Source organism: Schistocerca americana, chromosome 8, assembly GCF_021461395.2.
Source record: "Schistocerca americana isolate TAMUIC-IGC-003095 chromosome 8, iqSchAmer2.1, whole genome shotgun sequence".
In the NCBI taxonomy this organism is placed as follows: domain Eukaryota; kingdom Metazoa; phylum Arthropoda; class Insecta; order Orthoptera; family Acrididae; genus Schistocerca; species Schistocerca americana.
The window spans coordinates 36,676,669-36,965,026 of record NC_060126.1 but is presented as its reverse complement, the minus strand read 5'-3'; the positions used below and the strand labels follow the sequence as shown (position 1 = coordinate 36,965,026).

The 288,358-nt window shown below is 42.7% G+C and overlaps 1 protein-coding gene across 1 annotated transcript; it reads left to right on the top strand.

The window, feature by feature from the left end:
* The first annotated feature begins 80,947 nt into the window (after positions 1-80,947).
* On the top strand, positions 80,948-262,356 carry LOC124544969 (serine/threonine-protein kinase SIK3-like). Its single transcript, XM_047123717.1, has 19 exons — positions 80,948-80,992; positions 88,019-88,199; positions 137,265-137,426; positions 145,246-145,370; positions 149,180-149,303; positions 154,211-154,302; positions 154,393-154,536; positions 156,497-156,632; positions 156,783-156,904; positions 164,349-164,483; positions 165,713-165,896; positions 174,461-174,573; positions 193,189-193,319; positions 200,373-200,572; positions 211,305-211,454; positions 223,563-223,756; positions 226,177-226,315; positions 234,530-234,855; positions 253,400-262,356. The coding sequence occupies exons 1-19, from the start codon at positions 80,948-80,950 to the stop codon at positions 253,949-253,951; spliced, it is 3,255 nt and encodes a 1,084-aa protein (XP_046979673.1). The 3' UTR covers positions 253,952-262,356.
* The last annotated feature ends 26,002 nt before the right edge of the window (positions 262,357-288,358 follow it).

The window sequence follows — 288,358 nt, the reverse complement described above, 5'->3', positions numbered from 1 at the left end:
CTCCCTTCCTCCCTCAGAAACGGGCGGCGGAGGCAAGTAGGACATCTTTCTCTTCCCAGAAATGAATGTTGCTACATACTTTTACTATGAGGGAGTTTAAGCATGCTCTCCCTTTGTCCTGGTCATCAGCTCCAGGACCGGACGGCGTTCACGTTCTGATGTGGCAACATCTATCTCATGATGACCTACACTTCTTCCCCCATACACATAACCGCATTTGGACAGGTGGCACATTTCCCAGTCGCTGGCGTGAGGCCGTTGTGAATCCCGTACCTAAGCCTGGTGACGGCAAATACCTTCCTTCCAGCTGCCGCCCAATTTCCCTCACCAGTAGCGTATGCTAGGTGATGGAATGTATGGTCAATGGTCGGAAGGTGTGGTGGCTTGAGTCTCGGAATCTTCTCACTAACGCTCACTGTGGATGCCGTAGGCACACTCTACAGTTGGTCACATCATCACATTGTCAACTCACATTATGAACAACTTTTTGCGGAAGTGCCAAACTGTGTCCGTGTTTTTTGATTTGGAGAAAGAGTATGACACGTCTGCTGGAGGACGTGTATCCTCCTCATTATTTACGAGTGGGACTACCGGGGTCGCATGCTTCTTTTTATCCGGGAATTTTTAAAAGCCCTTGTTTTGAAACTACGTGTGAGGTCAGCCCTGTCGGACACTTTTATTCGAGACAAACGGTTGCCTTATGGTTCTGCGCTCAGCATCGCCTTATTTGCCGTAGTCATTAATCCTATTATGGATTGTCCCCACCAGGTATCCCAGGCGCTCTTTTCGTTGATGATCTGTTGCAGCTCTCAATGAACCTGTTTACTTGAGTGGCATCTTCAGCGATGTCTTGATCGTCTTTACTCATGCAACGTCAACAATGGCTTCCGCTTTTCCGCTGACAAGCCTGACTGTACGAACTTCTGGGACTGGAGTTTCTCCCGTCGTCCCTACGTCTCGGCCCATTCCTTCTTCCGTTCGTTGACACAACGAGATTATTGGGAGTCACGTCTGAGAGGAAACTAAGTTAGTTTTCCCATGTGTCTTACCTGGCAGCTTGTTGTACTTGCTTTCTCAGTGTTCTAAGTGTTTAATGAGATACCTCGTGGGGAGCGGATCAGACCATTCTCCTCCAGTTATACCGGTCCGTTGTCCATTGGAAATTGTATTACGGACGTAGTGTACACTACTGGCCATTAAAATTGCTACACCAAGAAGAAATGCAGATGATAAACGGGTATTCATTGGACAAACATATTATACTAGAAGTGACATGTGATTACAGTTTCACGCAATTTGGGTGCATATATCCTGAGAAATCAGTAGCCAGAACAACCACCTCTGGCCATAATAACGGCCTTGATACGCGTGGGCATTGAGTCAAACAGAGCTTGGATGGCGTGTACACGTACAGCTGCCCATGCAGCTTCAACACGATACCACAGTCCATCAAGAGAAGTGACTGGCGTATTGTGACGAGCCAGTTGCTCGGCCACCATTGACCAGACGTTTTCAGTTGGTGAGAGATCTGGAGAATGTGCTGGCCAGGGCAGCAGTCGAACATTTTTGTATCCAGAAAGGCCCGTACAGGACCTGCAACATGCGGTCGTGCATTATCCTGCTGAAATGTATGGTTTCGCAGGGATCGAATGATGGGTAGAATGGCTCTGAGCACCATGGGACGTAACATCTAAGGTCATCAGTCCCTTAGATGTTAGAACTACTTAAACCTAACTAACCTAAGGACATCACACACATCCATGCCCCAGGCAGGATTCGAACCTGAGACCGTCAACCGGTTCCAGACTGAAGCGCCTAGAACTGTACGGCCACACCGGCCGGCTGAAGGGTAGAGCCAAGGGTCGTAACACATCTTAAATGTAACCTCCACTGTTCAAAGTGCCGCCAATGCGAACAAGAGGTGACCGAGACGTATAACCAATGGCACCCCATCCCATCACGCCGGGTGATACGCCAGTATGGCGATGACGAATACACGTACCAATGTGCGTTCACCGCTTTGTCTCCAAACACGGATGCGACCATCATGATGCTGTAAACAGAACCTGGATTCATTCGAAAAAATGACCTTTTGCTATTCGTGCACCCAGGTTCGTCGTTCAGTACACCATCGCAGGCGCTCCTGTCTGTGATGCAGCGTCAAGGGTAACCGCAGCCACGGTCTCCGAGCTGATAGTCCACGCTGCTGCAAGCGTCGTCGAACTGTTCGAGCAGATGGTTGTTGTCTTGCAAACGTCTCCATCTGTTGACTCAGGGATCGAGACGTTGCTGCACGATCCGTTACAGCCATGCGGATAAGATGCCTGTCATCTCGACTGCTAGTGATACGAGGCCGTTGGGATCCAGCACGGCGTTTCGTATTACCCTCCTGAACCCGCGGATTCCATATTCTGCTAACAGTCATTGGATCTCGACCAACGCGAGAAGCAATGTCGCGATACGATTAACCGCAACCGCGATAGGCCACAATCCGACCTTTATCAAAGTCGGAAACGTGATGGTACGCATTTCTCCTCCTTACATGAGGCATCACAACTACGTTTCACCAGGCAACGCCGGTCTACTGCTGTTTTTGTATGAGAAATCGGTTGGAAACTTTCCTCATGTCAGCACGTTGTAGGTGTCGCCACCGGCGCCAACCTTGTGTGAATGCTCTGAAAAGCTAATCATTTGCATATCACAGCATCTTCTTCCTGTCGGTTGAATTTCGCGTCTGTAGCACGTCATCTTCGTGGTGTAGCAATTTTAATGGCCAGTAGTGTATATTCATCCGCTCGCCCATAAATCTTACGTTGTCCCAACACCATCCACTATTGCGGGATAGGTTTAGCCACTCGTGCCTTGGATACTAGTCCCGTTGAGAGTCTTAATGCTGATGCTGGTGACTCACCGTTGTCCCACCAGCGGGATGGTCTCCTCAGTCGTTACGCAAGCCGTCTGTCTTCTATGCCCGGTGACTCGTCCTACGCTTCCTTATTTGAAGATTCCCTTGACCGCCAGTATGGGCTACTCCCATCTTCTCTGTTGCCTCCTAGAGTTTGCTTTCATTTGCTGCTTCGGTAGCTTTGCTTTCCACTCCTTACCACATTCCCCAAGGATGCGACCTGTTCACCGCCTTGGCTTCGTGCCGAGGTACGTGTTCATTTTGTACTCCATTCACTCCCTAAAGACGCTACTCCTGGCCTCTTTTAAGCCGGCCGGAGTGGCAGCGCGGTTCTAGGCGCTACAGTTTGGAACCGCGAGACCGCTACGGTCCCAGGTTCGAGTCCTGCCTCGGGCATGGATGTGTGTGATGTCCTTAGGTTAGTTAGGTTTAATTAGTTCTAAGTTCTAGGCGAATGATGACCTCAGAAGTTAAGTCGCGTAGTGCTCAGAGCCATTTGAACCTGGCCTCGATTATCACAGCAACATTCTCGCACTTCGCACACGGCTTGGGGACAGTATCTTCGTCTAGAATGACGGTTTCAGCACCGACCAACGTATCGGGTGTGCCTTTGTACTTGGCGATAATCCTTTTCAATATCGGCTTCTTATCAAGTGCTCGGTTTTTACAGCGGAACGCTACACCCTTTATCAGGCCCCCCCCCCCCCCCCCCCAGTACATCTGGCGACAGTAGCGGTCCAAACTGTGTTTCCTGCTCAGCTTCAGTCTGTTATCTTCAGAGTCTCGGCGCGCTGTACTCAGTCTCCACCTTTGAATACAACGGATCCAGGAACGCCTGCACCCGCTTTGTGTGTGTGTGTGTGTGTGTGTGTGTGTGTGTGTGTGTGTGTGTTGGGGGGGGGGGGGGGGAGGGGGGCCAACGTGGTGTTCCTGTGGGTTCCTGACCACGTCGGTGCGCCAGGAGACGAGTCTGCCGATGCTGCTACAAAAGGCTGCAGTTCTCCTCGCTCCCCTGCCGGTCATTGTGTTCTCTCGTATGATGTTCGTGCCGCTCTCTGTCGGCGTGTAGTATGACTCTGGAGTGGCCGATGGTCTTCTCTGCGGGGGAGCAGACTCCGGCACATTAAACCTCCCCCAACAGCTTCGTCGACTTCCTCTCGGCCCTCGAGTCGCGAGCGCGAGGTGGTCATTTTAGCCCGGCTGCGTGTGGCACACTGTCGCGTTAGTCACCGCCGTTTGTTAAGTGATGACCCTGCCGCACTCTGTGCTTACTGCTCTCAACCCTCGACGGTGCGCCATTTTCTGATCCGGTGCCCACTTTTTACCTGTTTGCTTGTATGTCTACGCTTGACGTCTACTTTGTCAGATGTTTTAGCGGAGGACACGCGCTCTGTCGATCGCATCTTACTTTTTATTCGCCGCAGCTACATGGCGAAGCAAATTTGATCCGCCGTTTTATAGATGTTTTGAGAAATTTTCCCTATTGACGTCCTTGCCCTAGGCTGCACCTGTTTTAAAGTTACTTGATTGGGTTTTTGTCTTTTCCCCTCAAGTTTTTATTTAGTAGCCTACTTGTTTCTTCTTATGTTATGGTACGACCTCTTATAACCTTAGCAGTTTTGTATCCTAATGCACGTACGAAAGGAAGCCATCATAGTCTTCTATTGGGCACAGTGGATGGAGCCCTTTCCCCGCGATTATCGCTCACTCATCCGACAACGAGATAAACTTTTCTCTGCACTCATGAGGCCGCAAGAAGGAGGCACTCGTGCTGTATGTAGATAGGTGTCGCCAGTGTTACATACTAACCATTGTAAATGACTTTTTAATCGCCAGTAGTGGTACATTTTATTAACAACGCAACATATTATCCCTACTTTTATATAGCTATGCACACATTTTGACCACAACCTTTAGGGATGCGAAACTCCATGTAGAGTAAACTCAAAGGGAGTTCATACATGTTTTATTAGAGCGCGCGTATACTTTAACTATTCCACCTGTCAATATGCATATCTGTTTGAAAAACTGAAACAAATCTGTGTTCTACATATATGCGTTGTGAAAAGTATATGGAGGTTTGCAATACTTGATTCCGTTACACAGAACAATGAGATTATCACATTCGTAATCCACATGTGAAGAGAACTGTGCTTGGGGTTCTAGGCTGAACCTGAAGATTATTGTTAGTAAATCTACGTAGTAGCCGGCCGAAGTGGCCGCGCGGTTCTGGGCGCTGCAGTTTGGAACCGCGAGACCGCTACGGTCGCGGGTTCGAATCCTGCCTCGGGCATGGATGTGTGTGATGTCGTTAGGTTAGTTAGGTTTAAGTAGTTCTAAGTTCTAGGGGACTGATGACCTCAGAAGTTGAGTCCCATAGTGTTCAGAGCCATTTTAACCAAATCTACGTAGTAACTTAATTTCTCGCGCATGGGATGCTGTAGTCGACTGAAAGATGTTTTTTTGTGTAGATTATGACGGTCAACTAGATTTCCTTAATATTTCTCCAACAAACCTCAGTAAGTATCTGACTCTCCTCCAAATTGTATTATGTAATCACTCTTCCTTAGCTCGGTCCGAATGGCTACTCCCAGCTATTATAAACTTGCTACCGATTCCAGTGACTTACTACCAATAGCGTAATCGAACAGTAATGGACCTCCTCAAAGGACAATACGTTAGATCCGTCCTCTGTGCCAGTCATCGATTAGTGTCTTGTAAAAGTAAGTTCTTTCGTTGATGAATTACATAGCTCTCAGCCAGACATCCACATTTTAGCTCGCTTCAGATGCTTACTCGTAGGTAGTTTTACGGAGTGGGGGGGGGGGGGGACAAGTGAAGGCTCCTGCTGCGTACAAATCATTGCGGTACTTGTCGTCAGTCCCTTCTAGGTCTCCCTGTAAATTACTGCAGTCCACTGGTGTTGCAACCCTGCTGTGCACAACAACATCGTCTGCCAACAGTTTACATCTAGGCGCAAGTTTTGGCTGCATTTCAAGGTCATCCAAGTAGGAACTTTCTAAACACGTAAGTAGCATCTGCTCGCACACACTGGTGATAACTATATTTAATGTTTAAACAATGGGCAGTACTATTGGGATAGTATAGGAGTAATTGTAGTGTCTTTATGAAAGCAAACATCACACCACGGAGTGCCCCCAGCCGCCGTGGCTAGACGTCGCAGCCTCTGCTGTTACTAAACGACTCCGTTATCATGAGATTACATGACTCCAGGTCATGTCTTCTGCTGCTGCCCTCAGAGGAAGAATTAGAGTCGCTCCTCGTCCAGTTAACCGTCAGTTTTATCATGAGACCTCTTCGAGCAGATCCCATAGCCTAAGTAATGTGTAATTTAGTATAATGTGCATAAGCTATCTGGTCAGAAGCATCCAGGTGTCCACCGGTAATGCTACCGACACATTAGTGACTGGAGATTCAGCAGATCCGAGACGTCCGGTGCATTTTCGCAGGTCATTAGCGACATGACCTGGGAAAGAGAAACTTTAAACAATAATGATATCGCTTGTCACCGGCGATCCTGTTTTCGCCTTTCATGCTTGCGGTCTAAGCACCTAACTGATCTGCTTTGCTTGCTTCTTTTCGCCATGCGTATTGTGCAAATCAAGACAAGCATATTCCATACGGAATAAATCCTGTACTATATGTGTAAATATCTAAGTTTTCTACTGTTAAAATAATCAATACTTTTATAAATATTACCTTTGGTTGAAATAAACAGAATCTCTTTACGAATATTGCGCATCATGTTAATGTAAGATCAAAAATAAGTCAGCAGTTTATTTGAAGTTTTGTTCGTGCTGTTTTTAAAAAATTGTAGAGTTCATGGTCATATAAATAGCTGGAGTTCATTGCAAATACAATAACTTCATATTATTTTGTTCCTGGGCTTTCATGTTAATGGCAGTCTGTATTAAAGTATTTGCCATAAATTGACTGTATTATATGTTAATATACACTGAAGCGCCAAAGAAACTGGTATAGACATGCGCATTCAAATATAGAGACATGTAAACAGGCAGAATACGACTCTTGGTCGAGAACACCTTTAAAAGACAAAAAGAGTCTGGCGCAGTTGTTAGATCGGTTACTGCTGCTACAATGACAGGTTATCAAGATTTAAGTGAGTCTGAACGTGGTGCTATAGTCGGCGCACAAACTCTGGGACAAAGCATCGCCGAGGTAGGGATGAAGTGGGGATTTCTCCGTACGACCATTTCACGAGTATTCCATGGTATAACATCAAATTTCCGACATCGCTGCGGCCGGAAGAGATAGCGAGAACGGGAAGAACGACTACTGAAGAGAATCGTTCCACGTGACAGAATTGCAACCCTTGCGCAAATTGCTGCAGACTTCAACGCTGGGCCATCGACAAGTGTCAGCGTGCGAAACATTCAACGAAACGTCATCGATATGGGCTTTAGGAGCTGAAGGCCCACTCATGTACTACTGATGACAGCACGACACGAAGTTTTACGCCTCGCCGGGGTCCGTCAACACCGACATTTCCCCCAGGGGGCTCGCCACTCTTTGACGGGTTCGTGCTTGGCTACCATGGGGCCACACCCTTTGCAGCATCTTTTCCCTTCTATGCTGCGTGTCTGTCGTCTTGCTATTGTTTTTCGCCTCCCGTGGGGAATATGTCTGGGTTGTTGGGAAAGTTCTGCATTGTCTGTTGCTGACGTGAGAACACTCTCACAACTGGTTTTCGCTCTTTTTTCCTTTTCTTGTTTTCCTTCTCCTCTCGTTCCTCCGCTTCGGCGTTTGAGGTTCCTGTTTTTCTTCTTCCTACTTGTGCGCTCCTGGAGGCCGGCCCACGCGTCTGACACGTAACAGGTGACTGGGTAACGGGAAATTTCCAGCACCGGGTCGACAGGTAGGGTTGGCATCTATCCTCTCGTACAGGTCAGGCCCAGGGAGGGGTGACTGCCTGAGCTGCAACCTTCCCAAAATGCCGATTGATCCCTCTGTCAGGTTTTCAGGAGAGGTGAACAATCACGTAAGGCTGGTGCTCCCCCTTGTGCAGGGGACCCCCAATTGTGTGCCATCGGAGACGCTGGCAGTCATGGGGGATTTTCTCGCAATGAACCAATCATCTTCCTCGTGATCTCACGTACTGAAGACAGTCAGTCCTGCGCTACGGTAAGTCCGTTTATTTTTCAGAAAGGTGTTGATGCAGTTGTCAGCCCTGTGAAATCCTGCTCATGTTTACGGGGTGACACTTCGCTTTTGGCGACTACTTCTGATTCTCAAGCACAACAAATGCTTGCCGCCTCGCTTCTCCACGGCTGCCCTGTTCGTGTCGAGGCCCATGGAACTCTGAATTCTTCCCGTGGTGTTATTTACGCTAGGCTGCTCGACAGTCTAACCGAGGCCGAAAGCCAATCTCACTTGTCTGATCAGGGTGACGTTTCCATTCATCGGGCGATGAAAAAGGTAGATTCCTCCTTAGTGCCCACCCACACTCTTTTTCTCACCTTTGTTAAAGTGCTGCTTCTTTCCAAGATCAAAGCAGGCTATGAAATTATCACAGTCCGGTCGTACATTGCGAACCCGATGTGCTGCTGTCAGTATCATCGTTTCAACTACACTAAAACGTCTTGTCGACACCCAGCCAGATGTGTAACCTGTGGTACGGATGTGCACGAGGGCGATTCTCCACCTCCTCCTCCCTCTGTATCATCTGCAATGGCGGCCATCCCGCCTCCTCTCGGGATTGTCCTGTAATCGTGATCAGTGGGCTGCCCAAGAGATCCGGATAAAGGAAAAAGTGCCTTATCGCGTCGCTCGCAAGTTATTGGCTAGTCGCAAACCCTGGCTTCTCCCATCTGGCACCTATACTTCTGTTCTTGTTACCCCTCACTACATGAAGAATATGGCCACGCAGACATGCGACCTCAAATCCAGCCATGAGGGTGTGAAATCGCCCAGTGTCGAGGTAGCACGCCATCCCCCCGTCCAGCTGTGGAACAAGCCATCAAACTCTCGCCTCAAGGGGCGAAGCCACCACCTACACAACCGGTAGGCGGGAAAGGACAGAAGGAATACTCCCGTGAAGACTTCCTACATCCCTCCTGCCAAACAAGTACTGACCCTTACTCTAACCGGAAAGGCTCGAAGAAGTCCACCAAAGGCAAACAGTGTTCTCCTTCGCCAAATCTGAGATTCTCTTCGACGGTGTCGCCACGTGATACCTTAGCCCGGCCGGCCTCCGTGTCGCCGGTGCGCACCACCAACCGTTTTTCAGCGTTGGACTCCACAGACCGACAGCACAAGCAAGCCGTTGCTTCTGTGGACCCCATGGAGCACAATCCTCCTGGTTCTGTGCCCCGTAGCAGCGACTCTTCCCCAGCTGTCACTCGGCAGCCGCCGAGGTGACACCGACACATCTCTTCCTCATCATGACTCTCCTCCAACGGAACGTTCGTGGCCTTCGGTCCCACAAAGATGATTTACGGCTGCTTTTAGCATCGCAGCGTTCCCTAGTACTCTCCCCTCAGGAAACGAAATTGCACCCTCACGACTGCTTTGATGTTTCACGTTTCTTACCGATTCGTTTTGACCTTCCCCCTGAGGTCGGCATTCCGTCTCTTGCGGGCTTCATGCTGCTCATACGAGATGACATTCATAGTCAACCCACCTGCCTGACTACCCATCTTCAAGCTGTTATAGTTTGCCTTTTCCTTCTCCACCTGACTTTTTCCCTCTGTACCATTTATGTCCCTCCGTCATTCGATGTCACCAGGACAGACTTCAACTTATTGGGCAGCTACCTACCCCATTTCCGCTATTTGATGACTGTAATGTCCATCATCCCCTTTAGTGTTATCCCAGAACCTGTCAGAGAGGTGCCCTCTTGGCTGATCTTCTTAATCAACTCAACCTCTTCTGCCTTAACACTGGAACACCCACTTTCCTTTCCGACTCCTTGCACACCTATTCCCATTTGGACGTAGTCTTTTGCACTGCCCTGCGTGCCCATCATCTTCAGTGGTCTGCTCTTCCTGACGGATACTCGAGCGACCATTTCCCACGCGCTATCCGTTTACTGACTCCTACCCTACCTGCGTGCACACCCAAATGGCAGCTTACTAAGGCTGACTAGCGGCTTTAGTCCTCCCTCGCGGCCTTCGAACAACAAGATTTCCCCAGTTCTAATGAGCAGGTGGAATATTTCACAAACGTTATCCCTACTGCTGCAGAACGTTTCATTCCTCGCACTTCCTCTTCACCAGGCCATGTCCCAGTCTCTCGGTGGACTGAGGCGTGCCGCGACGCAATTCGCGAACGGAGACGTGCTCTTCGCGTTTTTAACCGTCATCCTACGCTGGGAAACTGCATTCATTATAAACAGACGCGTGCAGAGTGTCGTCGCGTTCTTCGGGATAGCAAAAAAGCTAGCTGGCTTTCATTCACTAGTTCTTTCAACAGTTCCACCTCTTCCTCTGTCGTGTGGGCCACCTTCCGACGGCTCTCTGGGACCAAGATTCATTCGCCAGTTACCGGCCTGACAGTAGCAGACGATGCTATCGTGGATTGTATTGCTATCTCTAACACCATGGGCCGGCATTTTGCGGAAGTTTCGAGCTCTTCCCACTATCACCCTGCCTTCCTCCATCGGAAACGAGCGGAGGAAGCCCAGGCGATACCCTTCTATTCTTAGAATCGTGAGTGCTATAATGCCGCCTTTACTGTGAGGGAGCTAGATCATGCTCTCAGTTCATCCCGATCCTCTGCCCCAGGGCCAGGCGCCATCCACATTCAGATATTGCAGCACCTTTCGCTTGCTAGCAAGCACTTTCTGCTTAACACGTACAACCGCATCTGGGCAGAGAGCACATACCCATACCTAAGCCTGGTAAGGAGAGAAATCTTCCTTCTTGCTACCGCCCCATCTCTCTGACCAGCTGCGTTTGCAAGGTGATGGAACGTATGATTCATGCCCAGCTGGTGTGGTGGCTCGAGTCTCGCAATTTACTAACGAATGCACAACGTTCTGTAGTTGACCATCTCGTTACTTTGTCCATCCATGTCATGAATGGTTTTCTGCGGAAATCCCAGACTGTGGCCGTGTTTTTCGATTTGGAGAAGGCGTACAACACCTGCTAGAGAACTCTTTACACGTGGGGCTTCCGTGGCCGCCAGCCCTTTACCCTTCAGGAATTTTTAAAAGACCGAGTTTTCGAGGTGCGTGCGGGTTCTGCCTTGTCGGACACCTTTATCCAGGAAAACGGTGTGCGTGAGGGTTCCGTCCTAAGCGTTGTCCTCCTTGTCATTGCCATTAATCCTGTAACAACCTGTCTCCCGCTGGGCATCTGAGACTCCCTTTTCGTTGACGATTTTGCCGTCTATTGCAATTCCTCACTGACCTGCCTCAGCGGCGTCTTGAGGTCTTTACTCCTGGAGCATCGACAGTGGCTTTTGCTTTTGCACTGACAAAACCGTCTGTATGAATTTCTGGCGGCGCAAAAGGTTTCTCCCACCATCTTTACATCTTGGGCCTGTTGCCCTTCCGTTCGTTGAAACTACGAAATTCCTGGGGCTCATTCTCGACAGGAAACACTCTTGGTCCTCCCATGTGTCTTACCAGGCAGCCTGTTGTAAGCGTTTCCTTGATGTCCTACGTGTTCTCAATGGTACTTCCTGGAGTGCGGATGGAACCTCCCTCCTACGTTTGTACCGGTCCCTTGTCCGTTCGAAAATCGAATATAGGTGCTTTGTTTATGCGCCTGCACGTCCATCCCTCTTACGCCGTCTCCATCCACCATCGTGCCATCCGTTTGGCCACTGGCGCCTTTTACACTAGCCCGGTTGAGAATCTGTATGATGAAGCTGCTGAACTACCACTTAACCTACCGCCGTGACTTTCTCCTCAGCAGGTATGCTTGCCGTTTGTCTGCCATGCGTGGTCACCCATCGTTTGCCTCCTCCTTTGATGATTCCTTTGATCGCCAGTATGGGGCGCGTCCCTCTTCTCTGCTACCTCCTGGAGCCCGTTTTCGGCACTTGCTACGGCGGCTTAACAACACACTACTTGCACCTTTCATGGTGGGTGTGAACCCTTCTCCACCTTGGCTTCGTGTAGCTGCCCATGTTAACCTTGGCCTTCATTCGCTTCCTAAGGACACTACTCCAGCCTCGGTCTATCGCCTTCAGTTTCACGACCTTCGCGTGGAACTTCGTGATAGTACCTTTGTGTACACTGATGGCTCTCGGACTGACCGTGGGCTCGGGTGTGCCTTCGTCATTGGCGCACGTGTGTTTTTCGATACCGGCTTCCCGCACACTGCTCAGTATTTACAGCCGAGCTCTTCGCCCTGTATCAGGCCACGGAGCACATCCGGCGACACAGACATTTCAATTGTGTCTTCTGCTCAGACTCACTCAGCGCCCTTCAAAGCCTATGTGCGCTGTACACCGCCCACCCCTTAGTGCAACCGGTCCAGGAAAACTGTCACTTGCTCTCTCTTGGTGGAGCCACTGTGGTGCTTACGTGGGTTCCTGGTCATGTCGGTCTGCCAGGAAACGAGGCTGCTGACGCTGATGCCAAGGATGCAGCCGTCGTACCTGAGCCGGCGAGTGCTTATATTCCCTGCGATGATCTCTGCGTTGCCGTCTGTCAGGAGGGGGTGTCCCTTCGGCATCGCCAGTGGTCCTCCCGTTACGGGAATTAGCTCCGGTTATTAAGTAAGCCTCTCCCAGAGGCTTGGACGACCTCCTCCCGGCCCTCCCGCCGGGAGAAGGTCATTTTAACTCGGCTGCGTATTGGGCACTGCCTTTTTAGGTATCGTCATTTGATAAGTGGCGCTACGCCACCAGTTTGTACACATTGCGCCCAAATTTTAACTGTCCGCCACTTCCTGATGAAATGCCCTTTTTCTAACTACTGTAACGGCGACCGGAACAGTCGTGGGGTTGAAGTGGCGGAAAACGCGACGGGACCCGCGGAGCGGCCAGCGAACAACAACACAACGGAGAGGACGGACACGACCAACGAAGGACCTTACGACGACAACAACAAGAACGAGACAACAGAGTCAAGAAAACCACGTTCACTCTTAAACAAAACACGAAAGTGAATACGCTGTGTAAGGCGAGGCGATATGTCCAGAGACGTACGCAATGTTAGACTACATGGCTGAGCTAGAGGCAGGCGCTTAAGTACGCTATCGGGGGCGCCACTATTGGCCGCTGGAACCACGTGTTGCACTGTGGCGCCCTCACGCTAAATGCGGGGCCAGGAGGCGCGCGCCGCCACAGTTTACGGCGCGGTGGTGCAGAGACCTCTAGGGGTCTTCGACGTCCATGACGTCTGGCAGGGATTCAAATTCCGCGGCGCGCGGTACCAGATTAACCGTTTACGTTCCCGCTTGGGTTTGCCGTCTGTGTTATCGGCCGTTGTAGCAAATGAGGCGCAGGGTGTTGACTGCGTCTTATTGTTTATCCGCCAAAACAGTGTGGCGAAGGCCATTTAAGTTTTAGTCTTGCACCTCCGTTTCTGTATGGTGTCTTTTTTAGCTTTTTCTCCACGTACCTGTTTTTAGCCATCTTCTCTTATGTCAATTGCGACTGACATATAGTCGTTTGTAAACCCCTCTCTGTCTTCGTGTTCTGTAGTTTTGACTTGGGAGCGTATGACCTCTGTTGTTTTTGCGCCCTAAAGCAAAACAAAACAACAAACAAACAACGCCGACATTGGACTGTTGCTGATTGGAAACATGTTGCCGGGTCGGACGAGTGTCATTTCAAATTGTATCGAGCGGATGGACGTGTACGGGCATGGAGGCAACCTCACAATCCATGGACGCTGCATGTCAGCAGGGGACTGTTTGAGCTGGATAAGGCTTTGCAGTGGTGTGGGGCGTGTGCGGTTGGAGTGATATGGGACCCCTGATACGTCTAAATACGACTCTGACAGGTGATAAGTACGTAATATCCTGTGTGATCACCTGCATCCACTCATGTCCATAGTGCATTCCTACAGACTTGGCCGATTCCAGCAGGACAATGAGACACCGCACACGTCCAGAATTGGTAGAGAGTGGCTGCAGGAACACTGCTCTGGGTTTAAACAACTCCGCTGGCCAGCAAACTCCCCAGAGATGAATATTATTGAGTGTATCTTGGATTCCTTGCAACGTACTGTTCAGAAGAGATCTCCACCGCGTCGTACTCTTACGAATTTATGGACAGCCCTGCCGGAATCGTGGTGTGAATTCCCTCCAGCACTACTTCTGATATTAGTCGAGTCCATGCCACGTCGTTTTGCGGCCCTTTTGCGTGTTCACGGGGCCCTACGCGGTTCTAGGTGTACCAGCTTCATTGGCTCTCCAGTGTATTTCGCCTTTCGGTTATAAGCATAGGTGCGGTACTGTGCGAAGTGTCTTTCGGAAATGCCGCATGTACCTGGTTGCCTAGGTCGACTCCTTTCAGTACGTCACGCGAGGAAAGTGCGAGTTGTGTTTACGTGATTGGTTTTCGGACTCGTCGCTGTTTGGCGCGGTCGTTGTGATCGAGGTGTCTCGTTACCTGTGCCAAAATCGTTGTTCCGACTCCACTTTGGCTGATGTCACAACGGAAGAAGGGAACTGGGAGTGGCACCAGAAGGTGAGGAGCAGTCGCCACGCGAGGCGGTCGGCGCGGGCCGGGACGGCAGTGCGCTGCCGCAGTGCGTGGAGCGCCGCTCTGGTTTTTGCGGGTCGCCGGCGATAAGGCGGTCTGTTTCCAGAGAAGCGCCGGCCGTAACGCGTTCCTGGAAGGCGGCCTGCCTGCCTGTGTGTGCGAGTGCAGAGCACAGGGCCGGCGGGGGCGTGCCAGACTTAACGCGGGCCGACGCCCGGCCTGTCACCCGCTCTGCTCGTTACCGCCCCGGAAGCAGCCGCAACAACGCGGCAGCTCGTTCAGCTTTCCGGTGGGGCATGTTTGGCCTGCAGAGTTCTAAGTTCGGCAGACCGCCGTGTCACCGCTGTTTACCCTTCTCTCTCTGTTCGTGGTATGGGGGACGTTCACAGGTCCAGTGGCTGTTTCAACAAAAAGGCGCAGTCTAGTGACCTCCACGGGCAACGGCCTTGCCGCACTGGATACACCGGTTCCCGTGCGATCACCGAAGTTAAGCACTGTCGGCCGTGGCCGGCGCTTGGATGGGTGACCATCCAGCCGCCATGCGCTGTTGCCATTTTTCGGGATGCACTCAGCCTCGTGATGCCAATTGAGGAGCTACTCGACCGAATAGTAGCGGCTCCGGTCAAAGACCGGGAGAGCGGTGTGCTGACCACACGCCCCTCCTATCCGCATCCTCATCTGAGGATGACACGGCGATCGGATGGTCCCGATGGGCCAGTTGTGGCGTGAAGACGGAGTGCTTTAGTGACCTCCACAATGGGAACGACAGAAGAGAGGGATGGGGTTTCTCACGTTACAATACCGTGCAGAAATAATTTAAAGAGCAAAAAATTGCAACGATCGACAGACCGTATTCATTGTTCTGCACATCGAGAGGCACCTTGTGCTAAATTTTCAAGTACGGAGCGCACGAAGAAATTGGGCGTACGAATAATAAAGTCTCTGAAATCGGACCCACTATTCGGTCGCCATTTGTACCAGTTTTCAGTAGTACTGAACAAAGAGTACGGGAACTCCACATGTGAGTGCAGAGTATGTTCGTTAAGTCAAGGGGCACGCCTGGAACGATTTTTCGATTTAAAACTCACTATTGTTGAATTTATGGAGGAAGAAGGAGTGCAGGAACGAAAATTAGAACATCCGGAATGGGTTGCACATTTTAAGTGGACTTGACTGCACAGTAATCACTGTTAAGTCATTGAAAGGAACAGGGGACACGCAAAATAATGTGAACAGTGGTAGTAATGGGACGGTTGTGTCTGCCGGTCAACAACGCAGGTAAGGCACGTGTCGCGCTGGACCTTGCTTGTTCAATACGGATTAGGCAACGGTGCAGGTTTTTTACGCGCAGTGCACACTTCGTATTTGCATTTGCATTTAGAGGCCCTATTAATAAACCATTCCCAAGTAAACACAGGTGTTCACATTATTTTGCCTATCCCCTGTAACTTCTTTCTCATTTAAGGGGGCTGCATTTGAAAACAAAATGGCGTCGTACAAGGGACACATCTGACAAACACACTCCAGTTGCCTAAGGCCACTGGCTTTGAAGAAAGCGTGATATTCGAGGAATTCGTTGTCACCGTGAAAGAATTACGAGGTTTTGAGGACACTGTTAATCAAGCATCTGTTTTCAAGCTCTTTTCGAAACCGTTTGTCGTTTCACGTAAAAGCGGTCTTGTGAACGTGTCAATGTAACTCATTGACCTGCAAGGTAATTCCATTTCAACGACAAATCTTTTTACGTTGAAACTGCCCAAGATATCTACATTTTTTTCTGCAGGTAGAATTTCCATACCTCTGTAATGAGGTTGCTAAAGTGCTTCAAACTCTGTTAATTTGTCTGCGTCTGTCCGTATGCTGACAGTTTGTACCAAACAAAAATTATATTATCTCTTCGACTCGTCGAAAATAAATAATGCGGAAAATCTATTTTGTTTGTGATCTGTGTTGTAGAGAAATGTGAAACATAAAAGCAAGTAGTATATCTCTCCTCACGGCCAGACGGCGTCGCGTGGCGGTGGGGGAGGCGCCCTAGCCAGGCTGTTTGGCTCGCGGGCCCGGGCACGGTCGGCGAGCCAAAATCCTGGCCGGCCCTGGTGTAGGGGTTTCCCCCAGTGCTGTCACAGCGCACCGTCAAACCGACAGCCGGGTCACGGAGCCTAGTGCACACAACCGGGTTTCTGTCGCTACGCGCAGAGTCAAGTGGAACTGACAGTTGGTCTCATTTGTAACTTAAATCAACACCAACATGGATACTCTGCAAATCACGTTTGAGTGCCTGGCGGAGGGGCCATCGAACCAGCTTCACTATACTTCTCAGTCATTCCACTCTCTAACACCGCGCCGAAAAAACGAACACCTATATCTATTCGAATGAGCTCCGATTTCCTGTAATTTTTATGCTGATCGTTTCTCCGTATGTAGGTCGGCGTCAACAAAATATTTTCACACTCGGAGGACAAAGTTGGTGATTGAAAACGCCTTTGTTTTCATGATGTCCATCCCAAATCTTGTATCATTTCAATGACACACCCTCCCCTATCATCGATCACTGATTTTACAATTGAACGACTTGTTTTAGTATTGCACTTGTAGTAGAATGGTTAACATAATTTCTCCGGAATTCAAAACACTAATGCGAGTGCTGTCGTTTGTATACGTGGACGGATGAAACATTGTCTCTAAATCATCGTCATTCATAGAGTTTTAGATCTGAGTTTGAAAAAAATTTGCTTACGAACGACATATTACCAGCCTTCACATATCTTCGGTGCGGCCAAAACCTGCAATAGATTTCACCATTGCAATTGCTAAAAATGGAATTGAGATAAAGATAAGCTCGCCCGTATTCCAGAAGTCGTCTGGAAATGGATGCCACCACCAGTCACCTGACCGAGATGTTGGTATCAACACGTCATATGCGATATGTATCATGTATGGTGTAAGGATTGTCGTAATGTGGGGCAAGGCACGCCTCCTGCCGTTCGCGACAGCCACCACGCGAAGGGTCGACTTACCGAGGGCGAACAGTAAGCGTACGTTGCCCATATTGATGTGTTACAACGTAGAGTTGTTTCGGCCATGAGGTAGATACAGGTAGTGTGTGACATACATACTTCGTAGCAGTGCCGACGCGGGCCAGCGTTGTAAAAGGCCTTTGCTTGTTCTAAATTTCTCTGATAGTATATTAACAGTTGCTTATTTGGCGTTCATTATGTTTAGACATATCTTGTATTACTTTAATTATGCAGTTCTCTGTGCCTGCCATATGTTACGTAGTGTCAGAGTGGTGAACTTGCACACTACAGGGTACGGAAACCCAAGTAAGCAGAGCAAGAGTTTATTCAGCATTTGAACAAACAGAACAGTGCTCTCTGGATTGGATACGAATAACAAAACGGTGCAACTTTGTTGCGTTGATTGGTTACAGCGTACTGCCTGTCGTGTATGAAATGTCCTCGATTGGTTGTAGACGAAGTCCCGCGAGGTTGCGACCTCTGAGGCGACGTCTGTAGCGGCGTCCCACGACGTGGTGCAGAGGCGGCGGTTTGGACGCGGGTGGATGTCACAGGTCAGAGTAGGCGTTTCGCGGAACTGTAATGGAATTTAACTCTCGCAACGACACCTGCGGGCAGCCTCGCTGGAAAACAACCCTGTCCGTCCGTTTATACGCGTACACCGGACTGTTTCCCAGCAGGCGAAGAGGGCGGCCACTCGCCGTACACGGCTGTCGTGCACGGTAGTCGAGCCGCAGGCGCTAGCCGAACGATACCAGCTGTTACACTTCGCAGAGCAGTTCCCTCGGAATGGCCTTACATGTGCATTATCTAAATCTATGAAAACTAATCTGATGCTTTATCATTTTTCTCTGTATTTTTTCCAAATCTCCGTAGACACTGGACTGGCATTCGGGAGGACGACGGTTCAATCCCGCGTCCGGCCATCCTGATTTAGGTTTTCCGTGATTTCCCTAAATCGCTCCAGGCAAATGCCGGGATGGTTCCTTTCAAAGGGCACGGCCGACTTCCTTCCCCGTCCTTCCCTAATCTGATGAGACCGATGACCTCACTGTCTGGTCTCCTTCCCCAAAACAACCAACCAAATCTGCGTAATGTGAAAACATGACCTACCAGCTGTGAAACTACGTTGTTTTTCGTGGGTTCTAAAATTATTTCCCACTCTGCCTTTTATTATTATTGATACTATCATAATTATTATTATTTTATTATTGTGTTATTTTCCTTGAAATTTGCATTATAGGTCTGCAACATAAAATCGTGATAGTTCCAACAAATTTTGCCGCCTCCTTTCTTAAACATGTCAGTATATAGCCTAGCTCCGTCCGACTCCGTAAATAAATGGTGATCGCGGCTGACTGCTCTGCGGGGCACCTGGGTTCGATTCACGGTGATGTCAGTAACGTTTTTTTCTGTCGGGAGGCCTGCTACGCGGTGCACTCAGCCAGACCAACACGGCAAGTGCTCGACCGATTACTTCCTAGTTTGAGACATCCTACAACGGGCGGAAGAGTTCTGTCCTGTCTACATCACCCTCCGCACCGCATCCAGTGAGACGATTGGCAGACGGTAACACGGCGGTCGGTCGACCCAAATTGGTCGGTATAGGGTCAGAAAGCGGGACTGTGCCTTTACTTTCTGTAACCTACCTTAATTTCTCTAGGTATTACGTCTCCATGTAATGTTTCGTTGAATAATCCTGTTATTAATTTCGCAACTGTTACCATCATATTCTGTCGCAAAACAAAAGAGTAGTACACCTGGAAAGACGACATCGATTTTGATCCGATGACGGCATATGCCACCTAGGGGATAGTAGATGCACTGATATTGCTTTCAATGTCGTCCGCCAACAAATAGCGTAGCTACCAGTGAGTGGCGGGATGGCTTCTTCGGAGAATTGCCACGCAAGTTGGATGTGCTGCGTTAGTTGTGCAACGATCTGGTATCACTGGTCACGTGAACGTTCTCACAGCGGTGTACGAGGTTCTGGACGTCCACGCAGCACAGCCGCCCGCCAGGACCGTCGTATTGTAAGGGCAGCAGTGGCAAAGTGCTCAGCTACCACAGCACAGGGAAGAGGGCTGGTGAGCTCAGACGTGTCAGGCAACACGAACTGCTGCGAAACGGGTATTAGCAGCGGGAGTACGGGCCCGCTCACCTCTAGGCCGCCTTCCTCTCACGCCACGGCGTCGAGGTGCGAGGCTCGGCTGGTGCCGTCACGGAATCACTTGGAAGGTGGAACGGCGTGCCACGGTGTTCAGCAATGAAAACAGATTCTGTCTGCACGCAATTAACCGGTCGTTGGCACATGGTGAGCGCTGTCTAGTAGAGAGCACTTGTCCAACACACACTGGCCCCACATCAGGCCATATGGTCTGTGGTACGGTAAGCTACGACTTTGGTCTCTATGGAGGGGACGCTCACTAGCACTCGGTACGTGCAGAACGTTGTTAGACCTGATCTTTTGTCGTTCTTGCAGCAGAAAGGTGATGGGTTGTTCCAACAGGATAATGCTAGCACATGCACTGCCCTTGCAACTTAACGTGCTCAGCAAGGCGTGCAGTAACTTTCGTGGCCTACACGATCTCCCGACTTACCTCCAATCTACTATGTGTGAGATATGATGATGTCCCTTACTCCGAGGAGCGTAGGAGACGATGCAGGAGATCCACACCTACGTACTAGGCAAGGTCGTAGTGGAGGTGGTTTGCCATTGCCTTCCTCCGACCGTAATGCGGATGAATGATGATGATGATGATGATGAAGGCGACACGACCCACGCAGTCACCTCGAGGCAGGAAAAATCCCTGATCCCGTCGGGAACAAAACTCGGGACCACGAGCTGCGGACGTGTGGGATACGATGGGACGAAAAGTGATTCGTGCGACTCGTTAGCCAACAACTCTTACAGAACTACGTGAACAGGTCGAGCAGGTGTGGAATAATGTATCCGAGGACAGAATTCGCCATATGTACGATCGACTGGATGCCAGAGTCGGTGCCGGCCGTGAAGGCTCCCCAAGTACTGGTATGGGTGTCTCGTTTCAGCACCTGGCACATCAGAACCGCTTGTGCTACTGATCTGTAATCATTTAATGTGCTCCATGTGCAGTGTGGCAGCAATACGTCGTGAGTGAATTCGAAATCTCTAAAAGGGGGTACTAATTTTTTCCCGGCAGTGTATTTCCAGAGCTCCAGATGTATACCACCTGGTGACGGTATACGTCGAGCACGTCTGCTGCTACACTTTTGATATAGGTCTTTCTATATACGCACATTTCTTCTGTACCTCCTTCAAACGATTCATCCAGTGTCCTCCCCATTCCGGCAGGAAATAACGTTCTTGTACTCGTACTTTTGTCCCGTAAGCGGTTGATATAATGCTTATTTTCATGCTCTTCACTGTAGTTTATTTTTGTAGCAATAATGTTATTTTCTCTCAGTGTTATCCACGGTGATAACACTTTATTTACACCAAATAGTAGTCTGATATAATCTTGACCCCTCTGGAAGCTCTTAATCAGCCGCCGTGAAACTACTTTTATGTGTAATGACTGTATAATCGTTTGTAAATCGTTCTTGCTGCCAAGTACAAGCTGTTTGTTAATGTCTTTATGTTGGTAATTATTAGATGAAATTTCGCGAATTTCAGGCAGTCCATGGTCATTGTATACTGCTCCTCTGCATTTTCCCCTCAATAGTACATGATTCCTTGATTCCTACGCTTGCTTTCAAGTCTCCCTCAATAATCACTTTCTTCCTTCCTGAGATTTTGTCTATAGTCTCTCGGAGAGTTGTCCAGAAAGCACCTTTCTCCTGGCCTTTTGCACGATTCGTGGATGCACATACTATAATAATCAAAACTTCGCTGCAAATTGTGTCATTTCAACCTTCACAATATGTTCGCTAATGAATTCTTAATTTGTGTTTCTTTTATTCCCTGTTTTATTTATGATATTGGAAATTCCTGCTTTGGCCCTTACAGTTTTGGATACCCCAATACAAACGCGCAAAGCTCTTCTTCTGTTTGAAACGCTTTGTTTCGGAAAGTAAGGTACAGTAATATCCACTCTGAATTTGTCAATACATTCACATTTGTAGATACACTTTGCACATTGTTACATCGAAATGTCACGTTCGTTTTTTTATCGCTTGTTCGCCGTCCAAAGTTGCAATTTTTCTAAGGAGTGTTATTGGGTTTTTTATCATTTTATTTTTTTGTGTGAGTGAAAAACTGGTCCGCTGCACACCCTGAACGCTTGGAGGACCGTGTAATTTACTTTCAGGGTTCTCCTCCTGTAGCTTTCGATAAGCCGAGATCGTACTACAAGAAAGCAGCTGCTAGTTTTGGTCGGCCCGAGATATTTTATTTGGCCTGTACCCATCATATCCGCCAGTTCAAATGGCTCTGAGCACTATGGGACTCAACATCTTAGGTCATAAGTCCCCTAGAACTTAGAACTACTTAAACCTAACTAACCTAAGGACATCACACACACCCATTCCCGAGGCAGGATTCGAACCTGCGACCGTAGCAGTCCCGCGGTTCCGGACTGCAGCGCCAGAACCGCTAGACCACCGCGGCCGGCTATCCGCCAGTTGGGGAGACGCCCTATGGGAGACTAACCAAATCCACACGGGGTGACACATACTTGTATGTTTTGTTAAACTTGTTGTTAACCAGGAATGAAAATAATGATTTCCGTAGTAAGCATAACTTCTTATAGAACCCCATGATGGCTAGGCACTAGTTGAAACCGTTCGCTGTAATAAATGAAAATTCTAGTGAGACTGGTGTCAGTTGATTAATGTTGTCTATTACTCAAGGAGTAGTTGAGATCTCAGTAACCTAAACTGATTTCAAATTTAACATAACTTGAAAAATTGGTACATGTGGGAACGCCGGAAGACACTTTTATAAATGATATATTTTTTAAATTATTTCATTTATTCATTTATTTACTTGTAGTGTGTGGCGGCATACTTTACATGGTCTGAATAAAAGTACATTATATATATATATATCATCCTGCACATATGAAGTTTGGAGATGTAGTGCAGAATGTTAAACCAGAGCAGTTTATTTTCTCGAGTGCCAGCTGCTCGTGCGAGCGCGATAGCTCAGCGCATTCTGTGATGAGAAAAACTGAGTGAAATTCTCACCGTTAGACTTTGAGAGACGTCATTCGACTCCGCACAGGATCACTCTCACCGATGAAGAAACACGATGAAGAAACGGACAGAAAAAAAGTGCTTAGCGTTGCTGCCCCTAGATCTTGGGTCGCGGGTTCGATTCTTGGCCGGGTAGGAGATTTGTGTGCGTGTAGTCCTCTTCATTTCATGTCATCTTCATTATAAACGCAAATCGCAGAAGTAGTGAAGAAGAAGAAGAAGAAGAAGAAGAAGAACTGATGGTCGGGCACCATTGGCCGAAGCTCACCCGTCTGGGTTTTTCCGGCGGCCTGGTGCAAGTTTGTCTGTCTGACGCTCCTGAGACTTCGCGTCCTTCTGATGAATGCGAGATGAAATAATTAGGGCTGAAGTTGCATCTGGTAGGAAGACTCGTACGTGTCAGGGGAACAAACTCAGACACGGTCTCCCGGCCAATAAGGCCGTACTAAAATTTCATTTCATGTATTAGATTCTTGAGCGAGACTCTTGGACCATTGAAATTTTCATTCCACTTGGCGTCAAGTTAAGACTGCAGTAGGCGAGAGGATAACGCTAAGTCCCAGTATCGTCAACCCAACGTACCTTAAATGACATATGTAGCGCTTTAGGTGAATCGTTGATGCAGTGATATTGCTACGTGCTGCCCGTCGTACATTATCTACGCACGCTTAATGTGGAACAACGTGTATGCAAACAGTTCTGCAGTTAATGGAAGCTTCAGTTCCACGTGTTTCCCCTCCCCACCCCACCCTGTCCTAACCTACCTCGCCTCATCTGAGTCAGCCGCTGGGGCTGTGTGTCCCTGTGTCTCCAGTTCTCACCCTGACTATGCAGTATAACTACAGGTCACTTAATTTCCTCCCTAAAAGCAAGTTCCCGGCCGCAATTCGGGAGAAGCTATTAATGTATTGTTTCCTCATTTCAGGTAAGCAGGCGTGCGCTGACAGTACTGTGAAGGTGGCTGACAGACTACTACATCCGTACGTACGTACTACCATATCTGCTGCTCTATTTTACATTTGTGCCTGCGTGTGGCAAAAAAAAAGACGCACCATGAAGAAATTAGCTCAGTGGGACAGAAATCGGTAGATGTGATGTACATTTGCAGATAAACCAATGATTACAAAGTCAGAAAAACTGGATGTTTTATTCAAGCGAAAGAGTTTCATAAACTGAGCAAGTCAATAACGCGCTGGTCCGCCCTTATGCAAGCGGTTATTCGGCTTAGCATTGATTGGCAGAGCTGTTGTTTGCCCTTATGAGGGATAACGTGCCAAATTCTTTCCAATTGGCGCGTTAGATCGTCAAAATCCCGAGATCGTTGGAACGCCGTGTCCATAATGCTCCGAACGTTCTCAGATGGAGAGAGATCCGTGAACCTTGTTGGCCAAGGATGTCGTTGACGTACCGCGGTGCTGTCAGGGTGCCGAAAGGGGTGCGGCTATGGAAAGAAATGGCACCGCACAACACCACTTCTGTTTATCGGGCCGCATGACTAGCGACACTCAGGTTGCCATCCCACCGCCCTCTGGACGTCTCCAGATACGACTTCGCTGGTCATCGGGGCTGAGCTCGAAGCGGGACTCATCACTGAAGGCAGCTCTACTCCAGTCAGTGAGATTCCAGCCCGAAGACGTGTCTGGAGACGCTCCGGGCAACGGTGGAATACCAACCTGCCGTACAGCCTGACAACCAGGCGCGACAGTCTGGGGCGCCACTTCTTTCCATAGCAGCAGAGCCCTTCCTGGCAAGCTATACCTGGGCTTACATTTCAACAAGATAATGCCCGCCCGCACACGGCGAGAGTTGCTACTGCTTGTCTCCGTGCTCGGCAAACCCCAACTTGGCCAGTGAGGTTGCAGGATCTCTGCCCATCTGAAAACGTTTGGAACATTACGAGCATGGTCCTCTAATCGTCGCGAGATTTTGACTACCTAACGTGCCAATTGGACAGAGTTTCTCACGCTACCCTCCCAGGGCGGTATTCAACACCTCTATCAATCAATGCCAAGCCGAATAACTGCTTGTATTACAGCCAGAGGTGGACTAGTGCGTATTGATTTGCTCAGTTTGCGAAGCTCTTCGCTTGAGTAAATCATCCACATTTTCTGAAAGTGTAGTCATTTCAAAAAAATGGCTCTGACCACTGTGCGACTTAACATCTGTGGTCATCAGTCCCCTAGAACTCAGAACTACTTAAACCTAACTAACCTAAGGACACATCCATGCCCGAGGCAGGATTCGAACCTGCTACCGTAGCGGTCACGCGGTTCCAAACTGAAGCGCCTAGAACCGCATGGCCACACCGGCCGGCTCTAGTCATTTGTTTGTGTGTACATGTACATCATCTCTTCCGATTTCCACCCCACTCGGATAATTTCTTCGTCGTTTCTTGGTCATAAAGTGTACTTCGTGACGAAGAGGTTCAGCTTTCTTCATTCCTTGAAGACTGAAATGTAATATTTATACCTTTTCAGGTTTGTTCTGTTTATTGCTGTTCCTCACATTGCTGGAAATTTGTTCTGTTTTCCACCTCATCATAATCGTAACTGTTGTCAGAGCTAGATAATTAAAATACAACATCTACACAATTACTACGTTGTTAATTGAAAGAATGTAACTTTTGTTTCATGTAATTTGTACATGTTTGGTTTAGCTGATGTAGTGCTAATTTGACGTTATCTTGTCATTCTTACATTATTCATGTATCACGTGCAATTAGTAATACACTCAGATTAGAGTGTTTATCTAATCTAACTTCTGGATAATTATCTAATTCCCTGTCAGGCGAACCAAAGACTGCGTTCTGTTAGTAGAACTCTTGGAAGCTGTAACAACAACTCTGCTAAAGACACTGGCTGCATTACGATTGTCCGCCCCCTTCTTGAGTACTGCGTGGGCGGTGAGGGATCCTCAGCAGACCCCATTGAAGGAAGACATCGAAAAAGTTCAAAGAAGGGCAGGCAGTTTGCTATTTTCGCGAAACAGGGTTACGGATGTTATAAGCGAGTTGGGATGGAAGTAATGAAAGGACTGGTCTGCCTCGGTATGGCGAGATGTTTTCAGAAGTTACAGCCATCAGCTGTCTCCTCCAAATCCGAGAACATTTTGTTAAGTACCACTTGTTTAGGGAGAAATGACCATCGAAATAAAGATGAAGTAAAGTCTGTGGCGCAAGGCCGCGGCCGACCTACTGGCCGGCTACGGGCAGAGTGCAGCCTTTTCATTCCCTGTGGCGCTGGGGGGTGCGGCGAGCCGGGCCGGCCGGTTTTTAACCCCAGGAAAGCTCCACGGTACTCACTTCGTAGCAGGGTGATTAGAGGACCTGGATCGAGAAAAAACTCGCGCTCTGAACCCGCTACCTCCAGGGACGGAGACTGGTGCTGGGCTCGCTAAACCCCCAGCACCACGACCATTGCAGTAAAGTAGAGAAATGGGAGCTCGCGTGGAATGATTCAGCTGGTCGTTTTTACCACGAGCTACTCGAGAGTGGAACGGTCGAGAGATATTGCGAAAGTGACTGTATGAACACACTGCCCAAAAGCTAATTGTGAAGTGTAGGATAGTCGTCTTGGTGCAGAACCGGCTGCAGATTATCCCCGCATTGTTCCGCGATTTTTTAAAAGAAGTAATAAACCAAGCATGAAGTATTGTGCTATAATTACAGTTTACATTTTCGTTCTGAATGTAAATTGCTGGTTGTGAAGACGTCGTTGACTTAAACGTCAACGGGCGGTTGCGTAGCAGTAACTGTGAAGCGGGTTTTGAGCAAATAACAGAAGCCGCTGTAGTAAATAAACCGTTCAGTAAAGGTAGAGTGCGAACAAGGGACAAACGCTAAGGCACTGAGACGGGTAGATCTGTGTCTAGAGTATGCAGAAAAACTCGTTTGACTATATTGATTTTTTGACTCTCCGAAAAAATGAGAAAATGAGAACGTTCACTAGGAAAAAGTGAACGAAAAACGGAAACTGTGATGTCGTCAGTCATACGATCACACCGCCGCCTGACAGATCGATCCGCCGGCTGCGATTCTCTCGATAAACGGAACAGAAGAACGGCTGTGTTAGCCAAAGAGTACACAGCCAGTCGCAGTACTTATGTTCGGCGCTAGGCCACTTTTCATGTGCAGTAAGAGAACAGTGCAGCTGTGCCAGTCTACAGTTCGTAGCCGCGCTCAGTGGTCAGCCAGCGCCGATGTTAGTCATCGTCTGCAGTTCAGTCATTGCTGCCGTCAAGTCTTTGTAGCTCCGTTCCAAGTTAGTCTTCATATTCACCGGATTCGACATTCGAGATTACGAGAGATTAATTCGTCGCTGCAAGACTTGTGACTTGTAAATTACGTCATTCTACAGACGCTTAGTCTAGTCGCGTCTTCTATAATTGTCATCCAGTTAAGTAATAAATACTTTCTTATTTTGTACTCCTGCTAATTAATTGTGTTTTCCTGTTTTAGCTACCTCATGTTGATGGGCTCGATTCTGGTGGAAGATCGAGCGCCGTCAGAAACAGAAAAAGATTGCAGAGTTGTTTTTCCGAAAGTGAACTGAAAGCAAGTAATACGAAATAGTGTCCTCCAAGCGCGATTTTATAAACAAGTTATCAATGTAAGTAATGTCAGTGTAAGTAATGCAGCGAGCTTAGAAGTCTGCCATGTAGCTTGTTTTCTAAATACAGGATCAGTTTCCGGTGGATTATTCTCAATCCACTGCTTCATGCAATCTCGGATCGGCATTAAGCTACATAATCGGCAGCTTGCGGTGCTTGGCAAACTCCAAACTCGCTTGAGTCTCCCTCTAGGAGACCTTACGCACTGGACGTTACAGTCTGGTCCCCTTGAAATTAGTGCGATAGTAAGGAATGAGCGTAGGTGAGCAGAAGCGGGATCCTGCAAGTTCGTTAAAAGCCTGGTGACCAGGAAGTTTACGCGACCGCTTCTCCTCCCGTTGCCGGCGAAAGACAGGGACCGAAAATCTGACCTGACGCCAGGATTGGCACAGCTCGCAGGCGGGCGGTAGCGACGAAGTGCGGACCACTTCCTTCGTACTCACAGCATTTCGTTTTCTCCGTACTTACAGTAGTTGGAGCTCAGACCCCGTCCAGTAATTTTCTGAACGAGTGGGTCGGAATTCTCCAACAAATTCGAGAAGAATCGCATTTGAAGATTAGATCGTCTCCGAGCGCTGTTAGTACACAACATTTCTGATGTATTTACGTAGTCGTCGCTAGCTTAGTGCGTAACGCGAAATTCTGGTGTTCATAAAGCTGCCGGCTCGAACGTTTTTAACTAAATTTCATATTCATTAACACGTAGAAATGTTAGTTTAGAAGTATTGAATCATTTCTCTTGTCTAGATACATAAATCCAGCTCCACTGCTCGCATCTTCCCGTGTTTTAGGATTAATCTCAGGAACTACTGTACGAATTTGATACAGTTTTAACTGATATAGATACTGATTCACGAGGAACGTTTCAGCATATAATTTATAATAGTGACTGAATGAAAGCTACGCTGTTGTCACCTGGGGATTATTGGCACCACTCGTGGGTCAACATCTCTGCGCAGCGCGCCAGCGCACAGCTTCTTCCGACGTACCGATAACACGAGGAGCGCGTTTGTCGCGGCGCGGTCAGTGTATTCGCGTACTATTCGTTTACACTTTAAGCTATCCTGCGTGCACATCACTGTATAACACGAAGTGGGCCAACTGAAATCTATACCAGAAGGACAAGCTGAGTTTCGCACGAGTGTTGCTTTCTAAAAACGTGTTGATTCGTGGACGGAAGCTTTCCTGTCTACAGGAAATTTACTATATTTGGACTGGTAATATGTTCAAAAATTGTGCAACAAGCCAATGTTACGGATATAGGACTGCACTTTGGCGCATCCGTTCTTTCGTTCTTCTTATAGGCAGAAGTCACCCGTGCTTTTTTCCGGTCACCTGGGACATTGCACTGGGCGATAGATTCGCGTTAAATGCAAGCTAAATACAGGGCCAGTGCTTTCGAGTACTCTTCCTAAAACCGTATTGGGCTTCCATCCGGACCTGGTGACCTACTTGTCTCCTTCCAGTTGTTTCCTCGCGGCAGGGACGCTCATTGCTGTGCCGTCCACATGAGAGTCTGTGCGATGGTCGGACAACGGTATGTTTGCACAGTCCTCCTGCACGAATAATTTCTTAAACGCTTCGGCTTCCGTTTTGCTATCTTCAACTGCCGCACCAGACTGGGCAACGAGTGAGTGGCTGGAAGTCTTAGACCCGCTTAGCGACTTTATGTAAGACCAGAATTTTCTCGGGTCTCTGCCAGATGTGCTAAGATGTGACGGAGATGGACGTTGTGTACTTCGCGCATCGTCCTTTTCACAGTCGCACGAGTCTCTACTAAACTTTGCCTATCTTCATTTTACTGTCTCATGTGAACCGAGAGTGCAAAAGCATTTGCTTCCTCAGCATTTTCCGAATTTCATTGTTAAACTACTTTTGAGTCTTTTCCGTCCTTAACCCACTTACTAGGGACATACTTGTCCAGAGTACGATTTACAGTCTGTTTAAACTTTGCTCTTAATTCCTCTACGTGCATTATTCTGGAACTAAATGGTTTGAGTTCACTGTGTAAGTGAGATGCTAAAATTCCTTGTCTGCTCTTTGTGGTCGACACGTTCTCCTAGCCTTCTTGACTGATTTATTAACTTTCGTAATCATAGTCACTATGATATCATGATCACTAACACCTGTCTCCATTCTGAAGCCGTCGCTAAACTCCGTCCTGCTTGTAGCTACAAGGTTCAAAATATTTCCATTGCACGAGTGCTGCCGAAGTAGCTGCTCAAGACTGTTTTCAGAAAACGTGTTCAAAAGAATTTCGGAAGATATTAAAAAACGAAGATATTAAAAAACTAAAAACCCGCCTCGATTGCGAAAAAAACACCTAGTGTTAAGTGGTTTCGGCGCAGATAACTACACCTTCTTCAGAGCAACAATAAAACCCACAAGTGCCTAAGAAGACTTTTGTCAATGATTAAAACAACACTATAGCTATACATTTATAAACGAAAAAGAAAAGGAAAACACAAGCAGTAAATGTGTACAAAGTCAAAACCACTACTTAACTTAATGGTGTACGCTCCACCTCACACCGGCCTATATTCGATGGGCCATGACCCGCCATAAACTACAGCTACAAGCGGTCGCTCACTTACAAGCCTGACCCGCTATCTATGCACATGCGCAAGACAAGGGAAGTTATTTGAATGCGCATACGAATACGAGAAGGTTTATACATGGGTCTGGGCTAAATAGCCCATATATTCCCAACCGTGGATCAATGTATACCAAAAAATGAAATGGATAGAACAAGAGACGAGCTAAATAGGAGATGAAACCTAAAAATAACCGCACACGGTTGCTTAAGCTAGTAAAGAAACTTATATATGAAGCTACCTATGACAATAGGAGGAACTCTTAAAAACTATACCTAAAGCCAGTAGTTAGCCTTGGGGGGGGGGGGGGGGAGGGGGGGGCTGAGGGGACATAATCTAAAGACGTCGTGGTAATAAAGATATAGGGATAAAACGTGAAGTGTTCAAAAAATGTTCAAATGTGTGTGAAATCTTATGGGACTTAACTGCTAAGGTCATCAGTCCCTAAGCTCACACACTGCTTAAACTAAATTATCCTAAGGACAAAGACACGCACCCATGCCCGAAGGAGGACTCGAACCTCCGCCGGGACCAGCCGCGTGAAGTGTTCAATCGGCTAAAATCACCTTCATCGTAAAAGGAAAATGAGGATAAAAAGAAAGAAGATGAACAGCTTGACCAACCGCGCTCGCCAATCAGCGCGCGCATGGGATAATCCCCAGATCATCAGATTTACAAGTGTGAAGAACAAAGTAAAGGCGCGAAACCTTAAAAAAAATTCTATTTCTTAGTAGGAGTTGGTCATTGAGGATATTGTCTTTAACATGTTGCAGATGCTTAAAGATCTGCATTTCTTCCAAAACATCCAGTTTTAAGCCCTTAATCTGGGCATGAAGTAACTCGATATTAATTTCGGAAGACTGTTTGTCTGTACCCCCTGCAATGAATACATAGACGTCCCAATCTGTACCCGTAGGTGAAAGTCGTCTCCACCTAGCATTGTATGATCCATAGTATTTAAGCGCTACTGGCCGTAGACTTCTTGTGAATGACTGTAGAACTGCCACAGCGCTATCGGGTGTCCCGTAAAAACATTCAAGAATTAACTTGCTTTCAGCGAGACCTGTTGTATTCGACCACATAACTTGAACGTCGCACTCAAATTCGACCTCCATAGAGACAATATTTTTGTCATTTGCAATGAATACTCCCCCTCATATATCGTATAACCTGTCTTTACGATATTGTTAAACCGTGCTGGTGATTTACGTCGCTGGCTTCAGTGTTCGAGGTGTAGCTTTGTGGCTGGTGAAATTACAGCGGCGAGAAATGTAATCGTGTCCAAGTCTATCGCCTCCAGTTCTGATTGACTGGAGTTACGCAGATTCACATTGTGGTTGGAAGGTACGGCAAACAGGTATGTTACACCTCCAGCAGTAGTAAATTGGTTGTACTTACAGTTGTTGATAGCCCAGTACTGAAATGTGCAGCAATTTGCGGAAGGATGGTGCTTCAGGCACGTTGAACGATTCTCTTGGTCCCGTTTTTTGTATCTTTTTCCGGTCGCAGCAACCTCGGAGATTTGATGTTTTACCGAATTCCAGTTATTGACGATACACTCGTGAAAGTGTCGTACGGAAAAATCCCCACTTCATCGCTGACTTGGAGATGCTGTGTCCCATCGCTCGCGCGCACGTTCAAGCTAACTTAAGTCTTGGTAACTTGCCGTTGTAGCAGCAGTAACCTAACAGATGCGCCAGACATGTTGCCGACGGCATGACCGTATTCTGCCTGTTTACATATTTCTGTATGTGAATACGCGTGCTTATACCAGTTTCTTTGGCGCTTCAGTATATGTGTGTCATTTTTTCCAGTCGAAAGTAGGACGTCTTTCGTGAAGTAGTGTCGGAAAACAACATTGAGTTTTTCATCTTCTATTTTATCGAAATTCTTCCAATCCATATGTGGCATACAGAAAACCAGTGCTTCTAAGAAATACGAAATTAAGACAAGCTGAAGATGCATAAATAAGGCGAAGCTAAAATTGCAACCAAGACTATTTTTAACCAATACTTTTATTTTATCATCTAGCTTTTCTGTGTCGTCGACTCAGGCGACTTGCTTTACTTAAGATCGATCGTTTTTGGAGTGTGTTGCGAAGAATGTGAAAATTGTAGAGGAAGAGCACCTCGATGTCGTTAGAGACGCTATCCCTGAGGAGCACTTCCTGGGCGAAGACCGGCGTTGAAGCTGGCGTCCGAGAGGGAATTCCACGCCCTGGAGGACGACCAGGAGAGAAAGCGGAAGCCACGTCGAACGGAGGCGGTGCCCATTTATAGAGTAGTGGGGTCCTCGACACTGTTCATAAATGTGTATGGCGCTATAAAAAGACCGGCTCGTTAGAGCAGCGCGCTATTCGTGTACCGAAGCAGTAGCCTTAGCTCGGTAGCTAACGGCCACCCAGCCCCGATCAATAAGGGAGCGACCACTTGATCGGGGCAGGCAGGCGTTGAGCCGGCGTGCGGCCGAGTCCACGTGTTTCGAGCGTAAACAACAGCCCGGGCCGCGGCCGGGCTGTCTCACTCGGCTGGCGACGGCAGCGGACCCGGCTGAAGCGGCGCGGCGCGGCGGCCCCACTCGGCCACCGTCCTTGTATCTGACTTCTGGAAGTTGTAAGGTGCCGCGTACGTGAGGAAGACATTTTTACCAGTTTTAATAAATTATTGTCTCTCATGGATGTATTCACGAAAGTTAGGAAGTGCTGTAGTCCGTAGCCGGCCATGAATGGGAGAACATTTCCCACGCTGGCTGGCTAGGTGACGAAGCGACCATATGTCGCGCGTAGTGGGGTGGGGCTCGGCGCTGCTCGGCGCTGGACCGTAGCTGCAAGCGTCAGCCTGGGAAATATACATGACGGGAAGTACCGCCATCTTGGCGCCAAAGTCACCGATTTTGTTTATTTATATTTAATAATTAAAGTCATTTATGACAACGTGAATTCTAGGAGGAGCCTCTGGATGTTTAAAGCTTTTTATCATAAATTTGCCTCGTTAAAATTCACACCCGTTCATTAACAAATGCATATCTTAGTTAGTACGGACTTGATCGGAAATCCACGAACTGTGACGAAACTAGTAAGAGATACGGACTGCGCGCCAAAGTCGGCAGTCGGCGTTAAGAGCTCGTCCTGTCTTGTTCGGTGGTAGCCATGCTCTCGGTTGCGAGTAGTATGTGACATGAGTATTTCATTACTGATGTAATAGGAATAAAAATGATATTACGGCATTCTGAATGTTAATTTCGAGTAAATAGATACCCCGAAGTTGATCGATAGCAATTTCAGATAATTAGCTTCCACCGACAGAGACATCCAATGCGCCAATGAAGAATCTGCACGGGACGACATTTAGACATTTACGAGAGCTGCATCGGGCACAGGAAAGAGGAAATCCGAGGACACGACCCACCAAGGCGGATCAAGGAAGTTCCGACTTACACTCGCACATTCCGGGTGGAAATGCTGACCAGTTGTACTGTACGTCACATGTACCACCCTCTACGGACTCGCGGCTAAGCTGAGTAATAACAGTATATTTAAGTTTAGAAGCGAGGGGATCTTGCAAAGTGTGTCAGCGGAATTCACTGTAGCGTTAACTACGTAGTTTTTTTACGTCTCTTCCCGTACGGCATTTACATTACTTTTTGCCTTCTAAAGTATTCTTACAACTGTTACCTTTGATAATATGGATTCGTTTAGGACCTTCAAATATTTCATAAAAGTTTGCTTTCATCGCTTTTCGTCCAGTTTCCTGCCGGCATCAGGTCATTCAGTTTGTCGTTAACGATGAAACGTTCCTTTTTTCCGCGACACGTACGAGGGCGAGGGCATACTGAAAAGTAATGTCTCCGAACTTTTTATTTCGCGGTTGAGGAAGTAGATGTCAATTACTCGGTCGCTTCACTCCGTCTTCAGGCCACGAGTGGCCTGCCGGTACCATCCGACCGCCGTGTCATCCTCATGGAGGATGCGGCTAGGAGTGACGTGGGGTCAGCACCCCGCTCTCCCGGTCCTTATGATGGTGTTCTCGACCGAAGCAAGTGGAGGCATTAGTCTTCAGCGCGGTCTCGTACCTTCCGTGGCGATGTCGACCGCGGAAATGTCTCCTCGGCGGTGTGTGGCGAGCGAGACGCACTGCTCCACTGATCGAGTCGCAAACGTATACTGGCGGACCTGGATTCATTTTCTGCCCTGCCACACTATTAAATCAGTCGGTAGCCTAGCTTTCACGAGCGACTCAGGTTTAATTTAACTTCGTCACTGCTGCAAAGTCAACAATTAAGGCCCCGCAGCTATCTAACTGCAGTATGGAGATTCCGACGTCTGACCCCTGTACTAGAATGTGTACGCTACAAATAGTCTGTGCAGGGTGTCCGAAAAGTCTTTCCCTGATTACATAAATTGATAACTCAGGCTAGAAGTAAGATACAAATATGGAACTGGTGTCTAATTGTTTACAAACTATCAAAGTTTTTTTCACACATCAATAAACTTCCACATGAGCACCCTTGGCAGCACGTAGCACATCTAGGCGATATTCAATTTCCGTCCACACATTAGCCAACATCACTGGAGCGATCGATTCGACGAGTGTGGTTAGCCGTTGCCGCAGGGTTTCAACATCTGGTACACGGTTCGGTACACCTCGTCCTTGACATAACCCCATAAAAAAGTCTAATGGGGTTATGTCAGGAGAGCGTGGAGGCCAAACCGTTGGCCCATCACGACCAATCCATCGCCCAGGTAAGGTCATATCGAGATAGGCACCGACGTCCAAACCCGAATGAGGCGGTGCACCGTCTTGCTGAAACATCGACATCGGGGTCATACTGAAGCAGCTGAGGAACAGCATACAATTGCAACATGTCTAGATACACTGCAGATGTGATGGTAGCCTCAGCAAAGAAGAATGGCCCGATAATTCGATCGTGCAATAGCGTGCACCGAACATTCATTCACCTTTCGACTGCCTCTAGTGCACTCCATGACCTCGCCAGGCGGTTGTGAACCCCAAATGCGCACATTATGGCGATGGACTACTCCACTGACAAAAAAGGTCGCTTCGCCGGGAAAGGCAATTCGTCTTAGATAACCATCATCGTCCTCAATACGTGATAGCATTTCGACCGCAATGTCATATCGACGTGTACTGTCATTGGGCAACAAGGCCTGAACGATTTGCACTTTGTATGCACGAAGCAATAAACGTTTTGTGTAAAATGTCATGAAGAGAGCTTTTTGGCATCTGTAATTCACGTGAGGCCCTGCGCACCGATTTCTTCGGACTTCGCAAAAAAGACTGCCTTACAGCTTCCACCCTGTCTGCTCAGGTTCTTGGTCGACCAGACCTCGGAAGGTCAGCAACCGATCCTGTAGTTGTGTAGTCCCGGGGCACACCACGGCTAATATGCTGAGTCAGAATTGGAACTTTGGGACTGTCGCCCCCTCGTGCTGCGCGATCTCTCAGCCCGCTGCTCTCGCGTGCCAGGCTGGTCTGCGGCCTTGGGCGGGCCGCCTGCACGGGCGCTGCATACGAGTGCGGCCAGGTAGCGCGGCGTCATGGCTGCCGCTGCCGCTGCAGGAATACCCACCCCGCCGGCCGCTACCGGGAGAGTACCCCGGCTGCAGCCCGAGGAAAAGGCGTCCCGAAACACAGACATGTGTATAGTCTGTCTGTAAACTCAAGAGCGAGCAGCGCTTCTGGTGGGGGAAGTGGCCTTTCCCGGAAGAACCCTGCCACTGGCCTACAGGGCCACCCAAAATCAGTTGCCCGTTACCTGTCTCGCGGTGTAGTTCGGCGTGCAGTGATATACGTCGTTTCTGTTCGTGGGATCTTAGTTGCCAGTGTCAGTCAGTTGGCTTTGTGTACTCACTGATATATTTCAGTACCCGAAAGTGATGGACAATCGGCCTGCATTGCAAGAAAATGTGCAGAATACGAAGAAGAGGAGGTATTTGCGGGGTAACGAGCGTTCGATCGTCTCTAACGTTACTACAGCGTGTGTTAAAGAGGCGACCCACAAAGAACTGTTGGCTAATATTAGCAGTCCCAAACAAAGGACTGCAGTTAATGCAAACGTCAGCCTCGCCACAATAGGGCGCATAAGGAAGGAACGCGAAAACAAGGCGCATGGTTTACTGGAATCGCCGCGAAGAAAAACTAATAATTTAGGGAGGAAACCCATCGTTATAGACAGTTTCACAAAATCAGTCATTCGACAAACGATGGAAACCAAAAAATAGCGCCCATATTACGGAAATTACTTCCCGCCATTAAACATTGGCAGAAAGATGTTTTACACAAGACATTGGGTGAAATGGGATTTAACTGGAAATACTTTTCAGACATGTTTACAAAGACAGTGCGAATGGAACTAATACAACACACGAATTTAAAGATTTCTGGTTACTTTTTAAACACTCTTCGTGTTGCAAGATTTTTAAGTTTTAATGCAGCCCTTCAAAGAAAACTTCTGCTTTTTAGTAGAAACACAAAGTAAGAACAAGCCTTAAATTCTACAGATTGATTGCACTATATCTGCTTCGTCTTACGAATAGAGGAACATACATTCACATGAATAGGCATTCCGTTCTATGTTTGTAGTAGAATCCTGACTTCCGTTCTTATCTTAATATTACTTAGTCTATAATGTTTTGTTTCGAAGAAGGTATCGTCTTTTGTTTCCCTTATACTCTTAACGCATTTGTCCAAAAATAAACGTAGCCGGGACGTGTCTGTACACGGCATCGCCACAGATTTAAAGCGCGCGCCGCGGCGGGGACTGTACTACGTTGTGAAACAGCCTGTAGAAGCGTCCTGTGACGTAGCAGTGTAGGCACAGTGGGGACTCGCTCGCTCTTCAGTTTACCGACAGACTATACGTCGCGCCATCCACCTACACCAGCTACTAGCCAAGCAGTCTAAGGCGCTGCAGTCATGGACTGTGTGGCTGGTCCCGGCGGAGGTTCCAGTCCTCCCTCGGGCTTGGGTGTGTGTTTGTCCTTAGGATAATTTAGGTTAAGTAGTGTGTAAGCTTAGGGACTGATGACCTTAGCAGTTAAGTCCCATAAAATTTCGCACACATTTGAACTTTTTTTTTTTTTTTTTGACACCAGCTACCTGTGATGTTTGCAGCCACTGTACTTAGTGTGAACAAAGCACGGAGTGTTAACCAGTTTCCTACTGGGAATGCTCTACCCGAGCTCATGTGATGCTCGTTACTACACAGAAATACAAGTTCAACCTAAATACTCACCCAGGAACCTGAATCGTGAGTACAGTAATAAACTTGAAAGCGGAAGTTATACCTAACTCGCTGAAACTGATCAAGAAACTGAAGGACTTGAGTACCTGACACAGTGGTAAGCCAGGACAAATGAAGCACTCATGGGTCACGAAAACAAGGAAAATATACCCTATATTCACTCCGTGCAATACAATTGCGTGTCGAGTACAGGAGAAACTTCTCAATTTAACTACCGGATGTGATGAAGACATGTCCTGTAGATCCTGATCTGATACGCGTGGTGGCTCTTCTGATGATGTTGCATGTAACACGCTTGTCCACCTCGGTAGCTGCAGCACCAGTGCGGCAGACTGCTAAGCGAAGGGGCCCGCGTTCGATTCCCGAGCGGTCGGAGATTTTCTCCACTCGGGGCTGTGTGTTGTGTTGTCCTTACCTTCGTATCGTCGTAACTAAATGGTTCAAATGGTTCTGAGCACTATGGGACTTAACATCTGAGGTCATCAGTCCCCTAGAACTTCGAACTACTTAAACCGAACTAACCTAAGGACGTCACACACATCCATTCCCGAGGCAGGATTCGAACCTGGGACCGTAGCGGTCGCCCGGTTTCAGATTGTAGCGCCTAGGACCGCTCGGCCACCTCGGCCGGCTCGTCGTAACAGACACGAAAATAGCCTGCATGGCGTCACATCACGTGCCCAAGTTTACGTAACTTCGTACCCTAATAATTCCTCTGAATTCTCGTAACCCTCTGTCTTATAGTCTTTCCAATGTTGAGATGGTTGTATGAGGACGACCCGAAAAGCAATAAATTAAAGGGAAAAAGGATAAGACACTTAGGACAAATTTTCCTTGCCTACATTCGTTTACCCATAGGACAGGAACTAATTAATGAGTCTCTGTTTCGTTTGCGATTCGATTTTTCACCTTTTACTCAAGAACAATTTTTTCTTTTGAAAATAACGTATCTTGCTATTGCCACTTCGCATTTGATATCCTCTCTACGTCGCTGATCGCCAGTTATTTTCATACGCAAATAACAAAACTCATTGACGGCTTTATGTCTCTTTCTAATTCTGTCATCATCAGTTGATTACGTTCGACTGCATCCTATTACTCTTTTGTTGACGTTCATTTGTAACCTCTTTTTTGCTACATTATGCATTTCGTTCAAATGATCTTCCACGTCCTTTGCTCTGTATGACAGAATTACAATATCATAAGCAAATCTCTAAATTTTTATTTCTTCTCTGAGGATGTTATTTCCCTTTGCAATGTTTTTCCTTGTTTACTTTACCATTTGGTATCTACTAAATTATTTACAGGACAGAGAAAGCAATCCTGTCTTACTCCGTTCACAACTACTGCTTCCCCTTTATGTGCTTCGACTTATGCGTTTGCAGTCTTGTTTCTGTGCAAGTTGTAGATAACCTTTCGCGCTGTTTCTTTTTTTTTCACTTTATGTTGTTACTAGGTGATAATTAAAACCTTTCTGGAGTAAAAAGAGTTTTATCACCTCGAAAAAAAGTTTTCGTAATTCTTTTTGTTCGCTTGGAGGCACGTGACTCTCGCTGTAAGCACTGGTATTCGCGGCGCCCCTATATTAGCCCGGCGCTAAAGCAGCCACTACAACATGGTACAGCGCACTGGTAAACTGCAGCACTGTGCGGTGGGTGATTCGTGTGTGGCAACAGCGGAAATGTGGCGGCTGTGTCGGGGCAATCCAGACGGCGAATCAAATCATCTAGATAGAAGCAATAATAATAATAATAACAATAACGCGGGCCGGCTGGGATGGCCGAGCAGGTCTAGGCGCTACAGTCTGGAACCGCGCGATCCCTACGGTCGCAGGTTCGAATCCTGCCTCGGGCATGGATGTGGGTGATGTCCTTAGGTTAGTTGGGCTTAAGTAGTTCTAAATTCTAGGGACTGATGACCTCAGAAGTTAAGTCCCATAGTACTCAGAGCCATTTGAACCAATAACGCGGAAAAAGCGGAGGTCTACATTTTGCGTAGGAGAAATTAAAAATTGTTCGTAGCAGCTCTTAGTCTGAAACTGTGTATGTCTTGTTTTCAGTTTCCTGTGACTTTCTCTGTAAGTAAATGTGAGATCACTTCAGATACTCAGGGTGCCTTACATGCGGATACTGACACTGCAATTCATCCTCGCATTACCATCGACCTCGAAATGCTTTACACCTGAACACTTTTGACAGATAGTCTGATCCACGTTAAGACAAAAATTTATCCGCAGGTGTCTTTAAAAGCCAAATAACAGGGGTCCAGAACGAATCCAGCGGAGTGTGTGCTGATTTAAAACTCCCAGGCAGATTAAAAATACGTGGGAAAGATCCACTTGGCTGTGACTAAGTTTTTTTTTCTCGGAAGTACCATTTCTTCTAGGGGCACTGGGCCTGTAAGATATTCTGGAGCACTTTGTGAGTTTTAGAAGGTTGGAGATTACGTACTGGCGGAAGTAAAGCTGCGAGGGTAGTTCGTGAGCCGTGTTTCGGTGGATCAGCCGGTAGAGCTCCTGCCCGCGATAGGCGAAAGGTCGCAGGTTCGAGTCACTGTCCGGCAGACAGCTTAAATTTTCTCTAGAAGTTTCAAATAACCTACTGTATGTGTTCCAATACTCGTTCCGAATAACTGCGTGAATATTTATTAGTAACTCAGTTTCGAGTCTGTTTTTTCCCCCTTTTTTTAAAGAGTAAGTGAATGATTGTAGTGCATCATCAAAAGGGTATTGATTCATCCTCTACAGAAGCGGGAAACCCGCATCATATTGGCAATGGAAAAGTTCTCGCAGTCGTCGTACGCTCTCGCGGCTGCAGTCGCGCGCTACCGGTCGCATCCGCGGCCGCAGCGGCCTGCGCCGGCGAGCCGTCTCCCCGATTGAATGGGACTCCCCCGGGAGCCGGCGCGAACCCCCCGCGCTGACGTCAGATGCGGGCCGGCGCTGACGTCATGCTATCTGCCGAGCAACGCCGATACCGCCGCGTGACGTCACGCGCAGCCTGTCGCCGCGCTGCGGGATTTTGAAACGCAGGGCGCGGATGGCGGCGAGAGCCGGGGGCGGCGAATGCCCTCTCGATTTTGCAATTGTTGACCGAGGCCAAAACCAGCACTCCCCGCAACGCAGTACTTCCTGAGGAAACGTGGAAACCGTTTGCGCCAAATACGAAGGCAAGTCGAATAACTGCTCCTGTCTGCTTACTGAATCTACATATTATACTGTGCAAGCCACTGTACAGTGGATGGTGGAGGGTGCATAGTACCAGTACTATTACCAGTTTTTCCGAGGGGAAAAAGGTCAGTCTTACGCGTGTGTACGCGTCCTAATCTCATTATTCTCTCACGCTCACTACGCGAGGTACACGATGGTGGCAGCATAGTGGTCGCATAGGCTAGTTACATACATCGGTATCTGTTTCAAACCCGTAAACATGTCGAGTATTGTGTCTACGATCTACTATTCGCGAACAGTATTGTTTTTCTGTTGTCATCTGAAGAAAACTGCTGCAGAATCACATCACATGCTTGTCTAAGCTTTCGGCTCATGCTCGTGGAAAAACACAGTGTTTCGAGTAGTTCAAAAAATTCAAAATTGGTGATTCTGGCCGCGCGGGATTAGCCGAGTGGTCTTGGGCGCTGCAGTCATGCACTGTGCGGCTGGTCCCGGCGGAGGTTCGAGTCCTCCCTCAGGCATGGGTGTGTGTGTGTGTTCGTCCTTAGGATAATTTGGGTTAAGTAGTGTGTAAGCTTAGGGACTGATGACCTTGGCAGTTAAGTCCCATAAGGTTTCACACACATTTGAACATTTTTTGGTGATTCTGATGTGAGAAACGACGAGCGCGGGCACCACCGAAAACGTTAGAAGACTACGAATTGCAGGCGCCATTGATGAACATCATACTCACACCCGAACAGGAACTCGCGGGACGATTGAATGTGACGCAGAAAGCCGTTTCTCTTTGTTTGAAAGCGATGGGGAAGGTGCAGAAAGTGGGAAAATGGGTTCCGCATCAACTGAATGAAAGACAGCAAGCAAATCGAAAGACCACTTGTGAAATGCTGCACGCCAGATACAAAAGAAAGTCGTTTCCCCATCGAATAGTGGCAGGTGACGAAAAATGGATGTAGTTCGAATGAGAAGACACGAAGCAAGCACAAAATGATGGATTTAAATAGAGCATTATGTGAAAAACGACCGAAATATGGAAAAAGGCAACACAAAGTCATATTACTCCACGATAATGCCCCATCCCACAGCAAAATGGGTCTGGGAAAAGATCGGGACGTTTAGTTGGGAAATACTAGGGCATGCGGCTTATTCTTGGTTTCGTCCGATTATCATCTATTTGCACCTCTGGGACACGATCTCTCTGAACAACGGTTCAATTCGTATGATAATGTACGAAAATGGCTCGCTGCTCGCTGACTGGTTCGCTTCAAAAGAAGAATTGCTTTTTTTTTCGTGGGATTCATAGCCTGCCGAAGAGGTAGGAGAAATGTATAAATAGCAATGTACATTATTTTGAATGAAATATTGTTTATGAGTTTCAAACAAGAGGCGTGTAATTATTACAACCAAATTTCAGTTTCATAGTTGTACACCCGGTAAATACGAGACGGCGAGTCTATAAAAAGCAGTAAATCAGTGAGTTGATAATTCTGTAATGCAAAGCGTTGGTCGGAAGTGACTTACAGGGCTGCCGCCATTTCTTGCTGATCACGTCATTAAATTTACGGAAATGGTGTCGGAGTGGGCAAGTAATGAGTTAGGTCGAGGACGAGAAAATTACGATGGAAGCGACGCGATATTGAGCTGAGTGTGATTGAAATACCTATCCCAGAGAAGAAAAGTAAGTGAACGCAATAAGTACGCCGTAGAAGATATAGATAAGTGTTAAAAATTTCTGTGACAATATGAACTATGCGAGAGATACTAACTTTGTGGAAAGTTGACAGGTTTTCATGCATTGACGTCATGGCTGGCAAGGGAAAAGAGAGAGAAACGTGTTTCCGCGCGATGAATGGTTTTAAAAAGTGTCTGAATAGACAAGCTGCGAAGTACAAATGAGAAGACACGAAGCAAGCACCAGAAGAAGAGTGGGCAGTGTCTCAAGGAGCAGCACGAGGTCGGAGCGACGCTTCCGCAGCACACCTTCTGCACCATTGCATCAGTGACAAGGCAGTGTGCAGACACGTCCAGAGAGCGTTATTTTGGACTAAATACGTAACCACCGTACGGAATGCAGGAATTACTAACTCGTATAACCGAGGGCAGAAAGGAACACGGACAGAATGTACGTAAATGACCGCACAGCAAGACAGGAAACTAAGGCTGTCGTGACGTTCTCCCGTGAAGTGCCACTTCCCGTACCTTAAGTACTGCTCGCTCCTCAGTTTACAGACAGATGCGTGTTGTCAAATAGAAGGACCAGTCGGTGTTTAATTCTTGTGCTGTCCATGCCGCTGGTGTATGGATGTGACAGAGCTGCACTGCGTTACAGACTCGCCCCGTACCCGACTCCTGCGTGTGAGCGGAGCTTCCGCCCCGACCAGGTCTTCAGTTAGCAAAAATGTTCAAATGTGTGCGAAATCTTATGGGACTTAACTGCTACGGTCATCATTCCCTAAGCTTACGCACTACCTAACCTAAATTATCCTAAGGACAAACACACACAAACACACACACACACACACACACACACACACACACACACACACACACACGCCCGAGGGAGGACTCGAACCTCCGCCGGGACCAGCCGCACAGTCCACGAGCGCAGCGCCCTAGACAGCTCAACTAATCCCGCGCGGCCTTCAGTTAGCTTTGCCGGGCAGTAGGATTGTAGAGAGGGGGCCGGTCATTACCGAACATGAAGAAATAACTACCACCCCATACCTTCACATAGTGTGAGGAGCTGCAGATGTCAGTAACTCATGCAGAAACGACTCACACCAAGAATTACGTTTCTCTGATGCACTGGCGGAACTTGTGAAAGAAAAGCATAAAGCAGGAATAACGTATATGCTGCTGACATTAATACTGCGCAGCGGAAGTGTTGTGCTGTGGACGTAGTGGATGACTTTGTGGGCGCGGAACGGTGAGTTAAAAGAGAAGCAGAGAATCTAGCTCCCTTGAACCCACGAAGGAAACATGCGTGGTGGACATCAGAATGTGACAAATTCCATGAAGAGAGACACCAAGCATGGTTCAAGTTTCAAACACATAAAACTGAAGAAAATGCCATCAACCTAAAAAATGAAAGAAAAAAATTCACACAAAATATTAGAAGAATAAAGAGAGAATTTCATAAAGATATTATAAACTCTATAGAAGGTAATTATCATAAAACCAACTCCAGGAACTACTATAAAATCTTTGGGAAACAACTACAAGAATATGAGGCCCCTACACTAATACTGAAAGATGAAGATGGAAGAATGACACACAGTAACAAGGAAAATGCAGAAATCATGGCAAAAGCGTTTTGCAAACTTCTAAATTGTGAGGAACCCAAAGAACCCTTACAAATAAACATAAATACCCCAATAAAAACCAAACCTAACAAACTTGACCCTCCAACTTTACAAGAAGTAGAAAAAATTCTTAAAGAACAAAAAAATTATAAGGCATGTGGAGAAGATCAGATTTTTGTTGAAATGTGGGAATATGCAAGTGACACAGTCAAGACCTCCTTACACATTGCTCTAACAAAAATTTGAGTAACAGAACAATTTCCCGAACATTGGACCACAGCTATCATCCACCCACTACACAAAAAGGGAGATAAGAGCAACCCAGACAACTACAGAGGAATCTCTCTCCTAGATTGCACATACAAAATTCTATCCAAGATCCTATATGAAAGAATCAAGGAACAATTAGAACAGGAGTTAGGGGAATATCAGGGAGGTTTCAGACGATGGAGAAGCTGTGCAGAGCAGATAATTAGTTTAAAATTGATTATGGCATACTACAAGAAACGGAACAAACCTCTGGCAATAACATTTGTAGAATTTAAGAAGGCATATGACTGTCTCCACCGACCTTCAGTATTAAAAATTTTAAGAAATCTAGGACTCCATCCAAAACTAATTAAAATAATACAGCTCACTCTAACCAACTCCAAACAAAAAGTGAAGTTTAGAGGAGAAATTTCGGAACCATTCCTCATAAAAACAGACTTAAGACAAGGTGACTGCCTATCACCGTTACTGTTCAACTGTGCACTGGAATACATAATGAGAGAATGGTACAAGGACAATCCAAAGATGATAAGAATTGGAAGTGCAAAAGATGATATTAGCTTAAACTGCTTGGGATTCGCTGATGATCTTGCTCTCCTAGCCAACATCGTTCAAGAAGCCAGGCAACAAGTGAAATCACTACAAGAAATAGCAGAGAAAGTAGGCCTTAGAATATCATTTGAAAAAACGGAGATTATGCTAACTGATCCACCACTTGCAAACAAAATTACAATAGGAGAACAGGAAATCAAAATTGTTGATAAATTTAAATATTTAGGCGAAATAATAACATACAATCTAAATGAGAAGTCATCATGGCAGAATAGAATAAAAAAAGTGAACTACGCAAATTACATTACTAAAACTACATACAGCAAAAAAAGCCTATCTATAGATGCAAAATTAAAACCATATAAAACAGTTACACATCCAGAAATAACGTATGCAGCTGAAACTATCTTCAAAACAACTAATACAGCAGAAATTGACAGAATACTAAAAATAGAAAGAAGAATAATTAGGACATGTATAAATAAACAGTATAAAATAAATGGACATTGGAAAATAGCATCAAATGAAACAGTATATAAGAAAATAGAACCAGTCATGAGCACAATCAGGAAGAAACGCATCTCATTCTTTGGACATCTGTTGAGAACTCCAGAAAACAGAATTAGTAAAAAAATAATACAAAAATTGTAGGGTAGCTAGAGCGACATTAAATGGATCACAGAAATTAAGGAAGATATAAAAGAACTCCAAATTACAGTAGATGACCTAAAAAACAAGACAGAGAAAACAAGAATGCTGCAAGACCCGCAAACCAGACTACAAATGAATATCAATAAAAGGAGTACGGGAAGAGTGGTCTCAGATGAAGAAAGAAAGAAGATATCTGAAAGAATGAAGAAATATTGGGCAGACAGAAGACCAAAACACCTTTCATATAAGAATAGACTGTAATAATTATATTACATAAATATCATATTGAGTTGTTATTGAACCAAATTGTATCCCTGTGTAACAACTTGTTTACAACTTTGTATTTTTGACTAGAGTGGTCCAATGAAGGACATAAAAGAAAAAATAACATAAATAATAAAATAAAATAGAACCAAATTTTGCACGTGAGGTAATTATGTTATGTCCACATTCGTTTCTTTTAATGTGACCTCGACGTTGAGCGCCCGAAAGCCCCAGCACACACACACACACACACACACACACACACACACACACACACACACGCGCGCGCTATATTCCGGAATTTTTCAGATTTTTTTCATAAAATTTGGTCATGGCATTTTTGGAAATTTTCGCAACACATGCTATCACACAAGGAACATTTTCACAAAAATTACTTTACTTACAACTTTCATATTCTGGTAGGTAATTCTTAGTAATCAGATAAAAAGCAAACGCGTGGGACAGTTTTTTAGTATCAGTTTTAGAGCTCTTACAATTTATTTTAAAAATTTATGCGTGTGAAACAAAGCAGTTTCAGTTTCAGAGAAAAGTAAATAATTTTGACATAAATCCACTTAGAAAAAATTAGTACCACAGGAAGTTGTTATACTATGAACAAAGTCTGCAGAAAATTTCACTTTTCTATCTCCGGTGATTCAGGGGAGAATGTTCCTTATACACTGAAAAATGAAGGTTCTGGGAAATGCACACGAAAGATTTTATAAGGATTTAAACCATAAACTAGTACCTTAATGTTGACCGTAATCATACATTTGGCCTTCTTGCTCTTCATCTTCCTCTTTGCTTTTAATCTGATGTTTCTGGCCTGCCCTTTTGGCTATATCCTTCACAGAAAGTTCAGAACGTGCAACACGCGCATTATCGATGTTCTTCAATAGCTTGTCGGTGAAGCAACCAGCAACAAATCCTATTCCAGTAAGGGTCCTTATTCTTCCAATGATACCATCATTAAACACCAGACATGCATCATATGTGGCAATTTTAACATCAGTAAATGAGTTAAATGTTGTTTTTGGGCAGCTCTTCCAAATGAGACTGTTGAAGCTCTCATTCGGGTTTTATGTTCCACCATGGTTACTTTCGTGTAACAAATCTGGATGAGCTAGAAACTGGAATGTTGGCTTTATGTTGTTTAAGATTGTTTCAGGCAGACTGTGTTTATGTGAATATGTTTTGTTTTCTGCTTTTGCCTGCTTATATTTGCACCAGGATATATCTCACAATTCATGTACTGGCTTCTCATCAGTTGACAACTTGTGAAAAAATATTGCCCACACTGGCTTCTGTATTGTTTTCAGATCTCCAGTGTTTTGCCTTATTGCTTTGTCATAGTATATTAGCAAATTGTGGACCTCTTTGACAGTCAAGCGTTGTGGCCCACCCAGTGGCTTTCCACCTTTGAGTTTTACACCTTTTTGTTCTCGTTTCAGTTTGAGAAGTCCTCCGCCCATCCTCTTCTGAATGTGCCCCATACACTCTAGCTTTTCAATGTTGCATCCATTTCTATATGGCTTGCTTTCTACAACAGATTTGAAAGCACTGGAATCACCATCACCAAGATATTTCACATATCTAACTCCGTTCCTCATTTCGCTCCGATGAAATGTTAATTCCATTCCTGCTGGCTCCATGCCACCACTAGAGCTATCATAATTCTTGCTGCAAATTATTTTGTGTGTATTTTTCTTTTTTTTCTTTTCTTTTGGATTGTCTCTCTTCTTCCTTACTGTCTAACGTCTTCCTCTGTGCACAAATAGAACAATATTTGGACATCACTGGCAAATCCAAAACTTTTCGTGTGTCAACACTTAAAACTGATGAAACACCGTGTAGGGACGTGTGGACCCTTTTCATCCTTGTGCTATCACGTGAAACACACAGATCTGTAGAAGGCAAAGGGTCATTTACTTCTCTCTGAATGTCTTTGTTAAATAAAACTGCCTCTTTCACTGCTGCTGACAAATTGCTATTGCATCCTGTTTCCAAGGCGTTCGGAATATGATTGTTTAGTGTTGAGTACGGCCGTGCGGTTTGAGGCGCCATGTCACGGACTGCGCGGCCCCTCCCGCTGGAGCTTCGAGTCGTGCCTCGGGCATGGGTGTGTTTGTTGTTCTTACCATAAGTTACTTTAAATTAGTTTAAGTAGTGTGTAAGTCTAGGCATCGATGACCTCTGCAGTTTGGCCCCGTAGGAAGTCACACACATTTGAACATTTGTTAAGTACGAGGCAGACGGAGATTGCATATTTATTATTGCACAAAACATATTGCTACCTTCCCTTCCGACACCAACACATCTCATCCTATAGCAGAATCTTATGTTCTTAGCAGTTGATGTTTTGAATTGAATGTTAGTTTGACAGCTGTCACAAAACAAGCGCATATTACACACAATATCGTATGAGTCATTGCTGTCATATAGTCTTAAACATTTATTGCCACAGTTACCACATACACACGAATTTCAAAATCAACTATCCTAAAACCACTATTCGCTTCGTCTTTAGTGAACTGAAACTCTACACCAGTTCCAATTTTTTTCTGTGAACTGCTCGTCGTCTTGGCTTCACAATTATTTTCCGCTGAATTATGTTGACTCACATGTAGAAACTGTTTATTCAGACGTAAATGGCGAGCTTTAGCCACTTTACCACTATGCCTTGGCGTTTTAAACCGTAAATGATACAAAAAAAGCTTGAACACAGTCGTAATTCTCATACTAACAGCGGAACTGAAATGTTTATATTTCTGCACCGTAGACAATAACAATTGCTAAAGATAGCTAGCGGAAGGCAGATAAGACGACGTAAATGAGTGGACAGCGTCCTGTACTCTTCCGATGCTTGTACAACAACAGTAAGTAATAAAACATCGCAAACGAGAAGAGTGTCGTCTAGAAAAGCGGGCATGGCGCTGCGCAGTGTTTGAAACAAGACAGCTTTTGTATCATTTGCAGTTCCAGTTAGGGGAGAGCGGGGAAATACCGTGCACGTAAGTCATTTTTCAAATATTTCGTATTTTTCGAACTCAATTGAAATGCTGAATACCTTTTTTTGGGCAATAAATCAATGCCCCACACGTTTATGGCTTCATATTTGCTATATTAAATCGATTTACGTTCCTACAGCTGTTTTACAAAAGTGTTACGTCATATATCTTATGATACTGCATAGCACATAAAAATGACAAAAACTCTGTAAAAAAAAATCAAATTAGAAATTCAGAATTTATTCGGAATTTAAAAAACATAAATTTTACAACTTATTAAAGTTTCTAAAGACGGAAAATCCTTTTACTGGTAAAACAAAATTATTGGATTATGGTGTCAACATGTCTCTGAACATATTTATCCCCTGTTTGAATGGCAGTAGTCGCAAATATAGTTTTCAGCTGTGTCACATGCACTACACTCAGAATGGAAACATCCACTGCAAATCACACATCGAAAGCACAGCTCCCTGATTTTCCCAAACTCTCCGCAAAGCATGCAGGCAGAGTCGTCATCCCTAAAAGTTCCATTCTTGCTCGTAGGCCTAACACTAGTTTCTCCGAAAGGGTCAACGTCATCCATCTTATCGTCACTACATAGTCTGTGCAGTGGTAGGTCCAAATCATCATCCGATCTGGTGGCAAATTTTTGTTATCAATTTTGGCCAATTTTGCCAAAACCCGCCTTAACCGAAGCGAGGTGGCGCTGTCCAGCAGCCAGCCCCTGACGCTTCCGGCGTCGCCCTCTAGCCGCCGTGCAGCCGCGCTGTTCGAGACCGCTGGCCACAGCAGGCCGAGCTGGTGCTCCGCCACTAGTGGCGGCTCGCCACGCTCTGACCACCTCCGTTTCCCTTCGAGGGCGGATTACACGTGCGAGCCCTTCTGCGACCGCGGCGCCGAGGGCTGTCTACCGTCGAAGGACCTGCGGCCCGTAACTCGCAGAAGAGTGCGGCAGCGGCTGGCGGACAGCCAGTAGTGGCGCTCGCCGGGCGTCCTCCGTCCACATACTTCGGTGCAACATTTCCATTTTTTCCTCGTCTTTTCGTTTAATCGTTGCATAAAACATCCCTTCTGTAGATGCGACAACAGGCCCTGTCAGTCATTAAACATTCGCTGCATTTCACACGTGCGTAATTACGAGGGTGAGTCAGATGAAAACCTTAAATTTGTAATAATAAATCGAAATTTCGCTCCGTAATCCTGGAAGTTGGTAAGCGTGCTACTACAAGCAGCGTGAAGATTGGCCTGCAGATGGCAGCATAGTGCAGATGCACACATACCGTCGCAGTATCAGTGTAAAGATGGCCGCCCCTCTTGCGACTTGCACCAGGGAAGAACAGCGTTCTGTTATTCGGTTTTTACGTAGTGAGGTGTGAAACCTTTTGAAATTCATCGACGAATGAATGTTCAGTACGGTGATGCATGTTTGTCACAGCAGCAAGTCTACGAATGGAGTAGCAAGTTCGCAAATGGTGTGACTTCAGTGTAAGATGCTCCTCGTCCAGGTCAGGCACAACGAGTTGTGACTTCACAGAACATTGCAGCAGTTGAAGCCATAGTGAAGGAGAATCGCCGAGTGGCACTGAATGACATTGCAGCATGTTTACAGATTAGTCATGGGTCAGCACACCACATTGTGCACGATGTCCTCCAGTTGCACAAAGTATCTGCAAGATGGGTGCCACGGCAGCTGACTCCTGACATGAGAGAACGACGTGTTGATGCTTGTCAAGAACTTCTTCAACGCTTTGGACGAGAAGGTGATGGCGTCCTTGCAAGAATCGTTACTGGGAACGAAACTTGGGTTCACTTCCACCAATCGGAAACTAAGAGAGCGAGCAAGGAATGGCGCCATTCCTCATCACTAAAACCAAAGAAGTATCGAACAGAAACATCAGCAGGGAAGGTTATGCCGACTCTCTTTTGGGGCGAAAATGGCGTCATTTTGGAGCATTACATGCGTAGAGGGACCACTGTCACCAGTGCATCACACACAATCTCCTAAAAAATCATCTGCGGCCTGCAATCAAATCAAAGCGACGTGGATTGCTGTCAGCAGGTGTCCTTTTGCAACATGACAATGCAAGGCCCCACACTGCCCGTACAACAGTTGCAACAATCACAGACCTGCAAAACATCCACCATACTCACCAGACCTTGCCCCAAGTGATTTCCATATGTTTGGACCACTCAAAGATGCAATGGGAGGAAAGAAGTTCCGTTATGATGAAGAGGTACGCCACACGGTGCATGAGTGGTTGTGCGAACTACCAAAAGAAATTTTTTCTAAAGGAATTTATGCACTTTGTAAGCACTGGAGGACTTGCACAGAGCGTGGGGGAGATTATATTGAGAAGTGATATAGCTTTGTACCACTTCTGCACAATGAATAATATTTAAAAAAAATATTTAAGGTTTTCCTTTGACTCACCCTCATATATGCCGTGTCCGACTGTTAATCAGTACTTAACAGAGGTCGGCTCTCCGTTGGTAGTATGTGCATCTAGATACTGCGGCATCCGGTTTCTTTCTCCTGCATTTCCATACTTATCATGTCCGTTTGCCAATCATGACTGAACAAAGTATTAGCCGCCGCGTTAAAAGGCCACACTGGTCGCTGTATAGCGCTGCACCCGTTGTAGGAGTTGTACCAGACGCTCATACAGGGTGACAATTACTGCACTATATGAAATAAAATCCTCATAACTACTGAACAGTTTGTGTTAGGACGTTTAAACTGCACGTTTTGTCGCGGGGCGTGATGGAAATTAGTATGCGCATGCACGATTTGGTTCAGCGACTGAACCCGTTTTCATTTGGATGCGTTCGTCAATAAGCAAAACTGGCGCATTTGGGGGACTGAGAATCCGCATTTCGCGATCGAGAAGTCTCTTCACCCTCATCGTGTGTGACTGTGTCATGTGCAGTGTCCAGTCACGGAATAATCGGTGCGATATTCCTAGCTGGGTCGGTCGACCCAGATTGGCCCGTATAGGGTCAGAAAGCGGAACTGTATCTTTACTTTCTGTAACCTGCTTTCATTTCTTTAGGTACTACGTCTCCCTGTAATGTTTCGTTGAATAACCCTGTTAATAATTTCGCAACTGTTACCATCCTATTCTGCCGCAAAACAAAACAGTTCAAAATGGTTCAAATGGCTCTGAGCGCTGTGGGACTTATCATCTGAGGTCATCAGTCCCCCAGAAATTAGAACTACTTAAACCTAACCGAAGGACATCACACACATCCATGCCCTAGTCAGGCTTCGAACCTGCGACCGTAGCGGTCGCGCGGTTCCAGACTGAAGCGCGTAGAACTACGCGGCCACAGCGACTGGCGTTGGCGCGGTGCTACCGTACGGTACGTCAAGGTTTTGGAAGATGATTCCATCTCCATTATCCAGAGTGATCCTGATTTCCACAAGGCGTGGTTCATTCAAGACCCCATCGGAGCAGGAGAGTATTTGATGTCCTGGAGAAGCACTCTGGAGTACCCAGAGGCCACTGGCATGGGCCTCGATTGGCCACAGTATTATTGGCCACAGTATTATCCGGATCTGAACGCATGCGGCCGGCCGATGTGGCCGAGCGGTTCTAGGCACTACAGTCTGGAACCGCGCGACCGCCACTGTCGCAGGTTCGAATCCTGCCTCGGGCATGGATGTGTGTGATGTCCTTAGGTTAGTTAGGTTTAAGTAGTTCAAGTTCTAGGGGACTGATGACCTCAGAAGTTAAGTCCCATAGTGCTCAGAGCCATTTGAACCATTTTTTGAACGCATGTGTCTGCTTTTTGTAGGGCTATACTGAGGACAAGGTGTACAGAAATAACTTTAAAACCATTGCTGAACCTGAAAGAGCCATTCAGGGGGTCATCGACAGCATCGACAATCCGCCACTTCAGCGGGTCATGCAGAATTTCGCCATTCGTCTGCGCCACATCGTCGCCAATGATGGCAGGCATATCGAACATGTCATAACCTAAATCCGGCATCTGTAGTGACGTTCACATGTTGAATAAAGTGTGTGCACGCCGTAGATTGTAACTAATTTACCTTTTTTTCCACACAGTTCAATAATTGTCCCGCTGTACCACCGTACGCCGTTCACTCGACTAGTATAGTGGCAGCGAGACGTGTCCGAGACCACGCCGCCAGCTGAGTCGTCCTGTTTCGTGTATCAGGGTTGTCTGCCTCACGTGTCTTCAAGGAGTGCCGTACTACGCGCCGGCATGCGTTACTTTGTAAGAACGGTGGTCACAGAAAGACGCTAACCGACCGGGAACGGAGACAAGAGTCGCACCTCGTCAATGCCAGTCGGTATCAAATTCGACAACTCATTGCTGCTATCAGTAAGTCAAGTCCCATCTGAACCGTATCCCCAGCGAACATCGCGATGAAAACTGCATGCAAATGGACATTTGGTGTAGGATACCTGACGAACGGCGACAAGGCGCTGCAGTCATGGACTGTGCGTCTGATCCCGGCGGAGGTTCGAGTCCTCCCTCGGGCATGGGTGTGTGTGTGTGTGTTTGTCCTTAGGATAATTTAGGTTAAGTAGTGTGTAAGCTTAGGGACTCCGTAAGATTTGAACCAACGGCGACTGCTCACAGCGGCATATGACGCTGGACGACTTCAGTGAGCCAGACGACACTGCAGTTGGACAGTAGCTGACTGAAGGCGTGAACTGTCTTCCGACGGGTCGTCATCTTGCCTCCTTTCCAATGATGCCAGGCACAGAATGCACCGACAGCCTTTCAGATGCAGTGTATTCAGGCTGCAGTTCAGGCTCTGTCTGTGTTTACTGCTTGTTTTCTCGATCAAGATCTGGGCCCTGTGACTGGGGTTACGATGAACCCGAACGATCATGTTTATTTCAACATTCTCGCAGACCGAGTGTTGCCTTTTCTCGTACGCGTTCGTTATAACTGTGCTACGGACGCTCCGGTCTTCCAAAATGACAACAGCTGTGTTAGGATGGTTGCAGCCTTACGTTCCTGGTTTGAGGAACCCGCGACCAACGTGTCGGACCTCGACCGATCGGCTACATCACACGCCCTTAATGCGTGGGAGCAGCTGCCACGGCGACTGGAACGTAGCAGCCAGCACCCCCGCAGTCCGCTACCCCTACGTGGTAATCTCAGTTGGGTATGGTTTCCCTTGACTCACTTCCTCGCCCAGCTGGGCTCATCGTTGGGGTAGACGCATTGCTGTGCGGTATTAACGGCTTACTAATTTTTTGGCCAGTAGTCCCTATTTGCGGCACTGACTAGTTTCGGACACGTACTGTGTACCAGATACCAGAGTTGCAAACGTCATTGAATATTCAGGTATCACAGTTCGGTATCGCATATTTTTCTTCTCACCTAACCACACTGAGGACTGGGCACGAAATGCACGACGACGTGGTACGCGTCTTGGCGGAATATCGTAACATTTACGGGAAATTTGTGTACCGCGTCTCCTTGGACGGCATCATTTTCTGTTTTCTTCTACGGCAAAAATTTGTATGTTGCGGCTCTGATATACTGTAGTATACTTAGTTCACCTTGTTTAAGTTGGGTCATTCTCTGTTGTGCAAATTTCTGCTTCTCCAAAGTTTCGTTACTTCGTGTAATGTTTTTCGAATTCGTGCTATTCATTTTTTACGTAAGCGGTTTTTACCCCACTGGTGGCTGCCAGTAATTGAGATATGTTGGGATGTGAACGACAGAACAAACCGTTCAGCTTTGAATGAAAACTTTTTCACACATTTATCGTTCGTGTCAGAAAAAAGGAGAGTTTTACCTGTGGCCATCCTCCATGTTGCCAAGAAGAAAATTACAGAACTCCACAGATTGTTGTTTGTCATCTTCACGAAGAGCTTGCAGTAGCTGAATTTTGTACGGTTTTGTGTGTAAACGTTGATGCAACATACGCCAGACGGACATCGGGGTCATGTTGAGCTGTCGAGCTCCACGGCGAACGGATTTCTGCGGACTCCTTTCGAAACTATGGCGGACGCCTTCGAAGTCTGTGTCAGACACTCGGGGACTGCCCTGCGATTTGCCGTTACACAAATAACCTGTTTCTCGGACTTGTTCATGCCATCGTCTAACGCTCTGTGCTGTAGCAGGATGCACATCATACCTAGTACGAAAGTCACGCTGAACACTTATTACTGAACCGCACAACGCGAAACATGCAGTGTCTTTTAGTTACATATTATACATATGTACACTCAGTTCTTAGCAATGGATTTCTTTTTTGGGGAACAAATGCACAAAATATGAACACAGTTTTCAAACTCCAGAAAAGAGCCATAAGAATAATAACCAAAAGTACTAGTCGAGCTCATTGTAAAGATCTGTTCAGAACACTGGGGCTTTTAACTGCTCCGTGTGAATACATTTACCAGTCAGTTGAACACATCTAAAATAACATCGGTAATTACTGCACAAACAGCTCTGCCCATGACCATGCAACAAGAGATAGACTCAACTTACATTTACCAAAAAAAATAAACATAAAATTCAAAACAGCATTTTCTACCAAAGAATAAAAGTGTACAATAAATTACCAAAAAAGATTAAACAAATTGCCAAAATACACTTATTTAAGAAGACAGGTAAAAAGTACCTGTTGTGCAATAAATTTTATACATTGAAGGATTACTTAGCTAAAACAGAGTAGGGGTTTCATAAAGAATGTTATGCAAATAAATACATAATAATAATAATGATTGTAAAATATCCAACAATCCACATAACACCTTCACTTTGTTTTTTTCCTTCTTTTTTTCCTTTCTAGAAATACTTACCCCAAGCTATGCATAGCACAATACTAACACCTCTTCCTCTTTCTGAGCTCAACATCTCACTCATTATGGAGGGATGCTGACTAAGTTTTTCAGGATAGCAAATTGGAAGTTGCCGGTACAGAAAATGCCCCAGAGATCACGTGTGTGTGTGTGTAAATCTAATGATTGTCTCTAACTAGAAGTCTGTAAATATATGTGTATACGAATTAGCTTATTTAAAATCGATCTAAATTTGTAAATACTTTGACATGTCCTATATCCTTGTAAAAAGAGATCTACGGATGAATAAAGCTACTACTACTACTACTACTACTACTACTAAAACGTAGAACACAAAACGCTTTCCGTTGTCCCGACACCATTTTTACTGGAACTGAAGGGACTCACACTGCTGCTACCTAGCGGGAACCATGTAAATCTGGAGTAATAGTTATGATTATTCTTAAATCGCACGATTCTTTTTAATACATCCTGTACTTATCTCAGCACAGTGATACATCCTTGACTTAGTGACCTCACGCGAGTAGGAAGTCGTTATTCACAAAGCACCAAGCACTGAAGCAGTTTGGTTGTCGCACGGTATCGCAGTGGGCTGCCGAAAATGATGCGGTCGATGTCCTCGTCCGCGCCGCAGTCACGTAGGGGCGAATCAGTCGGCTATAGCCGATAGATGTTCCCCACAGTCGTTTAATGAACAAAGTAAGAGCATATGGACTATCAGACCAATTGTGTGATTGGACTGAAGAGTTCCTAGATAACAGAACGCAGCATGTCATTCTCAATGGAGAGAAGTCTTCCGAAGTAAGAGTGATTTCAGGTGTGCCGCAGGGGAGTGTCATAGGACCGTTGCTATTCACAATATACATAAATGACCTAGTGGATGACATCGGAAGTTCACTGAGGCTTTTTGCGGATGATGCTGTGCTATATCGAGAGGTTGTAACAATGGAAAATTGTAGGAGGATCTGCAGCGAATTGACGCATGTTGCAGGGAATGACAGTTGAATCTCAATGTAGACAAGTGTAATGTGCTGCGGATACATAGAAAGATAGATCCCTTATCATTTAGCTACAAAGTAGCAGGTCAGCAACTGGAAGCAGTTAATTCCATAAATTATCTGGGAATACGCATTAGGAGTGATTTAAAATGGAATGATCATATAAAGTTGATGGTTGGTAAAGCAGATGCCAGACAGATTCATTGGAAGAATCCTAAGCCGGCCGGTGTGGCCGTGCGGTTAAAGGCGCTTCAGTCTGGAACCGCGTGACCGCTACGGTCGCAGGTTCGAATCCTGCCTCGGGCATGGATGTGTGTGATGTCCTTAGGTTAGTTAGGTTTAATTAGTTCTAAGTTCTAGGCAACTGATGACCTCAGAAGTTAAGTCGCATAGTGCTCAGAGCCATTTGAACCATTTTTTTTTTGAAGAATCCTAAGGAAATGCAATCCGAAAACAAAGGAAGTAGGTTACAGTACGCTTGTTCGCCCACTGCTTGAATACTGCTCAGCAGTGTGGGATCCGTACCAGATAGGGTCGATAGAAGAGATACAGAAGATCCAACGGAGAGCAGCGCGCTTCATTACAGGATCATTTTGTTTGTTGTTGTTGTCTTCAGGCCTGAGACTGGTTTGATGCAGCTCTCCATGCTACTCTATCCTGTGCAAGCTTCTTCATTTCCCAGTACTTACTGCAACCTACATCCTTCTGAATCTGCTTAGTGTATTCATCTCTTGGTCTCCCTCTACGATTTTTACCCTCCACGCTACCCTCCAATGCTAAATTTGTGATCCCTTCATGCCTCAGAACATGTCCTACCAACCGGTCCCTTCTTCTAGTCAAGTTGTGCCACAAACTCCTCTTCTCCCCAATTCTATTCAGTACCTCCTCATTAGTTACGTGATCTACCCGTCTAATCTTCAGCATTCTTCTGTAGCACCAAATTTAGAAAGATTCTATTCTCTTCTTGTCCAAAATACTTATCGTCCATGTTTCACTTCCATACATGGCTACACTCCATACAAATACTTTCAGAAACGACTTCCTGACACTTAAATCTATACTCGATGTTAACAAATTTCTCTCCTTCAGAAACGCTTTCCTTGCCATTGCCAAACTACATTTTATATCCTCTCTACTTCGACCATCATCAGTTATTTTGCTCCCCAAGTAGCAAAACTCCTTTACTACTTTAAGTGTCTCATTTCCTAATCTAATTCTCTCAGCATCACCCGACTTAATTAGACTACATTCCATTATCCTCGTTTTGCTTTTGTTGATGTTCATCTTATATCCTCCTTTCAAGACACTGTCCATTCCGTTCAACTGCTCTTCCAAGTCCTTTGCTGTTTCTGACAGAATTACAATGTCATGGGCGAACCTCAAAGTTTCTTTTGTTTCCTTTACTGCTTGCTCAATGTACAGATTGAATAACATCGGGGAGAGGCTACAACCCTGTCTCACTCCCTTCCCAACCACTGCTTCCCTTTCATGCCCCTCGACTCTTATAACTGCCATCTGGTTTCTGTACAAATTGTAAATAGCCTTTCGCTCCCTGTATTTTACCCCTGCCACCTTTAGAATTTGAAAGAGAGTATTCCAGTCAACATTGTCAAAAGCTTTCTCTAACTCTACAAATGCTAGAAACGTAGGTTTGCCTTTCCTTAATCTTTCTTCTAAGATAAGTCGTATGGTCAGTATTGCCTCACGTGTTCCAACATTTCTGCAGAATCCAAACTGATCTTCCCCGAGGTCGGCTTCTACCAGTTTTCCCATTCTTCTGTAAAGAATTCGCGTTAGTATTTTGCAGCTGTGACTTATTAAACTGATAGGTCGGTAATTTTCACATCTGTCAACACCTGCTTTCTTTGGGATTGGAATTACTATATTCTCCTTTAAGTCTGAGGGTATTTCGCCTGTCTCATACATCTTGCTCACCAGATGGTAGAGTTTTGTCAGGACTGGCTATCCCAAGGCCATCAGTAGTTCCAATGGAATGTTGTCTACTCCCTGGGCCTTGTTTCGACTCAGGTCTTTGAGTGCTCTGTCAAACTCTTCACGCAGTATCGTATCTCCCATTTCATCTTCATCTACATCCTCTTCCATTTCCGTAATATTGTCCTCAAGTAAATCGTCCTTGTATAGACCCTCTACATACTCCTTCCGCCTTTCTGCTTTCCCTTCTTTGCTTAGAACTGTGTTTCCATCAACGCTCTTGATTTTCATACAAGTGGCTCTCTTCTCTCCAAAGGTCTCTTTAATTTTCCTGTAGGCATTATCTATCTTACCCCTAGTGAGATAAGCCTCTACATCCTTACATTTGTCCTCTAGCCATCCGTGCTTAGCCATTTTGCACTTCCTGTCGATCTCACTTTTGAGACGTTTGTATTCCTTTTTGCCTGCTTCATTTACTGCGTTTTATTTTCTCCTTTCATCAGTTAAATTCAATATTTAGTAATCGCGAAAGGCTTACGGAGATGATAGATAAACTGCAGTGGAAGACGCTGTAAGAGAGACGCTCAGTATCTCGGTACGGGCTTTTGTTGAAGTTTCGAGAACATACCTTCACCGAAGAGTTAAGCAGTATATTGCTCCCTCCTACGTATATCTCGCGAAGAGACCACGGGGATAAAATCAGAGAGATTAGAGCCCACACAGAAGCATACCGACAATCCTTCTTTCCACGAACAATACGAGACTGGAATTGAAGGGAGAACCGATAGAGGACTCAAGGCACCCCCCGCCACACAGCGTCAGGTGGCTTGCGGAGTATGGATGTAGATGTAGATAGAGGTGTAGCCGGAACCGTCCACGGTGTTAGAGCAGGCAGGACACGGTAACTAGAAACCTTCGGCGGTACACACCACGGGAGTACAACGGTCGTGCAGAGGTGAGTGGTAACGCAGCTGCGTAAAGCCTTCCTCCTTGATGGTACGATAGGCGCCACTTACTGTTACCCAAGATTCTCATACGCTTCCCCACGTCCCGCAGCAGGTCTGCGTAAAGCCGTCGGCACACGGACCGTGCATCCGAGCGTTGAGCGTGCCGAGTTTCTGACGTCAAAGCGTGGAATAGCACGGTCGGGAGTCTTTCCGAACGTGCAGAGCAATATCTGGCGTGTCACATATTCTGAGCGTGCGTCTGAGCGTTGACCAATGAGGTGGTACAAAGCCACCTACGTCACACGCACGCCGTCTCCCTTCAGCACAGAGTTGTGAGGCGCCATATTGGCATTCACATCAAGCTTATATGTATATATGCCATTTCTGAGTACCAGAAAATTAAGAATCACTGGAAAAACCGTTGTTGACTGTGTGATTCGTTCCAATAAAATAATGAGAAACATCATATGCATGGCAAAAGAATTATTGTAACTTGCGTATTATGAGAGTAGGCTATTTGAAGGCAGCGACACACTGAATATCCACCCAAAACGCATTATTCTTGGTTAAATTTGTTATAATTAACTTTTAATTAGTAACATATTTACGATAAGGTTTTCTGCAAGGGGTAACATACTATGTTTGCCTGTTATGGGTATGTTGTTGGTTTAGGAGCCGGCACGGTAGCTCAGCTTGTTCGGTCAGAGAACCGATTGGCCTCTATAATAAAAAACTGAGTGAAAGGATCAACCACCGAACTTGAACAGGATGTCTTGCGACGTCCGCAACGACCAAACATAACGATCCATAACGAACAAAATGAAAAAAAAGAAAAAGAAAGAAAAAAAAAGCGTAACGAGTAGCGTCATTGTCATGTAATGTTTGTTGGATGGGGCGGTGGTTCGCGTCTTGACAATTCTAAATTTTATTTCCTAACATTCACGTTTTTATTGGGTTCTGATACTTTATGATTAGTTTAATATAAGTATATACTATAATATTTGATGTTATGTAAATATAAGTTCACCTTTTTTTTGAGCGGTGACTTTGTTCGATTGGCTTAATCTACAAGACAGCTTGCGCTACTTGTATAAAGATATTTTGCTCCTTTTCCTTTTACGCTTCGTAATTCACATGTTGCAGAGATTCTGCTACTGAGTAGGAACAGCGATCAAGTAAGACTGACCTTGGGGTTTTACTAAAATCTGGGAATGATGAAATAATATTTATCTTATGCGGAGAAGTATTCCAAATTTGTACCGCACTGTTTGTTGTTCAAGTGTGTCTGAAATGTCATGGGACTTAACTGCTATGGTCATCAGTCCCTAAGCTTACACACTACTTAACCTAAATTATCCTAAGGACAAACACACACACCCATGCCCGAGGGAGGACTCGAACCTCCGCCGGGACCAGCCGCACAGTCCATGACTGCAGCGCCTGCACTGTTTGTAATCGAACTTTTATAAGCCATGGTGCTTTCCTTTTCGTGGACGACAGAGGAAATGTGCGTTTTAACTCAGCTAATGTGGTAATTTTACGTGCACCATTTGAGTAAACAGTGTAATTTACGAACTAGAAACACCCCTCAAACTGCCGCTGGAGTGCGTTGCGATCGCATATACCACGTTGGAGCCCACGTACCGTATGCACAAGTCGCATCGTTCCTGAGCGTTCAGCAGCGCGTTGAACTTGGTACGCTCAACGTTCGACAGCACGGTCCGTGTACCGACGGCTTAAGGCTCGACGCACACGGACGATTTATTGTCACGAGCTGGCCGCATCGTTTCCCCGCGCGTCTCAGCACTGCACGCGAAACAATGGGGCCGCGCACGCCACTGTGCTGACGCGGCGGCGACAGCAGCGCCCGTGCTCGCTGGCCGCCGCCGACACCCCCAGCGGCCGCCGTCGCTGACTGGGCGCTGCTCGCGCTGCGGCCGGAGCATGGGACGCCTCCTGCAAGGGGTACCGTTGGGTTGTTTGTGGGAAGAGGCCAAACAGCGAGGTCATTCACAGGAACCATCCCGGCATTTGCCTGGAGCGATTTAGGGAAATCAGGGAAAACGTAAATCAGGATGGCCGGATGCGGGATTGAACCGTCGTCCTCCCGAATACGAGTCCAGTGTGTTACCCACTGCGCCACCTCGCTCGGTAAAAAGGGGGTATCGTGGTAGGGTTAAGAACAGAGCCGCACGGTTTCAATGGTGCGTAACGCTTTGTGAGGATGTTGAGGAGAGAAATGACATAGATAAAAATCACAGTAGTAGTTTTCTGTTTGTGTTCTAGAAGTGGGATTTTTGCGCTAATGTGGCCTTTTGAGAGCTGAAATAGCGCAAGCAGCAAATGCTTTGCTCCCTGTCTCTGAATGAACAAATCTTCAGTTAACAATAACAATTTCAAATAAATTCTGTTACCTCATCCGGTTCACTATAGCTAATTCTGTATTGTATTGCAGCCACAAAATATATAATTGCCCACATTTTAATAGCGATACAAATTGTAAATCGCCTTTCACGTCCGGAAATAAATTGGATCAGTGTTCACTACGGTTGTTACCGACCGGATTTAGATACATTTGCCTTGCATGGTTCTTTGCCAGAATTGTCTATAAAGTAATTAGCGAAAATATTTCTTCTTATATTTCGTGGCCGTCCTCCGTGGGTTGATGGCATTTCATTGTGCGGATCACATAGCTTCCTTTTCAAATCCCCCGGCACTTTTCAGCCCCAATGATTCTGTGAATTACCGTAAGCTCTCTTTGTGCAAGACTTCTCACACAGCTTCATAAACTTTTCTTACTATTTTACACAGTGTTGTGTGGCCGTTCCTGTATTGCTAATGCGTATCAATTAAGACTGCATCTGCTACCCAGATATGTGGAAAAGATGCACATTTGGCATTACACTTGTTGTTCTACTGTTGATTCATCACACGACTTTACAGTCATTCGAAAATAAAGAATTTATCTTTTAATCTTCTCTTACATCTTCTCTTACATCATTTAATCTTCTATTACATCTATAAACAGTGTGACGCACGCTCCTATCAGCAACAATGAACTAACCATTCTGTGAGTCCAAAGCTTCCTGCTGCGTTTCTGAATACATTCACAGACGAAATGAGCAAGCACTGCCTCCTTACTTCTGCATACGTGCATAATTGTTGCCTTCCAGTTTAGTAGAATAGCACGATGTTGCCTTGCTTCCATCAGGTGTAGAAGTATGAAACCGGAATTTGCTTGCAATAACTATATGTCTGTTTTTTGAAACTCTTAAACAATGTTTTATTCAGAATGATCTCCAATGCTATTGATACATTTCTCCCACCTCTCTGCTAGGTTATGAATGCCACGCCAAAAAAACAGTTCTTCTTTTGAAGCGAACCAGTCAGCGAGCCATTTTCGTACATTTTCATACGGACTGAAGCATTGTTCAGCGAGACTGTGTCCCAGTGATGCAAATAGATGGCAGTCGCACGGAGCCGGGTCTGGAGAATAAGCCGCATGCCCCGGTGTTTCCCAACTGAACGACTCGATAGTTTTCCTGACCCGTTTTGCTATGTGTGATGAGCCGTTGTAATAGAGCAATATGACTTTGTGTTGCCTTTTTCCATATTCCGGTCGTTTTTCACTTAATGCTCGATTTAAATCGCTCATTTTCTGTTGGTACGATCAGTTTTAACGGCTTCACCAGGCTTTAGCAGCTCATAGTAGATGGCGCAGAGCACTGAAAGACCTGAGTCGAAACAAGGCCCCGGGAGTTGACAACATTCCATGGAAACTACTGACGGCCTTGAGAGAGCCTGTCCTGATAGAACTCTACCAGCTGGTGAGCAAGATGTATGACACAGGCGAAATACCCTCAGACTTCAAGAAGAATATAATAATTCCAATCCCAAAGAAAGCAGCCTTTGACAGGTGTGAAAATTACCGAACTATCAGTTTAGTAAGTCACGGCTGCAAAATACTGACACAAATTCTTTATAGACGAATGGAAAAACTGGTAGAAGCCGACCTTGGGGAAGATCAGTTCGGATTCCGTAGAAATGTTGGAACACGTGAGGCAATACTGATCCTATGACGTATTATGGAAGATAGATTAAGGAAAGGCAAACCTACGCTTGTAGCATTTGTAGACTTAGGGAAAGCTTTTGACAACGTTGGCTGGAATACTCTCTTTCAAATTCTGAAGGTGGCAGGGGTAAAATACAGGGAGCGAAAGGCTATCTACAATTTGTACAGAAACCAAATGGCAGTTATAAGAGTCGAGGGGTATGAAAGGGAAGCTGTGGTTGGGAAGGGAGTGAGACAGGGTTGTAGCCTATTCCCGATGTTATTCAATCTGTATATTGAGCAAGCAGTAATAGGCTGGTGTATAGGATACGCAGATGTCCTCGTATAAAATCAAACAAAATAGATACTCGCTGGTACTTCCTTCTACACTACTCTGCTGGCCTACGAAGTGACTGACCTATTCCTCCTTACGAAGATTTCGTCGGTGTATATCCGCCGCTTGAACTGCTCATAAGCCAACTGCAGCGAAGTCGGCAGACTTCTGTTCCGTCTCTTAGGAAACTGACGGATTTTATACGTCTTTTTAAGTCATAAATGTACGTACCCTCAATGACATTTCCTGCGTCAGTCGTGCTTATTAGTAGCAGCAGCTGTTTTGTCAGATGCCGCCATGCCTCACTATGAAATAGAGCGATGTAAAACGACAAGAATATTTTTGTTAGTTGATACATTGAGTTACCACCCACGGCCTGCTGCATGAAAATGCGCACAAATAAAGTGCGACTTCGTATGAGAGTTGAACTCCTCAATCAGTGACCAAAGGGGATGTAACACTCTTTTTGCTGTTTACATTAACATCACTACTGCCCTGGAATCCTTCCTCTTGCACACAGAAGTCATGGTCTGATGTTAGATAGCTCTGCTCATTTGTTGATGATACAGGAATTTAGTCTCAACAGCACATGTATACAGTACCCCCTCCTCACACTATTGGGCAGATATATGTTGCATCAGTCCTCTCTCCTACAGAACACGCTAGGGAATGCTTAAGCCTGTTAAACACACTGATTCATCTCCTTAATACTTACGGAATGACATTGCTTGTGAGAACCAACCCTAATTCTGTAATATCTATGTTCAACTGCATGTATGAGAACACTGCCCTGGACTGGGACACATACATTTCACCTACTTTTTAACATGGCGCTTCTGTGTAATACTTATACCGCCTTTATTCAAGTACGTATTACGAAAATCCATGTAGTTTGCTGGGGGAGGGGGCGGATTGAAACTGTATCCAGACAGAGCATATTTTTTATGCCTTTCTCGGTCTTGAGCGTCAGGGTATTCCCAGCCAATACCGACTCAAAGAAAGGCCTCGGCGCTTGTTGGTGACGTCACGTCAGCTAGACACGGCGAACGCCAGGTCTGTTGCAGGCAGAAACGCCTGGGCGTGCTTATCACTATAAATCTCTTATTTTTGGACAAACTGTTTGGTATTGTTTTGGATTCTGCAGTTTTATTTAGATGATTTTCTTACTATCGTAAAGCTACAAATGAAGATCATAGTTCTGTATTACTGAATCCTGTCGAAACAAACGTAGATCAATATCAGAAGACGCTTTGCCCCATTGCAAGCTTCGGAAATTTTACATTCAAGTAACTATATTTACTTGATCCATTTTGTTATCGGAACTTACCCCAACCCCCTTACAATGAACTAGTTTCTTTTATTTATTTATTTATTTTTGTTTGACATCGTCACTGGAAATGTGAACTAATTTACATGTGTAAATGTCCAACTGTTGCCAGTTATTAGATTACAGTCGTTTTCAACGAAAGGAATTCTTAACAGGAAACAAAATAGCTTCATACATCGAAAATAGTGCTGAGCTTAAACTTTTTTAAATATGAACATTAGAAAAGATAAATATTCCCCTCTTGGTACTGAAAGGAGAAACTTTATAAGACAAAAAAATTTTATTTGATAAAAAAACTAGTATCTCTCTTTTGCCTCTTCTTCTGTCCCCTACCCCCTCCCCCAACGTGTACAATCGCAAGATATTTCATTAACATTCAGTGCTCCTCACCCCATAGTCAACCAAGATACCTAAAGAAGAGCACCAATGTGTTCACAGTTTATTGTAAAAGCAACCCAGTACAAACGTAACTTCCTCAGATTTACAAATAAGGTAAATAAGCACGAATTCTGTTGCTGCTGGACCATGAAGTTGTTTTTGTATGTCAATCCTTAAAACGGGTGGAAATTTAAGTTCAGGAGTACACTATTTGTTAAAAAGTGTAATGAATTGCACAATTAATTGATTGCAGAAATCTCTCAGAACAATGTGTGTTGGTCAACTATCGCCAATAGTTTCACATTTTCCTGTGTCAGAGAGGGAGACACCACCATTATGAGTATTCCTGCAACAGACCTGGCGTTCGCCGTGCCTAGCTGACGTGACGTCACGAACAAGCGCCGAGGCCTTCCTTTGAGTCGGTGTTGCCCCAGCCCACCTCAGTTCACTACATTTCATGGTATTTTTCTCTAATTTTATGTATTCTCAATCAATTTCCGTAATTTTGCTAGGTTTTCGCGATTTTACGTATTTCGTCGTATTTCTCTCAATTTTACCTATTTCCCATCAATTTGTCATAATTATACCAGGTTTTCCTCGATTTTTACCAATTTTATGCCAGTTTTCCGTATTTTTTGATAGTTTTTCATATATATGGGTCGTATTGCTGGCATACCAACGCATTGTTTGATTTTAGATGAGGTATAACGAGTGGTGCAGATTGGAACCAAATCCATGTACTCCTACGGCACATCAGAGAGGTTGTCTTCAGACTCAAGTAGTGATGCACTAGATGGAAACTCGGTCTGGGAACAGTTCTACATGTTGTTTTGACTTCCGCTCTATTGTGTATTGGTCTGCAACAGGGAGTTGACATGTGTACAGATTTGATTTCTGTTGCTGCTCCGATATTTGTGCGATTAATATAGGCTGTTATTGCTTGCCAGGTGAGCTTCGGTACTTCTGTTTATACATTCCAACTCCGATACATTCCCACAACTGTCTGAACCTGTACAAACTGTAGATTTCGGGTGATTTTTTTCACCGTAGTCATAAGTTGTTCGTTAGCTGATAGTGTGTCGACTGCACTTAGCATCCTAGACCGTAAATTTCTCCCTTCTCCCTGCCTACACAGTACATCTCCCCAGCACCGTAATTTATAGTCGAATAGTTAGCAAGTTATGCATTCGAACCGCAACCGTCCACCGCCGACTGCTCTACACGCATACACATAGAGACTCTGCATGCATTTTACCAATCGCGAAGTCTCGATTGCAACAACTTGTGCATTATTATCGACAGTGCTGCAGCCGTACAAATAGCGAAACACCCTTCACAAAACGGTTTTGTAGGAAATGCAAGCACATTTAAATTTGTCCTGCTGAAGAGCATAACATGTTCGATGCAAGTTATAATACCAATAATTTGTTATATTAGATGGTCTAGATTCTCCAATAATAACCACATCCTGCTGCGCCTATCACACCTCCTCTTATACTCGTAAAGATCCAGAATGACGGCACATAATCACTCCAATTCCGCTATTTTGTGTGGTAGATGCCCGTTGGCGGGAGGGAGACAGTCCTTTGTATTATAAAACAGTTCATTAGTCGGACGGAATAGTATAGCACCGTACTCGAATGCACCCAGTCACTTACAACCGTATATTCTACAGAAGCAGTGCATTTGCTCTATTTTCTGAATGTCTGTCTCTGTGCGTGTGTTGGGGATGGCTTCCATACACCTGTCCCAGTCCTCTCGTTGGCGCATCCACCTTCAGACCCTATCAAAGACGCAGCGCACTGCGGATCATCCTCCAGGCACCGTTTCGGATGTAACACAGGGTATGTCCATATTTGGATACTAACTCAGGGCTACCCTGGGTCATATGTGCCGTCGCTTTCAGATTACTCTGCTGATGATGATATGTAGAGGAGAATAGTAAATGGTTGTGAAAACACACTTGACCTTTTAGCAACAAATAGTTGTGAGTTAATAACAAGCATCAAAACGGATACACGGATTAGTGAGCACAGGGTTGTTATAGCGGGATTGAATATTGTAACCCCCAGATCCTCGAAAAATAAACGAGAACTATACCTATTCACGAAAGCACATGAAAATTCACTTTACGCCTTCCTGAGATACAATCTCCATTCCTTCCAAATTAACAGTGTAAGTGTAAACCAGAGGTGGTTGCAATTCAAAGAAATAGTATCGAGGTAAATTAACAAACGACGGAGCTGATCCCCCATGGTACACAAAACGGGTCAAAACACAGTTACAGGAACAACGAATAAAGCATGCCAAATTCAAACAAACGCAAAATCTGCAAAATTGGCGATCTTTTGCAGAAGCTCTAAATTCAACGCGGATTTCAATGCGAGATGCTTATAATAGTTTCCACAAGGATACTTTGTCAGAAAACATGGCAGAAAATCCACAGAGATTCTGGTCGTATGTACAGTATGCTAGCGGAAAGACACAATCACTTCCATCTTGCACGATAGCAGTGGAAATACTATCGACGACAGAGCTGCCAAAGCAGAACTCAGCTTTCCGAAATTCCTTCACCAAAGAAGACGAAGTAAATATTCCAGAATTCGAAGAAAGAACAACTGCCAGCATGAGTAACGTAGAAGTATATATCCTCAGAGTAGTGAAGCAGCTTACATCACTTGACAAAAGCAAATCTTCTGGTCCAGACAGTATACCAATTAGGTTCCTTTCAGGGTATGCTGATGCAGTCGCTCTATACTTAACAATCATATACAACCGTTCGCTCGACAAAAGATCCGTACCGAAAGACTGGAAAGTTGCACAGGTCACACCAGTATTCAAGAAAGGTAGTAGGAGTAATCCATTAAATTACAGGCCCATATCATTAACGTCGATATGCAGCAGGTTTTGGAACATATATTGCGTTCCAACATTATGAATTACCTCGAAGAAAACGGTCTATTGACAGACATCGACACAGATTTAGAGAACATCTTTCTTGTGAAACACAACTAGCACTTTACTCAGAGGGACTGTTGAGTGCTATTGGCAAGGGATTTCAAATTGATTCCGTATTTCTAAATTTCTAGAGGGCTTGTGACACTGTAACTCACAACCAGCTTCTTATCAAGTTGCGTGCTCATGAAATATCGTCTCAGTTACGCGACTGGATTCCTGGTTCCCTGTCAGAGAGATCGTGGTTCGTAGTAGTTGATGGAAAGCCATCGAGTGAAACAAGGTAATGTTACAGGCACTCTGCTGTTCCTTATCTGTATGAACGATGTAGCAGACAATCTGAGCAGCCGTCTTAGGTTGTTTGCAGATGATGCTGTCGTTTATCGAATAGTGAAGTCATCACAAGATCAAAACAAATTCCAAAACGATTGAGAAAACGTATCTGTATGGTGCGAAAATTCGTAATTGACCCTAAATAACGAAAAGTGTTGGGTCATCCACATGAGTTCTAAAAGGAATCCGTTAAACGTCGGTTACACGGTAAGTCAGTCAAACCTAAAGGCCGTACATTCAAAATACATAGGAATTACAATTACGATCAACTTCAATTGGAAAGAACACATAGAAAACGTTATGGGGAAAGCAAAGCAAATACTGCGGGTTATTTTTTTTGGAAAGGACACTTAGAATCTACTAAAGAGACTGGCTACAATGCGCTTGTCCGTCCTGTTTTGGAGTTCTGCTGCGCGGTGAGGGATACTTACCAAATAGGATTAACGGAGTACATCGACACAGTTCAAAGAAGAGAAGCACGTTTTACCTTATCGAGAAACAGGAGAGAGAGTGTCACTGACATGATACAGGATTTGGGGTAGATACCATTAAAAGAAAGGCGTTTTTCTTTGCGTTGTCACGAAATTCTAATCACCCTCTTTCTCCTCGAAGTGCGAAAATATTTTGTTGACGCCGAGCTACGTATGGAGAAACGATCATCATTACAAAACAATGGAAATCAGAGCTCACACGAGAAGATACAAGTGTTCGTTTTTTCCGCGCGCTGTTCGAGACTGGAATAAAAGAGAAATATTGCCAGGCACGTAAGTGTGTTTTGCAGAGATTCCTTGTAGATGCAGATAGTCGTTCGACGAACGAAGCGAAATGCAGAATAGTTTGCGACTAAAGTCGCATGCGCTCTAATGAATTGCAGTTCTCTTTAGATTTGCATAAATGCGAGGCAGTGGCTTTGAGATAGACAACAAGCATATGCAATTACAAAATTAGTGATGAACGATTCGAGCATGCCACATCATACAAGTCTTTAAAAAGCGGTACGAAATGGGACTAACATACCCGCCAGGATAGCGAGAGCGCTAACGCGCTACTTCCTGGACTCGGGTAGGCGCACCGGCCCAGGATCGAATCCGCCTGGCGTATTAACGACGACGGCCGGTGCGCCGGCCAGCCTGGATGTGGTTTTTAGGCGGTTTTCCACATCCTACTAGGTGAATATCGGGCTGGTCCCCACGTCCCGCCTCAGTTACACGACTCGCAGACATTTGAAACACATCCGCACTCTTTCCCGATTTACACTAGACGCAGACAGCTGGGGTTCACTAATTCTGTCCCGGGGGGTATCGGGTGGTGGCAGGAAGGGCATCTCGCCACCTCTTAAAATTAACCATGCCAACTGTACTTACCCTGCCGACCCTGCGCACAGTGCGGGATAAAGGCAGTAGCGAAAGAAGAAAGAAGAAGACGAAATGGGACTAACATGCAAAATCAGTGTCAGGGGAGGCGAATGGAAGACGGGAAATTATTGGAATGATCGTGCGAAAGTGTGTTGCATTTGTAGAACTGGTCCTGCTAGTGCCATTTCTGCGACTGGCTTCAGAGTACTGCTGTAGCGTGTCGAGTCCTTACCAGGTAGGCGTGGCGAACCACACGCAGAACGAATGCAGAAATGCGTGGCTGCAACAGGTCGGCCGGCCGGGGTGGCCGAGCGGTTCTAGGCACTACAGTCTGGAACCACGAGACCGCTACGGTCGCAGGTTCGAATCCTGCCTCGGGCCTGGATGTGTGTGATGTCCTTAGGTTAGTTAGGTTTAAGTAGTTCTAAGTTCTAGGGGACTGATGACCTCAGAAGTTAAGTCCGATAGTGCTCAGAGCCATTTGAACCATTTGCAACAGGTCGGTACACCCCAATGGTCGTCGAAATGCGGCCCGCGATTTTATGATAATATCCGTCTGGCAACTAATAGTCGAGTCCACAAACGTCAACTAACCGTAACAGTTTCTTAAGAGTATAGTTTTGCTGCTTAGTGGCAAACAAAAGTACTTACAGGCACAATAATATTGTAAGATATGCTTAATTTTAATTGACGATGGTAAATTCGGGCGTGATGTGAGTAAAAGGTAAGTTGCGCAGGCACTGCGGCGATGAAAGCGTGTCAGAACGGGAATGTTTTACTGTTTATCTTCCAGGGCTGATGGCTCAGGGGCGGCGCGTACCACGTACCGGTCAGCTGCTGTGGCATAAATGGGTGACGCACAAGTAACACGGACCATCTTGAAATGCACACGTATTTGTAGCGAGGAATACGAAATTGAATTAAGGCTGTTTAAATACAACACAATGAGCAGAAGAAAAATCACATTCAAAACTTTTAGAAAACTTTCGATTTCGTGTGTCATGTTGCATAATGCATTTAAAGATAAGTACAATTACTGATATTAATCAGTCAATCATCCGCTCACACAGGTAAGAGAACAGCACTTGGTCCATAACTATACCGCCATGCCCCTGGCATCACTGCGGGTGGCTCTTTTAACAGTCACTGTTTGAGCGCCGGGAGCCAAGTTACCGCGCCCTCAGTATCAGTAGTCGGCTGGGGGGCTCGTAACGTACTAATTTATTTAGGATACCAGTTAATAATAAGATTTGGACAGAGCTAAAACTGTGGGTGAGTAGCGATATGGTTTTAGGCCCCTTGCCAGTCGGGTACACCATTCGTTGCCAGAGACCTGCAGTTCTTTTACAGCGGAGCTGATGGCCGTTTGTAGAGCACTGCACGGCATTAAAAGTGGCTCTCCTGGCCGCTTTTTAACAGTCTCCAGGCAACTGACGACATTACTCTTACCGCCCTGTGGTCTCAGCTATTCGTGACCCGCTCGCTGAAGTCAGACATACTGCCCGCTCGGTTGTCTGACTCTGGTTCCTAAGTCGTGTGGGAATTTCAGCGAATGAAGTGGCCGACCGCTTGGCTAGAGGAGCGATTACTCATCCCCCATTCGATTTTTGCCGGTCCCAGGTCCGCATTTGCGAGTGCAAATAAGTCCTCTGCTCACTCGAAGACGGGATGATATCTGGTGGGCCGCTGCCGCCTCTGTTAAACTCACAGTGTCGAGAAGGTGGCGCCCTTCCTTACGGCCGGCCGGTGTGGCCGAGCTGTTTTGGGCGCTTCAGTCCGGAACCGCGCTGCTGCTACGGTCGCAGGTTCGAATCCTGCCTCGAGCATGCATGCATGTGTGTGTTGTCCTTAGGTCAGTTAGGTGTAAGTAGTTCTAATTTCAAGGGGGCTGATGACCTCAGATGTTAATCCCATAGTGCTCAGAGCCATTTGAACCTACCTTACGTTCCCGCCGCTACGGGCCCGTCGTCCTGCGTCCCCTCCACACCAGGCTAACCCACGTAACGAGCTGCACCAGCTGCTGTCAGCAGCTCATATTCAGCTGGAATTGAATTCCCCCTTCCTCTGGCCGGTCAAGCCTTCCCAATTGTTTGCCTCAAATATTGCGAGACGATTGACGGACGGTTGAACTGTTCCTCCATTTTCTCCCGCTTTTCCCCAGAATGCTTGATTAGTTGCAAAACAACACGTTGCCCTAGCAAAAAATGTCCCAACACACTACATTTTTCATCGTTCTCAGAGTAAACACTAAAAGATACTACGTACCCGTTTTAATCAGCTTGAGTCCACAATTTTTAACCACGTGTTATGGGTTTCGTACTGTTGTGTGTGTTAGGGTCGTTCTGCCTGTAAATAACATTAGTGATTCATCTAAGCAAATTTATGGTACTCCATTGTACAGCTTACTAAATCTATTTTATTCAACATAGGACATAGTTTAAAAACCTTGTCTCTAATCTTCTGTGAAACTGGAACGTAATCATGTGCATGTAAAAATCCCAGAAGTCTCTTCAAATGTATTTCTGGAGATTGCATTTGCTACTGCGTTTGGAGACAAATTTACAATTGTGTTGCATAGTGCTTCCGCGGTGGCATACTTTAATAGCCTATAAGACAATTTATTCCCACAAAACAAAGCAACGCCTCTTCTTTCAGATTTAGATGTTTTTTTATTTGTCTAGTAAACATGTAATGGCATCTATTGTAGGATTTATAAACGTAAAAAAACTCTTACAAACTTGGACAGGACTTGTGATTGGTGTAAAGAATGGCAGCTAACTCTAAATATAGAGAAACGTAAATAAATGCAAATGAATAGGAAAAAAATCCTGTAATGTTTGAATACTTCATTAGTAGTATAGTGCATGACACAGTCACGTCGGTTAAATATTTGGGCGTAACATTGCAGAGCGATATGAAGTGGGACAAGCATGTAATGGCAGTTGTGGGGAAGGCGGATAGTCGTCTTCGGTTCATTGGTAGAATTTTGGCAAGATGTGGTTCCTCTGTAAACGAGACCGCTTATAAAACACCAATACGACATATTCTTGAGTACTGTTCGAGCGTTTGGGATCCCTATCAGGCCGGACTGAGGGATGACATAGAAGCAATTCAGAGGCGGGCTGCTAGATTTGATCATCACGCGAGTGTTACGGAAATGCTTCAGGAACTCGGGTGGGAGTCTCTAGAGGAAAGGAGGCGTTCTTTTCGTGAATCGCTACTGAGGAAATTTAGAGAACCAGCATTTGAGGCTGACTGCAATACAATTTTACTGCCGCCAACTTACATTTCGCGGAAAGACCGCAAAGATAAGAGAGATTAGGGCTCGTACATAGGCAGTCATTTTTCCTTCGTTCTGTTTGGGAGCGGAACAGGAAGAGAAGATGCTAGTTGTGGTACGAGGTACCCTCCGCCATGCACAATATGGTGGATTGCGGAGTATGTATGTAGATGTAGATGTAGTGGGCAACACCAGTCGAAACGGAAGTGAAGATAGCAGTTAATTCCTGACATTTGCAAGCACTGATGCCTAACGTCCCTTATCTTCTTCCTGATCATATTCTGGCTGTGTGTGGTGTGAACCTCTTCCACCTTCCAGCGTCGACCACGTCTCAAAGTTCTTTTTTTGGCTCCCCTCCTAATTCCAGACGTAGGCGGTGCATGTACAGTATCAGTTTCAAAGCTGAAGTCCCTACCAGCTGAACTTTTACCATCGTGTTTATTTCACTTACCAGGCTCAAGATATGAAGCAAAGACAATGTCGAATCGATTTATTGGAGAAGTTTCACCCAGTAAATTGTCTGCTTCGTCGTCTTCACTTGATACAGCCGAGAACGCGCAATTATCTGGCAATTGTTCCAGTAAAAGGAAAGGAATGATGTCGACGGATATTACGTACTCGGCGTTTCTGCGTCAAATGAGTCTTGAGACACCATGGAAGTGATCCATAAAAGGTGTAAAGCGTATGAATCAGTGGTGTCTGTTCTTTGTGACGGATGCGTCGCATTCATGTGACTGGTAAGCCCAGCTGGACAATGGATCCACGTTCTTCGTTGCGACTGCACAAATACGTCTGACCTGCTGCGAGAATTTCTGAGTAGCGAACGGCGCTTGTTTCGGGGGTGGATCGCACGTGAGGCGTGCCGAGATGGTCCGTGCAGTTGAGATGACTCTGTGTTCCGGATGGCGCAGTGGTTATCGCACCTGACTAATGACGAGGAGAGCCCGGGTTAGAATCGTGGTCCTGTGCACATTTTCGCTCGCCACCGCTGATTCCGCTTAATGTCTCACTACAGCTGACAGCAGTGATCCCCTTCAGTTGACCTGTAAGGTGTAAATTAACTTACCGACGGGACTCAAAGGTCCCACACGGACATCTGTACACTACAGAATCAAGGTGCACTAACGTTTTACTAGTGTGAATAACAATGCTGTAACTGCACAGAGATAAAAAAAAAAGCAACTTACATTCGCTGTTGTCTAACACAAGAAAGCGGTTGTCACGCGCTTCTAGTAGCAGTTTTCGAGGGATGTGCTGAGTTGATAAAGATGCTCTCCAACGGTTGTAATTGCACCTACTTGCTTTTAAAAACTCTAGAATTCAGAAGAAGTGACAGGAGGGTACCACCAGACATTACAGAAGCCAGTGTTGGCTCGCATAGCATCTGCAACCGGAACTCGGGAGCCTTGTCCGGCGAGAAGCGGTTAAGTTAAAATGGCAGATGCTTACGTAAGGAACAGTATTGGGGTACGGAAGATGGTACTGCATATTTCAGGTGGTGCCAAGAACTCTGAGCGGAAATTGTTATCAGGGTACAGGAAAGCGATCAGAGGAGCACTACAGAGGCCAGCTGTCTCACACTCAGTAAGGCGACGTCCGTGGCGTTGCCTGTCGCCTACTGCAACTAGCCACGTTCGAATCCCGTCGCCGCAGGACTCGCGGCAGTGAGAGCGACAGCACGTTCCTATCTTCTCGGGAAAAGCAGTGGAGCGGACGCGCCGGCGACTCTGGAATACTTATCATGCACCCGGTTTTAAGAAAACTATTCGGTGAAAAAATTTCATTCTTTCTTTTGTTACAAATTGATGCCTTCGCTCAATGAAGGACTAAATTTCTTTACGTTATTTGTCATAGTTACTGTGCTACATGAATCTAACTAAATGACTGCACGTAATTTTTGAAAGTTTGCAGACGTAGAAATGTACTGCGTAGTTCATTTTAGGCCATATATGCGTGTGAAATGTAACGAAGACACCAAACCTCTTTTTTACAAAAATTGAGAAGTCAGTTATCGAGGTTTTGGATCGTATGTGAGGCGGAGGGGCCGCGCACAGAGCGCTCATATCCGTCCCAGTGCACCGCGAATCATGTAGTCGAAAAAATCGTCATATTTCCTAAACGGTTCAAGATATCTAACCGAGGTGTTTTGCAAATGACAGCGCCCAAAGAGGACGTATTTTGTGTTACGATTAATGCTCCAAACGTTTTACTCAAATATTTGAGCGCAGCGAAAACAAGACTCTCTATAAATTGCACAATGGATTTTCGTAGGCAAACGAAGAGTTGGAAATGGGTAAATGGGGTATCAAAGCAGCCCGTGTGAGGTCTAGCTTTCAAAAAAATAAAATAAATAAATAAATAAAATAAAAAATAAAAATTAAAAAAAAATCTTGAAAGCAGTCAGCGTAATTAGGGGAAACTTAATTCCTGCACTAACAGCTGCTGCTAACTATGTAAACGAAGCGCTGAAAAGTTCACCTCTTCAACGCCTGCCTATTTTTCACATAAAAAGATGCAATGATGTGACATTTAACTGTGAAAAAGGCTTCCTTGGAATCAAATATTAAATATAGGACACTTCGAGAACAGAAGATGCTAAGAAGGCAAATGAGGCTTCAGTAAGCTCATGCTCTCTGAATGAAACTTGAAAAATAAAGAAATAAAAAAATGAAAGAAATCGGTCAAATATTTTGTGAAATGATTCGTTTAAAAGAAATGAAATACATTAGAGAAACAGTTGACATGCCTTTGAACGATGCTCAAAATCATGTACAGCAGAAGGGGTGCATCAGATGTTTCTCTAATCTATTTTGTTTCATACTTTTAGATTAACCGTTTCACAAAACGTTTGAGCCTTTGTCTTCAAAAATTTTTCGTGCTTTTTTTTACGCAGACCATTTATATTAATATCAACATTTGGCATTCAAATTAACTGCTAATAAATTACATCCCCAACAATCAAATTTCAGTAAAATTTCGTGGTTGTTCAATGTGACTTGTTAGGAATGCAGTGTGTGTGATATACTGGGGTAGGTGTGTAAACACTTAAAGGTCAAGCAGCTTAGCAAGAGTTTAAAAATATACTTAGATATACAGTGTAAAGAGTATAGATGAAACTTAGTACACATACTGTAGCAGGGTCAGTTAAAATATAAGATGTAGCTGGGACGAAACTCATGACCTCAGATGATTCAAATTCCAAGCCACAGACGCTGTCGTTACAACACAAATACCTCACTGCTAAAGCTGTTAGTTTTTCTATATTTACAATAGTCAGACTTCTACACATTGTTGAAAGCTCTTGATCACATAAGACACAATTGATTAATTAATTGGCAAGACAGCCGAACGTATCTCTGCTCATCTGCGTATATTCGAAGAATTTTTTTTTTTTCCGTGGTTGATGATATAAGTTATGAAATTCTCCATGAAGATTTCTGTCGTAAGTTTCGTGGACAGCATTCCTTCAATGCCTTGTTTTACCAAGTCAAGCAAATTTTGTTGCCTTATTCTTCACTATTTTACAGAAACAGCTGGTCGTCTCTGGTAGCCATTTTGTAGCAGGAGGTTTTCACTCAGACGCAAGACACCAAGGCCTGTCGCCCGACGCTGTTGCTCGTAGCTGGGGGTCGGACAGAGAGAAGGGAGAGGAACAGATAACACAGAGAGAAGAGCAGGGGGAAGTGGACAGTGTGTGGAGGAGTTAGGCAGACAGAGTGGAGGAGAATACGGACTAATACAGTAGAAGACTGGAATTAATACATATCTGGGCAAGGCCGGGTAGTCAGCTATAGTTTACAATTACACTGTAACGCACAAAATACGAAACCGACATTGGCGGAAGCTGAAAAGCGCTTGCAGCCGCAAGAGTCCGTTTGGCCGTACACGCCGCGGAATCGATACCACTGTGGTCGACCTACTTAGGGGAGTCTCGGAGCTGTCGTGGATTCTTACGCACGCCCTGGTCTCTGCAGCAGGGCGCCGCGCTCGAAATCGTTATCCGGCGCCATCGCAGAGATTACTGCCGGCGACACGTGCTCTGCAGCAGTGTGCGATCTGTGCTTTTACCAGTGGGGGAGGGGGGGGGGGATGTCTTAGGGGGTTAGTATAATTACATATGTTACTAGCTTGGACCGTGGCGTTACCCATGGTTAAACAGTTATTTATAAATAGATGTTAATGCCGAAACTCACTATTCACGCGTATGCACTATCAGAAAAGCCATCCCTTGTTATATCTTTAGAAGTACATGATAGGTAAAGCTTATTTACAAAATCATCTACATACAGCCATACGAGGGGAATCCAAAAAGTAAAGGTACATTTGTGAAAAGCTGTACTTATTCTGATGATAGAAAACTGGAACATGCGTGCCGGCCAGTGTGGCCACGCGGTTAAAGGCGCTTCAGTCTGGAACCGCGCGACGCTACGGATGCAGGTTCGAATCCTGCCTTGGGCATGGATGTGTGTGATGTCCTTAGGTTAGTTAGGTTTAAGTAGTTCTAAGTTCTAGGGGACTGATGACCTCAGATGTTAAGTCCCATAGTGCTCAGAGCCATTTTTTTGAAACATGCGTTATTTTTCTACGTAACATCCCTCGACTTCAATGCAGTTTTCCCGACGTTTTACGAGTTTTTTTTTTTATTTGTTCAGAAAATACGTTTATCGGTTGCATCTGTAACCAATTTTGCACCGCAGCAATGACGTCTTCATCACTTTCAAATCTTCTCCCCTGTAGTGCTTCCGTTAAGGGTCCAAACATGTGAAAATCGCTTGGAGCCAGGTCTGGACTGTATGGTGGATGTTCCAGCACCTCGAATCTCAACTCCTTTATTGCGTCGGCTGTCCGTTTGGCAGAATGTGGGCGAGCGTTATCTTGCTGCAGGATGACACCTCTTCACAGTTTTCCACGACGTTTGGATCTGATTGCAGGTTTTAGTTTCGTACACAGCACATCACATCCACCATACAATACAGACCTGGCTCTAAAGCCTCGTTTACGCTGGGGCGACGTCTTGCAACACTGTGGCATGCTACGGAAATGTGGCGTGCGTCGTCTTGTCATTTAGTTCTAAATGTTTTGAAATGCTTATCTACTACATAACACTTCAAAATTAATAAGCAAACATATTAATAGTATTAATAGTAAGACTGTATAAAAACTTTCAGTGTTCGGCTCCGCAAATTTAAATTATATGTAAAGTTTTACTCCAGTGCGTGGGAAATAAACACCCCAGGTTGGGATGCATAAACTAAAACCAGAGGAGGGGACGGTCTGATGCAGTGGAGGGGAGGGGGGGCAAATCCCTCCCATCCCCCCCCCCCCCCCCTGCAAATCGCACACTGCTCTACAGTCGTCGAACATGTGTTGTGGCGGCCTCTCCAGTGGGAATCTACACGGATTCCGCGGTCACCGACGTTGTGAAACACAGCAGACGTCTTTCCCTTCACGAAATGCACAAGGCTGTAAACTGCGGACCCCAACGTCGTGGAGTGTCTGACAGACCTCACAAGGGAACCTCCCCATCGCACCCCCCTCAGATTTAGTTATAAGTTGGCACAGTGGATAGGCCTTGAAAAACTGAACACAGATCAATCGAGAATACAGGAAGAAGTTGTGTAGAACTCTGAAAAAAATAAGCAAAATATACAAACTGAGTAGTCCATGCGCAAGATAGGCAACATCAAGGATAATGTGAGCTCAGGAGCGCCGTGGTCCCGTGGTTAGCGTGAGCAGCTGCGTAACGAGAGGTCCTTGGTTCAAGTCTTCCCTGGAGTGAAAAGTTTAATTTTTTATTTTCAAACAATTATCAAAGCTCAGGCACTCACACACAATCAATTTCGCTCTCCAAAATTCCAGGACATATTCATATTTGCTTGGACATATGCAGGATTTGACGGTCTACACACGGAAAAATTTGAAAACATTTAAAACATATGTTTTGACAAAGCACAGGGAAAACTGTGCGACTGTGAAACTGTTGCATTCATTTGTTGCAGTTTATGTGACAAACGCTTATGTTTTCATCACTTTTTTGGGAGTGATTATCACATCCACAAAAAAACCTAAATCGGGCAAGGTAGAAGAATCTTTTTACCCGTTCGGCAAGTGTACGAGTTAGGTGGGTCGACAACATATTCCTGTCATGTGACGCACATGCCGTCACCAGTGTCCTATAGACTATATCAGACGTGTTTTCCTGTGGAGGAATCGATTGACCTAAGACCTTGCGATCAAATGTTTTCGGTTCCCATTGGAGAGGCACGTCCTTTCGTCTACTAATCGCACGGTTTTGCGGTGCGGTCGCAAACCACAGACACTAAACTTATTACAGTGAACAGAGACGTCAATGAACGAACGGACAGATCATAACTCTGCAAAAGTAAAGAAAGTAAACTTTCCACTCGAAGGAAGACTTGAACCAAGGACCTCTTGTTCCGCAGCTGCTGAAGCTAACCACGGGACCACGGCGCCCTTAACCTCAAATTATGTTTGATGTTGCCTATCTTCTGCATGGACTACTCAGTTTGTATATTTTGCTTATTTTTTTCATAGTTCCACACAACTTCTTCCTGTTTTCTCGATTGATCTGTGTCCAGTTTTTCAAGGCCTATCCACTGTGCCGACTTGTAACTAAATCTGAAGGGGGTGCGATGAGGAGGTTCCCTTGTTAGACACCTCTGAAGCCGTCACCCAGTAAATAAAATCCGAGCTCAGCTAGTACTAGAGCAGCTGTGCATTTGGATTCAAGATTTCCTTCCGAGCAGAAGTTAAGATGTCGTTTTTATTGAGAAGACGTAAGCGGAAGAGGAGGTAGCGTCGGGCACATCACGAGCCCACGTGACGGGACTGTTGTTGTTGACGAGACTGAGCGTCGCGTGGTGGCGTTGCGAGCGCGGGACGCAGTAACGAGAGAATTACTGAGCGGAGCAGAGGCGAATGGGGAACCGTTCTAGCGAAGAGGCAGTCCGCAAATGGGGAAATCCACTGACGCGAGCGACACTGCTGAGGAGCAGGTTATTACGCCCCGTTCCCCGGAAAAGGGCGAAGCTGGTCGGCTGTTGGCGAGCCACTGGAGGACTGCCAGACCACCAGTAGGCGACCAGATGGCGGACGTCCACACCTCGTCACAGAACGAGGGAGCTTGTTCGCTCTGTAAAGCGGAATAGGCGGCGACGTGTGACACATCTGGCGACAGAGTACAGTGCTGGTGCGGACACCAGTGTTTCTGTACACACTGTTCAGCGCCCGTTGTCGAACAGCGGCTACCGTAAAATGGGGTTACTTTGTGACTGTAGGGGCTACTTTGTGACATACGATCATTTTCTCTTATTTCGATTCTCCCGCTGCGTCCAAGATGCCTAGAAACCAAAGATTAGCTCCAGCGGATTGCGTGTAGTGCTGCACCATCTTGCAGCAGCCGGCTGAATTTCCCACGCCTCTTTTGTTCGTCGGCGGTGCGTTCGTATTGAAACCTGCTTCGGAGCCATTGTTTGAATTGTTGTAAACTTCGTATGCTGTAGCCGTTCATGTGAAAGAACTGCAGAAAACAGGTGTGTACGCCTGATTGTTAATGTGTTGGCTACATTATGGCGTGATTTGACGTTAATTGTAATGTTTTTGTAAGCAGTATAATTATACAACCGTAAAAATCAGCATGTTAAGGCGTTACTTAGTGACAGTTCATCAGATTAGCCATCAAACAGAGATGCATCTTCGACTCCTGATAAGTTACATCGAGACACAAGACACGTCCACCACTTGAAAAAGGGCACTAAGAAGACCCCTGAATGCACATTCAAACTTGATGACTTTGTGGTAGTGAACTTGGAAAGGGAAATGGTCCCCGGAAGAGTGACTGATACCAAACCAGGAGGCTACATGGTAAGCGTCATGGAAAGGTCAAAAATATATTGGAAGTGGCCAGAACGAGATGATTGCATTTATTATTCAGTGGAGGAAGTTCTGTATAAAATAGCACCTCCAACACCAGTAGGAAAGCGAGGTCTTTTTGCTACTACAGATTTATTTTTAGATTAAGTAGGTACCTTTGTAAATTCTTTATGTTATCAAACAGTGAATCAATGTTTTGTATGTTGCTTTAAATAAACATTTGATGGGGTAACTTTGTGTCAGTGTTCATTTTCCATGCATTTCGAAGCAAAAACAAAGCTTGTCACGTAGTAGCCGCACCCGGTGGGGTAACTTTGTGACAACTTGGAACAGCCGTGTAACGGTTTCCTGTTGAACATATTTATTTGTATAACATATCGCCACATAGTAGGAGGTTTCAGCAACTTCTTGGTATTACTTATTAAACTTCATAATTTACACTGTCCGCCCCATGCGAGCAAAACTTTAAAAACTGTCACAAAAGTAACCCCATTTTACGGCACGTGTTCCCAAATTCACTCTACGACATTTACAATTACACTACGGTGGACACGGGCTCCTCGAGATTGGGCTGTGGATAAATGTCGCCTCGTCGCACGAAACACTTGTTACAGGTACCAACCAGGTCGATGGTCGTTTCCGGGTACATCGTCATCGACGCGAATGGCTGCTCGAAAAGTACAGCGCGCCACGAACCCAGGATCGTGGCAGCAGTTACAGGGTGTTTCAAAAAGGACTTTACAACTTTAAAAATTCATACAAATTTATTGAAAGAAGATCTAGAGCTTGGGGTTTAGTATTATTTTGAAGGGGAACAAATCAAGCTTTTCAAACCTTTAACTAAAGATGTTGCATGTGGCTTCTGGTGGTTATCCTGCACGCATCCCATCGGAAGTCAATTTCTACCCAAACGCGCTGTAGCATTGCAGGTGTAACTTGCTCAGCGGCTTCGTAAATTCTTGCTCGAAGTTCTTGTAGAGAAGCCGGCACAGGAGTTACGAAAACGATATCCTTGCTGAATCCCCATAAAAAAAAATATCGAGTTGTGTCAGGTCTGGGAATCGTGGACGCCATGCAACTGGCGCATCACGGCCAATCCATTGACCTGGAAAGCGGTCACTGAGAAAGTCCCGGACGTCAGCCAGGTAGTGCGGTGGTGCTCCATCTTGCAAGAAATAAACATTTCGTTCTTGGTCATCCTCATCGATCTGTGGTATCAAAAATTGTTGTAACGTATCCAGGCACACTATCCCGTAGATGGTTCTCTCACGGAAAAAAAGGGGCCGTACACTTTGTTCTTTCTCAGTGGACAAAAATTGTAGGCCCACTAGAAGGATGTCTAGCGTACTTGGTACAGAAATTACGCTGAACTGTTGTCGCCGATTTCGATTCTTCTGACCAAAACACACAGCTGTTACGCTCAGGTCCAGTGAAGGCAGCAATCTTTAACGCAACTGCCGCTAGCGCTCCTTACGGTGCGATTTGGCACTAGAAAACAACGCGAGACAAAACTTGTATTTGCCAACAAATTGTCACTACCATCACCTCTGTAGATACTATGAATTAATTTATATGATTTTTCAAAGTTGTAAAGTCCTTTTTGAAACACCCTGTACTATGCTGTTGGAGGACATTATCTTGCGCTTGCATGGAACCTGTGGTAGTAATCGAAGGGACAATGACATCTGCGGAGTACGTGAATATTATTGCGGATCACCTGCATCGTTTCATGCACTGATGTTTTCGCCGACGGCGATTGCATCTTCCAGCGGTATAACAGTTCGTGTCACAGCCAGGATAGTGCTACATGACAGTGAGTTTGGATCGAAGTCTTGGCCGCGGAATTCGCGCAGTCGGAACCCGGTGGCTCACAACTGGGCCGGTATTTATCATCAGATCTGTCAGCACTAACCACCGACCTGCAATGCCACGCGGAATAGCCGTCATATTGCGTTGCAAAGGTGGACCATACCGTTACCATCTAGTTGCTCACAACGTTTTCTTTCAGAGCATAATCCGTGATCTCTGGTGATTCATTACAGAGTATCACTGTCAATATCTGTTCAGTTTATCACCCTAGCCGTTTTTGTTTCCGTGATAATACTCTCACAACGGTGGAAACGCGTGTAATATTCGGCCACATGACATTGGTTCTGCAGCTGCACATACTCGATGTATCCGTACGAGCAGGAAACAAGTAGCAAGCAACGTTCCAAGGCGAACCGAAGGCAGGAGAAGTGGTTCATCATTCGCTAAGGACTTCGATGAAAGCACTGGCTACGATATACCGTACATGTTGTGCCAGTTTCTCCAGAAGATCCAACTGCATAGCGGACCTATGAACAGATAATGCTGAACGGCTTACTGCTGTTTGTATTCCCACAAGAAATCGATTAAATTTGAAAAAAAAAAAAAAAAAAATCTGAAAACTTGGTTACCTGACAGGGAGAAACATGCGGTTAGTCTCTGACATCCGGCATTCATCTGACTTATCGCCTAATTACTTCTCTATGTTCACGGTTGTGAAACAAAAGTGCGTGGACAGCGATTTGTCGCCATGTTGGGTAGCTGTTGAAGAGTGCAAACTCGTGTATTGAGGTCGCATCATCAGAGTAGAAAAAATCTTCCCACAGTAGGTTAGAAAACATGCTAAAGTGAATAAATTTTAATGGCGAAAACGACTGCCAAAATATTTAGTTTTTTTTTGTAAAAATTTAAAGGGCGGTCCTTGTACAGCGCTCTACGAGCAAACGTTTGGGGGTAGGAGGATTATTTTGTTACATTGTGTTTCATAAAAGAGAGTATTGAGAATGAGACATCCCCTAGGCTGTGGCTGAGCCATGTTTCCGCAATATCCTTTCTGCCAGGAGTGCTAGTTCCGCAAGATTCGCGGAAGAGCTTCTGTGAAGTTTGGAAGGTAGGAGACGAGATACTGGCAGAATTGAAGCTGTGAGGACGGGTCGTGAATCGTGCTTGGGTCGCTCAGTTGCTAGAGCACTTGTCCGCGAAAGGCAAAGGTCCCGAGTTCGGGTCGCGATCCGGCACACAGTTTTACTCTGTCAGGAAGTTTCAAAAGAGAGTATTACTCATTATCGGCTGCAGAAGGTAGAGCAAATTACGACAACGCCGCCGCTGTTTGGTTTCCAAGTACTGAGCTGCTGGACTCACAACAACGCGACGGACAGCTAGTCGTTTATCGGGCACTTACCGGCTAGAGCACGAATGTAGTCTCACGACCTGTCTGGTCTAAGTCATTTGCGAATCCTTAAGCAGACGTTCGAATAATGAATATTAAAATAATAGCTTGTGGTCCCAAGGCCGTGCCACAAATTGTGTGAAGCTATTAAGAGAAATGTGCTTTGACAGTAATTGTTGTAACAACACCTGCCTACTTATAGTGATAAAGTTAACAGGAAAATATCTCCAGATAACTAAGCAAACAAAGCATCTATTGTGTGTAGTATATTTAAACACATACCACGACGGACGTTAGTGGGTCATAAAGGAAAGGGAGCGTGAAGAAAAAGGTCTCTGGTCACCTCTTATGCTGAGCTGATGTTCCGCCAGCTTGTTTGTAGAATTAGCTATAAGGATTCCGTAGAATAGTCCGGCTGGTCACACTTTCGTCACGTTGGTCAGAGTAAATTTTGATGGAAAAAATATTAGTGTAGTCTATTTCGTTTCTATGTACGTCAAAAATGGCTCTGAGCACTATGGGACTTAACTCCTGAGGTAATCAGTCCCCTAGAACTTAAAACTACTTAAACCTAACTAACCTAAGGACATCACACACATCCATGCCCGAGGCAGGATTCGAACCCGCGACCGTAGCGGTCGTGCGGTTCCAGACTGTAGCGCCTTTAACCGCTCGGCCACTCCGGCCGGCCTATGTACGTCAGTTGAAACTATAAGTGCGTATAGCTGTCACTTCTAGACGAGATACTTCACCAGTGACTAATTGCAAGGGAGTTAATAATTTTAAAAATAAATAAATTTCTGCTCCCAGTAGGAACGAATTTTTTTTTATTTATTTATTTTTTTTTTAAATATGGTGAACAGGGCAACTATAATGAGATTCCTTCTTTGCATTTTTCTTCTCTGTTTTTCATTACAAAATCAGTTAGTATTTAATAATCCCCGACTTTTTTCCTTACAAATGCTATTTTACGCAACATTATATGGATTAAGGTGAGTCGGTCAATAATTGTAATTGATGTCTTAGCAGATACAATACTCCAGCGATAGCTTACAGACAAGAGAGAGGGAGATACAAAAGTGTGACATTATATTAAGCTACATGTTTGCTTTTGTATAAAGATTAATTAGTTGTCAATCACAGATATCGATGAAACCTTCAGTGACATAGTCCCTTTTTAAACTTCTTGACTGTCGCGTGTTAGTGTTACATGCGACATCTGGCGTCGAAACTGTCTACTGGTAGGTCTTTGGCAGCACTATAACGATGCGCTGTCACATGTTTGCATACGTTCTCATTACGTGAAGAAGATAAATGTACGACTGTGGCAGTATTTGCTCTTGTAATCTTATGCATACTTTTGAAGTTCTTACCCTACTACTGAAAAAAATCTTTGATGTGCGTGTTTTTGACAATCGATCAGCACACTAATAGTGTCACTGAGAAATGGTAGAAAAGCAGACAGACACGACGGTATGAATTGCAGTAGTATGTGATACCCATGTAGTAGATAGTAACCTTAGAATCACAGCCGGAGGCTAGCAGTCAGCTATAAATGACAGTTGGAGTCTATAACAATTGTTGAACATTTATTTACTCAACACTTAATATAAAACATTTTCGCAGGTAATAACACAAATACTAGCAGTAATTTTAGAAACTATCTCGTTGCTTGAGCAAACTGGGTTCGGGGTGGGTATGTGCTGTTGTGACAACAGATTTGTCATCAGAGACATAATCGAATAGCATACAGAATTTAACAGAGAAGCACATCTGCTATTTAGTGACAATGTGAAAGCCTTTGACAGTGAAGATGGGAGAATACTGTGGGAAATGCTAGATATAAGAGGCATAACACATCACTTAATTAAAGTAATCCAACAGATGTAGTAATGCTAATGCTGGAAAACAGAGTGTTGCAGCACCAACAAATTTAAGCTCATGCGAAGGATGCAATTTGTCTCCGATGCTTTTTAATATCAATGTCAATACGTTCAGCAAAGGCTGAAAGAAATGAATCTCATACCCATAGATTTAACCAACGAAATTATCTAATAAGAACACTCTTTCATAATGAGCAAGTTTTTACACCTGACAGAGGACAGTCTTCAAAAAACAATTTTTAAATTAGCTTGACAAGAGCCATAAATTAACGATTTAGAGCCGAAAGAAAACATAAGCCGTCCAGAGTCCGGTCCGAAAGTTCTACAAACGATCAGAAGTACCACCCGTACATTATGACAGTGAGACTTGGACAATAGCAGCTGAAATTGAGCGAACAATATAAGCTGTGAAATGAGGTCTTTGAGAAGAGTAGTTGGCTATAGAGTATTTGATGTAGTAAGACGACAACAATGTTACAAGAGTATGAGACCTAGAAATCAAATTAATAAATCAGGGAATATAGAAATGAATGGAGCGATAGCATAAGAATGGATTAAAGTAGAATGTCCACAATCGTAGTGAATGATAGAATAATGTGGAAAAGATCAGTAGGTAGGCCAAGGAAAAGGTGGAGGGATGAAACAAACCACAGACAACAGAGTCACTGAACAAGAGGAAGTAACAGGCAAATGCCTTCTATTTGAAGGAGAACAACAACAACAACAACAACAACAACAACAAAGAGGAGGAGGAGGAGGACGAGGAGGAGAGATGTAATAATAAGAAGAGATTATGCTAACTGACCCACCACTTGCAAACAAAATTACAATAGGAGAACAGGAAATCAAAATTGTTGATAAATTTAAATATTTAGGCGAAATAATAACATACAATCTAAATGAGAAGCCATCATGGCAGAATAGAATAAAAAAACTGAACTACGCAAATTACATTACTAAAACTACATACAACAAAAAAAGCCTATCTATAGATGCAATATTAAAACACTATGAGACAGTTACACAACCAGAAATAACGTATGCAGCTGAAACCATCTTCAAAACAACTAATACAGTAGAAATTGACAGAATACTAAAAATAGAAAGAAGAATAATTAGGACATGTATAAATAAACAGTATAAAATAAATGAACATTTGGAGAATAGCATCAAATGAAACAGTATATAAGAAAATAGAACCAGTCATGAGCACAATCAGGAAGAAACGCATCTCATTCTTTGGACATCTGTTGAGAACTCCAGAAAACAGAATTAGTAAAAAAATAATACAAAAATTGTGGGGTAGCAAGAGCGACATTAAATGGATCACAGAAATTAAGGAAGATATAAAAGAGCATCAAATCACAGTAGATGACCTAAAAAACAAGACAGAGAAAACCAGATTGCTGCAAGACCCGCAAACCAGACTACAAATGAATATCAATAAAGGGAGTACAGGAAGAGTGGTCTCAGATGAAAAAAAGAAAGAAAATATCTGAAAGAATGAAGAAATATTGGGCAGACAGAAGAGCAAAACACTTTTCATATAAGAATAGACTCTAATAATTATATTACCTAAATATCATATTAAGTTATTGTTGAGCCAAATTGTATCCCTGTGTAACAACTTGTTTACGACTTTGTATTTTTGACTAGAGTGGTCCAATGAAGGCCATAAAACAGATGATAATAATAACAATTGTTGTTGTTCTTACATGCCGTGGTCCTCAGTTAGGTACGTTTTTTGTAGAATATGTGGAGCTAGCGTAACTGTAAACTTGCATAGGACATTGCTGAGGCTGTTACGATGCTAAGTGGTGCACCTTAACGGAGAACGCAACTGCACAGCTGTCGCCACCGGTCGCGTGTAGTCGGGACGGGCCGACAGCAGTTCTGCCCAGCGTCGCAGCCTCTTACAGCTCTGCCTTCTTGTTGCAGGTTGCGATAAAAATAATCGACAAGACGAAACTGGACGAGGAGAATCTGAAGAAGATTTTCCGCGAGATCCAGATAATGAGGAAGCTGCGGCACCCGCACATCATAAGACTGTACCAGGTGATGGAGACGGAGAAGATGATCTACCTCGTGACCGAGTACGCCAGCGGAGGCGAGATCTTCGGTGAGTGTCTCTCTCTCTCTCTCTCTCGCTCTCCCTCTCTCTCACATGTTGAAATATTCAAGATGTTGAATATGAGGGTGTTCACAAAATGACTGTACTCGGAATGGAACATAATTTTATTGTATGTTTAATCCTATTAACTCTTATAACAATACAGATATTCAGACAAGTGTGGTTTTTAAAATGGAACCCTGTAGTTTTGTAATGGCACTCGATAGTACTTGAAAACAAGACTGCATTGCTATAACGCAATATATGCACTGAAATGTTTCGGAAAAGTATAAGGGGGTGGGGGGGGGGGGGCGACGGCATCACCACACACACGCACGCACAATATCTATTGCGTTTCAGGAGCTAATCACCTAGAGAGTAACGTAGCAAGTGCGTAGCGGCAGTTATGAAAGTGGAATATGCAACAAACATAGCAACGGCTTAGCTCATGTGAAGAAACAGTGCAGTTCACATGTCGAATCAATGTGGCTCCCGATGAGATTTCAGCGCCGACGTGTTCAGCGCGAATCGCCGACTCCTTTTCTGCACAGCGGGTCGCTGCCAGCTTTATACACTACTGGCCAGTAAAATTGCTACACCAAGAAGAAATGCAGATGATAAACGGGTATTCATTGGACAGATATATTATACTAGAACGGACATGTGATTACATTTTCACGCAATTTGGGTGCATAGATCCTGAGAAATCAGTAACCAGAACAACCACCTCTGGCCCTAATAACTGCCTTGATATGCCTGGGCATTGAGTCAAATAGAGCTTGGATGGCGTGTACAGGTACAGCTGCCCATGCAGCTTCAACACGATACCACAGTTCATCAAGAGTAGTGACTGGCGTATAGTGACGAGCCAGTTGCTCGGCCACCATTGACCAGACGTTTTCAATTGCTGAGAGATTTGGAGAATGTGCTGGCCAGGGCAGCAGTCGAACATTTTCTGTATCCAGAAAGGCCCGTACAGGAACTGCAACATGTGGTCGTGCATTATCCTGCTGAAATGTAAGGTTTCGCAGGGATCGAATGAAGGGTAGAGCCACTGGTCGTAACACATCTGAAATGTAACGTCCACTGATCAAAGTGCCGTCAATACGAACAAGAGGTGACCGTGACGGATGCGACCATCATGATGCTGTAAACAGAACCTGGATTCATCCGAAAAAATGTTTTGCCATTCGTGCACCCAGGTTCGTCGTTGAGTACACCATCGCAGGCGCTGCTGTCTGTGATGCAGCGTCAATGGTAACCGCAGTCATGGTCTCCGAGCTGATAGAACATGTTGCTGCAAACGTCGTCGAACTGTTCGTGCAGATGGTTGTTGTCTCGTAAATGTCCCCATCTGTTGACTCAGGGAACGAGACGTGGCTGCACGATCCGTTACAGCCATGCGGATAAGATGCCTGTCATCTCGACTGCTAGTGATATGAGGCCGTTGGGATCCAGCACGGCGTTCCGTATTACCCACCTTAACCCACCGATTCCATATTCTGCTAACAGTCATTGGGTCTCGACCAACGCGAGCAGTAATGCCGCTATACGATAAACCGCAATCGCGATAGGCTACAATCGGACCTTTATCAAAGTCGGAAATGTGATGATACGCATTTCTCCTCCTTACACGAGGCCTCACAACGACGTTTCACCAGGCAACGCCGGTCATCTGCTGTTTGTGTATGAGAAATCGGTTGGAAACTTTCCTCATGTCAGCACGTTGTAGGTGTCGCCACCGGCGCCAACCTTGTGTGAATGCTCTGAAAAGCTAATCATTTGCATATCACAGCACCTTCTTCCTGTTGGTTAAATTTCACGCCTGTAGCACGTCATCTTCGTGGTATAGCAATTTTAATGGCCAGTAGTGTAGTTTCTCCTCCTCCTCCTCCTTCACTTCATGGATTAGGCATCTGACATTTTCTATCTTGTGACTCTTCAAGCTTTTCCGGCGCATATGTTGTAAATAGTCTTTACGGGTTCGCCGCCGGATAACGTTGTGCAAAGTCCACAATATTTCCTCGGAGGAACTGTCCGACATCTTCAGGTGGTTCAACCTTGCTGGTGGCGAGGTACTACCGACGGTATTCGCACGCCGACGCCCCTTTTCTACAACACGTGCACGGAGAATGCGCAGGCGCGGAAATCACACGTGACCAGTCATTTGGAAATAGATGGTGCCGTACTCAGACGCATTCTGCCGAAAATCGCAGAGTGGGTCTCCTGCGCGTGCGCTGTTCGCTGTGTTTACTGGCAGTGCAGCCAGACGTTACTCAAGATAAACCGTACTAGGAGCCGCTGCAAATGGAATTAACTTCTCTATACTGATTCTGTAGTACATCTGTCTCATAGTTCTGAAATTATTGAAATCATTTCACTCCAAAGCAATGTATTCTTCGCAGTGGTTGTTTGATGTGAGCAGTTATAATCGTTCAACTATTTCGTTGCGATCGTCGTCGTAGTAGATGAATTGTGAAATTCGATTGCTACTTTTCGTATGCTGAATGTCTATAATGTTTGTGTCGAGCCGCCCTGTAACATTAGTTTAATCATTTTTTTTTTTTAATTTCACTCTGTTTGGGCATTTTGCTACTAATGCATGGGCTTTCTTATGTTCATCAGTCATACGTAATATTTTTCACACTTGTCTATATCGTTTGATGAATACTAATCAGATTATGAAGTTTTTTTAAGAATAGTGGTCCCATTGAACAAGCTAATCTTTCAAATTCTCTATCCCCCGCCACTATTGCATGCTTGGCTAGACTTACAGCCTGTATAACCAACGTACAAAGTTTTCCCGAGATAGCTTTGTCTGTTTGAGTGACGCCATTATCATCATAATCATACTCTTCTTCTTTTTCTCCTCCTCCTCCTCCTCCTCCTCCTCTAATATCTCCGTCTTCTATGTTCATACATTCATTGTTTGTTTTAATCGTCGTGAGGTTTACGCTCTTCTCTCCTTATTTTCTTACAAATAAATTTGTTTTTGAAGAGGGTCCGCCTCGACAAAAACACAATTTTTATTTTTATTTCTCAGGCATGTTTCCCTGGCGTTTCAGTGTCATCAGTGGGTTTTTTACTATCTTTCTATAAAACAGGAAAAATGTTTTCTACTACTTGTACAGAAATAAAAACTGAGCTTTTAAGACACTATTTATATATTTCAAAAAACAGAAAAAGTTCCGTATATATACCTTGTTACCACACGCTGTGGATTTCCTGTATTTTCTCGTTATGTTTCTGAAGTTTGTCATCTGGAACTTCACTTAATGTAAAACACGTACTTATTTCGAAATTTTACGAGCAGGAATAATATGATTTTGGCTACCATTAACTAATTCTATGTGGAAAACTGTGTGTGTGTGTGTGTGTGTGTGTGTGTGTGTGTGTGTGCGCGCGCGCGGCGGAGGGCTAAAAAATATCCTATAGGATCTCCAACTCAGTACAGAGAGAACCAAGGGCAACCAACACAAGCTCAGAAAAAAACAACACATATGGTGTTTAGCAACTGCCATGCCAGAGTTGCAAATCAGTTTATACAGGACAGACAACGAGAAACTTTAAGACCAGACACACAGAACACAGAAGAGCATTACACAGTAACAGCTGTCGTTCACCATTTGCTGAACACCTTATGGACATGAAACACAGCCCAACCAACATCAACACTGACTTGAAAATTATGGAATGCAACAGCTGCATCCCCTCACAAAAACTAATAAATGAAAAAAAACTATCAAACGCAAAAAGCCATAATTGAAAGAAAACAAGAAAGAAATGAAGACACAGTTCTCTCCAGTGGAATTCTGTTCTCTGCCCTCAAAAAACTATCTGACAACACCAACCCACTAACATGAAAAACCCACCCCCTTTTCCAAACAAATAAACAGACACACACTCGAAGGTTCGAGTCCTCTCTTGTGTGTGTGTGTGTGTGTGTGTGTGTGTGTGTGTGTGTGTGTGTGTGTGTGTGTGTGTATTTGTTGGGGGGGGGGGGGGTGTTATCCTTAGCGTAAGTTAGTTTAAGTTAGATTAAGTAGTGTGTAAGCCTAGGGACCAATGATCTCAGCAGTTTGGTCCCATAGAACTTACCACAAAGTTACACACACACACACACACACACACACACACACACACACAGTTTTCCACGTAGAATTAGTTAATGGTAGCCATAATCATAATATTCCCAGTCGTATAATTTCGAAATCAATAGGTTGCAGATGACAAAACTTTGTTTTTGAAATATGTAAATACTGTTTTAAAACCTGAAGTTTGTATGCGTATAGGTAGTAAAAACCATTTTTCCTGTTTTATAGAGGGAGCATAAAAAACCCACTGATGATGAAGAAAGTTCAGTTAAAGCATGTCTGGGACATAAGAATAAAAATTGTGGGTTGCTTAAGGCGGACCCTCTCCAAAACCAAAATTATACATTGTTCTATTGGCTTCAGCATCACCGTGTTCATCTTCCTCATCTTGGTCTGTAATTTTTGATGGTGACTTCATAATGGAATATAAAATGAGAAACTGCACGTGACACTTGCATGTTGCTACGCCGCTACAATTTATAGCAGAATGTAGCAAGTTGTCGATACATCATTCTTTTAATGTATATAGGATTGCTGATAACGCCATGAAAGCGAATGGTCTTTGTCGTATTCTAATTGTATATTTCCGATATTCTTGGGTAACCCTCCACATACATTGTATTGTGATCCAGTAATATTTTAGCATTTGAGAGTAACACATTGCAGTTATACGTACTGATTAATTGTCAATTTCTAGACTCTCCACATAAAGATAGACAACATTTACTCTGACCAGCCGGAACATTACGACCGCCTCCCTAAAAGCCGGTACGTTGACCTTTGGCACAAGTAACAGCGGCGATGCGTACTGGCATGGAAGGAATGAGGCCTTGGAAGGTCGCTCGAGGGAGTCGGCACCACATCTGCACACACAAGTCAGAGCTCCGACGCCACGTTGAATCACATCCTACATGTGTTCGATCAGGTTCAGATCTGGCGAGCTGGGGGGCAGCACATTGTGACACGGAGTATTATCTTGTTGAAAAATGCCACTGCCGTCGGGAAATATGATCGTCATGAAGAGGTGTATGTGGTCTAGAGCCAGTGTACGACATACCCAGGTCGTCACGGTGCCTTGCCAGAGTTCCACTGAACCCATGGATGTCCACGTGAATGTTCACCAGAGAATAATGGAGCCGCCGCCAGCTTGTCTCCGTCCCGCAGTACACGTGTGAAGGAGCTGTTGTCCTGGAAGGTGACGAATGCACGCCCTCCCACTGACATGATGAAGCAAGTATCGGAATTCATCAGACCATGCAACGCTCTGCCAGTGGGCCAACGTCCAGTGCCTATGGTCACGTGCCCATTTCAGTTGTAGTCGTCGATGTTAACATTGGCACATGCGTGGGTCGTCGGTTGCGGAGGCCCATCGTTAGGAGTGCTCGGTGCACTGAGTGTTCAGACACACTTGTACTCTGCCTAGCATTAAAGTCTGAATGTAGTTCCGCCACGGTACGACGTTCGACATCTGCAGTGAGGATTGCTTTCGCCACGTGCTGAAGACACTCACCACAGCACTCCTCGAACACCCGACAAGTCGTACAGTTTCTGACATGCTCGCGCCGAACCTCTGGGCCACCACAATCCGCCTTCGGTCAATCTCAGATAGGTCGTGCGCTTTTCCCATTCTACATGCAGCAGGCACGCTCACGGATACTACAAGCACTGTTCACATGTCTGACTAGCAGCCATTCCTCGCCAGGTGACGGTGCAGTCGCCTTCACTGCTTTGTATCGATAAGTAAGTAGGTGGTCGTTAATGTTCCTGCTGATCAGTGTATGTATACTGAGTTCCACTTTCTTATAATATGGATGTAACATTGTTACTAAGTTTTAGCCGGCCGGACTGGCCGAGCGGTTCTAGGCACTACAGTCTGGAACCGCGCGACGCAGGTTCGAATCCTGCCTCGGGCATGGATGGGTGTGATGTCCTTAGGTTGGTCAGGTTTAAGTAGTTCTAAGTTCTGGGGCATTTTATTGCATATTTGGAGACAATTTGTGTTCGTTTGGGGATAATTTGTTCAACTTTTCAAGAGGTACATCTTGCAACCTCTTTTCAAGGTTCTATTCATTCTGTTCAAATTCTCTTACAAATATTTTGCTGTCACTTACAGAATTACGATGCCATCGAAACCTTTCATGTCTTCTCTCTGACCTTGAATTCCTTTTCCAAATTTTTCTTTAGTTTCCTTTACTGCTCGGTCAGTTTAGAGATCGAATAAGATTGAGCATAAGCTACAATCCTGTCTAACTCTCTTCTCAAACCACTTATTCCCTTTCATGTTCTTCAACTCTTTTTAACTGCAGTCTGGTTGCAGATGACGTTATGACCTCTAGTTCTTTGTATTTTATCTCTGTTATCTTCAGAATTTTAAAGAGGGTTATTCTAGTCTGCATTGCTGTTAGTGCCGCAGAGCGGTCTGAGGCGCTGCAGTCATGGACTGTGCGGCTGGTCCCGGCGGTGGTTCGAGTCCTCCCTCGGGCATGGGTGTGTGTGTTTGTCCATAGGGTAATTTAGGTTAAGTAGTGTGTAAGCTTAGGGACAGGTCACCTTGGCAGTTAAGTCCCATAAGATTTCACACACTTTTTTTGCTGTTAGCGCAAATAAATAATTAGCTGGTTGTGATTGATGAATGAGCCACTGATCCCTTCCACGCCGGGTAGGACCATAGTGGTAAAAGAAGTAAGTGCAGACTCACACTTGTTCCTAGTTCGCTACTCTCAGATCGCGTCCATGGGTTGGTAGTGTTTATCCTGTTTCTAGTGTACTTCTAGTTTACCTTCACTAGTTTTATTAGTTTTTTACTTTGAGAAGAAGGGTGTATGTCAGAGCCAGGTTTTTGTATTGTTCATATTAATCATATACTTTCACTTTAACAGTGACATCTTAATACTATCTCGCAGTCAACTTAGGCTTTATTTCCAACAATCAAAGTGCATGCCCCTGCTGGTCGGTTCAGTCGTACTTCAGTGAGTTAAGAAGTTAATTTTGATTTTGTGATTCATTTTCCTGTTATTTTACTGTCCCCTGTTGTCTTCCTATATAGTAAGATCATCTGATTTTGAGCCGCCAAATAGTTCAAACAGTTGTGATACCATTTGTATGATCTTAGGCTGACATATTACGCTCATCCCTGAAGAGAGTGAAACGGCGGAAAACCACTTTACTAGCATGTTAGCTGTGCTTTATCACCCGGCTAGATGCGTACAGTGTCCATAAAGTCCCGTTAGCATTTCAAAAAAATCGTAACTTGGAAGCTTCACTGCCGGAAAACAAAATCGCAACACCAAAAAATAATTTAGAATAATGAAATTTCGGGGATATATTTGTGTAGGTGAGATATTTAAATGATTAACATACAATGTCACTGGTTAATATAAGCGCGAGACTAGCCATTGCAAATGTGACATTGTTATAAATTAATCACCGATGTAACCGCCAGTCTGGTGAATGAAAGCATGCAAATGTGCATGTGTTTTGTTGTGCAGTTGCCGGTTGTCAGTTTGTGGGACGGAGTTCCGTGTCTGTTCCACTTCGTCGGACCATGCAGGGACGGTTAATGCTGTTTGTGGATGACGCCGGAGTTGTCGGCCGATGATATGCCATGTATGCTAAACTGGAGGTAGACGTGGTGATCCAGCAGGTTAAGGCAACGTGTCGACCCTCTGTAGAGCATTTTGGGTTACAACAGCGGCATATAGGCGAACGTTACCCTGTTGGGAAAGACCTCCTGGAACGCTGTTCGAGATTGGCAGCGGAACAGATCGAATCACCAGAATGGCGTACAAACTTGCTTCGTACGAAATCGCACCCCAGACCGCAAGTCCGACTATAGGTGCAGTGTGTGTAGGACGCACACAGGTTGGTTACAGGCCCCCATCTGACTCCCTCCACATCGACAGACGGCCGTCACTGGCAAAGAGGCAGAACCAGCTTTCACCAGAAAAGACAAATGATATCCACACACCCTCCAGTGAGCTCTTGCTGGATGCCACTGAAGTCTCAAGTGGCGGTGGCCAGGGGTCAGTAGAACGCACGCTGCAGGGCATCTTTCTCGGAGCTGTCCTTGAAGTGGCCGATATGAAACAGTTTCGTGTTCACTGTGGTGCCAATTGCTGCTGCAGATTCAAGGCGATGCGCCAGAGCCATACACAGAACACGATGGCCTTCCATCTCGGCAGTGCCCCGTGGCCGCCCGGAACCCGGTCTTCTTGCGACCGACCGTACATTGTCGTGACCACCGCTGCCAGTAATCGTGTAAAGTGAGTGTATTGCTTCTTCATCGATACGTGTACGAAGGGTAGCAGTTTGGTTAACGGATGTTGCTACTCGTGACCTTCGAAATAACCACACAAAAGAAAATGTAACGGTGTGACATCGCGAGACCACGGGCACCATGCAGTGGGACCGTCACGACTCGTGCACTTCTCAGGAAACATTCTGCACGTTCAGATTCCGGTGTGTGGGTGCAGCATCGTGCTGGAAAGTGATGGCTATCGGTAGTAGCAGGAACTGTTGCAGCGTGCTCACAAAAAAACACTCCCGATACGGTTTTCTGTGCAAAGAAAAATGGGCCTATGACAATATTGTGCATTAGGCCATACCAAACATTATTGTCCGACCTATCACGGGTGTGTTCTTATGTGTCGTATGGGTTTTCAGAGCCCAAAATCCTAATATTACAGCGATTCACGTGTCCAGAAATGCGGGACGTTGCTTCAGCAGAAAACGGTCACTTTTTCGGGTAGTCATTGTCAGCATCGATGGTGGCCAGCGTGGAACACGTGGCTACATGCCGCTGTGGATGATCACTTAGCTGAAATGCTTCGACCGTTTGCACTTTGTATACAAAAAAGGCGTAACCGTTTTTGCAACGCTCTATGGGGAGTTGATGTTCGTTCATGCAATTTGCGTGATTCGCAACAAATTGACTTCAGAAGGCTGCACTGAAATTGTGGGGAATATATGAACGTTATGATTACGTAGGCTTTCCCTGCGTAATAAGTCTTGAAAGTCTCTTCGGGTTTGCTGCCGGATCCTAGAATCAACTTCAGGAAAATTCTGCTTCTGCTGATGAGTCCGGCTGAGAACTGACTCCAGGTTGCAAATCGACGTCCTGTATAGGCCACCGTTCAGAACACGGCGGATACGCCGCCCATCACGGTTGCTGCCCTCCAAGAGGGGGAGGTGGCGCCGCCCTCAGTGGAACACTGCTGTCAACGATATATCGCACTCCGTTCAATTTTGATGCGAGATAATACAGGATTCCACGTCTTGCTGAGAGGAAACCCATTGTCTCTTTTGATTAAGTTATGCGCCAACCTAATTTTAATCGCCTCTTTATAGACACTGTTCCACATTTAAGCAGTGTTCCGCTACTGCCGATTTTTCCGGCTGTTGTAGTCTCGTATGACGGCGATGTTCCACACACCTGTCATGCACTGTGCGAATCGAACGGCCATTGTAAGATTTCCCACATTGACACGGAATTTTGTAAACCCCGGCTTTCCTAAGCCCCAAATCATCTTTCAAAGAGCCGAGCAGAGCCCTAATCTTAGAAGGTGGACGGAACACACTCTTAATGTTAAAATTCCTTAAAATTCGTCCAATCTTAAACGATAAGCCTCCAACATAAGGAAGAAAGGCCACCGATCTATGTTCCTCTTCCTACACCTCCGGAGATGGTCCAAACTCCAAAGCCCGACGAATCTGCTTCTCGGAGTATCAATTTTCCTTAAAAACAGCTATCAAGGGCATATGCCATTTCCGACGCGGACAGCTTAACCCAAGAACTTGCGCATTTGATGGCTGTTTTTTACGTAAATGGATACTCCGAGAAGCAGATTCGTCGGGCTTTGGAGTTTGGACCATCTCCGGAAGTGTATGAAGAGTAACATAGATCGGTGCAGTAGCTCCAACAGAAATGCATAGTTTCACGGCTTCCTTGGCACCTGAGTTCTTTGTAAACATTGTGTTTTCATATGTTGTGAGTCAAAACATTTGGTGCTCACTGGAAATTTATTTTGTGACCAAACGAAAGTGTTTAGTAAAGCAAACGATCGAGTTTGTGAAAACACGACCAACATTACCAACGTGATCTGTTGGAGGAAAACTGCGAAAACAAAGGCTTAAGACATCTGACGTCTGTTTCATTCCAAGACAGGTGCGTAGCGCAACGATCTTTATTGCACGTTTGTCGTTGTGTATTACTGATTACCTAGTAAATCAACGCTTGTGCGTTTGGCGGAAGCGTGAAAGCCGTCTGCCCCGGAATTGTATAAATTCAGTACTGGCAACGGTAATTTTTGAATAAAGAAACCTTAGACCGATTAGTGTCTGATTGCAATACACAATCAGCAATTTAATTATAACTTCTATTTTCGGTAGGACGTCATTGGAGGGCGGGATTAGCATGCACAAATGCAGGAAATCGGCGAAGTGGTGGTGTGTCATTGTCTACTGGTTGTGGACATCGGTTGCCTCGTGAATAATCGATGCTATCAGAGAGTAACTGCAGAGTTAAGAACTACAGACACGTACCGCATGTCTCCTGTATTGTAAAGTAAGAATCGAAGACCTAGTTGAGGTCGCACTCGCATGGTTTAGCTAGAGACACAGCGCGTCTTGTCGGCCGCCTTACCACGTTTTAAAGCCTCTTGCAAGGGGTACCACTCTGCCGAGAATGTCCACGACCGGTAGCTGTCGCGTGCCCCGTAAGTATGTTATTAGACCCTAGTCACAACGTCAAACAAGACTGCGGATTGTTGCGTCCATTGAAAAACCGCTTGGATTTGAGAGTGCATGATGTCCATAGTGTGCAATGTGAATGTGGTAAAAATAACTTGGGGCGCGCAATGCACACTGTATCAGAGCTCTGCACCGAACATAGATGGCATATCGAGTACAGAAATCTCGAGAAATTAGCAATAGAGCAACACAGACTTACAGACGGGCACAAGATCAGCTTCGAGAAAACGAAGGTTCTCCACCACACTTGGACTTAATGGGACTGCGAAGTAAAAGAAGCAGTAGAGATTCTTATGTTTAGTAACAGTTTCAACGGAGGCAGCATTATAATCTGTGCGGTGCCTAGAGAAGACTATTTGAGGCGTAGTGTCTTCAAAGAAATAGAATAAAAAATTCTTACTCTCAAGGAGATGGGGGACGCTGTGGATGCCCTCCGTTTTCCTTCCGCCCCGGCGGGGGAGGGAGTAATACTGTGACATTACCGATTTCCTGCAAATACCACTCCCCCCCCCCCCCCCCCTCTTCTCACAGGTGACGTCACCCTCAATATAATTTAGAATTGTAAGGAACGTCACCTGACCAATAGCCAATAACATGGTTGGTTTATTTGGGGGAGGGGAACAGACAGCAAGGTCACTGGTCCCTTCGGATTAGGGAACGATGGGTAAGAAAGTCGGCCGTCCCCTTTGAAAGGAACCATCCTGGCATTTGCCTCAAGCGATTTAGGGAAATCACGAAAAACATAAATCGGACTCCCCTGCGGCTCCGGGGGTAAGAATAGGGCCGAGGTATTCCTGCCTGTCGCAAGAGGCGACTGAAAGGAGTTTCACAAGTTTCGGCCTTTATGTGATGGTCCCTTGTAGGGTCTGACCTCCATTCTTCAAAATTTTCCCAAAGAGCGAACCAATTGGGGAAGGGCGCCTTACATGGTGTCGCGTTTCAGTCCCGCTCATTCTCCATCTCTTGGGCGAGGACACCTTGTTGGGTGCGTTTTCCACCACACACTATGCAGTGTCGCTTTCTGTGTCGATGATGACCATGGACTTCTTTGCACCTGATATCTAGCATGGTAGCCAGTCCATTGTGGTACCATGTACCCTGTTGGTTGTAGCCCCATGACCACACAGGGATCGCTCTGCTGATGCCTGCGCTGCTAACTCCCCACATATGCCAAGGGGTAGATGCCCATCCCCTTGGGGCATCGGGACATCCTGCTAGGTGGCCTTTGCTGCGGCTGGGTGGCGCCCGTGGGCAGGCCCCCTGGTCAGAGTGGGTGGCATCAGGGCAGATACGTGATGAAGCGTAGTCCATCATCTCTTCCTGGTGGTGAAACACCACCACTCTCTAAGCGTTCACGAGATCAATTTAACGAAAAAATGGCTCTGAGCACTAGGGGACTGAGGTCATCAGTCCCCTAGAACTTAGAACTACTTAAACCTAACTAACCTAAGGACATCACACACATCTACGCCCGAGGCAGGATTCGAACCTGCGACCGTAGCGGTCGCACGGTTCCAGACTGTAGCGCCTAGAACCGCTTAGCCTCCAGCGGCCGGCTCAATTTAACTCACAGAAGTACGACGCCAAATCATTTCCCTCCCTGGCCACACCATGGGAGGAACATCAGGCTAGAGATGGCACCGGATCTTATTCACTCTGGTACCTTGTATGTTCGAGAGCTGATGGGGAATCTTTGATGATGATGAAGCCTCGGTTTTTTGTTGAGCATTTAGAGGACAAGTTTGGGAAGGTGGAGGGATTGTCCATAATGAGATCTGGATCAGTCTTGATCAAAACAGCATCCTCTGCCGAGTCACTGACGTTACTCGCTTGTGACAAGCTGGGGGATGTTTCTGTCACCATCACGCCCCATAAGAGCTTAAATATGGTCCAGGGTATCATATTTCACAGGGACCTTCACTTGCAGTCCGACGATGAGCTGCACGCCAATTTACAGCAGCGAAGTGTACATTTCGTCCGGCGTTTCCACCGGGGTCTGAGGGATAATCAGGTTGCCACCGGTGCCTTCACCTTGGCCTTTGAGGGTGATATATTGCCCGAGAAGGTCAAGGTGATCGTCTACGGCTGTGATGTAAAGCCGTATATTCCTCCCCTGATGCGGTGCTTTAAGTGCTGGAAGTTCGGCCATATGTCTTCCCGCTGTACTTCCAGCGTCTCATGTCGAGATTGCGGACGCCCATCACATCCCAGTACTCCATGTGCCCCGCCTCCCATCTGTGTCAACTACGGAGAGCACCATTCGCCTTGCTCGCCAGACTGCAGGATTCTCTAGAAAGAAAGGAAAATCATGGAGTACAAGACTATGGACTTACTGACCTACATTGAGGCTAAGAGAAAATTTGACGCCTGCATCATGTACGTGTGACATCGTCTTACGCCCCTGCTACAACAGTTCTGGCTCCATCAGCTCTGCCAACCCAGGTCACCTCTCAGAGCCGGAAGACTACACCTGCCCTCTTGATGGTGGGGGGCATTTCCCTCCCTGTTGCTCCTGCACTACCTACTTAGGGAGCAACACCCCGCCAACCTATCGTGGACGTTCGTTCCCACTTCTAAGCCAGAGAAGCGCAAGTCGTCTTCGGCTTTTCTCGCTAGGAAGCGGTCCCTTGGTTTACTCCCTTCCCAGGTTTCTGCTACTGAGAAAGATGACACCTGCCAGTGGCTGAAGAGCTCAAAAGCAGCTGGTCGTAGGGCTTCACTCTCATCCTCCGTCCCAGAGACTGAGCCTGTGAAGTCCTCCCAGCCAGGCAAACCCAAGGAGCAGCGAGAGAAATCCAAAAGCAGTCCCCTAAGACCAAGGAAATTGCTGTGGCACCCACACCACCTCTGCGTCTGAGGATGGGGTGGAGATTCTGGCGTCTGCTGAGGACCCAGATCTCGCCCGACCCTCAGACACAATGGATATAGACTGCTCAAGCAATAAGTCGGTGGCAGCAGGTGACTCTGAGGCGTAAGCTGCCTCATTAAATGTTCCATACCTTCCCAGTCTCCCGATGACGTCATCCTCCAGCGGAATTGCTGCGGTTTTTTCCACCGCCTGGTTGAGCTACGGCAACTATTAAACTTTACACCTGCTATCTGCATTGCCCTCCAGGAAACCTGGTTCCCGACAATGCCGACCGGTGCCCTCTGCAGCTATAAGGGATATCCCTTATAGGAACCGTAGCAACTATAATCGAGTGTCAGGTGGAGTTAGCGTTTATGTCCTAAACTCAGTCCATAGTGACACTGTGCCCCTTCAAACCTCTCTTGAAGCCGTGGCTGTCAGAATAAGGGCGACACAGGAAATAACTGTTTGCAACATATATCTCCCTCCAGATGGTGCAGTACCCCTGAATATATTAGCTGCACTGATTGATCAACTCCCTAAACCTTTCCTACTTTTGGGAAATTTTAACGCCCATAACCCCTTGTGGGGTGGCACCGTGCTTACTGGCCAGGCAGAGATGTCGAAACTTTACTGTCCCAGTTCGACCTCTGCCTCTTAAATACTGGGGCTGCCACACTTTTTAGTGTGGCTCATGGTAGTTACTCGGCTATTGATTTATCAGTTTGCAGCCCAGGACTTTTCCCATCTATCCTATGGAGAGCACACGACGACCTGTGTGGTAGTGACCACTTCCCCATCTTCCTGTCACTGCCCCGGCGTCAGGCCCACGAACGGTTGCCCAGATGGGCTTTAAACAAGGCGGACTGGGAAACTTTCACCTCTGCTGTCACCGTCGAATCTCCCCCACACGGTAACATGGATGTGAGCAGGTGACTACAACAACTGTTTCTGCGGCAGAAAACGCGATCGCTCGCTCATTAGGGTGCCCTTGGCGTAAGGCAGTCCATTGGTGGTCACCGGAAGTCGCTGAAGCAATTAAGGATCGTCGGCGAGCTCTACAGTGGGATAAACGGCACACTTCCGTGGAGCCCCTCATAGCCTTTAAACGGCTCCGTGCCCGCGTTCGCCAACTTATCAAACGACGGAAGCAGGAGTGTTGGGAGGGATAACGTGTCGACCATTGGGTGCCATACGTCTTCTTCTCAAGTCTGGGCAACGATCAAACGTCTTTTCCGGTACCAGATCCCAACAGGTGTTACCATAAATGGCGTGTTATCTACCGACGCAAACGCGATTGCCGAGCACTTTGCTGAGCACTATGCTCGAGCCTCTGCGTCAGAGAAGGAACGTCCTCTCATTCACTACACGCCTCAGTGAATCCTATAACGCCCAATTTACAGAGTGGGAGCTCCTCAGAGCTCTTGCACATTGCCCCTACACAGCTCCTGGGCCTGATTGGATCCACAGCCAGATGATTAAACATCTCTCATCTGCCTACAAGCGACATATCCTCGTCATCTTCAACCGGATCTGGTGTGATGGTGTCTTTCCATCGCAATGGCGGGAGAGCACCATCATGCCGGTGCTCAAACCCGGTAAAAACCCGATTAATGTGGATAGCTATCGGCCCATCAGCATCACCAACGTTCTTTGTAAGCTGGTGGAATGTATGATGTGTCAGCGGTTGGGTTGGGTCCTGAAGTCACGTGGCCTACTGGCTCCATGTCAGGGCGGCTTCCGCCAGGGTCGCTCTACCGCTGATAATCTTGTGTCCATCGAGTCTGCCATCCGAACAGCCTTTTCCAGGCGCCAACACCTTGTTGCCGTCTTTTTTGACTTACGTAAAGCATACGACACGACATGGCGACATCAATCCTTGCCACATAGTATGAGTGGTGTCTCTGGGGCCCGTTCCCAATTTTTATCTAAAACGTCCTGTCGCTCTGTAGTTTCCGTGTCCGAGTTGGTGCCTCCCATAGTTCCATCCATATGTGTCTCTATTTTTAGTGGCCATTAACGGTCTAGCAGCAGCTGTCAGGCCCTCCGTCTCGTCTTCTCTGTATGCTGACGACTTCTGCATTTCGTACTGCTGCTCCAGTACTGGTGTTGCTGAGCGTCGCCTACAGGGAGCCATCCACAAGGTGCAGTCATGAGCTCTAGCCTATGGCTTCCAGTTTTCCGCCATGAAGACGTGTGTCATGCATTTCTGTCGGCGTCGTACCGTTCATCCGGATCCAGCACTTTACCTTAATGACGATCCACTCACTGTAGTGGAGGCATATCGATTCTTAGGTTTGGTTTTAGACGCTCGTTTGACTTGGCTTCCTCGTCTTCGTCAACTTAAACGGAAGTGTTGGCAGCACCTCAATGCCCTCTGCTGCCTGAGCAACACCAACTGGGGTGGAGATCGCTCCACGCTGCTGAAACTCTACAGAGCCCTCGTTCAATCCCGTCTTGACTGTGGGAGTGTGATTTATGGTTCGGTGGCCCCATGAGCATTGCATTTACTCGACCCATTGCACCATTGCGGAGTTCGACTAGCGACAGGAGCTTTTAGGACAAGTCCGGTGACAAGCATACTGGTGAAGACTGGAGTCCCTCCATTGAAGATCAGACGTGCACAACTGCTCGCCAGTTATGTTGCACACATTCATAACTCTCCTGAACATCCTAATTACCGCCTTCTTTTCCGAACCACGGCGGTTCACCTCCGGCATAAGCGGCCAAGGTAAGGGCTAACGATTGCAGTTCGCATGCGATCGCTTCTGTCTGAACTGGAGTCCTCCCCTTCACTACCTCTCTTCGAGGTCCATTCACGTACACCTCCGTGGTGTAGCTGTAGGCCGAAGCTTTGCCTGGACCTTTCACGTGGCCCTAAGGACTTCGTTAACCCTGCAGCTCTCCACTGTCACTTCCTCTCGATTCTTTAAGTGTTCCGGGGCTCTGAAGTGGTTTACACCGATGGCTCAATGGCTGATGGTACCGTTGGCTTCGCCTTTGCCCACAGAGGCCATATTGAACAGCATTCCTTGCCTGATGGCTGCAGTGTATTCACTGCAGAGCTGCTGGCCATATCTCTATTGTACTTCAGTATATCTGTACATGCCCTGAGGAATTGTATCTTTTGTGCACTGACTCCTTGAGCAACCTACAAGCTATCGACCAGTGCTACCCTCGCCATCCTTTGGTGGCGTCCATCCAGGAGTCCATCTATGACCTGTACCGGTCCTGTAGTTCAGTGGTGTTTGTGTGGACCCCAGGACACGTCAGCATCCCAGGCAACGAACTTGCCGAGAGGGTGGCCAAACAGGCTACGCGGAAACTGCTTCTGGAGATGGGCATCTCTGAACCTGATTTGCGATCTGACTTACGCCGTAGGAGTTTTCAGCTTTGAGAGAAGGAAAGGCATAACAGTAGACACAACAAACTGCGTGTCACTAAGGAGACTAGGAATGTGTGGAAGTCTTCAATGCGGGCCCCTCGCAGGGAATCCGTTGTCCTCTGCCAGCTCCGCATTGTCCACACTTGGGACGCCAACGGTTACCTGCTGCGCCGTGAAGACCCGCCTCAGTGTCGGTGCGGCGCCCGGTTGACTGTGGCCCATATTCTGGTGCACCGTCCCACTTTGACTGCCCAGCGGCGAAATCTTGGGTTACCGGACTCGTTGCCAATCATTTTATCTGACAACGCCTCATTGGCTGGTTTAGTTTTACATTTTATTCGTGAGGGTGGATTGTATCATTTGATCCAAGTTTTAGCGCATGTCCTTTGTCCTTCTGTGTCCTCCACCCTAGTGCTTTTAGGGTGGAGGTTTTAATGTGTTGCAGAGTGGCTGGCTTCTCCTTATTATTCTCGTGGTCGGCCAGCCACTGCAATCTGCTTTCTTGTTTTACTCTCTTCTTTTTCTAGCGTCTCTGCTGTTTTCTTGTCTTCCTTTGTTCCTTTTAGTGTTTGTTGCCTTTCCTTCGTTCTTGTGGTTTTTCCTTTCTTTCCGTTTTGTGTTATAAGTCTCGTCTGTTTTATTCTCACACTTGGGGCATTGTTTCATTAGGAACAAGGGACCGATGACCTCGTAGTTTGGTCACTCCCCCCCCCCCCTCTTTTTTAAACCAACCACCCTAAATCAGGATGGCTGGACGCGGGTTTGAACTGTCGTCCTCCCGAATGCGAGTCCAGTGTGCTAACCACTGCACCATCTCGCTCGGTCCGATGACAAGTTTGAAATGTAAAGGAAGCAGACTTGTCTCCCGGTTGACCGTGATCTCCTGACGAAGAACATGGAGGTCGTGTTCGAAAGCTCGAGTCTTAACTCCTGTCTGACGCAGTGTGAACACCACGAAGATTTTATGCGAACGCTACGTGCTGCCTACTGGTCCACAGCGAACGTTAGGGCGGCGCAACACTGCGCTCCTGGGACAATATTTGGTGCAGCGACGTTTGGAGGCGGTACATGCCTGTGTGTGTCGTAGAGTATCGAGCAGGCGGCCGGCCGCGGCCTCGGCGCGCACCAGCAAGTAGGTCGCACCCCGACCGCCGGCGATTTGGGCCAAGGCGGGGCCGCAACTGCCGCAGAGCTCGCCTCTCCGCCTCGCCCACCCCCCCTCGACCGCCGTGTCGCACACGACCACGTTTTGTACACGTCCAAAGCCTGGCTCACTCCGCAGCGAACACGAGCGAACCAGCTGCTTGTCGCACTTCCAGCGAACGTTACAATACGTTCCCGATTCGCCGCTAGCAGCACAGAAGAGATCGCCCGTTTGCTGTTTCGCCAGTGGACATTCGCCGTTGACTCGAATCGCGTGAGCGACGGAATGGTCTGGAGATAATATACAGGGTGTTTCAAAAAGGACTCTGCATCTTTGAAAATCCATATAAATTAATTCATAGTACCTACAGAGGTGATTATAGTGTCAATTTGGAGAAAAGTACATCAAGTTTGGTCTCGCGTAGTTTGCTGGTGCCGAATCGCATCGTAAGGAGCGCTAGCGACAGTTGCGGTAAGGATGGCTGCCTTAACTGGGCCAGGACGTGCTAGCTGTGTGTTTACGCTAAAGATCCTCCTAGTGGGTTGGCTCTGAGCACTATGGGACTCAACTGCTGAGGTCATTAGTCCCCTAGAATTTAGAACTAGTTAAACCGAACTAACCTAAGGACATCACACACATCCATGCCCGAGGCAGGATTCGAACCTGCGACCGTAGCGGTCTCGCGGTTTCAGACTGCAGCGCCAGAACCGCGCGGCCACTTCGGCCGGCTCCTCCTAGTGGGCCTACAATTTATGAGTGGCGTAAAGGTTTTGTAGAAACAGGGTGCTCGGTAAGACATGAGAAATCATCAGGTCGTCAAAGCACATCTGATGACGTCGTTGAACTAGTGAGACAACGTTTTGTCAACAGCCCTATGAAATCGATCCGGCGTGCACGTCGCGAACTGCAAATCCCATATACGATTGTTTGGCGTGTGTTGAGAAACTGTTTGCATTTGAAACCGTACATATCGACGATCGTACAAGCAATAAAAGACACTGATAAAATTACCCGCAAGAACTTCTGTGCCGATATGTTAAATCGATTACACGAGGTTGAACATTTCGTGGACAAAATCATCTTTTCTGATGAATCGACATTTCACTTAAGTGGAAAGGTTAACACACATAACTGTAGGATCTGGGGCAGTGACAATCCACATCAAACATTTCAACATGTTTTTGATAGCCATAAACTTGAACGTTTTTTGTGCATTGAGCCAGAACAAAATGTATGGCCCCCTTTTTTCCGTGAGAGAACCATCTACGGGGTAGTGCACCTGGATACGTTACAACAATTTTTGATACCACAGATCAATGAGGATGACCAAGAACGAACTGTTTGCTTCATGTAAGATGGGGCACCACTCCACTACCTGGCTCACGTCCGGGATTTTCTCAGTGACCGCTTTCCAGGTCAATGGATTGGCCGTGATGCGCCAGTTCCATGGCGTCCACGTTTCCCGACCTGACACAACTCGATATTTTTTTTATGGGGATTCATAAAGGATATCGTGTTTGTACCTCCTGTGCCGGCTTCTCTACAAGAACTTCGAGCAAGAATTTACGCCGCCACTGAGCAAGTTACACCTGCAATGCTACAGCGAGTTTGGGAAGAAATTGACTTCAGATGGGATGTGTGCAGGGCAACCAACAGAAGCCACACGCGACATCTTTAGTTAAAGGTTTAAAAAACTTAATGTGTTTCCCTCCAAAATAATGCTAAACCCCAAGCTCTATATCTTCTTTCAATAAATTTATATGAATATGTAAAGTTATAAAGTCCTTTTTGAAACACCCTATAGTATTGGTCGTAGTAGAGTACGCACGTCGTAATTGCTCGTGAGGTGCCCAGCGCAGATGGCGAAGGAAAAGAAACTCGGTTGACAGAAAGCTGCCGGATGAAGAATTCAGAAGTCCTACTGGGGACGTGCGAAGGAGGATAAGTTCATTAGGTCAGTCGTTTCCAGCCTGACGGTATTTTCCCCTTTGTACATGAATAAGTAATTTTCTGACAAAGGGTTCACTTGATCTCCGCTCACGAAACTAAATTCTTTTCAAATTTCATTACTGTCATCACTGTTTCATAAGACTGTAGTACTCACTGCATAAGTTACCAATAATTATATTTCTTTATAATACTAGCATTTACGCGTGATACAATGTTGTGGAGATTCAGCTCGTGAAACGCATATGTGAACGAGTTTCTCACATAGTCAAGCCACCACACACTTCCTTCGTACTTTGTAACACGTACAGGTATATATGACAGTAAAATTGAACCGTATGTATCACATATGCTGAAATATAGCGTGAAAATGCCGTCTTCAAGTTGTAGGCTGTTCTCGCAAATATAACAGAAATTATTTAAAAGTAGTCTAACTTCTTATTAACCTCGGCTGTGATGAAGACTGATTTTAAATAATTTTATCGGAATAAGATCGCTGTTCTCCGACAATATTATTTAAAATTATGATTTCCAGAAGTTGTTCTGTTATTCTGGTTTTGTTTGATTGTTGTCCACATGCTTAGCTGAGTGGTGACGTGTTTCGCCGGCCGCGGTGGTCTATCGGTTCTAGGCGCGCAGTCCGCAACCGCGCGACTGCTACGGTCGCAGGTTCGAATCCTGCCTCGGGCATGGATGTGTGTGATGTCCTTAGGTTAGTTAGGTTTAAGTAGTTCTAAGTTCTAGGGGCCTGATGACCTCAGATGTTAAGTCCCATAGTGCTCAGAGCCATTTGAACCATTTTGTTACGTGTTTACCTACCATGCACGGGTTAGATTCCCGGCCAGGTTGAAGATTTTCTCCGCTCTTGGACTGGGTGTTCTGTTGTCCTCTTTGTCACCGACACGCAAGTCGCCCAATGTGGCGTCATCATCTGAAATAATACTTCCAACACGGCGGCGGAACTTCCACGGATGGGTCCTCTCGGCTGTTGATGGTACACGATCATTTCTCTCTCTCTCTCTCTCTCTCTCTCTCTCTCTCTCTCTCTCTCTCTCTCTCCCTCCCTCCCTCCCTCCCTCCCTCCCTCCCTCCCTCCCTCCCCCCTTCATTATACACTTCGTCATAGTAAAGTACCAGCTGAACAGTAACTATGTAATGGCTACTACACTGCTGTTGGTCCTACGCTGTATCACCCTTATTATTATTATTATTATTTATTAATAGTGGCAGTGGTTAGGCAGAAAGCATTGGCAAGACCAGCACTTCCAATTTCTGCCAGTTAAGCAGTAAGGTGCCAACAGTCAAGTGACTTACAAACTGTAGGTCTAGCTATAGTGCACGCATTTTAATACGGTTGATTTTAAATGTATGTGCAGGGTGTGGATGAAGGAAATGTGGCTAAGAAGAAGAATGGAGCAGATGAAGCATCTTTTGTAACAACTGTCTACCATAATTGTGTACCCTCACTGTGGGCAATAAACTTAAATTTTTCGTGAAGTAATTTTAGGCGGTAATCGCGATGCACTGACACTTGCTTCAGCATTCTATAGAAGAAAGTTGTTAGGAATAAGCAGCACGAATTGTCATTGACTCATTAGTTCGTAATTTAACAAAACACGCACAGAAACTGAATATTATTTATCTTAATGCGTTTTAAAAATGAAAGCGTTAAAAGAAAATACTGTTTCATTCTGAAGTCTGGATGATGGTGGCCGGATGGGACGGGGATGGGGGCTGACAGCTCATATCAGATTGCACTCTACATCTACATCTACATTGATACTCCGCAAGCCACCCAACGGTGTGTGGCGGAGGGCACTTAACGTGCCACTGTCATTACCTCCCTTTCCTGTTCCAGTCGCGTATGGTTCGCGGGAAGAACGACTGTCTGAAAGCCTCCGTGCGCGCTCTAATCTCTCTAATTTTACATTCGTGATCTCCTCGGGATGTATAAGTAGGGGGAAGCAATATATTCGATACCTCATCCAGAAACGCACCCTCTCGAAACCTGGCGAGCAAGCTACACCGCGATGCAGAGCGCCTCTCTTGCAGAGTCTGCCACTTGAGTTTATTAAACATCTCCGTAACGCTATCACGGTTACCAAATAACCCGGTGACGAAACGCGCCGCTCTTCTTTGGATCTTCTCTATCTCCTCCGTCAACCCGACCTGTAATGCTCTCAGAAAGATTGGGAACCACTGCCTTAGATGCTTCGATCAGTCGGGAACATAGTAAATAATTATAGGATCTTTGTTTCTTTTTATTAGAAAGGAACAGCACAATAAATTTCCTTGAAATTAGACAAGCGCGAATATGAATATACTGTTCTGGTTAAAACAAAAGAAAAAAAACACCAGAGACGTCATCATTTTCGTACCTTTCGTTCTTGGTATCTCTGATTACATGGGTGATGTATCACTGCTAAGTCAGGGACTTTTAATCATAAATAAAAATGGTTTACCCGGGATCATACCATCCTAACAAACTATAAAGATTTTGTCAAGTAACCTATGTGATAAGTCGTAAGTTCACTCGCATTTCGTTAATCATTCCTTATCGATATTACCTTCTTTAAATATATTTTAATAAAAGTTGAAGAAGTGCTTCACATAGGTCACTGCAGACATAAGGAACTCTCAGATATACTTCACCTGTTCAAATGCGAAACCGTGTTAACGTAGATACCCCTAGTTGCTAAAAACGATAGTGAACAGGTAACGTTGCTCGTCTGGTATTAGTGTTTTGCTTTTAAATTTCTCTCTCTGCTGTAATTAGAAACCAGCGAAAAGCGCCAGCCTAGATGTTCGTAAAGTTTTGGGATAAATACATCAAATGTTTTCACAATTGCGAATAATGACAACCAGCAGCTGTAAAATGGAACGATGACATGACAATTTGTGCGGGACTGAGACTCGAACCCCAGGTTTCCCGCTTATCGCGAGAGGTCGCCTTCCCGTTTGGCTATCCGTGTACGACCCACGGCCAAACCCAAACTTCCGTATGTCATCAACCAAGGAACTTTGCATCGTAATCCGAATAATACAGGCGCTGCAATATAGTAATACACTACTGGCCTTTAAAATAGCTACAGCACGAAGATGACGTGCTACAGACGCGAAATTTAACCGACAGGAAGAAGATGCTGTGATATGCAAATGATTAGCTTTTCAGAGCATTCACACAAGGTTGGCGCCGGTGGCGACACCTACAACGTGCTGACGTGAGGAAAGTTTCCAACCGATTTCTCATACACAAACAGCAGTTGACCGGCGTTGCCTGGTGAAACGTCGTTGTGATGCCTCGTGTGAGGAGAAATACGTACCATCACGTTTCCGACTTTCACATAGGTCGGATTGTAGCCTATCGCGATTGCGGTTTATCGTATGGCGACATTGCTGCTCGCGTTGGTCGAAATCCAATGACTGTTAGCAGAATATGGAATCGGTGGGTTCAGGAGGGTAATACGGAACGCCGTGCTGGATCCCAACGGCCTCGTATCACTAGCAGTCGAGATGACAGGCATCTTATCCGCATGGCTGTAACGGATCGTGCAGCCACTTCTCGATCCATGAGTCAACAGGTGGGGACGTTTGGAAGACAACAACCATCTGTACCAACAGTTCGACGACGTTTGCAGCAGCATGGACAATAAGCTCGGAGACCGTGGCTGCGATTACCCTTGACGCTGCATCACAGACAGGAGCGCCTGCGATGGTGTACTCAACGTGGAACCTGGGTGCACGAATGGCAAAACGTCATTTTTTTCGGATGAATCCAGGTTCTGTTTACAGCATCATGATGGTCGCATCCGTGTTTGGTGACATTGCGGTGAACGCACATTCGAAGCGTGTATTCGTCATCGCCTTACTGGCGTATCACCCGGCGTGATGGTACGGGGTGCCATCGGTTACACGTCTCGGTCACCTTTTGTTCGCATTGACGGCACATTGAGTAGTGGACGTTACATTTCAGATGTGTTAATACCCGTGGTTCTACCCTTCATTCTATCCCTGCGAAACCCTACGTTTCAGCAGGATAATGCACGTCCGCATGTTGTAGGTCCTGTACGGGCCTTTCTGCATACAGGAAATGTTCGACTGCTGCCCTGGCCAGCACATTCTCGAGATATCTTACCAATTGAAAACGTCTGTTCAATGGTGGCCGAGCAACTGGCTCGTCACAATACACCAGTCATTACTTTTGATGAACTATGGTATCGTGTTGAAGCTGCATGGACAGCTGTACCTGTACACGCCATCCAAGCTCTGTTTGACTCAATGCCCAGGCGTATCAAGGCCGTTATTACGGCCAGAGGTGGTTGTTCTGGGTACTGATTTCTCAGGATCTATGCACCCAAATTGCGTGAAAATGTAATCACATGTCAGTTCTAGTATAATATATTTGTCCAATGAATACCCGTTTATCATCTGCATTTCTTCTTGGTGTAGCAATTTTGATGGCGAGTAGTGTACTAAGGAAGGCTGGACGGAACTGCAGTTCAGTACACTGCCTCCAAGTACTTCATACTTGCGTGAAAATCGAAACACCTAGGGATACAGTCGTCTATTCCTGGACCATTTTCTTGCTTCGTCAAAGATAATCCTGCAGGAATGCCGTAGTTTTGGATCGTGGATGTAACTAGTGTTGTATCGGGTGAAGCCAGTGTGGCGATTATTAGCGCCACAGGAACAGCAACACAGCATTCCTAGGGTTGACCTGGTGTGCTCTGTATCTTGTGTTCTCTCCTGTCCCTTTCGGTGTGAACGCTTATTACAGCCATTACAGTCTGATTCTTCCTTGTTTACGTTGTGTACTGTGTGTTTAAGATGCCTCCGATAATCGTGAGTCCCGCCGACTCTGAAGTACGGGCTCTTATAAGATTTCTTAGTGCTAAAGGCCTAAAAGCGACACATATTCATCGTGAGATCTGTGCAGTTTACGGAGAAAACATTGTGAGTGGTGAAATGGTAAGAAAGTGGGTGAGAGCATTTAAAGATGGCCGCACAAATGTACACGATGAACAACGGAGTGGGCGTCCTTCGGTCGTTAATGAACGTTTGGTGCAGGAAGTGGACAATAAGGTGAGAGAAAACAGACGCTTTACGATTTCCTCCTTGCGGGGTGACTTTCCTAATGTTTCTCGTAGTGTTATGTACGGCATTGTGACCGAGCATTTGAATTACCGAAAATTGTGCGCACCGTTGGGTACCGAAAATGTTGGCGGATGTGCACAAAACGAAACGTTTAGACAGTGCATTGACTTTCCTTGAGCGGCACCACAACAACGGTGATGATTTCTTAAGCCTGATTGTTACGGGCGATGAAACATGGGTCGCCTACGTCACACCAGAAGCAAAGCATTGGAAGTTGAGCAAGGGCATCGTTTTGCTGCCAGACAATTCCCGTCCGCATGTGGTGAATCAGACCAATGATCTCATCACATCGTTTTGATGGGAAACTGTAGATCATCCTCCGTAAAGCCCAGTGACTACCATCTGTTCCCGCACTTGAAGAAACACCTGGGCTGTCAGCGTCTTCAAGACGATGACGAAGTCAAAAACAGTGGTGATGCAGTGGTTAACAAGACTTCTATGAGGAGGGTATTAAAAACCTGGTACAACGTTATGACAAGTGCCTGGATATTGACGGATCTTTTTTTAATTCCAGAACGGTACTTACTTAAAAAACACGCCTCGTACAACTGGTAAGAGGGAGTATATTTCACACGAATGAACACAGTAGCAGAGAAGATTGTTGACAGTAAACGTCAGGTAGATCCGTATGGGAACGCCAACGGTGCCCCTCAGCCGGCGCTCCTGCTGGCCGGACAACCGTGTGGTGGGTGGCTCCTCGTGGGGGTTCCTGTTCGCATCCCGCTACAGCCGGCGCACCCCCTCCCCCCCCCCCCCCTCACCCCCCGCGCTCCTACATTCTGCCCACGTATTTCTCCAGCTCTCAGGCGGCTACGTGGCGCAGCCGCCCGCGAACGTCACAGAGCGTCCTTGGCATTCCGTCGCAATGACGTTTCGTCACCGCTTACTCTCAATACCCCCATAAAGAGTATGTCTGTATTTCGGAATCGCTACTTCCATTGTTTGATTCGTTGAACTCATTTTCCTCCCAGTATCTCTTCATCTGTTCCATTTGTGTATTGTTCTGTTCTCCTGTCCACCCCATAGCTTTTCGGACGGACTGATTAGGAAATTGATTGTTGTTACTCAGTTATCCTTCTGAATTTCGTTCTGTTTTGAAAGACCTCTTGATGTATACCATCTACATCTAAATCTACATGATTACTCTGAAATTCACATTTAAGTGCTTGGCAGGGGTTCATCGAACCACAATCATACTATCTCTCTACCATTCCACTCCTTTTCTCTGCCTCGTGATGACTGGGTGTTGTGTAATGTCCTTAGGTTAGTTAGGTTTAAGTAGTTCTAAGTTCTAGGGGACTGATGACCATAGATGTTAAGTCCCATAGTGCTCAGAGCCATTTGAACCATTCCACTCCCGAATAGCGCGCGGGAAAAACGAACACCTAAACCTTTCTGTTCGAGATCTGATTTCTCTTATTTTATTTTGATGATCATTCGTATCTATGTAGGTTGGGCTCAACAAAATATTTTCGCATTCGGAAGAGAAAGTTGATGACTGAAATTTCGTAAATAGATCTCGCCGCGACGAAAAACGTCTTTGCGTTAATGACTTACATCCCAACTCGCGTTTCAAATCTGCCACACTCTCTCCCCTACTACGTGATAATACAAAACGAGCTGCCCTTTTTTGCACCCTTTCGATGTCCTCCGTCAATCCCACCTGGTAAGGATCCCACACCGCGCAGCAATATTCTAACAGAGGACAAACGAGTGTAGTGTAAGCTGTCTCTTTAGTGGACTTGTTGCATCTTCTAAGTGTCCACCCAGTGAAATGCAACCCTTGGCTCGCCTTCCCCACAATATTATCTATGTGGTCTTACCAACCGAAGTTGTTCGTAGTTTTTACACCCAGGTACTTAGTTGAATTGACAGTCTTGAGAAGTGTACTATTTGTCGAGTAATCGAATTCCAACGGATTCCTTTTGGAACTCATGTGGATCGCCTCACACTCTTCGTTATTTAGCGTGAACTGCCACCTGCCACACCATACAGAAATCTTTTCTAAATCGCTTTGCAACTGATACTGGTCTTCGGATGACCTTACTAGACGGTAAATTACAGCATCATCTGCGAACAACCTAAGAGAACTGCTCAGATTGTCACCCAGGTCATTTATATAGATCAGGAACAGCAGAGGTCCCAGGACGCTTCCCTGGGGAACACCTGATATCACTTCAATTTTACTCGATGATTTGCCGTCTATTACTGCGAACTGCGACCTTCCTGATAGGAAATCACGAATCCAGTCGCACAACTGAGACGATACCCCATAGGCCCCCAGCTTGATTAGAAGTCGCTTGTGAGGAACGGTGTCAAAAGCTTTCCGGAAATCCAGAAATACGGAATCAACTTGAGATCCCCTGTCGATAGCGGCCATTACTTCGTGCAAATAAAGAGCTAGCTGCGTTGCACAAGAACGATGTTTTCTGAAACCATGCTGATTACGTATCAATAGATCGTTCCCTTCGAGGTGATACATAATGTTTGAGGAATGACGTCTGTTAATGAATTGTCTGTATTGCACACTTATGAAGCCGAGCTCAGAAATTTCTGCGACGGCTGTTGCTATTCATGTAGCGGTGACAGTAGTAGTGATTTTTTGTTTGTACATGTCGAGGTGGCAAGCGTTCGCCACTACTTCCGCGACCGTCACACTCTGATCACAGCGGTCGCAGGACTCTGGCGTGAGTAGTCCTGAACCGCAATTGGACGGCTTCTCGAACCTCTGACGACAGACATTTCTTCTCGTGCTAAGATGAAATTCTACTCTGCAGCGGAAAATGCGATGGTCTGAAACTCCCAGGCAAATTAAAACCGCACGGTGGGCCGGCACTCGAACCTGCGAGCTTTGCCTTTCTGCGGCAAGTGTTTTAGCTATTGGGCTATCCGAGCGGCAGTCACACCGCGCCCTCTCAGCTTTGCCTGTCTTGGCGGGACTAGCACTCGCGGAAGAAAGGATGTCCCGAAGAAGTGGTTTAGACGCAGCCTGGAGGGTTGTACTCTGGGCTGTGAGGACGAGTCGTGGGTGCCGGTAGTATATACCTCGGGAGCTAGAATGCTAGCCCGCGAAAGGCGAACGTCCCAGGTTCGAGTGCTGATCCGGTACACAGTTTTAATCTGCGTTCTTTCACGTTTGGGGAGACGTGGCAGTCAAATCGTGCGTAGACGTAGGATTCTCAAACTACTCCCATTTGAAAGCTCTTAACAGAACCTGGATTTTCCTTGCAGTGTGGGCACGAGCGTTGCCACGCAGCAAAATCGCCCCGCAGTTTGACGCAGTGCGCCGTTCGTTTCGACTGAACATTTGGCAGTCGACAGATGTTGACCGAACCAGCGGCACAGCTCCGCTGTCCCGAGAGGCAGTGACCGCAGATCCACTCCTCTGGCGGGACGGCAGTGGCTGGAGCCGTCCTCGCACTGGACGTAAAAGGCGTCATCACCGCGACTGCCGACCTCAGCGCTCTCAAGCGGCAGTTGTCGGCTCCATCTGGCGTACAGACCGCACACTTCATTCACAAACATTAACGCGAGAAAAACCGCTACGTCAGCTCCGTTGAAATACAGCGTTATTCTAAATGATGGACCAATTCTCGAAATTCGTCTGCGTACCAGCACAGATCCAAAATGAACAAGCTTCACACCAACGAAATTAGGAAGTTTTAAAGCTTTTGGCGGGCGGTGATGGTTTCAGAAGCGACCAGCAGAGTTCACGCGGCAATAGGGCCGTCATTCTGTTTCCCTGTCAGTTGTGAGATGGCGACTGTGGAGCACAAGGTTTTCTGCGTTCTTCAGTTCGCGAAAAGTGTGTCGCAAATTGTAGTGAAGCGGGCATTTCGTACCAAATTCGGAAATCAACCACCAACTCGCAAAAGTATTAACTGTTAAAACTTCCTGGCAGATTAAAACTGTGGGCCTGACCGAGACTCGAACTCGGGACCTTCGCCTTTCGCGGGCAAGTGCTCTACCACTGAGCTACCCAAGCACGACTCACGCCCCGTCCTCACAGCTTTACTTCTGCCAGTACATCGTCTCCTACCTTCCAAACTTTAACAGAAGCTCTCCTGCGAACCTTGCAGAACTAGCACTCCTGAAAGAAAGGATATTGAGGAGACATGGCTTAGCCACAGCCTGGGGGACGTTTTCAGAATGAGATTTCCACTCTGCAGCGTAGTGTGCGCTGATATGAAACTTCCTGGCAGATTAAAACTGTGCCGGACCGAGACTCGAGAGCATCTGTAAAGTTTGGAAGGTAGGGGACGATGTACTGGCAGAAGTAAAGCTGTGAGGACGGGGCGTGAGTCGTGCTTGGGTAACTCAGTGGTAGAGCACTTCCCCGCGAAAGGCAAAGGTCCCGAGTTCGAGTCTCGGTCGGGCACACAGTTTTGATCTGCCAGGAAGTTTCATATCAGCGCACACTCCGCTGCAGAGTGGAAATCTCATTCTGGAATTAACTGTTGCTTTAACCAGACCGGTAGTGTCCGCAAAGGAAACAGCACAGGCCGACCACGTATGTCAGAGGATGGTGTCCGATGGATTCAAGAAAGTTTTGCTCGCAGTCCCAGTAAGTCTACCAATAGAACCAGTCGAGAATTTCGAATACCCCAAACAACTGTATGGAACGTTCTGAGACGGCGTTTGCCGTACAAGCCGTGCCGATTACAACCTGTGCAGGCTCTCAACCCCAGAGAGCGTCTCGCATTTTGTGGTTATGTGTTAGCAAAGATGGAAGATGCCGCATTTCTACAGCATGTTATTTTTAGCGATGAAGCGACATTCCACCTTAGTCGCAAACCCAACAGACACAATGTTAGACACAATGTTCGCATGTGGGGTTTGGAAAATGAACGTTCCCCATTGCAACACGAAAGAGACTTACTGAAGGTCAACGTGTTCTGTGCCATATCATGTACAAAGGTTTATGGACCATTTCTCTTTGTGGAAAGAATTGTGACGGGAATCATGTACCTAGACATACTGCAACAATGGCTCTTACCTCAAGTTATGGAAGATTCCCCAGACTTCATTTTCCAATAGGATCGAACTCCGCCCCATTGACACCGTGATGTAATGACAAATTATTAAATTTATTAAATTGAATACGAACAAAAACTTTGAAACTTCCTCTTTTCATTGCTATAAGGCTTGTTCATTTTGGATTTGTACTTGAATCACTACGCAGTTTTGAAAATGCGTCCATCATTTACAGTAACCCTGTAAATACTCCGTTCTCCATGTGATAGCCATGTTCTTCTCTCTGAAGCACACACGAATAAAAACATCGCCTTCGACGAACATGTTAGAAGCCAAAAAGAGAAGTCCCATGTCAAATCAGTGAGCTCATTGCCTTATAAAACTTCCATTGCAAACAGTGTGATAAAAATTTACAAAAGTCGTCTGCGTAAGATAAAAGTTATTTCATCGTTCTCAGCATTTAGAAAAACCCTGAGGCATTCTTATTACACCAGTGTCCGTATCCAGTAGCGTGTGTGTGCGCGCGCATTCGTTTTTCTACATTTAGAGCTAGCTGCCATTCATCAGAACGTCTAAAAATGTTGACCGAGTCATCTTGTATCCACCAACTGTTACTCAACTTCGAGACCTTACCGTGCACAACAGCATCATCAGCAAACAATCGCAGATTGATGCCCACCTTGTCCGCCAAATTATTTACGTATATAAAGAATAATAGCAGTCCTATAACACTTGCCTGGGGCACTCCTGCCGATACGCTTGTCTCTGCTGAACACTCGCCGTCGAGGACAACATACTGGGTTCTGTTACTTAAGAAGTCTTCGAGCCACTCACATATCTGTGAAACTATTCCATATGCTCGTACCTTCTTCAACAGCCTGCAGTGGGGCACCGTGTTTAACGTTTTCCGGAAATCCAGAACTATGGAATCTGCCTGTTGCCCTTCATACACAGTTCGCCGTATGTAATGTGAGAAACGGGCAGGCTGTCTTTCGCACGAGCGATGCTTTCTAATTGCTCATTCGTGGACATACGGCTCTCGGTCTCAACAAAGTTTGTTATATTCGACCTGGCAATATGTTCAAGGATTCTGAAGCAATCCTATGTTAGGGATACTGGTCTGTAATTTTGTGGGTCCGTTCTTTTGTCCTTCTTATACACATCTACATCTGCATGAATACTCTGCAAATCACATTTAAGTGCCTGGAAGCGGGTACATCGAATCACCTTCACTATTCTCATTATTCCAGTCTCGTATAGCGCGCGGAAAGAACGAACACCTATATCTTTCCGTATGAGCTCTGATTTCCCTTACTTTATCATGGTGATCGTAGGTCGGCGTCAACAAAATATTTTCGCATTCGGAGGAGAAAGTTGGTAATTGGAATTTCGTGAGAAGATTCCGTCGCAACGAAAAACGCCAATGTTCTAATGATGTCCATTCCAAATCCTGTATCATTTCAGTGACACTCTCTCCCCTGTTTCGCGATAATACAAAACGTGGTGCCCTTCTTTGAACTTTTTTGATGTACTCCGTCAATCCAATCTGGTAAGGATCCCACACCGTGCAGTAGTATTCTAAAAGAGGACGGACAAGCGTAGTGTAGGCCGGCTCCTTAGTAGACCTGTTACATTTCCTAAGTGGTTCAAATGGTTCAAATGGCTCTGAGCACTATGGGACTCAACTGCTGAGGTCATTAGTCCCCTAGAACATAGAACTAGTTAAACCTAACTAACCTAAGGACATCACAAACATCCATGCCCGAGGCAGGAATCGAACCTGCGACCGTAGCGGTCTCGCGGTTCCAGACTGCAGCACCTTTAACCGCACGGCCACTTCGGCCGGCACATTTCCTAAGTGCCCTGCCAATAAAACGCAGTCTTTGCTTGGCCTTCCCCACAACATTTTCTGTGTGTTCCTTTCAATTTAAGTTGTTCGTAATTGTAATACCTTCGTATTTAGTTGAATTTACGGTCGTTGGATTTGACTGTCTTATCGTTGTGTAAATCGTGCAAACGAAGTTTAACGAATTCCTTTTAGCACTTACGTGGATGACCTCACACTTTTCGTTATTTAGGGTCAATTGCCAATTTCCGCACCATACAGATATCTTTTCTAAATCGTTTTGCAATTCGTTTTGATCTTCTGATCACCTCAAAAGTCGATAAACGACAGCGTCATCTGCAAGCAACCTAAGAGGGCTGCTCATATTGTCTCCCAAATCGTTTATATAGGTAAGGAACAGCAAAGGGCCTATAACACCTTGGAGAACGCCAGAAATCACTTCTGCTTTACTCGATTACTTTCTGTCAATTACTACGAACTGTGACCCCTGCGACAGGAAATCACGAATCCAGTCACATAACTGGGCCGATATTCCATAAGCAGGCAATTTCACTGCGAGCCGCTTGTGTGGTGCAGTGTCAAAAGGCCTCGGAAAATCCAGGAATACGAAATCAGTTTGAGATCCCTTGTCGATAGCACTCAACACTTCAAGCGAATAAAGAGCTAGTTGTATTTCACAAGAATCATGTTTTCTAAATCCGTGTTGACTGTGTGTCAATAAAGCCTTTTCTTCGAGTTAATTCATAATGTTCGAACACAATATATGTTCCAAAATCCTGCTGAATATCGACGTTAATGAGATGGGCCTGTAATTTACTGGATTACTCCTACTACCGTCCTTGAATATTGTGCAACTTTCCAGTCTTTGGGTGTGCGGATCTTTCGTCGAGCGAACGGTTGTAAATGATTGCAAGTATGGAGCTATTGGATTAGTGTACTCTTAAAGGAACCTATTTCGTATACAGTCTGGACCAGAAGATTTGCTTTTATTAAGTGATTTAAGTTGCTTCACCATTGCGAGAATGTCTACTTCCACGTTGCTCATTTTGGCAGCTGTTCTTGATTCGAATTCTGGAATAATTACTTCGACATCGCAGGAGTCACTTTTTTTTTGTCAGGCACGTGGGACTTTCCGCTGGGAAAAAGATTCGCGTTAAATACAAGCTAAGTAAGGGGCCAATGCCGTAGAGCACCCTTTGAAAAAACACAACTGGGATTCCATCCGGACGTGGTCAGTTTCTTGCTTTCAAATCTTTCAGTTGTTTCTGTACGCCAGGGACGCTTATTACCATGTCGTCCATACGGCAGTCTGTCCGATGGTCAAATGACGGTATGTTTGTATGATTCTCCTGTGTGAACAATTTCTTGAACGTGGGATGTACACCTTCGGATTTCGTTATGCTGTCTTCCATTGCCACACCAGAATGGCCAATAAGAGCTGAATGGAAGCCTAGTTTAGTGATTTTACGTAGGACCGGAATTTGCTCGAGTTGTGTCTTATATCTTTTGCTAAGGTATGACAATCGTGGTAGTTCTATGCTTGGCGCATAGATCTTTTCACAGCCACACGAATCTCTACTAACGTTTGCTTGCCATTTTTGCGTTCTCTTTTGGACCGAGAGTGCAACAGCCTTTGCTTCCTCAGCATTTTCCGAATCTCGTTATTAAACCTTGGTGAGTCTTTTCCGTCCATAATCCACTTACTAGGCGCATAATTCTCCAACCACTCGACAGAAATAAGCTCCTAGTCTTCTAAGTGATTTATTAACTGTAGTATCCATAGTTGCTATAATGACATGATCGCTGATTCCTGTTTATATGACGATGTTGTCGATAGGGTCCGGGCTGTTTGTAGCTATAAGGTCTAAGATATTTTCATTGCGTGTGGGCTGCTCAAGACAGTTTTCGCCAATTGAATCCATAGACATCCCAGTCTATACTCGATAGGTGAAAGTCGCACCCAACTAGTATTGCGTGATCTGGCTTTTTACTCATCGTAGTCTTTATTAGAATAGAACTGCCACAGCTGTATCGGGTCGCCGGTGAAAGAATCCAGCAATTAACTTGGTTTCACCTACACCCGTTATACGGGACCAGATAACTTCAGTGTCTCAATTTCAACCTCAATAGGGACTATACTTTGTCAACTGCATTGAACACTCCCCCTCCTATGGCGCTTAATCTGTTATTTCGATAAACGTTCGATGACTCGTTAAATATCTCAGAGCAGTCTACTTCGGGTTTTAGCCTGCTCTCGTTCCCACTGATAATTAGAGCGTGAGAACTTTGCTGGAGGGCAGTAAGTTCGGGAACTTCGTTAAGAATGCTTCGACAGTTTACCAACCTCAATAGGGACTACACTTTGTCAACTGCATTGAACACTCCCCCTCCTATGGCGCATAATCTGTTATTTCGATAAACGTTCGATGACTCGTTAAATATCTCAGAGCAGTCTACTTCGGGTTTTAGCCTGCTCTCGTTCCCACTGATAATTAGAGCGTGAGAACTTTGCTGGAGGGCAGTAAATTCGGGAACTTCGTTAAGAATGCTTCGACAGTTTACCAATTTTGACACTCGAGGTGGCTTTACTCCGAACGCGGTCTTATGTCCTCATCTGCGAATAAACTGGCGAGTTTTCATCAGAGTACCTCAGACTACACCCCAACTTAAAAAGTGCGCATGTACGCTCCACAAGTACTCTGCTTCCAGAGTAGCTGCTTTATTTGTGTAGCTCATTTCTAACCTGTCAAGAGGAGTGCTACAATACTTCTCCCTTCCCCCTGCCCCGCCCCGCCTCCTTCACCCGGTAAAGCAAGTGTAGGAATCTCGATACGCTCCACTCGGCTCAAAAACAAAGGACACCGATTAACTTTGGGAGCAGTGCTGCAAATTGCAAGCTGTGCTTGCACCGCACACGCGGTGCCAGCAGTCTTTACCACCTCCGGCAGCCACCTGTATTAACAGAGAAGGGCCTCGGAAGCCAAGTGACCAGCATCGCTGATGCCGATGTGGATCACATCGTACAGGCGACTGCACCCTGCACGCTCAGTAGCCGCTGGCTGGGCCACTTCCACATTTCGGATGAGTCGCCACTGGGACACATACCGAGTGCACATTGACTTTCTTTCCGGCCCTGAACGCTTTCTCCCCATAACGCGCGTAATGTTGGAGCTCCCGATAGGCAACAAGCCTGTGCTCACCTGTGCCTGCTCAGACCCTGCTGAAGGAATGGCTCCTGTCCACTCACAGGCAAAATAGGTGAGGACGGACATCTAGTCTCCACATGGGCCGTCCGCTTCGAGCAACAGGAACCCATAACATCCCTTCACTCATCCTGCTGTGAGGGCGGTTCCCCCGCGTCGGGTACACTAGGGGGTGCCACCGGCAGCAGAGCCCGTGGGCGAAACGAGCGACGCCTCGTGTGTCCAGTGCGACGCGCCATCTTCTCCCACAGCTCTACACCCTGAGGCAACAGCTTGAAGCCGGCCGCTGTGGCCGAGCGGCTCTAGGCGCTTCAGTCCGGAACCGCACTGTTGCTGCGGTCGCTGGTTCGAATCATGCCTCGGGCACGGATGTGTGTGCTGTCCTTAGGTTAGTTAGCTTTAAGTAGTTCTAAGTCTAGGGGACTGATGACCTCAGATGTCAAGTCCCATAGTGCTTAGAGCCATTTGAACAGCTTGAAGGTGGCTAACCGTAGCCAAAACTATATTGGACTATTCGCGAACTGCGGCCAGCTCGTCGTGCTTTCGCACACAACACGCAGCATTCTACCCATCCTATCGCGACTAACTGAGAAAGTGTACTATAAAAGCTGACAGATCACTGTATAAGCAATTTGTTACCCTCCTGGTGTGTCGCCAGCGGACGCTGATACCTTAATAAATTGTGGAACTGGCTGTCGAGAAGTAATAACAGACTGGACAAAATCACGCAGGAATTTTAAGCAACGTTTACTTTCTGCCGTGGAAATGGGTCACAGGTGACAGCGGAGCCAACTGAGTTTCTCGTTGACCGCGTTTCTCTCGACGAAGCAAAAATCTGCTCCCGTCTTACTCAGTCTTTAACGCTTCGATATGCAATGGAAGGTGAAATTCCGCAGCGTGACATCACAAAACTCAAGCAGCTCCACGTCTGCGTTAGCTTTCACGTTCCGCTTGAGGGCTGCGTGGTGACGGAGGCCTCGACTCGCGTCCGGGACGATCGCGCCTCAGGTGCCTGTGCCCGTGCCCGCTCTAGCACGCGTTCGCGCGCGCGCGCACACACACACACACACACACACACACACACACACACACACACACACACACACACAGATCTGCCGTGGTTTATCTCAGTGGGTTGACACAAAATCCCTCATCGTTCCTTTAAAAAGAAAATAATGTGTCTCCTCCCCCTTCCTTCCCATATCCGAGCTTGCGTTTTGTTATTGATGACCTGATAGTCGCGCTGTGTTAAACCGCAGACGTTTTTCCTCTTTTACAAAAATGGGGATATAAATGCGTTAAGTTTAATAATTGTTGCACTGTTCCTCAAAGTATTGACCTCCAGAAGTTATGCACTTTTCTATGCGTTCGAACCAATTTTGAGTTGTTTGCCCTAATTTGTTGTTAGTAATGTAAAAGCACTTTTTTTGGAACCAAACAACAGTTTCTCGAGGTGAAGAAAATCGCTACCCGTGTCTCCTTTGCGAACGAACGGAAACAGGCGCGTGAGAGACAACGAGACATTGACTCGATTCCGGAAAGCGGTGGTCGGCGCGTGCCCGGTGTGACTAAAGCAGCAAGCAGTTGTTCGCGATGCAACCTCTTCTGTTCGTTTCGCTTCGTCTTGGAACACACAAAAAATTGATTTCTCGTTTGTTTCCGCCTTTTCTTCTTCTTCTTCTTCTTCTTCTTCTTTTGTTGCGCCCCTTTTATCATCCTGGATAGCCCCTTCATGGACTGAATTTTCTTCTCATCATACACTGAAGAGCCAAAGAAACTGGTACACTTGCCTAATATCGTGTAGGGCCCCTGCGCGCATGTAGAAGTGCCGCAACACGACGTGGCATGGACATGACTAATGTCTGAAGTAGTGCTGGAGGGGACTGACACTATGAATCCTGCAGGGCTGTCCATAAATCCGTAAGAGTATGAGGGGGGGATCTCTTCTGAACAGAACGTTGCACGGCATCCCACATATGCTCAGTAATATTCATGCCGGCCCGTGTGGCCGTGCGGTTCTAGGCGCTTCAGTCTGGAACCGAGCGACCGCTACGGTCGCAAGTTCGAATCCTACCTCAGGCATCGATGTGTGTGCTATCCTTAGGTTAGTTAGGTTTAAGTAGTTCTAAGTTCTAGGGGACTGATGACCTCAGATGTTAAGTCCCATAGTACTCAGAGCCATTTGAACCATTTTTGTAATGACACTTTACACGATCACTCGTAATCTCCCCCCCCCCCCCCCTTCTCTCCCCCCTCTCCTTCTCCATCTCCTTCTCCCTGTCCCTGTCCCTCCTCTTTCCGTCCCTGAAAGTACGAGTATACCTGCGGGCTTTTCTTTTGTCGCCAGTGGAAAATAGACACTGAATCGACTACATAGTCGGTGGATTTGTGGTTGGAGCGGCCACTGCAGAGACCTTCGCCGGACAGTGAACGAGGTGTGAAGCAATCGTTTCACTCGTGTGACTGAGCACCAAGCCACATGTTTTACTAAAAGTAGGAGAGCGCAACGGTGGCGCGACTGCCCGCCGAGCGAGTGGAGCGTCGTAGGTGGCGGAGAAGCGGGGCGGGCTGGGGGATCCACGGGCGGCGGCGGCGGCGCGGCGCGGCGACCTCTGCCGCCCTCTCACCAGCTGAGGAGGGCGGCCGAACACCGACCGAAGGGGGGCGCAGTGACCACGGCGTGACGTCAGACAACTGGCATCACTGCCGAGACATCATCACATGTTCCTTGAGCGCCCCCCCCCCCTCCCCCCTCTCGCTCACTAACTCTCGCTCACTAACTCTCGCTCCAGTTTGGTGTCTGTCAGTTCAAGCGCGCAGCGGGTGTAGCTCATCACAGGGTACAACAGTACATGGCGCAGTGACCACGGCGTGACGTCAGACAACTGGCATCACTGCCGAGACATCATCACATGTTCCTTCAGCGCCCCCCCCCCCCCCCCTCCCCCCTCTCGCTCACTAACTCTCGCTCCAGTTTGGTGTCTGTCAGTTCAAGCGCGCAGCGGGTGTAGCTCATCACAGGGTACAACAGTACATAGCGACCAGAGTAGTGACTGTAGCAAGAGGACTATTACTGAAGAGCTTGCACTACAACACGTAAACTCTATCGAAGATAAGTAAATCTGCCAGTTCTTGTAAATAAAGAGCCGTGTTAATCCACGGGTGAACTTCTGTTGTAGAAAGAAGATACCAACTACCCACAACCCCCTTTCTCCTCAGACGTTGGTTGCCTTTCCTTCGGCTCATTTCGTTTAAAGTCAGTGCTACAGAAAAACTCCTTTAGCAACCCTCGTAATTGAGCTCAAATGTCACCATACCTTACCCCGAGCAACGTGGTACGCGCACTGTGGAGCAGAGGCACTTTTTGCTGCCACGTGTGATGATATATCTGAGGCACAGGTGTGGTCCCTGACGAGTAGGTCCGGCACGTCCCCGGAAATCGTATATTCTCAGTCCTCTGGATTTTGCTGTCTGGGGTCGTGTCGAGACTCAAGTGTGCAGCAGTCCCGTCGACACGGTTCGAGAACTGTAGCACTGATTTTTGCAGTCTTGTCAAAATTTAAGAGGCGATCCGGAGGCTTCTGAAAGAATTCGCTACTCAGTGCAGAGATGAGCGCTGTATTGCCACCAAATGTGAGGGCGACGCGTGGAACGCGGGCTGGGAGCGTACACTAAGTTGCAAAGCCTAACGTGCTCGGGTGATGAAGTAGGACAGGCGGCAACTTCGGTCGCTTGCGCCAACCTGTGTCGCTTGCGCCTAAAACCTGTCGGGCCTGACAACAGTAAGCCGTCAACCGAAAAGGCCCGCATAGGCGCTCGAACTCCAGACATGTCTCCGCTGTGATGTGTCTAATACACACAACAGACACACACAGTCATCAGTAATATATTCTCCTTCGCTATTTGCAACTATCTGCTAACGCCGGAGTAACTCTTCGATTCCACTACTGTATGAATCATGTGGTTGGAGGCGAAGAATTTGTCGAGCCATGTCAGGAGCACATTTTCATCTGAAAAGGAAGTTCCTTAAAGGTTGTTCAACAGAGAGAGGAAAGGTGAAAATCTGAGGGCGCAAGATCAGGTGAATAAGATGGGTGCGGAATGACTTCTCAACCATGAACAGTGTTTTTTGTCACGCTAACAGAATGCAGACGAGCTTTATCATCGAGTAGCACACTACCTGATCAAAAGTATCCGGACACCTAGCTGAAAACGTTCGTGGCGCCCTCCATCGATAATGCTGCAATTCAATATGGTGTTGGCCCACCCTTAGCCTTGATGACAGCTTTCACTCTCGCAGGCATACGTTCAATCAGGTGCTGGAAGGTTTCTCGGGGAATGGCAGCCCATCCTTCACGGACTGCTGCACTGAGCGGAGGTATCGATGTCGGTCAGTGAGGCCTGGCACGAAGTCGGAGTTCCAAAACATCACAAAGGTGTTCTATAGAATTCAGATCAGGACTATGTGCAGCCCAGTCCATTACAGGGGTGTTATTGTCGTGTAACCACTCTGCTACAGGCCGTGCATTACGAACAGGTGCTCACTCGTGTTGAAAGTTGCAACTGCCATCCTCGAATTGCTCTTCAGGAGTGGGAAGCAAGAAGTTGCTTAAAACGTCAATGTAGGCCTGTGCTGTGATAGTGCCACGCAAAACAACATGGGTTGCAAGCCCCCTCCATGAAAAACACGACGACACAATCACACTAACGCCTCCGAATTTTACTATTGGCAATACTCGCGCTGGCAGATGACATTCACCGGGCATTCGCCATACCCACACCCTGTCACCGAATCGCCACATTGTGTACCGTGATTAGTCACTGCACACAACGTTTTTCCACTGTTCAATCGTTCAATGTTTACGCTCCGTACGCCAAGCGAGGCGTCGTTTGGCATTTACCGGCGTGTGTGTGTGACTTATGAGCAGCCGCTCTACCATGTAATCCAAGTTTTCTGACCTCCCAACTGACAGTCATAGTACTTGCAGTGGATCCTGATGCAGTTTGGATTTCCTGTGTGATGGTCTGGATAGATGTCTGCCCATCACACATTACGACCCTCTTCAACTGCCGGCGGTCTCTGTCAGTCAACAGACGAGGTCGGCCTGTACGGTTTTATGCTGTACGTGTCCCTTCACGTTTCCACTCCACTATCACGTCGGAAACAGCGGACCCAGGGATGTTTATGAGTTAGAAAATTTCGCGCACAGACGTATGACACAAGTGACACCCAGTCACCTGACCACTTCGGAAGTCGGTGAGTTCCGCGGAGCCCTCCATTCTGCTCTCTCACGATGTCTAATGACTGCTGAGGTCGCTGATATGGAGTACTTGTCAGTAGGTGGCAGCATAGTGCGCGTAATATGAAAAACGTATGTTTTGGGGGGCGTCCGGATACATTTGATCACGTTGTGTATCATTTCACGCACTCTTCCTGGTCGTTGTTCTTGGATTGTGTCTGCAAGACGTCTCACTTGTTGTCAATAAATGTCGGCAGTGACGGTTGCACTTCGGGGGAGCAATTCGTAATACACCGCGCCGTCACTGTTCCACGTTATCTTGTGTGAACCCCCGCAGGTCTCTGTGGCGGAAGTGGATTTTTATTTGTTTGTTTTGTTTCTCTTTTGAGATCCTATGGGGCCAAACTGCTGAGGTTATCGGTCCATAAGCTTACACACTACTTAAACTAACTTACGATAAGAACAATACACACCCATGCCCGAGGGGGGAGGGGGGGGGGGACTCGAACCTCCGACGCGGGGAGCCGCGCGGCACGGAAGTTGCTGATTTGTTTGGGCTCAGCTATTTCTTTATTTTCCTTGGGTAAGGAGAAAGATGCCATTTGTCAGCACCAGTAACGAATCAGGATGGAAATGGTCGGTGTTGTTCACTAGCCAATTTATGACGAGCAAGCTGAGGTGCACATACAGTCACCCGCTCATGTTTGTGATTTTATCTCGTAGCATACGGTACTCATAGGCCCGATTTTTAGCCTTCCCCACTGCATGCAAATGTCGCTCGGTGGTGATATGAAAACAGTTCATCACATTTGCATGTTCTGGAGAACATGTAAGTGGATCATTGTGGATTATTGCGTGTGAAAGATCTACATCAAACCCTTAAGGTCTTCGTCAACGTGGGAGTCACTAATGTCAAAACGATCGTCCTTGAACGAGAAAACCACTTTCTTGCCGTGCTCTGTTCAGTGGCTTTATCGTCATACACGGTGCAAATGTTTCTGGCTGCCTGCGCAGCTGTAACCCCTCTCCTGAACGCAATCAGAATATGTCGGAAAAGTTGCGATTTCTCCACTTGACACCCCATTTTCTAGTGTCCATAGCTCGACTAACTATCTCCAAATAATAAAATGGCAATATCTAAATTGAAGTAGCAACAGTGAACTAGAAATAAAAAATGACAATAGAGAAATAAACCCATAGCAAACGGAATACCAACATGCGAAACAAAAGCGCTACGAACCTAGGCACCAACCTAATATAAAGGAAAGGGTACCTTTAACTCCCATAAGAAATGAACTGGTAAGTGGACGAGTAATGTAGAAGGTGACGCTGGACAGAGAAAAAAGAAATTCATCATATTGAGTTTGAGAGGAATAGCGTCCGGACACAATGATTGCTTGCTCTTTCACTAAGAAGAGAACATGAATAGTCTGCCGCGTTGAAAGTCGGTTTCGACATCAAATACTGCTTAAAGAAAGACTAGTTTGTAAGTCAAGTGTCCATAATGTAAAATTTGTCGCCTGTCCTAAATTTTAAACAGTCCAAACGAACAGATTTTTTGATGTCCTCCGTAGACAATATTCTGACGTAGTTTATAATAAAAGAAGTTTTTGTCCTCATTTGAGGAGAAAGAAAGAAATAAATAAATACTGAATAAAGTAGAACTCAGATCAACAGTTACATATCAGTCATTATATTCCCGAAGGTTGCCACTGAATACACTCGAAGAGCGTGAAATTTTCACTGTTTGAAATAAATAACAGCATCAGCTGTAAGATGAATACTGTAAAGCGATTTTCGAAACAAAACCTTTTTCGAAATATTTCCTAATCTGTTATAATCTCCCAAGCACTTGGAAGATCAATTACATGGAATGGATAGTGTCTTGAAAAGAGGTTGTAAGATGAATAACAACGAAAGCAAAACAATGTGAATTCGATACGAGAATTAGATTAGGCAATGCGACAGTAAAACTAGTTGACGTCTTTTACAATTTGAGCAGAAATATTACTGTCGATGACAGAAGTAGAGAGGATATAAAATGCAGACTAGGCAATAACAAGAAATGCGCTTCTGTAAAAGAGAAATTAAAAAAAAAAAAGAAAAAAATGGTTCAGATGGCTCTGGGCACTATGGGACTTAACATCTATGGTCATCAGTCCCCTAGAACTTACAACTACTTAAACCTAACTAACCCAAGGACATCACACAACACTCAGTCATCAAAAGAGAAATTTGTTAACATCGACTATACATTTAAGTGTTGTTGTGGTCTTCAGTCCAAGGACTGGTTTGATGCAGCTCTCCATGCTACTCTATCCTGTGCAAGCTTCTTCATCTCCCAGTACCTACTGCAGCCTACATCCTTCTGAATCTGCTTAGTGTATTCATCTCTTGGTCTCCCTCTACGACTTTTACCCTCCACGCTGCCCTCCAATACTAAATTGAGGATCCCTTGATGCCTCAGAACATGTCCTACCAACCGATCCCTTCTTCTAGTCAGGTTGTGCCACAAATTTCTCTTCTCCCCAATTCTTTCAATACCTCCTCATTATTTATAGGATCTACCCATCTAATCTTCAGCATCCTTCTGTAGCACCACATTTCGAAAGCTTCTATTCTCCTTTTGTCTAAGCTATTTATTGTCCACGTTTCACTTCCATACATGGCTACACTCCACAGAAATACCTTCAGAAAAGACTTCCTGACATCTAAATCTATACTCGATGTTAGCAAATTTTTCTTCTTCAGAAACGCCTTCCTTGCCATTGCCAGTCTACATTTTATATCCTCTCTACTTCGACCAACATCAGTTATTTTGCTCCCCAAATAGCAAAACTCATTTGCTACTTTAAGCGTCTCATTTTCTAATCTAATACCCTCAACATCACGCGACTTAATTCGACTACATTCCATTATCCTCGTTTTGCTTTTGTTGATGTTCATCTTATATCCTCCTTTGAAGACACTGTCCATTCCGTTCAGCTGCTCTTCCAGGTCCTTTGCTGTCTGTGACAGAATTACAATGTCATCGTCGAACCTCAAAGTTTTAATTTCTTCTCCATGGATTTTAATTCCTAATCCAAATTTTTCTTTTGTTTCCTTTATTGCTTGCTCAATATACAGATTGAATAACATCGGGAATAGGCTACAACCCTGTCTCACTCCCTTCCCAACCACTGCTTCCCTTTCATGCCCCTCGACTCTTATAACTGCCATCTGGTTTCTGTACAAATTGTAAATAGCCTTTCGCTCCCTGTATTTTACTCCTGCCACCTTCAGAATTTGAAAGACAGTATTCTAGTCAACATGGTCAAAAGCTTTCTCTAAGTCTACAAATGCTAGAAACGTAGGTTTACCTTTCCTTAATCTTTCTTCTAAGATAAGTCGTAGGGTCAGTATGGCCTCACGTGTTCCAACACTTCTACGGAATCCAAACTGATCCTCCCCGAGGTCTGCTTCTACCAGTTTTTCCACTCGTCTGTAAAGAATTCGCGTTAGTATTTTGCAGCTGTGACTTATTAAACTGATAGTTCGGTAGTTTTCACGTCTGTCAACACCTGCTTTCGTTGGGATTTGAATTATTATATTTCGCCTATCTCATACATCTTACTCACCAGATGGTAGAGTTTTGTCAGGACTGGCTCTCCCAAGGCTGTCAGTAGTTCTAATGGAATGTTGTCTACTCCTGGGGCCTTGTTTCTACTTACAAGGGAACCTCCCCATCGCACCCCCCTCAGAATTAGTTATAAGTTGGTACAGTGGATAGGCCTTGAAAAACTGAACACAGATCAATCGAGAAAACAAGAAGAAGTTGTGTGGAACTATGAAAAAATAAGCAAAATATACAAACTGAGTAGTCCATGTCTAAGATAGGCAACATCCAGGTCGGTGCAAACACAAGAGTGCCGTGGTCCCGTGGTTAGCGTGTGCGGCTGCGGAATGCTACGTCCTTTGTTCAAGTCTTCCCTCGCGAGAAAATTTTAATTTTTTATTTTCAGACAATTATCAAACTTCAGGCACTCAGATATAATCAGCTTCGCTCTCCAAAATTCCAGGACATGTTCAGATTTGCTTGGACATATGCAGGATTTGACGGTCTACACACGGAAAATTTTGAAAACGTTAAAAACACATGTTTTGACAGAGCACAGACAAAACTGTGCGACTGTGAAACTGTTGCATTCATTTGTTGCAGTTTATGTGACAAACTCTTATGTTTTCACACTTTTTTGGGAGTGATTATCACATCCACAAGAAAACCTAAATTGGGCAAGGCAGAAGAATCTTTTTACCCATTCACCAAGTGTACACGTTAGGTGGGTCGACAACATATTCCTGTCATGTGACGCACATGTCGTCACCAGTGTCGTATAGAATATATCAGACGTGTTTTCCTGTGGAGGAATCGGTTGACCTATGACCTTGTAATCAAATGTTTTCGGTTTCCATTGGACAGGCACGTCCTTTCGGCTACTAATCGCACGGTTTTGCGGTGCGGTCGCAAAACACAGACACTAAACTTGTTACACTGAACAGAGACGTCAATGAACGAACGGACAGATCATAACTTTGCAAAAATAAAGAAAGTAAACTTTTCGCTCTAGGGAAGATTTGAACCAAGAACCTCTCGTCCCGCAGTTGCTCACGCTAACCACGGGACCACGGCGCTCCTGAGCTCACATTATCCTTGATGTTGCCTATCTTGCACATGGACTACTCAGTTAGTATATTTTGCTTAGTTTTTTCATAGTTCCACGTAACTTCTTCCTGTTTTCTCGATTGATCTGTGTTCAGTTTTTCAAGGCATATCCACTGTGCCAACTTATAACTAAATCTGAGGGGGGTGCGATGGGGAGGTTCCCTTGTTAGGTCTTTCAGTGCTCTGTCAAACTCCTCACGCAGTATCAAATCTCCCATTTCATCTTCATCTACATTTTCTTCCATTTCCATAATATTGTCCTCAAGAACATCGCCCTTGTATAGACCCCCTATATACTTCTTCCACATTTCTGCTTTCCCTTCTTGGCTTAGAAGTGGGTTTCCATCAGAGCTCTTGATATTCATACAAGTGGTCCTCTTTTCTCCAAAGGTCTCTTTAATTTTCCTGTAGGCAGTATCTATCTTACGCCTAGTGATATACGCGTCTACATCCTTACATTTGTCCTCTAGCCATCCCTGCTTAGCCATTTTGCACTTCTTGTCGATCTCATTTTTGAGACGTTTGTATTCCTATTTGCCTGCTTCATTGACTGCATTTTTGTATTTTCTTCTTTCATCAATTAAATGTAGTATCTCTTCTGTTACCCAAGGATTTCTATTAGCCGTCGTCGTTTTACCTACTGGTTCCTCTGCTGCCCTCACTATTTCATCCCTCAAAGCTACCCATTCTTCTTGTACTGTATTTCTTTCCCTCATTGTTGTCAATCGTTCCCTAAAGCTCTCGCTGAGACACTCTACCACCTCTGGTTCTGTCAGTTTATCCAGGTCCCATCTCCTTAAATTCCCACCTTTTGCAGTTTCTTTAGTTTTAATCTACAGTTCATAACCAGTAGCTACGGTCGCAGGTTCGAATCCTGCCTCGGGCATGGATGTGTGTGATGTCCTTAGGTTAGTTAGGTTTAAGTAGTTCTAGTGGACTGATGACCTCAGATGTTAAGTCCCATAGTGCTCAGAGCCAGAGCCATAACCAATAGATTGTAGTCAGAGTCCACATCTGCCCCTGGAAATGTCTTACAATTTAAAACCTGGTTCCTAAATCTCTGTCTTACCATTATATAATCTATCTGAAGCCTGTCAGTATGTCGAGGCTTCTTCCATGTACACAACATTTAAGTAATATGGAATATTTCCTGGAGGTATTTATCTGGAGTGTAGCTTTGTACTGAAATCAAACGTCGACGATAAACATTTTGAACAAGAAGTGAGTAGAAGCTATTGAAATATGCTGCTACAGAAGGTTATATGGTTACACCGGATAACTTTTTGAGGTGGTACGGAATCGGATCATGGCTAAATTAAATTTGTGACAGAACTTGGCTAAAAGGAGACACGGGTTGACGTGATGCGTCCTGGCGCACGAATAAATCGCCATTGTGGTAACAGAGATAAGTGTATATGGGGGGGGGGGGGGGGGGCGAGCAAGAGATGACTACGGTAAGCAGCTGGATGTGGGCCTCAGTAGTTATGCAGAGGTAAGGAGGCTTGCACAGGATGCACTGGAGTAGAGTCAAACCAGCCTTTGGATTGAAGACTACAGGCTACACAACAGCGCATGATGTCCCTTCTTCCTGTTTTGTTTTTTCAGGTGATTTACCCAATACTGGCTTTGGGCAGTCCTCTCACACTGGCTCCGATCCAGCCAGCTCGTATTGGCGGTGCGTTGATCTGCTAACCCAGTCTAGTATTCGACATTTTATTGGTGTATTAATTTTGTTTCGTGATGTACGAAAAACACATTTTACAGATTTTTCGTTTATTACCACGAATGCAACACTAAGCGATTCGCTTTGAAAATAACAAGATGCGCGGGTATAGGGCGGAACCCACGCCGCCGGTTAACGACAGCCAGTCCTAGTATGACTTTCGGGTCGTTCTCCACGCTCGCTTAAGCGAATGCTGGGTTGTTCCCCAAATTCTTTGTGCCCGTGGCTCCACAACGGAGAATTTCCAGCACACAGTGCTCAACTCTCTTCGACGGTTAGTTTTTCTTTTGTGTGCAACATATTAAAATTGTAATTCTTGGTGTATCAGATGTTATGAGTTCCAAGCCATGCTCTAGAGCTCAAACCATTGTATCTCAAAGGATTGATAAACATCTCGTCAAATTGTTTGACAGTAGATTTCTTTGATAACTTAAAGAGAATCACCATTTTAATAGTACGTGCAAAGCACATCTTTTCGTATTACCAAGATCGTCTTTGATACTACCTGTTACTAGCTAATGTATTGAAATTATCATTACTACAAGGAACCCAACACACTCGTACCCTGTTTTACAATCATTGACAGGCTTTACCAGACTTTCCTGCGGATTTGATTTCGTAACTTTTTCAGGCTACTCAACAGCCTTTGAATTTTTACCATTGGATGTGAAGACTCTGGCTGTTGCATGGTTGATTTCAATTTTTCCTTTGTTTTTGGCTCCGAATGATCGCATTTGGGACTGCACAACTCATTTTCACTCCCTTTCGCCATCTCTCTCTCTCTCTCTCTCTCTCTCTCTCTCTCTCTCTCTCTCTCTCTCTCACTGTGGGCCGGAGTGGCCGAGCGGTTCTAGGCTCTACGGTCTGGAACCGCGCGACCGCTAAGGTCGCAGGTTCGAATCCTGCCTCGGGCATGGGTGTGTGTGCTGTCTTTAGGTTAGTTAGATTTAAGTAGTTCTAAGTTCTAGGGGGCTGATGATCTCAGATGTTAAGTCCCATAGTGCTCAGAGCCATTTGAACCATTTTCTCCCTCCCCCCCCCCTTTCCCTATCCCTTTTTCGCCCTCTGCAACCCTCGCGCGCCCTCTCGCCCTCGGTCCGTTTCTTCTTTCCATTTCTCCGTTGGAGCTCGAAAAGTAAAAACAGTGCTATTGAAAAAGAAGGAACACATTTCCAACATTGATTTGGTTCCAAACTACGAAAGATAGAAACACAATTCCAACGTTCCCAGAAAGAGAAGAGTTCAAATTTTTATGCATTCACTGTCGGCACCATGTCTTACACGATAAATATCAAAACGGTGGGTCATTTCCTGCCACATACGAAGTAGCTGGTCTGTCGTTACAGAATTCACAAGTTCAAAAATGCGATGTCGCAGACTTTCAAAAATGTTCAAATATGTGTGAAATCTTATGGGACTTAACTGCTAAGGTCATCAGTCCCTAAGCTTACATACTACTTAACCCTAAATTATCCTAAGGACAAACACACACACACACACACACACACACACACACACACACATGCCCGAGGGAGGACTCGAACCTCCGCCGGGACCAGCCGCACAGTCCATGACTGCAGCGCCTGAGACCGCTCGGCTAATCCCGCGCGACACGCAGACTTTCAAGAGTGTCAGGCGCAGAGGCTGTTTTACGTAACCCCAGAGATAAAAGTCACAAGGTGTGAGGTCTGTAGACCTATAGGCGTTGAAGTTCGTCTTCTGCTCCTCCCAGGTCTCCAGACCTCACACGTTGTGACTTTTACCTGTGGGGCTACGCAAAAAAGCTGCGTTGTTTCCCCTCTGCGCCTGACACTCTTGTAAGTCTGCGACATCGCATTTTTGAGCCGGTGAATTCAATAATCATAGAATAACTGCTCCGTGTGTGGCAGGAAATGAGCCGCGGTGTCGATATTTGTCGTGTAACACATGGTGCTCACATTACATGCATGAAAATTTGAACTCGTTTCTATCTTTTGTAGTTTGGAAACCATAAATGTTTGAAATGTGTTCCCGCATAATGCTTGGCATATTGTTGCCGGTGTGCTGTGAGAGTTTGCCTCGTTGCAGATCACCTGGTGGCGAACGGCAGGATGGCGGAGAAGGAGGCGCGGCGTGTGTTCGCGCAGATCGTGGCCGCCGTCAGCTACTGCCACCGGCGGCGGGTCGTGCACCGCGACCTCAAGGCCGAGAACCTGCTGCTCGACCACAACTGCGACATCAAGCTCGCAGGTCAGTCGGCGGCCGCGTGCGCCGAGGAACACCTCCACCCACGCGTTAGATCTGGCTCTGGTCCACCCTCCTGTGCCTCGCGATAGATTAGTACGTGGTCCTCTATGTCGGCTGCTCGTGAGTTTGCTTGTGTAACGCGAGCCATGTACAGTTGATTGAAGATAGGATCGACTCGTGTAATTTCACCTCCTGTGTGTAATCGTCGTGATGACAACTCCGGATTATGAAACTTCCTGGCAGATTAAAACTGTGTGCCCGATCGAGACTCGGGACCTTTGCCTTTCGCGGGCAAGTACTCTACCAACTGAGCTATCCGAGCACGACTCACGACCCGTCCTCACAGCTTTACTTCTGCCAGTACCACGTCTCCTACTTTCCAGAGCACCTGTCCGCGAAAGGCAAAGGTCCCGAGTTCGAGTCTCGGTCCGGCACACAGTTTTAATCTGCCACGAAGTTTCATATCAGCGCACACTCCGCTGCAGAGTGAAAATCTCAACTCTGCACTAATCTGCTCAAACAACTGAATGAACTTTGTATGAGCTTACGAGTCACGAAGCTGGGGTGGACTGGGGTTCAAGCTGCATGTCGAATTAATGACCGTAAGTATACTAACCTACCGGAGTATTTAAAGATGTTCAACTCTGTCAACGTTAGATTACGTATGTGGATACATAGAGAGGAAGTCCTCAACGATGTACAAAGTGCCATAAAACGAGACTACGAGAGCTGTTCAAAAAGTAAGGTGACTTTTCAAATTGCAACGTACATTCGATTATCGATCATTTTTTGTTATGTTGGTACACATGTATGTTCACAGTTTCAAGTGTACACCGTACTTCATTTGTTTTTCACAGATAGAAAGGTTAGACGTGTTATAAAAAATGGAGCAAAGAATTTGCATCAATTTTTGTGTGAAAAAGGAATCACGTGCTCCAAAACACTTGAAATGTTGACAGTCGCATACTGTGAGTCCGCTCTAAGTAATAATAATAAAAAAAAAGGTTACAAGTGGTACAAGCTCTTCCAAGATGGCCGTCAAGATGCCAATGACGAACCTCGCTCTGGACGCCCGAGCACATCAGCAACAGATGATAACGTCGAAGCTGTGAAGAAAATTGTTTTGGAAAATCGTCGAATTAACGTAAGAGAAGTTGCTGAGGATGTTACGTATCAGTGGGATCGTGTCATACAATTTTTTCGGATGTTTTTCAGATGAGACATGTCTCAGCGAAGTTTGTTCCAAAACTTCTCAATTATGATCAGAAGAACCTTCGCATGAGCATCGCTCAGGAGCTCTTGAATGCCGTCAGTGATGATCCTGATTTTCTCAAAAGGGTCATAACTAGTGACCAAACATGGGCTTACGGTTATGACGTCGAAACCAAAGCCTATTCGTCCTAATGGAAGCATCCCGGAGAGCAAAGACTGAGAAAAGTACGTCAAGTTTTGCTCACTGTTTTTTGTCAATTACCGTGGCCTTGTCCATCATGAATTTTTGCCTCGAGGTCGTACGGTCAATAAGGAGTATTACCTCGACATTATGCGCCGTTTGCTAGAAGCAATACGCAAAAACGTCCGGAATTGTGGAAAAACAATTCATGGCTTTTGCATCACGACAACGCACTTGCTCATTCATCGTTGCTTGTGAGAGATTTTTTTTGCCCAAAAACAAAACACGAAAATCACGCCTTAGCCGCCAAATTCACCGGATTTGGCCCCCCTGCGACTTTTCCTGTTTTCAAAACTGAAGAGACCTATCAAAGGACGAAGGTTTTCAACGAGTGAGGAAATAAAAACTGCCTCACTGGAAGTACTCATGGATGTACCAAAAAGGGCTTATGAGAAGTGCTTCGAGGATTGGAAGAAGCGTTGGAACAAGTATATGGTATCTGAGGAGTATTTCTTTGAAGGGGACAACATCAAAATTGATGAATGAGAAAATATTTTTCATAAAAGTATAAAGTCACCTTACTTTTTGAACAAACTTCGTATATAAAACATATTTTCAAGAAAAAGATGTCTACTCAGGTTCCTTCTACAGATCCTAAGTTAAAATGATCATAATACATGTTACAGAAAACCACAAAAAATCTTAAATATAATTTTATTTCACAGCAAATAACAAATTCGTCTCGAACGTGTAATTGTGCAACACATTAAGGTGAATACGATAAATCTTAGGCTGTTATAGCCATGCACCATGAAAGAAAAATATTAGTTTGTAACACTTATTTATGTTGCAAACAACACTGTACTGCAGATGTGCAGAAATCAGGTTTTACACAACACTTGTGTTATTTGATATTATTAATAATGTGTACATCAACTGATTCTACTAAGAAATTTGTCAACGGAGTAGAAGAAGTTGCCCACCAGTAAAACATTAAGGCTCCTCTGAAACTGAACTTTATAGCAACTAAACATTTGTGTCTTGTGGTAAGCTATTGAAAATGGTGCTTCTGAACAATAGACGTCTTTTAAAACCAAAATAAGCTACTTCAAATATTTATGAAGATTATTCTTGTTTCTAGTATTGATCCTGTGAACGGAGCTGTTGGTTTGAAAAAGAGGTGTTTACGCTATGACAAATTCCAGGAAAGAATAATTGTATTAGGAAACGGTAGTTAGTACCCCAATTCCTTGAACAGGTCTCTGAAAGACCAGTTAAGGGGCTCCGGAACGCCCTATACTTGCAATGTTAAAATAACGCTTATAAATTACATCTTTCCTCACAAAGTATTTGAGGTAGGAAGTTGAACTTTTTACAGATTATTTATTGGAATATGGGCTACAACTTAACACAGGGATTTTACAAAATTTTAGTTCAGTTATTAAAGATGATTTTTTTCAATTGTAATGAAAATTCACAACATTTTTTTGCAATTTTTTATTTATATATTCAAAAATATACAGTTTTTGGAAAAAGGCTGTGTTAAATTATGCAGAAGGTACTGTGTAACATTTACTGAAAGTTTGAAACAAATATGTTTGGAAGATCCTTAGAAAACATGTAATTAGTATGAGAAAATAAAAGTTTTGGGAATCGAGCGACAAAGATTGGACTAACTTTTTAGTGCATTCCAGGTCCATAGGATGGATTATCTTCATCCTCTGCAAACTCCTCCTCCAGCTTCCTCTTGTTCCTCCTCCTGTTTACTCTTGCTTGTATTTCTAGACTCTTTACAGCCCTGTCTGCAGCCCGAAGGCGTTCCTTGTCTAAAGCAAGCATCGCTCGTTGTTGTGTTCGTAGATTTTGCTACCATTTTCTTCAGTTGCAGTTATTGCAACACTGTTCCAAAAGGTGGTCATGTATGAACACTTATCACATTTCAGTTGTATTTCACTAGCAAGTCCTACGTGCTTTATTATGGAGAGTTCCAGACCAACTTCACTACAATGAATACATCTTACACAGTTTGAAAAAATTCCTTTGAGAACCGACATATCAAATATTTCATTCACATCCGATTCGCCCATAAAACATTCATAGTTTTCACTCATTGAACCAAGCTTCTTCTGTGAAGTATTTTCTTTCCCACTTTGACTGCTATGGGCAGGTGTACTTGAGAGGTTAGGTTCACTCACTTGGTTATCGTCTTTATTGTTTACAGTAATAGCACATACCTTTGGCTTTCCAACATTTCTCCTTTTCTTAAAAGCCTTCAGAGGATTTCTAATAACTTTACTTTTACTCATTATTATACTTCAACAAAACAGAGACTCAAGAAACAGAATTAATTACGAATATTTTCGAGATAACGACAGAGTAAATAAATATGAAACAATCGACAATCACACCAGCGATATATATTGAACCATCACAGGTTAGCCACAACACATACTTTATCTCACATCACTAAAATGTACCTGATGAACACGGACGTTAATAATAACACCATTTGACAGCAGTTTAACAGCGCCACAGTGGGTCACGCCCATGTAGAACACATTTCAAAAAAAATTTAAAAATAGTTGTAGTCTTCGGAATTGAATAAATTATATATCTATTAAAAGGTAATAGTCTGCAGATTCAGAAAACGCAAAAAAGTAAAAATTGAACTTTTCATGATTTTGAGCCTTTCCGGAGCCCCTTAAATTGCATTACAAGTTTTAGCACTTGGAAAATTTCAGTTTCGCTTGATGAATTACCCCCAAAAAATAGTCCTATCTGATATTATGGAATGAAAGTAATCAAAATATGCTACCTTTTTATTTTTATATTAAAGTACTTACGTCAGACAAAATCTGTATTGCAAATAGATTGGTTTGGCTGCTTCAGCAGTTCTGTGGTATCCTCCTTCCAACTGAATTTATTATCGGTTGGCTGCTTCTTTACGTGTCAGAATAAAAACTAAAAACACTCGAGTTACAAATACATATAGAATGAAGTTTCTACAAATCAGAGATCAACTGAGTGTGTGACTTACCTTCCTGTGGAAGGGCATTGTATTATGGCCGTATCGGGTATATTTTCTTGGCAGTCAGCAGCTTCGCGCTGCTGCCGCCTCTAAACATTCTCACCTGTTCTTTATGTCGTGTTAACCATGCATTGCTCTTGTTTGTACACTACTGCTCCTCTCCAACAGGTAAACCCTTCTCTAATACGATTCCTCATTTGCTTTCTCCACCACACACTAGTCGCGTTTAAGACATCTTCCCAGATTAAATGCGTATTACGCGCTTTTCTCATAGCTTGGTTTATTATATCAGTACATTTCGTAGATATTAATAAGTACAGGTAATAGATATTTACGTGTTCTGCAGTTCTCATCAGTATTACCTTCAAAGAGTTGCTAGCAGAGCAAAAATCAATAGGGGAACAATTCATAAGATGCAGTACATAAGAAATGAAGCGATATTAAAGAAAAACGAGCAAGGTAGCCATTCACGCGTTGCTGTTAGATGTATGGTGCATCCGCACATATAACAGTGTTGAGGCGTTATTAGATGTTTAACACTGAGGTGACAAAAGTCATCGGTAGTATCGCCTAGACATTGTATGGGTTGGCGAAACTGTCATTTGTAATCGAGTGATTCATGTGAAAAGGTTCCGATGTGATTGCGGCCGCACGACGCAATTGACAGACTTTGAACACGAAATCGTTGTTGGAGCTAGACGCACGGGGCATCCCATTTCGGAAATCGTCAGGAATTCAATAGTCCGAGATCCATAGTGTCAAGAGTTTGCCGAGAATACCAAATTTCAGGCATTTTCTCAAACCGCGGACAACGCAATGGCCGACGGCCTTCAGTTAACGAATGAGAGTAGCGGCGTTTGCGTTGACTTGTCTGTGCTAGCGTCAGTGTGGGGCGTACGACGAACGTATACTTTCGAATAGTGCGGCGAAATTTGGTGTTAACGGAATATGGCAGCAGACGGCGGGCGCGAGTGTTTTTGCTAACAGCACGACATCGCCTGCAGTGCCACTCCTGAGATGATAACCATGCCAGTTGGTTCCTTGACGACTCGAAAACTGTATCCTGGTCAGACGAGTCCGATTTCAATTGGCAGCTGATGGTAGGGTCCGAGTGTTTCGTAGACCCCCACGAAACCATGGGGCCAGGTTGTCAACAGGGCACTGTGAAAGCTGGTGGTGGCTCCATAATGGTGTACACTGTGTTCACATGGAATGGACAGGGGGGTCTGGTCCAACTGAACCGATCATTGAGTGGAAATGGTTATGTTCGTCTACTTGGAGACCATTTGTAGCCATTAATGGAATTTATGTTCTCACGCAACGATGTCATGTAACCGGGCCACAGTCGTTCGCGATTGGTTTGAAGAAAATTCTGGATAATTCGAGCGAATGGTTTGGCCACCCACATCGCCCGATATGAATCCCACCTAACATTTATAGGACATAATGGAGACGTCAGTTCGTAAACAACGTCCTGCACCGGTAACACATTCGCAATTACGGACGGCTGTAGAGGCAGCGTAGGTCAGTATTTCTGCAAGGGACTTCCAAGGACTTGTTGGGTCCATGTCACGTGGAGCTCCGGCACTACGCAGGGCAAAAGGAGGTCCGACACCATAATAGGAGGTGTCCCGTGATTTTTGTCGCCTCACTGTAGTTTAAGTGCTCTGTCTCTGACACCGCATGTGGCTATGACAACAACTAGGAGAAGGCAGTACCTCGAGACCTAGTAGAGTCGCTGTTGTCTTTGCACTTTGCATCAGTTAGCTACTGGGGAACGATTCTCTTTCATGACTTTTGTATATTGTTTTCACTGCCTCGTTTCGATTGTTGTGATGTAAAACCCTTGAATAAAATCTTACTGTTCAGTTGCCCAGTATTTCATTTATAACCATGTAACAAACTTAATGCTGACTCACCGTCTCCTTCACCTTCACAATCATTACCACCATCACTACCAACAACACAATCACCACAAAGAATAATGGCTGGCCTTCATGAAAAGTGTCCCTTACCCTAACCCGAGCGCTCCACATGCCCCATTGCATAAACTCAATATTTAAAAGAAAAAAAGTGGTATGGTGCGAGCAGCATTCGTGCACTCAGGGTTCCGTACCAACTTAATTATGTGTACAGACAGTTCATCCATTCCGGAAGTCGAGGATTTTGACTGTTTTGGACTATTATTGCCATTTACACTGGCATGATATCGGTCCCAGGAATCCAAAGAATTTCGAGAAAGTTTAAATTTCAAGTTTGAAGTCGTATAACAAATCACAAAATAAATATTTTTTTCGTTTCATATGATCAGGAAGCAAAAATTTTCTGATTTTTTTTTTTTTTTTTTCCCATTCAAAAATTGTACCGTGGAACGTTTCTTCTTACCAAATTTCATGATTCCACGTCAAGGGGAAGTACCCTATAGGTTTTAATGACTGAATTTGTATCAAAATACGTGACATAAATGACTGTTTCTTTTGATTGCACCCAGAAGCTTAACATTTTTTCATTACCAAAGGGCTATGGACATCAGTATCTGACTTAAATTTCAGCTTTGTTCGTGTATCCGTTTCAGAGAAATAGGTTACTTAACAACCGAATGGACAGACACAGTGATTTAACAAATGACAATTATTTTTTTGTGTGATATAATTATAAATTCAAAATTTTCGGATTTTTTTCCCTGTACTTGTACAGTGAAATCTTGCATCTAGCCAAATTTCATGATTCTACGTCAACGGGGAGTACCCTATAAGTTTTGATGAGTGAGTTAGTGAGTATCAAGTAAATGACCGTATCTTTTGATTGCACCGACTTGGAAGCTAACGTTTATTATACCGCCAAGGACCCGTAGACCTTCAGTTGAACACACACACACACACACACACACACACACACACACACACACACACATAACAAAGTGATCCATTTTTACCGATTGAGGTCCGGAACCTTAAAAATTAGGAAAGCTCCTAGAATATAAGTCAGAAACTTGCAGGACATCGGCACCTGTCCATTTGGGACAAGGTGCGGCTCAGAATATTATATACTGCTGTCAATTTCTCTTCATTGTTAAGCTGAGCAGAATATGGCTAGGCCACTGATCTTCACTTGTTCTAATTCTTCTTTCATTGTGCTCATCTAATACCAAGTAAGAAGTACCCTAGAGTGCCTCGTAGTCAACAGCTGTTGCGCGTGTCTCAGTGACCTCCAGTCAACAGTACGATGCAGCGAGTGGACTTGGTGCTAGAGTTGTAGTGGTTATTCTCGGTGTCTGCTGGGACTGATTGGTCGGGGCATTATGAGCCCGCGCTCCGCGTTACTCTGGCCGAGGCGTGAGTGCGCGCAGCTCTCGCCTGCGACTGCGGGCACTGCGACACTGACTCGTGGTCTGCTTTCAGACTTCGGCTTCAGCAACCACTACCAGCCCGGCCAGCTGCTGTCCACGTGGTGCGGCAGCCCCCCTTATGCCGCCCCCGAGCTCTTCGAGGGCCGCAAATATGACGGACCCAAGACTGACATATGGGTAAGTACGTTCTTGTTGGTAGCAGATGTCGACAGATTGCTTGTGCTCACAACCTGGTCCCTCACGCCACAGTACTGAGATCCCTGCTGACTATAACTCCTGTCTAGAAGAGACTTATTTCTTCTCGCACTTCAGTCTGGAACCGGGTGACCACTACGGTCACAGGTTCGAATCCTGCCTCGGGCATGGATGTGTGTGAAGTCCTTAGGTTAGTTAGGTTTAAGTAGTTCTAAGTTCTAGGGGACTGATGACCATAGATGTTAAGTCCCATAGTGCTCAGAGCCATTTTGAAAACATCAAATCTACGACATCACTGAAGTTGGAAAAAGATCCTGCAAGAATGGGACCAATGACGACTGAAGAGAATCATTCAACGTGACTCAAGTGCAACCCTTCCGCTAATTGCTTCACATTTCAATGTTGGCTATCAACATGGTCGGACGAATCTCGTTTCAAATTTTATCGAGCAGATGGACTTGTACGGGTTTGGAGGCAACCTCATGAATCCATGGAACCTGGATGTCAGCAGGGGACTGTTCAAGCTGGTGGAGGCTCTGTAATGGAGTGGGACGTGTGCAGTTCGAGTGATATGGGAGCCCTTATATGTCTACTTACTACTCTGTCAGGTGACACGTTTGGAAGCATCCTGTCTGATCACCTGCATCCATTCAGACGGACAATTCCAGCAGGATAATGCGACACCCCACACATCCAGAATTGCTACAGAGTGGCTCCAGGAACACTCCTCTGAGTTTAAACACTTTTGCTGGCCACCAAACTCCCCAGACATGAACATTATTGAGCATATCTGGGATGCCCTGCAACGTGCTGTTCGAAAGAGATCTCCACCCCCTCGTACTCTTACGGATTTATGGACAGCCCTGCAGTATCCGTGGTGTTAGTTTACTCCAGCACTATTTCAGACATTAGTCGAGTCCATGCCACGTCACGTTCTGGCACTTCTGTGCGCTCGCGGGGCCCTTATACTATATCAGGCAGGTGTACCAGTTTCTTTGGCTTTGCAGTATACTACCTTTCATTTCTGCTTACCGCTGCTATTACCTAACGGATTTATTATCTTTTTATTTAATTGAACATGACATATTTTGTATTTACTGGGGCAATATGAAACAATCACTCGCTGCTAGAGAAAGACTTTCGTCTTTGGTAAAAAATACAGCTACTGTCCATTATAGCCCCCCTTTTAGGTAATTCCTCTTTATACATGTTTCTCCAACGAGCAGATTCCATTCGCAAAATATATTCTAAAACATTTAAAAATACCTGTCGGTGGATACCTCTTCATCAGACTGAAAACATTGTCCATCCACAAATTTCTGCAAATGTATGAATGAACGAGGGTAGAGGGTGCAGATGTGTGCACAACAAATGACGCTTGAAATCCCCCAGTTTTCCCTTTGCCTAACTGTCTGACAAATTATGATTTTTTTTCCTTTCCTCCTTCCCCCCTCCCACACCTTTTCCCTCATCCACACGGAACTAAATATAGGAAGAGCAGATTCATTGGAAGAATCTTAAGAAAACATAATTCATCCACTAAAGGAGTGGTGTACTCCTTCCACTGATTCGTGTTTATTGCTTGTGGGTCTGAGACAATACTGGTAGTATTGACAGAGGAGATACAACAAAGAGTGAGATATTCTGTCACAGGATAATTACTGCAAGTCAGCGCAGGAGGGCTACAAGGATCTTCAAGAAATTTCATTTGCACACTCTGCAAGAGAGGCAGACTGCGTCGTGGACAGGTTGACTGTTAAAACTCTGAGACTGTACTTTCTGGCAAGAGTCGGGAAATGTGGTTCATCTGTAAAAGCGACTGCACATAGGACACTAGTGCAAATCATTCTTGAGTACTGTTGGATTGTTTGTGATCCGTACCGGGTCGACTTGAAGGAAGATAATAAACCAAATTCAGAGGAAGTTTCTAGATTTGTTACCAGTAGGCTTGATTAACACACAAGTATTACACAGATGATTCAGTAACTCAAATGGGAATCCGTGGAGGGAAGGTGACATTCTTTTTGAGGAAGTCTGTTGAGAAAATGAAGGCCTGTGTTTGTTTCTTAACAGACTAAAGTGATGTATTGTACTGCGCCAATGATTTCTGGGGTTCTGTCATCAAAGAGGTGTCTGCCCCCGGTAGCTGAATGGTCAGCGTGACGGATTGCCAATCCTCTGGGCCCGGGCTCCATTGCCGGCTGGGTCGGGGAATTTTCTCCGCCCAGGGACTGGGTGTTGTGCTGTCCTCATCATCATCCTATCATCCTCACCAACTGCAGGTCACTGAAGTGGTGTCAGATTGAAGACCGGCACCCGGCGAATGGCCTGCCCGGCGGGGGACCCTAGCCATACGATTAAATAAAAAATCAAAGAGGCACTGAAGTAAGAGTACATGACGATCTTACCAATTGGGACAGCAGTTTCCAGTGGAGCCCTGCAAGAGAATTGGTGTTAGCAAAAATAAGGTCAGGAGCATTAAGGCATAAAACAGATATGCGGCATTGAGACTGAGCATCCAGACCTCCCCCTTTTCCGTGCCACTGTTGTCTCCCCACCCCCCACCCCACCCTAACCTTCAACCCCCACTGCCTGTGACACCTCTTTCAGAAGCACGTAATTGACCCACTCATTGCACACCCGACAGAGCAGTCTGTGGCCCAGCAGCTATAAAGGTACAAACTGGATCCGAACCCAACACTTCGCCTTAAGATGGTGAGTAGTAAACTTGACTAAACATTTTGACAGCACGACACCACAACACAGCCCTAGAAGATTTCATCAAAGTAACTTGTTTTTGGGCTGTGATGGCAAGCAAATATGATTCATAACTTGGTAACATGTGTAAAGGGTACTGACAAGTTCTACAAGTGGACCATCTGATGGGCATATCAAGTGCTGACATGCTTCTGTGAAGTGAAGACTTACATCTACATGCATTTGCTGTAAATGCCTGTTGTTGTGGCACACAGAAGGGTGGCATTTTTTTGCCATAGCTCTCCAAAGAGGGGGGGGGGAAGAGAGAAAGAGAGAGAGAGAGAGAGAGAGAGAGAGAGCGCTTGTTTAGTTGGTGTGATAGCAATGTTCAACGAAGTCCATTGGCAGACACTGCAAGAGAAGTGCTGTGCATCATATAGAAGTTTTATGTGGAAATTCTGGAAGCCCACATTGATTGCAGCAAGAGTTGGGGAACATACTACTTCCTCCCACATACACCATATGAAATGATCACCGCAAAATAATAATAGAACTACTTTGACACAAGTGTTCTGTATCCAGACTATTAGCAGAGCCCTAAGTGTCAGTTGTATGTTATATTTATTACTGTGCCGTGCAGTATAATGATCATGACTGTTGGAGGGAAAACCAGCTAGTCTCCAAACTTAAGCTATGTTGGATCTCTGGAGAACTAACTGTCTGTATCCACTAAACTGCGGACATTGTACTAACTTACTACAGTTAGTGAATTTCAGAAAGTATTGTTTTTGTGATGACTGCAGAGAGGAGAATTACTTGTGCCAATAACATTATTCACACATTCATTCATTCAGTCTACTTAATTACGTTTATTTTCTGCACTGACATCACAATGCCCCCATATCTGGGGGTTGGCTGTATGTATGATGTTCCCAAGAGTTCTATAAGTATACTTAAAGTACTTATTCCTTGCAGGTTAACGTGATTGCTGTAAGATAGTGATATGTCTACTTAGGCCATGCTTTGCTTTTTTCCATTATCATGTTAACTGTTGAAGATTTTGTCCTGTTGACTTACTGTGTGTTCTGCTGCAGAGCCTCGGGGTTGTCCTGTATGTGCTGGTCTGTGGAGCCCTCCCATTTGATGGCCGCACACTGCAGTCTCTCCGTACAAGGGTTATCTCGGGCAAATTTCGGATTCCATTTTTTATGAGTGCAGGTATGTATCTTTTCTTACAAGATTTTGATGTTTTCCAGTAACGTGTTTACTCTTGCTTGCAAGAAACCTCTGGATGTCTTCACAGAATATTATCTTTTATACAGAAAGGTTAGGCTGCTGTATGGCTGAATTTTTCCATATGTGTCCTCTTTTTTTTTTTTATTTTATTTTATTTTTTTTTTACCCTGTAATTTGTGTCCAGAGCCAATTTTAAAATTTGATAAAATGTCCAGAATTTTGATTCATATTAATTCAAAGATAAATTGCGCAACAAATTTTCAGCATAGCATCCAACATAGGCAAAGCTGAATCGTGCAATAAGCAATTGTTAATGTCTGTGTGCAGCATTATGGCCCCTGACTCTAGTGTTACAATTATTAAGTGCCGTCAGGTTTTTGCTGCAGCTGGACACTGCTGACATTAGTGATATAACGGTGTTATGACAAGCTTAATTTAATTTTGTATTTATTACTACAAATAAGTACTGTATTTAAACGTAAATGATTCTACAATGCACTTTTTTGAAACCTTGTAACTAGTGTGTGTAATTTATGCCACAGTAGGTGATTGTTAAGAAGTGGGGACTGGGCCTGTAATGTCATTGCTGAGCAAAATGGTGCAAATGCTTTCCCCTGCAACACTCCTCTCCCAGTAATGATCTGCAGTCCATTTTTCCCTGCTCTACCTGCATCCCCTGATCTAAGGTTTCGTAACGTTGCATGCAGATGTTCTGAATTGTTGTTTGATTGTGGTTTGAATAGTTTTTAAATTAATAACAAATATGCCTAAATGGAAGTGAAGGTTTATTATACTTCTGCAACAAAAGGCTCCTTGTTTTAGATGTTGCAGGGATGAGTTCGAGTGCGAATGTATAGTTAATAAGTCCACTAAGTATGTATCTGTGGGAAATAAATGAGGGCGAGGTTTACAAACACATTTAGAATCTGAAAACCACAAAAAGAGTTACCAAGAAGAAGCATCATCTTCAAAATGAGCTCAATTTTTCATGAAAATGAGCAGTAAAAAAGAAGACAAAGTGTGTCTCACTGAATGTACTCTTGTGATTCATTATGAAGCATCATAACAGCTATAAAGTGACAGACTGGACAACCAGTTTGATATAATCCTTCGAGCATGGTAAAAATTTTGATTGCAAGAACAAAAACAGAAGCAATAATATACTCAGTGCTCAGTCCTCATTCTTTTGAAAGTGTTATCACGAGTTTGGGAGATAATGACTATGGTATTTCTATTGATAGCTATAACTGTAGGTTATTGTTAAAGTCTCAATCAGTTTTCAATATCTAGCTTGGAAAAATTGGTGGTTTGCAATCAGAATTAATTGTGCTATGTTAACAATTTAAAGACTCTGCAGATGCTTTCTTTATTTTTAAAGAGTGTTCCTCAGAATAAGGATCTCCTTGATAAATGCACAACTTTCATAGAAGATAAATGTAACACAATGTCTGGAGGAATGTGTTGGGTTCCAGAAGGGGAAAATATTCCTTTTTATAAACTTAAACTGGGGACTTTTGATTGAGGTCAAGTGTCAAGATCACACTCTAAATGATTATACATTCATCATGCTGCAGACACATGGAAGGTTGGTATTCAAAATATAAACTGTTTCAATACTTCTGAAACTATGTGGTCCAGAATATTGAACTTCAAGAATTTTCCGAATTTGTTGATGTTAAATATCTGCAAGAAATTGTTATCTCATAGCAAAGCATCTGGGGGTAAACAGACTTATTCGTGTGTTCCCTGCTCTGAAGTCATACTTTCTCTCTCATCATAACACATCTATAATCATTACAGAGTTACTTGAAAAAGATTTTAGCAAGATCTGTCTATTCCATCTACAAACACTTCTTGGCATGTTTTGCTTGTGCAGAGCTGATCTTGAGAAAGAAACTAGTTCACACATTGAATTCCTTGGAGCTGTATTGTCTATTAATAACGTGCTCATCAATTGTGGGGGCAATCCATTCTTGAGCATAAAAGTGAAAGCTCTGTTGGCAGAGAAATGTAAAAATTGACGGGATGCTAAATGTGACAAATTCACAGTAGTAATTGTAGTTGGGCTCTACGGAAGATGTACAGAATATCTCCAAAAGTGATTGCCCTCCAAGCAAGAGTTGACCTGTTTTGTGTGGTTACCTCTTCAAAAATTGCTGAATGGAAGGACATGGAACCAACCATTAAATATCTTTCGGATAGAGGTGTACATGTAGATGATGTGAAATGCTTCAGTGAATTCTGCTGTCTGAAGAAGTTGGTGACTCAAGAACATGAACATAACAATGATTTCATTAATCTTCGTTCTCACAAAAAGTGGACCATGTATTGGAAAAATGCACACATTCTTCTCATCATTTGGAACTATGAAAAATTGCACAGTTTTTGTTCGGCATTCCATCCCACGAAGCAAATGTGGAAACATTTTTCTCCCTAATGCAGAGTCAGTGGACAAGAGACAGGTACAGTTTGTCTGTGGACTCCTTTTGCAACTACAACATAATTATAAAAATGTTGGTTGCAAAGAATTCCACAGCTATATGATGAATGACAAATGACCGTTACAAAAGATATACTCTACAAAAAAATATTCCTAGGCTACCATTAACCAGGAAAAATGGTAGAAAACAAATAATTCTAATTTTTTTCTAAATATAAAAATGTAAGAATAAATGCTATCTATAATAATCTACATTTTCTTGGCCCACTGACCCATTGTTCTGGTCCATACTTGGCAGCACAAATCGGAAGACAGTGTTGACTGCCAACCTATGTGATCTAACAATTGTGTTATGACAGTTTTAATTTTATTTCGTGTTCATTACTACAAATGCCCACTGCATTTGAACATGAATGTCTCTTTAATAAGCTTTTAAGGAAAAAAAAAAAACGAAAACAAAACAAACCAATAATACTCAAACAAATAGTGCTTGCAGCATCATTCATATTATTCTCAGAGTCAACAGAAAGAATTCATTTATTTCCCATTGCATACAAAATTACTTTTAAAGAAGAATCTTATGTGCCTGTTTGATAGAGCAGTCCCAAATTACAAATTAGTCCAGTGTGATATTCTGTCAATCGATATGTGTTAACAGGAACAATAAAACGTGAAGAATAACCGGTACACCAACAGTGGTAGCATCACCCAGGCCCACACTGACCGATGCCACCGTGCGGCAGTGCTGCTCTGTCACTGGAGGAGCACTTGTTATTCTTTGTGTTTTCCTGTCACAGCTAATACATATTGATTAACCGGATATCACACTGGACTAATTTGGAGCCGCTTTATTGAATAGGTACATAAAATTCTATTTTAAGAATAATTTTGCGTGTAAAGGAACCCAAACCGACACATTCAGTCAGCACTGGGTGGTGGTCGAAAAATATGATGAGCAGTTTGGTCTGAATGCACCTACACATTGCAAAAATGAAAGTGTAAATATCTACCAAAACATCAGAGAAAATGAGCCTGATGACTCATAGGAGGGACACCCAGTATATTGGTGCTGTTGCAACATCCTTCATGGTTTTGTTTTACTTTTTATAGTATATTATAGAAGCGAGGTCATGTGGAAAAATAATTGGTCATAGATGTAGCTTCTCTCTCTCTCTCTCTCTCTCTCTCTCTCTCTCACTCTCAGAAAAAGTAAGGTACATTATCTCCACATTCAGTTATTTGTGTCGCTAGTAGGCTATTGCATAATTGTCATAATTTAGATAGTTGGTTAATTATCAGTTCTATGACTCATTTGCACAATTTCTATCAAAATTACATGGAATGGGTTGGTGTATGTGCTATGTACATACAATGTGTGTGTGTGTGTGTGTGTGTGTGTGTGTGTGTGTGTGTGTGTGTGTGTGGTTTAATTGCACAGTGGCCACTTACAGATTATTGGATAAGATGATGGTTTAAATTGAATGAAAACTGGTATTTCAGTAAACAAAAAACAGAATGTAGGCACTCCTACTTGCTCTTGTAATTCATTATTTGTTGATCTTTCAGTTGTCTGTTATTTGCCCTTCACTTGCTGACCCTCCACTGCACTGCTGCAGCTTGTCTCCAATCTTTTAGTATGTGCGCTGTGACCACTTTGCATACATCCACGATTTCTGAGCACTAGGGATGAAAACTGAATCAGCTACATGTACACTGCTATCTATTGCTGTTTTCTTATTTCTTTTGTATTGTAATTTCTCTTCTACAGTATTCTCTTGTTCTCTATATGAATTTGCTTCCTATGTTCCTATCAGATTGTGTATCTCCAATTGAAATTCCATATATATTTATTTGCTCATATCGAATGTCATCTAAATTTTCTAATCTCTTCCATGGTTTTGGTTCCATCTTTATTCTATTTAGTGCTTAAAGCTAGACTGTGTCATACATGAATATGAATGTCAGTTGTTACTGCTGATGGCCCCTTTCATTTTGCTTCTCTCTCATTTTATGTTGAGTATTTCTTTTCCCTAGCATCTGTTCACCTTTTCCTTAGCCTTTGTTATTTTTCTGTGTGCCTTATCTCCTTCCGGAGACATTGCTCAATTGTCTGAACTCTAGAAATCCATCATTAGTTCCTTTCTATGTGGTATTGGACTGATTATGGTTGTACTAGTCCAACAATTACCGCAGTGGTTTTTCTCTACTTTCATTTCCACTTCCATCAATATGGAGACAGATGATAGTTTGTCACATTAATCTTGTTGCTTTTTATGGATGCAAACTAACTTATTATCTTGTAGCTGACAACATTTTAATGCACTTTTGGAGGACTGATAAATAGGTGATTTATACCAAACTTGAAGGCTGAGATTAATGAATAAATTTGATTGTTATTGATAACCACCAGAAAATCTGTTGTGTTAAAGTGATATTTCATTTTGTGTAGAATGTGAACACCTCATCCGCCATATGCTGGTTGTCGACCCAGAGAAGAGGCTCAGCATAAAACAAATTCTGAATCACAAGTGGATGACTCAGGTATGTTACTTTATGTATGTTGTATTTAGTTAAATAAGATATGTGTTCTTGCTGCATCTGAATTTCTCTCTATTTATTTATTTGTTCCAGGGGGAAATTCAGCCCAGCTTGCAGAAAATAATTTCAGACTTGGATCAGCCAGAGGATCTACTTGAGAGCCCCGAGCCTCTGAATAATCTGGTCATGGAGCACATGTTGAAACTGCCAGGCCTCGACAAGGATATGATTGTGCAGGTGTGCTATTCATGCATATGAGGAAACTGAGCCTTTTCTTCCTATAAAATGGTGTCCATAAACATTTTGCCAGGTTTTTCTTGTATCAGAAAAAACCAGTTTTCACTAATTGCTTTAATTAGCATTAGATTTATGATGTGACTTGAAGTGACAAACCCACATTTGTTCATAGTAGTGGATTGATTGTTTTTAAAATGGTGTAGACATTGATTTTGTATTTCCTTTTGGTCCACATACAACCAATATGGCATCTCTCTTGCACAGGTGTTTGTCATAATTACATGATCCATGGACTGTACTGTGTTGTTTCTTTTGATATCATGTCCTATAGCATCAGCTGTATCATACTCTTGTATGCCACTTGTTTACCGTACTGTGCACCTTCTTGATATTTTTTTACGTGGTTGCAGTATGGGGATATTCTACATGTGGAGCAACTTCAAAGGAAGTGCAGCCATGTTTTAATTTATTGGACCATATCCATCATCTTCTTTTTCATCATAGTCACCACCACCACCACCACCACCACCACCACCACCACCACCATCATCATCATCATCATCATCATCATCATCATCATTTGCCAATTGTACAGTTACAGGAAGAAATGGTGAGCATTTGGCACCACACCCAGGATAGTAGACCTTTTTGCACATGACATTATGAAACTAGGAGAGGAGTGTGGGAGATTTGTAGATGGAGGGCCTTGCCACTGATTTTTTCCCCTGGTATTTCTGGATCAAAGTTTTTTGTACCTATTTTACATTTCTCCATTCTCATCAAGTGACCACACCTCTGCACTTTCTTGTATTAATGATGGGTATTTTGATGGTAGTTTAATCCCCGTTGATTTCATTTTTTGAACTTTTTAGTCTCTTGTTTCATAGTTGTAAGGAATTTCATTTCATAGCTTGAAGTTTTCAGTTGTCCTTACCTCAGAGGATATATGTTTCCACCACATAGGTGATATCTGGTGCAAAGTAAGTCTGAAATATGATAATTTACCTTTGTTGAGTATTTTATTATCCCATAGTAGGTATCTGACTTTGGTGTGGATATGTGAAGCATTTTATACTCTGTTGGGTATTTCTGTTTTACAGTATTATTGTTGAATATGATTCTTCCCACGTATTTAAAGCTGGAAATCAGTTTCAATATAATTTCATCTAAAAGGGCGTTGGAGGTTGTTCCTTCCCTTTTGATTGCCACTTCCACTATTTTAGTTTTGCTTGGTTTAAGCTTGAACACTCTGGGCTAGCTACCACATGATTATTATAAGTATCCAATTTCACTTGCCTTCCTTCTACAAATCTCCCACACTGCTCTCCTAGTTTCATAATGTCGTGTGTAAATACTGGATCCCTTTTCTTGGGTACTTTTGTTGTAAATCTTAATCAACTTTGGATGAGTTACTATTGACAGTAAATAGTTAAAACCAAATAATATTAAAAAGGCACTAAATTTCAGCTTAGCCATTTGAACAAAACAAACAAGTCAAAGCAAAACTATTCCACACATCAAAGTTGTGTTCAAATTGTATTATTGAAAAGTATGTATCATCATCATCATCATCGTCATCATCAATAGCAACAACAGCAATCATTGGTATCAATACCATTTTGGTGCGAGGCTAAGAATATTTCACCTAGTTGTGAACACAGGATGAATTTTATTAAATCTCACATTATTATTTTGAAAATAGTTACTGTAAAAGTAGGAAAATTGTCATATAATTTTGTGTTCCTTTAGAAACTGCTGTATAATTTTGTGTTCCATTAGTAGTTAATGTCTCGTGCATTTTTACAGCTGAACATTTTCAAGTTCAAATCAAATTGTGGTTGGAGAAGTCAAATAGTGGACTGCTGTTGTTTAAGAATCACATTATATATTTTTCGTAAATTAAATTTAAACTTGTAGCACAAATCTTCCACTGAAATGGAACTTTGCTGTTTTTGTGCAGTCTGTGCGAAATCATGGCTTTGACCACATCAGTGCCATCTACAGTTTGCTGGTTGACAAACTGGAGAAGCGTAGACTGATAAGTTCCAGTACGGGAAGTCTACCAGTAATTCAGAGGAAAGCGAGCATAACAACAGGTGAGTGGCGGCAGAGGATTTTAAAAGAACTTAAGAAACACCTTGTGCTCATATTTGTCCGCAATCTGCTCTCTTTACTGTGCTTCCTTCCATGCTCAACGTGTTATATTAAGGCTTCTTCTGACCCATATTGCATGCTCGATATTGCAGGTGTGGTAGACCGTAGCCCTGTGGGTGACGGAGAGACGGAGCAGGGCGCTGGGTCTCCCCTCGTATCCATGCCAACCATCCCTGCTGTCTTCTTGCTGGAAGACCCTGAGTCGCTGGAGAAGGTTTGCGTCTTAAATAAGCCATAAAATGTTAGCGAATAAACAAATGAGCCATAAAGGGAATGTCAAAGTACATGTGCATATGTATTGTTTGTTGTAATTTTGAAATGTGGACAATTGTTAGTAGCTGAAATGTGACGCTTAGGAAGGCATGGAGACAATCTGTGCTCTTATTTATCTTTAAGATCTTAATGATCAGTTAATGCTTACTTTTGTTGTGGACAAATGCCTTGCTGTTTCCAAGTCACTGAATGCTTATATGGCATTTTCATGAAGAAAAAATATTAATTTGGCAAGTCAGTGAAATAAGCAATACAGAATACATGCAATTTGTCTGTTCCCATTGAAAAGTGATTGGAACGTCTGACAGTTACAAGAAACTAAGAGAAAAATCTTTGTCATGGCAACTAGTAAGTCTTAGTGAATTGTAACAGGTCCACAGATGGATTACAAGAGGAGAAGGTGCAAAATGAACATGAAGATGAGCCTTATTCGAAACACCATTTTGATAATGGCCTTGACATATTTTTCTGTTTTTATCTTTATGTTCCCCCTTCCTACTACTCTTGAAGGCTCACTCATTCCTTCCACAGTCGTAGAGTACTCGTTTTCCATCTTCACCATACTTCTTCATTGGAATCTGTAGCTTGCCATATTTTGCAGATATTCAGTCTGTCATCTGCTGTTTGTTTTTATTTGTCAAAGAAATTGCTTCCTTAACTTTGTTTCCTAAAACGAGTGCTTATCTGCTGTGTGTAAGTATGTCACCTAAAAAAAGTAATTTCTCTGAGCTGAATATGTGTCTAGTCCTTTTTCACCTTTGCTTCTGTACTATAATAGCAAATGCATTATAGAAATTTATGCTTGTGCCATTTCAGGTGTCATTAATTTGGGTTTCCTTCTGTAAGTTGCGGCTGTATTGTGTTTCATGCTTCTTTGCACGAGTTTGTTAAGTCATAGCTGTACATTTCCAATTTACATCTTCTGCTTCTAATGTCTATCCATTTCTCAGTTGTTGGTAACCATTATAGCTATGTCACTTTTACTTATTCTAAAAAAGTTTGTAACTCCTGTGTGAAGTCTTGGTCCTTAAATTCATGAGCCGAGATGTTCTACTTTTTTCTCGTCCTCATTTGCCAGGTATCTTTCCTTGAAGAAAGATCTGGAGCAATTTCTGCCTGTTTCCATTACTTATTCATGATATGTGTCAACTTCTTCTTCTTTTTCCTTATGCAGAGAATGTTGTCATTAATAATTTCGTCTGTCAATGACACTCTTAGCATTGTCCTGTAGAGCCACATCTCAAATATCTCAAGTTAATTATCCGTTGTCTTGATGAAAGGTCAGGCCTCAGCTCTATAGAAAAGGATGGGAAATATGTTGCAAAGTAGAGATCTTAATTCCGTTTCAGTTTAGAGGTGATGGTTGTTTAACTCATTAGTAATTTTACGAGATACAGCTCTAGCTTTCTCATTACCGATTTTAATTTCTTGCGACTGATTCCATTGGTTGTCATTGTCAGTTCCCAGATACGGCTACTTGTATACTTGTTCAATACATTTACCGTTAATGTTTAGAAGACAGTTTGGTATGTCTTTCTTGATGATGACCATTGTTTTACTTAACATTAATTTATAGGCTATAAGGCTCGCTTTTTTCATTGACTCTGGATGTGAGATGTTGAAAACCATTTAAGTTGTGCGCAGATATTACAATATCATCATAGTGGATATTGTTCAGCTTCTCTCCATTCAAGGCAATTCCTTCCTCAACATATTCAAGGCTTCCTTGAAGATATTTTCTGAACAAAGATCAATTATTAGTGGTGACAAAATACAATCCTGTCGCACTCCTGGGCATATCTTTATTGTTATGCTCCAGAGTTCTTATAATTCTTCCTATTATTTTTAACACTTTGGCTATCTTCTGATGTTGTACTCTGTCTAAGGCCTTTTCACAATCAATGAAACAGGTTTAGACATCTCACCTCATGTCTCTAAACATCTGGAAGAAGATTTAAATGCAGAACAGAGCCTCTCAAGTACTGACAGCATTTCTGAAGCTAAACAGTGTAGGTGCCAATTGTTCTTCACAGACTTGTAGATTTTTAGAAATATTTTCAGGAGACGGCTCATCAAACCTATTGTTTGGAAATCGCTACATTTCTCTAGGGCCTTGTCATTTTTGGCAAGCTTACAAACTTTGATTGAAGCCATTTTTGAGGAATGATACCAGAACTATAAATTTTATTTGTCTGGGAGATGTGGGGTTGGGTTGTTTGGGGGAAGAGACCAAATAGTGAGGTCATCAGATTAGGGAAGGATGGGGAAGGAAGGTGGCCGTGCACTTTCAAAGGAACCATCCCGGCATTTGCCTAGAGCGATTTAGGGAAATCACAGAAAACCTAAATCAGGATGGCCGGATGTGGGATGGGAGATGTGCCTGCTTGTGTGTATGTGTTTTCCTTTATTTTATGAAGAAGCCTTTCCTGAAAACATAGTGTATAACAGTCTTTCTGTTGTGCCTGTCTGCAACTCAAACATTTCAGATGCAATCTATCCTTGTCATAATTGTTGATATTCCAGTCTGCACTTCCCAATGTTTAATTTTATTGAATACTTTTTTAATCATTCTGTTTGTTCCTCATCAAGGAATTCATAGAATTCAGAATGCATCCCATTTGGTCCTCCTGTTTTCTTATCTATCATTGTCCTCATTGCTGATCTTACTTCTTCTACTATGATATCTGGTCCTGTTTTTCTAATGATGGATCTGGCCTAACCCATGTAATTCTTCCAAGCATGTGTTCTTTCATTTTTTATGTTCAGATTGCCATCATTATCTATTAATATAGATGAGGACATTGCTTGGAAGTTCCCAGTCAGTTCTATTATTTTCTTATAAATGTTGAAGTTGTTATATTCACTTTGAAAAGTTTCAGTCTCTGAATATTTTTGTTTCAATTGTTCTTCTTTTGCTGCTTTGATTTTTGCCTTGATAATTTTGTCCGGCAGTTTATATTCGCCTGGGTTTGCTTTACAGCGTGTTCTTTAATCTATTAGTTGTAATATTTTGTCAATCATCACTGACTTTTGTTCCCATGTTTAAGGCTTTAACATTTCTTTTTTTATGATTTTTACTCGTTCACAAAAATCTGTAATCGTTTCTTCTACTCTTATATCATGAGATAGTCCTATAAGATTTTCGTTCAGTTTGACTTTCACCTTAGTTTTTAATAGAGGTTCTTTCAGTTTTATTATATTTTAGTATCATTTCCTTTGTGATTCTTTCTAATTTTATTCTGAAAACTCTGAGCAAAAGATTATGGTTCCAAGTGTATCTCAGGTGGAGGATACATTTTGACCGAAGTAAAATTGTTCCTTTATCTTTCATTTACTATGATGCAGTCAAGCTAATTTAAGATTGTTAGCAGGACTACCTTTTGGTGATTTCTAGGTGCATAGTTTCCTTGGTGGGAGTTCAAAAATGTATTAGGTGTTACAGGTTCATATTCCACAGCAAAGGCTCATTTCTTTCACCAAGCCCATGAGGACCTAAGTTGTTGCCTAGACAGCATTTCCTTACGTTAGAATTAAAATCTCCTCCTATTATCAACATGTCTTCTTCTGGTAATGTTTATGACATCTGAAGTCTGAGAATAGAATCCTTCTATGTCTCTGTCACTATGGTGAAAGAGGGGCACATACAGGGCTATTCAAAATGAAGGAACATATTTCAAACATTTATTGCTTCCAAACTACAAAAGTTAGAAAGACAATTGCAACGTTACAGGAAAGAGAAAAGTTCAAATTTTTATGCATTTAATTTGAGCACCATGTGTTACATGACACAGATTCTCAAAGCACGTCTGACATTACATGAATGACACCATTCCAGGATTGGATTCGAAGAGGAGAAGCAGAATTCATCACTGGTGGCCTCCTGGGTCTCAAGACTCATGCCTTGTGACTTTTATCTGTGGGTTTACATAAAAGACCACATTTTTATCTCCTCTATGCCTGACACACTTGAAAGTCTGCTACATCACATTATTGAAGCTGTGAATTCAATGAGAGACTAGCTGCTTCATGTGTGACAGGAAATGAGCCAGCATTTTTATATTTGTCGTGCAACACGTGGTGCTCACATTGAATGCACAAATATTTGAACGTTTCTCTTTCCAGGAATGTTGGAATTGTGTTTCTATCTTTTGTAGTTTGGAAGCAATAAATGTTTGAAATCTGTTCCTGCTTTTTGAACAGCCATCTATTTGCACAGTACTTATCTGTGCTGATGTAGGATTTACTTGAATACTCTACTATGTCTGACACTGGTACAAAATTAGTAACACATTGTTCCACTAACTTATCTAATATCACACACACTCTGCAACGAAATTCTCTGCCAGATGTCCCCACGTAGTAAACTCTGTGCTCATCAGTGTCACTTAGAGCCAGGCTGTCTCATCTCACCCATGCCCACAGTCTTGATCTTCTTTCTTTCCATTTCTTTGTTGACATCGTGTATTTTTCCATTTTGTGTCATTGTGGTGTCCGATGCATATCCTAGTGTCTAGATCAATTAGTTTTGGTTCCTTGGTACATTGCTCAAGATAATCCTCCCTGGAGATCTGAATGGAGGACTGTATCCAGAACATTTTGTTTAAAGATCATTCACAAGCGTGGTGAAAATACTAAGAATATCCATAGGGATCTGTAATGGAGTGTTTACTCCTTATTCCGAGAGTCTCCCTTTAGCCACTTGAATATAATGGTGTTTATATTCATATATTGCTCTTCCCATCCCAATCCCCTTTCCTGCCACAAGCAGGTGGATGTCAAGAGTTCTTATTTTACCATACCAATTAAACTCTTAAGAACAAGTTGTGTGATTTATGTGAGCAGCAGCAATACCTTCCGAGTAATTTTGTCTTGTATTCTTCTTCCTCTGAAATGTGCTAGGTGTAGGTCGAACGATATTTTTATTAGGGGCGGTGCATTACAGGGCCAAAATTATGAAGGAACTTTAATTACTTTGTCAGATTTGTTATTTTTAAAATTTTCTGTCTCACCTTCCTCAAATCCCTCCTTTCCCTCTACTAATTCCTTCCCACTCCCACCCCTATCCCTCCACATCTCTGAAAGTTTTGATGATACATAGAGGACAAGTTTTCCAGAGTTGTTGGGGTATAACACCAGTTGGCTCAGAATTTGGAGGTGACAAACCACGTGATGTGTTCCAGTGCATGACACATGTTCCCAACTCGCTATAGTAGAGGAATACATCACTTAGTAATAAATGACACATTTACTGTTCTAGATATTCTTCTATAGAATAAAACCATTGACACGCCAAATAAGACTTCATGGATTTACTAACTGTGTATTGTTTTCAATAGTTTTTGTACTTGTGGGTAAATTATTGAACAGCTAAAGGCCCTTGTGGAATATTTCTTTTTTACAAAGTTCTGTATTGGCATGTAACATATGCCGGTTTGAATTTATTGTGGTGTAATGTTTAATGTTTGAGAATTCCAGTTTTCATGTAGTCTGCATTCAGGTAGCACTATGATTTTTTTAAAAGTCTCAAGAATATATAAGTGAGACAGCTTTCTAAAAATAGATTTGTAAGAGTGTATAATTTTGCTTCTTTCAATGATCCTCATGGCTCTGTTCTGGATTCTAAGTGCTAAGGGCAGCTGGAGAATTACCCAAGAACATTACACCAAATCTTTGTTGAGACTATATGTATGCATAGTAATGTAATGTAATTATATCTAAAAACACAGATGATGTGACTTACCGAACGAAAGTGCTGGCAGGTCGATAGACACACAAACACAAACATACACACGAAATTCAAGCTTTCACAACAAACTGTTGCCTCATCAGGAAAGAGGGAAGGAGAGGGGAAGACGAAAGGAAGTGGGTTTTTCCAATCCCGGGAGCGGAAAGACTTACCTTTGGGGGAAAAAAGGACAGGTATACACTCGCACACACGCATATATATATATATATATATATATATATATATATATATATATATATATATATATAAAAAAACAAAGATGATGTGACTTACCAAATGAAAGTGCTGGCAGGTCGACAGACACAAACAAAGGCCTTTACAAATGTCTGCTTGTGTCTGTGTATGTGTGGATGGATATGTGTGTGTGTGCGAGTGTATACCTGTCCTTTTTTCCCCCTAAGGTAAGTCTTTCCGCTCCCGGGATTGGAATGACTCCTTACCCTCTCCCTTAAAACCCATATCCTTTTGTCTTTCCTTCTCTTTCCTGACGAGGCAACCATTGGTTGCGAAAGCTAGAATTTTGTGTGTATGTTTGTGTTTGTTTGTGTGTCTATCGACCTGCCAGCGCTTTTGTTTGGTAAGTTTCATCATCTTTCTTTTTATATATATATATATATGTGTGTGTGTGTGTGTGTGTGTGTGTGTGTGTGTGTGTGTGTGTGTGTGTGTGTGTGTGTGATGAGGCAACAGTTTGTTGCGAAAGCTTGAATTTCGTGTGTATGTTTGTGTTTGTTTGTGTGTCTATTGACCTGCCAGCACTTTTGTTCGGTAAGTCACATCATCTGTGTTTTTAGATATATTTTTCCCACGTGGAATTTTTCCCCCTATTATATTCAATGTAATGTAATTAGATAGATAAAAGTAATCTACTCACCAAGCGACAGCTGAACACACACACAAAAAGGTTTAACTTATACAAACTTCTGGAGTCAGAAATTCCTTATTCTAGCAGAAGAGTTGATGAGGAAGGAAGAGGGGTGAAGTAAAAGAACTGGAGAGGTTTAGGAAAATGGGTACAGTTCAGAAAAGTCACCCAGAACCTCAGGCCAGGAGAGACTTACTGGATGGGATGAGAGCATTCTTTCTCATCCCGTTCGGTAAGTCTCACCTGACCTGGGGTTCTGGGTGAGTTGTCTGAACTGTACCCATTTTCCTAAACCTCTCCAGTCCTTTTCCTTCACCTGTCTTACTTCGCATTCAACTCTTCTGCCAAAAGGCAAGGCCACTGGCTCTGAAAGATTGTGTAAGTTAAACCTTTTTGTATGGGTTTGTTCTCCTGCCGCTGCTTCGTGAGTAGATTTTTTTATCTATTCAATTACATTATATTGTCAATAATTGATTATTGTCATTGTTGTATGCGTAGTAAGCACTTTTCTACTATTTCCTGGTCAGTACTACACACTTACAGCATCCTAAGATTAGCAGCTACTGCCTCTTCTTCTTCTTCTTCTTCTTCTTCTTCTTCTTCTTCCCTCCCCCCCCCAATTGTATACTTCAGTATATCAGTTTATTGAAAATGTTTTCTTACATGTTCATTTGTAATTCTAGTCACTACTTGGTTGCAAACTGGACCTCTCAGCCAAGGAAAATGTTGTCAACCATTATACAGAGGGAAGAGATTAAATTTTTTTGTTTACAGTTTGGAGATGTTGACATGCCTATGGAATCTGAATCAGAGGAAACCTCACGGCAACCAAGAAGTGGTTCTGGAGTGGATCGGTACCTAACTGCAAGGAGACACACAGTTGGGCCAGGAGATACAGCTCACGAGCAGGTTAGAAAATGAAACTTCTACAATGAAAATAATAATTTTCTAGAATTAATCAGTTTACTAACTTACACTTATTTTGTAATATTTATTGCTTGTAATTTGCTGTGTAGAATAACATGCAGAAGAATTCATTTTCTGGCAGAGTCCATAAATATAGAATGAGAGCGAGCTTGTGGTTGCTTAGGTTTAAATTGGCCTCAGGTGAGAAGTCAGCTGGAGATATTGCATCCCTTCATTGTAAGTGCACTTGCCAGACAACGACATAATGACACTCACTGACAGTTTGCTTACATCAATGCATCTGGTGGTGTCCCTAGAGTAGGAATTGTGTAACGTGTGGAAGAATTTTGCCAACAGATATCACAATATAAAGAGATTAGCAAAGTGGGAAAGGCTTTATGAGAAGCCTAGGAGAGAGGAAGGCAACGGAAGAGGTCTGCCAAAAGTGACCAGTGCCATAATAGTAGATATTTCTAAAATGGATTTTCTGGAGCACAGTATTGTAAGTAAATGAAAGATGAGCTGGAACAAAACAGAAGAAGAATGATCCAGAGATACTTGAAATCATAAGATACGGAAGGAAATTAATTAAAAATGTGATAGGCAAAAAAGGTACTTTAAGAAAGAAATCAAACATTTTCCACATGAAAAGGAAGATTAGTAAGATGACGTACTCTCAGGCATGCAGAAAGAGTTAACTTGGTGCTGAAAATAGAAGGAACAGAGAAACAGTAGGGTCAGTCAGTAGAATACGTAATATAGATTATCAAAGTTATTCGGTGTGGTAGGTATTGAGAAATAAGAAGATTCAGTTACCCATAATGAAATGGAGGGCAGCGTGAAACCAGTTGAAAGACTAATGACTTGCTGTTTCTGCTTTAAGGCACTGTAATTTAAAAGTTTCACTTATTTTTATGTATTCATAACTGTACAAAGTGGAAGAAAATTTTTGGTGGCCAGTGTGTAACAGGATTTACTGATTTATGTGTGACTATTTCTGTGATAAAGATGTGTAAAGTTAGTTGTTATTTATTGTACCAGTATCACATGAGGCTATAGCCACAACAACTGCTATATTGTAGAGTTATGAAAATTATTGCTGTAATGTCACATATGATGTATTATGTCGCACGTGACATACTTCTGTATCCGAGAATGCCTCAAAAGGAGTTTCGGAGACATGATCCTCGGCCAAAGATTTGTGTGACAGTGTGCGGTACACATCTTTGCAGGTGCTGGAGGCGCACTACATCGGACTGGACGCAGGTGCAGGTGGTGCCATGCAGCAGCTCAACATCCTGCCCAACACGAACCTGCCACTGAACATTCCGCTCGTGCAGCACCAGCCACCGCAGAACTTCAGCATCAAGGACCAGCACCTGCTGAAGCCTCCCACTGTCATGGGGGCCAGTGAGTGTACTGTCGCTTCTCACATCTTGTTAAACTTCTTTATCCTTAGCTGTGCTTGCAACTACTTGTTGTGGGTGTTTCAAGTCTTTATTGAGGTTGCTCATATTAATTCTTGTTGGACATACATTATTATGGAGATAAATTACTGCCTGAGACTTTTATTTGTTTTGTGGTCATCACCCTTCTGGCTTGCCACGACTTCACCTCCTGTGTAATCCTCTTCATCTCGTGGTAGCAACTGCACCTGACATCCTGAATTATTTGTTGTGTGTATTCCAAGCTCTGTCTTCCACTACAGTTTTTACCCTCTACAGGTCTGAATAGAACCATGGAAGTTATTCCCCAGTGTCTTAAAACGTGCCCTATTGTCCAATCCCTTCTTTTTGTCAGTGTTATCCGTACATTCCTTCCCTTGCCAAGTCTGTAGTGATGCTCCTTATTCCTTATCTTCACCAGTCTACCTAATTTTCAATAACCTGCTGGGGCAGCACATCTCAAACACTTTGATTATCTTCTTTTCCAGATTTCTCATAGTCCGTGATTCCCTTCCACACAATGCTGTGTTCCAAACATACATTTCAGTTACTCCTCATTACTTTCCTTTCTTTGGTGTACCTCCAACCCATATTTTATGCCCATTAGACGGTTCATTTAATTCATTCTTCACTATCCCTGTGGCTTTTAATGCCTCTCCTCAACTTTTATTTTATTTCTACTGTTGGTTCTAAATTATTAGAAAGTACTTTGATTCAGATCAAACTGGAAACCTCATCATATGTACAGCACAATTAGCACTCACAGCACTGTACCTATCCTACTAACGGGCTATAGAAAAGGGACAGATTTTTCAATAACCAGATAAATTCTAATGTTCCATTTTGACAGATTTCACATGCTTCAATAAATAGGCTTAAAGTGTAACACCATAACTCACAACTCTGTTTCTGAAACTATTAAAGACCCATCTACTGGAAGAAGAAACAGACAGTATGTTTGTAAATATATGTGCAACATTTTTGCACACTCAGGAAGTTGATAATGGTGTGCTATTGGCTGAACAGTTGAGTTGTCATTTCTGTTTCTATGGACATTATTTTGACATCTGACCCATTTATCTTCTTGAGGTTCTGTGAGTTGTGTTATTTTATATTCTTGCTACAAGGAATCCAAGCAGTCTGGCTATAGTACAAGCAGTGAGTACGCATTACGACACTACTCGCAACATCTGAAGAAGATGACTGAGTTGCTCATCAAAATATCATACAGAAAAATAGAAATACACTGTTAATGTTTCATACTAACTGTTCAACTAGCTTGTATTCTTTCTCTGCATAGTAAAGCTCGAAACAAAGTTCCATACATAGAAATGATAATTCTCAACAAAATCCTTGGTAGTTATGAATAAACTATAAATTACTAATTAATCAAGGATAAATATTACAACTCGGCAGGGAATTAGCATTCCTGTGATGAATAGTTCTCAAATTTCACAAAACACACACAAAAAAAAGGTAGCAGAGGAATGCACGATTTCAGCTGGTGTCACTGGCATTAAAAAATTCAACACTCAATGATGTTTCTATTAATTTTTACTTTGTGTATTCGTAGTTCTTACAGTGTGGGGGTGTTTCTTCCAGGGATCAGTATTCCAACATCTTTCTTTGGTTAGAAGAACCTTTGTACAGTCCAGCAATAAACTCGTGTAATCGATATACATGACATTTTTCTGAAAATTTCATTGCTAAGAACAGACGGCTGTACATCAGCTACTCCCAATTCCATCTTTCATGTCAGCTGGTGTATTTCAGTAATCAGCATCTCATCAGGTACTAGTTATTTTGGTGGACTGCTTTTATTCATTTACTATGGTGGAAAATAATATTTTAGACCTTGTAGCTACAAACAGGCCTAACCCTATCAACAGTGTCAATGTAGAGGAAAGGATCAGTGATTGTGAAGTCATTACAGTGATATTGGTTACTAAAGTTAATAAATCCTAATTACGGAGTGAATGGGCATCAGGGTTCATAAAGAGACATAGACAGTTGTTTCTCCGTCACTCCATTTGCGAGTGGAACATGAAAGTGAATGACTAACAGTGGTACAAAGTACCTTCCACCATGCACCATATGATGGCTTGTGGAGTTTGTATGTAGATGTGGGTGTAGAAAGTGTAACGTCATTTGAAAACTTAATAGTAACATATTTTTACCATCTGGCAAGTGATTTTAGGATGCCAGACTTCCTGACTTTACCAGATGGATTTAATTTGTGAGTTAATTGTAAGGCCAGTTTGTTAGTTTTATAAAAACTTACATTTATATTTATACTGCACTTATTTTGTATATTTGATATGTGAGACTATTGGTAGTTGTTAAAGTGTGCTATGGAGCTGATTGCAATTGTTCAAATTCCCTCTGTCATCAAATGCAATAAATATTTTACTTGAAATATGAGGGATGGTTTAAACAGGTAATCAGTCATTGATAAAGTTTTCTACATACAAGGTATGTTCTGAAAATAATGGCAATTTTTAGTTTTTGGAAAGAATTTCATTTATATCTCTATATCAGTGTTACTCCCAATATTATGAAAAGAACAGACTGGAACCCACAATAAAGATGAAACATTGAGTTGCAGAGAAGCACGCAAAAAGACTGTCAAACATGAGCCTTTGGCCAAAGCCTTCTTCAGAAAAGAGAAAACACACACACACACACACACACACACACACACACACACACATTTTCACACAAGTAAGCACCCATCTTGCACACGTGGCCAGTATCTTTGGCTGCTAAGAGCAGACTGCAGCTTATTTGTCAAATGAAAGCAGCAGTCTGGAGGGGGCAAAGAAGGGGCAGGGATAGCAAGACACAGATGGCAGAAGATGAGAACGCTGACTGGCAGTGCGTACAGTGATTAGTGGCAGCAGAATGAGGCTGACAGATGCAGTGTCAGGAAGGTGTGAGGGAGGGAGAAAGGTGGGAGGGTAGGGAATTGGGAGCAGAAAAGGAGAGGAGCAGAGAAGGGGAAAAAGATCAGTGGGCGGATTGGCGGAGAGTGCTTTCATTGAGGGTGGAAGGACATGAATTGGGAAGAGGTGATACAATAGAGGGGGCAGAATCCATTGGGTGGAGGTCAGGGGACAGTAGGTTACTGTACGATGAGACCAGGATAATTTTGGGAGTGGGGAACATGTTGTAACAAAAATGCCAGTCTGCGTAGTTCAGAAAAATAGGGTGGTAGAGGGGAGGATCCAGATGGCCCGGGTTATGAAGCAGCTATTGAAATTAAGCATGTTACATTAAGCTGCATGTCGTTCCACAGGATGTGCCACTTTGCTCTTGGCCTCAATGTGGTGGTGGTGGCCATTGATTCTGGTAGATGGCTGGTTGGTAGTCATACCAATATAAAAAGTTGTGCAATGATTGTAGCAGAGATGATATGTGATATAGCTGCTGTCACTGGTGACCTGGCTCTGGTGGGGTAGGATGAGATTGTGACAGGACTGGAATAAGGAGTACTGTATTGGTGGATTGGCCAGGTCTTTCAGCTGGGTCTTCCACAGGGATATGATGCCTGTGGCAGGGGTTGTGATTGGGAGTGGCATTGGAATGGAGTAGGATGTTGTTGAGGTTGGGTAGGTGATGGAACCCCTCTTTAGGAGGGGTGGATGGGTTTTGTGTAGGATATTCCTTACTTCAGGGCATCATGATAGATAACCAAAGCCTTGGCGAAGGTTATGGTTTAGTTGCTCCACTTAGGGATGGTAACTGATAATGAAGTGGGGATGCCTTCCAAATGTCTGTTGTGATAGTGGGACAATTTGGTGAGTGTGCGGATGTGGCACGGGAAATTTCTTTGCCAGCTAGGACTGGGGATAGTGTCTGTCTATGAAGGCCTTTGTGAGACCTTCAGCATACTGTGCAGGGGAATTCTTGTCATTACATATACACCAACCGGGAGTGACTAAAATGTAGGAGAGGAATATTTTAGCATGAAAGGGATGGAAACTGTTGAAATGCTAGTAGTATTGGTGGTTGGTGGTTTCAATGTCGACAGAGGTGTGGATGGAACACTCAGAGGGAGGAAATCATCATACAAAAAGGTGGCATGCTGGCTTGAGAAGAACTGAGAGAAATGGTGAGAGAGAAGGTGTTGAGGACATGAAGAAATGGGGATATGGTGTCCTGGCCCTGAGCCCAGATCTTGAAGATATCTTCAGTGAACCGGAATCAGACCCAGGGTTTTGGAGGCTTGGAAGGTTTTCTCTAGATGGCCCATAAAGAGGTTGGCATAGGAGGGTGTCATGCAGAGAGTGCGTGATGGTGCCACGGATTTGTTTGTATACCTGCTCATCGAAGGAGAAGTAGCTATGTGTTAGGATAAAGGTAGTAAGGGGAACGAGGAATGAGGTAGTGAGTTTGGAGTCTGCTCCCTCACCCAGTATGCTGAAGTTTTTACAAAGACCTTCACACAGAGTGAGGTGGCGCAGTGATTAGTACATTGGACTCACATTTGGGAGAACGACGGGTCATACACATGCCCAGCCATCCTGATTTCCTTAAATCACTTCAGGCAAATGCCGGGATGGTTCCTTTGAAAGGGCACGGCTGACTTCCTTACCCATCATTGCCTCATCCGATTGGACTGATGAACTCGCTGTTTGGTCCCCTCTCCCCAACCAACCAAGCAATCGAAACCTTTACAGGCAGCCACTATCTCCCAGATCTAGTCCACAAACATTTCCTGTGCCACATCCCAACACACGCCCAGTCCTCCCACTGTCCCTAACAGTTGGGTACAAAGGAGTGTCCTCTTTGTCACCCAATACCAGCTCGGACTGAAATATTTGAACCATAACCTTTGTCAGGGGTCTAATCAAAGTTCTGACAAGGATGTGGTTCAGATGCTTTGAAATGAGGGACATCCTACCCAAGATCCCTCCCACCACTCTTAAAGTTATTGTATTTGAGACCTTTCACAATCAATTGTAATTCTTAATTTCTGGAATGAAAGTATGTGCTTTCACAACCCCCCCCCCCCCCCCCCCCAAAAAAAAAAAAAGAAAGAAAGAAAAATTGTGAACTGCACAGAATGGACTTCCTGTACTACTTTGTCCAAGAACGTAAGTTGCACCTTATATAATTATAGATTTAAAACTGCCATTTTGGAATACAAGAAACTGATTGTGTAATTTAGCCATTGATTTTGAGCCAACTGTTTTGTTCCTTGAGTAGTTGGATTTGGTTGTGTAAACAGGCTTTAGCATAGTTCCAAATTAACTTTTTATTTGGGAACATCTGATTGAAGTGTATCTTTCCAATGATTTTAACACCTTAACATTTTTTATATGTGAAAACTGCCTTAACTGCCACCAGCAAGAATCCACTCCATCTCCCAAAGATACATCTTCCTGGCGTGTTGATTAATCTGTGAAGGTCCTTACCTAAGAACTGAAACATTTTTGAAGAAGATGTGCATTTGAAATGTATTTTGGCACAACAAAAAATACTATCAAACTGAGAGTAGACAGATTTAAGTTTTTCATTTATTACAATCTCAATTTTGATAAGAACAGTCATAGTGACTACTATGGAATGTAACTTAGTTTGCGATACCTTACAAAGTCCAACAGAAATAATCAATCAAAAGATTTTGTTGCATAAGTAGTAACAATGGCATATTATTGATAAACAGTCATTCCTGTATCTTCATTACACTCCATTTTGTGTGAAATAATCTTGATAGTTACAAAAGTCAACTAAACTCTCGGACAACAAATGTAAATGAGCCATTTCCTGAAGCATGCATGCATCATTTAAAATGAAAGCTGCAGCTTGCAGTGTGAAAAACTGGAATTAAAGTATCACAACATCATAATGTCGGTGGTAAAAAGTGTGTACTCATGCAGACAGTGAATTTGAAATGTAACTAACACTGCAGGAGAAATCTAATTTATCGAAGACAATTAAAAAACTCAGAAGTAGGAGGGGGAAGACTTGAAAGGCAATTTATTGTTGGGAAACAATCAAACTAGTAGGAGCACATAAAATTTGTCCAAAATTCTATTTTTACCTGGAAAGCAGGAATTTTTTCATCAGTACGAAATACATTTACTCATTTGGATCAAAATATCAAATTAAGTTCATCAATGTGTGTGTCTCATGTGGCACACAGCAGCCTACAGTGTTTATTGTGCTTGGCCACTTTCAGATACGCAACCCACAGATTCTACGGGCTTTGTACTAAATGCGTTTCCGAGTTGAGTGAGTGGGATGTAAAAGCAGGGTTACTGGCAAGCTCATGGCATGCCACCAACTGGAGCTTTATTGCTTATTGTGAGAAGAAGGAAAGAAAGGATACTTACAGAATGTCATTGTTTTTTAACATTATGCTGTATGGCAGAACTGACACTGGAAGCACCAGCACAAGCTTTTGTACTCTGGCTGGAGGTGTAAAGTGTGAGAGGGCTACTGCGACCAGTGTTTTTATCATTTCCTGGGACATCACACAAGGATTCCATGAAACTTGCATGTAGTTACTGACAACATGGAAGAATGCAGGTAAAAAATAAATAAATAAAAGTTAAAGCCCGTATAAAATTAACAATTAATTCCTGCTTCAAATTACTAATTTGGATAGTCATTACAAAGACAACACTTCCAGTGGAGAAGGCTGTATTTGATGACAATTCTGCAAACGGCAAACTCGACATGAAAGAAATGTTGTATGGGGCATGGCAAGTACATATACAATTCTTCTTTTACATACTGAGGTCAGGTGATTATCTTGAAGAAAGATAAGAACCCATATTTTAGAGCTGAGGGACAATGTGGATTCTTTCTTTTCAGATCACAGTTTCAAATTGAATGACTGGGTGTTTGATAAAAATTAAATGCTTCCAATTCCCTTTTGAATTTCATTTTTATGCAGATGGATGAACTTAATTTGACACTTTGAAGAAAATGAGGAAATGTATTTGCTACTGACGGAAAAATTCCTGCTTTCCAGAAGAAAATAGAATTTTGGACAGTTTATATGCCTCCTACTGCTCTGATTGCTTCCCAGTAATAAGTGGTGGGTGAGAAGAAGAGGGGGTTGGAATAAAGGATACATTTGCTGAAGAAGTTATTCAACACCTGAAAAGTTTGAATGAAGTTTCTAAACCATATTTTAAAAATGAAAAGCAGATTAAATATCAAAATGAGTTGTGGATTAAAAGCCCCTTTATTGTCAGTGTTTGACCATGTCAGCAAGGATATTAAACTTTTATTGGATTGGCATGTGATAAAGGACTGGAAAAGATTGTAAGTAATGCTGTTAGCTGAATTCTGGGGCAGTTTAAAAACAAATATCTTAAACTGTTGCAAAAGACCATGTTTGTACTTTTACTGTTTGCAACTGCATGTATGTTCTTAACAGGGTTCTCAGCTTGTGTGTTGACAAAAAATAAATGTTGCCACAGACTAAATACCAAACCTGTCATGAGAATCCAACTTTCATCTGTAAAGCCTAATATTAAGTTTTCCTAATAAGAACCAGTAATTCTTCATGTCATTACAGTTTAAATTTAATAGTGCCATTTTATCATGTTATTTTAAATTTGAGTTAATTTTGAAATTACTTTTTGGTTAAAATATTTGAAGTGATTGTCATTTTTGTTGAAAATAATCCATTTGCAGAATTTTCCATGTAAAATATACTGTAGATCAAATCTGGGGTTCCAGAGTAAAAGTGGGCATTAAAAATGGGCTCCCTTTATAAGGAGATTAGGAAATGCCAGTACTGATGGTAAGTTTAATGACACCAAAATGTGAAGCTCAGCGTTCCAATTTGCAACACTTTTATAATTGTAATTTGTCACAAACTTTCATCATAATTATGTGCTCAAAAGGAAATAGGTCCAGTAGCGTCAGTGAAGCCTCTCTATATATTTGCAAGTAGCAGCCACATGTTTCTTACTGAAATTTATTGTGGAAATGCAAAATAGGTGAGTCGAAGCAGTTTAGTAGAGTAAAGATTTATCTCTAGCCTCAGACACCACCTGGTTTCAGTTAACTGCAGCCACTCACTTTCTAGTCAAAAAAGGGCATGTCAGGTGCATGTTATGCGATCGAATTGAAGTCTGAAGCAACACGCGAGTGAACACGACACTTCCCTTCATGTGTGGTTGCTACGTCCACCTCAACTGTCACCGTCCATGCCTAGTTGCCAGGTGTAGCTGATACTAAGTTAAATTACTCACCAAAGTGTTGTTATACTGGCATAAAAAATTTGTACACATTTTGCTTCAGCTCTTTTTTTAAGAATTTATTTTGTTCAGAGGTGGAAGGTGTAGGTAATTTGGAACAGTTCAGGGTGGCAGTCCTAGTTTAATGCATACATTTCTGATAAATTAATATGTGAGATATATCTCTGTAGTTCATATGTTATGGGATGTGCACAAAAGAGTTACTTGCAGCTATCGCAGTTGAAACAGTTTACTAGTGACAGTTAATTATAAATGAGTCTCCAACTTTGTCAGCAGCAATTCTTTTACTCAGGTAAATTTGTGATTTTGGCAGTTGGTGGTTTCGGTCGACGAGCATCAGATGGGGGAGCGAACCTGCAAATGTTTTTCAGTCGTCAGATGGAAGGCGTGTGGAGCCAACCGGGCAGTCAGGAGCACCTCCAGCTTGTAAGTGTGGTCAGCTCTCCCAGAGTTGTTTCTGCTTCATTCTTGTGATTAAGTCTGTCTCTCTCTCTCTCTCTCTCTCTCTCTCCTCCCCCCCCCCCCTTCTCCCCCTGTCTCTATCTATCTCTCCCCCCCCCCCCCCCCTCTCTCTATCTCTACCTACCTATCTGTGTATCTATCTACAATGTAGGAAAAAATGGATTGCTACTTACCTTAAAGAATACATATTAAGGTGCAGACAATTAAAAGACACTCACATAGAGTTTTTGGCCACACCCTTCATCGAGAGAAGAGAAAAATACACATTGTTCATATATACAAGCAGTCACACACCATGTACATGACTGCTACCTCCAGGCATTCTGGCCCAAGATGCTGGAGGTGGTGGTCATGTGTGCATGAGGTATGTTTACTTGTGTGTATGAATGCTGTGTGTTTTTTCTCTTTTGCTGATGAAGGCTGTTGCTAAAGGCTCTAAGTAAGTGTCTTTTAATTGTGCCTGTCTGCAGCTTAAGGTGTCTTGTTTATGGTAAGTAGCAAACTATCTCTTCCTACATTTTTGCTATTCCTACCTGGAGTTTCCATTGTTTTATCTATCTATCTCTCTTTAATGTCAATAGTTTTGTCATCCAGACTGAAAAATCCTACAGTAGAATTAATAGCAGCCGTGTATTATTTTAACGCCCACCCAGATAGCCGCACACATCATTCGTACACACGAGCAAGCATACGCAATGCACACACGACTGCCACCTCCAGCATCTCGGGCCAGAATGCCCAGAGGTGGCTGTCAGGATTCAGAGAGGCCTGCCCTGTATCAAAAATACCCAGCGGATTAACAGTGACAGGCATTGTGCCGATGAACCAGTATGTGATTTTTAGGCAGTTTGCCACATCTGACTAGATGAGTACCGGTCTGGTATGCACATCCTGCCTCAGTTACGTGAATTGCAGACGTTTCAAAAAGTCACATGTTTCATATTGGAAGATGTACAAATTACCACAGGGGTGGGGGGTCAGTGGTAGCAATAAGAGGGGCACGTGGACACCCTCTGCCACAAGCAGTGCCATACTTGCATTAACTTGCCAAAATGCCAAGCCTGTGAAGATCTGGGATAACACCAGGAGAAAGAATATGGAGATTATGTTATTATAACACAATGGGAGTCAGCTTGGCCTCAGTGGGTGTTCCAGCTGTCGTGTTGGATGGTAGGCAGTGGGGTTTTTAAAAACACTGTCATTAGGTTTTCATATACATGTGACATAATGTATGTGGTAGGTAATACTTTATAAATTTTGTAAAGGAAATATACACATGACCATTACAGTGCAACCAGTGGGTAGTTAGAAAATTCTGCTACTAACAATAACTATGGAAAGGACAGGTTGGTATTCACCATAAAAATGACACATTGAGTTGCAGACAGGCACAACAAAAAGCCTGATACACATTAAGCTTTCAGCCACAGGAAATCATTCACACAAGCGAGCAGACCTCGCAACATGTGGCCGCTATCTCTGGCTGCTCAGGCTAGACTGAACATGAAACATGTCAAACTGAAGCAACAATCTGTAGTGGAGTGGGGAAGAGGGGAGTGTAGTAGGGTGCGGGTGGGGAAAGAGGAAACAGTGCTGCCTGGTGATGTGTGCAGGGACTAAAAGTGGCAAAATCGTGAGGCTGTGGGGAACATAAAACGGTGAGGGGGGGGGGGGAGATCAGTGGTGGCATTGGCAGAGAGCAGTGCACAGTGAGGTTAGGGGACATGAGTTGGGAGTAGATGATATGACAAAAGGGGCAAAAATGTTTGGGTGGATGTTACAGAGACAGTAGGTTACCATAAGTTGAGGACCGGATGATTTTAGAAATTGCTAAAACGGAGTCCTATATCTCTGTTCCTTATATGTTGCCTATACTATGGTATCCTCCCAAGCAGCCTAACATAAATGCTCCTTTCTGTGGATCCCAACCCTCCTTTCACAATTACCTTCACCTTTTCAGTTTCTGTCAGTCCCTGACACGCTCACAAATCTGACACTGCAAAAACACATCTCCATGGCTCATACATCCCAGGACCATCTCTGCTCCCTCCACAAGATACTTTTAGTGTGCAATTACTACTACATACATCATGTCTCTGAAATTGGATCCCTTACATTCCAGCTTCTGGAAGAGCACTCAACACACCACCTTCATACGCTATCCAATCTACTGACATCTTGCTGCCGCCTTGGTGCGTGACTATCCAGCTTCTGACCTACCCACAGTGTTCCTCCTCACCAATGCCCCACAGCACTCAGATCCTACCTAGCTCATCTTTTCAGCTTGCCACATCTGCCAAAGCTCCCTTCCAAAACACCACTAAATCCGGAGCCAAAACAATCCCCCAACACTGTTATTACCCTTTCCACAAAATCCTTCAGCTCCACAGAAGTTTCAGTTCTACTCAAAGGCCTCACAGCCTCACCTTCAGACGTACAGCCAAAAAAATTTAACCGTGTTGAAATTGTCAAAAACCTTCACTCCTTCTGGTCACTGCAGTGGGAACACTTCTTTGCCACCAACACCTCCAACCAAATCCTAACATTGAACCCTGCCTCTCCCAGTTGAAACTAACATCCAACCATGATTCTCCCACCCTTCCACCTAATCAGCCCCTGTTTACCTTCGAGGAATTCCCTTCCTCCAACTTGGGATCACCATTCTTCCCTAGGTCTCTTCCTAAGTACACCAACCTTTCAGCAGAAGACATGGCAGCAGTACATAGCCTCAGAACAGATCCTGACCTAATGATCCAACCTGGTGGCAAAGGTTCCACTACTTTTGTCATGAATCTCAGTGACTACCTGGCAGAAGGCCTCTGCCAATTGTCTAACTCCTCCACCTATAAACTCAGTGACAGTGGTCCATTCCAGAAGTCCATTACAACCTCCAATCCCTGCTTAAAGCGTTAGGACCTTGTCAGAATCTCTTCTTTGAATATTTTTCCATTCTCATCCTTATCACACCCAACACACCCACCTTCTGCATTTTCCCCAAAATCCACAAACTCAACAGTCCTGGACATCCCATTGTAGCTATTTATTATGCTCCTGCAGGAAGAATTTTGGCCTTCATTGACCAACATTTCCAAACTATTGCCCAGAATCTAGCCTCCTGCGTCAAAGATACCAACCACTTCCTTCACCGACTGCCCACTGTTCCCATCCCTTTACTTCCTGAATCCCTACTTGTCACTGATGTTGCATCTTCCCTGGGCACCAGCATCCCTCTTGCACCATGGTCTTGTCACTATTGAACACTACTTCTCCTACCATCTTTCCGACTCTAAACCTACTACCACATTCATCGTAACACCTTGCTAACTATATTCTAACACACAACTACTACTCCTTTGAAGGGAGGGTATATAAACAAATTTGTGGCACATCCATGGACATATGCACGGCACTCTCCTATACCAGCTTCTTTATGGGCCATCTGTAAGAAACCTTCCTAGTCTCCCGAAACCCCAAATACCTGATGTGGTTCACATTCATTGATGATATCTTCATGATCTGGATTCAGGGCCAGGTGCTCTATCCTCATTCATTGACAACCTCAACACTTTCTCTCCCATCCACTTCACTTGTTTCTTATCAGCCCATCATGCCTCTTCCTAGATGTTGACCTCCTCCTCTGTGAGGGCTCCATCCACACCTTTGTGCACATTAAATATAACAACCACCAACAGTACCTGCATTTCAACAAAAAAAAAAAAAAGAGAAAAAAAAAAGAGGTTCAAGTGGCTCTGAGCACTATGGGACTAAACTTATGAGGTCACCAGTCCCCTAGAACTTAGAACTACTTAAACATAACTAACCGAAGGACATCACACACATCCATCCCCGAGGCAGGATTCGAACCTGTGACCGTAGCAGTCACGCGGTTCCAGACTGTAGCGCCTAGAACCGCTCGGCCACCCCGGCCAGCGCATTTCAACACTTTTCGTCTCTTCCACACCAAAGTACTCTCTCCCATATAGCCTCACAGACACGCACTATCACCCAGACCTAGTCCGCAACAGATTTCCTGTACCATATCTCCACACACACCAAATAGTCCCACCATCCCCAAGAACCAGCTACAAAGGAGCACCCTGCTCACCATCCCAGACTGGAACAACTGAACCACAATCTTCATCAGAGCTTTGATTATCTATCATCATGTCTTGATGTGAGGAACTTCCTGTGCAAGATCTTTCCCACCGCCCCTAAGGTGGTGCTCCATTGCCCACCCAACCTCCACATCATCATAGTCCATCCCTAAGTCACTCCCAGTCCCAACTGATTGCCACAGGGATCATATCCCTGTGGAAGATCCAGGTGTGAGACCTGCCCAATCCACCCACCCAGTACTTTCTATTCCAGTCCTGTCTCAGGTATATCGTACCCCATCAGAGACAGACCAGGCATCTGTGAAAGCAGGCACAATCCATGTTGCAATCATTGCTCAGCTTTTCATATTGGTATGACTACCAATCACCTTTCCACCTGATCAGTAGGCACCCTCAAACTGTGGCCAATAGCAAAGTGGACCACCCTGTTGCACAACATGCAGCGGAACATAAAATGCTTGATTTGAATTGCTACTTCACACCCCAGGCCAACTGGATCCTTCCCTCCACCACAAGCTTTTCTGAACTGCACAGATGGAAGCTATTCTTCTCCCAAAATCATCCTGGCCTTAACCTACAGTAACTTACTGTCTTCACACACTTTACCCAACATTTTCTACCCCTTCTCTCCTATCACCTCCTCCCAACACAAGTCCACTCACTCATTGTGCACTGCTCTCTGTCAATGCACCCACCAATCTTTTCCCTCTTTTCCTTTCCCGCAACCTCCCTGAGTTCTACCAGGTAGCCTTGTCTGCCACCTCAAGCCCTGCATGCTCTGCCAGGCAGCACTGTTTTCTCTTTCCCCACCTGTACTCTGCTATTCCCATCCCCTTACTGGTCCACTATGGATTGTTGTTCCCATTAGACACTTCTGAATTTCAGTCTCGCCTGAGTGGTCAGAGATACTGGCCAGGGGTGGGCGAGGTGTGTGCATTTGTGTGAATGAGTGCGTGGTTTTTTCGTGAAGGATTTGGCCGAAAGCTTGATGCGTAACTGTCTTTTTGTTGTACCTGTTTGCAACTGAATGTATCATCTTTATGGTGAGCCGTAATCCCCCTCCCCCAGAGTTGCTGCATTTGGAAGCAGGTAATGCCTTCAACGGTCCTAACAGTTCAAAATCTAATTTGTAGAGGGCAATATATTGCAGGTATTGTTGAATGGTCTCAACATGAGTTGGACTTTCTAGCTTGGGAGAAAGGGGGATTTTTGGGGATAACATTTTTTCTCCCAGAAAATCTTGGGGGATTTTCTGGGAGAAAAAATGTTATACTTCATGTTTGTAGTGGTAGGCTCACTCTCCTATGGAAGTGATAATAGTCAGTGAGGTTTCTCTGTGAACCCCGAGTATCTGTCTGAGAATATGAAAGATGAGTCAGCTGTCTCACATTGTTAATTCTGTGATAGTGTCATGCAACAGTGTTGGATAATGAATGTAGCCCTAAGAAATCCCTTCTTCTCAGTGTTAGAAATACACATTAGAGACCAAGTGTGGCATCATCAAACACAGTCTATTGTAGTGCAGGAGGCAAGGGGAAAGAAGAGTAGGATACTACTCAAAGTAAAAGAGGAAAAACATATCAAAATGCCCAGAAAGGAGCTGAAGAAATCAAAGGAAAAAAATCAAAAGTTTTGAAGTGATAGAAAATTATAAATTTGGTGATTAATTTCTGCATATAATTTCACAGAAAAGAGTATAAAACATTAGAGAACTCTACATGTGAAATTATATTACTATAATAATTCTTATGATCAGGCAATGTATGATACATTTATTGTTTTCTGTAACAGTTATAGTGATAGACCGGTCACCAAGGAAGAAATGTGGTGTGGTTTGTGTCTGCTCAGAGTTTTCAGAGTGCGAAATTTTATTTATTTTGTTAAAAGTGTGCTGAAATACAGGAGCTATTATTTTTATGGTCTGGTTAGAGAACATTAAAGATGAATTTTATCAATTCATTTAGCAGTACATAAAGGTATTATGAATACCTCAGAATACAAGTCCCTATTTGTGATTACAGAATTATGAATAACATGGCATTATGCGTATTCTTTTGTATTGACTCCAGACTGAATTTAAAGAACCTCATTGTTAAAATAATGTGGACTGCATTTGAAATATGAGTTTTCTCAACTGAAACAAGTTTCTAATGAAACATTTTAAATTTATCAGTAGCAACAGTGATTGAACATTACATATACATGCAGAGTCCATAAGCCGCCATGCAGTGCATGGCAGAGAGTAAGGCTACGGGCCTACTTTGTACTACTCGTAGTTATTCCCTTTCCTATTTCATTCACATATGGTGTGAGGGAAAGATGTCTGTCTATATGCTTTCATATTAGCCCATATTTCTCTTAACCTGTCTTTGCTGTCTTTACATGGAATGTATGTTGGTGGCGGTAGGATTGTTCTGTAGTCTGTTGCAAATGCTGGTTCTCTAAACCTCCTTAATAGTGTTTCACAAAAAGAACATCATTTCTCCTCTAGGGATGGCCATTTGAGCTCATGGAGCATTTCTGCAGTACCTGCTTTTGATCAATTCTACTGGTATGAAATTTAGCAATGTGTTTTACAGCAACAAAAAACCCAACTGTTTTGTATTCATCTCATTTTCATTCGTAGCTGAACTTGGAATAATTGTTACTAAGTGACGTGGCAACACAAAAAAAATTATGTGCAGTCATGAAAAGGAAAAGGAAGAATACTTGTTGTCATACATAACAAATCTAATTCAAGGAAATATGGAATTTCAACCTGGAAAACCCTGAAAATCTGAGGGAAATCTTTGGGTGAAACAGTCAGCACCCTGGTTACGAAATATAGGCTTTGCATTTGTTATACAGCTCTTTCTTTGTAGAACATTTAGTAATCATAAAATATTGTCATAGTTTTCATATGTCATTAGTTCTATACGTTATTTCTTCAAGTATGCAAGGACACAGTTATATAATATTACCATAAATGTAACCTGTTCAAACCATGAAATCCAAAATGTAGAAGCTGTTCCATTTCTTGAGACTACAGGTTGAACACAACCTGAATTGGAAAACCCATATCTCCAACTTAATGAAGCACCTGACTTCAGCTACATTTTAGCAGTAGGTCATGATTACTGATACATTTTAAAATGCGGGCACTAGTATATTCTGCGTGTTTCCTGTCTGTAGAGTGCTACACAACCCATTTCTCAGCAAAACACACACACACACACACACACACACACACACACACACACACACACACACTCCCTCCCTCCCTCCCTCCCTCTCCCATCTCCTCCCTCCCTCTCCCATCTTCTCCTTCCCTCCCTCCCTCCCGCTCCTCCCCTTCCCCCCTGCCCTGCCCCACCCACCCACAAACAAATTGCCATGACCAATGTCATTTGTAGGCATCAGTACTTCTCTCTTCTCAAATATATTATTGTCTGCTAGTACTTTAATTCTTTCAGTTTTTTTAAAAAATGAGTCAGATACACGGGTTCAATATATTTAGAATTTTTGGAATAGCACATAGCATATTGTTTGTTTTCACTGTACTGTAGAAAATAAAATTAACATTCTTTTTCTTTTTCATAAATTGATCACTAATATTGCATTGCACAAATGGTAAACTTCAGGTTACATTAATAATGTAATTTATAATACAACTTTTTAAGAAGAATTAAAAAGTATCTAATAAATTAGTATAATAATTATTTTTAGCCTAAACACTGTGTTATCTCTTCTTATAATTAAATCATTTAAATTTGTTTCTTTATTATTTATAACCATCCAGCCTGTCAGTTTTTAATAACTTGTGCTTAGTATTCACCTCTATCAGGCCAATGGAGTATGTTATTTGCCTGAACTTTCTCCTGATGTTGTGCTGCAAGGAAATTAGCTCCAGACCATAATCTGCCATTAACTTATATTTACTGATACTGAGCTATAAAGAGCTGTGACTTGAGCTACTACAGTGACTCAGCCAACATATGGCTTCATACCAGCACTTTTACTTAGAAACAGTGCATATGAGTTATGTAGTTATTTATTGGAGTGGTAAAATGTGTATAGGTAAATAACTCTGAATGAGCTAATGAAAAATCTTGCATTTCTTAGAATTTTTTGGAAACTGTAGGTAGCAAGACCACCATCAGAATTTCCAATTGGAAGATGGTTTAAAATCCTATTCTATAATATGGCTTTTAAAAGTGAATTTCATTGTTTGTAAAGTTTTGACAAAATGATCAAAACAATCTTTCATCTAAATCTACACCCATACTCTGCAGGCTCCTACATGCTGCATGCCAGAGGGTACCCTGACCCGCTGCTGGTCTTTTTCTCTCCTGTACCACTTATAAATGTACCATGGGAAGTGTGATTGCTCATATGCATCTGTACAAGCCCCAGCTTCTCTCATTATGTCTTTGGAGACATTACATGAGATGTTTGTCGGTCGCAATAGGATTGTTCTGCAGTCAGTTGGAAAGGCTTTTGCTGTTAGCTTTCTCAGTAGTGTTTCACAAAAACAATGACTTCTTCTATCTAAGGATTCACATTTCAGTTCATGGAGCATTACTGTAACGCTTACATGTTGATCAAACCTACAAAAACAAATCTAACATCAGGCTCTGAATTGCTTCAGTTTCTTCTATTAATCTGACACGGTGGGGATCCAAAAGCTTTCCAGTAGTACTCGAGAATGGGCTGTACAGGTATTCCCCTTTATAGATGAGCTCAACTTTCTTTTCGCAGTAAATAGAAGTTGATCATTCGTCTTCCCTACAAGTGGCCCTACATACTCTCTAACAATGGAAAATCCAGGATGGAATGTAACAATATAATGAATAGGATAGTTGCTACTCACCATATAGTGGAGAGGCTGAGTCACAGAAAGGCACAACAAAAAGACGGAAAGGTAGTTTTTGTCAAAATTAGAAAAAAAAAAAGAAACACACACACACACACACACACACACACACACACACACACACACACACACAGAGAGAGAGAGAGAGAGAGAGAGAGAGAGAGAGAGAGAGAGAGAGAGAGAGCTCACAATCCACACCTCACACATACATGACCGCAAGCTCTGGCAACTGGAGCCAGACCTGCTGCTAGAGACTGTGGTCATGTGTGTGATAGTTGCTTTTGTCTCGTCTCATTGTCACTGTAGGCTTGTACGATGGGAAGCAAGGAGAGGATGTTGGTTGGTGGCTGGTATTCTCTTTCTACAACAAAAATTGCATACACATATGAACTGGGTTCTTTTTTCATAAGAAAAGAAAATTATGTAACTCAAGATAGCCCAGGTGTTGTGGTAAAAGCTCTCTGTGATAGTCCACATTGGCCTCTCTGCCGGTGAAATATAAGTCCACTATGTACACTATTCTGGTCACTGTGTGCTGCCTGTCTCTGAGCTAACTCCTTCTGTGACTCCCACTGGGCTGCGACTGATGACTCAACTTGTTGACTAATTCGATGACAGATTGGAACGTACTCTGGGCCTTCCAGTCCATGGCAGCGATTCAAATACTGGTGGTCGAGAGGTTGTCGGTGGCATGTTTCTTGCAAGTCTGTCTTTAGCCTCTATCGATCTTCTCACAATCTCTCTGTCACCTAGTGTGCTGGCACCAGCTGATGCTAGCACATTCCTCCCCTCTGAAATGCCACACCGTTGTTGTGTAGTGAGGCTGCAAATGACAGCAGGGAGGGAGCAGGATGCTGGATGTAGAGATGAGCCAGGAGACGTGGCTGTGGAGGATGGCATACTCCCGACTGTACTCTGTCATCTGGCTTTCGAGGCAACAGGAACATCCTCCAGAAAACTGCTGCCAGGGCACATTTCCAGGCCCAAGAGCATGTCCTGGGGTGATGATGGTGACGATGACAGTGACAGCGGTGGCTATGGTGACGGTGATGGCAATGGCGATGGCGATGCCTATGGCAATAGCGGGCCCAGGTCCATTGGGTTAGTGAGTGGGGACGGCAGGGCTGAGGGCACATCATCTTTCTGCTCCTTGTGGGGTGCCCTGGTCGTACCAGTAGGCGGTAGGGAAGGCCACACGGTCCTGTGAAGCTTGGGGAAGAAAAGCAGCAGAATCATGTGGCAAATGACAAGCGCGAATTTGGTTCTGGTGGCAGCGCTGCAAACCATCGGGACATTGCAATCAAATACATAGAAGAGTCAATGCATTCCTGGATTACGCCTCGTCCCCAGCACCCATAGTTGCCATAAACCCTGAAAAGAACAAGATTGCATGGTGCCAGATGCTCAGTAGGTGTAGCAAGTGTAGCAGCGTCCGATGGTGGCAGGCATGCAGAAGTTCTGCCGGTGATGGTCCGTCTCGTGGGCGGGAGCGATAAGAGGCAAGAAAGAGCTGCAGCGCCTCTTCCCGTGCGTGGATGGTGTGAAGCATGGCCATCTGTTGCTTGAAAGTATGTGCAAAGCGTTCTGCTTCTTCTTTGGACTGCGGGTGAAACGGAGCACTTTTTAGATGACGAATGCCATTTCGTTCACAAAACTGTTCAAAATCACATGAAGTTAACTGTGGCCCATTGTCAGACACAAGTACTTCTGGCAAATCTTTGATGCAAAATATCGAGGGCAACACTTGAATGGTGCTACGTGACATGGTAGAGTTTGTAGGCACCGCAGATGGGAACTTGCTAAAAGAGTCTCCTCTGTGAGCCAACAAGTGTTCCAAAAGGGTCCTGCAAAGTCAGTGTGCAGACGCTGTGACATCATCTGTTCAATATGGGCACCCATGCCCTGCCACATACAGTGCCGTCATTCTAATTGTTTAGTGCGAACAATTCCCCTATGTCCTTGATGGAGCAATCACAGCACAGCTTTTTGCAACACTTTGGGAATAAGCACATGTGATTATCTACTTGCATTTTGAACTTTTCTCACACCCTGTTGAATTGTAAGGTTATGCCGATGTGCAAAATATTGGTGCACAACTGAGTTCTGGATACTGTTCAATGAATGAGGCCAAGAAATGCGATTATATTGAGGTCTGTGTCTGTGTCCATGGCCTGTGCAATTTTTCTCTAGTGCAAGGAAAAAGATTTGGCAACAAGATGTGGCAAATGCAACAAAATCAGAGTGTGGGCCAAATGGAAGGTGATACAGGGTGTCTGCATTGCCGTGCTTTATCGTAGATCTGTACACAATTTCATACTGATACTGTGAAAGCAATAAAGCCCATTGTAGTAATTTCTGAGCTGGAACCGGCTTTGACGGGTGAAACAAGGACTGCAAAGGCTTGTGACTTGTCACCTAATAGAAGTTGAGACCATACAAATAGTGATGGAATTTGGTAACTCCATACACAATACCGAGAGTTTCTTTTTCTATTTGTGACTAATTGCACTGAGTTTTAGTTAACAGCTTTGAGGCAAAAGCAATAGGTCTGTCTTGTGCACCAATCCTGTGCGAAACTACAGTGCTGATTCCGTAGAAGAAGTATCAACTTCCAAAATTACTGGCTTGGCAGGGTCAAAATACACTAAACATATGTCACTGGGCAAAGCATTTTTGAGTTTCTGAAATGCATCTTGACAGTCTTCAGTCCACACAAAAGGCACATTTTTCTGATGTAAAATTCCTCTTAATGACAGCAGTTAATCATTAGCATAATTGTCACCAATACTTACATACTTCAGGTAATCCTTGACAGTATAAAAACACTTTTCTTATGGATAATTTTTGGAAAAGAGAAGTGCACACACATTTACATGTGAGCACACCTCACACACATGACTGATACCTCTGGCCACTCCAGCCAGATTGCAGAACAAACAAGTTCAACAGGAGCAACAATCCGGAGCAGGGTGGGGAGGGAGGACAGATAGTAGGAGGTAGGGGAAGAGGATTCGGCACTATCTGGCGGAGTGTGCAGGAACTAGAGGTGGCAGAACAGGGCTGAAATGCACAGCATCAGGAGACTGTAGGGGAGGGAGGGAGGGGAAGGGAAATGGGTAACGGAAAGGAGAGGAGCAGATAAGGGGAAAAGACAGATGGATGCACTGGCAGAGAGCAGCACTCAATGAGTGTGAGGGGATTTGGGGGGGGGGGGGGGGGGAGGGGGGGAATTGTGAGGAGGTGACGGTACAGAGTGAGCAGAAACAGTTGGGTGTGGAGGGTATGGGGACAGTAGGTTGCCATAGTTTGAGGCCAGGACGATTTCAGGAGTGGAGAATGTGTAGGATAACTCCCATTTGCACAGTTCAGGAAATCTAGTGATGGAGGGGAAGATCCAGGCTGGACTAGACAATGCCTGTGTGATTGGAATGTTACTGTTTCATCAGGCAGTGCTGTTTCACTATGTTTGACACTCTGGGGAAAACAATACATATATGAAATTTCAAACATAAAAAAAAAAGAAAAACAAAAAGAAATTTGTGCGATTTCTGTGGCTATATATACATCCTGTAAGTAAATAGATATATATCAGAAAGAGTTGTGGGTCAAGCATTCTTCCTTGGGGACTCAAATATAAGTGTGTTCTGGGCTAGAAAGGTGTTTAACAGTGTGATAGGAGTTTGTTTGAGAGATACCTACCCATTACACTCCGTTTTTAAGGTATGACTGAAACCACTTATTTGCTACCCTCCTTATACATAGTGTGTCCCATTTATTTAGTGGAATTGTTTGGTCTGCTGTGTCAAAGGCTTTGGTAAAGTCAAGGAAGATGCCTGTTATGTGATCACCTTTGTCAAGTGCTTTGTAAATTGAGCTGTAGGTTAATGTGTGCTTTCACCAGGTCTGAAAGCAAATTGTTCTTTACACAGAAGATTCTGAATTTCATTATGGTTTCCTTGCTTTTGAGAATGATGACAGTAAAGAGATGGCCCTATATTTTCCGAATCACCTTCCTTATGGAGGGGCAGGATCTAGCCCTGCTTTAATTTCTCTGGGAAGCAACCTGTGGTGAATGATTCATTTATAATGTTTGAAACTTTGGTATTATTTATACAGTCCTTCAGCAGGTACACAGGTACTTTGTCTATACCTACTGTGGTGAATGATTCATTTATAATGATTGAAAATTTGGTATTATTTATACACTCCTTCAGAAAGCACACAGACACTTTATCTATACCTACTGAAGTTTTATTTATTTACTTTTTGTTCTGAACAACATTTCTTACTACTACTACTACTTTAGTGTCATTGTGTTTGAAACAGTAGGTACAGAGTATATTTCATCAAATTTCTGTCGTAGCTTAGAAGCTATGATGCTTACGTATTGATTAGCAAAGTTTGACAGTTTTTTGGGATCATGTATCATGGTACCATTACGCTAAAATTGATTATTTACTTGTTTGTCTTTCTTCTATTTGGCTCCTGTTTGGTGACATTCTAAGCTGATTTTACTTTGTTTTCTACCTTTTCTTCAACATTATCACTTTGGGGCTCTTTTTTTCTGCTACTAACACTTTCCTTTATATGAGGGTAGCCCAGAAAGTAATGCACTGCATTCTTCTTCTTCAACAATTCTTTATTGAACTTAATGAGAATTACACACACAAAAGAATGGTGTTTTAGCTGCACACCTTATTTTGCCACATGATCTCCATCCAGTTCTGTGGCCTTTCACCAGCGTGAAAGAAGCATGTGTGTATACCCTGTTGGTGCCAATCCTTGTCCTGGTGGTAGAGCCAGTGCTTCACTATGTGAATCACCTACTCATTATGCTCAAAATGTCTTCCACAAATGGCATCCTATAACGGCCCAAACAAGTGGAAACCTGAGGGGGCTAAGTCAGGGCTGTAGGGTGGCCTGTTTTGCGATGTGTTCAGCAGTGCTCAGACTTGTGTGGGGCCAAACATTATTGTGTTGCAGCAAAAACATCTCCTGGGTTGCTGTGGCGCCAAAGTTGCCTGAAGTGCAACTTGAGTTTTGTTAATGTGTTGACGTATGCTTCTTCATTAATGGTACTGCCTCTTGGCATTATGTCAATGAGAATCACACCTTCACAATCCCAGAACGCGGTGATCATGACCTTACTGGCAGAAGCAGTTGCTTTGAATTTTTTCTTCTGTGGGGAGTGGGAATGATGCCATTCCATCTACTGTCATTTTGTTTCAGGCTCAAAATGATGAACCCAGGTTTCATCACCTATCACAATCTGTGACAAGAAGTCCTCCCCCTCAGCTTCAAAATGTTGCATCAAATCAAGACAAATGTTTGTTCTGCACGATTTGTGATCCACCATGAGACACCATGGGACTCATCTTGCACACACTTTTGAATATCCAAGAATGTGGATAATTGCACCGACACTTCCTTTGCTGATTGACAGATGCAGCACCAACTGCTGAGTTGTAATGTGTCTGTCCTCGCGAATGACAACATCAGCTTGCTGCAACATGTCAGGTGTGACAGCCGTGGATGATCTTCCCGACCACTGCAAATTGTGGACCTCCGCCAAACTGCCTTCTGATGACCTCACCCTCCACACTCAGTGACTAACTGCACTTTTGTCAACAGCAGATGCTCCATAGATTTTGCACAAGTGTTTATGAATGTTCCCACAATTTCTTTCTCTGCAGTGAGAAATTCAATGATGGCACATTTCTTGTAACGTACTTCACCTACAGGCGCCATTTTTGAAACTGTCCTGCAGCTACACTATCTATCGGAAGGGACGGAAACTAGGTGCGCTCACTCAGGTGACTTCAGATAATACATACATAATGTTTTGAAGTCATAGCAATGTTTTTGGCTGAGAAAAAAAAATGCAGTGAATTACTTTCTGCACAACCCTCCTATTTTTTTGCATGTGTAGTGGTAGTTTTGAAATGCAGGATCAGATTGGTTCTTTTTTATGCTACTGAGACGCTCAAGGGTTACAGAGGATTTCAATATCCCAGTGATCACACAGTTATTTTTGTTTTGTGCTTTAATGACTCTTAGTACTTTTGTGAACACTTTTTCAAATCTGAATTTAGATGCTGATAGAAACTTTGAAAACTTCCCATCCATAGCAGTCTCCACTTACACTTCTTTCCACATTTCATTCTTTGTCTGTGTGACAAATTTTTTGGTGTAGAGAAAACGCTTATGTTGTGAACATTTTAGTTTTTTTTCTACAGCTATCTGTAATTTTAAGATCTGACTGGAATGATGTGAAAGGTAGAGGTTATCTTCATCAATATAGCTGCATTTTTTCTCTGTCAGTTAGTATATGGCCAGTGATTGACCCTGAATGCATAGTTACCCTTGTGACAGTATCAGTCAATGGTGAAATTCTGTAGCTGTATATAATATTAAAAAGAGTGCATTGCAGATACCATCTGGGTTCACTCTGTTGATGTTTCAATCTCCAAACATGATAATTTTGCCCTTAGTATTAGAAACCATGCCCAATTCTTGGATAAATTTTGCTACGGAAATATCCATGTCATCACTGGGAGAAAGGTAAATACATAACATTTTATAGACAGTAAAGTCATTTATAAACCTTTGGATTTAAGTAAATACTATGTAGATCAACATTTTGAAGTTTGTGTGACTGAAATTACTGCAGAGCACATGTTACTTACTGTGCTTGCAATTTACAGAGCTCCAGCAGGGAAGTTTTGCATCTTTATGAATAGCTTAGAATCTCTTTTTGCCAAACTGTTCTCCGAAACCAGAAATTTAATAGTTGCAGGTGACTTTGATATCAACTACTTAACTGATTACTGTCTTAAGGCTGACCTAGACCATTTAATGAATTCTTACTAATTGGCTGCTATGGTTAACTGGCCCACTAGAGTTACACAAAAGTGTGAGAGCCTTTTAGATAATATTTTCATTGAAAAGAGTAGAGTCAACAGTGCTAGTGCAAGCAAAGTAATTTATGGCCTGTCCGACCATGATGGACAGCTTGTTAAAATCAATAACATTAGTCTGTGCAACAAAGTCTCCCACACCTATAGGTCCTATAGACATATAAACACCGAAACTATGTCTGCCTTTAATTACCATTTGGCACAAATGGATTGGGACCCAGTGTATAGTACATCAGATGTTAATGTTAAATTTAACCTTTTTTAAATGAATTTACTTCTATATTTGAAATGGCTTTTCTAAAAAAAAACTGTCAGAAAGAAAAATGAGGTTTCCTCCAGTAAGCCTTGGATTACTGAAGGTATTAAAATTTCTTGTAGGAATAAGAGGGAGCTACATGCCTCACTAAGAGTATCAAATGATCCACTTGAAAGGTCTCATTATAAACTATATTGTAAAATTTTTAAAAGGGTGATAAACAAATCCAGGAGCTTGTATATTAAGTCTGAAATTGATAAATATAAGAACAAAATAAAAACAGTTTGGAATGTTGTAAAGAGAGAGTGTGGCAAGAGTAACAAGAATGTTAATACCGTAGAGTTAAGATGTAATGATGAGATTATTCAGAATCCTGTAACGTTATCCAACATATTAAACAATCACTTCTTAACTGCTTAAATGCTGCTATGCGTTTATTACAAAGAGCTAGTCCCTACACATATGACTCAATTTGTATGGCCCCTGTCACTATTACTGAATTTAAAAATACCATCAAGGCCTTAAAAAATAAAAATTACACAGATTTTGACAACATTTCACTTAAAATTGTAAAGCATTGTAGTGACCACATATGTCAAGTCCTGTCTCACATTTTTAAGGAGTCTATGCAGCAAGGTGCTGTCCCAGAGAGATTAAAGCTTGCAATTGTGAAACCACTTTTCAAGAAGGGTGACAAAACCAATTTATCTATCATCCAGTATCACTACTAAGTAGTTTCTCAAAAGCGTTGGAGAAACTAATGTTTAAGATCCACAGCATACTCAACAGAAACCAGTTTGGTTTCCAGAAAGGTAGATCAACTGAGCAGGCTATTTTTCTCTCACAAATGAAATTTTAGAGTTAGTAAATAATAAAATGTCATCTATTGGAATCTTCTGTGACTTTTCAAAGGCCTTTGACTGTGTAGACCACAACATTCACTTACAGAAGGCTAATTCTTATGGCTTGAGAGGTAGCATTGGTAGGTGGATTGAATCGTATGTGCAAAACAGAAAACAGAAGGTGATAATTAATGGTGTTGATGACAGTGCTTTCTCATCTGATTGGGGCACATTAAAGTGTGGAGTGCCTCAAGGGTCCATTTTGGGACCTTGGTTTTTTCTTATCTTCATCAACGATCTCCCACTTTGTACAGGCACAGAGTGTAAATTTACTCTTTTTGCTTATGGTACCATTATTCTGCTTGAAAGTCAAACTAAAAATGACCTAGAAAATAAATATTATGTTGTTTGAACACACAACTGTCTCGGAAGATCATGGTGATGTGGAATATTCACGATCACGACATTTGTGCGTGTGAGTTTTTTCAGACACTGTTTAAGATCACATGTAACACTCGCCATTTCATTTTAGTAGATGTCATTTGAGCCTTCCAGAAGCACAACAAAGTCTTTTTTTGTGTAGATTTTTCAACTCTGCAGATGCAGTCATCTTCTGGTTTCACTATTTCACATGAATTTGTATTAGTCTTTTTTCGTTTTAGTTTATTTGCAAGTTCACGACTAAGGCTGTCTGAAAGATCAAAAAGTTTACCACTGTTTCAGTTCATAGTTTGGAAATCATTTTATATTGTTGTACTAAACACTTCAGCACAACTTTCGGTCAGCGAATTTGCATTGACCACATTTGTGCTTGATTTCTTGTTTATTGTACCAATAAATGTTCTTGTCCTCCCTTGTTCACACAGTCCCTTTTCTTTTTATACGGTTTGTGAGAACTGCGTACTACAGACCCAGACCCTGTGGTCGAAAGTACTTGAAAGACGTTTTTGTGCGGAAAACTTAAGTTACTTTCACAGTGTTTTTGATTTTGAACTTTTTCCTTGCTGCTATAGCGCTTCACATTTGTGCACTTTCACATTAGTGTTGAACTATTGTGCAGACATTTTAGCACATTCAGTTCCCCTCTCTTTTTTTTTCCGCATGTGCTTAAATTTTTACCCTAGCTGCCATGTTCATAAATCTGCTTACTCACCTGAGCTTTGTTCAACTTTTCAGTGCTAAGAATATTGTTTTAAAGTCATTATAAAATCGCACATGCCAAGAAATTTTCTGGCAGTAAATATGCAATTTTGAGTGCTCTTGTCAAATCATACTAATTTTATGTAATTCTGTCATCAGAATTTATGAAGATGACATCTTTTGTTTCAGTTTCCAGCAGACTCAATGCAACTTGAGGTTAGCCCTTCAGTTAACCCATAATGGTTTATTTCAATGCCTTCCATGGGCACTGACTTTGAGGGAAGGAGCTGGGACAGTGGATCTGACACATTTTGTTCATTTCAGAATGGTGTTAATATTTGCTGATGCTTTCCATAAAAACTGAGCTGCTTGATAATTAATGTTTAATAGGAAGTAATGTTCCAGTTATGCATCTGCCTTTTAAATTTTGCAACTCCATAATACATTTCTGTTTCAGCTGCAGCCAGGAAGTCCTACTCTCTCCCAGCGTTCACAGCCCATTGCTGCTGCTAATGGCAGCCCGGAGGGCATCCATATGTCGGACAGTCTTCCCACTGAGGACCTGCCTGACGCACATGATGTGGCGAGGTCAGTTGTTGTTACTGTTGTTGTCGGGGAAAATACTCTGCACTGTGAATTACTATGTCCCTCCCTCCATGTGTGTGTGTGTGTGTGTGTGTGTGTGTGTGTGTGTGTGTGTGTGCTTGTTTTTCATCTCCTGAGCTTTGCTCATATTTTCAGTGATAAGAATACAAGCATTTATGGAAACCTGAAAGGTTTATAAATTGACAGTGCATACAAAGTTTAGTATGGAACAGCTAAAAAGGTGTGGATGTAACAGTATTAGCCTCTCACCAAATAATCAAGTATGTTGTTGTTGTTGTTGTGGTCTTCAGTCCTGAGTGCTTGCAACTGCCTGAGGAGTTGATGGAAATGAATATTAGCCTCTCACCAAATAATCAAGTATGTTGTTGTTGTTGTGGTCTTCAGTCCTGAGACTGGTTTGATGCAGCTCTCCATGCTACTCTATCCTGTGCAAGCTGCTTCATCTCCCAGTACCTACTGCAACCTACATCCTTCTGAATCTGCTTAGTGTATTCATCTCTTGGTCTCCCTCTACGATTTTCACCCTCCACGCTGCCCTCCAATACTAAATTGGTGATCCCTTGATGCCTCAGAACATGTCCTACCCACCAGTCCCTTCTTCTAGTTAAGTTGTGCCACAAACTTCTCTTCTCCCCAATCCTATTCAATACCTCCTCATTAGTTATATGATCTACCCATCTAATCTTCAGCATTCTTCTGTAGCACCACATTTCGAAAGCTTCTATTCTCTTCTTGTCCAAACTAGTTATCTCCATGTTTCACTTCCATACATGGCTACGCTCCATACAAATACTTTCAGAAACGACTCCCTGACACTTAAATCAATACTCGATATTAACAAATTTCTCTTCTTCAGAAATGCTTTCCTTGCCATTGCCAGTCTACATTTGATATCCTCTCTACTTCGACCATCATCAGTTATTTTGCTCCCCAAATAGCAAAACTCCTTTACTACTTTAAGTGTCTCATTTCCTAATCTAATTCCCTCAGCATCACCAGACTTAATTTGACTACATTTCATTATCAAGTATATCAGTTAGAAAATTTGCATGTGATTAAATGCCATGTTTGTGATGCAAATATTTGTGAATGGCCCATATAATGCCAATATTTGCAAATATTCCATATTTCCAAGTATCCCCTACTAAATGTGAAACAAGCAGGACACGGATCTGACACATTAGTAGGAAATATGGCATGTGATTAAATGCCGTATTTGTGATGCAAATATCCCTTTTTTTTTTGTCATCAGTCTACTGACTGGTTTGATGTGGCCCACCACTAATTCCTTTCCTGTGCTAACCTTTTCATCTCAGAGTGGCACTTGCAATGTACGTCCTCAATTATTTGCTTGACGTATTCCAATCTCTGTCTTCCTCTACAGTTTTTGCCCTCTACAGCTCCCTCTAGTACCATGGAAGTCATTCCCTCATGTCTTAGCAGATGTCCTATCATCCTGTCCCTTCTCCTTATCAGTGTTTTCCACATATTCCTTTCCTCTCCGATTCTGCATAGAACCTCCTCATTCCTTACCTTATCAGTCCACCTAATTTTCAACATTCGTCTATAGCACCACATCTCAAATGCTTTGATTCTCTTCTGTTCCGGTTTTCCCAAAGTCCATGTTTCACTACCATACAATGCTGTACTCCAGACGTACAGCCTCAGAAATTTCTTCTTCAAATTAAGGCCGGTATTTGATATTAGTAGACTTCTCTTGGCCAGAAATGCCTTTTTTGCCATAGCGAGTCTGCTTTTGATGTCCTCCTTGCTCCGTCCATCATTGGTTATTTTACTGCCTAGGTAGCAGAATTCCTTAACTTCATTGACTTCGTGACCATCAATCCTGATGTTAAGTTTCTCGCTGTTCTCATTGCTACTACTTCTCATTACCTATGTCTTTCTCCGATTTACTCTCAAACCATACTGTGTACTCATTAGACTCTTCATTCCGTTCAGCAGATCATTTAATTCTTCTTCACTTACAGTCAGGATAGCAATGTCATCAGCGAATCGTATCATTGATATTCTTTCACCTTGTATTTTAATTCCACTCCTGAACCTTTCTTTTATTTCCACCATTGCTTCCTCGATGTACAGATTGAAGAGTAAGGGCGAAAGGCTACAGCCTTGTCTTACACCCTTCTTAATACGAGCACTTCGTTCTTGATCGTCGACTCTTATTATTCCCTCTTGGTTGTTGTACATATTGTATATGACCCATCTCTCCCTATAGCTTACCCCTACTTTTTTCAGAATCTTGAACAGCTTGCACCATTTTATATTGTCGAATGCTTTTTCCAGGTCGACAAATCCTATGAAAGTGTCTTGATTTTTCTTTAGCCTTGCTTCCATTATTAGCCGTAACATCAGAATTGCCTCTCTCGTACCTTTACTTTTCCTAAAGCCAAACTGATCATCACCTAGCGCATTCTCAATTTTCTTTTCCATTCTTCTGTACATTATTCTTGTAAGCAGCTTCGATGCATGAGCTGTTAAGCTGATTGTGCGATAATTCTCGCACTTGTCAGCTCTTGCCATCTTCGGAATTGTGTGGAAGATGCTTTTCCGAAAGTCAGATGGTATGTCGCCAGACTGATATATTCTACACACCAACGTGAATAGTCGTTTTGTTGCCACTTCCCCCAATGATTTTAGAAATTCTGATGGAATGTTATCTATCCCTTCTGCCTTATTTGACCGTTAAAAAAAGTCCTCCAAAGCTCTTTTAAATTCCGATTCCAATACTGGATCCCCTATCTCTTCTAAATCAACTCCTGTTTCTTCTTCTATCACGTCAGACAAATCTTCACCCTCATAGAGGCTTTCAATGTATTCTTTCCACCTATCTGCTCTCTCCTCTGCATTTAACAGTGGAATTCCCGTTGCACTCTTAATGTTACCACCGTTGCTTTTAATGTCACCAAAGGTTGTTTTTTTGACTTTCCTGTATGCTGAGTCTGTCCTTCTGACAATCATCTCTTTTTCGATGTCTTCACACTTTTCCTGCTGCCATTTCGTCTTAGCTTCCCTGCAATTCCTATTTATTTCATTCCTCACCGACTTGTATTTCTGTATTCCTGATTTTCCCGGAACACGTTTGTACTTCCTCCTTTCATCAATCAACTGAAGTATTTCTTCTGTTACCCATGGTTTTTTCGCAGCTACCTTCTTTGTACCTATGTTTTCCTTCCCAACTTCTGTGATGGCACTTTTTAGAGAAGTCCTTTCCTCTTCAACTGTACTGCCTACTGCACTATTCCTTATTGCTGTATCTATAGCGTTAGAGAACTTCAAATGTATCTCGTCATTCCTTAGTACTTCTGTGTCCCACTCCTTTGCGTATTGATTCTTCCTGACTAATGTCTTGAACTTCAGCCTACTCTTCATCACTACTATATTGTGATCTGAGTCTATATCTGCTCCTGGGTATGCCTTACAGTCCAGTATCTGATTTCGGAATCTCTGTCTGACCGTGATGTAATCTAATTGAAATCTTCCCGTATCTCCTGGCCTTTTCCAAGTATACCTCCTCCTCTTGTGATTCTTGAACAGGGTATTCGCTATTACTAGCTGAAACTTGTTACAGAACTCAATTAGTCTTTCTCCTCTTTCATTCCTCGTCCCAAACCCATATTCTCCTGTAACCTTTTCTTCTACTCCTTCACCTACAACTGCATTCCAGTCTCCCATGACTATTAGATTTTCGTCCCCCTTTACATACTGCATTACCCTTTCAATATCCTCATACACTTTCTCTATCTGTTCATCTTCAGCTTGCGACTTTGGCATGTATACCTGAACTATCGTTGTCAGTGTTGGTCTGCTGTCGATTCTGATTAGAACAACCCGGTCACTGAACTGTTCACAGTAACACACCCTCTGCCCTACCTTCCTATTCATAACGAATCCTACACCTGTTATACCATTTTCTGCTGCTGTTGATATTACCTGATACTCATCTGACCAGAAATCCTTGTCTTCCTTCCACTTCACTTCACTGACCCCTACTATATCTAGATTGAGCCTTTGCATTTCCCTTTTCAGATTTTCTAGTTTCCCTACCATGTTCAAGCTTCTGACATTCCACGCCCCGACTCATAGAACGTTATCCTTTCGTTGATTATTCAATATTTTTCTCCCCTCCTGGAGATCCGAATGGGGGACTATACCGGAATATTTTGCCAATGGAGAGATCATCATGACACTTCTTCAATTACAGGCCACATGTCCTGTGGATACACGTTATGTGTCTTTAATGCAGTGGTTTCCATTGCCTTCTGCATCCTCATATCCCGTACTAAATGTGAAACAAGCACGACACAGATCTGACACATTAGCTTTGTGAAGTCTCTTGTGAAATTTTGTTGGTTTCCTTACATTAAGAAAAGAAAGATGAAAACACGGAAAACTCAGAATTATTTGAACTGAATTTTTGCCAAAGTGTTCCCTAATACAGTTTTATGTGGCTGAGTTATCTGCTTTACTCACTTGCCTTTGAAGTTAACAAATAAGAAAATGAAGGAATCTGACATCTGATGTTTTCTCGACAATATATTTTTTTGGTTTCTAATCAAGCTGACACCACATGTTTTGGTAGTGAGTCTGGTGCCTCCTTCTGGTGCTCTGAGCAGCATTCTGACCTGTGGTCGCTGCCTGTGTTCAGAACACCCTGACACTTTGGAGTACAACTCCCAAACCCTCTACCCCGTTGGTGCACGTTTATTCTCTTGCATCGGAGTCATTACTCCATGAAAGACAAATCTCTATTAATTTAAGTTGGAGTGTGGATGAGCTACAAAGGTTTTAAACAACATCAGCTTCTTAAATTTTCAGCTGCCCCCTCATCAGAATACAAAACACATAGAAGGGTAGAGGAATATTAAGGTTGAATGTCCTATTGAGGTCAGTGTTATGAGAGGGAACTGCATGGTTGGAGCGAGATACCAGCTGCATCCTTTCTAAAGAAGCATTCCTGATATTCACCTTAGACAATCTAGTGAAATATGAGAAGAGTAAATGTGGGCAGATCGTAGGGGGATGTCTGTTCTGTTCTGTACATATTTTTGTCCTTAAGCATTGCTTTGCTAACTTCTATTGGATGAGCATAACCAGTGTATTTTGAGATATGTGACTCCAGAGCATCCTCTTTATTCCTAATTTTTCTTTCATAAGTTGTCTTCTCTGTAATAGGCACTGTGCTAGTTTCCCATACCAACTGCCACCACCCAGATAATCGGTTTTGGATCTGAATCTGTGAAAGCATCTACAGACAGTGGCTGTGGAAGGAGAAGAAAGTTCCCAGTGTCAAATACAGACACTTCTCTGTAGTCAAACTTACTTTGAAATTTTAAACAAGTGTGACCTAAATGCTTTCATTTTAACTTCTTATTAACAGCAGTTGAGTCGCATGGAGAATATGGCAATGAAGGCCCTGTCATCAACTCTAATTTTGATCATTGTTTAAGTTTGCAATAATGGATGTGACTGGTTGTTGTGTCTCTTGATAAAAAGGACACTGTATGAGCAGTACTAAGTAATTTTCAAAAAATATTGAATCACAAAAACAAAGAATTTTGAAAAGGAGCTCCCTTTATTTTGCTGTAATGGGAAACTGATAAATGTTTAGTTCACTTTTTATGTAATAAGAAATAATTTGTTAAACAAATGATCGGTTTAAAAAGTTCATTTCCTCTACAAGCTTCATTATGTTACAGTTAATGTATCTCATTTTAATATGAGTGGTTTGAATATCCTGTAACTTAAGTTTAATTCTAGTGAAGCATTTATTAATTCCACAAATCTTAAACACACCAGATTAAAAATGTTTACATATTTTTGAAAATATTTGCCTTTGCTGCCGATGAAGAATTTTGTTTATTTTCATGTCATAAACGTTGACTGCCATTCCCTTTAAAATCACCACTCATTACAAAATGTACTGATGTATTTATTTTTATGTTATGTTCTATCTATCCTATTTTTTGTAATTAATGCTTTGTTTTGATATCTTTAGCTGTAACTGCAAAGTTGGTAGTGTGTGTCAGTTATTAATGATTCTAAATAATCCAAGAGTTAAGAAACATTTAGGAGGTTATGCCTGCAACTTATTCATAGCTCTCAGAAAAGTGATTCCTGTAATGTCCTGTGTAGGCACATTAATATTATGTCAATCAATTTTTGTTATAATATACAGTGACTTAGGACTATTATAATAGTAAATAAAAATGATTTGTTCTCATGGGATACATAGCTTTATTTCTGATCTGACTGAGAATTTCTCCACAGGCAAAACACGATACACTAACTGAGATAATGACACATTTTTCCACTGCCAGAACATAATTTGGGACAGAGGGGACCTCAGAAATATCCAGTCAGACCTTGACAAGATTTCAAACTGTTGCAAGGCCTGAGCACTAGCTTTATATGTAGGCATTGTCGGATTTTGACACCAGTTTCATTCAAGGAGTGCCAGGTGCAGCAGACATTACTGCGGTGCTGCACGAGTGTCGTGAACGTGTACTGCCGAATACCGAACACTTCCGCTTGCCACAGGTTGTTTGCATTGCTTATTGTGCAATTTTTCTGTTGGCTTCCTTCTTATTTTCTAATTGTTTGAAGGGATTAGTGCTTGTTTGTACATCACATATATTGCAAAATTTTTCTGTTTATTATACATGCTCAAAAAATTAATTTTGTATGAGATATTTTGATACAATGAGTGATATTAAGTGGAATTTGACAATCCTTACATGTGTATTTTGATTCTCAGCAGTGTAGTTAATTACTGATACACGTTTTACACACACATTAACATAGCTGCACATAGATGCGTACGTGTATCTGATGTCGAGCACTGTCCGTCTCGTGTAATGTGGCTTGCATTATTGCTCTGTTTAGTTGTCTAAGTTGTTTATGCACTGCACACAATTTACTGAGGACAGCAAACCAAAGCTCAGTTATGCACTGCACTGCACTGCACTGCACTTGTACCACCTGCCAACTGTGTAAACCTTGTCTGTCCCCGTGAAGCTGGTCGGCCGGGCAGCAGCACGAGCTGGAGGCAGCTGCTAGTGTGCTGAGGTGCAGCGATGCCCACAGGTACATGGAGTGGCGCGGCAAGGCGAAGCGGCACACGCTGGCCATGGCGAGCTCCGAGGAGGTGCAGGAGGCACAGCGCAAGATGCGCACGCGCCGTACTGGCCTCCCTACGGTCACGGAGCGCCCCCCAGGTCAGTATCGTGTACCAGCAGCTGAGAGTTGGTGGCTGTTCTTTGTCTGGACTGTGTTGCCCATTTGATTTACTATTGTAAATTGACACTGTGCTCTGCACTGTAGTAGCATGCACCAACATTTACCATTTTTGTTTTGCTGTAATTTTGCTGAAAAATGTGTGATATGAAACTGTCTTAAATTTTGGGAACCAGAGTGCGTATTTGTCCACTAGTGTCAGAGATACACTCCTGTGGTACAAATTGGATTGAGGTAGCACATTCTACAACTACTGGGGCAGGCAGCAGCTGTGTGCAAACAGAAGTTAATTCTGCCTGAATATGTGTGTGTTGTGTATTTGTATTCTTAAACACAAGCACTTCGAAGCATGACTTACAGTTGTAGAATAGTTGTGTGGCAGAAATTTGCTGTTGTGTTTACAGAGAGAGAAAAGAAAGTAAGGTACCGCCGTTATCATATGTAAGATAGATGGAGTTATGAGATTCCTTATGAGTCAATACCCCAATACACAATACCAGTGAGTGAGATGCTTGGGAGGTGTGTGTGTGTGTGTGTGTGTGTGTGTGTGTGTGTGTGTGTGCACGCGCGCACACAAAAGCGGGTAGATGGGCACTCACACACATGATGGTGATTGGCTCCAAGCCGCATATCAGAGTACAAGCTTACCATACCATTCCATTGGGTGTCCAATCAGCCATTTATAACAGTTGAGTACAGCTGTTAAAATTTTTATTGTAGACTATGGTTCATCAACTGATTTTAATCAAGCTGAAATTTGCATTGGTGCTATTTTAGGTGAACTGGCTATTTCATTTCTGTGGCACCATTACCTTTTTGTGACTGTAATAAATTTTATGAGGGATATCTTCTGGTAAACCTTCCGGGATGTAACCGTGAAAGCCTTCATACTATTTATGAGGTATGTTTTCCTTCTTCCACAGTTGGTGCTTTTTTTATCATGATTACACAGGAACAGCTTGCTTAAGAGATTTTTGTTATGTTAATGAGAGTCACCAACTGTCACTGAATGTGTGTTACTTTCTGTTATTGTCCTATGCCAGAATCATACAGAAGAATTAGTTCTTTGATAACTAACATTAATCACGCAGATTACGAGTCATGTGGTACTGTTTGCTGTTAGCTTGTTTTCAGACTTGGCTACACGGCTGTACTGTATTTCAATAGCAAGACATGCTTTTATTGTTCCAAATCCTGCTTTTAGTTGGTAGCAGTGATATGTAATTCATAATATTTATTTCACTCCAGTTATGTGTGTATGTTAACATGCTAGTGTTGTTTTTGTCAGATGCTTAGCAACCACACCATGTTTTCAAAATAATTGACAATTTTGAATAGAATAACAATATGAATTGTGTAGATTGACATTCACCATGTAGAGGGGGCATTGAGTGGACAGACACATTTAAAGTATCGCTTGGGAAAATAAAGATTTCGTCCAAATGCTGATATTTTCTAGCTGTCTACTTTTAAATATTCCTGTCTGTCACTGAACATTTTCTCTGTGTGGTGAGTAGCAATATATATACAATTCCTACTGTTATACCACGATTTTTGTAAGACCTTGTATGCTTAGAAATACTGTCTACTTGTGGATATTGTCTTTTGTTTAAACAGAATTAAGACAATAAAAGATGAAAAACCCATTTTATTAGTATGGTTGCTATTTCTCATCTTCAAAAAACTGAAAAATCAACTTACTTTTAGTCAGAACAATAAACACTTTCTATATTAGCGTTTTTGTTACAGTCTTGTACCTGCACCATTAAGGGAATTTGGGGGGGGGGGGGGGGGGGTAGCCAGAATCCTTTATTACTTCTGCTGTTAAGTACTTTCTGTTAGGCTATGGTCTCCCATTTGTTTATTTGTTAGTAACACATATGTCAGCTCTGCAGGATGTCACCTAGATACTGAAGAGAGAACACAGTCTTGCCAAGCAGTAATCTTGATGGAGGGCAGAGTTCTCAATAGGCCTGTGAACAGAGAAAACAAACATCAAATTTTGAGATTTATAAATGTGAAAATAATTACTTTTATCATATGAAAATTCTTACAGATAAAGAGGAACTTTTGTAAACCCTCATCGCCAGTTTTGTAAAGGCCTCATTGTTACTGCTGTGGAGGCCGAGTCGCCACAGTTGTTAGAGTAGACAGACTTTGTGAGTTTGTGAAATGGCTTCTGGTGCTGTACACCACTAAAATTTCTCCCTGCCTCTATTTCACAGTTATGCCCAAAGGGTCAGGTAACAACTAGGAGAATGAAGGCTCTGCAACACTCCATCAAATTAGTAACAAAGTCACATAAATGAGTTAAAAAGGTTTACTTATCTTTGTGGCTAGTTGAATATTGAAGTCTGCAACACTGTATGTGATATAACACAAAAAAAGGCCCTGACTGGCTAAGTGCAAATAATTGTAGGTAGACTTCACAGTGCATAGTAAATGCAATTTACAACTGCTCACTTCTAAGAGTTCACTAAGTGACATTCCCTGTCAACGTCAGCTGTGGACAATGATCTGTAACCAAGTGGGTGAGAGACTGCTCTTCTATCTTCCGAGTAGGCTTCTGTCTGTTGTTGTCTGGTCATTGGCTGATTGTACTTGGCCAGCAATTGGCTGAGCCACTGTTGATATCTTCATCCTCAGCGCCACCTGTTTCACTGGTGGAAGTTGTGCAGGTGACAAGTCTTTATGGCACTGGCACCAGCTCACATCTTTGTGCCTGTGGTGCTTTTGCCCAGGCTGTCTTGTTCGGACTACACAGCAGGAACTAAAGGAAGAAATGTATACAAGGGTTATACCAAAAGTTTCTATCAGAATTGTTTCCTGAGGCAGCAAAAATCAGAAAATATGTATCTGAAATTAACACTTTTGATAGTCTGAGGAAATCTCCAACTGCATGAGAAATCCAGTTTGTTTCGATTTCCATGGTGGAGTAACAACAAATGAAAAGGATAGGTAGCTACGAACAACACAGAGCAGACATTGAGTTGCAGGCACACACAATGAAAACACTGTTAAAACTTTAGCTTTTGGATGAAGTAGTCCTTTTTCAGAAGCAGAAAAACACACACACACACACAGATTTTGTCTGAGGCCGCATGGGCTCGACTGCAGTCTGCACCTACGTCTGTGTCTGACGTGAGGGTGAATTGATAAGGGGGAGGGGAGTGATGGGAGGGTAGGGGTGGGGGAAGATATATTGTTGCTGTGAGAGCAAGCAGGGATGTGTTGGGCACAAGATAGGGCTGCTAGGTGCAGAGATGGAGGCTGTGCTGATGGATGGGGAGGGGAGAGGGGAGACAAGGTTAATAGGTGTGCTGGTGGAATAGAAGGCATATGTAGCATCAAAATTGGAGCAGGGAAGGGGGTGCACAACAAGGACTAGCTGAGGTCTGAGCCAGATGGATCACGAAACTGAAGGATATGTTTTAGGGAGAGTTCCCACTTGCCCAGCTCAGAAATGCCTATGTTGGTAGGAAGGATCCATGGCACAGGCTGTGAAGGAGGCTTTGAAGTGAAGTACATTATGTTGGGCAGCACGTTCAGCAACTGGTTGGTCCAGCTGCCTCTCGGCCACATTTTGATGATGGCCATTCTTGCAGAAAGACAGCTTGTTTGTTCTCGTGTCCTCGTAGAGCGGAACAGAGTGGTTGCAGATTTAGTGAATAAATCATGTTGATGCTTTCATGGGTATCTGTGTCTCTGATGGGATAGGAGATGTCTGTAACAGGGCTGTAGCAGCTGGCTGTGAGAGGTTGTGCGGGACTCTTCTTCCATCTAATTCTATTGCAGGAATAGTACCTGTGGTCTAGAGGTAGTGTCTTTGACTAGTAATCAGAACGTCCTCAGACCTGTGTTAGAACCCAACCACTGCTTAAATTTTGACTCAGAATGGTGGCCGAAGACTTCCAACATAGGAAGACACCCTCACTCTGCTGACAATCTCATGAAAGAGATCGGAGGAGCGAACAGAAGTTCAAGACACACTCTTGTCCTTGGGGCGGGAAACTATCCTGAAAAGGCTGAAGAATCAGCAATGATAAATGGAATGAGGATTCAGAAGGCAGTGGAAACCATTGCATTAAAGGCACATAATGTGTATCCACAGGACATGTGGCCTTTAATTGAAAAAATGTCTTGATGAGTTTCCCATTGGCAAAAGATTCTGGATTAATCTCTCATTCAAATCTCCAGGAGGGGACACCCAAGGAGGAGGTGTCCATGAGAAAAAGTTGCAATAACCAACTTTAGGATAACATTGTACAAGTTGGAGCATGGAATGTCAGAATTCTGGATGTGGTAGGAAAGTTAGGAACTCTGAAAAAGGAAATGTAAAGTCAGTGGTGGTTAGTGAAGTGGACTGGGAAGAACATGAGCATTTCTGGTCAGACAGATATAGGGTGATAACAACAGCATCAGAAAATGGTATGATGGTAATAGGATTTGTTATGAGTAGGAAGTAGGGCAGAGAGTGAGCTACTGTGGACTGTTCAGTGATAGGTTTGTTCTCATCAGATTTAACAACAAACCAGTGTTGACAACAATAGTTCTGGTATGCAAGCTGATGTTACAAGCAAAAGATGAAGAGGTAAATAAAGTGTATGAGGATACTGAGTGGGTAATACAGTTTATAAATATAGATGAAAATCTTATAATCATGATGGGTTGGAATGCAGATGTGGGGGAAGGAATAGTAGAAAGGGTTAGGGGAGAATATGGGTTAGTCATTAGGCGTGGCGGAGGACAAAGTCTTATGGAATTCTGCAAAAAATTTCAGATTGTAACATGAAAAACTCTTTTCAAGAACCACAAGGGAGAGAGTTATACTGGGAAGAGGCCCAGAAACATGGGAAGCTTCCAGCTGGATTAGACCATGTTTAGACACAGATTCTGAAATCAGATATTGGATTGTAAGGCATAGCCTGGAGCAGATACAGACAGAGATCATAATTTAGTAATGATGAAGAGTAGACGGAAGTTAAGGAGACTCATACAGAATCAGTGTGGAAGAAAATGGGATACTGAAGAACTGAGGAATGAGACATGCGTGATTTTCACTAAGGTGTAGATGTGCAATGAGGAATATTACGGTTGGCAGTTCACTTGAAGAGGACTAGACATCCCTTAAAATTGCACACACATATATTCCACAATCAGACCTATGTACAATGAACATAACTCCAAAGAAACTGTGGGTAACAGAAGAAATATTTCAGTTGATTGACAAAAGGAGGAAGTACAAAAATATTTTGAGAATGGCAGGAATTCAGCAGTATAAATCACCTAGGAATGAAATAAATGGGCAGTACAGGGCAGCCAAGGAGAAATGGCTGCAGGAAAAATGTGAAGAAATCAAAAAAGAAATGATTGTCTGAAGGATCAACTTAGCATATAGAAAAATCAAAATAATTTTTGGTGAAATTAAACGCCAGTGTGGTAACATTAAGACTGCAATGGGAATTCCACTGTTAAATACAGAAGAATGAGCAGATCGGTGGAAAGAGTACATTGAAGGCCTATATGAGGGGAGGACATGATAGAAGAAGAAACAGGAATTGATAAGGAAGACTCGGTGATCCGTACTACAGTCAGAATTTGAAAGAACTCCAGACGATTTGACATCGAATGTAGCAGTAGGGGTAGATAATATTCCATCAGAATTTCTAAAATCATTGAGGAAAACAACCAAACAACTTTTCAAGATGTTGTGTAGAATCTGTGAGGCTAGTGACATACCATCTGACTTTCAGAAAAATATCTGTCCAATTCAGAAGATAGCAAGGGCAGATAGACCCAAAAGCTATCACACAGTCAGCATAACATCTCAGACATCCAAGCTGATGATAAGAATAATATAGAAAATAAAACTGAGGATTTGTTAGATGACGACAAGTTTGGCTTTAGGGAAGGTAAAGATACTAGGGGCAGTTCTGACATTGCACTTGATAATAGAAGCAAGACTGAAGAAAAATGAAGATATGTTAATAGGATTTGTTGATCTAGAAAAAGCATTCGAATAAGTGAAATAGTGCAAGGTATCAAAATTCTGAGAAAAATAGGAATAAACTACAGTAAAAGATGGGTGAATACAATATGTACAAGAACCAAGAGGGAAAAACAAGATTTAAAACCAAGAAAGAAGTTCCTGGATTAAAAAGGGTGTAAGAAGGGATGTAGTCTTTCACTTCTGATGTTCAGTCTATACCTCAAAGAAGAAATTATGGAAATAAAAGAAAGGTTCAAGAGTGAGATTGAAATTCAAGAAGAAAAGATATGAATGATAAGATTTGCTGATGACATTGTTATCCTCAGTGAAAGTGAAAAAGAATGACATGGTCTACTGAATGGAACGAACAGTCTAATGAGTACAGAATATGGAGTGAGAGTAAACCGGAAGAAGACAAAAGTAATAAGGATAGCGAGGAACTTAACATCAGGGTTGGTGGTCACAAATTACACAAAGTTAAGGAATTCTGTCACCTTGGAAGCGAAGTAACCCGTGATGGACAAAGCAAGGAGGACATAAAAAGCAGGCTAGCACAGGCCAAGAGGGCATTCCTGTCCAAGAGAAGACAACTGTTATGAAATTTGAGGAAGAAATTTCTAAGAATGTGTGATTGGAGAACATTCCTTAGCAGTGAATTGTTGACAGTGGGAAAAATGGAGCAGAAGAGAATCAATGTGTTTGAGGTATGATGCTACAGAAGAATGTTGAAAATCAGGTGGACAGATAAGATAAGGAATAAGGAGGTACTCTGCAGAATTGGTGAAGAAAGGAAGATAGACTGACTAGAAGACTGTACCAGATGGTAGGACACACACCGTTGGGTGGCTTGCGGAGTATCGATGTAGATGTAGATGTAGATGTAGACATGTGTTAAGGCATCATGGAGTAACTTTGTAGGTACTAGAAGGAACTATGGAGGGTTGAAACAGAAGTGAAGACAGAGATTTGAATATATTCAGCAAATGATTGAGGACATAGGATGCAAGTGGTACTCTGAAATGATGAAGTTGGCACAGGAGAATTCGTGGTGGGCCACATCAAATGTGTTAGAAGGACGATTCAAAAGAAAAAGGAGTCATGAGATGAGGGGCTGGGAAAAGTGTTGGACTAAGGATGGACGAGGATATTGTGTAGTTTCAGAGGACAGAGGAATACCACTGTTGGAGGGGTAGGGAGGGTGGGGATGTAGGATATTCCTCATTTCAAGGCACGATGAGAGGTAATTGAAACACTGGCACAGAATGTGACTATTACTCCAGGCCTCAGTGGTACTGAATCACGAGAAGAATGCTACGGTCAGTGGGTGTGTGGAAGGTTGTAGTTGACTGGAGACACAAAGCACAACAGGCCTCTTTCTTGTTGAGATTGGGAGAGTATTTCCCCAAGATCCTTCCCTCCCCTGCAGAAGGCTCAGGTGCAAAACCTGCTCGGTCCACCCACGCTGCACTTCCTATCCAGTGTTAGCACAGATTTTTCCTACCTTGTCAGAGGTTGAACCACCTGTGAAAGCAGCCATGTCGTGTACCATCTCTGCTGCAAACACTGCACAGCTTTTCATGTCAGTGTGATAACCAACGAGCTGTCCAGCAGGATGAATGGCCACCATCAAACTATTGCCGAGAACAAAGTTGACCACCCAGTAACACAACATAGGACTGAGCACAACATGCAGCTGAGCCCAACGTGCTCAAGTTCAGTGGCTGCTTCTCAGCCAAGACTATCTGGATCCTTCCATTCACACACAGATGGGAATTATCTTTGCAACACATCCTCCCTGTTCCCAGTTTACAGTAACCCATTGTCCCTGCGCCCTCCACCTAGCAGCTTCCCCTTCCTCTATCCTCCACCACTTTCCAGTTGTGCCACTTCTCACCAGCTCTGACACCTGTGCACCAAATGTCTAGCTCATGCATCTGCCTCCCCTCCCTCCGGCATTCCTAGTTGACAAACTGTCTGTCTCCTTCCAAGCTGCTAACCACCCACTCCAACCCCTCTTCCTACCTCCTGCCTCTCTTTCATTTTACCAACCCCACCTGACTCGAGCCCCACCCCGACCCACCCCACCTGTTGAACTGCATTGTGCATCCTGCCAGTACCGTGTGTGTGTGTGTGTGTGTGTGTGTGTGTGTGTGTGTGTGTGTGTGTGTGTGTGTGTGTGTGTGTGTACTCCTGCTTGCTTATTTTTTTGTTCACAAATGTGCCTGCAGTTGCTGTAACCTTTGAAGCACATGTTCGTAAGTTAAAAATTTAATACGAATGGCGTAGTTACTGCTACTTGAACCAAGAGATGTTCAGTCATTATTGGCTATGATCAAAATCAAGCTATTTAGTTGTTCTTTGCAAATGTTTCAAATTTTTTATAAAATGCCTGTAAACTAATCAGATAAATTACAAGTTGAGTCCGTGAATTGTTATGTGATCAGTTATTATCTGTACTCAGTACGCATAACATAGCTGATAATCTCCTTTTAACCTAACCCTTTAGATTGAAAAAAAAATATTTTGAGCTACAGCAGTGTGGGAGTGGCTTAGTCATATTTACGTGTTAGTACTAACTCCTTTATTATTTCAGTTTCTATTGATACAAAGAAAAAGTGTAATTTTGTAATGTCACTACATTGTAAATTACATGTGAACCTGACTTCGATCCACGAATTTTCACCAGTCGCAGGTGAACCCACTTCGTGGCAGTGTAATATGGTATTAAACAGTGGAAAATCCATTATGCAATGTAACAATACAATGAAAAGGATAGTTGCTACTCACTATATAGCGAAGATGCAGAGTCACAGAAAGGCACAACAAAGAAAAGTCCGAAAGTTAACTTTCGACTGACAAGGCCTTTGTCAAAAATAGACAGCATACATACACTCATGCAAATACAATCATACATACGTGACCACAGTCTCTGGCAGCTGGAGCCAGTCTGGCCATGTGTGTGAGTTGCATTTTTCTTGAATGTTTGCGTATATATGTTGTTTGACAAAGGCCTTGTCGGCCAAAAGCTGACTTTCTGATGGTCTTTTTGTTGTGTCTTTCTGCAACTCAGCATCTCCGCTATATGGTGAATAGCAACTATCCTTTTCATTGCATTGTTGATCTTGGATTAACATTTATACAAGCCAGATTCCTGAGATAAGCTTGATGTGAGGTCATTTTCTGTGTTAATCTGAGGTCCTGTGTCTTTATAATGGAGAGATAGACAATCTATGAGCACTGATACTTCTGCTTTCATCTGACTGGACATATCACTGACTGATGATACATATGTCCACTTTTGCTGGAAAGACAGCAGAGCGAGTAGTATTTGGCTTATTGTCAATACAGGTATATGGTGTATAAGGGAACACACATGGGCTTCTGGCTCGAAGGGTACAATCGACTGCAGATACCCCTTTCTTTAAAAGTGGAAACTGTGTGTCACGATCAACCATATCGTCCCATTACTAGTTGTCATTGCATTTTGCATGGTTCAGGTCAGTACTAGATCGGTGTGTGCTGGTCACAATTTTCAGCAGTCTTTGTAGGTAACAGAACAGGGGAAAAGATACTCAAAACACTGGTGAAGGAGAGATGGAAGGAGGTGAAAGTGACAGTCCCATCCTTCTTTAGATGGATTGTTGTTGTTTTTAAGTTCATAAATACTAGTACTGTGCTTGTGCAATGCATTACTAGCAACTGAGTTTACTAAGTCAGTCAGCTTTGTTACATTATTGAATTTGAGTTGATAAACTGAGATGTTATAAAACAGTAAAACAGCTAAGGCAGGGGACAGTCATCCAATTTTAGATGAGGGAAGAGATTCGTTATCAAGCATGTGCACATGCTCCCTGCCCCCCCCCCCTCCCTCCCCCCTCCCCCTCTCTCTCTCTCTCTCTCTCTCTCTCTCTCTCTTACACACACACACACACACACACACACACACACACACACACACAGAGAGAGAGAGAGAGAGAGAGAGAGAGAGAGAGAGACGGGGGGGGGGGGGGGGGTAGTCAACATAGAAAGAAAAAAAGGGAAGAACACTAAAACTCATAAAAGAATGGTAAAAGTTCATAGTCATCTAGCAGAATTGTGGCAAGAAAATAATGAGGAAAAATGTTTAGGAAAAAGAATAAAAATACAAGAAGAGGGATGGGGGCTGGAAAGAAATATACAAACCTCTGGGAAATGTCCAGTAGCTTAATTTTTTTTTGTCCCTGCCTATCCTAATTGTAAGTAGAAATCAGCGAATAGTTTATGCCATTGTTAGAGTTACATTCCAACTATCCTCAGATATTACAGAGTGCATTTTATACAAAAACAAAGTACTATAGTATTGTAAGATATAGTTCACATTTGAAACAGTATTGGCACAAAGTTTCACAATGAATGTTACTGCACTTGGAATGCTGCATAAAACTTAACTGTGTTTATGTTGAATAGTAATTCTAATTGTAATCACTGTTTACTTATTTAGTTTTCCTATTTACCTGTTATATTTTCACACAAATGCATTTTGTTGCATGGAGATAGATTTGTGTTTAGTTATTCAATCAGTTTTCTGTCATTACATATTTTTGTTTTAAACTGCTTCTTTAATTTGTTCCTGTACTAATTTCAGTACCTTATATTCTGTTCCTCACATTATTAATTTTGGTTTTCATTTTGTTCTTTTTTCCTTATTGTGTGGGCTGCTTGTTTGGTGTTATGCATGCGCGCAGAAATTAGCCCAGAAGTAGTGTCTGAAGTAGAGGCGCGCATGCGCCGCAAGTACCCAGTCTTACCACCACCACCACCACCCGCCAGCAGGTTCCCTCGCCACAAGAAACTTTCTGGCCTCGCCACAGTTCAGGAGGCAAATAATCGACCAGGTACTGTAACACTTTATTTCCATTGTCTCTCTCTCTCTCTCATATATTTAAGTTACACGTAAGTTTTACTTAACAGAAGAGTGTTTTAATATTTTCTTAATATGTAATTAGTTTTGAGCTTGATACCAGGAATTTAAAATAATTCTTAGAGGTGAGACTCCTGTGTATTAGCAAACGTATTTGGGATTGAAGTGCTTTATGGTAAAATTAGTTGAAATCAAGGTGTGGTGATATTTTTAAAGATGCAGTAAATGCATGTCAATCGCCATGTAGCAGAGATGTTGAGTTGCATACAGGCATCACAAAGAGACTGCTAAACAAGTAAACTTTTGGCCAAAAGGCCTTCTTCTGAATTAGGCAAAACACACACACACACACACACACACACACACACACACACACACACACACTGATGCGCAAATACAACTCAACTCACACATATTGTCTCTGGCTGCTGAGGCCAGGATTATTGACATTATTCGATCCTGGATTTTCCATTGTTTGGTGTATGTGTGTGGTGCACAATATATGATAGATACTTCCCAAGTGAAACTCTCTCTCACTACCTCACTAAAATTTGTGTTTTAAATCAGCTGGTTGTTGTGAGACAAGAGCTACCTGTAGCTTCATCAATTCTTTTAGTGGAATACATAATAAGTCTTCAGCTCTCATTTAATATGTGGTGTAGCAGTTATAACTGACAGATTTTGTATTACTGCTAATATGGCTGGGTGAGTGGAAGGCATCAAACCAGTGATATTTTACATATTTAGATAATTTTCAGGCACTGCAGAATGGTACATACGGTACAGTTGTGAGTGGATGAAATATACCAGAGCTCAGACATTATAAACAAGAGGAAAAGCAAAATTCTCATGTCAACAGGTCACGTAATTTAAGCGAATACTAACCAGTGATCCTAAAACTGACCAATTTTGAAAATGCTGAAAGAAAGGTATCGTACAGGACAGGAAAAACACGGAGAACTGAACTCTAGTACTCTAGGAGGCTGCTGTACAATTCAGCATGACTACTGGCATAATGTGAGAAGTGGAGTACAGCTCCTAAGGAGCCATTCAGATGCCACAAGAGGGCCTCATTATGGTGATAAAGGGAAAGGTGACTGATAGACATTGTCTAAAGAACATTATAGTCAAAAATGACACACATTGATTGTGTTGTAAAATTACTTGGTGTGTCCCAAGTATGTGGGATACACACATGGATTAGTTCTTATTACTGACTGTGGTGGGCACAGTCTTGAGTTGAAATTCTAGGGAAGCCCAACACTGTTTCCATTGAACAGTTTTAGTATGAAGTAAGACATTATTTTGAGACATGAGGTGAATTTAAAGTAATTATTGATATGCTGAAGATGCACTGCTTGTCACTGTTGATACTGCCTCCTCTTACATTAAAAGCTGTAATGCCCATGGCCTTTGCTGGTATTGAACACTACCTTTTCCAATACCTGACAGATTACAAACCTAAAACCTCCTTCCTGATCATCATGATCATCAGATCTTAATGATCTGGACTGATCTGACTCCACAGTCTCAACACCTAGTCTTCCTCAATCCAACAAACCACTTTCTTCAATGTTGACCTCCACCTCAGAGATGACTACATCAGTACCTCCATCCATATCAAACATTCCAGCCACCAGCAATACTTCCACCTCGACGACTGCAACCCATTGTGTACCGATAAGTCCATTCTGTACAACCTAGCCACCTGTGGCCGTTGCAGAAGTCCCTCTCAAAATTTACCGAGGGTCTCAGTGAGGCCTTCACAGACCAAAATTACCCTCCCAACGTTGTACAGAAACAGATCTCCCATGCCTTATCTCTCCAGTCACCTACTATCTCCCAAAGTCCCACTGTTTGGCGGCAAAGGTACATTCCCCTCATGACACAGTACTACTCAAACATTTTCCGCGAAGGTTTTCACTACCACTGGTCATGCCCTGAAATGAGAAATATCCTACCTGCTGTCCTTCCCACCCCTCCAATAGTAGTGTTCCGCCGCCCCCCGAACCTACACAATATTCTCGTCCATCCATACTCCACACCTGCTCCCACACCTTGCCTCATGGCTCATATCCCTGTAATAGATGTGGATGCAAGACCTGTCTCATACATCCTTTACTCCAGGTCAAACACTATCGTCACCTATCCCATTAATGGCAGGACTACCTAGGAAACCAGTCATGTGACCTACAAGCTAAACTGCAACCACTGTGCTGCATTATATGTGGGGATGACAACCAACAAGCTGTTTGTCCACACAAATGGCCGTTGATGAACTGTGACTGAGAAGCATCTGGACCACCCAGTTGTCCAATACAACATTTTTCACTTCAGTGATTGCTAGTGCCATCTGTATTCTTTCTATCAACACCAGCTTTTCTGATTTGTGCAGGTGGGAACACTCCCTGCAATATACCCTACATTTTTGTAACCCACTGGCCTCAGACCTCGTTAGTCCCTGTCTTTCACCCACCAACCCCTTTCCTTCTCCCACTCCAGCATACACAGTCTTCTATTCCATCAATGCACCCATGGTTTTATTCCCCTTCTCTACTTGTCTCCTTTTCTGCCCCAACCCCCCTCCCCCCATCTAATCCCCCAGCTGCACCTAACTGCCCCTGTCCCCACCACATTCCTTCATGCTACCACAAGCAGCACTTTACTTCCCCCCCCCACCCATTCCCTGCTGTCACTCCCCTCCCTGCCCCTGCCTCCTCCTTACCCTCACATCACAGTCCAGTGTCAGTGGGGAGAGACTGTGAATGTGGGAAAGCACACATGTTCGGCAGTCTTTTTGTTGTGCCTGTCTGTGATTTGGCATCTCTTCCATATGGTGAGTAGCTGTCTGTTATTGCCATAATATAGTCATTTTAGAGAAAGAGTAATTTATTGACATCAAATATAAGTTTGAGGAAGTCTTTTCTAAAGGTATTTGTATCAAGTGTAACCTTGTTCAGAAGTGAAATTTGAACAATGAACAGTTCAGAGAAGAAAAAAATAGCAGCTTCTCCAGTGTGTTGCTACAGAAGAATGCTTAAGATCAGATGGTAGAATATTATAAACAATGAAGAGGTACAGACTGGTATTGGAAAGAAAAGAAATTTATGTCACAGGCTGTCTGAAAGAAGGATTGGTTGGTAGGACACATCCTGAGGCATTGAGGAATCATCAATTTGGTAATGGAGGGAAGTGTGGATGGTAAAAATTGTAGATGGAGCCAAAGACTTGAATACAGTAAGTAAGTTGGAATGGATTTAGGCTGCAATACAGAGATGGAGACGAAGAAGCTTGCTCGGGATACACTAGTGTGGAGAGCTTTTATCAAAACAGTCTTCAGATTGAAGACAAATCTACCCTGGCTCTTGCCGGAACACAGCAAGTGACATATTGTTTCTGAAACACTGAACCTCTAAACCAGAGATATGTTTACATTACACATAAGTAAGGGCAGGCTATATAATAATAATAATAATAATAATAACGCTTGAACCCTATGCCCGTCCACAATGGTAAAGACACTGATAGCCACACGGAAAATGATTTAAATCCAAATAGAGGTGTTTTGCAGGATATGCTTCCTGCAACCACTCTAGAAGGAAAACAAAGGCAGAGGATGAGATGGTCAGATGAAGTTAACCGACACCTCATGTTCTGTTATTACCAAGCAGCAAACTTAGGAACCAACACAACTGGATACAGATCACAAGTATACACAACATTTATTACCAGATACCCAGAATTAAAATTTTTAACAGAACAACGACTAGCTGATCAGATCCGTGTAATAATCAAAAATAACAGGATACCCCAGTCAGAATTAGAAAACATCAAACAACAAGTACAACAAATACTGGAACAAAATAATGTGCAATCAGAAGAAGAAGAAGAAGAAGAAGAAGAAAACAGTAATGGACTCAAACATCCCAGAGCAAACAAACAAAGAACAACATGCACCAATTAAACAATCAGAGGAAAACAAAATCTTAAAACAGCCACCCGAACAAGCACAAATAGAACATGAAGTGACACACATGTTAGATATAGAAGAAAAATTTCAGTTGACATACATAGAATACAAACACACGTATACAGACATTAGACCATTCTTGCATAGACCGCCAATAACCCACAAGTCGAAACAACAATAACAACTATCAACACAGTCATAAACAACAAAATAAATGAAAATAAAACTATGGAAGAGTTGCAACTACTGTTTTATGTAGGAGCACTCACTACACTAAATATACACACTAGGCAGAGATCAGAACCAACCAACACACAGAAGAAACCCACAAAGCCAGCATGGCAACACAGGCTACAGATCAGAATAGAAAAACTGAGAAAAGACATCGGACAGCTAACAAAATTTATAAGAAATGAAATATCAGACAAAAAACTAAAAAGGTTAGGTAAAATCTCACAGCAAGAAGCGATAGAGCAATTAGATGAAAAGAAGCAGAAATTACAAGCATTGGCCAAACGACTTAGAAAATACAAAAAAAGTGAAAATAGAAGGAAACAAAACCAAACATTCAACACAAACCAAAAGAAATTTTACCAGACAATAGATAACACACACATTAAAATAGACAATCCACCTAACATAACAGACATGGAACACTTTTGGAACAACATATGGTCAAACCCGGTACAACATAATAGACATGCACAGTGGATACAAGCAGAAACAGACAGATACAAGATGATACCACAAATGCCTGAAGTGATAATTTTGCAACATGAAGTCACCCGAGCAATTAATTCTACGCACAATTGGAAAGCCCCTGGAAAAGAAAAAATAGCAAATTTCTGGCTAAAGAAGTTCACCTCAACACATTCACATCTAACTAAATTATTTAACATAATAGAGGGAAACATTCCATGTGGGAAAAATATATCTAAAAACAAAGATGATGTGACTTACCAAACGAAAGTGCTGGCAGGTCGATAGACACACAAACAAACACAAACATACACACAAAATTTAAGCTTTCGCAACCAACCATTGCTTCGTCAGGAAAGAGGGAAAGATGAAAGGATGTGGGTTTTAAGGGAGAGGGTAAGGAGTCATTCCAATCCCGGGAACGGAAAGACTTACCTTAGGGGGAAAAAAGGACACACACACACACACACACACACACACACACACACACACACACATATCCATCCGCACATACACAGACACAAACAGACAATAAACACCGGATATTACAGCAAGTATATTATTAAAGATCCCAATACCACAACAGATAAATGCAGACTTTGCAAACAACAAATAGAAACAGTAGATCACATCACAAGTGGATGTACAATACTAGCAAATACAGAATACCCCAGAAGACATGACAATGTAGCAAAAATTATGCATCAACAACTTGCCATACAACATAAACTAATAAAACAACACATTCCCACATACAAGTATGCACCACAAAATGTACTGGAGAATGATGAATACAAATTATACTGGAACAGAACCATTATAACAGATAAAACAACACCACATAACAAACCTGACATCATACTCACCAATAAAAAGAAGAAATTAACACAACTAATCGAAATATCCATACCCAATACAACAAATATACGGAAGAAAACAGGAGAAAAAATTGAAAATTACATCCAACTGGCTGAGGAAGTCGAGGACATGTGACATAAGGATAAAGTTGAAATTATACCAATTATACTATCAACTACAGGAGTCATACCACACAATATCCACCAGTACATCAATGCAATACAGCTACATCCAAACTTATATATACAACTACAGAAATCCGTAATTATTGATACATGTTCAATTACCCGAAAGTTCCTAAATGCAATATAACATATACCGTACAGTTAAAAGGAAGTCACGCTTGATCAAGGTCCGCGTCACTATCCATTTTTGACCAGACATAACGTCTGAAAAAAGAAAGAACTAATAATAATAATAATAATAATAATAATAATAATAATAGTCTCCCATCGGGCGCCTCCCCAGGTGGCGGATAGGGGAATGCTCTCCAGATATGGAGGGTACCGGGGAAATAAAATACCCGGGGTGGACCAAAACTATCAACCGAAATCCACTAACGTCTGCCTGGTATCCAGCAGTTCGGGGTCAGCGTCTGTTCACCTAGATGGTGCGGCTGCAGCAACCTTCTTGATCTCAACAATCAAGTCGTATTCCTCGTGATCTTTCCTCGGAAGGGCCACCACCAAGTTAGTTTTCAACTTGAAAACCAAACATGATGATAACACAAGGAATGAATCCACTACCCCGGGCAACAGTCGCAAGACTGGGTTTACCTGGTCATCAGATTCTGGGGGACCGGGAGCATCACGTTGCACTTAAGGTTGAGAACCAGACGACATCCAGATTATTACACACAAAACAAAGACACTTCTTCGGTACACTTAATACTAATACTCTCTTCAAACTGGGCAAGATCAAATAACTTACAGACGTGCTGCAAAAATTCAAGATCAAAATCCTTGCAGTCCAGGAAACACGATTTACGGACAAAAACCATTTTGACACAGACAACTGCAGGATCTACAAAGGAAAACCAGCAGTTAAAACTAATGAGAAAGGACTCAAACAGTTTGGTACAGCATTTGTAGTCCACAAATCTATCAGCAACTCTGTCATTGACTTCCAGTTTGCCTCAGAACGTATATCAACGCTCTCCGTCAAATCGGCCAACAAAGCATATGCCTTGATCAACGCACACGCACCCACAAATAACTATAACAAGAAGAACCCCCAGAAAATGGATGACTTCTTGAATGACCTTGAAGAGACGACAAACAAAATTGCTAAACACCATGTAATAATCTTGTTAGGCGACTTTAACTTACAATTAGGCAAAGAGAAAAAATACAGGAAGATCACAGGAATCCATACAGCTCACAAGACAACTAACAAGAATTGGGAAAGATTGATTAACTTTTGTGAAAATTTCGGCCTTGTAATTATGTCAACACAATTTAAAAAACCCAGCAAGAAACTGTATACTTGGAAGTTGCCCAACACAATGTTGGGTGAATTCCAGATACACCATGTGGCCATCTCCAAGAGTAACACAACAGAAATTCTGAATGTGAAAACGAGAAGAGGATTTTTTGAATCAGACCACCATTTTCTACAGATAAAGACCAGATTACAACCTAATAGAAAAAAGCCAAAACTAAACAAAGTGCTGAGACCAGACCCTGAATGCATAAAACTCAACAAGGAAAACATCTTACAGGAAATCAGTCAGACAAACACCTCAAACTGGACAGAACTTGTGGACGTACTCAAATCCGCGATGAAATTGAGTCAACCCCCGAGAAGGAGAAGACACAGGTGGTGGTATATAATATGTGACCAAGCAATAGAAGAAAGGACCAATGCCTGGAAAAACTTCAATAGTCACAAAACATCAGAAAAATGGCAACAATTTCTAGTAATCCGAAAACAAACATCGAAAACAATTCGGAGGGAAAAAAGAAATTATGACAAACGGCGACTAGATGAGGTAGAAGAAGACTTTAAGAAGAACAACACCAAGAATTTTTATAAGACGTTTAAAGAACATATTGCAGGATACCAGCCACCCAATCTTTGCTTCAAGAAACCGAATGGTTCACTAGAAACTAACATGAAGAATAACTGCCAAATCCTCGCAGACTATTTCAACAAACTTCTCAACTGTGAAAGACCTACAGAGGATATTCACTACCAGACATCTACACCAAATCCCGACGCTAAGCCACCAACCATTAACGAAATAGCAGAAATTATCAAAACACTGAAAAACAATAGAGCCCCAGGAGAAGATGGAATTATTGCAGAACTATGGAAGTTAAATGATGAAAGATTAACAGGAAAAATCCACAAAATCATATTAAACATTTGGGAAACATAACAGATCCCTTCTGAATGGAAATGCGCACTCATCCATCCACTCCACAAAAAAGGGGACAAAACTGAACCAAATAATTACAGGGGTATCTCACTCGTGCCGGTCACATATAAAATCCTGTCAAAAGTTCTCATGAATAGATTAGAAGAACAAGCTGACCCACAAATAGAAGAATACCAGGCTGGTTTTCGCAAGGGACAATCCTGCATAGAACATATCTGGAATCTGAAAATGATTCTCCACATGAGAAACACCCGAAACACAGTGGTCACTTTAGTAGTTTTTAAAAAGGCCTACGACTCAATAGACAGAGTAGCGCTCTGCAACACGCTGGAAGAATTCAGCATTGACAGAAAGACAAGAGCAATCATTCGTCAAACGTTAACTGACACAGTCTCCGAGGTCAAATTTATGGGGGATATCTGTGAACCATTTGAAATCCAAACTGGAGTGTGACAGGGTGATGGACTTTCACCATTACTCTTTAATATCATTCTTGAACAAATTATCAGGACATGGGAAAAAGAAGTCAAAGGAATCCAAATTGGCATTAGAAAAGATAATAGATTCAATGTGAAGTGTTTAGCTTTTGCAGATGACCTAGCAATCCTCACAAATAATAGAAAAGAAGCCACTAATGCCATAGAGAAGTTACACAAAATTGCACAAAGTACTGGCCTGCAAATTTCATATGAGAAAACCCAGTACATAGAAAGAGTGCCACTAGACAAATTGCCTATTGTGACAACCCATGGGAAAATCGTACAAGTACCACATTTTAAGTACCTGGGAGAAATCATCCAGCCATCAGGGATCAACCTAAAGACCAATGAGGAAAGAATAAAAAAACTACAGAAAGCACATAAACTCACATGGAACTACTATAACAAAAAGTGCATATCCATTAATGCAAAATTGAGGCACTACAACACTGTCGTACTTCTGGAGGCACTGTATGCATCTGAAACAACCCAAATAAGTGGGCAAAACTAAAATCAAAGAAATAGAGAAACGAGAAAGGAAAATTCTCAGGAAAATTTTTGGCCCGATACAAGAGCAAGGAATCTGGAAGAAGAGACCAACATCAGAATTATATAAATACACAGACATGATTACAGATACAATAAGGAAAAGAATAATGCAGTTCTACAGACATATCCACAGGATGAATGAAAACAGAAATTCGAAGCGAATTCTTAAAGTCATCAACTCAGGCAGGGGAAAAACAAAATGGATAAAAGAAGTTAAAGAGAACATCAGACAAGCACACATAATAGTGAACGATGCAGAAAATAGAACTGAATTCAGGAACACCATCAAAAAACATAAATTTGACACCACAACACAGAAGAGACCAGGATGCAAATGGACAGCGGAGCGAAAGAAACAACACAGTGAGCATATGAAGAAAATTTGGGCTCAGAAAAACATAAACAATCATCATAAAGGAATTAAAGTTCAAACACTCTCTTTAAATGGAAATAATCGAAAATAATAATAATAATAATAATAATAATAATAATTGGAGGAATGTGTAAATACTTAATTTATGGAAAGGAAATTCCATGTTTTTTTGTTGGAGAATTACAATGAAATTTTGTTGTGACTTTGCAACAACTCAAGTGTACTGCTAAACAAACCAAGATGTCTTAGTGACCTAACACTGGATACACATTTGAGCACACAAGGTTCGCATTACATCTCACCATTTCTGGTTAATATTTTTGCCAAAAAAGTATTGTGTGAACTAAAACCACAAAAATCATTGTATTATTTTATTCATAATTTATTTCAGCAGTTCGCCCTTCTTCAGAAGCCAAGACATACTTAGATCACACAAGAATAAACTGCAATTACAAGGAGGGGTATTTGAGAGTAGCACGGGGAGTTTCATAGAGTTTATCAGAGATAAACTCTGTAATATGCTGTTGAGTATGGTCAGTCAGAAAGAACATCATATACATCAGTGTCATTCCATGTCACAAGTGTATTACTCCTCAATCAACAGTCTACTGGGGTATGCTACATTTGCTGTTCTTGTGTGTTAAACGAAACTGACCAGTGACGCATCCTGTGCACCAAAAAGATAAGTATAAAAACTTTGCTGCAAGAAGTCCTTGTTAGATGTAATTGTGCAATCAGGTTACAAAGCACAAGATTATTTCTGTCAGTCTCGAATAAATCACTTCACAAAAATCCTGTAAAATGTTTTCAGTTTAGAAGTACCATTAAATACTTTTCTCCATCTGTGGTGAATGAACACACACTACAAGTGGAACTCCTAACATGTAGCAACACAGACAGTGTATTGGCCTTCTGTATCACTACAAATATCATAGGTATCTGACAAAACTAATTTTTACAGTCCTCTCCACTGTTTGCAGCATGTGCCACATGGCTGATTCGTAGTAGGTATCTGACCAAATTAATTTTTACGGTAATCACCACTACTTGCAGTGTATACCCTTTGGCCGGTTCTGATGTGCAACAATCCGTACAAATTTGCAAATCCTTCTGTATTCAGCCCACTTGGACATTTTCATTTGCAGTATATAGTATGACTTTCACACATTTTTCAGTTGTCACTTATATAGTATGACTTTCACACATTTTTCAGTTGTCACTTATATAGTATGACTTTCACACATTTTTCAGTTGTCACTTATATCAGTGATTCTCTCTCTCTCTCTCTCTCTCTCTCTCTCTCTCTCACGCGTGCACTACATGCTGCTACCAGTTTCCTGTGAGGCCCCCTTCTTTCATCGAAAAGATGGTTGTCCAGCTTAAATGTGAATGGCTCTCATACCAAATTAAATATATCAGTAAAATAACATGATGAATATCATTATGGCCTATGTACTAAAATGGGTGATAGTAACTTGAAATTTTAGAGAAGCAAGCTGTATTAGACTTGCTAGAATTAATGTTCACATGACCTTGATAGCAGATTGTATGGAAATAAAATGTCATTCAGTGGGAAATTATAGGAAATGAATAGGACTGACACAAAATATATCTCACATTGCCAGTCTCTTCTTCATAGATGTACATTCTAACATATTCATGGAATAATGTAGAATTACATGTGGCACAACATCTTGCAAAAGATTTATTTTTTTGTTCCCTCACTATAGCTAACTTAGAGCTTGTATAAACTGCTCAGCTCAACTGTCTCAGAAGTGGGCTTTAGGGGTGTAACTGTCGGAAAATGTACTTCACTCCAGTCTTTAATGGAGCTCTGACAAATGCAGATTCAAGTTTCTAATTTTGGAATATACGCAAATGTTACAACATACGTAATGTTAGCAGAATTATACAATTATTTGGAACTGTGCCATTTTCTGTGCATCTGTGTTATTGTCAGCAGCGTGTCCCAAATTGTATCAAGAAAAAATTCTACTTACTAGCCAAAGGCAAACATAAACACAGACAGAAAATTTCATGAAAGCCAGCTTTTTTAAGCACAAAGAGGAATGCACCACACTGCATAAAAGATTAATTGAGGCATGTGCGCGTACGCCCGTCCCCTACCCCACCATCCCCCTCCGCACGCACGCCTGCACACACACACACACACACACACACACACACACACACACACACACACATTGTACCAGTACTGCAGCTCGATTGGGACAGGGGAGTCATATCATGTGCATCGGGTGACAAGAGGTAGGATGTGATGAGTGAGAGGGAGGGTCAGAGGGTGGCTGCAATGGGTTACGAGGGGCAGATAGAGTAGAGGAAGGGGGAGGGGGAGGGGAAGGGGAAGGTGGTGGATGGGGAAAGAAGGTTGGAAGGAGTTACGGGTGGAGCTGGATGTGGGACAGGAACGAGCGGAGACTGACGCTGACAAGGATAGTGGGATGGGAGGGAGTATGCTTCTTCTGTCACTTCTGACCCACATATACACAGGGTTGGCAAGGCTACGGTCTGATTTGGTCTCACTAATTTCAGTGTGGCCACATTGCTCTTTTCCCCTTCTCCCCTTTTAAGTTCTTGAGAGCAGACATACAGGATTTGTCACTATTTATATTTTTCCACAGATTGCCGAGGTGACACTGTCGTCAACTTAGATCGCACTACCGTATTCAAATTCTGTGAGTCATCTCTCGGGTACTTTTCGTAGTGTGTCGAGTCCTGCTGTCACACTGACAGGTATTGCTGCACTGTTGCAGTGAGGGATAGCTTCAAGGAGGTGAACAGCCTGCACCTGCCCCAGGAGAGGTACAGCCCCGTGCGGAGGGCCAGCGAGGGCTGCCCCTCCCCGTACCGCAGCCCCCAGCACCAGCACCAGCTGCAGGCACAGCAGGACGTCTTCGGCCGGGAGGGCAATGTCAAGGCCCTGCAGCAGGAGTACCAGCAGCTGCAGGTCAGTATCTCACGGGCATGGCGAGTCTACTGTTCTAGGTAGCTCTGTCGAGAATGTTCAAAATTCGCTTATGTCTGCAATTTTACACTGTTATAGGACACCTGTTTGTTACCCTGCTTGTAAAAGTACAATTGAACATCTTCAGGGTGCATGGGGTAAGACGGCTGCCAGCCATTGTGTGACTAGTGATGTTGCTCAGTGTTACACCCGAGACTTCTTTTTCTGAGTGAGGGGAGGAGTACAGTACAGTTGTGTAAAGTTTGGGAGGGGGGGGGGGGGGGAGGAGGCTTGCGGAGTGTGCATACACTTGGAAAAGTACTATACAGGTGTTGCAAATTTGAGGTTTATTCGTCTTGTAACGTACATTTGATTTGCGTACAGGACATATATCAGAATTTTACATTACCATTGGAATAATATTTACACTAATGAATAATTAAAAAAAAAAAAAAAACTCTAAAATAATATTTCTGTCAATGGCTATATATCCTTTGTAGGATGGGTAACAAGTTATATGCAGGATGAAATACTAGTTTGTCCCATGTGAATTAGTCCACTGAATAATGGCATTTCAGTATCGATGCCTAGAGTAGCATTCTTTTCGGTAGACCTAACTTCATCTATTTGAACTAGTTCCCTTTTAATATGTAATAAATTTTCATGCCCTGTACTGAGGAGCCTGGGTGTATGGTTTGAGATGGTGGATGGGAAGCATAAAGTCTTCTTTGTTTCTTGTGTCAAGTATGAAAAAAATGATTTCCCTCAAATAATTTGTGTTGGCACATAAAAATATAATTGTTATATAGGGGTAGGAGAGGTAATATTTGTAGGATTGTAAATAATGGGCAACATTGTTCTTTGTGGTGTACAGTGCACTTATTCCAAATGATTTTTTTCTGTTATCTTTAAGTAAGCACTATGTTAGTCAGAATTCTCCAAAAAACAATACCGTGCCTAATAATAGCTTCAATGTTACTTGCATATACTGCTTTTCATCTGTGCACGTCAGTTTCAGTTGATAATCTTTGGATTGCAACTGCAAAACTGCTCACTTTATTAGTTACATATTCTGATAATTATCCAAATTGTAAGATTTTTAACTGAATCAATTTTTTGGTTTTGTGCATAATCCTAATCTTCTCACATTTTGACTGGTTGTGAAGTGCAACATGTGAGTGTTAGATATGTTTAGATTTAACCCATTTAGCTGAAACCAAGTTTCTAAGGCACTGATGATCCTGATCACTAATTCAGGAATTTGTTCTGTATCATGATTCTCAATTAACAAACAAATATCCTCTACAAAAGGAACTGATGGGAGAGCTGATATTTAATGATAAACAATTCACATAGATCAAGATTAGAACTGCACTTGTTATGGAGACTTCTAGGACACACTGAGACATTTGTTTGCCATCAGAATAATAATGTCCATCATTTTAAGTAATGCTAAATCTTTGCTTTGTATTCCATAAGTAGGTATGAATCTGTATTAGGGCACTGTCTCCAATGCCATACTTGTTAAGTGGATTACAGAATCAAAAGCATTTGTGAGGTCACAGAAGATTCCTACAACTTTGTTGGCTCTTGTCTAATGATATGCTTATTTTCTCAGCAAAAGTGTTTACTGCATCAGTTGTGTATTTTCCCGCTTGAAAACAAAAGTGGTTGTTCAGCATAATGGAATATTTTACAATGAAGTTGCAGATTTGGCTAACAGCAACTGTGTCAAAAAATTTCAGGTATATCTGTGCCACAGTGTCTAGCTGTGAGTTCACATGAAAGTTCAGAATGTATAGATAAAACACTGTGATGTGATAAGTAAAAATCATAGTCAGTGATTTATTTCACCAAATATTAATGTAGATGAATGATGGACTTCCACAGATTATAAGCTTCTCTGCACCAGCCATTCACTAATGCAAAACCGACACCTAACTGAGTCGCAGCAGTCAGAGTGATGGCATGAGGCTGCACGCGATCTATGTCAGTCTAATGTAATCTGAATGACAGACATTATTTGAATACTTATCAGGTCATACATAATCTAATGTTGAGTTTCAGTGAGGTATCATATGGGCATTTGAAAAAACAAATGTATTAGGTTCTTCTCAAACATACTTATCAGTGATGGCAATGATCGAAAATTCTGCTTTTGGTGAGCTACGAACATGCCACCTTTCCGATAGTTTCTTCTAACCCAAATGTAAATGTACACAGATATTAAATATTAACCTAAGTTATTGTGCAACATGTACATACATAACAAAACAAAATTTCACCACTGTCAGTGCTGCCTCTTGCTGGGCCAAATACTTTTCATTTCACTTTCACAGCAGTGGCATTATTTAATGGAATGTGAAAGTGAAAGTTGAGAACAAATTGAGTTTCTGGGAGTGACGGTCACTCGGTCTGTGCAGCGACACAGTGGCAGTGCGGGCGACGCCCACGAGCTGCAGTTGCGCCACTCGCTCCACATGCAGCAGATGTTGGGCGGCTCCCCTCTGCGGTCAGCGACGCCGTCTCCGCCGACCACGCAGAGCCCTGCCTCTATACCCGGTAAGCCTCCACACCTTCGTCCACCTTAACTGAGCTTTTCTGAGTTAGTATTCCAATGAAGAAATTTGTTTGTGTGTTCCTTGTACTGTCTTCTCTTCTTTCCCAATTTTTCAGGCACTAGGCTGGTTTCCTATCCTCACCTTCCCTTAACTTTGCCATTAATCTATTTTCAACCCATCTCTATCTCATTGTCCTCCCCCTTCCTCTCGACCTCTCCACTTCCCTCATCAACATCTTTAAATGTGCAAACTGCAGTTTTTATCTAATTCATGTACTTCATTTTGTTAATGGCAAGGAACAGTTCAGTTTCATCTTTCACTTGCCGAACCAATCTATTGGGATGAGAGCAGTAACTGTTGGTTGGAAGTAGAATATGATTTCTGCAGTTGCCCTAGTCATCAGTAAAGATAACAGCTCTCCCACAACCTTACAAGTACTGAGCAGTGTAATACCAAAAGAAAATTTCATTACATCACACACTTGGTCCTTTCCTTCAAATTTTTTCAGAGATTTACTTTAGGATTACGGAAAGATGATCACATTTCAAAAGATACAAACATTAGTAAGACACTGGACTCGCATTCGGGAGGACGACGGTTCAATCCCGTGTCTGGCCATCCTGATTTAGGTTTTCCGTGATTTCCCTAAATCGCTCCAGGCAAATGACGGGATGGTTCCTTTCAAAGGGCATGGCTGACTTCCTTCCCCATCCTTCCCTAATCCGATGAGACCGATGACCTCGCTGTCTGGTCTCCTTCCCCGAAACAACCAACCAACAAACATTAGTAGGCCATCGAAGTGTTAGTTCACATTTTTCAGTTTTTACACAAATTCTCTGAACCTGATCTACAATAATAGATCATAGAAATATTCTTATACCAAATGTTTACTGCCATTTAAATGATGCATGACATTTTAAAATACCTTCAGGTCCTGTTGACTTACTGCTGTGCGTAATGTCAGTTTATCATTTCTTTATTTAGATATGCATCTGTATCCCCTCTGTATCCTCCTTCCTCATTCCATTTATGAATGGCGCACAGGAAAAATGTTGGTAAACCTCTGTATTAGCTCTGACATCTCGGATTCACTTGTGGAGATCATTTTATGGGTGATCATTTTACAAGATATATGCGGGAGAAAGTAATGTACGCCCGACTCTTTTTCTGAATATACTTTGTAGAAATTTCAATCGCCAACCGAGAAATACTGTGACAAAATGTGCTATTCTTTCTTTTCATCCGATCTTCTCTGGCTCTTTTACTAATCCGACCTCAGAACGGTTCCAGACTAATATGCAGCACACAATAAGTGGTCTTAGTGTTTTGTAAGCCACTTCTTTTGTGGATGTATTACTTTTCCTTAAGGTTTGCCCTGTGAATCTGTGTGGCATCTGCTGTTCCTACTATTTGTTTCATGTGGTCATTTCACGTCAGGTCACTTTAGGTGCTTACTCCTAGGTATTTTATGGTAGGTGCTGTTTCCAGTGATTTGTTACCAATAGTGTAGTCCTACAGTAGTGGCTTTCTGTGCACTATGTTTCATGTACTTGTGTTTGGCTAAACTGCCATTCCCTGTCCAGATCACCAATCCTTCAGGTTTTCCTGCCCTTTACTACCATCTTCTGACGGTGTTACCATCCTACATACAACTGCATCATCTGTGAATAGCCCCAAGGAGCTTCTGAAATTATTCAACAGATAACTTGTATATATTGCAAACAGTAACTGTTCTACTGTGTGTCCCTGTGGTACTCCTGAAATGACATTTATATCTGTCAGTTTTGCTCCATTAGAAGCAATGTCTTGTATTCACTCTGCAAAAAAGTCACAAATCCTGTCCGGTACTCTATAATCTCGTGGTTTGTTCTCTAAACGACAATGTGGATCTATACCGGACGCCTTCCAAAAATCGAGTAATGTTGCACCCACTTGGGTGCTGATGTCGACGGTGCTATGGATCTCTGGGATGTGAAGAATGAGTTGGGTTTCATGAGACATCTGTTTTTGGAGTTTGTGTTGATTTTGTCAGTGATAGTGGCATATAATTATGTACATGTGTCCTAACATCCATCTCAAAAACTGAAATGACCTGTGCTCCACCCCCCCCCCCTTAAAAAAAAAAAAAAAAAAAAGAAACCCTCTAGATCCTGCAGCAGCTTACAATAAGCTACTGCTAAAAGAGGCTGGTTCAGATGCCTTTTTACTATGAAGTGATCGTGGTTGTTTCCTGTTCTATAATCACTTGCCTCAATATCTCCCAATATCAGCATTGGTTTGATGATCAAAAGGAGGAACCGTATTACAAAATTATGGGGTGGAACAGATCGAGAGGTCAAATTCGTTATTTTGGCCTTCTGTCTGTCATTTTCGATTTCAGTGCCCTTATGATCACTGAGCAGCCAAATAGGTGATTTAAATGCACATACTGATATATTGTAAGACCACAACTTCTAAGGGTTTTTAATCGGGTTGGTGGGAAAAATTTTACCTTCAAATTCATTGAACATTTTATGTTGCTCTCCTTAAGCTCATTTTCACTTTGTTCAGCTTTTGTTTGTTAGCTAGCCTTTGATTTCACTTAAATCTATGATGAAGCTCTCTTCACTTTTGTAGCAACTTTCCGACATGGCTATTAAAGAACACTGGATTTTTTCATGCCCTTAAAACCTTGCTTGGCATTTAGTTGTGTATGGTGTATCGAACAATCCTTTTGAATTTCATCCACTTGTGGACCACATCTTTGTCCTCAAAACTGAGTACTCAAGTACTCTGCAGCATATATCTTGTCAATCTTGCTAAGCAAAAACATTTTCCCTATCTTTCTTAACATTTCTTGTAACACCCGTAGTCACTGATAACATTGAAATGGTTTCATTGGAATATCTGCTCTCTTTCTCATTTTCTCACACCTGGGTGAAGTTAGATTTATTAGTGCAACTCTCACTGAAGAAAGTGGGCTGTTGGATATGCTACTGGACAAGTCTCTCTCTCTCTCTCTCTCTCTCTCTCTCTCTCTCTCTCTCTCTCTCTCTCACACACACACACACACACACACACACACACACACACACACACACACACAAACCTACGTGCACAGGTGCTGACATTGTCATCTTTGTACACACACCATCAGTGCCTCCAACACTATCACACATGCAAACCATGGTCCATACCTCTACTTTTGACAGCAGCCACACTCCTTCTGTCCAGCCCAAACAGCTGGTACCCATTCCTTCCAGACAGTCTAGCCACCCATGCTTATCCATCTATGGTTACAAGCAGTCCCTCTCTCAATATGACAGGGGTTTCCTGAGGCCTTCAAAAACTGAAATGACCTTCCATTCCTTGTCCAGAAACATCTCCTGTGTATTGTCTCCCAGTAACCCACTGTTACCCACTTACTCTAACCAACTTCCTATTTTACGAAGTAGAAAATATTTTAAAATGTTAATGAATTTTAAATTGTTGTTACCAATAAAGTCTTCCTTTACGTAACTTCTGCTCGTCATCCATTCTGTTTTGATGTTCTTGTTGGCATAGTTTTAGTTTAAATGGGAGGGTATTACAAAGTTCTCTCTCTCTCTCTCTCTCTCTCTCTCTCTCTCTCTCTCTCTCTCTCTCTGTGTGTGTGTGTGTGTGTGTGTGTGTGTGTGTGTGTGTGTGTGTGTGTGTGTGTGTGTTTAAATGAAATGTTACAATGTTTTTCTTGAGCTCTCCATGTTTTATAAATCCTTTCAATAGAGTTCTTCTCACCAATCACCATGAGGTCAAACTTACGACTTGTATACTCTGATGTAGTAGAAATTTTTCCCTGCAAAGAACCAGACGTCAGAGTTATTGTATTAAAAACTTATTCCAGTGGTTGACATTTAACAGGAAAGATTTTCACTTATATCTCATTTTTAATCTGCCACTTCAGATTGTTTTATTAATCAATAATAATAATAATAATAATAATAGTAATAGTAATAGTAATAATAAACCCCGTGGAGGCCCGGAAAAAGAATAGACCTGCGACAAAAAGAACAAACCACTAATAGGGCTAACCCCCCTTTTAGTGTGATTAGTTGGTTCAGGACAGAACTAATGAAGCCTCGGACAAGCATTGTCATGGTCGGGGACGACACTTGAACCCTATGCCCGTCCACAATGGTAACACCACTGCTAGACACACGGAAAATGATTTAAATCCAAATAGAGGTGTTTTGCAGGATATGCTTCCTGCAACCACTCTAGAAGGAAAACAAAGACAGAGGATGAGATGGTCAGATGAAGTAAACCGATACCTCATGTTCTGTTATTACCAAGCAACAAACTTAGGAACCAACAAAACTGGATACAGATCACAAGTATACACAACATTTATTACCAGATACCCAGAATTAAAATTTTTAACAGAACAATGACTAGCTGATCAGATCTGTGTAATAATAAAAAATAACAGGATACCCTAGTCAGAATTAGAAAACATCAAACAACAAGTACAACAAATACTGGAACAAAATAATGTGCAATCAGAAGAAGAAGAAAATACAGTGATGGACTCAGACATCCCAGAGCAAACAAACAAAGAACAACACGCACCAATTAAACAATCAGAGGAAAACGAAATCTTAAGACAGCTACCAGAACAAGCACAAATAGAACACAAAGTGACACACATGTTAGATATAGAAGAAAAATTTCAGTTGACATATATAGAATACAAACACACGTATACAGACATTAGACCATTCTTGCATAGACCACCAAATAACCCACAAGTCGAAACAACAATAACAACTATCAACACAATCATACACAACAAAATAAATGAAAATACAGCTATGGAAGAGTTACAACTACTGGTTTATATAGGAGCACTCACTACACTAAATATACAGACTAGGCAGAGATCAGAACCAACCAGCACACAGAAGAAACTCACAAAACCAGCATGGCAACACAGGCTACAGATCAGAATAGAAAAACTGAGAAAAGACATCGGACAGCTAACACAATTTATAAGAAATGAAATATCAGACAAAAAACTAAAAAGGTTAGGTAAAATCTCACAACAAGAAGTGATAGAGCAATTAGATGAAAAGAAGCAGAAATTACAAGCATTGGCCAAACGACTTAGAAGATACAAAAAAAGTTAAAATAGAAGGAAACAAAACCAAACATTCAACACAAACCAAAAGAAATTTTATCAGACAATAGATAACGCACACATTAAAATAGACAATCCGCCAAACATAACATACATGGAACACTTCTGGAGCAGCATATGGTCAAACCCGGTACAACATAACAGACATGCATGGTGGATACAAGCAGAAACAGACACATACAAGATGATACCACAAATGCCTGAAGTGATAATTTTGCAACATGAAGTCACCCTAGCAATTAATTCTACACACAATTGGAAAGCCCCTGGAAAAGAAAAAATAGCAAATTTCTGGCTAAAGAAGTTCACCTCAACACATTCACATCTAACTAAATTATTTAACAGTTACATTGCAGACCCATACACAGTCCCTGATGCACTTACACAAGGAATAACTTATCTGGAACCTAAAGATCAAGCAGACACAGCAAACCCAGCAAAATTTCGCCCCATAACATGCCTACCAACAATTTACAAAATATTAACTTCAGTCATTACACAGAACAAAATTATAAATGAAGAACAAAAAGGCTGCTGCAAAGGAGCACGAGGATGTAAAGAGCAACTGATAATAGATGCAGAGGTGACATATCAAGCTAAAACTAAACAAAGGTCACTACACTATGCATACATTGATTACCAAAAAGCTTTTGATAGTGTACCCCACTCATGGTTACTACAGATATTGGAAATATACAAAGTAGATCCTAAATTGATACAGTTCCTAAACATAGTAATGAAAAATTGGAAAACCACACTTAATATCCAAACAGATTCAAATAATATCACATCACAGCCAATACAGATTAAGTGTGGAATATACCAAGGAGACTCATTAAGTCCTTTCTGGTTCTGTCTTGCTCTAAACCCACTATCCAACATGCTAAATAATACAAATTATGGATATAATATTACTGGAACATACCAACACAAAATCACACATTTGCTATACATGGATGATCTAAAACTACTGGCAGCAACAAATCAACAACTCAAACAATTACTAAAGATAACAGAAGTATTCAGCAATGATATAAATATGGCTTTCGGAACAGACAAATGTAAGAAAAATAACATAGTCAAGGGAAAACACACTAAACAAGAAGATTACATATTGGATAACCACAGCGACTGCATAGAAGCGAGGGGAAAAAACAGATGCCTATAAATATCTAGGATACAGACAAAAAATAGGAATAGATAATACAAATATTAAAGAAGAACTAAAAGAAAAATATAGACAAAGACTGACAAAAATACTAAAAACAGAACTGACAGCAAGAAACAAGACAAAAGCTATAAATACTTATGCTATACCAATATTGACCTACTCATTTGGAGTAGTGAAATGGAGTAACTTAGAACTAGAAGCACTCAATACACTTACACGATCACAATGCCACAAATGTAGAATACATCACATACATTCAGCAACAGAAAGATTCACATTAAGCAGAAAGGAAGGAGGAAGGGGTTTTATCTACATAAAAAAACTACATCATGGACAGGTAGACAATTTAAGAAAATTCCTTATACAACGAGCAGAAACTAGCAAAATACACAAAACAATCACTCATATAAATTCATTGGCTACACCATTGCAATTTTATAACCACTTCTACAACCGTTTAGATCACATAACATCAACAGATACAAAGAAAGTAAATTGGAAAAAGAAAACACTACATGGCAAGCACCCGTACCATTTAATACAGCCACACATTGATCAAGACGCATCCAACACATGGCTAAGAAAAGGCAATATATATAGTGAGACAGAAGGATTCATGATTGCAATACAGGATCAAACAATAAACACCAGATATAACAGCAAGCATATTATTAAAGATCCCAATACCACAACAGATAAATGCAGACTTTGCAAACAACAAATAGAAACAGTAGATCACATCACAAGCAGATGTACAATACTAGCAAATACAGAACACACCAGAAGACATGACAATGTAGCAAAAATAATACATCAACAGCTTGCCATACAACATAAACTAATAAAACAGCACGTTCCCACATACAAGTATGCACCACAAAATGTACTGGAGAATGATGAATACAAATTATACTGGAATAGAACCATTATAACAGATAACACAACACCACATAACAAACCTGACATCATACTCGCCAATAAAAAGAAGAAATTAACACGACTAATCGAAATATCCATACCCAATACAACAAATATACGGAAGAAAACAGGAGAAAAAATTGAAAATTACATCCAAATGGCAGAGGAAGTCAAGAACATGTGGCATCAGGATAAAGTTGAAATTATACCAATTATACTATCAACTACAGGAGTCATACCACACAATATCCACCAGTACATCAACGCAATACAGCTACATCCAAACATATATATACAACTACAGAAACCTGTAATTATTGATACATGTTCAATTACCCGAAAGTTTTTAAATGCAATGTAACATATACTGTACAGTTAAAAGGAAGTCATGCTTGATCAAGGTCCGTGTCACTTTCCATTTTTAACCAGACGTAACGTCTGAGAAAGGAAAGAAAGAAGTAATAATAATAGCCTGTGTACCGTGTTCCACAAATATACACAAAATGTACAGGGCTATTTTGAAAAATATTTAAGTGTAAGTAATTTTTATATCTGCATTTTATATTGACGGATATCTGAATGTCAGATAGATAATATCCTGTTTGTTAATACAGATGTAAAATGTAATTTTATTCTATGAAAAATTTCATTGGATCATGTTGCTTATGACAGCAGTGTATTGTGTTCTTCAATGCAGAATGAACATGTGTCTTTGACCAGTTTTATTGCAATGGGCACTGATCACCCACAAAAGTGTGACCCCATTGTGACTCGGTGCTACCCATGTCTGGGCCAACCAAATCATTTTCTCCACTTTGGTTTTGACTTCTCAGTGTGGAACAGGTAGCTCCTGTCAAAACAGAGGCACTGTCGGCAGTCGGTACATTCGTTACGGTCAATATTGACAGAGTTGACAGTACTCACGTCCTCCGGCATGTAGCTGTAACCAAACTATCTTGTTTGTACTGCAGGTTCCCCCATACACCAGCAATGCTGCAGTGGTGCAGAGTACCCACAGTCGCCGACCTCCAGCGTGAGCTGCCTGGCAGCGGGGCTGAGTGGGCTGTCCACGGGCGGGGTGCCACTCGCACTCGACCTGCGAGTGACACCGTCGCCCCCGTCGATGTCGCAGGCGCCGCCGCTGGGCACGATCCGTGAGGAGCTCAACCGGCAGAGCCGACAGCAGCACCGGCAGATGCACCCGCAGATTAGCCTCACAGACGAGATGGGTGACGAGGTCACCCTTGTCGCGCCTCCGCACTACTACTGCCCGCCCTCGCTGCCTCCGCCATTTGCGGTAAGTCTGCACGGGATGTGTGCCGTATTCGAGTTGCGGTTGGTCGTCAGTGTTCTTTAGGTGTAGAAATTGTGTCAGATGTTCTGAAGTAGTTGCAGTTTGATATTGTTATCGATTTGACGTATCTTGTGCTGTAGAATTTCCAGTGACTGAAACTTACTGTATTTGGGGATGTAATCAGGTGAGCTGCTCGGACTCTTGCCAAAGTGGTGAGCCATCATACAGCTCATTACAAGTGCGGCAAGCTGTGATGGGAGGAGGATGGGAGGAGAAACGGGTCTGAATGGGCATAGCAGGTGCCTGTATCACATTTTTGAGATGTGGTCCACACAGCTGCAACTTGCTGATGTGATTTCTGTCAGATTTGTTATAGTTTTAAAGAATACTGTACTGGGAGATGTGACTGTGAAACAGTGGTTATGGGACGGCTGTGTATAAATCATGATAGCCTTAACTTCTGACATACCTTTAAAATGAATAACACTGTTTCACACAAAGTTTCTGGTGATACAACTCTCGCATTTGGTGACCATTGTATTTGCATATTAAATGCACGAACTGTGTTCATCAGAGCACTGTGCTCAAGTCATCAGAGGAATGTGAATAATTTAGGAAATGACGGTCTAGTAGTTGAGGCATCGATTGTCGACAGTTGACAGGTGCACAAATGAATCTGAGGACAGTTCTGTCATTCAAACAAAACAGTCTTCGTAGCCATCGAGTATGTGTACACACACAGATGTACAGTTGCATTGCTACATTGTCCTGCCCGAGTGCACAGTGCCAGCAGTTGGAATCGTGTGGGGAAGGGGTCGTATTGGATGGAGTGGGAGAAGAAGGAAGTTGGAGGGTGGGCCAGGGAAGCAGGACCGACAGCTCTGAGGGAGAGGCAGCAGCTGCACAGGACTGGAATGTGGCACAGGTGAGCACGGCCTGGCTGCCAGCAGATGGAGTCATGCAGAGTGCATGACAGTGTGCGAGGAAGGAATGGGAGCTAGAGACAGAGTTGGAGGTTAGGGAAGCTGCATAGAAGAGGGTGTGAATGCAGCACGAGAGAAGTTATACGCTGATTAAAATGGCTTAGTGATAGACAGATTACCGTGGCTGGGGACAGTGTCACCGGCATGCAGCTGGCTTTGCTATTAGAGGCTGTACCTCCAAAATGAGCAACAAGGGGAGCACACGGCACTCGAGAGTGAACTACAATTGTTAGGCGATCGGCCTGTAGCACGTGCTCACCAAAATTTCAACCACAGAGTTATTTTGGTTGTACTGTTATTGTGAGTACATATTGATGTTTTGGGTGGGTATAGTGGACAAGTCATCCCCCTAGCAAGGGGTCAGGAACGGATGTGGCATCAGGCTGGACAAGAATAATTCATAGAAATTTGGCTGAATGTCAGAAATGTTGTCAGCATCTTATACAGGTATGACAATAACCCACCACAGCAGCTATTTGAGGCATTATTACCTTTACTACTTAAATTACCTGAACACAGAAGACAGTAATTATAAGGGGCAATCACAGAGTTTGTGTTCAAAAGCTATACAATCCAGAATCAGTATACCAGTCAGGCAGAATCACTGTGAGGGTTGAGTCAAATGTCTCACCGATGGACCAGAATTATGATACCCATTTTGGAAAACACTGTGTCTGCTATGTGAAGAAAACCGTAACTGCCTGTCGTACATTCTCATCTGACAGGAATTGTCATCCCTTCGAGACGTTTTTTTATGGGACCGAAGGTGTGATAATCACAGGGGAAGAGATCGTGACTGTAGGGTGGGTGTTAAAGTTCTACCACTTGAGTTGGCATAATTTCTGATCTCTCCCAGATCGACTGATGTCCTTTGTTGAATCTGGGTTAGCACAGAACTTGACACATCATTCCACAACTGTAATTTCCGACAGATGTGCTACCTCGTACCCTTTCTTCATTCCCTGACAGATGTGTACCAGTGTTCGTCCTTCAACAGCTGTTGAAAGAATAACAGCACTTCAGTCCTGTTTGGATGTTGACATTTGGTAAAAACATTGTCATACTTCACATTTGTGCACTTACTGAACACACATCAGAAAGCTACAAATGCGGCACTAATCATTTGCCTGCGCATCGGTGCTTGGAGCTGCAGTATGCTGAATATACACTGCAGCAACATCCCCAAACAGAAATTTTTTGATCACCGCTTACATTTGCTAATGCTATTTTAGTACTTTTTCTGTCACCAAAGCCCATATATAAAGTGGGTTCCGTACATATATAGTGAAAATTGTAGAGATAAAGTATGTGAGATGAGGAACTAATGGTCAGAAATAAATAAGGCACACACTGGTAAAAGTTCACTGATATGATGGGCAATTGTTTGTTACTAGATGTAATCCAAGTGCCCACCGTATCGGTGCAACTTCAGAAAATGGTATACACTTGTCTCAGATTACTGGCAACAGTTCTCTATCGGCTTGTCGGCTGGTATTGTACGAGATTGACTAGTGTGACCTTATTTGCTCCAGGACCTTCTATAAGGGAGATGTCACAGTTTTTGGACACTGCATTCCTCATTGTTGTCTGTGAGATGTTGTGCACTCCCTAACTCTGATATAAGTGTCCACGAGCAGCAGAACCACAGACACACTTTTGGGATAGGAAGAGGTGGTCATACAGTACAATTGCCAAACCTTATAACTACAGATGTCTACCATATGGTGTTATGTGCGGTTGTTGGTTGCAAAACTGCAGCAAAAGTTGAAGGAGGAGTTGGATGGTAAACTCCTAGCTTCTTTTTTCATTGTACAACAGGCACGTAGGGCATGTGGAAAAAACTTACACACCATCGTAAAACGTGTGTTGAGATCGGTGGCTGCCATTTGAATAGTTGTAATGCTCGTATGTTATTGCTATAAAGTGTATGACTTGTTTGTATTGGTGAAAAACGAAATTTTAATTTTTAATCATTAATTTTTCATCTCAAAGTACACGTCTGTATAATTTGACATCAGAACTACTTTGGGGAATGCTAGATTAAAGAAAGGTGTTACCGTATTAATAAATGTATTATAATATTAACTAGAAAACACTTCCTGATGTTCTACAAAAATGTATTGTACTTCTGTGCCGTAGAATCTCTGTCTGAGGTTTCCTACTTCATGTCCGTTTAAAGGTGTTCATATTGTACTCGTTCATGACCATGACCTCTTTTCACTCCAGGCAGGTGCCGGGATGGTTCCTCTGAAAGGGCACGGCCGACGTCCTTCCCTAATCCGATGAGGCCGATGACCACACTGTCTGGTCTCCTTCCCCAAACAACCAACCAACCAACCTGACCTCTTTGGTTGTTTGCGTCAGTTATGATCTTTGGTCATTACCTCTGCAGTAGTGTGTCCTGCTAATATTGATAACAAGTGTAGTTGACCACTGTCTCACTTGGAGAAGTTGCACTTGGAATTGTAGATATTGTTGCTGCATGTTATACTTCAAATGCTTGTGTTGTTCTTTGAGTCTTTTCTAACATTAGTACTAAAGTCTCAACACACAATAGTTTATCTGTTCTATTCATTGTAGTAAGGTTCACAGTTTTTTCAAAATGATTAATATTACCACCTGCTGCCCATATTTTCTCCTGGAGGAAGTTCCAAAAGCTGGGAATAGACTTTTTCTACTTTTATTCACCCTGTCACCAGTACAGAAAACTCCACTTCCGTATGTAAATGTGATCAGCCTCGTAATTATACTTCTTTCAAGCATATTTTCCTTTTGATGCAATGTAGATAAATAGGTAAAGACATTTCTGAAAAGCTTTTGACAATGAACAAGTTTAAGTCAAATTTTGTGCAAGTTTGCTGTGGAACTAAAATGTCTATATGCATGCAAATATGTTTATACATGCTGCACCTAGAAGCCATGTAACCACTGCTGGAAACAGTTAGTCACTCTCTTTTGTCTAAGTTTCATAAAGATTTTAGCTGCATTACAATGCAATATATCACCTTGCAATATAAAAATGTCTCTATGTAAACAGGACCAGTAGAAACCTGATTTCAAAACATGAGGTAAACAGATCAAGCACCTGAAGATGGGCTCCCAAGGTTCAGAATGCATTGAAATAAAAATCACAGCTATTGGCTGAAGGTGATTTTTTTTTTTTTTTTTTTTTTTCTCTCCAGAAGTAACACAAACATGATGACGCTGGCAACAGTGGACAATATAAGGACATTTTTAAAGGATTTTGATGTATTATTTGAAAGTGAATTGTGTTTTGTAGAAGAGTTTGCTGGGAATGACACAACACAGACAGCAAGCATTGTTGAAGACATGTTTTGATGTCTTCAGCATAATTTTATATACTGGAAAAAACACAAAAAGAAAGTGAAAAAGTTGGTCAAAGGCTGAATTTGAAGAAACCTCTAATGACCAAAGGCTGAATTTGAAGAAAACATCTAATGAGTCACCTTCTCTTGTCTGTCAATCTGAATTGCAAGGATACCATTCTATGCATTGGGCCTCTGAGGCTCCTTGTTTGTCACATAATTTTGATAACATTCAAGAACTGCCTATGTCTCCTACTACAGATGCTGTATTGCCTCATAGTCACTGTAAATGATGCGTCCAAGTGGAGTGGGCATAAAGGTCCTGGAAGCAGGGATGCAGGTGTGTACCTTCAGACTCTTTGGGCCTCGACCACATTGATGACGTAATTAAGTAGGTCAGCAGCTCAAATTTTGTTTCTTGTTGTTAAAATATGCAGGCTTATACATTTCTTTCTTTGAATTGTAATCTGGAATCAGAACTGTGGCTCACTTCGTAGTTTATCTACGATCCCCATGCATATGTTGTAGTCTTACAAAAAGTTCAGTTCACTCATTTTTCTCTCCTTGGTTTTTGCATTGTGTTTAATGTGGCTCCCAAATGTTCCACAAAGCTGCCTTGTTTTCTATGGGGGGCATTCCCATCGAGGGGATTTAAGTTCTTGATAATGGTAGAAGAATAGGAAGTACTTTTCTTCAACTGATCTTGATTCTGCTTTCTGCACTGTCCAGTTACAGATGCACTTTGGACCATTCTCCATTTTATAAGGAATAGTTTATTCATTTGTTATGAAAAAGTCCACAGAGTACTTTGAGAGCTGGTGATTTTAACTGTATGTTGTGTCCTTAGGATCAGTCTCTCAATTTTAATTTCTGTCAGGAGTTGCAAAATTTACTTTGTTCCTTGAAACTGCAAGACATTTGGATCTGTAAATGTCTGACTCTTGTCGAATTTACCTATTTTACTGTTACTTCTAGCAGTAGATCTACAGATTTTATTTATCTGTTTGGATGCATAGCACTATTTTGGCTGTCAATGTCATCTCTGCCAAGCTTCACAGACCACTGCACAGTGACTATTACTTTAAATCCTGCGCTGCAGCCACTGAAATTGTATTGATCAGCATGGGTGCTGCGTGTGGTGCAGTTGGAGTGATTCGGGAAGTGCAGAATCGTAATCTCCATTCAGGTGTGCGATACGCCTCCAATTTGGAATGGTGGATTCAACGGCAAAGCCAAGGCTTCAGCAAATGTCAATTCAATTCTGTGCCAATAGAGTGTGGGAATCTCGGAGGATGCAAGAATTTTACTACCCTTTATTATATGACCTTTAAAATAGCGCTCATCAGGCTCTCCTGTGGTTTGCAGATAGCAAATGAGTGAAGGAGCAATTGTCACAGTTGAGGCAGCATGAAACAGAAGGGTCAAGGGTGCGATCCAAACCATGTGCTTTGGTCATGGATGAACTGACTTCTCTATCTGATTTAACAGCACACGTGCTATTGACATGCATGTATTATGTTTCTCAAGTTGGTGGGCAGCAATTTTGTGACAGCACAAAAGGCCCCATATTCCATGCCCTCCGTTAATTCTATGTTGGGCTGCATGAAGTACCCATTCCTGTCGATATGACATCGGATTCCTTTGTTCTTGCTCTGGATTGTAGACTTGCTCCCACTCATAATGCTGCATTTTAGATGTTTTTCAGTGTGATGATGTTAGGGACCTTATTGTCGGATTGCCTTCTTGCAAATTGCTGAAGCTGAATGGTCTGCCAAAAGACTCTTATGTGCTTTTTTGGCCTTTGTTGGGTACCACTTTTACATTGCCGTTGAATGAAGTGTTGAAAGGGATGTTGGTGCCTGACTCTTTTAAGGTTGACAAAATTTTGTTAGTTCTTAAAAGTTCTGATTAGGCAGCGATTGATAAATTTCACCTGGTTACCATATTAAAGTTTGATTAAAAGACTGTGGCAAGGGCAGTGAATAGCTTGCTGTCTGCTTTGCTGGAGAAAGTTGTTCCTGACCATCAAAATTGTGTTCCTGGTTATTCTAGTCCGACCCTGGTAGCTGAATGTCTTGATCTTGTATTGGTGACCGCTGTTACTTCTGTTCCACGTGCTCTGGCTTTTATGGATTTTGACGAGGTGTTCAATCCTGTCAGCCATGACTTCCTGTTGCAGGTTCACTATTGACATGCAAAGGCTCTTTTCTAATTTGTTTATGAGTATTCGAGCTTTCACGGTTGTCAGTGGCCAAGTGATACAACCCCGATTAACATCCATAGAAGTTCACTCTCAGTTTCATCATTTGTTGTATCACTCGACACCCTTGTTTGCAGGATCACTGCTCATTTACGAGGGGGCCCTTTTAGGTGAGACGATCTTGGTGGGCACGTACACAGATGATACGATGGTGTTACAACATTCTCCTGCTGAGATTCCATTCCTCATGGCTAGTATGAATGCCTTTTGTCTTGTAGCTGGTACCCACATCAACAAAGGCAAATGTTGGTCAATGCAAGTCATTTCATGGGCATCGGTGGTCAATCAGCATAAGCTTTTGGGAGTCATAATTTATCAGTCACCAATTAAAATGGCTACACTTAATTGGGAGTCAGTTATGGGGAAGATACAAGGTTCAATCTTGAAGCATGAGCGGTGTTTCCTTAACCTGCTTCAGAAAATTCAGACCCTGCATATCTGTGTCTTGTGCAAAGCATACTACATCACTCGGGTCTTTCACTTCCCTCAATGATTGCTAAGAAACTGAAACAGCTGTCTAAGTCATTTTTTATGGAAACATTGCATTTTTTTATTACAAAATGAGGTGGTTACATGTGTGCATCCCCTCTGGGGTTTGAAAATTTCCAATACTTAAAAGAAAACGTCTGTGTTGTTTGTTCAGTCCACTGTGTTGACTATCTCTAATGCACTCCACTCATTCATGTCTTAGTTGTTTTAGTGTCTACAGTTGAGCAGTCTTGACCCACATGTCAGTGACAGTTGATTGAATTTTTAGTTAAAACATGACCATGAATTTTTTATTGTTGTCAGTTATTTGGGCTGACATTCTACACAGGCTGCATCTCACGACCAAATTTTTGTTAATGCCTGTTGGTGGGCTTGATTGTTCGGCACATGTTGAACAAGCATCACCACAAACTTCTAAAAAAACAGTGTGATTTCATCTTAGTCTTCCTGTTGTACCAATGACAGTGGTATCAAGTGATCCATAAACTGTTATCCACCAATGAGCACGTAATTCGTATTAGACTTAGTGTCATGTGTTAGTGCAGTCGCTGTCCCACCACAGACAAGCTACAGCATTATTTATTTGCCATGGTCACGTTGCAAACTCACTCTGTCTTAAAAGACAGTTCACATAGCTAACTTGCTCAGTTGAGACTGCCCTATCAGCTGATACCCTGTTGTGTCCATTGTATGGTGTCATTGAGCTCTTGCTTGCTTTTGTCGCTCGTATTTCCACTGATACATGTGACATCAACATTTTGAACTTCACATTCCACTGGCATACTTTCTGAAGGTTATTGATCTGATTGTGCACACACTCCCAAGTGCGGGTGTGCATCCCCTCAGTATGTATAGCACATCCTTGCAAAACTTGATCAAAATTGGTCATCCATAGGTCATCACAGGTTAAAATCTTGTCCAAAAATGCATCACCATTGCTATTGAAACAATTTAGGAGTTCATTGCAAATGGGAAATCTCTGGTCTTTATGATGAATGGTAAGCTTTATAATAATAATAATAATAATAATAATAATGTTTATTTGTCCATGTTAACTTTACAGTCTTGGACATTGTCATTTTTTGTACAATTATATCAATATCATGTCATTCCAAGAATGAATATATGCATCAAGTTGCACATTGTATATCATTCCATGCAATAATGTTATAAACATACATATCACTCCATACATATAATGATTATATACATCAATTAGCCAATAATAACAATACCACCACTAATATAGGGCAGTATGTAAAAGAATAAACTAACAGTACTGTAGCTCAGAATTCTTTTAATGAGTATAAACATCTTTCTATTAACAAATTTTTCAACTTGCACTTGGGAAGATTGCCGTGGAGTTGCTTTATATTTTTTGGCAACTTATTATAGAATTGTCCCCAGTTACATATGAACTGTGGTCTGCAGCTTTCTTGTTAGTCCGTATCCTATGATAGTCACTTTTGGCTCGAGTATTGTAATTATGGGTGTCACTGTTCTTTACACTATTTTCCTCATTCTCTTTTACAAACATTATGGTTTTAAGTACATACAATGAGTACATAGTCAGTAATTTAAAATTTTTGAAATAGTCCCTACAGGACTGGCGTTTGCTTATATTAGCAATTATCCTAACTGCTCTCTTTTGAAGCCTGAAGGATGTTATATTTAAGTAAACATCAATTGAACCAGTGACCAACTCTCTTGCCAAGATTGTCAACTAAAAGTTTTAGTTCCTTGCTTATGATGATGCCTTCAATATATACGTTTGCCTGTTTAATTATTGAATGATGCTTATATAATATTAGGTTGGTGCATAAGTTCATAGTGTTTTTCCATAAATTTAGTAAACACAACAGATACACATAACAGGCACTTCAGTATCAATAATACTTACCCCTTCACTATGTACAACCTTCTACCAATTCTGGGATAACTTTTTGATTCTGTGACTGTAGAAATCACCCAGTTTTGAGGCAAAGAACTCGTCAAGCCATGTTAAATGTGCAATTTTGTACGGAAAGGAATTTCCTTGAGGGTTGTTTGGTAAAGAATGGAAAAGGTGAATAAGGTGTTTGTGGATGACTTTGCAACTGAACTTTTGTATAGTGTTTTTGGTCAGTGTAGCAGAATGCAGGCGGGTGCTATCGTGGAGTAGCATCACTTCACACAGTCTTTCTGGTTGTTGTTCTCTGATTGTGTCTGCAATACATCTCACCTGTTGACAATAAATGTCAGTAGTAATGGATACACCAGATGCATACTGTTATCTTTTGTAGATGGGCACTGATCTTTGTACAGGAAATTGCCACTTTGGGCTCAACCATTCCTTTTCTTTTCCTTATGTTAGCATAAAGACACCATTTCTTGCTACCGGTAATGATACAGGATAGAAATGGTTGGTGTTTGTCATGAGCCATTTGATGATGAGCAGCAGAGATCCACATATGGCCACCTGCTGATTTTCACGATTTTATCTCGGAGCATAGGCTCGATTTTCAAACCTTTCCCTTTGGATGCACATGTTGCACGATGGTGGTACGATCGTAGTTCATCACCTTTGTCAGTTCTTGAGTACACTTAAGTGGACCATTGTGGATTAGAGTGTTTAAACGATCATCAAACCACAAAGTTCTTCTCGAATGTGGAGAGTCACTAATGTCAAAACGATCATCCTTAAAATGAGAAAACCATTTTCTTGCCATGCTCTTTCCAGTTGCATTATTCCCGCACATGGCACAAATGTTTCTGGCTGCCTTTGCTGATTTCACCCTTCCACTGAACTCGAACAGAAGTGTATGTGGGAAATGTTCAGATCTCTCCATTTGGTACTTAATTTTCTAGCATCCAGGATCTCCAAATGACAAAATGACAATATGTAAACTCAAATAGCAACAGTGAACTACAAATAACAATCAATAAATAAACCGGTAGCAGCTGGAATACCAACACACAAAGCACAACAGCTATGAACCTAAAGATAACATGCTAAGTTACAGATAGGCACAATTAAGACATTTACACGTAAGCTTTCAGCCACAGCCTTTGTCGAAAAAGAGAAACACACATCATTCATTCACGCAAGCAAGCACACCTCTTACACACGTGTCTGCCAGCTCTGGCATCTTGGGCCGGAATTCTTCTCCCTCATCTTATTAACATTATTATTCTATTGTACTCTGTTACTGTTGCATTCTGGCCTGAGCTGCCAGAGTTGTGCGGTCATGTATGTGTGAGGGGTGCTTGCCTGCATGAGAATGAACGGTGCCTGTTTCTCTTTTTCCAGCGAAGGCTATGGCCAAAAGCTTGTATGTAAGTGTGTTTTAACTGTGCCTGTCTGTGCAACATAGTCTGTTATCTTTATGATAAGTAGCACTCTATCTTTTCCTGCATTATTGATGTTCCTACCTGAAGTTCCATTATTTAAAAAAGTTACAAACTTATGCAGCAAACTAATAATAACAAATACAAATGTAGCTCTAGCATAATCTATAATCTGTTTTTAATCATGAATATATATACAACTGCAGAGTTCCTTTTGTCATCCTAAGGATGAAAAACAGGACAACTTACTGCTTCACTATTAGAGTTGTACAGTAAATCATCAAATATTAATGGGTGTGTGTAACCTCAGTTTTCTTGGTCATATATGGAAAAATAACAATGTGGACATAATAAGAACCCCATGTTATACTCACCAACATAAGACTGATCAGCCAAAACATTGTGACTGCCCACCTAAACTTTTGACATGGATAGTAGTATGGAAGCAATGAGGCCTTGGTAGGTCACTGGAGGGAGTTGGCACCACACCCACACACATACACACGTCACCTAATTCACATCAATTGGAACTTGTTACTGTGTTCCTTGAACCACTCCATCACACTCTTGGCCTTTTGACATGGTATATTATCTTACTGAAAAATGCCATGCCGTCAGGAAGCATGATTGTCATGAAGGGGTGTGCAACCAGTGCAGGATACTCCTTGGCCAAGCTTCGCCTTGCACAAGCTCTGTGGACCCGTGGATGCCCAAGTGAATATTTCCCAGAGCATAATGGATCTGCTGCCAGCTTGTCTCCCTCCTGCAGTACAGGTGTCAAGGAGTTGTTCCCCGGAAGATGACAGATCGAGTCCTCCCATCAGCGTGTTGAAGAAGGTACCAGAATTCGTAAGACCGTGCAATGCTTTGTGACTGTGCTAACATCCGTGCCAAAGGTCACGTGTCCATTTCAGTCGTAGTTGCCGATGTCGCGGTGTTAACATTGTCACATGCGTGGGTCGTCAGCTGCTGAGGCCTGTCGCTAGGAGTGTTCGGTGCACTGTGTGTTCAGACAAACTTGTACTCTCACCTCAGTTTTCTGCCTGTCCTGTTTTACCAGTCGGCCCAGCCTACGAGGTCCGACATCACCAATGAGGGTTGGCTGCCAACCCCAAGACATCTGGATGTTTCACCTCAGTTTTGCCACATGTTGAAGACACTCACCACAGCCCTTCTCAAACATCCAACAAGTCGTGCAGTTTCTGAAATGCTCGTACCAAGCCTCTGGGCCGTCACAGTCTACCCTCAGGTCAAACTCGGAGAGATGGTGCACCTTTCCCACGTTACACGTGCATAACCTGCTCACCGATACTACATGTCACTTATATTACACGCACCATGAGTGTGCCTCATTAGCAGTCATTTTTCATCACGTTACGTTGCTATCACCTGGGTGGTTTTGTATCGATAGTAAGTTGGTGGTCATAATGTTGTTGCTGATCAGTGTATGTTGTTGTTGTGGTCTTCAGTCCTGAGACTGGTTTGATGCAGCTCTCCATGCTACTCTATCCTGTGCAAGCTTTTTCATCTCCCAGTACCTACTGCAACCTACATCCTTCTGAATCTGCTTAGTGTATTCATCTCTTGGTCTCCCTCTACGATTTTTACCCTCCACGCTGCCCTCCAATACTAAATTGGTGATCCCTTGATGCCTCAGAACATGTCCTACCAACCGATCCCTTCTTCTGGTCAAGTTGTGCCACAAACTTCTCTTCTCCCCAATCCTATTCAATACTTCCTCATTAGTTATGTGATCTACCCATCTAATCTTCAGCATTCTTCTGTAGCACCACATTTCGAAAGCTTCTATTCTCTTCTTGTCCAAACTATTTATCGTCCATGTTTCACTTCCATACATGGCTACACTCCATACGAATACTTTCAGAAATGACTTCCTGACACTTAAATCAATACTGGATGTTAACAAATTTCTCTTCTTCAGAAACGCTTTCCTTGCCATTGCCAGCCTACATTTTATATCCTCTCTACTTCGACCATCATCAGTTATTTTGCTCCCCAAATAGCAAAACTCCTTTACTACTTTAAGTGCCTCATTTCCTAATCTAATTCCCTCAGCATCACCCGACTTAATTAGACTACATTCCATTATCCTTGTTTTGCTTTTGTTGATGTTCATCTTATATCCTCCTTTCAAGACACTGTCCATTCCATTCAACTGCTCTTCCAAAGCCTTTGCTGTATCTGACAGAATTACAATGTCATCGGCGAACCTCAAAGTTTTTATTTCTTCTCCATGAATTTTAATACCTACTCCGAATTTTTCTTTTGTTTCCTTTACTGCTTGCTCAATATACAGATTGAACAACATCGGGGAGAGGCTACAACCCTGTCTTACTCCCTTCCCAACCACTGCTTCCCTTTCATGTCCCTCGACTCTTATAACTGCCATTTGGTTTCTGTACAAATTGTAAATAGCCTTTCGCTCCCTGTATTTTACCCCTGCCACCTTTAGAATTTGAAAGAGAGTATTCCAGTCAACATTGTCAAAAGCTTTCTCTAAGTCTACAAATGCTAGAAACGTAGGTTTGCCTTTCCTTAATCTTTCTTCTAAGATAAGTCGTAAGGTCAGTATTGCCTCACGTGTTCCAGTGTTTCTACGGAATCCAAACTGATCTTCCCCGAGGTTGGCTTCTACTAGTTTTTCCATTCGTCTGTAAAGAATTCGTGTTAGTATTTTGCAGCTGTGACTTATTAAGCTGATAGTTCGGTAATTTTCACATCTGTCAACACCTGCTTTCTTTGGGATTGGAATTATTATATTCTTCTTGAAGTCTGAGGGTATTTCGCCTGTTTCATACATCTTGCTCACCAGATGGTAGAGTTTTGTCAGGACTGGCTCTCCCACGGCCGTCAGTAGTTCCAATGGAATATTGTCTACTCCGGGGGCCTTGTTTCGACTCAGGTCTTTCATTGCTCTGTCAAACTCTTCACGCAGTATCGTATCTCCCATTTCATCTTCATCTACATCCTCTTCCATTTCCATAATATTGTCCTCAAGTACATCGCCCTTGTATAGACCCTCTATATACTCCTTCCACCTTTCTGCTTTCCCTTCTTTGCTTAGAACTGGGTTTCCGTCTGAGCTCTTGATATTCATACAAGTCGTTCTCTTATCTCCAAAGGTCTCTCTAATTTTCCTGTAGGCGGTATCTATCTTATCCCTAGTGAGATAGGCCTCTACATCCTTACATTTGTCCTCTAGCCATCCCTGCTTAGCCATTTTGCACTTCCTGTCGATCTCATTTTTGAGACGTTTGTATTCCTTTTTGCCTGTTTCACTTACTGCATTTTTATATTTTCTCCTTTCATCAATTAAATTCAATATTTCTTCTGTTACCCAAGGATTTCTACTAGCCCTCGTCTTTTTACCTACTTGATCCTCTGCTGCCTTCACTACTTCATCCCTCAAAGCTACCCATTCTTCTTCTACTGTATTTATTTCCCCCATTCCTGTCAATTGCTCCCTTATGCTCTCCCTGAATCTCTGTACAACCTCTGGTTCTTTTAGTTTACCCAGGTCCCATCTCCTTAAATTCCCACCTTTTTGCAGTTTCTTCAGTTTTAATCTACAGGTCATAACCAATAGATTGTGGTCAGAGTCCACATCTGCCCCTGGAAATGTCTTACAATTTAAAACCTGGTTCCTAAATCTCTGTCTTACCATTATATAATCTATCTGATACCTTTTAGTATCTCCAGGGTTCTTCCATGTATACAACCTTCTTTCATGATTCTTAAACCAAGTGTTAGTTATGATTATGTTGTGCTCTGTGCAAAATTCTACCAGGCGGCTTCCTCTTTCATTTCTGTCCCCCAATCAGTGTATATTCACAGTAAACAAGAAAGATTTGAATGAATCATATAGTGTACCAAAAACAACAATATAATGTAAGGGAATCAGATGAGACACAAAAAAATACAGATATACTTTCTTACAGATATGCAGAACATTACATCAGATGTATGGATTTTAATATATAATACAACCAATAAATATTTAACGTATTTGTAGCTGGTTGGAGCTAACATATTTTGGCCATATCATCTAAAGGCAACTGAGTATGTATTAGGGATATTATTTGTATTCTGAAGTTGACAACTAGATGGATGGACAACTAAATACAAATAGATTTTATGAAAAATGCACACATCCTATTTGTATGATTTAAAATCAATACACTGAGAAATTTATTTGATGTGACCTCATGTTAAAGTACATAATAAGTTCATAACATCCTGATGCAAAGGAAGACAAACTAATAAAGTCTGTCTAAAGGAAAGTTTGATATGTGTAAGAATAGTTCACACTTGTCCTAATAACCAAAGACTACAGCAAGTGAAGTAAAACAATTACGGACTTCTTATAACCTAAGAAAAATTATTTAGAAAGCTCTAGTTTTTAAGATCTTTTAGGTAATTGAAAACAGTATCAGGCTGGAATAAATCTCAGTCCAGCCCTTTATTGACCTTATGAAACATAACCATTTGTCCTATTAGTAACAATGATTTTACATAACATGATGTGATGCACTGTTGTAATTTCAACATTTTCCCTGTTCATAAAGCGAGCACACTGATGCTCTAATACCAAAACCTGTTGTAATATGACATGCAGTCATACAGCAGCGTGTTATGAATATTTATGTGAATTTAATGGGTTTTCTGAAAAGCTCACTCTCCCATTGTGCAAGATAAGAGGAACACTGCATGGTTTATAATTTGTTCTAATTGCCATGATACTCATCTGTGTCACTACATTTTCTGTGTGTGCCAATGGTGAGGCTGCGGTCTTTGAGGTGTATTCAGAAAGTATCAGGGTTTTTGTTTTTTTGTGTGTGGTTTATTAGTGCAATTTGCATGTTTTTTCATTTTTCTGTTGGTAAACATGCCTGAAAAGAAAGTTCACTTTATTAGCTGTATCTGATAGTTTGTTATCAACTATCAAAGACATTACCTTCATTTTACCAAATAAGTGAAAGATAACCACTCACCTGTAGTAGACTGATGGGTGGCACATAGAATTATGTAGTTGAATTTTATACAGCCTTCGCATTTGAGGCAAACGCATTTGTTCGGATGCAGACTCTTAGCAGCAACACACCACCATTCTCACATCAGCTTTCACTGGATGTAATTACCCCATCAGCTTAGTTCAAAAGCAGATTTCCTGGACCATCACATCCAAACCTGGTACTGCTGATCTCTCCAAAAAAATGGCTTCGGAGCTCACCACTGGTCATTCAGTATTATCCTGGTCTGAAATGTATTAATCAGCTAATTCGACAAGGCCTGTGACTTCCTAAAATCATGCCCTGAAATGAGATGCACTCTGTCTGAGATTTTGTGTACCGCACCTAGAATAGATTTGTATAGCCCTCCCAATCTCCGCAATATTCATCCTTCTCCTGCACCCGTCTCCCTACCCTATGGCTCCTACCCCTGTGACCATCCCCACTGCAAGACTTGCGCTACACACCCTCCTACCACCACCTATAACAACCCTATAACTGGCAAAAAGTATATGATCAAAGGGAGAGCCACCTGTGAAACAACGCATCATATACGAGCTGTTTGGCCTTTCACATCGGCACGACTACAACCAAATTATCAGTTAGGATGAATGGGCATAGGCAGAGGGTGTATACTGGCAACACACAGTAACCTGTTGCAGAGCATGCTTTACAACATGACAATCATGACCTCGGTGCCTGTTTCACCACAGGCGTCATCTGGATTCTTCCCCCAGACACCAGTTTCTCAGAACTCCATAGGTGGGAACCAGCGTTACAACATGTCCTTGCTTCTTGCCAAGCACCTAGCCTTAATTTATGTTAATTTCTTCCGTCTCAGCATTCCTTCACAATAACTACTTCTTTCTTCTCTGTGTTTTAGTTTTCTACATCTTTCATTTTCTTATCTGTCTATTTTTCGCCACCCTCCTCCCACCTCTGATATGTACAGTGCACTTACCTTTTCACTCATATTAACTCTTACACAATGTTTTAGCAGTAATCTCTGTCTTGTATATTACTCTCATATTAACTCTTACACAATGTTTTAGCAGTAATCTCTGTCTTGCATATTACTCTGTCTTCCACCTTTAAGCTCTCAGGTTTTCATATCTCATCTGATACAGTCCCCAACAATCCGTCTTTTCTTCTCATCTCATCCAGTGTCTCCCGTGACCCATGGTGCTGGGTGACTTTTCTGAAATCTACCCCTTTTGCTAGACCTCTCCAGGCCTTTTCCTTCACCCCCCTTCCTTCCACTTCAACCGTTATAACCATCTTTCATGCGTGTGTGTACTGCTGCCACTGCTGTCACTTTTGTCTGTACACCACACATCAGTCTGCTGTAGGTGAGTGAATGGTTCTCTTTCCCTTATTTAAAAAAAAATGAATGTAATTACTTTGACACTTGACCACAGACTAAATATCTGATATGGCTGACAGTGTAAAGTCACGTTTCAGACAGGTTTACCAACAGAACAATGAAATAAACATGTAAATCATACTAATAAAATGTACGAAATCGCAAAAACCCGCTTCCCTTTCCCGTATGTAAAATAAGGGAATGGGTAGTGTAGGTGATTATTTATTTTGTATAAACATTCATTGGAGAATTTATATAAATTTTACAAAAAAGAAATGGAATAATGTGCAGCAAGGTTTTAGAATTCTAAATATATCTATGAGAAAACAAGGATTTATGAATTGTGTAAATATTTTTAAGAAGGCTGTGAAGATATTGAAAGCTACTACTGCCCTGAATGGCCTTGCACATAATCAACTGATCAAATTGTGGAAAATATAAAAGAAATTATTATGAAGAATCACTGAATCACTATCAAAGAAGCTACTGGTGTTGTCAGTGCATCAGGCCATCTAATTTTTAGGATGTTTTAGGTATTAAATGTGAGATAGCAAAATTTTTCCCAAAATTGTGAACTAGTAAAAAAGTGGGAAATGCAAGTTGCTCAGGAATTGCTAGATGAAGCCAACAGTGAAGCAAAACTACTGAAATGTGTCATAAGAGGTGATGAAAAGTGGATTTAAAGATGATGCCAAATTTAAGGGTCAGTCATTCTGGTGGAAGCATTTGGGGCCACAGAGACTGAGAAATGCTTGACAAGTGTGGTCACATGTGGTGGCTACTCTCACTGTGTTCTGTAAATTTAACACCATAGTGCATCATGAGTTCTTGCCAAAAGATTGAACAATCAATAAAAATTACTACTTAAAAGTTGAATGCCAGTTGTGTAAAGCAAACTGTAAAGACCACCCAGAGTTTTCATGAAACAATTCATGGCATTTGCACTATGATAGCGCACTTACTCAACTTTCTTCTTGTTCTTGAATTTGTGGTCCAAAACAATACTATAATGATACAAAAATAAAAATTTGCATTATTTTTTCAAGGAACCTTATATATAAAGTATACAATACAAAGGTCGAAGAATGGAGCAAACACACATACAGTGGGCATATGTAGTGGATAAATGCCATAGTGCAATGGGAGGGAAGAGGAAATGTGATGCAGTTGGTCATGAATACAATTAATTTTGAGGTTCATGGTGTGGTGTACCATTGAACAGTATAAGGCATTTAATGCACCATAGTAATTGTTATTAAATATTAATTAATGCATGGCACAGGAACTTTTTAAGTTTTGCTGCTTTTACGTTATATTGACCCCTCAATGGCTCAGTGGTAAAGCATCAGACTACAGATCTGAAGTTAAGAACCTTCAACATCGCAGTGCGTCAGCAATCGTTGGTTAATACATTAAAAAACTAGAAACCCACCTTGATTGCGAAAAAAGCACCTAGTGTTAACCTAGGTTTCGGCGTAGAAGGTGTAGTTATCTACGCCGAAACCTAGGTTAACACTAGGTGCTTTTTTTCACAATCGAGGTGGGTTTCTAGTTTTTTAATAGATCTGAAGGTCTCGGGTTCAATCTCTGGTCAACATTGGAGTAATTAGCTGGGTAATTCAGTTTGAGTGTCGGACGGAGCCTTCTGCCTACTCCTTCTGATAGGACCGTGCCTAGTAAACTGATGGAGTGCTCATATCAACCTTCAGGTCAATGACAGCTTTACTTTATACCTGCGTGATTTGTAGTAATCTGGAATTATTTTACAGATACCCGGCCCGTGTGATCCCGGCCGCCCGTCCATAGTCCGAGGAATTGGACGCCAGCGCCTTCCGACAGTCACGACTGGCGAGATTCGGCGGGAGCAGTATGCCAGGAATCACCCTTCGCTGCATCACACATTCCCGCCACCTTCGGGGGTGGACCTTGAAGTGACGTCGCCACCTTCTTCACCTCCGTCACCTCAGGATGGTGTCGTTGCTTCTGAGCTGCAAAAGACATCTAGCGGATCATTCGAGGTGGCACTGTCGGATTTTTGTTCACGACTCGATGCAGCAGATATTCTCGGTCTGGTCAAGAGTATTATAGACACGCGCGCACCTCCGTCGAGCTTTGCATACGGAGGCGAGTGGGGCTCGACGGACGGATGTGATGATGATGGCGGTGGTGGTGGACTCGCCCTGGAGTACCCGGGCGGTGTGCAGATTGAGCTGAGGGTGTTTGGTTGTGAGTCTAAGGGTCTGAAAATGCGTAGAATATCCGGTGACCACTTACAGTACAGCCAGCTGTGCCAGGAACTGGTGTCTTGCATGTCTGTCTGAAGGTTGCGTTTCAGTTCTGTGACGAGTCTCTCGAGGTATGATTCAGATGCTAATACCTCTGCTGTCACTAAAGAGAAATTCCACGAGCACTAGAAATGTGCTTTCGTGAGTGCCAGATGTACATTTAATGGCAGTTTCATGTAATGGAGCCAGTATTGTCAAAAAGTGATTCTTATTTTTGGTACAGAATTAATGTGTCTTCTCTTTTGAATAGTTATTCTGATATGTAATACATGTGAACTGCAAGTAATTTCTTGACCAGTGTCAAAATTTGCGAGAGCATGTGCACATATTTATTGACGTGCCCTACACGGGAATGTATTTTCTACCACTTTTAATTCTATATCGTAAAAATATTTCATTTAATGTGCCTTTCTACTTGCTTAGTATCTGGGATGTCAGAGTAGACACTAAAGACATAGATTTATTGTCTGGAGTGCCCATTCAGCCAAAAAGACGTAATTGAGTGATACTTTGACAGTGATATTCCCTAATGCCCTAAGTGGAAGTATAGTACTGTCAGTCATTGTGATAGAATAAATGATTATTAAAGACTTACATACTTCATAAGCTATGAATGGCAGAAGTTCTGACAGAAGATGAGTGTTATACATGTTCAGTTTAAAGAAACATTTGCATAAAAAACTACTTACTCTTGTTAAGTCTATGACTTGTCCACCAAGCAATTGCTTATCTTTGACAATGGCAAATTTACTTGTCCTTAAAAACAACAGTGTCTGTTATTAAAGAATGATGATCCACATCTTTCTGACAAAAATGAGGTTACTCATATCCTAACACACAGCAGTAAAACTGTTCCTAGGAATCAGTACCACTGTCACAGGCAGATGCTGTTGATAATGTAGCATTTTATGCACATTTGAAACAAGGTTCTGTTAGCGAGTGTCATAAAGGAGATCTGTGTATGTATTGCAGTGAGCCTCTGCTTATGGATGTGTTATCTGCAGAAATAACACCAGTTTGCTCACAAGCACTGTCAGAACTCTGTGCAATGTTATTGTGTTGGACATTCTTGAAGTTTCATTGTCTGGGACGTCAATGAATTACTTTTTTCTGTGAAAATGCCACTATATTATTTGTGGGAAATGAATAATTTCTACATCACTATGGTCCTGAATTTTACTCTTGTATGAGTTATGGAATGTGACTTAGAGAATGATGGATAAGGACTTTTTTCCTTTTTTGGAAAAGTGAGAAAGCCTTTTTTAGTAGCATCACCTTGTTGTAAGTGTTACTTTCAATAGTATTGTGTGTGTGTGTGTGTGTGTGTGTGTGTGTGTGTGTGTGTGTGTGTCATTTTTGTTAAAAGGCATTGTTCACATCAGGAAGAAAAACCACTCCTCAAGGAGTTGATTCAATGACGTTATCCCTGACAGGTGATTTTATGGCATTCCATTAATTTCTTCTGCATGAACCTTCAAAATACTTTTATCTACATCATATTATAAAGGAGTTTATGGGAAATTATATTTCTTGTTGTTAATGAAGTTTTATTGTATTGTACTATAGATATTTCATTTATGTATCTTCTTTTACCTTGAAAACAACATTATTGTGTTCTATAGATTCAGTACACACATTTTGACTTCCCTTAACTTGTCATAAGTCCTAACAGTTATGTGAGAGTCCATTTTTACCAAATTTGTACAATGCCATCACATACTGCCTGCTGATTGGCATTTGTGGTGTAAGAAAGATAGTTATCAGGATTGTGTGTGGAAACTGCTCACATTAGTTCATACATACATCTATAAAACATAGAGGGTAATGGTATGGGCAAAGTATGATCAAACCTGTATGTGCTGAATGAGCTTTTTTGTTTACGATGAATTCATTTTATTATTACAGTTATTAAAGTGCCTCTGAGTTACAATGAATGTTCTCTGATGTTTCAGTTGTGGAAAGCTCATAAAGCAGCCCAAAATTTCACATTCATTCTTCTTGATAACTTCTACGTAGGTCTCCTCAGAACTGGAATATTTGATAATTGACTGAATCCTGTGCTCATCTTAATAACAGTTGTCAAACAGTGGAAAATTCAGTATGGAATGATGACAATATTTTGAAAAGGATAGATTGCTATGCATCATATGGCAGAGATGTAGAGTCGCAGATGAGCACAACAAAAAGACTGTTAGACAAATAAGCTTTCAGCCAATTTTTCCAAATTTAGAAGGCCTTTTGGCTGAAAGCTTACTTTCCTAACAGTCTTTTTGTTGTGCCTATCTGCAACTCAGCATCTCTGCTATATGGTGAGTAACAATCTATCATTTTCATAATATTGTTAATAACAGCTGTCTGTCACAGCCAACACTACTTAGTTGTAGGTCTGAAACTGGACTTGGATGAGAGCTCATTTGTTGTCATTTTGAGCATTAGACTAGGCAAGACATGCTAAAATTGTATTGTACGGAGAATTCGTTTGAGGAAACCGTAGAGTTATGAGGAAACAGTACAACTGACTAGTACTTGCCCTGAGAAGGTGAATTTCTGATGCTGCTGACAGACAAAATCAAACTAAGAGGAAAGAAAAGAGGGTTGTGTTTTGGAAGGTTAGGAAGAAGAGGCAGGATGTGAGGGGGACACCTGATGTGAGGATGAACAGCTCAGAAAACTAGGTATAGATTTGTTTCTTCTTATTGCGTTTCTCGACAGTACTGAAGTGTTGCCTGCCAATCCTAAATACTGGCGAGCCGTGCACTATGAAAATCACATTGTGGCACAAGTAAAACCTACATCTGAACTGTGGCAACAGATGTCCTGTAGTAATCAACTCTGTTACGGTAATTTAGGTAACCTGACATTAGTTTTGTGTTGGAGAGAATCACAATCGTAGTGTTATATCATTTTTGTGCTGCTAAATAGTTATTCTTTCTCTTTGTCTTCCTTTGCTTTTTACACTGTTTACGTGTTCCTACCAGTATTATTTGCCTTGTGTATTTAGGGGCAATAATATCTACATTTCTGACAGTAAATATGTGTATAACTTATTGCCAACAACAAGTATCTGTAGGATTTCCATTATTGCTATACTTATTTTTATTTTGGGCATTTTGGATTCATCTGGAGCAAATTTGTTCATTGCAGCTGTAGTCCCCTTGCTGCCAAGTCAGCTAAACTCATGGAAAGCTGTTTTTTGGATATAGTACTCTTGTTAGTTTACGACTTCCCACAGCTCAGTTTAGTTGTTACATTAATTTAAAAGTTGATACTAGGGTACGTAATGTATGCGTAACACATAAGAAAAAACAAAATTTAAATATTTCTTTATAAGTAGGAAAATGGACCATCAATGTGGGAGGACATCAAACTGTAAAATACTTGTCAAATACTATAACTTATGAAATGTAAACTTCACTTGTAAACTTATCTGATACAAACATGTCTGAACAACACACATAAGCGTGCAGTATGTTCACCGAGACAACACAAAATAATGATGATTATATATCAAGATCAGCTGATTTCCTTGTGCTTCACTGCACTAGTGTTGCAACATAGAACAAAGCTTTTGGATCCACACTGAGGTTAGCACTCACCTGCTATACAGCATGGAAATGTGCATGCTATAAAAAATAGGGTGAAAAAGTTTTGACATTTTACAGTCGAATAATGTGGAATGTTGACAAATTGTTTAATTGTACATTATGTGTTTTCAGTACAATCGTACTGCTGTTGACTGTTTGTAAAATAAAAGTATCTTATGCCAACTCAAAAACTTAAAACATGGAAATGTCGTAAAACTAAAACATACACATTTGGACTATTTTCATTAGAAGCTGACCTTAAAAACCATGCCAAACAGCCAATGTTCTTTTTATGGATCGACTGTACTTGTATTAACTCCTTCATCTTGTCTGCTTCCATTTACAAAATTGAGATGGAGTTCTGGTTTATTTGACCTCCTTAATAATGTTCCCTGTGCAACCTCTGTAATGTCTTAAAAATGAAATATTTTAATGAGGGAGTCAAGTTCAGTTACTTGGTATACTCACCTGTAGTTTCAGCTTTAGCTTAATAAGACTACAGTACTACTACTTTTTGTGAATTGGTGGGTTTGAGCAAACCTGAGAATACTTTATTTTAACTGTGGAACAATTTTCACAGTATGAGAACTTCTTGAGTGCCTTTGTATGCTGCTTTAGGAGATTAAAATATAAATGTGTGTACTGGATGAATTTTGTAACTTACAAAATTAGTCTTCTATATTTGAGTTAATGTGGATATATTTAATGTCAAATATTGTAAGTAGTCCGTGTTTTGAGTTGTTTATGTTTCTGAAAAATATTTTTGTATGTCTTTATGCCCACTGTTTTAATCAAATCTATACTGTAACTGTGTATATCTTCATTATTCTTCTGTTCAGTTTTTCACATGTAATATAGTGGTACGAATCATAATACAGAAGTAACAGACAGCGCATTAACACAGTTTTAGAGGTGTATTTCTACAATGCCAGTCAGTTGAGCATATTTTCTACTCTTATCTAATAAGACGTATAACATCTGTGGTTACAGCAGAATGAGATTTTAAATTTATGTCAATATAGCAGGCAGATGAGTATGTTCTTATTCTTGAAACAGTGCCTTAATAAGAAGTTTGGCAATTATTTACTTTGTGCTTATCATTATCCACAGCAAAAAATAATTTTAATACCACAGAACTCTTGTTTTAGTACACAATAATAACTGTCTTCAAAAAAATCAAGATATTTGTACCTTTGACCACTCTCAGAAATTTTAATCAGTATAATATACTTCTAGCAGTTGTGATTATGAATGACACAGTTTCTAGTATTATATATCATAGCTGCATGATAGGAAACATAACATTAGCAAATGATGATGTATTTCCATGTGTTTTAAAAGTATAATACATGGAAAGAATTCTGATTCGCTTCCAGTTCCAGATTTTTGTATTGTCGCATTGGGTCTGACTTTGGTACTTGAGGTTTCATGTAACTTTCAGTCATTAATTAAAAGAAATAGTTTTTGAGATATTCATCTAGTGCTGGTAAAATTTGATGATGCATAGAAAGCTCTATTTTATTTTATTTTGATTTTATATCGTAATTGCGTGTGATGAAGCATGTAACAACTCATGTTGTAATTAGCATGATGTCATTAAAATGTTACTGGATAATTAATCCAAATCAAACAGATGTATAAATTACATTGTTGGGTGTAATAATTTTTTCATCAGACAGCAAGCGTTAACTAGTATTGATTCACATTCAGATAACTTTCAAGATTATTTTGAATTTGCAGGCTACAGGATTTCAGTAGCTGCGATGCCATACAGTGCGTGACTGGCAAAGCTCTGTACTAGTTTGAAGGCTCATAAAGTTGCAGAGCTATATGACTGGAGAATTTGTGTTAAAGCACTGATAACTTATTTCAAGATAAGAATGCTGTAGGTCTCCTCGTCTCCCTTCCATTTTGTTTTCAAACATGTTCATCATGTCTTTGGCTTGTAAGACTGAGGTTTTATTACAGTTCCTGAAACATCACTTTGGTGTGCTGAAATGTGTGTCTGTAGCAATCTTGGAAGTAACTTGTTGTTTCTTTTATTGTTACTAGACATATTAGAGAAAACACTTTCAAAATCCAAACTTTTTTTTAATTGCTGTGGATAAACATTTATTCCATTGAAGTAAGAGTCAAAGCATTTCTACCTCCTTCCTACACTTTCACACAGAAAACGCCAACATTTAATGTAACAGTACCTGTACATGCACCAGTTAATTTAAGATGTACTGTTGGTTAGCTATATAGTGACTGTTCTTATATAAATTAACTGAATTTTATTTTACATTGTAGTTCATGTTTTATTTTTAAATTTTGACACAGTTACTTTGTTCTGGAATTTGTTTAGTTCTTGTGTTGCAAATTCATGCTTTGATTAATGGTCTGAAGTGACAGTTTGGGCAAATAAATTTTAGTACTTGTAAGTACAGTTTTTGCAAAACGCACAAGTAAAAATGTAATGTTAAAATGTTTGTGAGCATATCATTTTTATTTTATTTTTATTGTGTATTGGTAAATAGCTGTAGTTTGTTTCTTCAGCTCTGAATGTGACTGATTGTTAAGTGAATAAATATGTTAAAATACTATTTTAATGGAAATTTTGTCTGTAAGTGACAATAGAATACCCAGAGTGGAATATCAACTGCAGTTCAAGGGGCCAGCTGCCCCTTGTGTTGCAGGTGATGTTAGCATTAATGCACTTGCTGTACAAACACTATCATTGTGTCAGTGTCCTGTGTTTACTTGCCACTTCATCTGTTAAGTGAATGAAGATAGGTTTTTCCTTCAGTTACAATTGTGTTTGCATTACACACTGGTGATATCCCTAAATTGTGATAGCTGACATCTTGTTGAATATGTTCCTAGATAACTAAAATTTTTCCTCCTGTTTTCCTTTTTCTATTTCCTAATTATTTTGTAACAGTGTACAGGATTATTTTGTATCAATAACACAAGCAAAACTCTAAAGTCGCAAGATGTTGATTATCATTTTTTAGATATTGGCATTAAATAATGTGGTTTGGTACTTTTACCCTCTAAATAGGATTTCTTAATTCTAATAGCCATTTTAAAAATGGTTAGTCAAAACTGTTTTTTGTGTTTACAATGTTCTCTTAAAAACATAAAAGGAAATCTTGTACTTTAGTTTTGTGTATATGTATGTATGTATGTATGTATGTATGTAATGTATGTAAGTGTACAGAATTAATTATTTCTTTTTGTGTGGATTAAAATTGTATATTTAATTTTCTAAAATTTAGATATTTGTTATTACACTCTGTGCCTCATTACCTGAAGATGACAATGCATTCAAAAATAGTTTGAGCTTCATATGTTAAATTGGCTAGCATTGTTAGTAGTTTAGTTGCAGCATTAAGAAGGACCTTTTAAGTGTTTCAGTATTAAATCTATAAGCAACCTGTGGAGGTATCAGTAACTTATCCATCCACTGCCTCTTAAAAATACTTTTCTTAAATAAAAAATATTGGGTACTGATAAATAACGAACATGACATGTGGGAACCAACACATATATTTTTTAGATCCCCACCTCACCCATCATATGACCTAGTACAACAAAACAGAGTACAGCAACTATCATGTTCTGCCATCAAGTTTAGCAGACACTGTATAAAAGACCAGGTTACTGCAGTCACCAACTCTAGTGGGTAGCTATTTTGGAAATGTTTCTCACAATTTTTAAGGGCACATACATTACTTTCTATGAGTACTGACCTACTATAATTAGAAAAGCAATCTTGGTCAAATTGTTAAGTTCCTACTGCAGGTATGTTTTTGTATTATGCCAATGCTTGGTTAATGAAGTAATGTTAAACAGACAAGTACACTCACGGATAAGAACAAAATTATTTTCTCAATGGAAAGTTACTGATATTCCCTACGAATATAGTATTTGTAATGTCTTAATACTATAGTAAGTCTGTCCACACATGCTGTTGTGCACACTTTTTGAAATTATTGTCTGTACATGTAGCTGCTGTTATGATGAGACAATAATTTGCTTTCATTATGTTGAAGTGTGAACTGATTTAATGTGAGAACGCTACTGCCCTTCTCTTATGCAAGCATCACATCTACATAAATTGGCCTTCATTTATTAAAAAAAGAATAGAATGTTATCTTTTAAATGTAGATGTATATTAATAACAAAGTATTAAGTAACTAATTGTGATTTAAGAAGCACAAGATCTATGCCTTTTCATTTAGAAGTTCTTTTAGCTTTTTGCACAGAGTACATCAAACGTACACTATAATGTTATTCGTGAGGAACAAATAAAAGCTAAGTTTATGATACTGAACTACACAGTCAAAATTGCCAGTATTTACATTTAGCAGCATCACATGTGTTTATTCGAGGCATAATTTATAATTAGTTATACATACACGTAAGTATCTGTGTAAATTTTGTGTGCGTTTGAGGTGGTTGAATGTATTACAAGGACAATCTTAATAGATCTTCAGCAAGCAATTCATTCATTTTTTTTCCAAGCAACTTTGAATGAATCATAGATTTGTAAATAAAAGTTAATCTTTTTGTAAGATTATAGGTAATGTTTCCTGACAATTGATCTCTTTTAATTACAAACTTGCGACACTTACTTATATTTTATTCATATTGACTTAATATTTGTTATAGTCTTCTTAGATTGACATGTATTATATGTGTGCTACTCCACACAGGATGATGTGTAAAGCAAACTACATTGTTTTTCATAGAAGTATAATGTGTAAAAATTATGTATAGTTGTACATAACTAAAGCTTGTGCTGTAAATCTAAGGTAAGACTGTGATTTTTACCATTCTCAAATAAATACCAAGAACACTTCCGGTGCTTCAGATGCTGACTTATTATTGTGCGTAAGGTTTCAAATTTATTATGGAGAAAGTACATCATGCAATCAATATGGGCAGTCTGACTGCATAGTTTGACACAAACCTTTTCATTAATTCTCCATCCATCACATTTCATAAATCTCATCATGAGGGAAAACAAGATGTGATATTGAATAAGTCAAAATACACTGTAAAAAAGAGAAAGTCAGTGAAAACCTGCCACATCAGTCATGTAATGCTTATGCTGTGTCAAACATTTTTGCCAGACGGGGTTCAGAACCTGGATTTCCCATTTAATGCAGTCATTCATCATAATCTTCAGGCAGCGTGAACGTGCCTCCAGCCGTAACTCAAATTTTTATTGTTACTGATGTTCTCTTTTATTACTTCCGAACACAACAACCAGAGTATGTGAGAATAGCGCTATAGTGGTAATGAATGTAGTGGAGGACTGCAGCTTCTCCTGCCGTAAGCATATATATATATATATATATATATATATATATATATAAAAAACAAAGATGAGGTGACTTACCGAACAAAAGCGCTGGCAGGTCGATAGACACACAAACAAACACAAACACACACACAAAATTCAAGCTTTCGCAACAAACTGTTGCCTCATCAGGAAAGAGGGAAGGAGAGGGGAAGACGAAAGGAAGTGGGTTTCGTCTTTCGTCTTCCCCTCTCCTTCCCTCTTTCCTGATGAGGCAACAGTTTGTTGCGAAAGCTTGAATTTTGTGTGTGTGTTTGTCTGTCTTAGTTTCCTTCCATTATATATATATATATATATATATATACATATATATATATATATATAAAATAGAGGGAAACATTCCACGTGGGAAAAATATATCTAAAAAGAAAGATGATGAAACTTACCAAACAAAAGCGCTGGCAGGTCGATAGACACACAAACAAACACAAACACACACACAAAATTCTAGCTTTCGCAACCAATGGTTGCCTCGTCAGGAAAGAGGGAAGGAGAAGGAAAGACAAAAGGATATGGGTTTTAAGGGAGAGGGTAAGGAGTCATTCCAATCCCGGGAGCGGAAAGACTTACCTTAGGGGGAAAAAAGGACAGGTATACACTCGCACACACACACATATCCATCCACACATACACATCCCCCTAAGGTAAGTCTTTCCGCTCCCGGGATTGGAATGACTCCTTACCCTCTCCCTTAAAACCCATATCCTTTTGTCTTTCCTTCTCCTTCCCTCTTTCCTGACGAGGCAACCATTGGTTGCGAAAGCTAGAATTTTGTGTGTATGTTTGTGTTTGTTTGTGTGTCTATCGACCTGCCAGCGCTTTTGTTTGGTAAGTTTCATCATCTTTCTTTTTATATATATATATATATATATATATATATATATATATATATATATATATATATAATGGAAGGAAACATTCCACGTGGGAAAAAATATATATAAAAACAAAGATGAGGTGACTTACCGAACAAAAGTGCTGGCAGGTCGATAGACACACAAACAAACACAAACACACACACAAAATTCAAGCTTTCGCAACAAACTGTTGCCTCATCAGGAAAGAGGGAAGGAGAGGGGAAGACGAAAGGAAGTGGGTTTTAAGGGAGAGGGTAAGGAGTCATTCCAATCCCGGGAGCGGAAAGACTTACCTTAGGGGGAAAAAAGGACAGGTATACACTCGCACACACGCACATATCCATCCACACATACAGACACAAGCAGACATGTCTGCTTGTGTCTCTATGTGTGGATGGATATGTGCGTGTGTGCGAGTGTATACCTGTCCTTTTTTCCCCCTAAGGTAAGTCTTTCCGCTCCCGGGATTGGAATGACTCCTTACCCTCTCCCTTAAAACCCACTTCCTTTCGTCTTCCCCTCTCCTTCCCTCTTTCCTGATGAGGCAACAGTTTGTTGCGAAAGCTTGAATTTTGTGTGTGTGTTTGTGTTTGTTTGTGTGTCTATCGACCTGCCAGCGCTTTTGTTCGGTAAGTCACCTCATCTTTGTTTTTATATATATATATATATATATATATATATATATATATATATATATATATAAAAACAAAGATGATTTGACTTACCAAATGAAAGTGCTGGCAGGTCGACAGACACACAAACATACACACAAAATTCAAGCTTTCGCAACAAACTGTTGCCTCATCAGGAAAGAGGGAAGGAGAGGGAAAGACGAAAGGAAGTGGGTTTCGTCTTTCCCTCTGCTTCCCTCTTTCCTGATGAGGCAACAGTTCGTTGCGAAAGCTTGAATTTTGTGTGTATGTTTGTGTTTGTTTGTGTTTGTCGACCTGCCAGCACTTTCATTTGGTAAGTCACATCATCTTTGTTTTTAGATGTATTTTTCCTACGTGGAATGTTTCCCTCTATTGTAACCATATATATATATATATATATATATATATATATATATATATATATATATATATATATATATATATAAAAAACAAAGATGATGTGACTTACCAAATGAAAGTGCTGGCAGGTCGACAGACACACAAACATACACACAAAATGTATATATACGAGAATGAAATATAAGTAATCGTACTCACCATGCAGCAGAGATGCTGAGTTGCTGAAAGGCACAACAGAAAGACTGTCAGAAAGTTAGCTTTATGAGCATGCCAGCAATATGACATTCTTCATCTCAGTGACTGCTTCATAGCCTGTGCCATCTGGATCCTTCACACCAACACCAGCTCTTCTGAACTGTGCAGGTGGGAACTCTTACTGCAATGTATCCTACATTCCCGTAACCCTCCTGGCCTCAGCCTTCGTTAGTCATTGTCCTTACACATCTAGCCCCTTGCCTGTTCCGAATCCAGCACAAACAGCCCTCTATTCCACCAATGCACCCAGTCTTTTTACTTCTCTCCTATTCCTCTACCCCCCCCCCCCCCCCTCCCCTCTCTCTCTGCACTGCCCTCCATCTAACTTCCGAACTGCACCTAGCTGCCCTCCTTTCCATGTTGTCTCTGCATGCTCCCTGCAACAATTTACCATCCCTCACCCCTATCCTGCTATCCTTCTCCCCCCCCCCCTAACCCACCCCCCACCTCAGCCCCCTCCTTACCCCCACCCAGTTTTCTCTCCTACAATGTGCTACTGGTCCCCGTCTGGCTCCAGCTGCCAGAGACTGTGGTCGTGTGTGTGTGTGTGTGTGTGTGTGTGTGTGTGTGTGTGTGTGTGTGTGTGTTTGACAGAGGCCTTGTTAGCCAAAAGCTCTTTCCTACGGTCTTTTTGTTGTGCTGTTCTGCGACACAGGAGCTCTGCTATATAGTGAGTAGCAACTATCCTTTTAGTAGTATTGTTACATTCCATCCTGGATTTTCCATTGTTTAAATATAAGTAATCAATGGAGATGAGAACATTTACAATACAAGATTGCCTTGTTAGAAATGTCAAACTAGAGTGTAATGACATGAAAAAATATTAGTGAAAACTGTTGCCAGTTCAATGTTTATGAACTGTTTTACTGATATCTTTTCATTTTATTATATTCACATTGTTTTCAATACCACTGATTCCATTTCATTTCACTGAATCTAATCCAGCCTATAACATATCCCTGTGGCAGTCAAAGTTATTCTCCTCCCCAATTTTGTTCCTCACTTGCCCTATTCACCACGGGAGGTGTGCTGTTGGTGTGGTCATACAGCTAATGCTCAATTATACTCAACAATTAAACAGGCTGGGTTTGATACATAGTCCGGAAACAAATTTCATTAAATATACTAACTCCCTGAAACTAATTTTGTGCAGTGTATTAACAACTGACTATCGCTCCACTGCTGTACACTGGTCCAGATTGCCAAAAGGCATTAGATATGGTACCACACTGTTGGCTGATGCATAAGGTGCGATCGTATATGGTGTCTTCTCAGATATGCAATTGGCTCAAAGAATTTTTGCTGTTGAAACACAGTATGTTATATGGAACTAGAATTGGTTAACAGAAATAGAGATATCATTGAATGTATCCTCAAAGAAGCTTAATAGAACCTCTAATATTTTCAGTACACACAAGAGATTGTCAGATAGGGTCAACAACACTGGTGCTGTTGCTGTCACAAAGTAAAGTAAGTATCATCGCTAGCTGATTACAAAGAAATGCAAAGTGTCAGTATTTCCTGTTGGCACATTGACTGACTGGTAGCTTATACGTGACCATATGCAAGAAAATGACCATACATAAGCGAAAGAACCCAGTGGTATCTGTAATGTTACGAACGCAGGAAGCAGGAGAGCCAAGCCAATAAAATATAAATTTTTATCACATATTTTCTTTTCTTCCTAATGGTATTAAAAAGGCAAATTTGTCACAATTTAAAAAACAATAATTCATACAAGTTTAAAATGATTATATGTTTACAACCTTTAAAATACACAAACAGAAAGAAAAAATTCAAAACAATCTCTGAAGTAAACACGCCAAGCAATACTTGATAGCTCAGTCATAGCCGATTTCTTCTAGTTCACTTATGAAAAGCCACTTGGCAACCCAATTTACAACAACATTACAGAGCAGAGGTACAATTACATGGAAGAAAATAAACAAGTTGTTAATCAATGAAAATGAAAAAAATTCATGCTGGAAATAATTATAGCCTGAACACTATCCAATGCACACCATGCACATCATTATCCATGTTAAATCCTAAATATTTACAAGAAGAGTTCATGCCAAAATAAGACTTAGGCTAAAACAATAAATGAATAAATAAATAAAACAAATTAAAAATAAAAACCAGCTTCTGCAGAAATGTATCCTGAATCAGCTACAGCTTATTTCAAACAAGATTACTACAATATAATTAATACAATATAAGGAACACTGTACAAAAGATGCCATTACTTTTATTTCACTTCCCCAAAGTAAAGCCACCAGCATTAATCGGTCTTTAGCTCAAGTTTAACAAGCTGAAGCGCACCACATTTGTTTGGATCCAACTATATTGGTAAAATTCTTATAATTACTCTGTTAAAAATAAATTCTCTTCATCAGTCACCACACAACATGCAGAGCACCTGTCAGCATATCTCCAAAACTAGCAACTGAGTGTTTGAGGCCTGCCCAACTGTAGACTTGCATTTCATTAGCTCTGCACCACACCCTGGGAATAATCTCGGATAAATGACACACTGCTTAACCATAACCATTGACCATCTTGCATGGGGTGTACACACTGGTTGCATTCCTCCAGGGGCAAGATATTGTTCCGAAACTGAAAGCTAACCAACCCAGCAAGCATACAGACCGAGACAGACAAACTTACGCAAGCACATTTAGCATAGAGTTCCTTCTCCAGCTATTTGCATACCCCCTGCTGGGACGCTGCAATTTCCATCAGCGAGTAAAGGAGCAACAATGTCTCTGGCTTACTAGCATTTATCAATATGAACTGGAGCAAGGCCAGAGATCTTTTGATGTTTCCTATCCCATGTCCATATGTTTTAACAGAAAGCTGACTGGTGTAAGGGCCACCCAAATCTTATAAAAACCCTCAAAACAGAGCAGTTATTTCCCAGAAATCTTTTCTGCTGACCTATCATGGGTACGGAAGTTTTTGGTAATCCCCATCATTCAGTGAGGCTGGGCGTCCTGCGAAATCGTACTGCCTAGTTCCTCACCAGTGTGCAAGCTGAATATTTTTCGATCCTCAGACCAGATGTTCTTAATCACCTCAGGATCCGTTTTCTTGGGCAACAAATCATCAGTCTTCCATAAATTTGCTGTAGTTGATTTTAGCAGATATGGCACCATTACTATCTACAACTACACCCATACTCTGCAAGCCACCTGACGCAGTGTGGCGGAGGGTACCTTGAGTACCTCTATCGGTTCTCCCTTCTATTCCAGTCTCGTATTGTTTGTGGAAAGAAGGATTGTCGGTATGCCTCTGTGTGGGCTCTAATCTCTCTGATTTTATCCTCACGGTCTCTTCACGAGATATACGTGGGAGAGAGCAATATACTGCTTGACTTCTCGGTGAGGGTATGTTCTCGAAACTTCAACAAAAGCCCATACCGAGCTACTGAGCGTCTCTCTTGCAGAGTCTTCCACTGGAGTTTATTTATCATCTCTGTAACGCTTTCGCAATTACTAAATGATCCTGTAATGAAGCGCGCTGCTCTCCATTGGATCTTCTCTATCTCTTCTATCAACCCTATCTGGTACGGATCCCACACTGCTGAGCAGTATTCAAGCAGTGGGCGAACAAGCGTACTGTAACCTACTTCCTTTGTTTTCGGATTGCATTTCCTTAGGATTCTTCCAATGAATCTCAGTCTGGCATCTGCTTTACCGACAATCAACTTTATATGATCATTCCATTTTAAATCACTCCTAATGTGTACTCCCAGATAATTTATGGAATTAACTGCTTCTAGTTGCTGACCTGCTATATTGTAGCTAAATGATAAGGGATCTTTCTATGTATTCGCAGCACATTACACTTGTCTACATTGAGATTCAAGTGCCATTTCCTGCACCATGCATCAATTCGCTGCAGATCCTCCTGCATTTCAGTACAATTTTCCATTGTTACAACCTCTTGATATACCACAGCATCATCCGCAAAAAGCCTCAGTGAACTTCCGATGTCATCCACAAGGTCATTTATGTATATTGTGAATAGCAACGGTCCTACGACACTCCCCTGCGGCACACCTGAAATCACTCTTCCTTCGGAAGACTTCTCTCCATTGAGAATGACATGTTGTGTTCTGTTATCTAGGAACTCTTCAATCCAATCACACAACTAGTCTGATAGTCCATATGCTCTTACTCAGATCATTAAACGACTGTGGAGAACTGTATCAAACACCGTGCGGAAGTCAAGAAACACGGCATCTACCTGGGAACCCGTGTCTGTGGCCCTCTGAGACTCGTGGACGAATAGTGCGAGCTGGGTTTCACATGATCGTCTTTTTCGAAACCCATGCTGATTCCTACAGAGTAGATTTCTAGTTTCCACAAAAGTCATTATACTCGAACATAATACGTGTTCCAAAATTCTACAACTGATTGACGTTAGAGATATAGGTCTATAGTTCTGCACATCTGTTCGACGTCCCTTCTTGAAAATGGGGATGACCTGTGCCCTCTTCCAATCCTTTGGAACGCTACGATCTTCTAGAGACCTATGGTAAACCGCTGCAAGGAGGGGGGCAAGTTCCTTCGCGTACTCTGTGTAAAATTGAACTGGTATCCCATCAGGTCCAGCGGCCTTTCCTTTTTTGAGCGATTTTAATTGTTCTCTATCCCTCTGTCGTCTACACTCCTGGAAATGGAAAAAAGAACACATTGACACCGGTGTGTCAGACCCACCATACTTGCTCCGGACACTGCGAGAGGGCTGTACAAGCAATGATCACACGCACGGCACAGCGGACACACCAGGAACCGCGGTGTTGGCCGTCAAATGGCGCTAGCTGCGCAGCATTTGTGCACCGCCGCCGTCAGTGTCAGCCAGTTTTCCATGGCATACAGAGCTCCATCGCAGTCTTTAACATTGGTAGCATGCCGCGACAGCGTGGACGTGAACCGTATGTGCAGTTGACGGACTTTGAGCGAGGGCGTATAGTGGGCATGCGGGAGGCCGGGTGGACGTACCGCCGAATTGCTCAACACGTGGGGCGTGAGGTCTCCACAGTACATCGATGTTGTCGCCAGTGGTCGGCGGAAGGTGCACGTGCCCGTCGACCAGGGACCGGACCGCAGCGACACACGGATGCACGCCAAGACCGTAGGATCCTACGCAGTGCCGTAGGGGACCGCACCGCCACTTCCCAACAAATTAGGGACACTGTTGCTCCTGGGGTATCGGCGAGGACCATTCGCAACCGTCTCCATGAAGCTGGGCTACGGTCCCGCACACCGTTAGGCCGTCTTCCGCTCACGCCCCAACATCGTGCAGCCCGCCTGCAGTGGTGTCGCGACAGGCGTGAATGGAGAGACGAATGGAGACGTGTCGTCTTCAGCGATGAGAGTCGCTTCTGCCTTGGTGCCAATGATGGTCGTATGCGTGTTTGGCGCCGTGCAGGTGAGCGCCACAATCAGGACTGCATACGACCGAGGCACACAGGGCCAACACCCGGCATCATGGTGTGGGAAGCGATCTCCTACACTGGCCGTACACCACTGGTGATCGTCGAGGGGACACTGAATAGTGCACGGTACATCCAAACCGTCGTCGAACCCATCGTTCTACCATTCCTAGACCGGCAAGGGAACTTGCTGTTCCAACAGGACAATGCACGTCCGCATGAATCCCGTGCCACCCAACGTGCTCTAGAAGGTGTAAGTCAATTACCCTGGCCAGCAAGATCTCCGGATCTGTCCCCCATTGAGCATGTTTGGGACTGGATGAAGCGTCGTCTCACGCGGTCTGCGCGTCGAGCACGAACGCTGGTCCAACTGAGGCGCCAGGTGGAAAAGGCATGGCAAGCCGTTCCACAGGACTACATCCAGCATCTCTACGATCGTCTCCATGGGAGAATAGCAGCCTGCATTGCTGCGAAAGGTGGATATACACTGTACTAGTGCCGACATTGTGCATGCTCTGTTGCCTGTGTCTATGTGCCTGTGGTTCTGTCAGTGTGATCATGTGATGTATCTGACCCCAGGAATGTGTCAATAAAGTTTCCCCTTCCTGGGACAATGAATTCACGGTGTTCTTATTTCAATTTCCAGGAGTGTATTTCGATATCTACCATTTTGCCATCTGTGCAACAATTTAGAGAAGGAACTACAGTGCAGTCTTCCTCTGTGAAACAGCTTTGGAAAAAGACATTTGCCTCATCAACTGCATAGTTGAAGGCAAAGTTAAGCCACCCTAGGGATTTGCCCCAATTTTTTTGTGAATGCCCACAAAAAATAATTCATGTAGATTTTATATTGTGAGTCACTGTTTTTGCAAAGGAAGGTTGTGGGTAATACGGATTGTGACAACGTTCCCTGCTTTATTTCTTTCTTCATTTGTTGTCCTCGCTGTCAATGTACTGGCTGGAAAAATTGAGGTGGAAGTGCAGTACTGTCTACTGTAAATGAGGGAGCTGACAAGTGCACATTTGCATTTCACAGTTGTTTACTTTCACCTTTCACAGTGCCCCATATACACATTTAATATGGCCAGTGCACTATTGCTTAACTTTCGATAAGCCTCATACTGCTACAATAGTTCACTGTTGAATATCTATGAGTAGTAAAAACATAACCACATAATTCACAGTTCTTTCAGAATAATCAGGTATGTATGGAACAGACATTGTCATTGTTCCAACACAGCCTAATTGTGTTACACTTACTTCACAGTTAAGTTGATGCATTGTTGTTGTTCTAACCAACACAGGTTTCTAATCGGAAATTCGGCCATGGACTGACTGTCTCAGGACCTAAAATTGGGCCCATATATATTCTCACAATAATAGGTGCTAAAACTACACATTGTTCGAAGTTTCATTTACAGAAATTACAATTAAAGCTTAACTCATTAAAGTAACTGAATACATAAAAAAATTCGTTCCTTTTAACAGTTTCTTCTACTACAAGGGTTAGGCCGAATTATTTGTTTAAATGATGAAATTAACAAATATCATTACTCAAACAAACTTTTGACAAAACTGTTAATTACTTTGGAATTAATCAAGGGCTGGCTTTTCAGACATGTTTTCTAATAGAGCCAAATAAATACTTAAAGAATGCTAGTGTTTCATCTTGCAAACGTTTATAATTATTATAGAATTTATATTTGTTTGTGCATCAACAATAGAATTTAAGTTATGAAACAATTACTGATTTCACCCTATAACAAAAGATACTAACTAGGAATAGTTGAAATAAATTAGAAAATCAGTTACATACATAAAACTAAGCACAAAATGAGATCTGGTGTTATATTCTTTCAAACTGAGGGCCAACCATTCTCTTTTATGGAAATGCTGATTATACTCACAAATGTTAATGCTAATTAGTTAAAAGTGAAAAAGTGAATTTTAAGGAGGCAGATGGCAAAACAAGAGGGGAAGTAAAAATATCCCAGCTTGCTTTGTTACAGGGATGGTGGTGATGAGGGATATTCCAAGGACAAAATAAAATTTGCGTTACTCCCTAGATGTAAACTTGGGGATGTTATCACTGATCACCTCTGATGGACTAAAACAAGAAAAAATGCCTTCCAGATGTCAAAAACGTGATACCAGGGGTCATCTCCTTGCTATGGAATAACCACACAAAGTGACTAAAAAGCTTCTACCTCGGCAAAATTATATGTGTTCCCACCTTCGGTCCAGGGAAGCAGGCCCAAATAGTTGACAGATAACTTTTCTGTAGGTTTCTATTTGTGATTAAAAAATAAGAAACCTCTGTGGGTATTTGAATTAGGCTTCACACACACACTGAACACTGAGCTATAAGCTTCGTCAAGTCAGAATTCAATGTAGGCAATGTCAGATGCCCCTCCACACAGTCATCAGTGGAAATGTTGGAAGACTGGCTGCACAAGCTCCTTTGGTAAACAAATATTTGGGATTCCATCAAGATGGGTGTGGTAGCACAGGTGTCCTTTATTCGTTTGGTACCTGCTAATTGACTTTCCTTCCCTCACTTGCCTTTTAATACTCCCTGGCTGTTTGTCCTCATCATGAAAGTCTTATAAATTTTCAAGGAAGCAAGAAATTTCTGTTAGAATTGTAGCACTCGAAAAAAAAAATGTGGGCCTGCCTTCTGAGGCTGAGCAGCTGCTTGCTCGATTTCAAACATCTGATGTAGCGTGTTCGCCATTCAGCTGTCACCATTCTTTACATGCCTCACCAAAAACTTAAATGCCAACATGTTGACTACCCAATGGGCTGTTCTCATGGTTTTTCAGGGTCTCACCAAAAGCAAGCTCAGGGCTCAATGATCAGTCACCGATTTAAAGCCCTTTTTCTCAAGATAGATGTGAAATTTCTCTAAACCAAATAACGTGGCCAGTGCCTCCAGTTTGTAAACTGAATGTTTCATTTCAGTGACAGACAAGAACCTGGCTGCACAAAAATATGCTGACATTCCCTGCTTGGCTCCTGAAACAGAATCGTTGCTACACTAATGTAGGATGCATCCATTTGAAGGACAAATTTTTTCCTAAAATCTGGGATCGCTGGAACTCGCATATTATTTAATGCCACCTTTAATGTGCCAAACAATGCTTGTTGACTACGAGATCAGAAAAAAAAACCAACAAACCTTATCTTTTTATGAAGTTGATTTAATGCTGCACCAACTATGCAAAATGAAGGATGAATTAAAAAAAAAAAATTCTGGCTGTCTCAGTGAATCATGCTATTTCCCATTTGTCTTTTGGGATGGATAATTTTGAATGGTGTTGGTCCTATCCTTATCATTTTTAATACTTTGAGACAAAAGCCGGTGTTCCAGGAAGGAAATTTCAGAACATGCGAATTTAGCTTTGGTAGGCTTCACACTAAAACCAGCCTGCCTTAGGTGCTCCAATACTTGTCTTCAATAATCAAGATGTTCTGTAAAAGTTCTAGTATAAATGACTGTGTCATCCATTTAACTATACATAAATTGACATTTTAAATCTACCAAGGTGGAAGCCAATAGGTCAGATAGTGCTGCAGCTCATGTCACCAAACCAAATGGGGCTCTGATGAAATCAGAGGGATTACAATCAGTTCTGAAAGCTGTAAAGGGCTTAGGTCTTTTGGTTGACAGTACTTGAGACCTAATTAGAATTTGGTACTGTGAAATAATGGGCTCCAGAGAATCTCATAAAGCAGTTGTGGAGGTACGGTGACGAAAGTGGTTCTAACACAGACTTGTTGTTTAGGACCCAGTGATCCACAACTGGTTGGTATGCCTTACCCTTTCCTTTAAAAACCAAAAGCATAGAGGTCACATAAGGCAACATGGAGAGCATAATGGCTCCATTCTGTAACAACTGATTAATAATGTGTTTCAGCTCCTACATCTAGCTTGGGGGTAAGTGGTTACACAACTGCCATACTGGCACCTCATCAGTTAATTGAACATCATACTCAATATTGTTTGTAACACCCAGTTGGTCTGCCAAAATGTCAAGGAATTGATCCAATAAATCCAAACTCTCCTGACCATCTCCTGACTTCAGATTATCAAATTGAAATTTATTTCCCACCCATTCCACTGCAAAAATTCTGTGGACCTGATTATTCTCAAATAGCCTATAACTCTTCTCAGGGTGCTTCCTAGCAAAATCCAAACACATTGTGACTTTATAGTAAAGTCACAGCCCAAAATAATGCACAAAGAAAGACCCCTATCTACCAGAAAATCCAATGGCCAAGACAAGTTCTGAAATTTCGCATAGACCCACACTTTAACAAGCAATGGCAAATTTTTCCCATTCACAATGTAGTATTGTTGGTTATTAGGCTTATTAGACGGAAAGGGTGGGAATTTCCAAATGTTCCCTGACTTTGGTACCAGTAGTAATCCATTAAGGAGCAACTATTTCCTGAATCTAACAGGCTACAAACCCACTCCCAAATAAAGATAGCACAAATGAAGGAAGACTGTGACTCATCCCCCCCCCCCTCCCCCACCATAATCTTATTTCAACCCTTTGGTGCCCACCTGCCTTACCAATACCATCAACTGCTCTTAAGGTTCAAGTGTTGAACCTTAACAATCTCTAGCTATGTGTGCAGGCAGATTAAATTATAAGCAATCCCCCTAATAAAAAGAACCTTGCCTCTTGCCTTTCAACCTCCCGATTCACTGGACTGGCTGCTGTTAATTCATGGTTAGTTTCAGTTGTAGTACTCTTACCATCATTAAAGTTAAGTCTTTCCACAGTTTCTGCTAATTGATCAAGTTCCATGAACTTCTCAGGCTTCCCCTTGAAAACCAATTGCAAACAATCCTCAGGGCACATATCATCCAAAGTGTTCCTAACTGCATTATTTTTAACAGTCTCTAAACATAGTGCGAGTCTAGCCTTAAGGATACCCTCCACATTGTGGCCCAAAACTTTCACGGTAACCCTGAACTCTAAAATAATATGTATTAGTTAGCTCATTTCTATGACTATTAGACAGTTTTTCAGAATCAATTTACCTGTGCAATCCTCCAGAGGATCTCCGCTTGTGGATAATTTGTTCGACAAGCCCCTGGTGAGAGAGTAAATCATGTGGAACATAAAAAGGGGCACAATTTGAAGGGCATCAGTTGGATGCTGCAAGTTAACTGCTAATCACAATTACTGCACCATTTTCCCACTGGTCTCAACAGGCAACATCTCTATTCCCTCAACTATCCCAGCTATCGGGATGGGAAGTTATTAAAACAGCACCACATTCTTGTATCTCCACCATCCATCACATTCTACACTTAAATTAGACCATCTTCCAACAACTCCTGCTGAAGGAAGCAATTACTTAGAAGTAAGTTGCAACACTTTACCTCATAATTTTTCAAGAACTAGGGTTCAGTATTAACCTGGGACAAATCCTGGACCTGACTGGCCAAGTGGCTTAGTTGGGATTCAATATGCATTGTTTGCTTCTGGAAAAGGCTGTTGGGCTGTAAAAATTCGACTTTGGCATGCACAGTGGAGAGGTATTCAGTGCACAGGTTAGGAGCCACACCTACTTCACCTGTATCTTGTCCAGTCAGCTGTAGCAGACAGTCTCTGTGCCACAAGACTCTGTGTTTATTCCATCACACTTCCCTCATCAGCTGATCACTAACACAAAGTTCATATTGTAATAAATCTCTTTCCTTTTTCTTTTCTTTCTTTCTTTTCTGTCTGTCTGTCTCTCTCTCTCTCTCTCTCTCTCTCTCTCTCTCTCTCTCTCTTAGATACGAGGTGGCAATCATTTCTAGGGTGCCCATATTTGCCAGTAAAATAACCTGTAATACATTACAAGGAATAGTACTGAGCAATGGAATTCTATTAGCTTAATTTCCTCAAATTACCAAATTTTGTTTACATTTTCTGGTACTAGACCTCGCCCTATCACACAACCATGATCTTGCTACCACTGAAATGTTGGCAATGCACAAAGTGGGGGGGGGGATGCTTTAAAATTCACGGAAAAAAAGTTGGTATGCCCTTTTAGAGGTTTCCAGCTCACTCCAGATTTATTGTTGCAACAGTGCCTATGGAGTAAATGAACTAATTACATTATTTTGCAGATCATAAGCACAAGCAGTGCTGAGGTACCAGTTATCAACCCATGCTGAAACACCCATATTGGTACGTCGTGTAGCCGCCTCAGGCGGCAATGCAGGCACTGCCTCTGACATTCAGTCAATTGTACGGATGGCAAATACTGCTCTGGGATGTGGTATACTGGTATACCATCCCTACTCGACCTGTTCACATAGTTCTGTAAGTGTTATTGATTGACGAGTTGCACAAGTCATTTCTTGTCTCACTGTATCTCACACATGCTTGTCTGAAGATCATGTTTCCCAGGGAAGTTGCTGCATGTCTTGCAGAGAACATCAAGTTTCACAGGTGGCGTGTGGATGAGCATTATCCTGTTGGAATAACACATAACCTTCCTGTTGCAAGAACAGCAAAAGAACAGGTCTAATAACATTCTCCACATACCAAGTGCTGGATAGCAACCTCTCCAGAAACAGCAAAGGTGAATGAGAGCTGTAGCAACATGTCCGACTTGTGTGGCAATTCTCCAAAAGGACCATCTCACTACTCGTAAGGCCGCAGTTTGACCCCATTCAAAGTCACTCAGTTGGCAGTAGGAGACACGAATGTGTGTCCATGGCACAGTTCATTGCTCGCTTCACACATTTGCACCTCTCTGAGCCTTCTGGCTGTGCATTCTCTATTAAAAGTTAGACACAGATGGCACTCTAGCAGCTATGGCCCTACGATATCTGTTTGTGAAAGATGCTGAAACCATTATCATACATCTACTATCGCCCAGATGGCATATGCCATCATCGGATCAAAATTGACGTTGTCTTTCTGGTGTACTAAATTTTTTTCCGGCACTGTATAAAATTTTATCACAGAGGTATGAGTGAAGCAAATTTGGCTCAATTAAAGAGACGATCATCCATTTGAATTTAAAACAATTAAACTTTTACTACCTTCTAATTAACAAATTGAAAGAAAACAATTCAAAACAGTCTCTGTAGTAAACACACTGTGCAATGATTGCTCATTCACAGCCAGTTTCTACTAGTTCTGTTACAAAAAGCCATACTGACAGTCCAGTTTATTACAACGTAATAGAGCAGAGTTACATGAGTAATATTTATGTTTACATGAAAAGAAGTACAACCAATTGATAACTAATAAAAATTTCAAAAAATGCCAAAAATAATTGCAGCCTTAACACTAGCTGGTGCAAATTAATAATGTAAATCATTATGCATATTAAAAGTCAAATTTTGATGAAAGAATTCATGTCCAAATAATGCTCGGTAATTTCACTTCCCCAAAGTGTGGCCACCAACATTACTAGATCTTTAGCTCAAGTTCAACATGGTGAAGCTCACCAGTTTCAATGGGAAACAACTATGCTGGCCACATTCCTGTAATTGCTCCTTAAAAATAAATGCTCTTCATCAGTCTCCACGCAGCACACTGAGCACCCACTCGCTTACCTCTGGAATTCGTGCCTGAGGGTTTGAGGTCTGCTCAACTGTAGACTTCTGTCGATTAGCTGTGTGCCACACACCGAGCATAGTCACAACTAAATGCCACACCGCTTCACCATAACTATCACACTATCTGAGATGGGGTGTGCGGGCTGGCTGCATTCATCCGAGCACAAGCTATGGCTCCAGAACAGAGCCAGCTAACACTACCAAGCCAAGGAAGACTGACTTGCACAGGCACACTTGACATTAAGTTCCTTCTCCTGCTGGCAGTGTCCGCCAGCAAGTAATGGAGTAACGGTGTCTCTTGTACACTGGAATTTATTGATGTGAACCAGTGCATGACTCCATATCTGATTAAAATGTTATTGGTTAACTTTTGCAGCCAATCGCACTGTCTGAATACTTGTGGGTAGTCATATGCAGTGATAGAGAAAGTAAAAATACGTGAATTATGTTGCTGGAATGGCAAATGGCCAATTTGTGGAGAAAAGTCTCATAAAATGCCATATAATGTAATTGTACTATGAAAAGAATAGTTGCTATGTGTATTTTCCTGCTTCCATTTGGTGAGCAGCTTTTTTATCTATCCAATTACATTATACACTCCTGGAAATGGAAAAAAGAACACATTGACACCGGTGTGTCAGACCCACCATACTTGCTCCGGACACTGCGAGAGGGCTGTACAAGCAATGATCACACGCACGGCACAGCGGACACACCAGGAACCGCGGTGTTGGCCGTCGAATGGCGCTAGCTGCGCAGCATTTGTGCACCGCCGCCGTCAGTGTCAGCCAGTTTGCCGTGGCATATGGAGCTCCATCGCAGTCTTTAACACTGGTAGCATGCCGCGACAGCGTGGACGTGAACCGTATGTGCAGTTGACGGACTTTGAGCGAGGGCGTATAGTGGGCATGCGGGAGGCCGGGTGGACGTACCGCCGAATAGCTCAACACGTGGGGCGTGAGGTCTCCACAGTACATCGATGTTGTCGCCAGTGGTCGGCGGAAGGTGCACGTGCCCGTCGACCAGGGACCGGACCGCAGCGACGCACGGATGCGCGCCAAGACCGTAGGATCCTACGCAGTGCCGTAGGGGACCGCACCGCCACTTCCCAGCAAATTAGGGACACTGTTGCTCCTGGGGTATCGGCGAGGACCATTCGCAACCGTCTCCATGAAGCTGGGCTACGGTCCCGCACACCGTTAGGCCGTCTTCCGCTCACGCCCCAACATCGTGCAGCCCGCCTCCAGTGGTGTCGCGACAGGCGTGAATGGAGGGACGAATGGAGACGTGTCGTCTTCAGCGATGAGAGTCGCTTCTGCCTTGGTGCCAATGATGGTCGTATGCGTGTTTGGCGCCGTGCAGGTGAGCGCCACAATCAGGACTGCATACGACCGAGGCACACAGGGCCAACACCCGGCATCATGGTGTGGGGAGCGATCTCCTACACTGGCCGTACACCACTGGTGATCGTCGAGGGGACACTGAATAGTGCACGGTACATCCAAACCGTCATCGAACCCATCGTTCTACCATTCCTAGACCGGCAAGGGAACTTGCTGTTCCAACAGGACAATGCACGTCTGCATGTATCCCGTGCCACCCAACGTGCTCTAGAAGGTGTAAGTCAACTACCCTGGCCAGCAAGATCTCTGGATCTGTCCCCCATTGAGCATGTTTGGGACTGGATGAAGCGTCATCTCACGCGGTCTGCACGTCCAGCACGAACGCTGGTCCAACTGAGGCGCCAGGTGGAAATGGCATGGCAAGCCGTTCCACAGGACTACATCCAGCATCTCTACGATCGTCTCCATGGGAGAATAGCAGCCTGCATTGCTGCGAAAGGTGGATATACACTGTACTAGTGTCGACATTGTGCATGCTCTGTTGCCTGTGTCTATGTGCCTGTGGTTCTGTCAGTGTGATCATGTGATGTATCTGACCCCAGGAATGTGTCAATAAAGTTTCCCCTTCCTGGGACAATGAATTCACGGTGTTCTTATTTCAATTTCCAGGAGTGTATTTCTGAAAAATGATCGTTTTTACTATCACAAAATGCCACGTATTTGTAACAGAAACTGCATACAAGATACCAGTGTGACTAATGCTTTATTTATGCTCTGTTGTTTAGGATTATTAAGAAGTAATTGTGAAAGCAGACACCAAAGGAATTTCAAGGTGTCCTCCTAGGATTGTAACACTTGTGGAGGTATAAAAAAGTGCACTTAAAGGGGAATCACTCAATTTATGAATGGAATAGGATAGGGAGAAATTTATAGTGATAGTATTCTCTGCTATGCACTGTGCAATGGCTTGTGAAGTATTTGTGTAGACAGATGTACTCACATTTACCAAGAATGTCGACTGGTACGGATGTCACTGAGTAGCACAACAAACAAAATTAAAAAGTGGAGGCTCAAGTTGGCAATGAAGCACTATTCAATATCAAAGTGAAAATAATTCGAGGCAACCTCCGAAAATGCTGGATTCATTACAACTTCCTGATAAATGACTGTCAGATGGCTGGGCACAGTGGAGATGAGGAGCACATCCAGTCATTGCCAAAGTCTTTTAATTTTGTTCAGATTTAGATAGCTGGCACAGAGAAGTTGAGATAAACACAGACATCGCCTGTTGTTACTTATATCTCCCTTAAAGTCTTACGTTTAATCCTCCTCTTTTTAAGAGTTTTTTGCATTAATCATCTGCACTGTTTCTCTTATTTGTTCTGTTCTCATTTTCTGCATTTTCTTCCATCTTACAGATAATCTTTGCTCCTTTGTAATAAGCCCAGACATTCTTTTTCCTTTTGGCTATGGAAGTTGTGGTTGAAGCCATAACACACTTGCTCCTCACCACTGCAGTTCCATGGGGATTGAAAGCAAATATTATTTGTTTCACTTTTTAAAATATTTGTGGTCAGAGGAGAAAAAATGTCAGCAATAAGGGATGCTTTGCATACACAATTTTCTTTTTGAGGAAATTAAGCGGAAAGATATGGAAGACTGACATAGTTAAAAATTGTGGTGGGTTCATCAGTTCATCATCTGTTAATCGACAAGCATTGGCAATTTTGTCACAGTGTTGAAATGTGTGCTGAGTGGGAAACTATACAGTGATGCACAGTTGACTCATCCACAAAAGTCTTGGAAAGTGCTGAGAATTTCTAACAGTCACTTAAAGATTTGTTTCATATGTCTACTTTTCTCTCTGTGTCATCACTTGGAAGGAAACAGCAGGGTCCATCCCTTTCAACACAATTTTCTGTTGTTCATTATGTTCACTGCAGAGCCAAAGGAAATGTGTTTCTTCCTTGAGAGTCAATTACAACTGCCATGAAGTGTAACAGCACTATATCAGTCCCTTCAGATTGTTGAGAATTTATGTATTAATTCTTAAATGATCCGTATGGTGCCTGTAAAGTATTGTTTAAAAATTGCTCTGTTTCACAGAAAGTGAAATTTGATTTATTTATCTCAGGACATGCAATTTTCAAGTCATTTGATTTGATATATCTGAGACATGTCAAGATTTACAAGAAGAAACATTTGTTTGAGAGAGATATAAAAGCTTATATACATTTCTGAGGTACTACTACACAAATACATACTACAGTTTCCAGTATGAATGAGCAGGATATGCTTGTTGAAAGTGTCCTCAATGAATTCATCATTAGAATAACAACACTTTTCCACCAGAAGAGTCAAGAGCAATCTTTTCAGTGAACCAAACTCTATATTTCATAATACTGTGTGTGGTTGAAGTGGAAAGACTATAGTGTACACTGAAATTTGTACAAGAATAACACCAACTCATATGTGTAAAGGAGGGGGAGGGGGGGGGATGGATATTCGTTTTAAATGATTTAACAGTCGTTGATGGGATATCATTGTTTGGCCACACACACATTCCAAATAATTTTCTTTTGTAATACTGGGAGTCTCATGAAATTTGCTGAACTTCCCCGGAAGATTGTACCATAATGAATAACTGATAACTGACTCAGAGTAGTAGTAGTAGATTATCTTTCTGGTGTTTGTGGTTCTGGCTGCTGTGACAATACACATTGCAAATGCTAAACAGTTAAGTTTACTTGCTAAGTAGTCAGTGTGGACCTTCCAATTAAAATTTTTATCGAGCTTTAGGCCTAAGAACTTCATGTGGTTCGCTCTGTAATATCCTGATCTTTGCAAGTTACTTTATTTCACTCCATTCTGATGATTCAGTTTCATACTGCATCATGTTGCTTTTAGTTACATTTAGTTTTAGTCCATTTTGACGGAACTTGTTTCAAGTTCCTCCAAAATATTTTTCACACTTTCTGGAATTCTTTCAGGCACCTCATTTTCAATTAGAACTCACTGATCGTCAGTGAGTAAAAGCGAATGAACATTAGTAGCAAGTGGTAGCATGTTTATGAAGAAAAGGAACAGAGAGGGACCCAATATTGAACATTTTGGGTCTCCTTGTGAAATTGTTTCAAGTTTGAGAAGTAATTTCTTGAACTTGAAGTTTCAATTACTTATGGTTTCCTGTCTGTTAAGTAACTGTTGAACCATTGTAAAGCAGTGTCCTTGATTCCATATATCTGTAATTTGTCATGAAGTAAGGAGTGGTTCACTGAATTGAATGCTATTTCAGATCACAGAGTATTCGCGTGACTTTCTTACCCTTATCTAAAGCGGAGCATATTTTTTGAGTTAACTCAATGATGGCATTCACAATGCTTTTTCTCTATTGGAACTCGAACTGGTTTTTAAAAATTATGTCATTTAGAGTAACAAATATTTAATTTGTTTTGCTGCAATCTTTTCAAACACTTAGGAGAATACGAGGTGTGGCTAGAAAAAAACCGGACTAGTACTGGTGAAACAATAAAACGAATGCAATAAGGCTGAAAGTCGCGTGGCCTGTCACGTGACTCTCGCTCAGCCTACTGCTCGAGTTTCATCTGCCTCCTGCACTCATTCTGCCCGTAGCGTCTGTTTTAAGTAGTTGACGTTTTGTCTGTGCGTCGGAAAATGTTGTGTGTACAGAAAGAACAGCGTGTTAACATCAAATTTTGTTTCAAACTAGGAAAATCTGCAGGTGAAACGTTTGTAATGTTACAACAAGTGTACGGCAATGATTGTTTATCGCGAACACAAGTGTTTGAGTGGTTTAAATGATTTAAAGATGGCCGCAAAGAACAAGTGATGACACTCGCACTGGCAGACCATTGTCAGCAAAAACTGATGCAAACATTGAAAAAATCGGTAAACTTGTTCGACAAGATCGCCGTTTAACAATCAGAGCAGTGTCTGAGTTAACAGGAGTTGACAAGGAAAGTGTTAGGCAGATTCTTCATGAAAGTTTCAACATGAACAAAGTGTGTTCAAAAATGGTTCCAAAGTGTCTCACAATTGAACAGAAGGAACGCCGAAGAATGATTTGTTCTGACATCCTGGAAAACATTGAAAGTGATCCCACCTTCTTACAAAATGTTATTACTTGCGATGAATCGCGGTTTTTTACTTATGATCCCGAAACTAAACACCAATCGATGCATTGGAAAACTCCTGGTTCTCCACGACAAAAAAAAGCACGAATGTCAAATTCGAAATTCAATGATGATTGTTTTTTTGACATCAAAGGGATTGTGCACATTGATTGGGTACCAGAGGGACAAACAGTGAATCAGCATTACTACATTAGCGTCCTGGCTACCCTACGTGAGCGAGTACGGAGAAAACGGAATGATTTGTGGAGAAAAAGTCATGGATCCTTCACCAAGACAATGCCCCAGCTCACAGTGCATTGTCAGTGAAGACATTTTTGGCAAAACACAACATTCCCATCTAAGATCATCCACCCTACTCACCTGATTTGGCCCCCTGTGACTTTTTTCTTTTCCTTAAAGTCAAGTCAGCTTTGAAAGGAACTAGATTTGAGACTGTTGAAGCAGTAAAAGAAAAAGCGACGGAAGTAATGTACGGACTTACCAAAAATGATCTGCAGCATTGCTATGAACAGTGGAAAATTTGTATGGAGCGGTGTAGAGACCGAGGAGGAGAGTACATTGAAGCAGATAACATGAAATTGTAAATAATTGTAAATAAATGTTTTTTCCAGCATCAGTCCGGTTTTTTTCCAGCCGCACCTCGTACTGGCAGAAGAGAGAGAGGGTGATCCCCCCCCCATGGAACATGCCCGTTAATGCACAATGTTATGCAAGGAAAATAAGTTCTCAAGATATAATCTCCATTATAGACTTGGCTTTCAATATCCAGATGTACCTTCAATGTTTTTCTTGGAATCCTTTCGTAACTGGTTGTAACATTGACAAGGTGTAAAACTGTAGTCTTCCTATCTTTTCTTGTTTATTATTTATTTGTTGTGCCATCAGAAGATGGTTGTGGAAAAATGATGTATGAAAAGTGAACAATGCCACTGCACTACTTTTCTTTGCAGTTTTTTACACAGTTCCAAGAATCTACTTCATCTGTGAGAATCAAAACTAGTGGCTTTTCAGTTGACCAAATGATTCATTTTTTCTTTGCATAAAAATACCTGTTTATTATGTTTCTGATTTGTGTGCTGTGCTTCGCAGTGAACACACTCTTAACACGGATTCCTTGCTTGTGTATAAAACTATTTTAATCAATTTTGTGAACCAGTACCAATTTGGTGCTTTCTCAAAAAATTTTCCACAGATCTTATGTTGTGTTTATACTAAGATACATGGCTGGGAACAACAAATTTAACTGGTATAATAATGCATATCATCCATAATATGTAAAGATAAGTTATAGTAGAAAGTAATTACTAAAAATTTCAAATAGTTCTTGACTTATTTGTTTCAAATAATTATGCAATTCCTTAATACACATTCAGAGCATGCATATGCGCGCGCGCGCGCCCACACACACACACACACACACACACACACACACACACACACACACACACACAGAGAGAGAGAGAGAGAGAGAGAGAGAGAGAGAGAGAGAGAAAGGAAAGGTTTCTAATAAAGATCTCAGAAAGTTCTTAAACGATTTACTTTAATTTTTTTTTAATGGAACTCAAATAAACATTCAGACAAACATTTTTAATATATACAGTATATAGATCTATACTACTATATAAAGACAAAGGTTGATTAATGTTATTACCAAAAATTCAAATTTTTACACAATACTGTAACAATGCTCTGACGGTCACAGTCTCTCTCTCTCTCTCTCTCTCTCTCTCTCTCTCTCTCTCTCATAAAATAAATGTATTCAAAATGGCCTCCATGAGACTACAGGTGACAGGGATTGCAGTGTATGTCACACAGGAGACACAAAATTGTACTTTGGCTTACCCCATGTTGGCAGGCCCCTTGCTAGGGGCTTGTGCTAGGGTTTGTCTCAATATCCTGAAAAACTTGGTACTCCAAATCTGGTGCACACACAGACCACCACCTCTCTGCATGTTCATCTGTCTGAAAAGACCCATGATCACACAAACATCCAAAAAGGCTTTGAAATGTCATGTGGTGTCATTGGTGTCTGTGAGGGTACTTGTTTTGGTATAGCCATGCTGCCTCTCGACTGTTGCCATCTGCTTGGTCATACCCAAACACCATCTAGGCTTCTTCCTGATATGAATACTAGACCATTCTGCTGCTTACAGTATGTTCCATCAATCAGCCTGCAACACACAAGGAACTATCATTTGTCAGTGCCATCTATTGTAGCACGATGCATTTCTGTACCTATGTTCCTAGAACCTTTCCTCCTCCATTTCCAGTCAGAAATCTATCCCTGCAGCTTGTCAGTTTTATTAATGTTCACCCTACTTAATGTGGCATACAAGGTCCTTTCTGCAATTATTTTAGAGAAGTTAAAACCATTTGCAGAAAGTATCATTCGAGAATATCAGATTGGATTCCATCCAAACCATTCAGCTACTGACAATGTTTTCTTTTAGACAAATTCTTGTGAAATCTTGAGAAAGAGATAGAAAAGACCATTTATTGTTCATAGATTTTCAAAGGGCTTCTGACAGTATTCATCAAGACAGCCTCTATAAAACCCTGAAGGAGTTCTGAATCCCAAATAAGCTCATTAAAATGGTTAGAGTATGTACTAGCGAACCGAAAGTGATAGTAAGAACTGCAGGAACATACTGACGATCTTTCCCTGCAAGAACTGGATTAAGACAGGCATATGCACTGTCATGTGTACTATATAATCTCACTCTGGAGAAAATCATAAGAGAGAGCAAAGTTGAAGAGCGTAAAGGGTTACAAATGGAAGGCTGCATGTTCAGATATTTGCTTACACAGATGACGTAGTGTCAGTGAGTGAGAGTGTATAAGATCTTAGGGAGATGTATAAAAGTATCACCATAGCAGCAAGTAAAACAGGACTACCCATCAATAAACAAAAAATGGAACATATGCAGTTAGGCAGAACCAAATATGTACAAGAGCATTTCATAGTTCACAGAGACAAGTTCAAGCACCTGGAAAGTTGGCACAAATATCGTAATCAAATACCCATAGTTGAAAATGAAAGAATTTCTGCTGGTTCAAGACACCTGTAAGGCCTCAAATAAATGTTCAAGTCTAAATCCATATCAGATTCTGTAAAAAATGAAGATTTTTACAATGCTGTTATACACCCCATTGCCCTCTTTGGTTCAGAAAGGTGAACACTAACTATTGTAATTAGAATCGAATGTGACCAGGTGACGCTGGTCGACAAACTGATGGTGTCAATAGTGAGTTGCCAACCAAAGATAACAAGCATGATGGACAAGCAACAAGATAACATGACAGAAAGACAGGTCTGCAGTGTAAACCAAACTGAGAGCCTAGATGCTGCAAAATGTGAAACCAAGCAAAGCTGCATCCGAGGAATGATACAAGAGTGCAGAGGTCTGGGCCCCTGTGTGGCTAGCTTTATAGCATGGCCTCAGGGGCCAATTAGCTGTCACGTGGGGTGTGACCCATGCCAGCAGCGCTTGCAGGTAATAGGAACACTGCCTAGTGGCTGTCGTCTAGGTCCTTGTCACCTAGTAGGCTTTCAAACTAGTCAGGCCAGGATACCAGATCGCTTCCCCCTTCCCTCTCCCAAAATGGGCATGTAGCACCTGAAATACCTTGGACAATATTTCAGAAAGTGAACCAGTGGCTGAGCGGGACTGAGTTGATTGGTGTGCTGATGCTGCAAGCCCCTCAGAGTAAGTTGGTTGGTGTGCCGATGCTGCAAACCCCTCAGAGTATTAATTCTCATAAGGCACTGCCCATTGGTGGCCATCACCATAGATGGAATCCTCAAAGGCACTGCTCCATAAGAACACACCCAAACAACTGAACCTGAGGGTATAATACGGCACATCAAATCTGGTGTTCTGAGAGTTGTGGTGCTAGGAGGTGGAGTATGGTATGTGGCTATCAGGCATGGAGGAGCTCCACCGGGCTGCAGTTGTGATGGACATGGGGACTAGAGTGCTGCAACGCACAATGTTTGGCCGGTCATGTCTCGCCTGTTGACGGGGGGACTGAGTCGCTCGTGTCCGGCCCCACACGACTCGGCTCTACTTACAGTAGAGGGATGTGGTATGACATCTGCCACGTTAACTTCTCCATAATGCGCACCTAGATGTATTAATTCTTGGCCTCGTTCTCTGAAACCTTCACCAGAAACAGCATTAAAAGGTCTCATATCTTTAGCACACATTGCAACACACTTTGCTGTAATACTATTATTTATTACTGCCGGTATCCCTGAAGGAGCTGTATCTTTGTGAGGTTTCTTGCAACTGTGTTTCTTTACGAGGTGCATTCAAGTTCTAAGGCCTCCGATTTTTTTTCTAATTAACTACTCACCTGAATTCGATGAAACTGGCGTTACTTCTCGATGTAATCGCCCTGCAGACATACACATTTTTCACAACGCTGATGCCATGATTCCATGGCAGCGGCGAAGGCTTCTTTAGGAGTCTGTTTTGACCACTGGAAAATCGCTGAGGCAATAGCAGCACGGCTGGTGAATGTGCGGCCACGGAGTGTGTCTTTCATTGTTGGAAAAAGCCAAAAGTCACTAGGAGCCAGGTCAGGTGAGTAGGGAGCATGAGGAATCACTTCAAAGTTGTTATCAAGAAGAAACTGTTGTGCAACGTTAGCTCGATGTGCGGGTGCGTTGTCTTGGTGAAACAGCACACGCGCAGCCCTTCCTGGACGTTTTTGTTGCAGTGCAAGAAGGAATTTGTTCTTCAAAACATTTTTGTAGGATGCACCTGTTACCGTAGTGCCCTTTGGAATGCAATGGGTAAGGATTACACCCTCGCTGTCCCAGAACATGGGCACCATCATTTTTTCAGCACTGGCGGTTTCCCGAA

What these genes read in the sequence shown, in the direction of transcription:
- LOC124544969 (XM_047123717.1), top strand. Translation starts at nt 80,948, where the DNA reads ATGGTCCCCGGAAGAGTGACTGATACCAAACCAGGAGGCTACATG. An exon ending in GACCCAAGACTGACATATGG is followed by an intron (nt 145,371 to 149,179) that starts GTAAGTACGTTC and finishes GTTCTGCTGCAG; the next exon opens with AGCCTCGGGGTTGTCCTGTA. An exon ending in AGGAGTACCAGCAGCTGCAG is followed by an intron (nt 223,757 to 226,176) that starts GTCAGTATCTCA and finishes CGGTCTGTGCAG; the next exon opens with CGACACAGTGGCAGTGCGGG.